Here is a 269062-nt window from a genome sequence, read left to right as displayed (position 1 = left end):
AGGGCCATGTGATGTCACCTCTGATAAGACTCTGAGGCATGTCAGGGGAAATTCTAGCTTCGTACTGATTGGCTGAGCAGCAACTTGCTTTTTTATTAAATGCGCTTGACGACAGCACAGCCAATGAGAGTAGAGCGGTAGGCGTGGCCTGATGTTCCCAGCTGTCTGTCCTCAGACACACACAAACACACACATGCACACAGTTTTTAGTTTCACTTCCCCTTTGTTGTTGAGGCTGTTGCTGAAAGCAGTTTGGCTTTGCAAAGTTTTGCAGTCTGCAACTTTGCAGCACAGTTTATTTTTTGTTGGACGTTTTCACAATTTCAACTGTGAATTTTTACAAATTATAACTTATATATGATACACAATAAGAAAAAACAAAATATAAAGGAACATAACACAACACAAAGGGAATAATGTCTCTGCCAAGTTGTGCTGAATACAAATTGCAAAATAGATAACAGTGTGCACTGACAGTAGTGAGCACATGAAGGTACAAGAGTCTGATAGAAACATTCTCTGTAAGTCATTACATTTGTACAGCAAGTATCTTAAACAGTAATTAAATATATTCCAATTAAATTGAATTACATTCAGCCAAGTGATGCTCTTTTTTGACTAGTGGAGCCAAGAGTAGGACCACTTTAAACATCCTGATTACAAATATTACAGGCAGTCTGCAGAAGAGGGGTCAAAGGTCAGAGCTGTGTTTTCTTCTTTGGCTGATTGCTGCAGGCAAATCTCATTAGAAAGCAACTTTGGTTTGTTGTTCCAGGTTGATAAAAAGACTTTCTGCTGAGCTCTGCATACACAACACATACACACACCCTGGAAACACACCTTGTTGTGGATTTACTCATAGACTACTGTACACTGCCCGCACTTTTTTCTGTTTACTGGTGCCGTATATATCTTAATATATCAATATATATTTCATTTGATATTTTATTTTCATTTTGTTGTAATAATTCCTGTTTAACTCCCATTATAACAATAAAACCTTGTATGTGGGATTCAAACAGGCAACTTTCCACACACACTGAGAAGCAGACTGAACAACAGTTTGAGTGCACACTAGTCAAACACAGCTCTCTCTCTCTCTCTCTCTCTCTCTCTCTCTCTCTCACACACACGCACACATCTGAATGCAGACACACTCCAGTCCAAACAAGCAAAAACATGTAGAAAGGCTGCCCACACACACGCACACACACACACACACACACACACACGCACACACATAAACACACACACTGGCACAAAGTTAGGCACGCACATCCTCCATATGTTATCACACTTAAATGTTTGTAGCCTCAAGACAGCTGGTGCTGCACAGAGAAAGTGTGTGTGTGTGTGTGTGTGTGTGTGTGTGTGTGTGTGTGTGTGTGTGTGTGTGTGTGTGTGTGTGTGTGTGTGTGTGTGTGTGTGTGTGTGTGTGTGTGTGTGTGTGTGTGTGTGTGTGTGTGTGTGTGTGTGTGTGTGTGTGTGTGTGTGTGTGTGTGTGTGTGTGTGTGTGTGTGTGTGTGTGTGTGTGTGTGTGTGTGTGTGTGTGTGTGTGTGTGTGTGTGTGAGTGCGTGCGTGCGTGCGTGCGTGCGTGCGTGCGTGCGTGCGTGCGTGCGTGCGTGCGTGCGTGCGTGCGTGCGTGCGTGCGTGTGTGGACCTACATATGCCTGGTATTCAAAGAGCAGTTGTCACTCTGTCTACTGTATCTTTGTATGTTCTGCTGTGCACGTGTCGGTGTTATTACTTGTTGTGTGTGTGTTTAGTGTTTTTTTTAGGGCATGTTAAAGTACTCACTTCAGGTGCGAGAGAACTCACCTGTGTCTGTGTCACCTAAAGTCTTGTAATCACCATCACATCACATCAGACTACAATGCTATTGCTGCGTGCAACTTCCTCATAAATGTGAACAAACTGTACGGGCTTTGGCAGATTCTCAGACCTGTGTTTTTATGAAATTATGTGTTCGGGTTGTCTGTCTGTCTCGTGAACATGATATCTCAGGAACGACTTTAGAGCAATTCTTTAAATTTGGCACAAATGTCCACTTGGACTCAATGATGAACCGATAAGATTTTGGTGGTATAAGGGCACTGTGACCCTACAAAACATGCTATGGTCAGAGAATAATTCCTACGCTAATAAATTAACCCACACACTAACAGACAAACAGCAGAACAAGAACAACAAAGCTTAACAAAGTCAGGTCAATCGGGTAGTCCACCATAAACTTGTTGGTTTTGTTGTTATTGAATTTTCAGGTGATTATCGTTGCAGCATGTGATGAAGCTCTCCTTCAGCCCTCTGTACTCCTCTGTAAAAAATAAAAAACTGTATATTTCCCACTGTAGACATACATGTCAATATAGTGACAACTTCCATTTCGACAAATAATACCTTTTATCAAATTCAACAACCGCAAGACGGTTATTCTAGATTGCCACGTGTTGTTGCTTATCATGCTCTATCATGTGCTGTTCCTTTTATATGAAATGCTGCTTTGCAGGTCTTTGTTTACCGGGTGTTCTTGGCTCCAGCTGTCAGAGCTCAGCAGTCGGATAATTGTGTTCTCAGGTTAGGTCACCAAGTTTGACTGTTTGTCTTTATTCCGTCATCCATCCAAGTCAGTGTGTCTTTGATTGCTGGTTTTTGCTGATTTCAGATCAGATATGATCCACAATAGGCCTTCTGTATCAGAGGCATCTCTGTGCTTCACTGGTTTCAGGTACAGGGAGTCCTCATCGCTTCATTCATTTCATTTTTGAAAAATTACGTGAACCTTGTTAGTTTTTTGCAAACTTTGTTGCATTATAGACTCAATTTAGAATAGATAAAATCCATCTTATTCCTCATCAATCTACACACAATCTACACACATGTATATGTATACACATAATGACAAAGCAAAAAAAGATTTGAGAAATTTAAGCAAATTTCTAAAAAAATAAATGCGTAAATGTTTATGAACCCTTTGCTCAGTACGCTGTTGAAGCACCTTTGGAAGTGATTCCAGCCTGGAATACTTTTGTGTATGAAGCTACAGGCTTTACACACCATCAACATCACCACACTCTTTACACCTGCTTTATATTATATATTATAACCTATATAAGACTCTGATTTTCAGGGACCCTTACAAGAATTAATAAAAACCTCTCTGCATTTGAATGGATCTCTATGAGAATTGAGGACGGGACTAGATTCAGATGTAAATGACAATAGTACACACACTCAAAAATGGAGGTACAAGACAAGAACATTTCTGTACTTACAGGTACACTTTTTAAGAATGTTCCCTCAAAAGTACAATATTGGTCTTTAAGAGGCCAGAACTGTATCTTTTGACGAACAAAAAGGGTACAAAGTGGGTTAAAACTAAATAAAGTACAAATTTGTACCATTTCCACCCTAAGGGTACCTGCAGTATTGAATAACGTGTGTAGCTATAGATAGATGATAAGAAACCTGTAAAGTGATCCCTCCATCTCTGCTGCAGCACTGTACATTCATCTTAGTCTTACTTTTATCATATACATATTTAAACTGAATAACAAACAGAAAAAATAGGCATATAAAACAAACTGCCACTCCCTCTTCAGCTTAAAATACTGCTGCCATCTACATATTTTGATTGTTTTTACCCCCCAAAGACTGAACTATATATTTGTGTGTTAGTTTTATAGATTCCTTCTCTTTCATCCTTGCTTTCACAATCTCTCTTTATTTTAATTGTACTACTTTCTCCACCCTAGTATCTCTCCACCTTCAACAACTTTATTATTCTGTCTTGTGTTATAATATATTGCGTGACAAGAATCTTCCATGGTTGTTTTGCAAAGATCTGTGCATCGTAAGTGCTGCTGTATTTTTTTGACAGACATGAAAATGAGCGCGGTGTTGTCACAGTGTAATGCATGACAGATGCCATGCTGAAACTTTATGAAAACACTGCGTGCAGCCTGCAGGTTGACTTCAGCTTTGGGATGAATGGTGTTTAGAAAAGAAACTTGAGAAACAACAATAGAGACAAACATAAAAAGTAATATAAATTAATCTTATAATAACATTTTAGTCATTGTGTTGATTTAAGATGCATTTACAAGAAGGAAAAATGCATCATTTAATCCAGGAAAAGGGCACTGTGCCTGCTTTTTGTGACCATGGACAAAAAGAGCTGTACATGTTTCTTATTTAAACTCACTTGTGTGCTCAACCAACAGCACATGTTACGTAAGTTATGTAACAAACTTATTTTAACCCAAAACGAAATCTTTTCCTAAACCTAAACAAGTAATTTTTGTTTCCTTAACAGGTTCTGCACTGAAGGGACTTGTGCAGGCTCATTGATCACTCATGCTAGGAAAATTTGTGCATACTTTTTCGTAAGATATCATACGAACTCTTCAGTACTGGTGACAGAAGAAACATCAAGATGAATGTCAAGCCCTTTTCCCTTGTCATGCAGTGAAAAAAAAAAGTCAAAAGAAGCAGCTGTTTTTATGCAGCATGGTATGTACAAATTGGATTAAATGTGTGAGCTTCACTGCCATTGAAGCTGTTATTTCTGTTGTTCCTGCTTCTAGATTTTTAATAAAACATAGTTAATACAGATAATTACAATCCTCAGAACATCTTCGTCAACTTGTATTGGTTTGTTTTCCCAGTGTTGTGTGTTTATGTGACCTGGTTGAGGGATTAAATCAGCTGAGTGACCTTATGACTCTCCAGCTGGGTTTTTGGCTGCAGGAGTGGGGAGGAGGAAGAGACAGCTCTGGGGTTTTCCCATGGGGTTCTGGTGAATGCGTGTCAGGGGGTACATCAGAGGTTGTATCTGTTTTCGCAGTTCTGTTTGCCCAAAAGACTCCCCGCTGAGTTTCTTCTTTCCAGAGGAGAAGATCCAGACTGTAAAGAACACAGATGTACTGCGACACTTCTACCCAGTTAGGCCTCAACCGAAATAACAGCACCAGTGTGTTAGTAGTTTCTGTATGTTCTGTACAGTTTCTTACTCTTAATAATATGACATACTTACACAGCAGAGTACAATTATTTAAACTTTGACTTTTTTAATCTAGATTTATTTTGTTCCATTTCATTGTACACACTATTGCCATCATTAGATTACAGATATATCACTTGTCCGGCTGAAATTAAAGGGGAACTCCATCTTACTCTTTGTGATGTAACAGTTGTATCATCCAAGTATTTAGATGTTAAACTGGTTCCTGAAATGTTGGGAAAACCCTTCCTAACCTGCCCTTGAGATGTTGGTCTAACACAATTCACAAAAGTCCACTGGAGTTTTTGGGACATGTTTATTAAAAAAAAACAATCATCATATGGTTTTTAAGGAAAAAGCAAGAAAAACTCCTGATAATGTAAGAAAGAAGTTCTTTGTCACATCAGTAGTCATAGTTCCCTACAAAATTACAGGAATAGCCTTTCTTTCATGTTAACGCTGTCACTAAGAAAACATTTAATACCTTGTAAAATCTGTGTATATTGGATCATTTACATAAATAAAGTACTTTTCTGAAGTAAAAGAGGAAAGGTTCCCTCATTACCTGTTAATTTTGGTAAAGAAAAATGTACTTGCAAATGTTCCTTTGTAAGTGGGCAGAAAAAGGTCCAAAGAAGTGCTTCACATGGGATCAGACTGCATGATATTAGGGATAGACTGATACATCAGCCGGCCGATATTGTCAGCTGATATTTGAGTTTTTTTAGATCAATAAATGTTCTCTTTTTTTATTGTTATCTTTTGTTTATTTATGATGTTAATTGAGGGAGCAAAAGTAGTATCAGCTCAAGGAAATCGGAAGTCATCGGCTAAGGCTGATGAAAAAAAAAATTATAGTCTGACTCGACATATGTGGGGAGAAAAAGGAGCACCATTATGTTAAAACCGTGTTTGTATACAGTATGTAAAGATAGTGTCAGGTGCAAATTGATGCCTGGCACTTCTAAACACATGTAAACGTCACACAAGTTATGAGAGAAGTTAAGATTTGAAAGACAATAACCTCTTGTTGTATTTAGAGCTGAAATGGTGAGTCGATTAATCAACAGTTGAGTCAGAAAATGAAAATCTGTTTTGATAATTGAATGATCATTTAAGTAATTTTTCAAGCAAAAATAATAATCGTTGCCTTGTTTCAGATGCCCCAGTGTGAGGATTTGATGCTTTTATTTCATTGTAAACTTAATATCTTTGGGTGTTGGACTGTCAGTTGGACAAAACAAGATATTTGAAGATGTCACCTTTGGCTTGTTCGGACATTTTATTGACCAAATATTTGTTGAGAGAAAAGTTCCTTATCATGAGAAGAGTGGAAAACAAACTGCCGTGGTTGAGGCAACAAAGAACACTGTCATGTGTTTGACTGGGAGCTGACAGGCTGTCCAACCGGTTCGAAAGACAAAAACATCCAAAAATGACAGATGTCAGAATCCAGCTGTGTCAGCCTCCCTCCCCTCGGCTCCTCCCCCCTGACCTAGCGATTCACCTCATGTTTTTTTGAAAGATGACTCCCTGTTTGCCAACACCTGGGCTTTGAAAGCAGGCAATTGGCCAGGAGAAGGAGAAAAACAAATCCGACTGGTTTTGCTTTTCCGTTCAATGAAAAACAAATGGGGAGAGAGTTGAGAAGGGGGGGTGAAGTAAGAGATGGGAGACAGAGAGATGAGGATGAGGGGATGTTTGGCCTCAGATTTTTCTCAGCACGTTCACAAGCTGATAGAAGAGCCTGTTTTGTTGCCCTTCGACACAGGACCAGCAGGACTTCCTCTGAAGTAGCAGTTTGCTGTGAGGTGGGGTGGTGGTGGAGGTCCACAGGGTTGTGGACACGAGGGAGACTGTCCTCTGTTTGACCCCCCCTCTGTCGGTAGCACACAGGCTACAGTTCCACAAAGTCACATCCACTCTCCAAAAGTCTGAGGGTGTGTTACTCGAGGAAATCCGCACGTGCCAAAAGAAAGAAAAAAACACCAAGGGGAAAGAAAGGAGAAAAAACCTATGGCAAAGATAACAATTAACCTGAAAACATTATTAAATCTACTCAAATATTAAAATACTGAAATAAAATCTTAAATTGCTTTATTTTTGTGTAGTGAAGAGGTAATTATTCATGATCACTTATTACTTATAATCATTATTCGTACTAACAATAACTTTTAAACTTTTTAGTTAATATGATATATTTGCCTGTTTGCTAATAATGTCTGATGATTTGTATATAACTTTATTCTCTTTGTTATATGTGCATCATCACTAATTTTTATCCACAGTGTCTCTCTTTCTTTCCCTTTTCCTGTCTTTCTATATAGACTTGTTTACGTCTACACTTAAAATACAGCCAGTTCTCTCTTCGCCAAAGAGAAATTTGAAACAGACAGGATAAAAGATCAAAACAACCTCATATACTGTTTCCCAGTCTGAAGTTGCTGCAGTGGTTCTTCAAAAACAACCCGGCTCGCCTGTACAAACCTCTGACACTGTATCCTCTCCAGGGGGATGAGCTGAACAAAAACAACTCACTCCCTCAGTCGTCACGTCACAGCCAGTTGTTGTTATTCTCTCAGCAAAGGGGCTTTATGGAAGAAGAGACAGAAAATAGAGACAGCAGCAGTTACAGTATTTAGACACAGCGGTGCTTCGAGCTAAATGCTAACATAATTGCCACGATTATGCTAACATGCTAATGTTTAGCAAATATTGTTTACCATCTTAGTTTAGTGTGTGAGCATGCTAAAATGTACTAATTATCACTCAGACAAGGCTGATGTCATTTGTTTTTTTGTTTTTTTTTATTTAGTAGTATTTGGTGATAAACCAGTGTTATAATATTTTTAGTGTATAAAAAAATTGCCCAATGATGGCACTTCTTAGACATATCTAAGGGATCGCTAATGTTTTTATGAATAATTTTGAGGGAGACATCGATGTGTGTATCAAGTGTATCATCGTCCAGAACCATGTCTTACATTTATGCCAATGCATATAGTAGATGTTAAGGTATTTCACTGGAAAGGGTGGAAACTTTGACCTGCTCAGGGCAACAGGTAAACAGGGAACCACTAAGTCAGTAGGACATTACATTGACTGATTGAGATGTTTGTGATGTAAAACTAGAGGCTCATTTCATCCACAGCATCAGCTAAATACCTTAAAATAAAAACGAAAATAAAGAATTCTCTGTCGACATACGTGGGTGTAAGTGCTGTATTGAGCTGACATGAAAAACAGCCCCATGTTATATTTACACTCACATTAACAATAGCAAGTTTTAACTCAGTCAGCGCTCAGGTGATAACCTGTGTAAACGTGTCCCATCTGGCACAATGACCATGAATTAAATTGACGTTGAGTAGATTTATTGATAGTTTCTATTAGGGCTGGAGCCGTGCCATCAACGTCTGTCTGCAGTTCAGTTCATGGTGCTTTAAATCACACAATCTGTTTATTTCTAACTACACCTCCCTCTGCAGCACCGCATGAACTTGATGACCGCATATTTATCTTATCTCTGTTTTACCAGCATTGAGAACAGTAAATACATGTAGTTTCACTTTTCACATCCAAACAAGTGATTAATCAGAATCAGAATAAGATCACAAATTACTGCATTCCCCAAAGTATACCGCAGGCCCAAACACACATGTTAGCTTCAATTATCAAGTTTTACTTCAATGTAAGTAGGAAATGCATTAAAAATCTTTTTAATTCAGAATATTTGAAGCAAAACTAAGTGAAAGGTGATAAATGCTGATCTCTAGGGAAATGTGAAAGCTCTGATAATGTTAACTTCTTTAATGCATGACTTTTTTGAGTTGATAAAGCTGAACACTTTCAAGCTTCTCGTGTTTACTCTTGTTTTCTTTTTAAATGAAGCATGATCAACCTGTTTGCCTATGTACCCTCCCACATTACTGCTAAACCTAAGCAGGCATAACATGTCACATATGTGGCAATTTGCCTAAAAAGACCCTGGGATGATTTTACACTGGAATTTTACTTTAATGTCGGAATCAGAATCAACGTTATTGCCAAGTATGTAAACAGATTACATACCAGGAAATTGACCTGGTGATTTTGTGCTCATTTCAAAAAATTTGTTTGGATAAGCCCCTTTAGAGGGGGTCCAGAAGTATATCACAAAATACACAACAAAGAATCATCAAGATGATATGGCGAACAAGTTTACACATCCAGCAGACGCAGAACAATGTTAATGAATGTTAAGTCAAATAATCTTTCCCTTTCTTGTGTTGGTCTCCACCGACTGTGTCTGAGGGCCTGTGGGCTTCGTTGTTTTATCTTGACGACATTAATGTTAGCTTGGTAGCTAACTTAGCCCTACGTTATAGGTTGACTACACAGCTAACAAGTTAAAATGTGTGGAAAGGATAAAAACGTTAATTAAACATTTATATAATGTATCTCTGTGACTATGAATTGGTAATAACAGTGCTGTATGAAAATAAATGAAAGACAACTGTTGATAAAATATAAACCTCAATCCTGCTTCTCATCACAATCTCATGAGACCTTCATTTGAGCGGATATTGTAGGGTTTGTGAAGCGTGTTTACTTCCTCTTGTCAAGACAAGCTGTGGTTACAGAACAGGACAAAATGTTTATCCTCCTCAACTCATATACTGAAACTTCCGGTGCGAATCAGGTCCCAGCCTGCACGGTCTCTGCTCACCCTAAGTCTAAAAATAGAGTCAGTGGTTTGGAAATGATAAAGAAACCAACACCTATTTGACTTCAGGGCATGAACAGTGATACCAGGACCATTTCAATTCTCCGTCTTCTCTTTCTTTATCTCAATCACTGTTTTCTCCTACCTCCCTGGACCATTTAAATTTCACACACCAGTCAACTTTATTGCTCTGCACAGCTGGGTTTATAACCTACATGCCTCCTACAAGGTGGAAATCACCTGAGATAGTGCATATAAAAACCATGGTCAGTGAAAATGGCTTAATGGATTCTAGGTACTGTACAGTAATACATTTATGTAACATGTTACATAAGGCTAACATTAGATAAGTGCACATAGCAGTATAGAGGGTTTAAAAAGCATCTACAACAGTACTGTGCAATCAGCTGTTAAAATGAAATAAACTATCACAAAGAGAGTCAGAGGTAACAGACCTAAGTTATACCCTAGAAACACATGCTCTGGTTTTGTTTGGTCTACACCCTCCCAGATGTTTTTTAGTTTCTTTGGATCCCCGTTAGCTTCTGCATTATAGCAGCTATGTATCTTACTGTTACTGTGATCGACTTGATCGAAGCATTCTGAAGAACAGGCAGCTCTGAAAGAGGTTTACTGTATCTACCCTGGTTAAATGATTCACTCTTCTTACTGATGTCCACAACCACTTTATTCTCTCCACAAAGTTACGGAACACCGTGAAAATGCCTGCTTAGCCAGTAGTAGACAGTTTTCTCTCTCTCTCCCTCTTTCCCTCTCATCTCTCTGTTTCTCACTAACAACTTGGGCTAACGTCTGACATCACTTGGACAGGAAGTGACCTCTCACACTATTTTAATTGAAACATTTCAATACATTTTTACAGCAGAACTATTAATTAAACCGCATTTAGGTTTCATCACAAATGTATTTGAATGTAATAAAATAAGAAAAACAATTAGAAGTCAATATGATAACTTCACTAGCTTCCGGTGTTGACATGGTAACACATTGCCGTATTTCAGCGGCAGCTACATTTACTGTGTCTATGATTTTTTTCTTAATATTGGTGACCACCTATGCCCTCACTTCCTGGTAAACCATGGAGTGCCCCAGGGGTCAATACTGGGACCATTTATATTTTTTTTAAGTTCTTATTCTATATGCTTGTAATTTAACTGTCATTTGGTATTTTGATCATAATGTAATCACAGAGTAGATTGAGTTCAGTAGCTACTATTGTTTCAGTTAAAGAGAGGACTATGCTTTTGTACAACACAAAAGTTGTAGGTAGTTGGTCAGGTATGTTTGTGTGTGTGTGTGTGGGGGGGGGGGGGTTGGTCAGGGTCATGTGTTGGTGGAAGTTGGTCAGAGTCATGTGTGGGTGTCCTTGGTGTGGATAGGTTTAGCCAACTAAAGCATTTTGGTTAGGGAAAGGTTGTGGTTTCAGTTTGCACATCTAATAACATTTGACTTTTTTAAAGCTTAACCAAAATGGTGATCATTCACTGATCTTGCAAGTTTTCTTCTTACGTTGCTGAAAATGATAATGAACAGATATGATGCGCGGAGTAATTTAAAAAGTGCTTTTCACCCGTCTCTGTACAGATTACTAGCAGAGTCACATGACAGGAAAACAGACAGGGCTGAAAGAAAAGCTTTCAACAAAAGTGTGAAACGAGCCTTCATAAAAAACATCAGCAGTGTGACACTGGCGATGTCTGCACACTGAACCTCTCAAAGCTTCTCCGTAGAACTTCACAGTGACACAGTAAAATTGGCTGGACTGACATTGACACAGGCCAGCGTACTCTGCACCTGGACACAAACATACTGAGTCATGAGTCAGGGATGCAACCAACTCGCCAGCTCCCCCCATCACGCCACCTCATCCCACATGAGCCAATAGGAGAAGCACAACACACCTTGGTGCTCTGGTCTCCTGGAGCTCCACATACCAAGACAACCTGTGGTCAGAAAACAAACACACACTGCAGAGATGTAAAGAGATACTATTTTCTCCAGTGATTCATTGTGAGGCTAAATAAACGTTATTTTTCTGAAAGTGATGATTTTTTTTTTAATTTCCATATTTTTATACCATAAAATGGGACTTGTAGGCTGTTGTGCTTGAAAGAGGATTTCTGCAGGTTTAGAATGATAGCAGCTCTCAGCTTTTTATTGTCTTTAATTCACTAAAATGTTTTTCAGGTTGTGCCTTTTTTGCCATGTACAGTATGTTTAGTATAATGTCCACTTTTTCTTTGGTGACAAGTAATGGATGCTTCCCTCTGTTGCGAAAATGTACAGTAATTATGTGATTCTTTTCCTCGTTAAGTGCAGCTTTTATGAAGAAACACTGCTTATCAAAGCCAAACAAGGTTTCTACTTGTGGGAAAGAAGACCACCAACATGAAGATGACTTTACTCAAGACCATTTTCCCCTTAACATTAAGGTTAAAAACAAATATTTCACTACTGTTGTTTCGGTTACAAATGAATGTACTCAAATTCAGCAGCTTTAGCAGGATGGGGAGTGTCCACCAGCTTGTACAGCTGTCTCCATCTTTTGCCGCCATCTCAGTAAACAAACTGAACCTCTTTGTGAACCTCCTCATGTACGTAAACAAGGCACAACGAGACGCAGTGACATAGACAAGGACATAAAATCAAAACCATGTTATGCTTTTTACCTGCAAAGCATTAACATTGAAAAAACTGATGAGGAAAAAGCACCACTTTAGGTCCAGAATCAGGATTGAGGCTGAAAAACTTTTCCTGCATAGATTTCCTAATAAGTCGGAATTTAAATTGGCAACTTTCCAGCTATGAACCTGCTTCTCTGAGGTTTATAGGTTACTGCTGCTGTAAATAGGCTTTCTGTGGGAAACAGACACAGTAAGGAGACACAGGGGAGGGACAGTAGCATCATTTGGGATTAAAACTTGAGCGTAGAAACCAGAGATAACATAACACTTGAGGGAAATACATTTGTTCAATTCTCCATACTTAAACATGGTCAAATATGTACAGAAAAGATCAACCTAAATGATCTAAGGCTGATAGCACAATCTGAGTCTAATGCTGTGTCCCAAATCGTGCACTGCAGCGAGTGTACTGGCATTTGTGCACTGTGTGCCCTATGTGCTGCCTTGATCAGTGCATTCAATTACCCCAGTAAGTGCTGTCTGAAATCACACACTGCTGCCCCGCACTTACCGGAAATGATGATTGTATTTCTTCTTCTGTTTATTTTTCCAAAAGCTTTTTCAACAACTTTTTTGAGTCAGCACACCGCCAAAAATCCTTGTGATCCTCTTTATACATTTATAAATGTATGATTTATAAATATATAAATGTGAATCTAGTTGTTACCGCTCCGTTGAGCTGTTGTTCCACCATTTTCTAGTTTGAATTAAGTCCTACCTCTTCCACTACGCAGACAAAATGGCAGCGATTGAGGGCATTTATTGTCCATCAATCCACACTCAACGGTTTGGCCGTTTTTGACCGCCAAACAGATAAATGCAGTACACTGCATTTTACCGACTTCCAGTGTGAATTTAGCATCATGAGACCATCGTGATCTTGCGAGCTCCATTGTATATTTTTTTGCAGATCAGTCTGGTATTGTGCGATGAAGAAAATTTGGAGCTGTTTGCCAAGCGTATGTCCTATCAGCATTGTTTTTGAGGAGAAGCGACTGTTCAGTGTAAACAACATGGAGATGAACGCAGCTATGGAGCAAGTTTTATCAGAATCCGAGTGTATTCCTTCTCTGAAAGAAGAGCAAAAAATGGCAAATATCCTTTATACATGTTGTTACTTCTGAGCTTTGCCTCGATGCTCTTCTAGAACATCATACACTTCGTTGATCTGATTGGTTGACTAGGCCCGTCTATCACTAACATAGGTGGTGATAAAAAGCCAGTTTGAGGGTGGAAGTGCGCATTTTGGGACACAGCATAAAACCAGAGGAGGCTGTACACTCGAAATCAGTCATTGTATCCTTGAACCATTAACTTCTTTGACCACAGGTTTTGTGTCCTAAAATTTTTGCAGCCTGTGGAAATGTAGACAACTTAATGTACAGTAAATGGCTCTAACCAGAACATCACAACCTCCCAATACTTTTTAAAATTAGCAGTGTCTTAAAATAATTGTGAAGTGCTCTGTGCATTTGGAGCATGTCATTTACTTTAACTCCTCGGTCATCCACCACAACTAACTTTACAGTAACAAGTTGTTTTTTATGTTTCAATTGTAAATGTTTTCCGGTAGTGAAAATTACATATTTAGTTTATTTTTGTTTCACATTTCCTGTTTGTGGTTCTGTTACAAAATCTTGACCTGAAGTTTTTGCCTCATTGAACAAAATTCCATGAAAAAAACCTGCGAAAGGTGAGGGAAACAGTAGGTTTTGTAATTGTATGTAATGTGACTGGCTATGCATGGCACTGACTTACGTGACAAATTTCTGATCTATTAACCAGCATTATTCAGTCCTTCAGCTCAATGCAGTATGAGTGATCTTGAACAAGGCAGTTCACCTAGATATTTTGTGCACAAAATTAAAGTTGGGCCAAGTCATGTTAATTAAAATTTAAACATGACGTCATTGATGCATTTGGGATAAAAGGATGTGCTCTCTTTAGTGAGACCATTTTCAATTCACAAACAAAATCACTATGGGAAAGAGGAAGCACACCACTGAATCTCATTTTTAATCCCATTATTCTTCTTTTCTCAAGTCTTCAAACTTGACCTTAACCCCATATTTGTCTCTTTATCTAAATCTTATTGACAGCAACAACAACTTTGTTTACATGGGAGCTCTTCCCTTAATTATTCTTTGTTTTACTTACCCATAAAGCCTGACGTCAGAACCTTGGAGCCCTTCCTCCCAAAGGAACACGATAAGAGGATGAGCTGTGAGAAGTGAACATGATAAAACACACCCACCCATACACACACAAACAAACACAGATAGTTTCTTTTATCTCCGTCAGATGTGTTATATAACCAATAGAGCACAATAACAAAACAAAATTGACCACAAATTGACCCTTGTCGGATACAAGAATGAAATAATGGTGAAGACAATCTGAAGTACAGTATATGCTAAGATTGAGACAAATAGTCCCCATGTTAAGCAGTTTAAACACATTTAATCTTTTTTTTTTGTTACAAAAAATCATATAAAATGAAATGTAATCCTGTCAGTTCCTGCAATGTATGGAGGTAGGGAACAGTGTCCTCATTTAGGGTAGAAGCTCCTCCTTAGCATCTCAGTGCTGGCCTGGAGTAAATATCCTTTAGGCATGGTTGAACACCGCCTTTTGTTGCCCAAGGACATTTTAACACATGGGCCGAGGCCGACTCTGCCGTCACTGAACAACCCGCTCTACCTGTGTTGTCTGGATACCAGCGGTTCAGCTCCTCTACTTCCTTCAGGTTTGCCCATCTTATTATCTGTAATTAAGCCCACAACAACTGTGTCATCAGCATACTTGATGATTGTGTTGAAGTCGAAAGTGGCTACATCGTCATGTGTGCAGGGATTACAGCAGAGGGCTCAATACACAGCCCTGGGGCTCTCCAGTGTTAAAGTGTAACTCTGGCAAAAATTAAACCCATGGTCTTTTTTGGCATGAATATAGATCAAATAAGCCATCAAAATCCCAGAGTTGATTAAAATGACTGCTTTACAATGCTACAAACCATAGCAGTCAGCTGGTCCACATTGACAGGCAGCCCAAACAAGTCGATTACCGCATTCGGCTTGGCTGTTAGCAACTGTCCGGGATTTCTCTGTTAATAGGTGATCACCCAAAAAACTTGTCTCGATGGCTTATTTGATGAATATTCATGCCAAAAAGACTGTGGGTTAGATTTTCGCTGGAGTTACACTTTAAGGAAGTGGGTGAAAGAGATATGTTCACCCACCCTCACCCCCTGCTGTCCTCCTGTCAGGAAGTAAAGAGTCCACACGCTCAGTGTTTATTGCCAGCCGTTCAAAGCAGCCGTACACAGCGGTTGTGTTTAGCTCCCAAAGACGCATCAGCACTGGACAAGGAGGAGGGGCTGGGCTTGTAGGGCTTGCCACAGACTTCTGGGATTGCCCCCCTGGAATTGTAGTTCCACTTTCCTCCCGCGGTCCCATTTTCCCTCCTTTACTGCTGTTCTCACTTTGTAGGGTGCTACTTTAGGCTGTGGTGTGTCTGTTTATGGCATCCCAGATGGTTTTGGTAATCCATGGTTTCTGGTTGTGGAATAATTGTAGTTTTTGCGTGCAGTTGCTTCTGTTGTTTTACTAATCTACCTCAGACTTAGTGAGTCCATTGATGCTATCAGTGCCCTGTCCTGGAGGCTGCTCCAGACTGCAGAGTGACCTCTTAATTGTTTATTAATGTACATTATTTGTCAACAATCACTTCTGTTTTGAAAATATAATTTACATCATATTTTATATGTGCTTACATGTACATTAAAGCGGGTAACCGACCTCAACTGTTTGAAAACATATTTCTAAGTAATGCTTTTAAATGATAAATACATTTATGGTACTGATAACATTTATTTATCAGTACCAAACTAGCTTCATGAACCTTTGTGGTCACAAAATATAATGTTACTTTTTATTCTTCCAAGGGAAGGTAACTTAGACAGCCACACATAACTACCTAGATAGATAGTGTTCAAAGTCATCTTTTGAATGTAAGGGACATGTAAATACAAGATTGTTGTGTAGTGCTATCCAGCTCCAGTATATCCCTCTATCTGCACCACATAGAGCCAAGAAAAACTGGATGATTGCAAAAATGTTACATTTTGTCAGTTCAGAGTCCTGATGTCTGTCCTGATAAATTATATTTCCGTGTAAAGTTTTCTGCTGAGTAATTAAACATTAAACCAGGATGTTGTTTGTTTGGTAATGTAAGTGCAGAGTGGTTACCGTACATTTAATCTTAAATGCAGTTATTTTTTACTTCAGCAGGAAATCTGTCAGGCTGTTGGTTAAATGTCTCTTTGGTTATATAATGAACATTTTTCAGAAGATGTTTAGTAACTACCTCATGTAAACTGCAGTGAATGAATAGGAGTGACTGGGCACTTAACTCTTTGATTCTCCTTAAAATGATTTACCATACATTCAAGTCAGTAAAGAATAAACAATGTCTTTTTCCATTTACACACTTAAAGATCCGCTGCTCTCCATCAGCTCTTGTTGACTTCAGGCAGGACGGCCTAACATTGATCCCTAATGTCTTAACCAACCACAGCTCATCGTCTTTCCCTGCAGGGAGTAGCACCTACCCTCAGCAGATCGGATGACTCCAAACAAGGAGCCTTGCATGGCGGGATAACAACAAGTCCTAGACATGCCTAATCAAATTACACTCACAATAACATTTACACTTGAGGCCTTTAGTGAACACCCTTATCCAGAGCTGTTGGCAGAGTGTGCAGGAGTACAGTCAGCTTCAGTTCTGACAGTAAATCAGCACTACAGCAGGGCGGTCAAAGGTCACGCCTGGCAAAACAGATGTGAGAAAGTAGTTCAAAGAAAATATGTCATATATAAGCAGAAGGGAGAGAAAGAAAGGAAGTGATTTTATGGGAATTAAAATTAATAAAGGGCAAGAACAAGATGAGCTGTTTTTTTTTGTACAAGAAAGGCGAGTGCAACTTTATTTAGTCCTTTCAAAGTGAGACTTCAACCTTCTGAAAAACATAATAAGCAGTGATGGAAGTATGAGGAAGTATTCAAATAATTTACTCTTGTAAAAGCAGCACAACCACTCTATAAAAGTTCAAATTCAAAATATGATTGAAGTAAAAGTACAAAAGCATTAATAACAAAAAGTATCAGAAGCCAGAATTTACAGAATAATCACCTCCACTTTTCACTTTTTCACTTCACTTGTCATCATCAAATGACCATCTGAAGAATATTTAAAGCATAGGTGCACATTATTTTGCAAACAAAGTTGTCTTTGTTTGCTTTAATCATTCCTCCTGTTCATACTGGCCATTAAGGGATCATTTATTAACATGCCTCCAATGTATGAGATGGGGGGGACAAAATCCTCAGTCCTCATTGTGTGTGAAAATATATTCAAAAGTTTATCTGAAGTTAATATGAGGTCTCAGCATCCTGTTAGATAAAACCAGGAACAACACTGTCCAGGAAACACAGAGAGAGAGAGAGAGAGAAGCTGGTACTTAAAAAGTCAGTAACTTTGGATGATGTGCTTCTTTTTTCTAACTGCAAACTGCTAAAGCCTCATATTATTTTCAGAAAAACTTCTGCACATCATTTTATTGGAAGTGCGTATACTCTTGCAGTCAGTACAAACGGCAGGAATGTCTACAGCAAGCATAACCTGTTTGAATGTACATATACAGTATGTGCACCTAATATTGTTTCAAGACAAACTTGGAAAAACGCTACTATCCTCAGATTAAACCAACACTGCCCGTGGCCCACATTGTCTGATTGGCTGCTACTTACCTCTAGATTTATCTAATTGACGGGATTTAGAGTCTTTATCAAACAAAGTTTCAGCATTCTCATTCGCTTGTGTTGTCTTTCCTGATTTTAATTGATCTTATACATCTGTAAAAATTGTGCCGGGTGTACATATAATAGGTTGTTTTACCACTTTTACAGAAGAATTGTTTTACTTTCTGTAGTATTTTATCTTATCTTATCTTATTTTCAGTTTAGTTTGCAGAGCCATATCATTTTCAGATTGTATTTTTCCAGACATATCAGTTTTTAGTTTCTATTTCAGTTTATAGTGTGTGTCATTGCCTCTAGGACATGCCAGTCTGCACGCACTCTGCTGATAACTCTGACCACAGCAGCTTATTTGAGTGAGGGAGGAAAAGTAGTTTATACACATACATAATAGGAGGAGAAACTAACAAGCTGATACAGGTACTGCATCATTTGATGTTGGAAGTTTTAAGCGCTCCCCACAGTACTTGAAGCCCACATTCAAAAGTACCAGACAAATCTGAACAACCCAAAACAGGCGCAGACACATACAGGCCGAAACTATAATAATTGGGTTGATTTCAGTTATTAATCTTCTTCCACATGACGGAAATGACACACCTAGTCAGTCCATGGTGTGTAAAAACTAACCTTCCTTCCTAGAAGAGGGAGGCCAGCTTGAAACAGAAGTGTAAATTTGATTTTATTATCTGTTGAGCATTTCAGCTGCTGTTTGGTTTCAGAAGATTTGACACTTGACTCTGATGAAATGATAAGGTCAAGCTGATAATACTGTATTTATGTCCTCACCTGCTAAGTTGCCTTTAGACAAATGACAGTTTAAACACACAATGCGAAAGTACCTGTGAAATGTGGGGTGGCATGAAAATGAGTATCTCTACTTTTGCTGGCAGAGAAGCAACAGCAAAGAAGTTGTTTCTGTCGGAGGCAAGAGTCTCCTTCTTCTGTATATTTCCGCATAATCCAGGATATCTGTCTCTGAGCTCTTCTTCACCCCCTATTTCTGCTTACGAGTATTTACATCCGACTTGTTTTTCATTTGTGGGACATAGTGTTCTCTTGGCCCCGGAAAGCCGGACAATTGAGCAACATATTCAAGTCAAAACTTACTCGTCTCATCAGCTTACCCCCACCATTGTTTTTCTACTCTGCAGCTCTGAGAGAGCTATGTCCTAATCTTATGCTCCTTCCAAGAAAAGTACATTCCTGACCACTGCTTTCATGTTTGTCACATTATGGAGGAGAAAGTTTCTCCCTGTAGCACTGGCAGCCAGCCAGTTCTCCCAACAAAACAACCCGGCCACGTGCACGGTCGCGTGGGAGGGGAAATAACTTGCATATGCCTTCTACTCATATAGCACGGAGGGAATACATTTGCACCATTTGACGAACTCACTGTGTGTTTGAACAGGTAACCACAGTCTGAGGTGACTGAAACTACACTTTGTTGATGGTGCTAACAAATGCCAGACGGTAAAATGTTTGAATTTAAGGTGTGTTTTAATTTGTATAAAATTAATTCCGATTTCTTCGCTCTCTGGTGAAAACCATGCATCTTCTGCCGCATGCAAATTTGGGGATTCTGAATTTTGCTTATTAACTGTATGATTAAGTGTTCCCTTATGGATTGAGAAAAGACTTTTACATGTTAAACAAAAATATTAAATATTTAATAACCCACTGTATTATTCAAAAATGCATCGTTTCAATCTGAAAACAGGTCTGGGTTTGGGGGACACATTATAATACTACAATATCTACAGTATAATACATCACATAGATGCCTACTACTTGCCAGTATGGGTGCTAAACTAGGAAACTGCTCCAAATGTCAGTGTTTGGCTCTCGTCGGGTGTTTATTTCAGGGATGTTTCAGCTCTGAGATCATCACCTTTCGTTTTTATATCTGGTAAAATCAAGCTGTGGCTTGTGGTCTTGGCACCTCAAGATGCTGAAGATAGATTTGTTTGTAAGAATACGTCATATCGTGCATTTTGGGCTCTGTGTGGAGCCTCCATTGTACTGAGGAAGACTTACGAACAAAGAGTGCCAAAGAGCCCTGAGACAAAGAAACAGATCATAGCAACACAAAGCAACAAGTAGATTTTGTGGAACCCTGAATTACAGCCGTGGGGGGAGCAGACATAAACAAAGCTGCTCTTTTTGCATGTTCTTTGGGGATGTTGTGTGTTCCTACTTGGTATTTTTCCCCTTCCAGAATATTCTGGGGAGCAGCTTGGTGTGCAGCTCTCTGCTGTCTACTCTGTGACTCCTCTGAAGTTACACTGATTTCCCTGAAGCCTTGAAAAGGGAGGGGAGCTGCAAGCGGATACCCCCTCTCTTTAGAGTCAACAAGGTGTTGATCTGAACCAGCGCCAACGTCCTGACGTCACAGGGCCTGTACGTCCAGGCAGGAATGAGCGCCATGTGGGCATCACACACAGAAGAGACTCTTAATTGGTCAAATCATCAGCTTGGTGTTGACTTCAAAGGATTCCTTCATGACAATTCAGTTATGAATACCACACTTATCCCGCACAGAGCAAAGGGAGGCTCCAAGAATGAATGAAGAAGTGTTGGGATATGTTGGATAAAACTTCCATGGGCTGTAGACTCTTAGGGGAGAGACATTGCCCACACGTGTACACAAACACAGACACTTTGAGCTACGCAAGATCGATTTCACACCTTTGTGCCAGTTGGAAAAGGCGTTGTTATTTGCGTTCGCATACTGGCGAATACTGATGTTTCGTGCCTGTGGCTCATTGATTTGTGTACATAACCCATCATGAGAACATTGATGTGGTACATTTCATAAACACATTTGATCAAAACAACTTGAACAATCCGGTCTTTGGACCATTCTTTCCCAAAGTTAGGGTCGGGAACCATTTTATGGGGTAGACTGACTTCTGTTATTCCATCATTCTCAATCTCGTAAATTCATTATGTATTTCTTTAGGTTTGGGTCCTGGGGAGACACCAAACTTCTATTTTAGGTCCTGAACTTAAAAGGTTTGGGAGCCCCTGCTGTAGACCAGAACATTTTCCAGCCTTCTGCTGTCACTTGTTGATTTTGTCTTTGGCTTTAGATTAACAGATTTTTTTGAAATGTTAACAGCAGAAACTTTGTTTTCACAGTGTGGTGCATTACTCTGACCCATGCAAGGAAAAACTCTGAGATATGCAAAGACAGAACAGAGACTCAAGTCAACTCTAAGACATAACACTACTGTATTTGACCATGGACAAATCTCACACTCAAACACCCAACAAACTCCCTACATTCCCCTTCAACACAACACGTAACAAAGCCTTATGATGTCCAAACAACACAGTGATGCGTCCTCCCAGTCAGATGCATTGGCACTGGGGAGAAAATCAACTTTGGCTTGTTTTGGTTTGTCTGCCACCGTTGCCTCCCATCATGTCGTGATTTGTCTGAAGCCGATACGGATTTTAAATCTCAGAAGGAAAAAACATCTGAACGACTGACTTCCTCACAGCAACCTTTATCTACAATGGCCTTGTCGCAAAATGTGTCCTGACTAATGCTACTTTTACACATTACAGATATGAAGGATTACTCAGTTACACTTCCAGTTAAAAGAAGGGCTGAAAGAGGAAGTTTGGTATGCTGACTGTTTGCCAACCACAGTGTCTCTAAACAATGTAATTATACAACACATTATTACAACTCCAAGTGCATTGCATACAAGAGCATCCAAGGTCATGTTTTAAAAGGTTTTCATAAAGCACCATTCCGGCCGTATAACATACTCTGAATGGAATATGTTAAAATGCCATATTTCCAATATTTTATGGACAACTGTGTTGTTGAATGCAGTGTTCAAAGTTAATTTTTCCGTTTTCCTGTGAACACAAAAATCAAGGACTTTCAAAGTTTGTTTGTTGAAACTTTGAGTTGACATGTTGGTATGAAGCATATGACCACTGTCTGCATGAGGCCTTGTGTTTTCCTTTACTGATTTTGTCTGGAAAAACTACTATAAAAACCATAATCCCCAGTATGAGAAGTACTGATATCAAAGGCCAAGGTGAAAAGAACAGGTGAATTTTATATTCATATTTCAACCACTGTAAAATTCCCGCATTTGCTTTCAACGACTGCTTAAGCTATATGTTATTTTGTTATCAAATCTACAAACTTCCAAGACATTTTGAGGTACCTCTTCACCCTGGTTTATTGCATGTTAAGCGTATCTCTGTTCTAATGAGCTTCACATCTCTGTATTTCGTAAAACTTATAGTGTTACCACCATAGCATATGACATCCAGCAACTTTAGGACTATAGACTACACCGCTATAGTTCTGGTGGTCTTGGGTGCCGCTAATCCCCGGATGCAGCAATGGTGCCCTTGCAAAACGCAGTAGATAGTGGAGCGAAAGGGGGGGAGAATTCTATCTGAAGTAAGGGACCAATGAGAGGCTTTATACCAACAGTGTACATTCAGTGAGTCAGACTGGCACAATAAGACAGAATAATGGCTACTTCAGTTTTTGTGTTCTTGGTCATAATTTTCAAGAACCAAATGTGCTTATTTTGCACTTATTGGTAGGGACAGTTTACTCTGACTAAGACGTCAATGAACTTGATGTTTCACTGATGGTAACATCAATGAAACGACTCAATGAAGCCAACGTTAGCAAGGCTATGGAGATCAGCAAAAACCCTGACTACATCCTGTGCGTGCGTGCGTGCGTGCGTGCGTGCGTGCGTGCGTGCGTGCGTGCGTGCGTGCGTGCATGCGTGCGTGCGCGCGTGCGTGTGTGCGTGTGTGTGTGCGTGTGTGTGTGTGTGTGTGTGTGTGTGTCATCAAATCGCAGTCAGTCAACAATGTCTGGACAACAGCAGCTCATAACGACTATACGAAGTATAAAGAAATCTCAATGTATGGCTAGGAAATACAAGTCAAGTTTAATTTTTTAAAAGTAAAATCACACACTTTTCTATACCCTTTATCTACAGATCCTCAGTTAAGATCAGGAAAAAACTCAGGAAGGGACCCACATAAGGAATCCTTTGTCCAGGCATACAGTATACTGTAGGTGCCACAGCTTCAGTCTGCTGCATGTCCAGGCCACTATATATTTTATTTTCGGCATTGACAAATATGCTTTGTAATCAATGAGCAGTTTAAACCTTTCCCAAAACAACACACTTTAAAGAAGAATCATATCCCACATCGTAGAATTGAAATATGTATTTCTAGTTAGAGCAGCTTATGTTATTTCATTTATGTGCCGCCACATAACGAATAACTGGACGTGTGTTTAAAGTGCATCTTAGCCGGGGGGAAGTCAGTGCTGATCTGAGGAAACAGGTCAGTTAAAAGTGAAGAAATGCACCTTTTACATGCTGTATAATGTATTTAAGCTATCTAGTGATACAAAACTAGACATTATTAACTTATTGTAGATACATAATTTCCAAGAAATATATGGACACCACAAAGGGAAATCTCAGTTCTATAGCATACACTCATTTTGTCGAGGTTTTCCAGCTTTGTGGTAACAGTCGGCTGGCGGTCCAGACAGTTTTGCATTTCAGACATGAGAGGGTTTAGTGCCTTGCTCAAAGACACCTTTTGCAGGACACATTGGGATTGGAGGCATTTTCTAGAGCCTGCATTGATTCTGTGACCAAATTCTTTGCTCTTTTGAATCAATTGTTCAACCTTGACTAAAATAATCATATTTCCTCAAGGAAGTTCCCAAATGTTTCTATAGCACGCTGAATACACACACTCACATTCAGTGGTTTGATTGTTTACACTTTGGGCCTTTTCTTTTTTTGTTTTGCGTACTTGTTATATTTAGTTTTGTTCTGTTTACTTCTTCTTTTTTTTTTTTTTACTCTTTTTGCTGTTATTATTCCATCTTGTATTTCTTTTTTACTGATGCCTCTTATTGAACTATCCCCTTTGTTGCCGTAATACTGCAAATATCCCCTCTGTGGGACTACTAGAGGATTCTCTTATCCTGTCTAAATTCATTGCTGTTCAGAAATGTAATTGGTAATTTGGGATGCACTGCAGTAGTTACATCTTGTCTGAAAGGAAACACTTTGTCTCTGTTTGTCTTGTGATCGTGTTAACCTAATTTAGTACTGAACAAAGACTTGAAATGATTACTGGTGGTCAAAGTTAGTTTGTCAAGTCTGTCTGCCTGTTTGTGAGAAAACAAACAGGATGTAGGCCCACACATTTCTTGGAACACATCACTGACCCAGTTATCTTTCAAAGTTCCACAGATTTGGTTGTTGCTGAAGTGTCCAAAGACTAACATTAATCCCATGTTCAGATTTAAAAAAAATATTTTCACCCACATCATGATTATATATTTTTACCAGCTGCGAATTACAACCCTGTTATTGTTTTCCTCTCGTGTGTGTGTGTGTGTGCGTGCGTGTGTGCGTGTGTGCGTGTGTGTGTGTGTGTGTGTGTGTGTGTGTGTGTGTGTGTGTGTGTGTGTGTGTGTGTGTGTGTGTGTGTGTGTGTGTGTGTGTGTGTGTGTGTGTGTGTGTGTGTGTGTGTGTGTGTGTGTGTGTGTGTGTGTGTGTGTGTGTGTGTGTGTGTGTGTGTGTGTGTGTGTGTGTGTGTGTGTGTGTGTGTGTGTGTGTGTGTGTGTGTGTGTGTGTGTGTTCCATAGAATTCAGTGTCCCAACCATGAAATGTTACATGTGTGTAGTCAGAAGAAGGGAAAGGCCTCCTAACACTTTATGCCCCTGACCCAATTTGATGTTGCGGCTGGTGTGATCCCTTCGCCAGATTATGTCTATTATGTCTTTCTATTTGTCCTGTACTTTTTATTCTAAACACAAGGATTAAAGTTCTCCATTGCTATGCCGGATTTGGACTCGTTAGTTAGTTTCCGTGTGGGGCCGCTCTTAGATTTGAAAAAGACATGTATAGTTCTATAGAAATATACTTAATATACTGCTGCGTAGCATTAATAACACTGTATATGTATGTATAATGTACATACATATATAATGACCCCAAAATATTGTATTAATAAAGCAGACCACTATACTATGAAACTTTTCAACATACTATACTATGATTTTTTATGACGTTTTTATGACATACTATACTATGACAGTATTTCAACTATGACATTAGTTCAACATCCTATGACTTTTGTTCAATATACTATGACTTAAGTTCAATATACTATGACTTTAGTTCAATATACTATGACTTTAGTTCAATATACTATGACTTTAGTTCAATATACTATGACTTTAGTTCAACATCCTATGACTTTAGTTCAATATACTATGACTTTAGTTTAATATACTATGATTTTAGTTCAACATACTATGACTTTAGTTCAACATACTATGACTTTAGTTCAACATACTATGACTTTAGTTTAACATACTATACTATGAAGTTTTTATGACTTTATATGACTTTTTTCAACCTATTATATACAGTATAGGTGAAGATTCTCTTTTCTCTCTAGTTGCACTTGGAATTTGTATCTGAGAAAACAATATTTTACTTAATTAGGTCAAGAAACCACATGTACTAGGACCTGTTTAGCATGTTCACCTTAAATCTGGGCCAAAAAACACCCCGGGGCAAGACTGGAGGTATGTAGGTTACAATGTGTATGAGAATCCACAGTCCAGAGAGTTTCCTTCCAAAATCAGACAATCATCCTTTTCTGTCAAAAATGTCCCATGCGACTGTTATACTACTATAAATGAAATAAATAGAATATTATTAATAATGTGTAAAGGTGTAAGAAGCATTTTTCTCTTGTAGTTTGAGTTGAAACTCATTTTAAACTATTTTGTATCAGACTGCAACTTATGATCATTTTCTCCATTAATCGATAAATTGTTTGGTTTGTAAGACTTAAATATCAAGAAATGCCGTCACTATTACCCAGAGCCCAAAAAGACACCTTTACACTTCTTCTTTAAAAAACATTATTGAAATAAAAAGGCAGAAAATCCTCACATTTGAGAAGCTGGAACCATGAAATATTTTTAAATAGAATAATTAATTTAATCAATTTATTTTCAGTCAACTCATTGATGAATCAAATGACCAGTTCGGCTTAGTTTAGTTTATAGTTTAGTTAGTTATTTTAGTTACATTTCATTCCTGATTACAAGTAACTCGGACAGTGAAGGCTGACTGACATTCGACTGGATCCTCAAGGGTATAGAGATCATAACTGCATGATTATTTTGAAACTCAATAAAACTCATATTAACATTTTGTCAACGCAGCTGCAAATAGCAGCATACCATCGTGAAGAAGTCCAAAGTTACTACTAACATTGAAGTTGATGCTCCTCCTTGTAAAATGTATACACGTGTGCTTGTCTGTTTCTTATGTGTTCTGTTTCATTAGCCCTTTTTCAGGTGGTTTGTGATGTGCTTTCGGGCTCAGACACGCAGGTATAGAGGTGAACTGGTAATGGAAAAAAACTATTTAAATGATTACATACAAACAGAATATTTGAGCTATAAAAACCAGCAATGCAGGTTTGACGACAGCCGAAACCAAAGTTACGAAACCTTTTAAAAGGTTAAATGACTCATTCTGATGGGGCATCAATTAACGGCATCACACAAGGATTACAGGAACAAGGTGGATGTCGCAGGATGCCATGTAAATGAAATAACTTGTTTTTGTCTGTTGTTGTCGCGTCTGTACACTGGGTCCTTCGTAAGAAACCACACAGGGTCACTGTGAGGTCACTGCAGTGCACACTAGGGAGACCTCAGAAGTCTGTGCCAAAGGCCACCAGACACACTCCAAGGTTCCTGTTGTTATTATTATTACTATGTTGGTAATAATCATAATGAAAGATGTGAATATATCAGAGTTATCGTCTCATGTTTCTTGTCCTGTGTCATTTCCTTGATCGAGTGAGATGGTGCCACACAAATGCAATTCTGAAAACAAACTGAAATACAGTGAAAGACTCCTGCCAGGTGTCAGTGCTCAGTATGTTTGTGTACAGAGGGTAGTTGAGACTAGACACACAAATGTATTTGCACCGTTGTATTTGCTGCTGTGTCTGACCTCTGGGCGTCATGTGGTGAGAGGAGAAAGAGGAAAACCTGCAATCACTTATTTTGATTAAGATTAAGTTTGGACCAAATGTTTCATTTTTCTTATTGATTTTTCTATCAAGCATTTTCTTAATTACTTATAAATTGATCTATAAAAGAGCTTATTTTGTCTAATTCACACTTGGGTTTACTTCCATTTGAAAGTAATTTGATCTGACATTCTGGCAAACTCAACACCAACGCAAAGTACAAAAGATCAATGAAACTCTCGTCCTTCCTCCGCACTGCACTGAGTATCTCTCTGTCCTCCTACTTTAAGACGATTCAGTGAATAAACCCGAGAGTTTCTTCACCTTGGCCTTCAGCCATGTTTACAGCTTTGTGTAGCACTGCGTATAATTCGCTGAACTGCTTGTTTGTTCATATGTTTACGTGTGGCAAAGAAATAATTGGGATCCTTAGTACAAACTGTACAAGAGGACACTAAATGAGATCCATCTATGAACTTGGTGTGACAGATGATTCAGTGGTGACGAGAAGCAATAACTTTAGATTATTTTTTTCTTTTAAGGGGCAGAAAATTTGGATTGCGTAAGTGCTCAATATTTGAGCTGTCACTGGCAAAACTTCAGTCTGTAATTATTGTTTTCACTGAGCGTAGCTCGTTTTTGCCTTTGGCAATATCGTTTTGACTCACACTGTTGAACATGATGTCCCATTTCACTGGCACGCAACATGCAAAACAAAGGACCCCTACTATTTTCACTATAAAATGTACAGCTCACATACCAGCAATGGTTTTGAAGGAAACACTGAAGACAAACATCATTTTTATAGTTTTTATTAAAAAACAACAATTAAAAAACTTTGGCAAGATTCTGAATCAACAATTTGTATAAAAATATATTTGCTTTTTTTCAGTGCGTGCCATTGAAATCGCACAGCTGACCCTGAAGACTTCTTTTAAACACCTAACAGTTTAACTTACTTTTTTTGGAAGTTGAGGAGAAAACATAATCCTCAAGACAGTTTTTTTGGAATGTTCTTTGTCCATACATTTCAGTGGCATCTCCAGCTTAAAACACGACGCTGAGCTGCGATCTGGTTGAGCGTCTCAAAGCGCCCCACAGCACCAAAGCATCTGGCTCCCATCAAAAAGCTTCAGACCACGTGGTTCAGACGTCTCCATCTCCTCCTCCTATTGTTTAGCAGCTGGGAGAGCTAATCTATGAGCCTGGTGCAGTTTTATACTGCTCTTCCTTTTTTTTATCACTGTGCTAAAATCAACAACCACAGCTATCTGACCATTCAGAGCCTTAAACCTTGCATTAACACGACACCTTTCTTGGAATTCATCCACATACAATCCTACTGCTTTTTTGTTGCAGAATACATTCATTTCTATTCATCTCTATGAGAGAACGACTCCCTGAAACTCTCATGCAATCTCCAACTGCAGATAATTAAGGCATACGTATTTTTCCCTTTTACATATTGTGACCGGCATGCATAAAATACATCTTCATCGGCTTACTTGACTTGTCTGCTCCACAGTCACACCTTCAGATACAGTATGTGCTTAATGGTAGAAATAATCACAATGCATAGCAATGTAGGTAAATCTACTGTGTTGCCAGGACAAGGTGAGTTGGAAAGTTAAGACAATAATTGCACTTCTCTCTTTACGCCACTCAAAGATGACAATGTGTTTCTAAACATATGTCGACTTATCAATAGCGCTTTTTTCCAAACATTTGAACACCAGGTGCACTCAAACTCTCCTACTGACAAATATCAAGTGATGTCCCCCCCCCCATATGACCCAAAATCTCAAAATTTACGAGGGAATCGTTGATTGGGAGGTATTTGTAGCTCACTTTGTTATACAAATGAGTCAAAAATCACTTGGGGAGGACAGGAACTGATGTGGAGAAGTTACTCTCCTCATAGCAGAACAGGAAAGCGTCCACTTTCTTTATAAACTGGAAACAAAGTGGCAGCTCCTCCACGCATATCCAGTTCCTGTGAGCTCCGTCTCCTGAACTCTCCATTGCGCTCCAGTCCCTACCCCACGACACTTGGTGGTACCAGATGCCATTTATTGGAGGGAAGTAATCCAGGAGAAGACAAATCTCTTGATTCGTTTCTTTCAGTTAAATCGCTCGACGCTCAGGTAGGCCTCATGGTTCAACACGTCATGCAGCGAGGTCTCATGTTTAAGGGCTGAGGGTTGGGGTCAACCTGTAGGCAGAACATAAGAATAAAAGACACATAAGATAAAGATCTGAGTAAACATTCAGCACTAGGATACATTCTGCCTACTCCCACAGATTTCAGGGATTAAAGCTAAAAAAAAATTTCTTTTGACAGACTTTTTTTCAGGCCAAGTTATTTATCCTATCCACAGTTTGTACTTGTAAATGTGTCGAATTGATCCTAAAGATCCGCATTCCCACAGAAAAACAAAGGAAGATTCTCCTTTAGTTAAGTGGGTTGAAAACAAAAGTAATAAAAAAGTCATAGTATAGTATGTTGAAAAAAAGTCTCCACAAATCAACTCAAACTAAGTAACCAGTGGGTATAGTTAGAAGGGTGCTGTTTCCAGTGTGTGGTGACTCACCTCGCAGTACACAGGCGGAGGTCGAAAGCGAAACTCTTGGACAAAAGCCCTGAGGGGGCGCTCCAGGATCCCACTCAGGTCTTCAGCGGGTTGCGAGACCACCGCATTGTTGCGCTGCTCAACCTCTTCCTCTGTCACCACAGAGCTATAATCTGGAGGGGCTGCAGTGAAAGAAGCAGAATTAGTCCACTGGTCTGACTCAACAGAACAGTAAATGTCCAAACACTAGAGTAAAGTAGTAATTTATTGAGTTACCAGACAATATTTATTGACCAAAAGCAAAGAAAATATCGCTCTCTTTTTCCACTTTATGAAAAAACAATTCACTGTTTAATCTGAAAAGCATGTGGAACCTGTTTATCAGTATGCAGTTTTCTTAGTTTATTTTGGCTATTATGATGATCATAGAGAGCAAACTTGAACAGTAGCTAACGATTATAAAAAATTATGAAAAAGACAAAAATGAGTTTCATGCGTATTTCTATTGTATTGCATCTCTTCTAGGTCTGCTAGAAACAAGGACCATAAAAAAAGAGATGGTTGCATTTGTTCCTGCTTTGTTTGAGTCATTGCAAACAGTCAACGTTTTTAATAACTGGGTTCTTGTGCACATCTAGACCTACACACGTCTGTCTGTCATCACTGCAGTCTTAAAAGGACACTTACGCTCAGGCTGCTCGGGGATGGCCATGCGCAGCCACTCCAGGTTGACGCTGTACTGGCTGCTGACGCTGGAGGTCCGGCTGCCGAAGGGATGGAGGGGGATGGTGCCTATGACCAGCGGCAGCTCCAGACACAGCTTGGATGACCCAGGAACATCAACACAAACCTGGTGGGAGGAAAAGAGGAGAACTTTTAATGACGTCTATGTGTAGTGCAACTGCAGCGTGAATGAAAACCGGAAATATAGAATTAGAATTAGTAAGAAATACAGCCACTGTTGACTGAGCTTACCTTCAGCATGTACTCCACTTTGATGATGCGGCACTGCAGGATGGAGGGACCCACAGGCGGGATCTTGATGGCGCGACCGTGCCACGTCTCCCTGCATCTGGCCCCCACGATGTCGCCGCACAACGTGCCCACCACTGCACGCTTCTGCTTCATGGTTCCGCGGGCGATGAACGTCTGTGTCTGAGTGATGTAGGCTTTGGGCACAACTGATCTGGAGGTAGAGTTGTCGAACTCGGCAAAGACGGGTATCACCTCACCTGCAGAGAGGGAAAGTGTGTTAGAAACCACAGACTTCTAAACTGGCCTTCAATGACTGTTTTTAGAGGGAGTTATTTTCGGTGTTTGCCTCTCACCTGGTGTGTAGCCTTTGCGGTCGATCTTTGCTGTTACAGACACCTGTCCAAAATTGCGGTACCATGCCCGTGCCATTTTGTCCTTCGTTCCAGCCTGCGGCGCCTAGGAATAATGAAACCAAATAAGCAAGGTGCCTCAAAACGGCCAGAAAACCATGAAGTGTGTAATAAGACAATCGGAAAATGCGAGAGGCTCACCAGTAAGGCGGGCGTGTTAATGTCGATGGGTTCGATGACTGTAAACTCCTTCTTGATCTTCTTGACGGTGGCCCACGGCCTGTGTAGCTTAACTTTGACCCAGTAACGGATGCTGCCATGTTTCCCCTCGAAGGAGGTGACCAGCGTCTCTTCAGGCAACTGGAAGCTGAATGGAAATTCGTGTTTGCCGGCAGGAAGGACAGTCACTTCACCATTATCTAAGGAGAGGGGGAGAAAACAAGAAAAAAAATCTGTTACAGTTAATTCACTTGTTGCTTTGGTTCTGGTTTGATTTCAAGAATACAGGACTGTAACTTCAATTCATTTATGACCAGTTTCCTCCTGTGTGTTTGTGTCATAAAGCGTACATAAATATTACACTGATTAAAAAAATGAATTCAACATAATTAAATAATAAAGGTGTCCTAAGCTTTCCTGGGATAGATCATCTGATTCTGTGAATCAAGAATGAATGGTAGCAAATTACTTCAAAAGAAGTCCTAATAACACTAGTTAAAACTTTAAAAACAAAAACAAAAACACATCAGTAGTCTTGGGGCAACAGTTGACTAGGTGAAAGAGTAACAACAGATCTTTAAAGTATGACTTGTTGAAATAGAAATCTCTCTGTCTTTATCTGCAATCACATGGCATGTGTGCTTGCTCGGAGGGGCGGTTCCTGCTCCATTGTGTGGCCAGAGAACATGTTTTCCTCAAGCTGTATTATATAGCCCGTCTCAACTGCTCGTTTTTTTTCTCCCTCTCTCTTGCTGCACAGGTCCAGGCACACGTGTTTGCGTTTAACAGGCCACAATGTGTTTTTTGTGTCCCTTTTGTGAGCTGGAAGCTCTTTCTTGATTTAAATAACAATACTGTCACTGTCTAATCCTCTTAATGGGTCAAGTGGGTTGTTATGAGCTTCTGCTCTATTTTATTGTGCACACAAAAAGACATCACCCAAATTCTTTAACAATATTATCTAGCAAATACGTTTGTATAAAATACCAAATGAAGCAGTGAGACTGAACCCATCAGGGAAACATAAAACCGACGAAGTCCTTGTAGTGAATTTCCTGTCTACACTTGAGCAAAACAACTCTGTGTCCAATGAATGAAGGCAGAAACCTGAGGCTCTCCCACCTCGCTGTCGAGAGAAAAACAACCCCAGGAGTTTCTTCGAATGAGGAAAAGTCTGATGTCAGAGCATTTCTTTCAACAGATGTTTTCACAATGAGAAAGACAGCTGCTGCAACTTTTTTGCACCCTTCCTATATACTGTAGTTGTTTTGAATACTTTTATATCCAGAACCATTTAAAACTTCTCATCAAACGGCAGAATAAACGACTAACAGTCCCCTAAAAATGCCTTAGTCAATAAAAGACTGGATCCCTGCTTTGTGCTGATTCTGGATGTTCTGTTTTACTTCTTTAAGGAAGTAGCCAACAACAAAGAAACCATCTCTCCAGAGGCTCCCAATAAAATCATGTGAACTTAAGTTTTGACTTTATTCAGAGTATTACATGACCCAGACACACTTTTCATCCACATCAGCAAGTTTAAAAACCGAGTCAACTCAACATCTGAGAAGAGAAGAAAAACAACGATCCACTTACAAAAACACGTTTCAGTGTGAGTGCACTACACTGACACAAGCAGAAAAAACACGACTACGTCCATGATCCTTTTAGCTCACATCCTAAATCGTGGAAACAACACCATTCTCAGTTTGCAAACAAACAACCAGCACAGTGTCCCCCAGACAAATACACCACTTTCACTGTTGTTTCATTCGTTTGGCATGCGCTCAGAGAGAGGACGCTGGGTTTGAATTTTTGATAAGAGCTGACAGACCCTCAGTGGTGTGTCCCCAAACATCATCACCACGGCTGCAGAGCGGACTGACCTGCCTGCAGCAGCACCTCTCTCCGGTTCAGGTACTCCACCTCGTCGCTGTAGTTCTGTGTGTATGCGGTGCTGGAGCCGGCGGACCGGGACTCGGTCCAGTGCACTTTAGCGAATCCCTCGGCGTGAAGCTTCAGTGATTCCACCCGACTCTCCCCAGACAGGTCCACCACCACCCGGCCGGACACCACGTCTCCGCTGCTGAACACCGGAGGACAGTCCACCTCCGGAGAGTCGAAGACGATGTCAAACTTTTTCAACTTGTCGAAAATCATGTTTGCAGGTGGTGCAAGTCTTCTTAAACGCAAAAGTAAGTGAGTCCTTTCTTCTTGCTCCGCAGTATATTACAATGTGCTGAAGTGGATCTTCAAACAGCAATGACATTTATTCTCTTGTTTAAAGCTCAAACTGTGCAGCACTTTCGGTCTGCAGCCCTATTTGCAGGCTGAGCGAGTGGGCGGGGTTTCTAAATTATGTAAGGCCTCAGGAGAGGGTTGAAGGCTGGCGCTGCCTTCAGGTGCTCCTCCTTGGCACCGACTTCTCAGTGCTGCGCTTCTAAATGTGGCTGCATTTGGCGACTTTATTCGGTCTAAATAACAAAAACTAATCAGGAACGTTTCAAACGGTGAACACTAGAAGACTTTGGGTTTGTACAAACTCTGCAGCAGCGGTTGTTTTCAATGATGAACATACTTTCAAACATTGTGGAGGATGACAGAAAGCAGCTGCTGCAGCTTAAAACCTGGCCTCATATCCAGGTTTGAAACCACACAGTTGGTGTCTGGTGGGTTGTTGTTTTGTTTTACGCATCATAATAAAGAAAGATGCTTGTGTGTTTTCCTTCGTTTACTGATCAACCGGATAGCAGGTTGCCATCTTGGTTTCGACAACAGCTACAAAACATTAGAACAATGTGGACAAAGAACAAAATAACCTCATACTGTCAACGCATTACCAAATATGACAACCACTATGAAGCTAAAAAACACAATGTTTGCGGTCAAAAGTGTAAAATTCTCACTTCCTCAGTCCCAATATACAATTAGCTGGGTAACTTGTGTAATGTAAAAAGCACTTTTCACAATCATCATATTTCCGGACCGAGCCTGGAGGCAGCATAATAAACATGCAGACTGGGTGTGGAGGCAGCAGAGAGGAAAACATGGCCTGCTGGTGATTGATGGTTACAGGTTCTTAGAAGAAAACAGGCTTACTGGGCATGCCTTCGTCTGGCAGAGATCCGCCCAGTGCAGCTCAGAGGAAAATAGTTTCACTCTGGACCAAAGCTGTTTACTCCACTTCTTCCATGTCGCTTTGAACATACCGTTACATAGCACATGGAAAACACACAGTTATGCACAAATGCATGCAACTTGTGTCCACCAAATCCACCGTATGAAGAACAGCTGCAGTGATTCTAACTTAATTAATAAAAGGCCCGCCACACAGATATCCCAGGAAAACAAGTCCGAGAATAAAAAAAAATGTGTGCAATGTAACATTGCATGAATCATATCACAGATGCAGCCTTTTCTTTACACATCAAATTAACTTCCAATATTTGCAAACAAAGCGGATTCTGAGCAGAATGGATTTTTCTACCAAAACTCTGCTGCGGTAAATCAGCCAAACAAACACTGGTTGATGTATCAACAGGGAGACTGTCTTCATTCAATTCAGTCCTCAGAAGAAAAATCAAGATTGGTCTGAGAAAAACAAAGTTGTTTACTCCTTTGTTCCATGGGAGTAAGGAATAAGCTCTTCAGTGCCACCAACAGGCGAGGTGGAGGCGGTGTGCACAGCTGCAGGACTACCAGGATGTTTTTGTTTTTACACAGCCTGAACCGGACTGGAGACGTGTGTTTGAAACTGCATGCGACGAGCTGTAAGACTAGGTAGATGTTTGTTTGCAGAACAATAAAGTGCAACTGAAACTCTGGAGGGGCTCTCCAATTGAGCTTCCTTGCAGGTTTGTATAAAAGTATCAAGTACAAGGAGGTTTTCCGTGCATCTTTCCGTAAGTATATTCAGTTATTTTGTAATGTATGTATGTATGCATCAGAACTCTGTCATATTTAGGAGGCCAGTGTCCCATGCATCACTTGTCAGCTTTTGCTTGAAATACAGTCAGGAACTTCTGGGTGAAATTAAGTCCGGTACGCCATCTGCTGGTGACCATGAGCCGCAGCCTGGTCCTGCCACGGTCCTGATAAGACTAACGTGGGTCTTCACAGACCGATGGGTCTGATAACTGCTGTGCAGATGACTCGGTATGATCCCTAATCATGGCTGAAAGCACATTACCACTGCTGTAGACTAAAGTAAACATATTGGTCCGTGTGAGTTTCTCTTTGTTTACCTAAAGAGCTGCTGAGTTCACAACATTGTTGAACAAATATTAACATTGAAGGCCCACATAATATAGAGCAAAGAGGGGCTTGACAGACTGTAATTCATCAGCAGTGTTTGAATGAGAAGCAGCTTTTCTTTTCTTCCAACTCCTAAAAACCCAACAAAACCTCTCCACTGTAACTGAACTGACTCTCAGAACCGTTCCTGCCTTTAAAAGGGAAGAACAATCAGCCGAGTGAAATAGTTTATGAGAAACAAAAAAGATAACGGAGTTGAAAATGACACCCTAATATAGAATGAATGGAGAGCTGCAGCTGCTGCAGCAGCAGCGGGCTGTGTGGTGGAGGAGGAAGGACACGTGTTGTTTTTCTGGTTGCCGCGGCAACGCAGCCTGCATTTTTAAAACGGCCCCCACCCCTTCCTCCTTCCTTCCTTTCTCCTCTGTCTTTGACTTTCTCCACACTTCTTGTCCCAAGTAAACACAACCACAACATCCTTATTTCTGCTTTTTAACATTTACATTGACCACTTTGTCCAGTGGCTCGCACATGCAAACATGCTTAGGTCAATAAATCATTTCTGTTCCTGGGAGTTTTTTTGAAGTGTATATACAGTATGAGAAGGTTGAAAAACTATTAGCACTGTTATTTCCTGGACAGATTCTGCGGACAACATAAGTCTATACAGAATGTCGGTCTGGGAGAATTTTACAGTTCAAACCACCCACACAACCTCTCTACCCAAAGCAATCGACCACCATCCAGGAAACCAAACTGCATCTAATTTGACTAAAGAATAAGGTCCATTTATGAATCTGTCGCATAGATTTGTCAGATATTCTGGATATTCTTATTTATCTCTTTTAAAAAATATATATATATATATTATTAATTTGTATTTTTACTAAAATACATATTATTATTATTTATGGTTTTATTTGACTTCATACATTTTATTAATAGTGTATCTCATCATCATAGTAATTTGGCCATCTGTATTTAAAGCTGAATTAAGCAAAACCAGTATTGTTGCAACCCCCAACAAACCTGCATCATTGAGAAATCTGTCTGATGACACTAAGTCTAGCCTACACAAATCAATGTACTTCACCCCAATGATGCAAAAAAATAAGAATCAAATATTGCCGCTAAAGGAATGCTGCTTATTGATCAGCAGATATCAAAAGGATAGATACTACGGCATAAATGCTGTTCCAACATTTCTGACAGATGACAGATTTATATCATCTTATTGTAGATAATGCCTCTGTGCTTTATTTCAAAGGAAGCCTGCAGATGAATGAGAGGTGTTTTAAACACACCTCGACTGGTCCAGATTTCCCTGTTTCAGTCTTGATTTTGAGTCACTTCTTGTGTGAGGCAGTTTTCTCACCATACCAATACCACACTTTAACACAGAAGAACACAATATTACTTTAACAAAAATTAGTTCATCTACATAAAACTGATTCAATAATTAATGCTGATAATTCATAAAGTAAGTCGGGTTTTTTTGCTTGCTTATTTGCATCTCATTATATTGTCACATTAATGTCTGGGATAAGTAAGCAGTCAGAAAAATAGCAACTTGGCTCTAGTAACTGGCAAATGACATGCTTGATATTATATAGTAATATTTGTTAGTTGCAGCCCAGTAGTACAGCATCTCAGTTAATGGATGATGCGTTACTTTTTTGTAGTCGCAGTGTGAGATTTAAGGCTGAAATGTGGGCTAGATATTAACAAACAGGACCTGCCCAGTGCACCTTTACCTACTCTGCATACACAGTTGGTGTTGCAGCAGCAAATAACTGCTTTGCAAGCAACAAATCCTACTCTTATTTGAGTCTCCGCATACAGCCTCCACACATATTTACCTGCTCGACCAGACTGAGGAGTCAAAGCAGCTCAGATGTTTACAGAGCATCTAATGAAACATTAACCACTGTGTACAGTTTATTTACTCAGCCTCTATGGCCTATATTCTCTGTCTGATTTGAAGCTGCCTGTTGCCTTCCACACCGGGAGAATTTCACACTTTACGGCATTATGTCCTGTACAACACGGCACTCAGTAAACCAGTTGTGTTTATTTGGACTCTGCACTAATGGATTTGTGTTTAATGTTAGGATTGGGTTATCTGGCAGATGTATCTGGACAAGCCAGTGTCGACTTCTCTCCCAGGTTTCCATGCAACACATTTGGCCCAGGTGGCTTCATTTTGCAAACTGCGGCGATTACAAGACACAGTGGGTACCAGCTGGCACATGGAGGAGCAAATCAGCAGTTTTACACCACATTATTCAGACTGGAGAGAGAACTTTTATATCCACCAGCTGCAATACATGCTGATGTGAAGTTACTATGTATATCACAGGATTTGTATACTGATACAGTAGGGGACACATAAAATACAAAAACTACAACAAGGTCAGCACAAATTATATAAAATGCCCCCATTTTCTATACAAATTAAGGCACGGTTCTGCATTTTCAAATCGTCATATTCAATAGTTTATTACTAGTCACATTTGGATTGGCTCCCTTCCCTGAATAAGCACTGTTAAAATGCTTTTATTTTGAATAATATGGAAATTTTAGTTGGTTACTTGTTTGGAACAACCTTACCAGCTGCAACTGTAATTTACCTGGTTTTTACTTGTGGTTAAAAACCCACACACGCACACACGCACACACACACACACGCACACATAATAGGCTATTAACCATGCTGACCTCGGATCAGATGCTGTCTCTTCCTGAAGTATGTGATCTTGGAGGTGTAGTCGTTATAGACGGAGTTCATGCCGCGGTTCTCCAGCCAGTGTGCCGTGGCCACCCCTCTACCCTGCACCTTCATGGCGTGCACTCTGGTGTCCCTCCGGAGCTCCAGGACGACCTGGCCGGACACCACCTCCCCTCCGGTGAACGCTGCGTCAACTGGGCCATCCAGCTCCAGCTTGAACGACTTTATGGTGTTCAACGTCATTCCTATGAGTGAAGATGTGAAGTGGAGGTTTTCAGGTGCTGTGGCAAAACCACACCAGCTGGAGGCATGGATGATGCTGTATTAACTTTTTAAAATGATATCATGCAATGGTGTTAAATATGCACTTGCCATTAAACTGAATACATTGTGATTTTTTGCTAATTTCTTTTAGGACTCTTATTTTTAGGGTGGGGTTAAAGAGGTTATAACACTATTATTATAACCTCTTAGGATCCCAGACCCTGGTTGACTGTTGTGTAATCTGCTAAACACGTTTTTAGAAATATTCAATTACATATATAATAAAAATGTTAGATTTTTCTCTTTGTCTGTGATCTTTAACAACACAAGACAAAGTAATTACACTGATATACCAACACTTAGAATGAAATTGTGTTGTGTTATATTCAGATGAATATGTATGAAAACATGCTGCCCCAAATAACAGCAGCATCTACTTCCAGACACCAGCATGTGGCTTAAATAAGATAGTAAAAACAACTGCCTGTCATGCTTCTGCCACAGCGACTCTAATAATATTTACATCTTCTGTTGTGTGGATCTTTATGAACGGTTGAGAGCGGGTCTCAGCCAATCAGGATTGAGATCCGCGACTAGGTTTCATAAATGCATTAGTGACCGTTGAGCTGACGTTTAAAAGTCTTTAAGCACTCACCGGCGGCTCTGGGGCAACGTAGTGGTCTTTCTCACGGACGACGTTCACGGTGGAGAGGCCGAACCGTGAGTTCAGTCCCGCTGGATATTCAATGGAAGCTCCGCCGTGTTAAACGGAGGCAGGTTTCAACGCCCAGAAACACAACAGCTCTCTGTTTCACACCAATGATGAAGAGCACGCGCGAGTCACGTCCGCCCATTTTAGAAGGCAGGAGGACGCGTCACAGCGTGGTCAAGTGACGTAGCAAAACAAGATGACCTTCCTGCTTTCAAATTTAAAGCGTGTGTGTTATTGCAAGCGTTTACATTTAATTGCTAGACTGGATATGTAATGATATCTGTAATTCAGTTCTTCTTAGTCAAAAAGAACAGTTCAGATATCCACAACGTCACTCTCACTGGTACAAGTGACGTCACTTTGGCCATTCGTGTGTATTGGGCTTTCAATTAAACATACTCACAATTACATAGTTTAGATACCTGGATTCAGGGTTCCTACCATAGACTTACGCAGTATGGAAAAGTACGGAATTTCATTTGAGTAATTTCTAGATCTGGATAAGTTTGGAAAAAGGGAAAAGAGTTTGGAAAAATGTTTGTGTTGTTTCCAGACTATTATTTCGCTTTCTAAAATAGAATATATTAATATATACAAATCAAAACAAGTTTACTAACGCAGCTTAGCCGACCTGCAGATGATATGAAATTAATCAAGCTGGCTGAAGGATGGTGTCAGGTTACCGTTTGCCTTGAAACTGCGATTTGCATTTATTGCTTTTTTTTATTTGTGTCGTCTACATTTTGTTTATTATTCATTTTTTATTTATCATTATGTATTTATTTACAGTGTGTTTACTCCATCTAAAGCCAATGAAGCACAGACTTGTGTTTTCTTTTGTAGCTCCTGGTTAATTGTCCATCCCTATGTTACTGTCTGTAGTTGTCACAGGTTATTAATTTCACTATTTTAGCATTTAGCTTGAATAAAATGCTGTGCATTGAACATGTCTGGGTTTGGAGTTAATTCACTTATATGAGCTACAATAAGTATGTAAAAATGTTTTGTAATTACTTGGCAACATACAGACATACATAGTCAGAATTTAACATACCTGTTAAAAGTTGGATTTAAAAAAACATTTATTTCATAATAAGCATCTAACAATTAGTATTCAGAGAAGTCTGGAAAATAAAAAATTGAAAATGTGTAGGAACCCTGTAGAATGAACTTTCTGGATATCTGTAATTATAATTCTTACAAGGGGAAAACTTCCATTTCATACATTTGCAATACAATTGTTACCAGTCATAATTTTAATTTCAGATATCCCAAATGAAAGAACATTCCAGATATCCATACACAGCACACTTGGAAGTGTTAATTCAACTCCCTGGGAGTTAAAACAACACTTTTGGAAGTGTTAAACAGTTATCCCTGTGACAGAGTTGGAACAACACTCTCAATAGTTGAAATTTAACACACATCAGTGTTGAATTTACCTAACACTAGTGTGTAGTGTCAAAGTGTCAGTGTGTTGTTTTTAACTCTGAATAAGGCTCAAATGATATCAACACTGTGGAGAATGTGTATATAACTCAACATAGAAATCTTTTATAGTTGATCTCATTTTAAAAATACTACAGTTATCCAAACATATACATATGTTAACACTTTTGTGCTAAATAAACATTAATGCACCCATAAAAACATAGCATACAACAATCATGGTAGCCTCAACATGACACATTGTCATGATCACGGTCTATGGTCACGGTGCAGACAGGACTCCATGAGACTTACGACACATATTAAATACTATTGCATACAAAGTATTAATAAATAGACATGCTGCGTTTCATTTACTTACACTCGGTTGAGTCAAACAAAGCGAAGAGAAAGTTCACAGATATGTTGGAATTCTGGGACCAACTCTGTTAAGTGTGAAATCAACACTTAACAGAGTTGCTTGGATTTAACTCACTGGATTAACACCAACTCTTTTGAGGAACTAACTCTCACATTGAATTAGACTGAACAAGTGTTGAATTGACACTGTATTTTTAACACACAACACCAACACTGGAAATCTAACACTTTTGATTTTGCTGTGTAATGTATTTCATTTTATTTTTTATAATCAAACACACAGCAAATTTGTCATTATGGATATGCACAACTGCAATTTTCCTAGTAAGAATTACATTACAGATCTCCAGAATGTTCATTATATCTTAAATGTAATTATGGATAGAATTGAAAGCCCAATAAATATCAATGGCAAAAGTGACGTCATTTCTTTCCAGTCTCACACTGTACTCCCCACAGGGTCAAGTCTGGGAGCTGTCTTTTTTCTCCTCCCTTCTCTTATTATTCTCCCCTTTTCCTCCCACCTTATGTCTGTCTTATTGTATACTAAATGTGGTATATATGTGGGCGGGGTGATTGCTGTGATTTTGTTGTACTTGTACAATGACAAAAAAGGAACGATGGTGGTGATGATGATGATGATGATGATGATGATTTTTAGCCTACTAGTGAATGCCGTTGTTGATAAAGTATCTGAAATGATGATTGTATACATTATATTCTCTCCATACAGCGAGACACACTGTTTGTTGTGTTATCAACGTTAGCTGGTGAGCTGGCGTTAGCACGGAGCTTACTTTTTATTTACCAATGATACACAGCCATATATCCAGCAACACAGAACACAATAACACCCACAGACAACATTTCCATTAAATACATTTTGTTTCCGTATGTGAAGCAAATTAGCAACGTTATAGGTGTGATTAAAAGCACGGTGCATAAAAATGGTCTGAATTCTGTAAATAATTACTCATTTTTTAATGTATTGCATGGTCTTTAATTACCATATCTGTCTTGAAATAAGTCTGCATTTGGTACTGCTCTTGGTACAAGAGAGAGGCAAAATCAAACTCGTCTATTCTGGAGTTTAATTTAATATTAAACCTTGTTCCTGCAGCTGTACCCCTTGGACCTGAGGTTGTTGGCCGGCTGACACTCCAGCCCATACCTGAACTGTTGCTTTTTCACTAGGTTGATGAACTCCAGATTCAGTTTATTTACATCTGCTTGCCTGCCAACTGTTTTTTTTATCAGCAGAACCTGAATCTTAGGGTCAAGGCTGTGTTATTGCTACAACACACACAGATTGTTTTCACAGAGTTTTGTGGTCAGTCATGCTTGAAGGAGGGGATGAGAATCCTTCTGCGACACAGACACTAACCTTCTTCTTAGTAGTTAGCGTTGACAGTGTAAACATGGTGGAAGTAGGACAGTCTGAGGACTTCCCTCCCTGGCCTAGATCTGACAGACGAGGCTAGGTTTATGTTTAAGCCACCTAACCGCTAAAGCTGCACACTGCTCCAACATTCCACACTCTGATGGCCCCTGAACTGTTCTGGGTCAACACGTCTGTATGTATTTATTTATTTAAGGTTATCATTCTTATGCAGTTCATTGAAAAACACACGAAACTGAGAGATGATGTGACAAAGTGGCTCTGGTTGGATACGTGCTTAAATAGAATAATAGTATTAATAGAATATGACAACGCCACAACTTTTGTTGTAGTTGTTGAAAAGAATTCTGGAAAATATAGTAGTCATTCTGTGTAATTGATGGCTAGGCTATACGTTAATTGACATCTCAAAATTGCTTAGGTCTTTAATTTTCATATCCACGTTCCTACATTTTTCACCAAGGAATTCTACATCGACTTTGGATTTCTAAAAGCCCGACAACCAGTCACATGATGAAGCCGAATCTAACCGATACTATGATCTATTTGCATAATTTAAAATAAATGCATGTTGAGTGAAAAGTATATTTGTAAATAATTTCAGATCAGCTGCCTTTCTATTTTAACTTTGTCTTTTTTAATGTTTGTATCTCAGTGTTAAACCGCATGTAATGCGTTTTTTTGTCCAAACAACAGTTTGAAAATATGCGATTCTGAGTTTACTATAATTAATGCTAATTAACAAAGAGAAACACAAACTTCAAAGTCTAGGGTCCAGAGCATATCAAATATGTGAAATACGCTGCACATTTGAAACATTTCTATAAAAATATCAGCAAGGCTATTCTTGACTCTTGATTTCACTTTATATCTGTTATCAGGGCAAGAACACAGGAACAAGTTGTGCTTCTCAGTCACTGCATGACAAAGTGAGTGCAGAGATGGCTGTAGCCAGGAGGACGCTGCGAGATCAAAGGTTTGGCATTGTAGTGTTCACGTTGGGTGGAGCTGAAGTGCTGATGGACCATCGGAAACTTGATGTTGCTCTACAATTAACAGAGAGAGAGGGACATGCAGGCAATATTGTATTATTATATAATATTATGCTGAGTGATGAGAAAAATAGGAACCCATGTACAAACAAACACGTATCAGGTGCATCAGTCAAACGGGCAACTTTCTAAATAAAACTGCTGGTCTATTACTAATATTACCACAAGTACAACTATTTGTACTGTTAAAGTGCTATTACCTTACGGTAAGACGGAAGAGGTAATTGTCTGCAGGCCTTCAAAGGGATGTAGTCAGTCTTGGTGATGCTGAGGTTCAGCTCATTTTCTGCCAAACAACAGACAAAACACATTTCAAATCTACATGCACTTCCCTTTAAACAAACAAACATGACAGATACATTACCTGGTCCACTCAGTATGTTGCTCGGCGGCTGGATGGCTGGTCTGGCCCTCTCTGCGTCCTGTTTGCCGTAGTGTTCTTTGGCCGTGGTCGTGTAGCAGAGGCCCGACAGACAGGGTGGGCCGAATTGTACCTGACTCTTGGTCATCAGGTCAGGCCCGGGCACAAACACTGGACCCTCTGTGGGCTTCAGCTACAGGGACCAACATAGTCAGCATGACCAAATATGACACAGAAGGATCACTGCACAAAACTTTTAACATAAAATACTCCATCAAAATAATCTCCAAAGTCTGTAGGAACATGTGTGTAGAGGTCATACATCAATCTAAAGTGAAAAATGTTCACTTTTACGATTGATGCTATTATTTCCCAAAAATATTATAATTACAAAAACTAAATAGCTATGTAACAGATCTGTTATCTCACATCAGAGAAGGAGAGCCTGTTGGTGCTGACAGACATCCTCTCTTTGTTGCGCTTTGTATCGGTGTCCCCCTCGGGTAAAGAACTGACATTTTGGTTCCTCCATGTCACCACAACTGGATCTCCTGGATACAAACAAAATAGATCCAGGCAGAATAACAGAGATAGATTAATTTCATCTATCTTTTCATCAATCTGTCAATATTGTTTCATCCTAGTCTGATTGGTTTAGAATAAAGGTAAGAAAAATGTAGGCTACAAAGTGTAAAAACTTAAGCCCCTAATGTAATAAAACTGTGCATTATACACATTCACACAGTCTTAATCACCTGGGTCATCCAGGTGATGTGCAGAAAAGTAGCGGAACGAGCAGCATATATGAAACAATTTTAAAGTTGTGATCAAACATTTAAACACTTAAAATAACTATCCAGTGTTTAAATGTACAGAAGAGTCAACAAATATCAGTATCTGTTAGAAAGAAGTCACATTTTTCATTACAGTTAGCACAAACAATATATGCTTAGAGTAGTTTTCTCTCAAATTCAATTAATAAATTATTTTACACATGTTATTTGGGGGCCTTGGTATTTGAAGGCCCGAGCTGCTTAGTTTTCTTTGCAACACAGGCTTTTGCTGCGCTGTTAACACACTCACCCTGAGAAATTCAAGTAGTAGACCTAATTTAATGCAGAAGCCTGTTTGCACATAAAACACTCACCCAGCTTGTGGTGACAAAAGGCTTCTCTAGAAGTGGACGACCATAAGTCCTTAGAGAAATTTCCAAGGTTTAGCTTCAAACGCTCCTTCGCCACAGGTGGCCTGTATCAAAAACAGGCTTTTATTATATTTGTGTGGACTCAACATCGGAGTGATAATAATAACTCTGAAAAGCAATATTTTAGATCACTTTGAAAACTTTGAGCCATTTGAGTCAATCAAATGCCAGTTTTTGCATTTAAAATACCCTTAAACCTCCTGGCATCCTAAATCAGAGCATGCAGTGAAAGTGAAACCAAGAGAGGTCTGATAAGAGATCTGAAGGGTGACACTATGATGCAGCTGTGATTCCCTCCACAGTTTGACATCTGTTTATATAGGATGTAATCTGAGTCATGTGGGGGAGTTTTTCCAGTAAGGCAGAAAAGCGTCAGACCTGCAGACAGTGGGCCAGCTGAATGACGCAGCGTGGGTCGTCCCTCTCTCTACTATCTTCTCAGGATCACCCATGGCCACTGAAGAGTGCTGAAGAAGGACATTGTTAAAACAGTCGCAGTCATGGTGTTGTGCTAATAACACTAATTTTACATAAAGCTTCATATAAAGGTCAATACCCTTGTCACTCTTGTGTCTACTCAAAGCTGACAGTGCTGGTACTTCAGGTTATTGTGCGTATCGCATGGGATAGCATGGACATGGCTGACCTGCATTTTGGTGTAACCTGCGTCTGTGAACTCTGTTATAAAATTACTTCTCCACTGCCACTGAACCAGTAATCGTACCAAGGGATGTTAATATACAATACAATAAAAATGTAAATTTTGGGGTCAAAACATTTTAAATTTTCACTAGTTATTCAAAAATGGAAAAGTCCTACGTTCAAGTCCTACATTTAAATCAAATGACAAAATGTAAAATGCACTTAAAGTATCAAAAATGATATACAAACTCTATAGGGTATATAATTGTAGTGGAGTAAATAGTTCAAGCAGCAGAGACATGAGGTAGAAATACTTACAATGCTAAAATCAGTGTACACGTCTTATGGCAACGATTTCCCTTGAGAGTAAGCAGGCTTTCATTCATGCCATGTTTATGATGTTGGTCATGAGCTGTAATGCTACTGCTGTGTTACCTTATCCACAGGTTTCGCTGCTCTGCCCCAGGCTCCCTGGAAGGTGTCGTTGTACTGGGAGGCAAAACTGTGACGGCGCCTGTCCCCTTTGATTGTGGGAAATCCCTCTTCTACAGAGAACATTTTTATTGTTTTAAAATAATACACTCTGCAGGATTCACAAATGATCCCTCACACAGATGTGGCTGACAGTTTTTTGGCATGTTTACACACTTGTTGACTTTGATGAGTGTTCACATCAATCATATAAGGAAAAATAATTAATTAAGAATGCTGTCACTAACCTAGATGTTTAGCCGTGGATTTTACAACAGGACAGCGATGGTGTGAAGTAAAAGAGGCCTGTTTGGTGCTTTCTGGGGTCTTTTCGTCATGCTGGAACTTCTTGGTCTCTTTGTGTCGTATGGGAGCGGGAGGGGGCTGGAAGGGCAGGGGCTGGAATTTCTGGGACTGTGTGGTGAGGAAAGAAACCTCTCCAGGGTCTGTTTGCATCTTGAAGTTGGTGTAAAGCGTGGTCCAGCGTGGGGTGCGGGTGATCTGTGGCAATGGGTGACAGTGGTAGGACCTAACCGCCTCTGTCAGGTACTCCTTGATGTGTTTCAAGTCCTTGTGGTCAACCTGGGCTGGGGCGGCTGGACAGAAAGGTTCTGCCTTCTTGGAGGAAAAAGGCTGGAAGTCCTCCTTGAAACGTGTTGAGTATGCATCTGGATCGTTCCTTTCCATAAAGGGGATGTTGGTAGACAGGAGAGAGTCGTTGCCCACAGGACGGGCTGGGATCAGCTTTTTTACCACTGCAGTCATATTGGATAGGCTACCACTGTTGTCCCACTTACATTACTGAAACTCTCTGGTTAAGCTAGCCATCTTCTCCTGCAGCAGGTGAAAAATGCTACAATGCCTCACCATGGAAACCTCTGTGCTGTGGAACATGATGATGATACTGTTGCTGCTCCCGCACAGAAACAAATGCATGCCATGGTGTCCTATTACCTGGCCAAATGCAAAGGGTGGACTAGACACACAACATTATTTAATTGTAACATTTTACTCCATAACAAGGACACACAAAAGAAAGTAACAAGCCTTACCAGAATTTTTTTTTCTAGATTTTCAGGCTGTCATTGAGGATAAACACTTGTATCTGGTTTTGCTTGATATAAGTTTCCTCACCTGAAAACAGTGGACACACTTCCTGTTTTCAAGAGATTTAAGCATAATTCAACATTACCTTAGATAAACTTACAATATCAACTTAAGTTGAAGTTGAGTTAACTGATTTGGTCTACGCTTGAGCATGCAATGCAATTATACTGAAAGTGTTTGAAGTGGTACCTGTCAATGTATGCATATGTAACACCACATTAAAAGAAAGGCTTCAGGTAGGCCTATAATATATGGCCTATGCTACTTATAGAAAATAAAGCAGCCTACAAACACATTGTAGCCTAATTTAAAATTACAATGATGCACTGTATCTTCTTGCTTTACTTGTACAAATTCACATATGATGCTGGTTTGTTCATGCACATTCACTCAACATTAGGCCTACTTCCGTCAGTACAACAGTAGGTGTCAGTCAAACTCAATTTTGTAACAGTCCAGCCCAATCACTACTGTGCGGTGTCCCCAATACACTGAACTGCAAACCAGAGATGAAAAGCAAATAATTCAGGGGGTTCAGAACTCGAAACGTCCCACAATTTATCAACCATTAAATCATGTTGTACTTAGGCATTAATGTGACCGACAGTGTGACTGGCAGCTTTTAGTGAATCACACTGCTCGATGTCGCCCTCCTCGGTCTATTTTTCTGGAAAAAAATACTGAAATGAAATTAAAACAATAAACAATAATAAAAAAAAAGTATTGTAATTATAAAGTTTAAAATAAAATTTCTTTCTGGATCTGTGTTGTTCCTCTCAGACAAAAGCCTATAGTTTTGATCTACAACAATAACTGATGATGTTTTCAAAAAGAAAATTAACTACTACCAAAGGGATCCTACCGATGTAATTGTAATTATCGTGTTTTTTCGTCCCTTTTTGTCCTTTATTATCATTAACTCATTTTTCTTTGAATAATTTGTGTGCTGTCGATTTCGCTTACCATACCATTTTATTATAGTGTTATTTGTTTTGGGTATACTATCTGCTTGTATTAATAAAAAAATCTAATAACATTTGCAAGCGTATTAATATGCCAGTGATGATATGATATGAATGATGCTCACAAGCTTTTATTCCCAAGGAAACAAGAAGAAGGAAGTGACGTATTCCGTCGTCAGCCTTTTCCGCTCTCTTTTCGTTGAGGCTCAGCTAGTGGCCGGGTGGGTACACGTTGTGTTCAGCACATATTCATCGATTTGTAGTGAACGTTGAGTTGTTAAATGTGATTAAAACGATATATTGTTTCCACTTTATCGTCAGTAATTGTGTATTAACTATTTCGGACTCAGTTTGAAGGCAGAAAATAGAGAAAATTGCGATTGAGCTCCACGCTAGCGGTAGGCATGTGGCGAGGCCGCGCTGATGCTAATGCTAGCTAACACCGAGTTGACTGTTAACAGCTTTTTACAATTAATATAAACGTTCAACAAGGCGGCGATGTCACAAATTCAGCCCTAACAGTTAATGACCGTGTTACACAGGTCTGTGACGTTGGCGTGAAATAGGATGTCAGTTATCGTGTGGTTGGCGTCAGATTTATGTCTAAACTTTGAGCTAACGGCAGTTTTTTTCTCTCTCAGCCTGCAAACATGCAGATCTTCGTGAAGACTTTGACGGGGAAGACCATCACCCTCGAGGTTGAGCCCAGCGACACTATCGAAAATGTCAAGGCAAAGATCCAGGACAAGGAAGGTGAGTCGTCACATATGAGTCCTAACGTGATGGGTCTCTTGACAGTTAGTCAGCGAGAAACCTGCACTTGATGACTCTACTAAAAGCTCTTTGGAAGCTATTTCGTATGTATAATTTATGATACATTTACAAAAACATTAAAAAAGTGTAATAATACAACCTTGATTATGGGCTTATAGGCAAGGTAGTCTTGCACAGATACAATTAAGCTGAAGGATTCAATGTGCCTTCAAATATGACTTAATAATTATCATTGTACTATGTTGATATTGTATGCACCACTATAAAGCTTTGTGTATAGGCTTTAGGCCACCTTAAGTGTTGGGCCCAATTTAATATGCAACTTAATTTAATACCTTATTTGTAGTATGAGGGTCCCTGCTTTGTCTCTCTTTCAGCTACAGGGCCCTTGGCCTAAAAAAACATGAGACCTCTGCTTTAGAGCAGTCGCTCCATGTAAAGATGCTGAAGGTCCCAGAGGCAGCGGCCGCGGGTTCGACTCCGACCTCTGTCCCTCTGCTGCATATCTCCCCCTCACCCAATTTCCTGTTGGTCTTGTATAATAAAAGGCTTGGAAAACTACCAAAAGATAATCTTAAAAAAATATGTATTTCATGTGCCGATACATGCCCTCTAAATACTATATTCCAGACCTTTGAAAATACAGAAGTGTTGTTCATGGTCAAATGTATCATGCAGTTTGGTTGACAAGTTTTGTTGTGTTTGTAGGAATTCCCCCTGATCAGCAGCGTCTGATCTTCGCTGGTAAACAGCTTGAGGATGGACGCACACTGTCTGACTACAACATCCAGAAAGGTAACAGTTTATGAAAATCCAGGCCAGATGTGCTGAGTCTGTCGATTTCCACAGTAAAAACTAAAAGTTTGAACAGTCTCACAGAACTGTAAACTTAAACAATGTGTCTTGATGTTGAGATGTGTTTTTTTACTGCCCTCCAGAATCCACCCTGCATCTGGTTCTGCGTCTGCGTGGTGGCATCATTGAGCCTTCTCTCAGACAGCTGGCCCAGAAATACAACTGCGACAAGATGATCTGCCGCAAGTAAGTCTTTGATGATGACTTCACAATTCTGCTGTTTATTTATTTTGAAGTGGTAGGTTAAAGTTCAGACAAACTTTTCAAATGGTACAATAACAAATCTGGTTTTGTCAGTTTTATAAAAGTATATTGTTTAATAAAAGTACTGACTTACATGGATTTAAAGTACCATAGTTTCACAATTTCAAATACCTGACCTCAAATTCAATGAATAGCTTTGAGACTAATACATTTTTTTCCACAGCAATATGTGAGGATTTATTACGATTAAGTTAATTACTGAACTGAAATGTTGGTTCTTGAGACATTCCTATAGCTGACCCCTCACCACTTGTTTTGTAGGTGCTATGCCCGTCTGCACCCCCGTGCTGTCAACTGCCGTAAGAAGAAGTGTGGACACACCAACAACCTTCGTCCCAAGAAGAAGCTGAAGTAGATATTTTTACTGAATCAGCTCTGAGACATTTTGTGTTAGAATAAATGTAAGAAAATGATGCTGCTTGTCTGACTTTTATTATTCAGTGACAGAAAGAAATGGTTTGGTTTCAAATGGGCAATACGTGATCATGAGGCAGTGCAGGGAAATGTTTAACTGCAATGAAAATGTAACCGGGCTGACTGAAACAGGGTGAAGCTGGTGCAATAAACTCTAGTTACTGTTTGCTAAATGTTCGCATATGAAGGTCAAGATATTCCTGAGAAGAATTTGGCAAGTAATTTACATCAGGAGCCACTTTACTGAGATATCTGGGTCATTCAGTAAATTGGCTGGTTGAAACTGGCACTGGTCGAAACTAACAGTGGGTGCACTCCAAAACCTGAATGGCACAGTGCCGGTTTGGAATGGTTTCCTCCTTTTACATTTATTTTTATTTCAATTTGGGACACAAAATAGCACATTCCAGTCTTGACAGCTCTGTTGTTAGTACAGACTGAATATATTTCACATAGCTGGTAGTGGCTTAATCCAAATGAGAAAGGTACTGTCTGCCAACACTACTTCATCACAACTGTTGCAGTTTATCAGCTGATTAGAAATTCAATATCATACCTGCTGCGGACTTAAATACCATTCAAAAACATAAACTTGTGGGAGTTTGTGCTGAATTGCGCAACATTTTCTTGCCCTTTCATCACACAAAGACCACATCAGTGACTTTGCATGACTGAGTTTTAATGTTAAACATTTCTATACAAATATATATATGGAACATATCTCACATTGTCTATCATTAAAAACATTTGCTCTCATTCAATTCTTGTGAAACAACAAAATCATGACCTTGGACCAACCCAACACCAGTCAACAGTTTTCCTTTTTATTCACCAATACTTCAATTAAAGGAACCTGAACTAAATGGACTATTCTGAGGTATTTTGAGTCATACTGAAAGGCCAAATGTTTTAGATGAGCAGCTAATATCAAAGATAAATTTAAAATAATCGAATTAAGATGAACTTCAGCATCATGCTAAAGTTGTTTATTCCAGTTGATGTGGCTTTAGCGTAACAGTGGTGCATCTTTGGTACTGCATTCTCTCGTAGCTGTAGCTTGTAACAGGTGTTTTAAAAGGACCTCATTCCAGTGTATTCAAGGAATCCACCCACAAAGATTTAAATGTTTATTGTGGGATTTTTGTGTGTGATGCCCCGCAACATGCATTTACTATTTACACTTCAGTTGTGGATTTCTGTGATTTTCCTCCCAATGAGGGGTGTTAATGCTGTTAATATCCACGACAGCCATATACTCAAAAAGAAAATGAATCACCTGCAGTTTCCTAAAAGGTCTCAAATGTAGGGTGGATTTCTCCTTAACCCTGTTGTAAATACAGAATATTGAAGATATATTTTGCATTCTAATATACAACAGCTGATGGTATAGTGCTACATAGACACCTACATGTCATTACACCCTTTTAAGTACAATAACTTAATACTTAAATGCTCCTGAAGAGAAAAATTATCCCTTTCTGGAACAGCGCTGATATTGTGTCATGATACACTGAAATAAGGCTGTTGTGAAGCAAAGTGTTTCTGACATCGACCGCAAGGAGCTTGTGCTGTTTTCTTCATGTTTGAGAAAAAGCTGGTGAAGCCATTTAAAGCCATTGCCTACATATGACTTATAACTATGAACAGGCCTCTAAACTAGAAACGTTGCTGCTGCTAATTCAGCGAGACTTGATGTTGTTACACTATCTCCCAGATAGTGTAAAATGATGAAACATTATTGCACAGAAGGCATAATATAACCTAAATGTGATCAATAACAACATAATGCAGTAACATAATAGCTGTTATTAGATTTTTGGGTAAAATCTAACTCAAGCTATAATATAAATTGTGGTTATAAGAAAAACGTCAGCTCAATGGCGCAATCCTTAAAAACTAATAACCGCAGGCAAATGTAAAAATGGGATGCTAGAACATTATCTGATAGTTTATTACATTAACAAAATTCATTGTGACATTTGAGGGACAATCTGAAATGCCAGAAGAATTCTGGCATCAGCTGAATGCACCTAATTCGTACCGATATTATTATTACCGTCATGGGGAAAGAAGCAAAGATCGATAGATATTGTGCATCAGAAGTTCACGTACAAAGCTGACAGACAAGTCAATTATCTACCTATTTGCTAAACCTACTGCAGTTGTGCTTTTTTACTCGAGCAGTCTTAGGTTGCTCACTGCCAAGAATCTCTCTCTCACACACACACTCTCTCTCGGCAGGTACGGGGCTTCTGCAGAGCTCATGCAGTGCTCTCAGTGATCTATGCTCTCTCTAGGGTTATTATTACTATTATGGGAAATTGTAGTGTTAAGAAATACAGAAAAAGTACATAAAAAAGAACTTGAATCATTTTGTGGACACATGACACATGTAAACAAAATCAAATTTGGCACAAACACAATCAAGTGCAGTCTCAGGTTCAACTCAACAGGGTGGGAAAGCGGTGTCTCAGTCCACATGGACACATCTGGACATTTCCTCTGAATGCTCATCTACCTGTCAAAGCAGCCTTGTGGTGGAGAGGCTAAACTACCAGCCGCAACTTGAATTTAGCAGAAATTTGGCTGGGAGCCATCTTTGGTTTCCCATCCTGACTTTGAGTAACCCATCGATGAACATGAATAATAAAATAAAGTGGTGAGAAAAGAGCAGTCATCAAAAATGAACCAAAAAATAAATCGTTGTACACTGGCAATCCTCAGAGGACAGAATGGGAGCAGGTTGTTGCATCTCTGAGTTTGTTAATGTTCTGGCTGGTGAGAGGCCAGTCCATGCTGCTGATGGTGAACCGGAGCTGACTTAATTCAGGGTCTTTGCCTCCATATGTCCTTACCCTGACCAAACTCCCCATGGGTGCATCTCCACAGTGTTAAAGGAAGGATGACACCAACACGAACTCAAGGTTGTTATTCTGCAGAAGTAGACATGTTTACTAACTATTAATTCAATTACTTCTGAGATCTACCAGTAATATTAAAAAAGGAACGTCTAAAAGCCATAATAATACAGGAGTGATATTATGTGCTATTAGTTAATGTCGTCTTGTACCAAACTGCAGTGAATAAAACATTTATGGACAGTCGCTTTGTTGTACCTATAAACCAAATGTCCAGAGTTCTGATCAAATATTTATGTCTAATAGCGGTTTAAAAATGTTGTCCATTAAACTTTGTTTTATCTCAATCTCTGCTGTTACAGTACAGCAGTTTTACTGTGCTCAGACATGGTTTGAATGGTTTAGACCTCCAGCTCTGCAGGAAAACAGAGTTCCGCTGGCTTTTACTGAACACAGGTCACGGTCAGGCCACTATCTATTTGATTCTTTCCCTGTTTTACTGCTACTCTTGCCTCTTAATTCAGTAAGAGAATATTCAAACCCAAGTGCATTGCCAGCTTTGTATTAAATAAAGATACATCACACCAAAACGACTAATACGTAGAAAGTACTTTGATACTGGTTGGAAATGTCTACTTTTGCAAAACAGCAAGCTTTAAATCTGTTTTTGGTGCAAGTCCTCTTTTAGAGGTGCTTTAAAGTATATTTGCTAATCAGTAAATCATTACCTCAGTCATTTTGAGACATCAGTTTAATTACCATAAACAACTGAGACCATCACTGAAAAGACTATCAGCCTCTAGCAGCCAAAACTCTGCATTACACATTATAAACCACCTGGTCAGATTTTGACAAAATACACTGGATTGCAATTGCTTTAAAAAGAGGAAGAGGGCACTGTTCTGCAGAGCAAATTGATCCAAAGCTTTCAGAGTGTTCAGTGATGGCAGGTGGTGAAAAGAGTAAAAACCTGGTGTGTAAATCATATTTTCCTCATCAGGGTCTGAGGGTCGTGCAGCTGCTAGGAACTTTAATATGGAAGAACACGTAGTAGACCACACTGTCGACTGTTTATGAGAATCATACCAAGGTTGCAGTATTATTGTGCCAATGATTCTTTATTCATGTTTCTGATACCTGCTGTTTACCTGCACTGATCTTAAAAACACAAATCCATGAAGGTAAACACGGTTTTAAAAGGTTTTAAACGGGTTTTCCTTCATATTGCTTTGATTGACGCTCTGCTGTTAGACCAGTATAACACAAATCAAGGCCACATGGGTGGAACCAGCGCTGACTGTGGAGATGCAACCCAACTGCTGCTGTGGCTATTTGTCGATGAGTTTGGCCAAGCTCTGTCTCAGCTCGTTCAGGTCGCAGATTTTGACGTCCAGAACGTCGATAATGCGTCGGACCTCGACCTCCGCCTGGTCCTGCTCCTCTCGGCTGGACGCCAGCGTCTTTTCAGCACTCTGGACCTGATCCTCCAAGTCGCCGTTTCGTCTCTCCAGATCCTGCAGACACATTATCTGTTGTTAATACAGTGTTCACATCATTTTCTGCATGGGTTGTTGTCCTTTCTTTGTATTTATGTGACATTAGCATGCGTGACGAGTGCTCTAAAATTAAAAGAAAATACTACCATTCAGAGTGGTATTGTAAATCACTCAAGAGTTTCTGATTGTCTGCAAATGTTAGGCTGGAGTATTGTTCCCTGCAGTTTTTTTTTTACCATCACTGTGCATTAATATGCACGGATAATAAATATTAAAGTGGGATAGAGAGTTGACAACAACGCACATTGCTTTTCTTCTGCCTGTATAGTTCCTCTAGCTTAAGTTTGGGAAAGCAGAACAGATCACAATTACATATCAAAATTACACAATTTCAGCAAACTATGTTACAATGTTGAGTACAGTTTATCCCAGTGTGTCAATGTGCCTTAACTCTTTCTGTGCTGTATTTGTGTAATTTTGTACATTTAAATTTCAACATATGCATACAGTAAGAAAGACTGAAATTAACCATTCAAACTGTACTGCAGTACAATAGCTTTGGATCAGGTAAAAGTGGCAGATACAGTTTATTTCTGCAGGTTTTAACAAGAAAACATTTTTTAAAAATTCAAGTAAAGGCTGAAGCTTTTCCTGTATTGTGTTACTTTACTATTCTACGTGCCTCTGCAAATTGCCGCCCGGGGTGAAATGAAGTGTTTTGAATCAAACTGCCAGACCAATTCAGCTTTACTTGAATGCCTGTAAATTCTTCACTCCTTGTATGGCTACAAGTATGGCTACTGCAATCAAGTGTTTATACCACATATCTAAATGTGCAATTCTGTGCTTGATGAGGTTATTCTGTTAGCCAAATGCCCCAATGAATAGATTATGGGAGGAACACAAGGACAGCAAAGGTCAAATATGAATATATATAATTCACAACTGACACCCCTAGTAAAAATGATAGAGGACCTAATTAAGGCTATGCAATATGCATCAGGTAACCTCCTGCATTAGTGTGGGGACTCAATACTTTTGTTTTTCTCCTTGAAGTCCTCAGTTCTCCTGTACTGATTCTCTGCTGCAGGTCTCGAATGTGCTGTCTCTCTTATAGTTACAGTATCAGTACTTTTTCCATTAGTTGGCTGTTTGTTGTTGTTCTCTGTTTTTGTTTGGAGAACAACAACAAACAGTCAGCGTTCTACAAGACTTTGGTGTTTCTTACTAAGAAAGCTTTGAGTCTAGCATCTAGACATCACACCAACTGAGACCACAACATGAGGTGAAAATATAGAAACAGAAATGTAATACAGTGAAGTCAACAAAATCAGATACATTAATAACTTCGAAACACACTATGAACAATTCTGCTATGAATATCTTCAAAGTAAAAATCCCCAAAACAGGTTACAATGACAACATAGGTGAGGAGAACCAATCTGAGCAGCAGAACCACCAACCAGTCACATCTATCATGATTTAGAAGAGTTAAAATCCTGCTTAAAGTCTGTCTTTAAAGTTAGAACGCCCTCACTCACTGAAACACAACAGTTATGAAGTAATCACTTTCCAGTTTTGATAGTTTATTTTATACAGATCAATACAGACTGCAATTTTACAGCAGACGTAATTGTATTGTTTTGTATTGAATTTCTGTATTACTGAATGATCTGAGTCAGAAATTCTCCAATTTTTGGGGCCTATTCACTGTCAGAAGACGGGGTTGGGGGTTGGGGGGGCGCAACTTGTTATTGTTATTTGTTGTGTGTTCTTATTTCTCTTGTTAAATGTTGTTTAATTAAAAAATATTGTAATGTAAAACTCTTGTATTTACAGTATGAGCTCAAAGTGTCCAGTATATTGACGTGCATATGAATGCAGAATCCGTAGGCAACGGGACAAGATCTGGGTAGCAGAAGTGGTCTGGCTCTGTTTGGAGTCGGAGTAGTATTGACCAATGTCGTTTGAGCAGGCTTTGGTTGCATGCAGATGAACTTGTGCTAAAAGAGGCAAATGCAATCTTGGAACCCATCAACATTTCTCATTTTTAAAGACCTGTCGTCTCTCAACTCCAACTCTATTTTTATGTCTAGGGTTGCTAATTGGACCCGGTGGCTAAACTACGCATCCTACTGTGGCGGAGGAACATACTCTACATACTCTGCCTCTGATTGGCTTGTACTGCCTTCCGCGGTTGGTTATGTTTAGGCATGAGGGGTTAGAATGGGTAAGATTAGGGTAACAATATCAGGGTAAGCCAATCAGAGGCAGAGTAGGGTGGGTCAGGCCACAGTTGGAATTTTGGAAATATTGTAAATCAGTGCACAGAATAGGAAGTCTCGGCCAGTGCCCCCGGAGGCTTAATCATCTTCAGACCGATAGCAGAGAGTGATTGACCTATTACTTAAACTAAATTATGTTCTTTGAGCATTAAGCCTGTTTGAGGTACAGTAAGTGTCATTTCCCAGGAAAGCAAAGATGACGATGATGATGATACAGAAGAGAGAAACAACAACAACACGCTAAGCCTGTCGTCATCTTACCTGGAGTCTCTGCATGGCCTCCTCTCTCTCCTTCTCAAGCTCACCCACATCTGTTTTCTTGCTCTGTAGATTGTGGATTTCCTGAAAACACAATGATTTCAAACTGTCACAACACCGCCTTCCCACACATCCACCATTTATCAGAACATGAAACATTCATCTTATGTTTCGCACCGATACACTTCATGTGGCTCTCCAAGAGTCATTGAACGAGGCTGGTGATAAGATTAGGGACTCCTTGATGTCTCCAGGGAGGAGATTCAAACACACCACTGTGATCTTGCACAAATCCTGTCGCTTAAACTAAAACTTGTTTATATTACGTGACAGACATGGTTATGTTAATCAGGCTGAAGGACAGCAGAGAGCTGCTTTTCAGGAATTTTTCACTTAAATGTTCGTTTTATTTATCCAGAGAAAATGGGTTTTGGCTGAGTGTGCCCAGAATGCATTTGATGGATATTGACTTGGCTCAAACAGAGACAAATATTCACAAGGTGATACTTTCGCATCAGAGCTGATTTTTAACTTTACATGTAGGTGGCAGCTCTGCATTATGTCCCAGGCCTGTGTGGCTGTGGTATTTTATCAAAGCCCCCTTTGTCTGACCAAGAAAAATTGCAGTGCCTAAAAAGATAAATCAAGGACTTAGTAGAAATAGACACTGGAAGGGCATAAGTAAAATCCCCCAAGCACATTCTCTTCTCAACATTTTGTTTTGTAATCATCTTTCGGTTGAGACAAAAACAAGATCAGTGAACCAGAAAGAAACGTATTAAAAGCCTTAAATATGATTTAGAAAATAAATACTCAAACTGGCACTTGTTCTTTCTCAGCTCTCCTGGCTTAATACGTTTACTAAATAACAATTTCACTGAATCTCTGCAGTGTTTTAACAACATTGACTAACATTGACTATTTTCACAAACTGAAAACAAACATATCCAGTAGATAACTGCCAGTGCTTTATGTGTGCTGGTGTATGTATGTATAAGCTGGCTTTCCACACTGAGGTTCCCTTTAGGATTTGGACAGTGTGCAGTGCAGTGATCTGGGGTCATGCCTGATCTTTGGCGCTCAACAGCGCTTCCAGCTCCTCCAGTGACTGACTCAGCTCCTCTCTCGCAGTCTGACCAGCAGCAGGATGCCCCAGCTGGGCCTCGAGCTCTGCCACCTGGAACACACACACACACACACACACACATTCACACAATATATACTTAATATTACAACACATTTCTCAGTGTAGTTACGGACATTTAACATTACAACAGTTTACAGCCATGCTCGTTGCTCTGCGAAGCTGTACCTCCATCTGTCCTATCGTTATTGAAACAGCGCTCTCGAAACCACAAATGATGTTGTGCTGCAAGAGAAAAGATCAGTTGATCGCCAAAACCAGGGGGATTCATTCTCTAGGAGCCATGAACAAATTTTTACAAAAATTTCAGTCTGGACCAACGAGGTGGATCAACTGACACATCCATCCCTAGAGTCACACCACTAGCATGGTTAAAAAAGAGCCCAGAGGGGCAGAAAGGAAGGGAAGGCATGTTCAAACAGGTTTGTTCCGAGGGATCTTTTGAATGTTGAACAGGTGGGGGCCTCTTGAAGAAATCCAGAGAGAGGGAGCAGCACATGAAAAAAGGCCCTGTCTTCCCAGGCTCAGCATCACTGGACCCGAGCTAGCTAACTGGAGCTACGTTAATGAGAGCCTTTAAGCTGGTAAAGACATTTACATTATTCAGAATTTGGCTGGGAGCCACCCAAAGTCAGGGAGGACTGGAGGGATATGGTCTATGAAGCAAGTGAACAAGCAACACTAGACAAAACATAGTATAAATTTTATCAACCAATACATTTAAATGTTAAAACATAATTGTATTTCTGCAGCATTTCACAGATGTTAAACTGATCCTGAGCCTGCAAAAATCACTTCAGGAAGTCTCTGTCTAATTTATCCCCAAAGCAATTTCAGTCAAAAGCAACTGGACTTGGTTATCATCAGTTCATGTACACATCTGACCAGGCTGGGACTGATGAAGCCTCTTGGATGAGAGGGGAAACGTCTTCCTAGACAAATATCCAAGTCCAGTTGCTTTTGACTGAATTTGCTTCGGGGATAACCTGGACAAATGAGAATATTCACAGGCTCCGTCCTTTTATTATCTATTCTAATCCTTTTAGAGCTGATCAGTCCAGATTTCATGGGAATATATAATCAGGCCTTTCCATAATTTGCTATTGGAAAGACACGAGAAACATGAATATGCTTGGAAAAAGAATAAACAGACATCCATTTTAATGAGAAGAACGATGTACTGGGATCTCGGCTGCCAATAATAAGCTTTCAGAAATGTTGCATAAACAAACGTATGAGGTTGTTTTATAAATCCAGACATGAGCAAAAACCAGCTAAATTAGCATTAAAATGTTTTTTTTACATAATGGCAGCAGTGTACAAATAATGTAATATGGTCACATACAAATAGTTGGATGAATACTACTGATGGAAATGAGAAAAACAGACAGAGGGTCATCGCCTACACACACACGATGATTCATTCCCTTTCACAACTCACTTGCACGCGCACACACGCACACACGCACACACGCACACACACACGCACACACGCACACACGCACACACACACACACACACACACACACACACACACACACACACACACACACACACACACACACACACACACACACACACACACACACACACACACACACACACACACACACACACACACACACACACACACACACACACACACACACACACACACACACACACACACGATGTGACCTTGTGAAAAATAATGATTCCCAATCTGACCCACTTCCTTATGTTTAACATACTAATGTAAAAGTTAAAGACGGTGAGTGACAGTTTGACTAAACAAGGACAAACTGTTCAGCCTTTGAAGTCTGAACATGATGTTATTTAAACACAGTCTGTAATTTTCTGCCACTAGGGGTCTCTTAATCAAAATAATAAAAGAGACGACATTCAGTTAGGGTTCCTTCAGTGTTCATCATTAAGGAGGTTGAACACTGAAGGAATTACTAGCATAGGTCTCCTCTCCAAAACAAACGGACCAGGTGATAATGACAGGTAAAAACACTGAAAAAAGTCGTTTCATATTAAAAATCCGCATTTCTCTGATGGACAGAGGACATCTCTGAGGGGCTATGAGCCGAGCTGCCACTAATGTTTGCTCAGCTCGTTTGTCTGATTACTTAAGATCCAGGTCTGATGACTAAAATCCTTCATCCGGTTAAAATATATGTTTAGAAACTACCAAGATCTAAAATGTATATCGTAAAAATGTGGCTTAAAACTGGATAAAAATGTCAGATTTCACTGGTTTGAACATTGTTGAAACATTTGGGATAATGCATAAGTACATAACTCAACAAAATATGTAAGAGACAATCAGAGCAATGCTCAGGGGTTCAATTCCCACTGAGCCGTCACAAAAAAAAACAATATACTACAAGTGTTGCAAACTGTGAAAGTAATCCGATTGTGTTTACACAGTCTGAAGTAACATGATTTGTTGATAACAAGGTTTACACAGATTCATTTAAAAACTGCTGTTTGTTTTCTAAATCTGACATTATCTGCACAGTTTGAAAAAAAAAAAATACAATAAGATCTGAATAATGTGCCTGAGCAATGCCCCTAAAAGAATTTTCATAAATCTGTGTGCTGAAATGACTCCGGTCTAACCCGACAGTCCCTCCATTAAGATAATTAGATAAAAATGAGAGTGCTGCATTAATTTGATTAAACGGATCAAATGTGCTTGTGCATGTCAGTGTGTCCTCATTACAGTCAGCTGCTGTAGATGAAACCTGACTTCAGTCATGATCACAGGTGACGGGTGAAACCACGTTACTCATAACAACTAGAATAATCTGGTGCCAACTATTCAACTGTGAGGAGTGTAAGGATTTGAATCCCAGTACCAGTTTGTTTATAGATTCACAATTCAAGCTTCTCAAATGTGAATATTTGCTGGTTTTGTTTCATCTTCTGTGATAGTAAACCCAAAATCTGTGGGTTTGGGTTGTTGGTAGAGAGAGAATTAAAGCCATTTGAGGACGTTGCCTTGGGCTTTGGAACATTGTGACGGACATTCTGCTACTGTGTTCTGCAATTTCAGAGAAAAAAATTATGAATATTGATATTTGCCTTTGATATGAAATTCTGCTGCGTCCTTGTATTGACAATGCATGATAGATGCCAAGAAAAGGAAAATGGTGAAATTCCAAAAAAAGATGCCTTAACTGTTGACCTTTTTATTTTAATGCCAGTGATGCATCAATCATCACAATGCTTGTTGTTTCTTACATTTCAATTCCCCCTGGATATCTGTGTCAGCCTAACGCCTGATATGTAAATGTATGCAAGGGGAGAGGGTTTTCTTCTCCCTTATCAACATTTCCCTTTCCCTCCCTGTAGTATCTCCTCTGTATTTTCACAGACAATTTTAAAGCACGCCATCCAAGCCCAGCTTCAGAGAACCCGCGGTGGGCTAACGGGTCCACATGATCCCAGAAGACTCAACCATGTCAAATCAGCTCTGTATGTGACAGCCAACGTCCCCAGAGGCACCAGCTCCAGGTCTCTGGACTCCACACAAAAAAACATGGAGACAAACCTGCAAAACCTCTGATTACTGTCTAAAGTGAGCTGAATTCAGATGTAGCAAAAAAAAAACTTTGATCCACGGCAGTTACAACTGACCGTACAACTATTTTGATAATTGATTAATCAATCACTTTTCAAGCAAATCTGCACAATATTCTCAGGTTTCAGCTTCTCAAATATGAAAATTTGCTTTTGTTTGTCATTAATAGATGGTGAATTGATGGTTGATGGTAAATTTTGGTCGGACAAAACAAGCAAACTGGAGACATCATGGTATTCTTAGCGCAGTTATAAATGTCATTTTTTTTCACAGTATATTACATTTAGGGCTAATCCATTAATCTAGAAAATAATCTGCAGATGAATCAATAATGAAAATAATCTTTGGTTGCATTAAATGATTGAGGGCAATGTTGCAGATCATTGTCTTCATGACAACATTGGATTTTATTTATGATTTTTGTATCAATCTTTTGAATCACATTAATTTGTTCAATGTTTAAAATTCTGAATTAGATAATACATAACAGTTTCAGACAATTTATTATGTCCAATGTATACAGACAAGACAAAACTGACTGAAGGGTGGATGTGACAGAAAAGTAGCAATTACAAATCCATCTGCACTTCAGCACCACGGACAGCTCCATGGACGTATCCATAAACAGTTAGACTACTGATATTTTAGAACCATGGATTATATATTAGTTTAACTAAACTATTCAACAAAACTATAATTGTGCTGCTTTGATGAACTCTCTGAGCTCCCTATATTTAGAAAGTTTGTGAAAAGAGCTGGAGAGTCTACAAAATGTTTATCTATGAAATTAATTAGAATTTGATTTACATCCAAAAAACATAGTTGCCAAAAAAATAAATCCCCAAAACTCGGAAACCAAAAAGCAAACAGCTCCCACTGGAACTGTGATTTGGATGGAAATCAATTGTCTTTGCATTTCATATTTGAGCTGTTTGTTGAGAGGCTGTTGTTGTTGTTTTCATACAATATTATTCCATATAGACAAAATAGACAGGCAAAACAAGGTAACAAGGCGTCTTCAATGTGAAAAATAAACAAAACAAATCAGCAAAAACATGTCTAACTAAAAGTCAAATGAATGACTTAAAAGCATCACAGTCCATGTGTCACTTACTGAGCAGGCCGACCCAGAAAGTAAACCTTGTTCTGTGGATAAAAAAAACATGGCTGAAGCTAAGAACAGGATGATGGAGGAAAAGGCAGCCAGCCTCTCTCCTGCACCTACGATCATTTATCTTATACCTCTAACTGGAACAGAGAGAGGGGGGAAGAGGCTGGGCAGTATAGGGTGTCCTGTCCCCCCAGCCCCCTAAATAAAAATCCCATCCCTGCCCCCCTCAGCACCCCGCTGCCAAACCCTGGAGGCCTACTCTACTTCCAGCCACCTGGTTGACTTTGCTGCAATGTGTGTGTAGCGATGCGTGTGTGTGTTTGCCGGTGTAACCTTCACTCAAACATCATGGGCTAAAAATAAAAGGGTCAGTTTTCTGTCACTGGTGGTAATAGCTTCATTGCAGACCGGCTGCAGCAGCACTTTATTGTGTCACAATGAAGAAGCCTTGTTAAGCTTGACCAAAGGCATAATTTTCTCTCTCTAAATTAAAGATGAAATGTCTGCGTTTTGGCCCTGCGATTACCACGGGAGCCTGTCAACAGAAATATCCCAAAGAGGAGAGGGGACTGGATGAAAAATGCATCTCCAGTTTGGAAGGGAACAAGTACATGTGGGGATTTCAGTGTGATAGCTCTATATGTATGCATAAAATAAATCAGCATATGCAGCTGCTATACGAGTGGTAACATAGTGAGGTAATGAAATTCAGAATCAGAAAACCTTTAATGTACGGCAGACGGGGAAATTCTTTTGTCACAGCAGCAACAGAATATTACAATTAAGATGTTTCATAGACTAAAAACATACTCTGTATTTCTGATATCATCTAAATAAAGAGTTGTTATTTCTTCTCACCTTTCTTCTTTGGTTTAAATTATAACCCTGAGCATATGGTCTAAACAATTATTAATAAATGGTTATGCAAGTTAAAGTTAATTTACTTCCATCTACTGCACATCTAGTTAATAATTCCCCAAGTGATGCATACTCTAAATAACTCCTATGTTTACAGATTTTTGGTGAATTTATTCTTTATTAGGTCTACAGTATCCTAACTACATTGAGAGGAATGACTGTGCAGCAGATGTAGATGCCAAAATAAAATACTTGGATGTGACAAAATAATTTATAGAGTGACTTGTTTTGGAGAGATTTGCTGAAGGATATATTTTGCTCCTTTGGGTGTGAAGTGATTGACAGGAAGCATCACATAATGCAGCACTTGTATGAAAACACTCTACTCAGCACAGTGAAAGAAAGGGGAAGTCTATCCAGGTTCAATTGAGGTTGACGATCCCTTTGCCATTTTCGTTTTTCTTAAAAGTAATAACCTTGAGGATTTACATTTAAACAAATGTCTATTAAGTCCCCATCTATCGCCAAACAAGGTAACACGATGGAGAATGGCGCACTGATGAAAGCCCTTTTATTTGCAGTATGATTAACTGAGTGTGTAGCAACATTCCCGGGCAAAATCAAAAGTGGTGCAGAGTTAGTGACACATTTTTCATCACTCAGCAGTGGTTGGTCACAAAAGACTGACTCTTTAACTCACTTGTGTTTGAAGCACATACTCTTTATTAAAAACCCTAAAGATTCTGGATATCTACCTGGATCTCCTACCGTATCTGCAAGATCCTTAAAAAACATAATTTTAAGTTTCCATAATTGTAAAACTTTTAGATTTGCCTGTTTTGTGTACAAAAGTCTCCATGGTCTTGCTCCATCACCGCTGATTGAATTCATAAGTAAAAGGTATGAGCACCAGGGCTTGTGACAGAGGAGACTGTGAGAGCCCCCACAGGCGCACCACGTTTGGGAGGAATGTGTTGTCTGCCACACTTATTCTTCTTTTAAAGGACAATTAAAACAATGTCTCAAATCAAGTGCAACCACCAACAGGACTTAGTCAAGGGTAATGCTTTCTGAGATTCAAAGTCAGAAAAATAGTGTTTTGATTTACACCTCCAGTGTTTTGTTTTCACCCCCTGTTGAACTAAGTAAGGCGCGTATGTGACTTAAACTTCAAAACACAGTATTTTTCAGAGTTTGCTGCAGACATAGTGGCCTGCACGGCCTGCAGCAGCATCTGTGTTGCTTGTGAAGCGATGAAGTTCAACAGGGAGTGTAAAACAAAACACTGGAGGTGTAAATCCAAACATTATTTTTCGGACTTTGAATCTCATAAATCTGCAACTTTTTTCTCGTAGATTTTCTACTTTTTAATCTCGGAAATCTGCAATTTTTATCTCTTAGATTTGCCACTTAAATCTCATAAATATGAAACTTTTGTCTCGAAATATTTATAGTATTTATTTATTTTTTCATACTTGGCCCTAATAGGCCATGGTACTTACCAGACCAATTATAGAAAAACAAAAATTAGAAAATATGATAAAAAGTGAGTTTAAAAAAAGGCTTTAACAATCTGTACAACAAATTACATCCACTTAGACCTTCAAATGACAAAATTAAGAAAAAAAAAAACCTTTAATGGGCAAAAAAACAACAACTTTATACTCAAAGTACAGTCTTTTAAACTGCAGGTTACCACAGCAACAACACTGATGCTTCATGCGACTCTATCTGGTGAAATTAGCCTTACAATGGGTTAAACAGATTCCAAACTATTGAAACAAAGCCTCTTTTTTCCCTTTAGTCATGGTTTGATAATGCACTGACGCGTCCCGACATAAGAAATAATCATACTAGAAAAAAATTGTGCATTATTGTTTATATGGTTTGTTGCAGCCCAAACTGCTGGTGCAGAATTTCAAACCTCAAAAATAACAATTGAGCTGAATCATCAACACCTCAACAGTGTCATCTTTTACCAAACATTATGCACTATATTGATATTAGCTGCAGGGAAATTTTATCACAAGGTGTTCATGTGTCCACCCTCTATCCCTCACCTGGTCTCTGAGGCGATCGGTCTCCTCCTGGTATTCGGCCAGCTGTTTCTTCCACTGCTCCACGCCGCTGTTGGCTTCCTGCAGCGCTTCAACTAGTTTGGCGTTACTGTCCTGCAGGGTGAAGAGTTCGGCCTCCAGGTTGATCTCACACATGGACCTGAGGGGAAGTCACAAAAAGACAGTTCACTTAAAGCAGGAATAATTCATTTCGGTTCGGTGCTGAGCAGTTATTGGACGGTAGGTTTATCAGAGAGTTTTTTGCTAAAAACTTTTATTTGCTCATTTGATCTATTGTTAAAAAACAAAATATTGATAAGACATGATGAAGACATGATGCCGGCCAGCTGTTACTGTCAGAAAGAAGCATTTGAGAACAATTTAGAAGTTAATGAGGTAATGAAGTGAAACATTTATACCACGCTGTACCAGCTGTTTGGACAATTATTTTATTTCATTTTATTTTAAGGAGCCATAAGCTCCTGTATTTTAATGTTTCAGACAGAACCGTATTGCTCTCTGTTATAAAAAGTTTGTCTCTTTTAATCAGATTAAAGTCTAAAAAGTCTGTGATGCTTTGTAAGAAAAACTGAGGGATACAATCTTACATCGGTGAGTTATTTGTTAGTTATTTGATGCTACAAAAAGGGGGGTGAAACGTTATTGTTTGACGTCTGTCGGGCGGAAATACGGACAGAACTTCCATGATGCCCGATCCCTACAGTGAAGACTCCAAAATTACGTCATGGCGGCGCCCATATTTGGGGTATTTTGGCTTCACTTTTGTGCAGATGGAGGAAGGGGAGATGTGTCGTCCATCCTTATACACAGTCTATGGTGCCAGCTCGGCTCTCTGGATGGAAAACAGTGTGGGTAGATTGTAGAATAAATCCAGAGTGCTGTCACTGTAAAAATTAGGTTGTGTTTTCAACTTTGTTATGTTAAGGATTTCTCAAAAACCTGTGAACAGCTTCAGTGAATTTTGGTAATAAGTTGGACCATGGGTCTGAGAAAAAGTGAAAATGTTTTTCCTTTTTGTCATGAACTACTAAAACTAAAAAAAATCATTGTGAGGCAGATTAACATTTTATGAACATTTTTATTTTAAAATAAATTGTGAAGGAATGCATTCTTTAAATGTTTTGTAGTTTAATGGCTTGTAATTGTTGTGAGGTCAGGCTTTTAGCAGTTTGAGTAAATTTAATTCACTGTACAGAGCTCAACAAAGTACTCCGCGCATTTCCATCCGCTCATGTAGCAAAGCTGGAGGTTAGAGACGGGATTACAACCTTTGCAGTAAACTTTCTAAACTGTAACGGATAAAAAAGATCTAGTACTCCCACCCACTCACAACTGCAGCTTTTATTTCTAATTAATTCTTATGCTGTATGTGTTGCTGCAAGCCAAAATATTCTTTCATAAACATCAGAAGCTCTGAGCGTACACTTTTACTGCATGGTGCCCCCTTTTTTTGAGTTGTCAAACAAAGATCCTAAATAAAATATAAGTTAAGTAAGCTGTCTGACGAATGCACTCATGAAAGATTCATAGAGCATTATAGCTGTCGGATTGAATAATCATTTTTTTTTCTATCACACTCTTTATTAAAAGCAAATCCTACACTGAGCCAGAAGAACATAGTGAGGTGTAAAAACAGTCCTTGTGAAGCAGACGTTCCTCTGTCTCCTGAATCAAGCAGAGCACACTGATACAGTATACACTCACAAGTGATGTTACAGAGCTACAGATATACAGTACTTCAGAGAGGGCACAAGTTATTATTATGTGTAAAAAATTGGTTCCATTGTATCGGAGTAGATTTGCAGTTACATTTGCAAGTAACTAAACACATTCTAGTGCTACTGTACAATTTTGATAGTACTTGAGTATTTCCATTTAATGCCACTTTATACTTTAACTTCATCACACTTCAAAAAGGGAAATACATTAACTCCACTAAGTGTATTAAACAGATTACCTGTAGTTCCTTTTTACCGTACAAAACACACAATTTGCTGATAAGATGCAGTACTGTACAACTATGTACCCAGTGGTAATAGTTTAATTACGTGAATAAAGAACTAAAACAAAAACTAACAAACGCAAACTGAAGACTAAACTGAACAATGTAAGACTACATTGAGATGTAAAAGTACTGCATTTCTTTCCCATGAATGTAAAATACCAGAGGGGCTCATCATGGCTTGTCTTACAGTTATTAAAGCCATTAAGCTTTCTTTTCTCCAGAGAATAAGCTTGGTGCGCACAGAGGCATGAGGTATTAAATAAAACATTGTCATTACCCTTCAGACAACATCTTTTTGACCCTCTCCTTCTCGACCGTCAGCTCTACTTCGGCGCTCTTGCTGCGAAACAGCTTTTCCTCGCCGGGCCCGTTGACTGTGAGCAGCGGAGGAGAATGACGCTCCTCCGATAGCTCCTGGATGACAAAATAAAAACAGCACATGAGCTCTTTTGTAGAGTCCAGGTGAAATCTGTTACAGCTCGGTTAATACGCCGTTAGTTTCATTCTGTACCGGCACTTACCCTGCTACTAGAAAACCAATGGAGAAGAAAAGGTTAGATAGCTCCCTTTGACTGTCTGAGTGTTAAAAACTAGAGAAAATATGGAGGTTTCTTGGGAGTTGTTTGGGATTACAATGTAAATCCTAATCAGCTACAATGGAGCTTTCTTATGAGGACCACAGCACTTGATAGAGTACAGCTACATTTTGTCTTCACTTCATTATTTTATTTAGAGAAGTTATTCCAAATGACATTAAATGTTCCAGTATGCCACCATACCCACAAACAAAGAATACTGATTGTTGATACAAGATTAAGCACAATTAATCTGATTTTGGCTCAGCGGTTCAGCTGATGGGCACATAATTGTGGCCATATCCAGACCTGTCATCAGAACAAAATGGACAAGACAAAGCAGCGGGACAGCTCAACATGTCAGTGCTTGATACGTCCCATCTGGGCTTCATGCAAGGTGAGCAGCCATGTGTGGAGCTCAGCTGCCTTCTCTTCATACTGTGTACCCTCAGGCTGCGGTCAAATAGTCAATAAATAAATAAAAAATACATCCTATGTCTTTTGCTAAACACTTTTCCTTGACCGCAATGGAAAACATCATGAAGTCAAGGAAAGATGTGAAGGAAGGACTTTGAAAAAGACAACCGAAGTGCTCAGAGAATCCCACTGCACTAACACTATAGGCAACGTAATGCCACGGCAGATGTTACTGTTTACGTGGTGAAGCTACATGTTCCAAAGATTGACTAAAATATTAGATGCTTCGCCACATGCGTTCTTACCTTATTGTTTCATAAAGGCTATATAAATGTGGACAACCCAGTGAAAAATATTACATTCAAATTACCAAAGTTGGAATTAAAATTTAAAAAAAAAAGGAATATGGGCTACCAGGTCACAAACGTGAAACAAAATTATCAACTTTGAAAAAGGTTACTTAGCCTAATGTCCACATATGTATCCCCATGAATTGGGATGATTAGGGCTGCACAATAAATCGCTTTTCTTAATCGTCATCGCAATATCATAAACAAATTTCAGAGATTAAAAAAACAGTAGAAATCTGTACTTACATAATATAATAACTATTTTCTTTGTTTTAATGGTTCATTTTGTGTTTAATAAAATAATGTTGGAAATGATTTCCTTTCAGTTTTCTTAATTCAAGGAGCTTTTGTTGTTGTATTGTAGAAGAGCGTAGGCATGGGCAGAACTGAGTGCTCTTTAATATTTGTATATCGGAAGGAATATAGTTAGTGCAACATTCAACAACATTATCGCATAACACATATTTTCCTCATAGTGTGCAGCCCTAATCCCAATTAGTATGATTGTGTGAAAATATTATTAATTATAATAATATTATTTTATTATGCGAGATGGGCACATGTTTGTTTTCGTGAACAGACAAATTGAGCATCGCTTTAAAGAGTTAATTAAGGAAGACTCATGTACAGTTCCTCGAGTTCATCTGGTGTTTGTGTGGGAAAAGCTATATATTCACATGGTAATCCTGCTGTAATGTTGTATTATATTACAATACATTATCATATTGTTGTCTGTTGAGATATTGCATATACTGCACATCTGGCAATAAGCTCCCTAGCAGTGCAGGTTCCACTTGGTAAATACTAGAGGAATTAAAGGTTTATTTTGGCACCTGTCTTAATTACATCTTAGCCATAAAAGGCAATCCTATAATAATAAAGATCGTCCTCAAAGATAATCTCCAGACAATCTCACCTACAGGGCAATTCAGTAGCTGTTCTGCAGCTTCCATTCATATCACACAATCCTTTTCAGCAGATGTTCATTTCTGTCTGAGTACGTTAATTTATCTTAAAACAATCTTGTTTTGGTTAATTCACATTTTAGGAGATAAAGACTCATTTTCATTCATGCCTTTTTGTATTTTTTGTCAAATTGTGCTTTTTATGGAATCTTTACCACGTCAGATACTATTGTTTTAGTTTCTCTCCTAAAGCAAATTCTAACAAAGGATGATTATTTAATAATGATAATCATAATAATAATAATAATAATAATAATGAGGAGGAGGAAATGCATGTTTTTGCTGTGAACTAAATAACTGATTAGTGACCCATCCATGACTGTTTTTACTGTTTGTTTAGATGCCACTAACTAATTAGAACGTTCATATTACCCCTAATACTAACACAATCTCATGCAGTTGTGCAGTAGCAGTTTAATGGCTTGTAATTGTTGATAGGTCAGGCTTTTAGCAGTTTGAGTAAATTTAATTCACTGTACAGAGCTGAACAACGTGCTCTGGGCAAAGCTACTCATGTAGCAAAGCTGGAGGTTAGAGACGGGATTACAACCTTTGTAGTAAACTTTCTAAACTGTAACGGATAAAACTGCAATTCTAGTACTCCCACACACTCACATCTGTAGGTTTCTCTTTTTTAAAAAGAATACTCTGTTATGTGTGTTATTATTTTAGATTGTTGTCTTTATGATTATGCGGTATGTGTTGCTGCAATCCAAATTATTACTTCATAAACATCAGGCGCTCTGAGCAAACTTATTGACTGCATGATGTCCCTCTTTTTTGCAGTGTGGTGAAGTTAAGGTTAAGCCTCCAAACAAGACAGTTGGTGTCTCACAGTAACATATTACATATCAGTGGTATCACACCAGTGACCTTCAGTTTGAACGCTGAATGGATCTGCAGCAGTGATTAAACAAGAAGGTGCAACTCAGTCCTTTTTTTGCAGCCAAATAAATGTGGTCGCTGGGAGATTTGTTAGGCAAGTAAACCACTACATCTGCAACATGAAAGACAGCAACCTTTACTTTCTTTTTTCTTTCCCTCATTAGGGGGATCATACAGTATACAATACTTGCAATAGGTTAGATAAACTGAATGTTGATACAGTACAAGAGAAGCCATTTATCTTCATCTCATGTCAAAAAGACACTTTGAATATGACATTACAGCACACAGATGGCACGTCTCCAGTCTGGCACAGTCATGTCTAACCAATCTGCTTTCATATTTTCCTTGCCTTCTGCCCAGAAATGGGTTCAAGCTTCCTTTCACACATTTTGTGAACAATTTTCCTCAGTCTGAGTCTGTGGGCTGAAAGCCCTTTTTTAAAAGCGCACAGATAAATTAGCTTGGGCACATTTCTTTATCTCCCCGTCACCTTCTTTCTTCTTCTTTCTGTGTGGTAACCTAAACATGAACTTGCCAACGACCAAGTGCACAAACTGTAGAAAAGGCTTATATTATTAATTTGAGCGAGCCTGAGTGTACACCCCTGAGGACGATGGTGTATTATCTATAGCTGAGCAGCACTTTGTCTGACCTAATGGATGAATATGGAAATGAAACACACACAGTCGACTCATGTGGATGAGCACTGTGTCCAAAGAAAGAAACCAGAGAACAAGAAAAATCAAAGCTAAGACAACTCCAGTCCGGCCCCAAAGCCAACGGATCGGCTGTGCGTATCTCTGAATAATTCATACTGTGGATCATGTTTAAGTCATAAATGGGATTACAAATTTACAGCAGCTTTTTTCCGTTTGTTGTCCGCCAACAGGCTGAGTGGAAACAAGTCAGAGACACCAGAGCACAGGGCTGCGACCAACCACTAATTAGGCAGAGTTCAAAGGCTTTTTCACTTTTTAAGGATAATTCTGTGTGTTGCATGTTCTCAGGGGATATTCGATGCTACCACTGAAGTCTGCACTCTTAAGCTTCTCAATTTTTATGAAGTTAATTCAGATATATTTAGCTGCATGTTGCCATATTCTGTACATCTTCGACAGAACATGAAGATTAAATTAAATTTTGTGTTCTAGCTGCCGTCATTTACAAAGCTTTTACTCTTTTGCAGCAAACACCAGCTGTGCTTTGAACCTAAAATTGCTCTGAAGTCAACTTTGATCAGACTCCAGATGAATTATTGAGCATGATAGTCTTTGCAACACTGACACGCTCGACTTCGAACACCGCAGTCCCCCAGACAAAAGAAGATGGCTGTCTTTGTCTTGGTCTTTGTTGGTGCGGTGGAATGTGTGTTTTTACGCACCTGGGAGAGCTGAGAGATGAAGATGTCCCATGATGCATCAGGGAAAGGGAGAGGGAAGGAGCCAATGAGGAGAAATAGAAAAAGTAGTTACTAGATAATCAAAACCATGCCATTATTTTGACTTTACAATGATTGTTTTTTAAAGCTGATGTTTCTGGTTTGTTTGGATAGAAATCAGAAGAAGAGGATCATCAGCAGGGGCAGTGTTTGATAAAGTTTGTCTTCTTTGTTCAAATTTCAGTTGCAAACAAAGAAAAAGAGGTCACACTGGCCACATTTGTATAAATGACGTGATCTCTCTGTTAAGTGAGCAGTGAGAGCTTAGCAACATCAATAGAGACAGGATAAAGCTACAGATTGAAATGTATGTACTATTCTGTACCGAATATCATCTTTCACATTAAAAGATTCCATTTAGGTCCACATATTTTATGATGTCATCACCCTAAAAAATAAGAATACCCCTAAAAACTTTGACTTAAACGTTTAATCTGATTAAATGGGGCTTATAGTAACATTATGCTACAACAGACACAATGCTCTGGAGTTATTGTTTGGATCACATGAGTCTGAGACAATCCTACGCGGCATTTTCTGGAATACAATTCTACAAATAGTATAATACTAATTGTGAAGAGAAATCTGTATCTGCAACTGTGCAGAAATATCATTAACACAGAATATGCAATAAAAAAACGAGCTGTGCAGTATTCAATGTTAAGAATGAAGCTTTGAAACTTCCATTCGGTACATCCCTAATGAAAAGACCCATGAAATCATCCACTTGCACATTATCTGCCCAATAAATATGAACATGTAGATGTGCGTGTTGCATTTTAACAACCTCAAAAGCAGCAACTTGAAAACTTTTCGGGGTCCTGAGAGGAAGCTTGCTTTGTAATCAATGGAAATCCCAGATACTTTAAATATTCAACGGCTTTCTTGAGAGCTTTCATCAGGACGTCTCTGCCCCACTATTCGTCTTAAGTACATCTACACCGTTTACTTATTTATCGGAGCATCAGTCCAAGCTCCTGTTTCTACACCCTCTGTTTCACTGAGACCACACACCTGATTTATTTATTTATGCGTCCATGCATCAGAGGGGCATGCTTGGGCTTCCCTTGAAGCAAACAACTAACACACTTCTTTTTTTCTGGTTTTAATGCCAAGCCTATAGTTTAAAATATTGATGACTGGCATTTCTGTTTGCTTCTCTGCCTCTGCATAGATACCAAGAATGGGAGGAGAAAAAAAAATGGGAGGAAAAAGCTCCAATCAGCAGGCGCAAACAAATGACAGCTGTTACCTGTCAGAGGAGGGAAACAGCGTCTGCGTCCTGCTGTGTTTACACAGATGTTCAGATGATTCATGGGCACAGATGTAATTTCTTCTTCTACGCTGCTTTTGACATTTACCTTTGGCTCAGTGGCTCCCAACCTTTGTTTTGTCTGACAGACACAACTCTGCAAGATGACCTCATTAGCAACACGTCATGTTCCAAATAGGATTATTTCCACTACTTTTTAACTAGATGTTATCGACTCGGTCGGTTTGTTATGTGGATATTGTAAAATCCATTAGTACATAAAAATACATAAATATTAGTAATAATCTAGAAGATTTTTTTTTCTTTTACGTCACCATCTACTGCTGAATGAGGTAACACAAAGGTTACATATGGTGCACCGATGAAAATATTGCAATATTTATATATTGACGTTATTATGAACCAGGTGTCTGTGGCAACACTCCCAGGAAAAAATTATACATCAAGTTGCTGATAATGCAGGCCAAACATTTCACGTTTGTTTTGCTGTATTCTGAGACCTGTAGTATTGAAGCACATTTGTAGTTAACACCAGTAAATATAGTCGCAAAATCCAGGACTGACATTAAGGGTTGCCACTTTAAGTAGAGAAACAGGATAGTTTGCATGTGTACACTTAGACTGGAAGAGGTCGTAAATTTAAACCTTTAACATATTCAAGCAATTTATTCTGACTTCTCTGTTCACTAGTTTTCAGACACTGGTGTTAAAGGAAAAGTATGACATTTCAAGAAATACACCTATTTTCTCTCTAGATGGGCATTTATCCAGTTAGCTAAGCTAACCCTACGTAAACCAGTCATATATAATGCACAGCTATGAAAGTGGTATTTATCTTCTTATCCAACTCTGCAGTAAAGTGAATAAGCGTATTTCTCAAAATATCTTACAACGGACTCAGGTTGGTTGGAGGTGTGTCGTCATTAGTCTGTCCACAATAGCTGGGAGTGTATTGGTTATTGGGACAATAAAGATGATAAGGACCAACTTGACAACAATTTGGAATCTTATACGCCAATGTCACTCCTATCTTTGGATGCCATGAAGGCGTTCGACAGATTGGAATGGCCCTTTCTATGGTCTGTGCTGGAGGTGATGGGCTTTGGCCGATCTTTCATTGGGATGATTAAAGTTATGTACTCTAATCCATCGGCACGCGTCTTAACCGGGCGTACATTTTCTTCTCTGTTTCCTGTCTCTAGATCCTCACGACAGGGCTGTCCTCTGAGCCCCGCACTGTTTGTTCTCTCGTTAGAACCCCTTGCCCAAGCTGTTCGTCTGTCCCAGTTGGTATCTCCTATAACACTGCATGACACACGTCATCATCTCTCTTTATTTGCAGATGATATCATGGTCTATCTAGAAAATCCATCTCAATCCATCCCCCATCTTCTGTCTATTTGTGAGAATTATGGCAAAATGTCAGGATTTAAAATCAATTGGTCTAAATCTGCACTCCTCCATTTGAATGAGGCCGCCTGCAACTCCAACATTTCTTCTTGCATTCCGATCGTCAAGCAATTTAAATACCTTGGTGTTGAGATTTTCCCCTGCCTAAATAAGATTGTTAAACACAATTACTTAGTAGCCCAAAATAACGTTTTGAAGGATATGGAAAAATGGGTGCTTCTCCCTATGTCTATCCAAGCCCGTGCCTCAATTGTTAAAATGAACATCCTGCCCAGGATCAATTTTGTCAGCTCCATGCTTCCTCTATCGCCTCCTATTGACTACTGGACTAAATTACATTCAGCCGTTTCTAAATTCATCTGGAAAGGCAAACGGCCGAGACTTAAACTGGCCACTCTTCAGAGGGAAAAGGAAAATGGTGGTTTAGCTGTTCCTGATTTTAAACTGTATTTTTGGTCCTTTGTTTTAAGACCTTTCCTTACTTGGCTTAATCCAGACATGCCTGCTTCTTGGCTTACTCTAGAACGCGCTATGACGAAACCATGGCCATTACAGGATGTTCTCTTTTCTAATATTTCTAATAAGCAGTGCCAACTAAGATTTGGGCCCATCATCTCTTATCTCATCAGGACCTGGCGGGTAGTAGAAAAGTTTTCTCGCATAAACTGTAACTGGCACTCACATTCCCCTGTATTTCACAATAAGTCGTTACTGATAGGTGGGAGTCCTATAACAGCACCGCATTGGGAACAACGAGGGGTTCATTATTTAAAGGATATATTCAGTGACTCTGGCTTGTTACCATTCTCTGACTTACAAAATACATTCAATCTGCCACGTTCTACCTTTTTTTTCTATTTACAATTAAGATCTGCGCTCAAAGCATATGGTGTCCCCTGGCAAAGTTCCTTGCCTACTCATCCTATCCGTAAACTGTTTACTAGTCAGTCATCATCAAAAGGTATGGTATCTAGGCTTTACCACTTCTTGGTCATACCCAAACATATTGGCCTTCCTATAGAAAAGGTCTGGTTACGGGACTGTCCTGATCTAAGCGAAGAATTTGATTGGGACGATGTTTGGTCCAGCATCTCAGAGGTGTCGCGTAATCCTGATCACCAACACATTCATTATAACTTCATCCATAGAACCTATCTGACCCCTGTAAGGATGCACCACATGAAAATAGTCAATAACCCTCTATGCACGTTTTGCCCAACTCAATCCCACGGCACCTTTCTCCACATGTTCTGGGCCTGTGGCCCTGTCTCTCAGTTTTGGAGTGATGTTGCATCTTGTCTGTCTCGTTTGTTCACTGTCAATGTGCCTGTTCACATGGGTGTTTTGATTTTGAATGACTTGTCGCCTCTCGGTGTTGCTGGAGTAACTCAGAGGGGAATCTATGCTGGACTAACCGCTGCCAAGAAGATGGTAGCTACACGGTGGAAGCCACCCCATGACCTCTCAATGCGGCATTGGAGCCTCACGTTTTTGGACGTTATATTCATGGAACTATCCACAGCTAGAGTCAATGGAGCTTCAGAAAAGACTTTGGACTTTTGGCGTAACCTAACAGACTCTATCAAAGACTTGATGGGACACTAGAGCCTTTTTTGTTTCATTTTTAGTTTTTGTCTTGTGTTTTATCTTTATGTTTGTCTGTTGTGTGTGTCATGTTTGTCGAGTCTTGTCTCCCCTGCCCCTCCCTTTTTTCCCCCTACTTTACGTGATTTGTAATTCTGTTATAACAAAAATCATAATAAAAATTTGATAAAAAAAAAACAACAATTTGGAATCTTGTTTGTGCGTTTATTTTCCAACAAAACACAAATGTGTGGATATTTTTTTAACATGTCATAAATCACGTTTTATTTTCCGTTTTTAAGTGTTTACTTTCCTGTAATGTCAAGTGGGTGTATACTCTTCATTTAAGTATTTAAGTAATGCCATTTGCATATTATGACTCAATGTATCCTCTTTACTGTTGCAAATTCTCTTTTAAGCTATATTATGCTGCACAACACATGACATAAACAGAGCAATAATTATGGTCTATACTAAAACCCTCAAATGAAGCATCCACTAATATATATATAAATAAAATGTTTTTGCGTCTTTGCACTTTGTCAGTTCTATAATGCTCTCTTCATTGCTGTGTTTATTATGCTTAATTTTTATTTCCCTGAACTTCACCATCTCCTCCTCCATCTTATCTCTGAGCTCTGCAAATAAGCCTGAAAGCTGTAGCTTTCCTGCATGTAGATCCCCTGCTGCCATCCACATACATCAGGCAGAATATGTGCTCTGGAAAGCTTGCGGCTGCACAGATACAGTTACTAAGCAGTACTTATTAACCACTGTGATACAAAGCCTACTGATATTTTAGGTTGGTAGGTTCAGGCCAGTTCAAACCCTGAGATATTTTTGGTTCCATTCACGAAAGTTTAACTTCAGCCACGCAGTTAGTTTAAATCTCGAATTTGCACAAGTCAGTGATCTTTATAGTTTTGTTCTCCTTCACAAAAGGACAAAAGGGTTTGAGGAAAGCTTTAAACAGTACTCACACTTTAGTACATAAAAGCCTTAATGGAGCTCCTAGCTGACACTATAGCCACACAGCAGCCCTTAAAACTTGGCTATAATTGATGTGTACAATAACTTCATGTACTTAAGCTCCAGAACAGCTTTGATTGGATGTTGTTTTCATATTAGGGATGTTTGGAGTCAGCACCATGGTGTGCATGGTACAACATGCAGCTGTGAGTAAGAAGATGTGATAAAAACCTCAACAACGCCTTTGTTAACTGCCAGACACAAAATCAATGACTGCAGAGTTTTCTACGGACTGTTCGCCCGAGTCTGACCGTGCAGCTTTATCCAGACGATGTTTCTGTGGGTGTGTGTGTGTGTGTTTGGCTACCCAACAGGCAAACAGGACTCTGGTTGCTGTGGTAACAGTAATTGCTGACCCTGACCTCTGTGTGTGTGCAGTTTCATTCTGCACTTGACACTGAAGGCATAAATTCAGCCATTTTTACACTTCATTTCCTCACCGCGATTGACAAACCCCGACTGATTGTTGTGTGTTTTTATTTCTACACAGGAACACCAGCGTGTTTGTGTACTGAGGACACCGTTACATCCTACAGCAACTCTCAATAAATTTAACTTCACACACATGGACAATTGGTAAGAATTGCAATATCAATACGTGTGAAACAAGAAAGAAGAGAAAGAAGCCTTTTTCTATTACTTTTGTTTCTATTTATTTTTTTAACCCTCTTTAGATTCGCATTTAGATTTTTTCTCTATAAAGCACTTTGTAACCATGCTTCCTTAAAGAGATGTTACCAAATACACTTTATAGTGGGCTGCAGTGGCTCAGTCTGTGGGCCAGAGGGTGGTCCCATGTAGAGACCAAGTACGGAGTGTAAGTGAATTTCCTCGTGGATTAATAAAGAATGTCTTCTTTTTTCTAATAGGGGCCTCCTGGTGTTTAAGACCTTGTCACAATAACATCCCCTTGTTTCCTGTCTACCCTGTCACAAAATGCCCAAAATGTACCTAAGGAAAGCTAAAAATGCAGCCAATTATGTCATCATCATCACTGACACACATTTAGATCTCAAACTAGCTTTTGTCATTAACTCCCACTCCCATATCAATTTCAAATACGTGAGGCAAAAGCAAACTGAGCCATAATCTGAAGTGTGAATATCAATCAAAATATGACACATTGAAAGCAAATTTGCAGGCACCAAAATTATTTTTTACACTTCCGACTGATTCAAATTACAAGACAGTATTTCAGTTATCTACCACAAAATCTGAACCCATGAATGCAGAAGACACTAGTTACATAAAGTTAAAAGTAATAAAGTAAAAAAAACCTCATCAAGTTCCCCTCTGACCTCCCACTCTCACTTCTGCTTCTGTGCAGCTCAGTCCAGCATCAATACTGCAACTGCCTCTATGAAAAACAATACTTAATACAACTTTAACATTAAAATGTCAGATAGTTTGATGAAATATTGCTCAGTTTGTGCGCCAGGCTTTCTTGGTATTGATGCTCTGTTTTGTCGTATCGTATCCAGCAGTGTTTTCTCTCGGCCTTCGCTCAATAAATAGACAAGACAAAGCATCAGCTCTTATCTGAGTGTCTCAGAGCTGAGGTCGCGGTTGGCAGCGTGACTCTGCAGTCTTTTAGTCCTGCTGAGTGGCTCTTTGTTAGCGCGCACACACACACACACACACACACACACACACACACACACACACACACACACACACACACACACACACACACACACACACACACACACACACACACACACACACACACACACACACACACACACACACACACACACACACACACACACACACACACACACACACACACACACACACACACACACACACACACACACACACACACTTAGTCTGTTTTGAATCCATGTCTCAACAACAACCAAACACACTCTTAATGCTGATACTACTCTGAAGCTTCCCAAAACTTAGCATGACACATCGTTTCCTCCATGTTTGTAAAATAAAGTCACAGCCGCCCAAACTGGGTGTATGCTCTACTTGTTATTTTTGATGTTGTGAATATCAGAAAAACTGCCCCAGAAAAAATATCACCCTGTATCTTGTGCTCTACTTATAATGTCACTACAGGGTGGCTTGTTTTTTTGTGAGGCACAAAAAGTTTCCACTGCAGGAAAAACTTTCACTTCTCCAACTAAGCCTCGGTTATCAAATCCACCAAGAAATCGCCAACACTGACAGGATAAAAAGCTGGCCATTGTCCTTTCACCAGCAGCCAGATTCCCTTCAATTATGGATGATTCAGCTGTCCTCTCCTTCCTCCACTCTCCTGCTCCCTCATTTTTCTTTCTTTCAGTCCCGGCCATTACTGCCCCTCCAAACACCTTCAGTGCCAGCCTCTCTTCCTGCCTCTCATCTCCATTTGTCATGCATGAAATCTTTTAATGGAGTTAACCAATGGGAGAATAATGGAACGGCCAGATGGGAATACATTTAATCCCTCGTGATTCAGTATATGTTTAAAATAGAAACAAAGCCACTGAGTTCATTGGGGTATTACTGCTCCACCATGTTGTATTGGCCTGTGGGGCTACAGACACCATCCTGCCCCCTCAAAGTCCTGAACCGGCTGTCCATCCTAGTAATAGGTCACACTTTTAAATGTATTTCCTCTAAAATCTGATCAGCAAACACTTGCACTGTGAGATTTTCAGATTTTATTTATAAAAAAATAACAACAGTGTTTTCTGAGTCTTTACCACTAGTGGCAACTCCCTTGGCGTTGTCTTCACACTGTGGACAATTTGCTCCTAATAATAGTCATTAATAAGAAAATAAATGTTATTATTTAGCCCTAATAGAGTAAGTTGGAGTGAAACTACCGTCCATGCAGAGAGCTTTTGTTTTATATTTCTTTCTCTACAATATATTTCTACCATTTCTTCCACCACCCACAATATAAAGTCGGCATCTGTGGTGCTCAAAGCATCTCAAAAAGAAACTCAACAGTAATATTTCTTTCCAAAAACAATGTCCTGATTACTCAGGTTAATCCACAACCCCCCGGCAGACGGTTTTTGACAATTGCTGTTTGTAGGGAAGTCTGTGGTGGGTGTTTCAGCAAATGGAAAAGCTTTCATGAGGTGATGTATTGTTATGCTACACAATTACTAATAAATCAGCATAGCAAAATATGTCTATTACCATTTAAATGCATCCTTATTCTTCACTTATTTAGGGTGGTTAGGCTTTTTGTCAGATCTGTAGTGATAACTTATAGCTGAGTATATTTGAGTATACAGAGTTTCCATTTTCTAGCTAGGCGAGGCTCTTATCAGCCAAAATAAATAAGAAAACATTTAAGAAAGTAGAGCAGTGCTTTACCTCTGGAGCTGCAATGTTGAGCGCAGGGTTGGCCAGTTCAAATCTCTCCTGAGATTTCTCTCTGGCCAGACGAGCCGCCTCTTTCACCTCCTTAAACTGCTCCGCAAACTGCAGGTGAAGAGAGAAGACAGAAGTTAGAGAAAACCTGAAAAGCCCGCACCACTAAGCACCATACTTACATAATCTTTATATCACTGATTTAAATACTCATTTGGTACTTAATTACGATAATGTAATTTTATTAAAACATATTGGAAAATATCTAACTTGACTTCTCGTCAGTGTATCTTGCAGCTTCATTCTGGAGTAACAAGAATATCTGTTTGTTGTTCTTGTTGCACAATACCCTAGCAGCATATTGTAATTCAACTGGGCCGAGAAAAAAATAGACTTCTGCACCTCCTCTTGGCTAAGTTTCATGAAAATCTAGCCTGTGATGGGAGACTTTGGTCAATCACAGGTCATTTCAGAAAAAGGAATAGCACGTTCTTATTGTCATTTCTTAAAATGCAGATGACACTTAAGATGTTGCTATTTCACCTTTAAAGAATTTTCCCTCAGGGATGGATAAAGTTATCTTGAATTTCAGCCCAATAAAAGAAGACAGACTTATCAAAAAAGTCGAAAAAAAACTCTGACAGTAAACGAAATATAAGATATTGGGGAGCCGTTTCAGAGATGAATAGAAAATGTTGATAATAGTTTAACCTTCTGCGTACCGAGTGGTTCCCCGAACTGGGGTGGGGAAGCCAGGCTAAATATAAATGATGCATGGCACAGCTAGCAAAGCATGGACAAGTTTGTGAAAAGACTGCAAGGTACACAAAAAGCAGAATCATGAATCTACACCAAACATCACAACCACCCAAAGACAAGAAAATATGATGAGGCATATCTCAACCTGGGCTTCACCAGAAAAACCAGAGTAATGAAAAGAGAGAAGGGGGACCCAGCAGAAAAGGTTTGGGAGCCACTGTCATAACCGCAGCCAACCGTGACTAGAGCCACAAATCACAGTTTGACATCTGAAAGAGCATTACGGGCAGAAGAAGAAGAAAGCGGGAAGGTATTTCTCAGAAACTTCCCACTTTATAACAGGATCGGGATTAAAAATGGAAATTAAAGACTAGTATTCGTACAGGTCACTGTATGAAGAGAGGGCATTTGCCCATGCTCTTCAGGTGGGGCATCTTAGCATAGACAGGGGAGAACTGCAGGAGGTCTGTATTGTCAAATTCTGGCTTCTTTTTTATTTTGCCTTTTCCAGGAAACTGCTTACCCCAGCATATTTTTCTCTCAATATTATAGTAGGACGTGTATGAAAATCTGCATCATGGTGAAGAAGAGATCCTGGAGATGTTTTGTGTCTATGTAATAATCCAGCTGCATGAGATACTGACAGAACAAAATGTGTTATTGTGAATTTACATCACAACGCTGTATTCTCCTGCTCCATAGTCCCCCCTCTCTCTGTAATATCTAATAGATTAAAAACTCTGAAAAAACTCTTGAATGTAGCTGAGGTGTTTGTGTCTGTGTGTGTGAGCGGCGTGTACCTGCTGCAGCTGCTGCTCCGTGGAGAAGCCCAGGCCGTAGACGGTGTTGGCCCGGCTGTCAGCCCACTGGCCAAACTTCTGGGAGGTTTTGGTGAAGGTCATGTTTGGGGTGATGGTGCTGTTGATGATGGCCTAACACCACAGAGAATAAAGAGGAAAAACATGAGGAAAAAAAAAAGTAGATAAGTGATCACAGTTGGAAAAGCAGAACGCTGTTGTTGATTAAAAACATGATCCTGCACAGAAATAAAGGATATACAAAATCAGAATGAGACCAGAGAGGGATAGTAAACATGTTAAATTAGCCAGCTGGAGGATATTTAGCCAAGAAACTACAGAGAACATAAGATAAGAGACAGATTTGAGTTTTTAAGTACATGCACAACTACAGTAGCTGTGATGAAGGTGCACTGACTCAAATTCTGCAGATCCACCTCGACTCTATGTGAATGCATTTCTCAACTCAAGCCACGTGCTTTAAATCCCTGTCTTCAAAAAGGTCATTTTCAAGGACAAAGAATTCATGATATCCAGAATCAACAAGAAGAACATTAATGATTGATGTCACCTTTAAAGGCCAAATTCATTACAGCTCATTGTTATTTTTCCTTTGTATGTACTTGACCAGCAAATATGCTGATTCTCATCTCATTATCAGGAGCCCAACAACTGACTGCACAGCAGCTGATAACAGTGACCAGGCTGGTGTTTGCTTTGAGTTATGTGACTTTATTTAGGATCATTAGCAACAATAAATAACACGACACCATTAATAACATGAGTCACATTTAGATTACGTAGTCCTCCGAATGTGAAGTCTTCGCAAATGTGCCCCCTAAAATTAAAAAAACAAAAACATTATGGAGGCCTACTGGAGACGTGTGTGTTCAGATTAATATATCCAACAGCCAGGCCAGGAAAAGAGCTGAGGGAAAGCTTGTTGTGGTGTGAGTCGATCTGTTCAGATACTCTCGAGTGAACTGTCTGATGAGGTGGATTTGTTGCCAAATGTATCAACTTTCAGTGCGCTCAATTGACACAACTGGGTGATGACTACATAGAACTTTAATTTATATGCTAACAAGATATGCTGTCAGTGCTGGGACTCCTGGGCTCTTCTCGTGGATGTGGCGTTACTGATGTGGGTTGGTTTTAAATATTTTGCTGACAACGTGCAACTCCGATTAATACATCCCCACCCATAACAGTCACAGCCAGATGGAAAACAGATGCATTTCCTGTTTTTGAAGAATCTCAGAACAGGGTGCACATAGTGGGCTAAGGAGGATTACGATACTACACAAATAAAGAGTCCCTACACTATTATAATACTAATTCCATGTAAGGAAAATAATAACTGCTGTGTGCAACAAGCTGCACCATGATAATACTGAAGAAATGGACTCAACGTAAGCTTGATTTGATTTTTCATGCAGTCCCACTGGACCTCATGCTGCCTTTACTTGAATGAAATATCGATAAAATCAGTAAAAAAATGTTTAAAAAAAGTTTGGTAGACAGACCACTTTATAATCAATCAATGCTGGAAAGACTTCTGAAAAATCAGGTTTATAAAACATTTTATTGGTTCATGTCTTCTTAAAAGAATCAGAGCCGAGTTACTTGTCTTTTGCCATTAAAGACAAATAACAATACGTGTGGTGTGAACATGTAATTATATTATTAAAATACACAAGTCTGTGCACGTGTATCTTTGCAGTCATATGTGTGGAGGCCTCCCACCTTCGTCCCACCCACGCTGATGATGCGGTAAACGTTGCGGCTGGCATCGTAGAAGAAGGACACAGTGACGGCGTGTTTGCTGGCGGGCAGCCAGTTGCGTTTGGTGGCCGGGTCGATCTGGAAGACATGAGCTCTGGCACTAAAGATGGGCTGCTCCCTTTAAAACAAATAACAGAACATGTTCACTTCAAGTTACAGGTGATTTGGTGTCATAATAATTTAGATAACACTACTGAATACATCCAGGCAGGCGGCCATCCCCTCAACCGTCTGCCACGAAGGCTCCTTGTTTTCAAAAGAAGACCTCACACTCTGTAAGAGGAGTTAATGTGTGTTTAGTATAGTGTTAGCTGGTTTCACTGCACTATACGGTATATATTGGTTCATTTAAATAGCAATAGGGGAGTTAAAAAAGAACAACACTTTTCAACTGTTGAATGTACAGTTCACAGACTCCAACCCTCCTCGGACAGTCACATTCAAGTATACAAAAACAAACCACATGCTAATGCACAAACATACAAACAAATGCAGCGTGAACAAGATTTCATACACAAGATGACTGAGGTTTTTGTTAACATGTCTGTAGTCTGACAGATGTAGACTGTGGGTATACAGCCTGTCATTGGCCATGTCATTTCACATATTTTTTTCTCCTCCCCCACTGATATCGGTATAATAACAGATATAATAACAAAGATATAACGGTTTTCAAAATCCCCCTCGCAACAGGAAACGACAATCACCTCGGAGCTAGAAAAATGGCACGTTTTGACTTAGATGTGAATCATGCTGTAACACAGGCCTGCTCGGTTCTCTCAGCAAATGTTTGTAAAGATATAAGAAGAATATGTGTAGAATAGATCTTATGTAGGGATTTAGACATTTTAATGTCAGGGCTTGCTTCCCTACTTGCAAAAGTTAAGCCAAAACAAGTTTCCTTCCATACTATTTTACAAAGGCACTGTCGCTGCATCCTGGGCTTAGTGCCGCTCAAGACGATTGTGATTGGTTTAAAGAAATACAAGCAGAGTGTTTGTTCCTCTATACCAGAATGTTAACTCCTGCAGACAGACTTTTCTCCAGCACGGTGGAGATGAGAGGTCTGGCAATGAGAGATTATGCAACAATGCTTTTGAAATGTAATTTCAGGTGTACAGTCATATAGAAATGTGTCACCTTTTTTTAGATTATTTCACATACTGTATATGCAGCATTATAACACATTTCACGTGTTTATGGGTATGATAAAGATATCAATCTGGCAAGACTGTCATCAGTTTTGACCGAGCCAGAAAGCAGAAAAAAATGTGGCTTTTTCTACATTGTATTTTGCCATCGATTTTCTTATTTTGCTTATCCTTATTGCCTTCAGTTTTGTTGTTTTCCATTAGTTTGTGTTATTATTTTCCCATGAGCAGCTGCTGGCATTGGTGCAGTAGTAATCTCCCAGCTGAAGGCTCTATAAAAAATAACTCAGTGTTGTTCATTTTTAACTGAAACGTTTGTTTTCAAAGTTAATTTCTCCCTTTGGGAAGAACCAAACTCCTTTTTTGAGGACACGAACCGAGTATTTATACTAATAGAACAAACTGTACCTTTTTGGAGAGCACCTAATTTCTTTAAATGTTGTGCTATTAATCATTTTGTAACAGCACGTGTAACTTTTTAAGGAAGTGAATAAATCGCTCTTCTGCCTAAACTTTTCATTTGTCACTCAGCTCGGTCACAAACAGCGAGTTGAGCCGGATTTTAAAGAGGCATAAATCTGCCTGCATGTGACACTCGTCACTGAGAAACTGGCTCAGGGGCTCCGAATATAAAGACGAGAGAGCAGTCTGTCATTTCAAATCTCAAGCAAACTCTATCCGTCATTGTTTTACACTGGAAGAGTTAAACTACAGCATACCTTCTTTTACCTCTAGTTAAACCAACTGTGGAGGTTTTTCTGTCCCTGAAACTTACTGTATGATCTCTTAAACAACACAGATCTGATGGTGGTGCTCAAAGAACAGAATTCAAGAACTCATCTGAAACATCTTTAGAAATTATGTCCCGGTTTCTCCCACGTCATCCACAGTTACTATGACGCATAATTATCATAACTTTTTTCTGTTCCTAAGATTAAAGAAGTAAAAACTGTTCATAGCCCATTTGAGGACAGCTGTTAATTACTGGGACATGATGAAATGTAATTTTAATGATCTGAGCACCACAACGTCCACTTTATTGTTTTCAAATATGTTTAGTTGAGCGTCCACTTTATTGTGCTGCTGCAGATATCTGAAAACATTTACTAACGAAACCAAACCTGGAAAAACCAAAGCTCGAATTCGTTGACCTAAAAAAAAACCTTAAAAACTGAACTGAAGAATGAATTAACACTACTTTTGTCTCTGAAGTTTCATAACTGCAAAAGGACAAACTGGCCTCATATCAAGACCAGACTAAAACATACTTGCTTGGCAAAATATAAACCTGTTGATGCAGCAACAATACCCACACACGGTTTCTTTTTTCGTTAACATATTCCCATAATTTCCATTGTTAATTTTCTTTACAGCGTGTTTATAAATATACTACCATACATTTCTTTAATGAGCTTTCATGTGCTGCTTTATGAAATAATGAAGGCAACAATGATAAAAATGCATTCTCAATTATAATTTTGAGCTATGCAATACTTGTAAAATGGAAATATGGAGACTCTTTATTAGTACACTGATCAAAGCCAAAAGGCTACAACATCTGTACCCATTATTAAAATGAACTGAATATCATTATCATCTCGCTCATTTGTTTGATTGCGAAACATTGACTTTTTTGTCACTTTGGGGACCCCACTCTCCCACTGAGTGTATAATGATGGTGGATAAAGCTATAAATAGGGACAAAAGTACCACCAATTTCCGAATGTGATTGTGTTTTCGGGAACCTCGAGGTCACTGATATTCTCCTGGTGTAATGAGGCTGTTGGTGCAAATGAAATTGAAGATTTGCTAACCGCTAGCAGTCCAATTAGCCATCCTGCTCTCTCTGAAGAGTCACGCTGTGGGGCGTCCAGCAGTGGAGAGAAGCTCAGAGGACAATGAGGGACTGCGTGGGCACTTCGGTGAATTTGTGCAACATTCTACAGCTAATAGAGTTTGCATAATGTCAACGTATGCAATGAGCTGAAAGTCAATTACATACTGACATTAATGAGGATAATGTGTGTGGGGAGAGGGGCTCTGTTCTTTGTCTAAGCAATAGAAATTATCATTTATATAGGTCAGCATGGATTACATGAAGCATTGCTCCCACAGGGTTTGGTTGGAATCACTGTACATTTGCATACAAACAATAGTGGTTATTGTTCCAACATAGATTACTGAAGATGCAGTTGACAATAGACAATAGCAGCGCAGTCAGGGAAGCAGATTTAGGTGTCAGTGAGATTCAGGATGGCAGAAACTAGAGATCATACAACAAATGTGACCAATTGAGGACACAAATACAGTGGCTGAGTTGACTTAGCAAACTACTTACGTCTCTACTTTGTGGTATACTTGGCTCTTAGGATTTGATTTATTGGTTTTGTTTTAATTCACATGTTCTGACCCTCCCAGTTTCTCACAGGAGTGACAGGCGTACCGTTGTTTGGTTGCGGCCACATAAATGGGATTTATATGACAGTTGGTCAAAGACTCAGAAAGAGAAAGCATGAGGTTCGATTCTTTCAAAAGAAAAAGTCAAAGTCAGAGAACACACATATTCCTTTAATAATAAAATATTTAAAGTAATTTGTTTAATTAACCTCAATGGATGGAAATTTTAGGTGTAAACTAGTAAAAGTGAAAATGTGTTTCACTAATAATCATTGACTTAAGGATATCGTAAGACTAAAACGCTAGCAGCCAACTTGGCTTAATATGTCTTTGATTGACTGCATTTAGCCCAGTCCTACTTCACCAGGCTCCAGCCTCATTAGTTCATTTCTGCCAAATGGTTCAAAAGGAAGTTACTTGTTGCGAAGAACAATATTGAAATTTGTATGTGAGCTCTTTCTATTAATTTTCTTCACAGGAGATATTTTGACATTTAGCAGGAAAAGTGCAGTCAATAACATTAATAATGGCTACATTCCAGTTACAGTGTCCCACTACTGGGTATACTGGCTCTCTGTCATGTCCAACTAGGACACCTTCAATGCAATGAAGCTAATAATGTTTTAATTAATACCCATGCTTTTCCCTCTATTACAAGCCCAAAGGTCTGCCCATAAAAACTACCGCAGCCATCAGTAGGGAGTTGTCCAGTGCTGACTCTTACCAAACCTTAAAAAAAAAAAAGTTAATGCTGCTGTAATTAATGTCCTGCTGTTTCAATACAGTTGTTGCTATTATAGGAGCAAAATTATAAATAAAGTTTGAGACCCGGCTGCCATTCTTTTCAGGGAGTAGAGCTTGATGTGAGGACTGTGGTAAACCTGAACACCTACTTCAAAGGTAAAATCCTGCTCGAAACATCAGACACAAATCAAGCAAATTAACAGAACCATGAAAGTAATTAATTATGCTCAATACAACTAATCATTTGGCTACAGCTGATAAAAGCACGCTAACGCCAATAAGCCAAAAATAAATAAGAATACATTAATTAACATCAAAGTAATAAGAGCTTCCATTCTATCAATTCTCATATTAATGAGAAATGATGAGCGACTGCTCATCAGCTCCCAGCCGTCACAGCAGATTCACACGGAAATGATTGCCCCGTCATTCGTTTGGCCCATCTTGATGTTACTCTGTGAAAACCCTTTCAAGCTAATCAGCTCAGACAGGATGCATCACATTGAGGTTTGATGATATGAGCTGATTAAAAACTGGATTAAAGCCCTCCTGAGGTGAAGGAGACCAAACGCTGCACAGCAGCCTGACAGTGGAGAGCAGTAGAGAGCAGTGTAGTCTGATGTTCCACACACCAGATCAAGTAATCCTCAAACTGTGTAGCTCTTAATCAAATCAGGTGTTGTTAGAGTAAAACCCTGCGTGATTAGGAGAGAGCTCCTTATATGTGACAATCTGAAGAGCTGTCATTAAAGCCAAAGTTACGCTACAATCAGCCCAACATATTTAACCCCACAGGAAGACAATTTAGTTACAAAGCAAGATGTGAGCTGAATACTTCCACTGCAACAGCGCCATGGAAAATATCTCAATAACAAATAAAGACTTTATCAAATTACAGTACAGAAATATGTGCAATAAATGTGGACCCCTTACTTAACAATGCCATGTACACTGTTTAATAGATATTGTATTAGGTCATATAATATTTGCATTGAATGTGTAAAGTCTTAATCTGCAAAGCAACAAGGTACTACAAAACTCTGAAATGTAGTGTATAAAATTAAAATACGAGTGCCATTATATTATACTCAAGTAGTGGTTAGCACTGTCGCCTCACAGCAAGAAGGTTCCCGGTTCGCGCTCCGGCTGGGGCCCTTCTGTGTGGAGTTTGCATGTTCTCCCTGTGTCTGTGTGGGTTTTCCCTGGGTTCTCCGGTTTCCTACCACAGTCCAAAGACATGCTTGTGTTAGGTTAATTGATTGACTGACTCTAAATTGCCCGTAGGTGTGAATGGTTGTCTGTCTCTGTTCATCTCTATGTGCCCTGTGATAGACTGGCGTCCTGTCCAGGGTGTACCCCGCCTCACGCCCGATGTCAGCTGGATTCAGCTCCAGCCCCCCGCGACCCCGACAGGGACAAGCGGTTGAAGATGAATGAATGAATAGTACTTGAAATTGTGCTTAAGGTATTCACATCCTGCTTTTAGCCAGAGGCCTAAGTCATCTGGATCAATTATTGTCAATATATTCCAGGTCAAATATATAATAATAAATAATAAAGATATATATAAACGGTTGTATGTATATATATATATATATATATATATATATATATATATATATATATATATATATACATACACATACACACAAACACACACCCCACCATCCCCCACCTCCCCGTCATAATACTGTACACACTCACTGCTGCACATCCAAGCGTACGTGAGTGGAGGCAGAGCTGAGTTCGGATTAGGCTACAGCTCAGTAATTAACGGGGTCAAAAACATCACAACATGTTTTTTGAGGTGTATGTCTCATAAGCCCCTTTCACACATGCACGGCAACCCTGAACTTACCTAGACACTAACCAGAGGAGCTGTGTGTGAGAACACAAATGTCCGAATCAGTTGGAGTGGAGATCAAACTGTGTGACCCATGTGTGAATAGAGCAGCTCATTGTCTGAAGAATCATCGTGACCTAGGGGACATGTTGACATTTCTATCATGCAGCGGAAAACTAAACTAACTAACTATCCAAGGGTGACAAATTTTAACGGGTGGTTAGAGACTCAGTTGTTCGTGGCCAAATTACAAAGCAGCTATTTGACCGTGGTTTGATCCCTGTCATGTCGTCCCTTCTGTCCTCTACCCAGCACTAATCCTTGCCGAAACCAAAAGTAGTATTTCCAGTTAGTCATGACACAAAGACATTTTAGACTAGCCTTTATTGTAAGTGCAGTCTTACAGATATTTTGCTGCTAGATTAGTCTAGTCCCCAAGGCTAATTGTGGACTAACAGCCATGGTATTCAGGTGAATTTAGATGTATTTCTAAAGTCTGACTAGGAGTAAGAGCTAAGCCTAAGTCAAAGTCTATCTTTATGAAACCAGCCCCTGGATATTTCTAAAAACAATAGAGGTGTTTTTTCTTTCACTAGCTGCTTCTAAGGCTTAAAATAACTCATGGTAAATGTTACTTTTAGTTCCTAGATCAAGGGTATTTCCTCTTTAGAAAAAGTCACCATCAACTTTAGGATCAAAAACACGCCCATCACATCAAGTGTCTTCAAACTGCAAGTAATGAGTGATGAGTCAGTTATTTTCCCAGTATATCCGATCGTTTAGTCTATAAGATGACTATAGTTAGAAAAAAGCAAAAAATGTTGCTCACAATTATCGGAAGCCAACAATAGATATCAACTCAAGAGATATTCAGTTCATCCCATCACATGAGACAGAAGAAAAGCAGAAAATCCTTAACTGAGAAGCTGGAATAAAGTAGTTTGCCATCAAATTACTTAAAGGATTATCAAAATAATTTTCTCTCCCTCTTGTGGGAATATTGGCTCCAATGTCAGAGCATTTAAAAACAAATTGTCTTTTGTTTTTAGTGGTGCCTAAACTAGAATGTGGGTTACCTGAGAAGCTTTTGATATCTTCTTTTGTTAGTGAAGTCATTTTTTCATTTAAGGAGAACAGCTACTTCTCCTTTGGATTTTTAAAATTTGTATTTAGGGTCAGAGTGGAGGAGAAAGCAACGACAGACTGGTAAAACCTGGAAAAACAGGGGAGACAGCTCTGCTGGGATCTGAGGCAGGGGAATGAGAGAGAATGGGAGAGTGAAGCAGCTCAGTCTGAGCTGCTTTCTGAAGTTTCATAAATCCACTAACCATCCTCTACGTTGTGGCATGAAGCATTGAGATAGATTTCTAAGTTACACAGGATGAGAGATCTGATGAAATGTCAGACTGAGACAAACAAACTGGGAAGCCTTCTGCTGAGCATGCAAGCACTTCGTCAGCCTCACATCCATACAGATTAAATACTATTACCATATAATATAACAACAGTATTTGGCTGCTGCCTGCAGGAAAGGCCATAAACTGACTTCTAAGACATCTCCATCTGGACGCACTGGAAGAACAGTATGAGAGCTGAGCTTTCAACATGGAGTCATCAGAGAGCAAGGAGGCTTTAATCCATTTCCTCTGACCTACGAGGCTGCGTACACTGCACGTTTCAAATCACTGCTCGGACATATCTGACAACAGTTCTGCAACAAAAACCTTAACTTAACTTAAAGAAGTGCATGAGAGGACAGGATTATGCAAAGACTCTCAAAGGGGAATTGGTTCAACAATGAACGACACTGTCGATCAATTACACAGCTAATCGTTGCAGTTCTACTCTTTAAGGGTTTCAAATAAATTATTTATTAAAAAGAAAGAAAGTCCCAATCCGAGAAAGACAATAGGGCAGTCTGACCTGATGCAGATAGATTCAGGAAGAGAGCATCCACACTGGTAGAAAAACTTGGAATTTTTCTCTGTAGTTCAGAGTTCACCCTCTCTGTCTGCCATAGAAAACGCAATTTCCCTTTGATGATGATGACACACCACTTAATCGAAGCTGACAGCTGGTCTGCTTAGAAACACAACAGGACCCTTCCTGACCTGATTAGACTAAATATAATTTGCAACACAGAGCTCCATTTTCATCAGAAATCTAAATAGAAAGGTATTGCGACTTTTTTTTAGAAGTCTGATAGCAGGTTAATAATGCAGGGGAAAAAAGAGTGTACACAGATTCCTTAGGAGTATAAATAAGGTGTAAATTACTATGATGCTGTTATAACCACACAGCATGTAAAGATCACTGTTCACTCGCAACAAACAACAACAAAATACTTTAGCAGCTCTGTGGGCGCAGCTGAGCCCAGAACCAACATCTCGCCTTAAAGCTGTAATCAGTGAGCTCAGACGCTGAGTGGCCCATCATCACTGTGGGTGTCCGAGCGCAGGAGGGTGTCTAAACTCCTTTGTGAAACAGCGCTACCTGGACAGACGGATATGAGCAGTAAGGTATGAGGCTGTATGTAGGGTTGTTTAACAGTTCTGTTAAGCCAAATCAATATTTTACGTAGGTCATCATCATGACACAAAAAGGTATTAATGAATTACTTTTTTTTTTTCCCTGAATTCCACCACTGTTTTAACGTCACAGCGCTGTGCATTGTCATTTTTTCCCATACAATAATTCTGCAGATCTATGGAAATTGTGAAGGCAGTGGGACAGTCTTTAAAAAGGTTAAAATCAGCACAACTACTGACACTTTCAACCCACCACACAGTGCTGAAGTTCTCCTGAGTAACACACAATGCAACAGTTCATGATACGAAAAAAACAACACACAAAGGAGTATCAGTCGTTCTTAAACCAATTTAAATTGGATGCAATTTGAAATATAAACGTGACTTTAATATTTTCATACTTTCATACTAATACCTTAATTTTTGATAATCATATGAGTAGAAATTAAAAACAATTTCAATGTATTTTTTATTCAGTGTCTAGTTGCCACCACACAAACACACACCATGCTTGTGCTGTGTGTCTTTGCCTCAAGCCATCACTTTCTAATCCTCTCACTGCTTCTTCTTCATCTTTCCTCTTAACTCCGGCCCCCTGAAGCTTTTGATCTGTGAAACAGAAGCTGCAGCCTCCGTCTGGCCCTGCAGCCTGACCCAACCAGACGCCTCTGAAGTTGAGAAAATACTCCTCAAACTGCCCATAATGGAGCTCTATAAGCTCTGCCTGCTAAATAGCCCGGGGGTAGGTGATGCTGCAAGACTTGCCAAAATTCCTACGGCATATTTTAAAGCTGAATGTGAAAAATTTGAAATAGCAAATCAGAAAACCTGCAGGAGATCTGATGAGGGGGAAAGAGGTTAAGGTTCATAATGGAAAGTATAGGTAAGGATAATTGTTTTCTATAAAGGTCATACAATATCGTTGCATATAATAATAAACAAGAACAACCAGCCATGACAACACACACACACACAAAAACAAACATTCAAACAAACAAATTGAACCGCAGGTTACCGATATTATTCCCTGTAATAGAGAAGCAGTAAAAAAGGAGTAAAAAAGAATAAATAAATAAACAAGTAATCATTGAAGTAATGTATCAAAAACAAATTCCAAGCCTTTGCAGCCTTTAGCTTCTCTAAATGTGATTTGATGCTTTCCCCTGTTTGAAATCTCTCTAAATTAGGCATCTTTTGTGCTCTGAGCACTTGTGATGGGCATTTTTCATTAGCTCTTGACATTATATTATAGGACTATGTGCTGAATGTCAAGTCTAGTCCAATATCACAAATTTCACATTTTCCTCAAGGGACTTAATCTCTACGGTATACAACAACCTTCATCCTTAGAACTTTGGTTTGGATTAATTAAAAAAAAAAAAGGGAAAAGAACAGAAACCTTCAGCAAAAGGATATGATCACATTTTCCAGGTCTGTCTTTAAAAAAAATACCCACATGTACATTGAAATGGTTTTTGGTCACTGTAGTCATCCTGTCCATATTGACTGTAAAGAGATTGCAAAAGCCTTGTGCATTTTCTCCCACTATCACTTTCATTAAATTTGCTTTTTAAAAAGGGATCTCTCCATGGCCAGTATATGGACAAGAGGAACAAAAACTGTATTAATGTGCATACAGATGTGTCCTGCATGTCAGGGTTCGAGACACAGAACCCAAAATTGCTCCAGATTGCTAAATGTGAATGGCAAGTAGCATTAAAGCATCTTTAGTGAAAAAGTCCATATACCAGTGCTCTTACACTGCAGATGTAACATAGTGAAGACCGCAGATGTACTTTATGACACTCTTTTTTTCAGTCACCTCATGAAAGGTTTATCAACAACTAACATGAAATCATCCAAGTCAAGTATCCGTCCAACTGTGAAAAGCAATATGTGCCATTGTAGGTGACAATGTGAGAACAAAGGTTATCTATAGAAATGTAAAAGTAAAGTAATATAAAGTATACACAGGTTCCCACGCTCAGCCTGTCAGGTTGAATAACATGTGTTGACCCAAAAATAAATAAATAAAAAACGAGTAAATGCCGGCTAACCACAGCAAAGCATCATTTTTCGTGTGCATTGAGACGACACAGAACTGGAACTCTGCTGTGGTTTTTACAGCCTCTGGGGACTTCAGAAAAGGGTCTTTTTTTGTTGCTTTTCTTTTTGGCAGTTTCTCTTTGTTCCTCTCAAAAGCATTTATGGGTCTGCTTCCTCTGACCTCTCAGAGTAAACCACCCCACGTGTCCACATTCCTGAGCAAGCGAAAGTGTCTGGTCCAGTCCGGCAACATGACACGCTACAACTACATACCGAAATAGCATGACGAGGAGAAACACTAACTCATACTGAAGCTGCTTAACAAGTCACCATATCTGCAGCCAAACATATGCACTTCCGTTTTTACACTGGAAAGCTTTGGGGTAAAACAAGGAAGAAGAAGAAGGTTGTCAGTTTTTCAGAAGTCTACCAACTCACCGAGCATCTTCTACACTCAATGACAACAAGCCTTTTCACTGGCAAATTAAATGCCTGAAATGTGAGCACTGTTTGTGTTGAAGGACAGCACGGCACTTCTCCTATCTGAAGGTCAACTCATCTGACTGATAACTTCTCACACGGTGAAGGGGACACAAAGCTGCCATGCTTTCTGTATTCAGGATATAAATGAAGGTCAGAGAGAGACGGAAAAACAATTGATCTTTTGTCTCGATCCTAGACAGCAGCACAGTTATTACTTTCTTGCCACTAAAACACAGTGAAATGAAGCAAACAGTAAGAAAGTGAGCTATGATAACAGTTTATTCATGCAACTATGGATGTCTCCAAAACAGCAATTAAGAAGCTCTTCTCCCCACAGAGCAGCTGGTTCTCTGGTCAGTAGGAGGACGCAGGCGCTGCACAGCTTTTATGGCGCTATTGCTGCAGATTAACTGATTATGTTCCTGGTGACAGTTTAGACGCCTCTCTGCTGCAGAGGGAGGCTGCACAGTGACGTCAAGACAGATTTCTACAGTAAATGAGATGATAGACAGCAACATCATCATCCTTCCATATGACTCCTCTTTAATTTTATAGATATGCAAGCTGTGACATACTGCGTTTCAACAGCTGTAACAAGTGGTTTCAAAAAGTGATGACCTAAACGGGATAAAAATCATCTAATAAAAGCAAATTTCAAGCTGCTCCAATTGAATTAAATGGTATACACTTCCTGCCTCCTAGTTGGACGTGGGCTTGCTTGAAAGTGTAGTGACCTTCATGTGGTGGGATGAAAGGTAATATGTGCATCATTTATTTATCATCTTCTGCTTACATTAGATATTTAACAGCCATATTTAGCATCACAACAAAAATAATTATCAGAGGCGTTTGTGGACATTAGTAGACCTTAGCTTAGCTGTGTTCCCAGGTCTCGAACAAAGTTAATTTTCTCCTGGGTCAAATATCTACTTCAGTGACTATGGGGCTATGGAAAGGTCTAAATCAGTATTCACGTCCGCTTCTCCCATTGAATTCAATACATTCAGGACCTGCTGTTAGACTCCTAAAGAGGTAGGGCAGTGACAAAACCCATGCACGTGTCAGTGTAAACAGGGAGCACATTGTCTAACAGTACTCTGCAGTTGAAAATGGACGTTGAAGAAAATGGGCGTTGGAAATAGTTCTGAGGAACAACAGCAACTGCGAGAAACCGATCAAGGCGCTAATTTAATCTGCAGTGAGCAGCAAAGACACAGGGACTTGACTTGGGTCCTGAGGAGTTGAAGCATTTGTTCACTGACAATAAACTGTAAATACACTGCTCTGCTACATTCACAACGTTACTGATAACTCAGTTACTTCACACTCAACGCACCGTCGCTGTGAGAGTTCATGTGTGAAACGCTAACACAGACAAGACAGTTCAGCAGCACGGGCAGAAATGACAGCAAAACTTATCTCAGTACAGGTTTTCCTCTCTCTCACATTAAACCCTCAATCTCTTGAATACATTTCAAGCTGTTACTTAAAGGAGTTTACCTTTCTGCCCGCCCAGACTAAAATGCAACCTGAAGCTCAGCAGCGTTTTCAAACATCTCTGTTTTTTCGGGGCTCGGATGCAAACGCCTGCAGAGTAGCAAGAACTGCTGAGAAGATCATCAGGGCATCCCTACCATCTCTGCAGGACATTTACCAACCACTGCAGAGTGGCTTCATCCAAGGCTCCACTCACCCCCAACACAGGTTCTCAAACTGATGTCCTCCGGCAGGCGATACAGAAGTTAGCAGCGTTTATCCTCAGGCCGTCAGGCCGGAAATCACTGCCCCACCTTAACACACCTGTCACAGACATTTACCCGCCGGCTGCTCAGATATTTCTGTATATTGTACATAGTGTTCTTCTTTATTATGTGCTATTTATTTCTTTATACCTTGTGTTTCCTTGTAAACAACAATCAAAGCGAAAGGCAAAATTGTGCAGGGAAACTTGTCTTTAAACTGCATATGACAATAAACGCTTTGACTTGACTTTGATCTTCTAACTTTAGACAAGAAAGTGAAGCTTTAAATTCCCAAAATGTTAAACTAGGATTTTGGTTGATGCGAACTCTTTTGTTCATCAAACACTGAAAAGGTTTAAGCTATAAAATTATTTTTCTTTTTAGCAAACAGTAGCTGTGTTGAGGTATGTATCTAGAATGCAGCCTGCTGGTCTTCAACCTACCCAAGTTCAAACCATACACACACTCCACTCCGCTACAGCCAAACAGCTTACTACACCCGTTACTACGAAGGGTTGGACACGGCTACCGCTCAACAAAATCCCGACTGTTTGCTGTCCTGCCTTCCCACTGACATCAGGACAGCAGAGCCTCTACAAATACTCCATCACAGACTGAAAACACATCTGATCAGACTTCACCTTGGCCCATAAAAAATAAAAATAACTCTCTTTCTTATTGTCTAAATATGAAGCAGTTCAGCATATTCAGTTAAGTTGATTACATGATTCTTGCAGTTTCTGCTGCTGTGCCCACATGGTTGAAAGCACACAATTCAAGACTCTTTGGATATAAGCATCAGCTAGATAAATGTAATGTGTCCCTTGAAGATTTTTGTACTTCCAATCCACTGCATGTCAGAGGAAAACATTTAAATTGTGTGCATTCAACCATGTGGGCACAGCAGCAGAAACTGCAAGAATATACCGTATATATACATATACTGTACATACATACATACATACATACATATATTTGAAAGTTGTTATTAAAAACATACAATTTATGAAATACAATGCACTGTTTAAGAGTTGAAACAATCCAACAGTATGTGGAACAGTGGCGCTGCAATGGAGCAACCAACAGGGGGATGATGTGATGAAAGAGACACCAGACAACGACAGCAAGAGGAGGAGAGCGTGCTGACAACATCTGCACATCATGACAAGCATGAAACCTCCAGTGTGAATCTAATCTTACAGTAAACAGTGTTCATAGATGCTGGGGAAGGACAAACATTATGGCATGAGATGAGGGTGGATGTTTGCTGAGGTAGGGATGGGCGGCTTGATCCCCAGAGTACCAAAAGTACAGATACAGATGCTGTATTCTTGAATATCAAAAGAGCCAGAGCATAAAGACACAAAGGCCATTTCTCAATTTCCTAAGTCCAAAGTCCTTGGTTTTTGCGCCAAATAAAATAGATATTATTAAATACTAGACCACTGATGGAAGGTACAGGTACCAAGACCAGTGTCATCTGAGATCAAAAACTTGAGTTTATCACCCATCCCTGCCATGCGGATCCACAACACAGAGACGACGTGGGTTTGTACCTCTCTCGATGTAGCGGGAACATTTTACAGCTCGCGGACAACTCCTCTGCGGCAGAACAAGAGGAGAGAGGATCCAAGTTACACGGTGAAAATATCTGTGGAGTGTCAGGAATTAGACAGTGAAGAAACTGCTGACATGAAGCAGCTACACCTCATACCTCAAGTACGCTGAGGTTGAAACTGAGGCTATCTCAATATTAATATACAGTATATCACAATATAGCATGTTTTCTGATAATAGAATAACCACATGGTAAAGACTATTTTTGTATACTCCTGTGTGCATTAAATGCGTGACAAATGAAGAGTATTTTCTCTTTATTAAGAACTTTAGTGCAAAACTAACAATGTGCCAAGATCAGAACGTGGTTTCATTGTCCATACGGTGTAAATATTGCCATGATGCTGTTTGGTCACTGTTTTTTATGCTGTGATGGAAGCACTATAGAAGAGTAGCATACAATACATTTTATATTGTTTTGGAGTTATATATCATGATATCACTTGGATTCAAATATGCTTAAGAATTGAAATAATCCATAAAGAGAACAGAATCTTGATCACAGATTCCATTGATAAGATAAAATAATAATAAACTATCCAAATATGGTAAAAAGCTCTTTCAAATGTAAAACACCAGCCAGTTAACACACTTCTATGAAAGAATGAACAAGGCTGTCTGAGTCCAGAGGGTCCTCAAATGCATCCAGGCGGTCCTCTTTAATTCAGAAAATATGACGTGTCCACTGTGTGTTTACCAGGTATTTGCTCTTAAATGGTCTCAGCTTCTGATATTTAATGTATCCTGATGAATATAAAGTTGCTGCAGGTTGTAAATAATAGAATCTGTCATAAGCCTGTTAGAGAAAATAAAAGATCTCTATTAAATAATGACTCTCTCTCTCTCTCTCCATCTTATTACATCATCCATTTGCCCATGGGCCAGCTTGTGACAAGGCTAAGTACTTTAAGACAAGCTGTACACAGTATAAGAGCACCTGTGCACCCACCACTCATTTTATTTATGGACGTGAAGTGGCTCTTAATCCTGGTGCTCGCTGCGGTGAAGAGTAGCTCCATACTGTCTCTGTCTCTAAAGAGTTGTTCAGTTGTCTGAGTTTGAATGGTAACCCCACGGCTACATCTATGAGTTCCTTCATGACATTCATTTGGACCAGGTGATTGATCTCAGCTGCGTCCAGTCACCACAGAGGGATGATGCAGAGCTGACGTCTGGTCCGAGTTGTTGGTGTAAAAGCATCAAACACAGGCCATCAAATCAGACGTTTATGGCAAAGCTACTGTCGAAGGCCCAGCAACGAGCAGAAAGTGCCAGTCTGATTCAGATACATTATGCACTGATACCACTTTGTCTGAAGTGAGAAGTGCCTGGATACCCTCTGACAGTTGTGTGCTCAGGTGCTTAAGAGCTATGTGCAGTCAACTCACAGATTATGTGTCTGAAATAGGGACGCAACGATTAAATCGATGAGTTGTCTACTACTAAATTCATCGACAACCATTCTGATAATCGCTGACTGAAGAAAAAAAAGTTTTCTCTGATTTCAGCTTCTCAAATGTGAATGTTTTCTGATCATTTCCTCCTATGTGACAGTAAACTGAATATATTTGAGTTGTGGACAAAACGAGACATTTGAGGACGTAATTTTTGGCCTTTTGGAAGACTTAACATTTTCCAACATTTTCTGAAACCAACCAACGAATCGATTAGGAAAATGATCGACAGATTAATGGATGTTTGTAGAAAATACGGGTTAGTTGCAGCCATAGTCTTAAAGTTCTTCAGTCTCTGTAAGTTTGGAAAATGGAACTCACCTGAGAGATATTTCCTAAGAACCTGCAACATCCAGGTGGTAAACTTGGAAATTTGACTTAAGGAGTTGCTGAGGACCATCTGAATGCACCAGTAGGTTCTGTCACAGACGCAAGTTCAGCCTGGTCTTAAGGAGATTTGAATGACACACCTCTGTGGTCTTTTTGTGGGATCCAGTGACTGATTTGTAATGCGGCTTTTGTTACAATTTGGGGTGAGCAGCAACACTGTGCTGCAGCACCGTGCAGTTTCACTCGTCATGGACATCCCAATGACTTCACTTGAATTTTTCAACACCTCCATACATAGTTTAAGTGGTAAGTAAGTAGAGCATAAGACTTTAATAAAACAGCATTTTGAAAACAATGTATGCAGTAAAATAGGCTACCTTCTGATAGTTAGGTGTATTATAACATGCCAAACTGGCCAGCAGTGTAAATTTTCACTTTGAAAAGGGAATACTGGCACAACTGCATAAATAATGAAGTCTTCCAAAAATATATCAGTCAACCCCTATTAAACATAACAGAGTACTGAGGATGCACTTATACTGTTCTCCAGCAGTCATTTGAGCAGCATCTCAACCACTGTGACACAGGCCTAGAGGAGGCTGACAGCATGGGCTGTGGTAATGTGAGGAGGTGTGACTGACACACACACACACACACACACACACACACACACACACACACACACACACACACACACACACACACACACACACACACACACACACACACACACACACACACACACACACACACACACACACACACACACACACACACACACACACACACACACACACACACACACACACACACACACCTAATGAGATTAGGCACATCTTGAGGAGCAGGATCAGGAGCTTCCCAAAGCAAAGTCAACGGGGATCCCCTGCACAACCTGGAAGTTGTCCTGTATGTGTGTGTGTGTGTGTGTGTGTGTGTGTGTGTGTGTGTGTGTGTGTGTGTGTGTGTGTGTGTGTGTGTGTGTGTGTGTGTGTGTGTCAGCCAGAGTTAAATGTAAAACATGTTAATTTGACCTTTCTACGGTCACACGTGTCATTCAGCTGTAAACGGACATCAGACTGTGTCGAGCTCTACCGTTCACCAACACACGATTGCTCTCTCGGTAATGTCTATCAGACTGTAAACAAAGAAAACGACACAGTGTCTGGTGTTAATATTCTGGTCGAAAATCTTTAAAAGGAGAGAAAAACGAAGGCTCTTGTGTAACCGGACCAAACAGCCACTCAGAAAAATCCCGCAAGTCACCACAAAGTTCACTTTTTAAGCATTTCGCCATTTGAACAAATCCCTTCCAGGCAGCGAGAGTGCGCTAACTGTACATTTAGACACAAATGTCTAACTTACCCCATGCTCCGAAGACCTGGATGCTGTTTTTTGGGGACCGAATTCACTTTTAGTCCGTTTTTCCTCGGTTTACAAACGGAAACGGATTCGCTTCTTGCCTGAAATCCTGGGGAAAAAAGACAAATCACTTCCGACTCCAGATTCCCCCGGTTCCCCCTCCAGTAGTACTCCTCTCTTCTTAAGTCAGTTGTTGTACTCCAGCCTGTCTGCCTCCCTTTGTCCGGGGGTTTCTACGGCGAACAACACCGCGGATCTTTCGTCCCCGTGCGTAATTACGCACTGTGAATCTTTTTGGCTCAGTTCTGCGGGCCGGAGAGACGGAGGTACGTCGATAAAATGTTGGCAGCAGAATGCCTTTGGCTCAAACCTCGTCCAGGACTTGTGATGTGCTTTCCCCCCCGCCTCTTTGCCAGATCACACTAGGATCCCATTCAACGCTCGGTGGAACCGGGGAGCCTCTTTAGCGCCATCTAATGGCCACAATGCAAACTATCAACCCCCTCTTTATCCCCACTTAAATGTCACAATGTGAAGTACTGCATGTGAAAATGACCTCAGTGAATATTTATGCGATGCATCGTATTAAAAGCTTGAAGCATTAGAAATGATTGGAAAAACAGAAGCCACATGGCTGTTTTTTGTTGCGTCAGATGCACAATCCTGCACCCTCTGTCTGTGTTGATCACGTTAAATCAGATAATATTCTCTATAAAGCTGTTTATAAAGAGCCACATCGTAATCATATCAAGTACTTTGATGGCTCACACAAAATACATCAACAGCCAAATAAATATCCTGCTGTTGATAGGATTAGAAAATCTATAAGACTGGAAATCCGTTTGTAAAATACCACAAAGCTCAATAAACATTTGCATTCAGTCCCTACAGGAATATTAATTAATATAATGATTTTATTCATAAGGCAGTAGAGCAAATTTCACAGCAATGATTATGTAATCACATGAGTCAGTGTAAATTATCTCACTGAAGATCACATGATGTTAAAGATAGCGAAGGTATTTCTTTAAACAGAGCTGTAGAAAAGAAACAGATTACAGAATGTTGCACAAATGATGCAGAATATCAAACTAAATAAAAAAAATGATGCAGAACATCAAACCAAAAAAAATGTTTTGAGCACATTTTTATGTTCTTCTTAAAATCTAACTTGATCAGACAAATATCAAACATGCACTAACATTAAAACGCAACACATTTAAGACATTGCATGATTTCCCCCCAAATACATAAAATATAGAATAAAGATAAAGATAAAATACCAGTTTAATGTTATGACAATATCAAAGCCCAATTCTGGAAAATGTAAAACTTTCATAGAGCTGCTAATTGGCAAAAACCAAGACAAGAGAGCATTTCACCCATTTACTTCTTATTTAAGCTTCACAACTTTCCTTAAAAACAGTTGAAATCACTGGTGTGTAGCACTGAGAAGAGCAGGAGCGGCACTTCACCTCATTAATTCATACAGGCCACAGTTTAAAGTCACCTCTGATATATTATAAACCACTTATTTGCATGAGTACAGGGTGAGCATGGGAGAGCAGAGCATCAAATGTAGTGGAAGAGCGATGGGAGCAGCTCCTGTGCACTAATCGAGCTGCTCAGTGGCCTGTTACAGCGATGCAGCCGACTGCCGCTCTGTGCTGCAGGGAGGCAGCAGGGAACATCAGACCTGTGCCTTTCATGCAAACAACCCTCCTGCTCATTTAGAGACTCTTCTCAGCCGGTCCCAGGCAGTTTGCAGCACAGCTGGATGGTCTGGGCAGGATGGAGCTGAACCTGCAGGCCTCTGCCTTTAACACTAAGGGTATTAATCACCTCTGGCAGCCCCACGGTGCACACACAGATGGGTCTTTTTGGAGAAGATTTATCTTCTTTTCCAAGTCAAGCAGTGGCTGAATTAAACTCACACTCACTGTGGCAGACCTACATGGTGTGGCAAACAAGGCATCATCTGCACTGGAAATACAATCTAGACAAACAATCAAATCTTACATTGTTAAAAATCAAAAAACAAAGCTTGTTTGCAATTAATCTTCAATCTTATTGTCTGGACTAAGTTAAAATGAAGAAAAAGGGTTTGTGAGTGTAATCCTTTTGACTTTCAACGCCTCAAAACAACACATACAAATCAGCTTCATAAAAATCAGAAGGTGCCTCAAGCCCAATTATTTCAGGTCATGTGAGGGAGAAGATGATTAATCGTTCATTCAGACCAGCTGGAGACTTGTACAAGGTAAAATGAAGGACCGTAGCAGAAAAGGAAGGACACTGAAATTATTCTAGGATAAGAAATAAATATGATTTCTATAGGATAGTTTTTCAGCAGTCCCCTTTTCACATTAAAATACACAACCTGACACCTGATCCATCTGTCTCAAGGAGAATGAGGTTTTTTAATGACCTGAAACTCAATCAAGCGTGTGTGAGTGGTGAGACTGTAGGACAAGCGATCTCTATCGAATGACTGAGAGGTTATTCTCTGTGGATAAACAGAAAATAAGAAGGGAAGCCATTAATTGCTTTTCCTCCCATATGTTGCTATATTTTCTGTTTCAACAACTATAGTGACCTGGTTAAAGTGGGCAAAAGGGAGACAAAACACAATTATTTAAATAAATGTAACCAAATTAAATTAAAATGTTACCCTAGTTAATTAAAGTTTGGGGCATGGATATCAGTAAAGTCAGTTCATGAGTAGAAGATGTGGATGTGAGTGTTGAAAATATGCATAAAAGCAAAGCAAAGAACTCAAGACAGTAAACTAAACCAAACAAGCAGGTGCCTGTAGGGAGAAGAGAGCGAGAGCTGCACCGCAGAATTGTTTATATAACCGGGGAGAACACCGGCCATGAGGTGTTCAGGTTACACCAACCATCACCTGCCTAGAGAACAGAAGACACAAGATGACACAGCACGGGTCATCATCACACAAATAATAACAACTCATTTTGTCCACTGACCAAAAGACACAAGCAAATGATACAAACAGGTGCATGGGTTTTTGCCTGGTGTGCTGCAGTACTGAAGGTCCGACTGTGGAGGTGTATGAGTGAACGGGTTAGTGGCCATTTGATCAACTGCACATTTGTTTGTGAACATACAACACTAAATCACAATATCATCTTAAATTGAAATGACAAAGCCCCTCGGATGCTGTAATCCTGTAAAAACTAGCTTCACGAAGTGTCCACCAGTGGTGAAAGAAGTACTCAGTAAAAGTAATGATACCACACTCGAAAGTACTCTATTAAAGTCCTGTTGATAATTAATGATAGACTAATGTAAATATCAGTTTAATGTTGCAACTAATAAAGGTGGGGCTAATTTTATTTACTTTATATACTGTTGTGTTGCTTAATCTATAACAATATAGTGTTATTTCATTTTTGATAATATGTTGTATTAATAATCTTAATCTGTAAAGTAACTACTTACTAAAGATGCCAAATAAATGTAATGGAGTAAAAAGTACAGTATTTTCTCTGAAATGTAGTGGAGTAGAAGTGTAAAGCAGCATAAAATGGAAATACTCAAGTAAAGTATAAGTACCTCAACACTGTACAGTACTTGAGTAAATGAACTTAGTTACTCTCCACCAGTGGTGCTCACACGGTGAACGACTCTACCAACTTCTAACATGAGACCATATTAAGTACTTACCCAATGCAGTCAAACATGTGTGGGTTTTTGGTTCATACATAAAGGTGGGTCAGCCTATCAAAGTATGCGACCAAAGTAAAACTGTGGTTTAGTCAGTATCACATTCTATATTTCTCCTGGACCAAAAGATACTTGTTTCATCTTGTGATGATGGGTCATATTGAGTTTGCTGAGTGATTCACTTCTCTCTCTGTGTCTGCAGGTGATTGTTAAAGCAAATTGAAACACCTGAAGTTATGCTGAGAGATTTTACTTTAGTTCTTTTGTTAAATTGCTTTCATGCACCTTTTCGCAACACATCAAACACATCAAACACTACTGACTCATCCAAATAACTTTTGTTATGCTTAAGCACTATAAATAAAATGGAATTGGAATCTACACCTAACACTTAATTCATCCCACTTAAGTTAACTTTACTTAACCCTATTTTTATTTATTTATTTTTTAAGTTAGTTTTGTTTCAACTTGCATGGCGAGTCTTCTTGTTGTTGTGCCCACATGTGTCAGGTCAAAACCCTGTTGTAGTCTAGGGTCAAAATGGTCAAAACAGGTTTTTATAATTGTTTATTTTTTTACAGTATTGTTTTATTGTCATGGCAGTTAACAAGGACACGTGCTGTTGCCTAGCAACGATTTTTAGGAAGACAAATGTTTCAGCTGACAATGCATCTTTGACTTTTAAATCTCACACGGTAAACCCATGATGGCCTGCGTCCTCCTGCCACCTTCTTTTATTTACTTTATTCAGTAATTCAAATGTCCGTACATTGCATGTAGTACAGTTAGACAAGTGAATCCATTAGTGCATGCTTGTATGTGGAAATGGTCAAGATGGTACCAACCATAGACATAAAGAGTAGACGCCTCATCGAACGTTGGGCCTATTGGCGCTGACGAGCGGTGGAGCCGCCATCTTGGCCCGGTCGCCCGCTCCACTCAGTGTAAGGACAGGACACGGTTCAGCGTATTTTAATATTCACAGTGGGATTAACAGTAATAGAATATTCTGATATATGATATATGTGATGTATGATAGGTGTTTTGCAAACACTATAAATATAAACACAACAAGAGAAATCATTTATAGAGTATTAATAGGCTATATTTCATACATGAATACATAAATCTCTCTCTCACTCACTCTCTCTCTTTCTCTCTCTCTCTCTCACACACACACACACACACACACAAACACACGCAAGCGCACACACACACACACACACACACACACACTCAGAGAAAATTAAAATACATATAAATCAAGAGTATCAATACAATTAGGTCAGAGAGAGAGATGACATTTTGGACACATCTAAATACAAGTCAAACAGACACACTTTCATTTAAAGCACTAAAAAAAAAGCAAGAGCCGAACCCTATATGTTAATAAATATTCAGAAATGATCCATGCTCTGCCAGTCGCATAGTCGTGGTAGTGGAGAGGAGAGGGAGGGTCCACATTTGAGCGAGTGTGTGTGGTATAAAAATATATATAAAATTTTGTTAAATCGATCATTTTCACACTGTTTTGTTCTTGCACAGTTACCAATTTGAGTGTAGCTCTAATTGGTAAAGAAAGTGATGTTGTAGGAGTACTTTGTATAGTATCTAAAATGACTGTGTCCTTTGTTTTTAGGCAAGGTCTAATTATGTGAATGTCTTCTTTATTACATATTTTAATTATGTAGTAATTGTATTTAATGTGCAAACAAAAACACGGGGCATAGTTCAGTAATATCCATTTTAAATTATACAAACCATTTAAGATTTTTCCTTAGTTAAATAAATGTATGATTTTTTCTTTTCAGACTGTTTCAACTTCTCTGGTACAACTGAACTAAAAAAGCCTGGACTCATCAGTTCTGGTTTACAAACATGTGACGTTCGTCCTGCTTTAAGTGGAGATGTGGAGAACCAAGTAAAAATGTATGGAACATTTTGTTCAGCTGTGAGAATATCGGGCACAGAGTGGAAATACATGTTCACGCTTGCCTCGTAAATCTCTAATTCATTCTTTATAATAAAGCCCACATCATGTTGCTCCTGTTTGATGAAACAGTTTAACAGCAAAGGATATTGGTCAGATTCTGTCACTTCTCCTTTGATAGTCTAAACTTTAAAAAAAAAAAGTGACATGACATGAAAAATGATCTCATAATTCATGTCAATGTCATGTTCAATATTTAAAAAAACAAAACTGAGAATATCTGAGGTGACCTGAGATTAACTGTCTCTGAAGTGTCTTCCTCTCATGAAACCACAGCACATCCTCCGCTGACCTACTGCTGGAAATGTGCAACCATTTACACTAGACCACATGTACGACAACCCCTCTCCTCCCTGCTTCTCCTTTCATATCTACACAGGCACACACACACACACACACAGGCTTGCACACACACATCTGGCCGGGGGGTAAATTAACTAACATTCCCACAGAGGCTAATCTCCACGCCTCTACTGTGACAAGATAATAATAATAAAATAAGGGACAGCAGCTCCTCTGGCAGCTAAATATGTATCTACCTGCCACAGCCTGAGGGACTCACTATAACATTCAAAAATGCAGGGATTTATGTCTAATTGTTTAAAATTGTACTGTACCGTACTGATTATGAATTGTAATATTGTAATATTAGATTAGAGCAGGAATACGCTGCACAGTGCTCTGGCATCTTGTTCCTTCTGCTGCTCAACTCAGGCTCAACGAGTCACTCATAGAACTTATCTGGTAGGATGACCGATCCAAGATGGCGGCCGCATTTCTCGCGGCCCAACGTTCGATGCGGCATCTACTCTTTATATGTCTATGGTACCAACAGTTTGACCAGCAGAGGGCAGCAACGCGCATGCGCAACCTCCCTTTGTCATGAAGAAGAAGACAAACACGTCATTCTGTTACGTAATCATGCAGCGACCATCGATGTAGCACACGAGGATGTTTTACTCTGCGTTAAAATCGAGTATTTCAGTGATTATTTTGTAAGATAACGTACGCGAAGGCACCCATCGAGCCCCAGAGGAGGAGATAAATCAGACATGGCGGACTTCTCGTCTCTGGGTCTTTCACACTGGCTGGTCCAACAGTGTCAGCAGCTGGGCATCAACAAACCCACTCCTGTCCAGGAACACTGCATGCCTGCGATACTGGAAGGTAAGACCACCAGGACCACCGCTACTGTCCACCTGTACAGGAAATGTCCTCTTCACTGCCTTGAAACATCTATTCATTTAATGGTCAGTGATTATCAGGCAAGATAGTAGTTCTAACTTTATTTATTTAGCACCTTTAAAACTCACTTTCAGAATCAGGATCTCTTTATTGTCATTGCACATAGTACAACGAAATTCAAGTGTCATCCAGATGGTGCAAATTACAGCAACACATTTTAAATATGAAAGAAAAGTCACGCTGCTGGGCCTTCTTGACTACTGTGGTGGTGTTTGTAGTCCAGGATGTCCATTACAATGCACATTTTCATCTCCTGCTTTTCTATTTCTTTGCACTATTTAGAAATTATTAATTTATTATTATTTATTTTGTTCTCTTGCACTGAGTCAGAGAGAAACGTATTTTCGATTCCTCTGTATGTCTGGCACAAATTGCAGAATTGACAATAAAGCTGACTTTGACAGAAAGACAAAAGACTAAAGCACATAGAAGTGTGTGTGTGGGTGTGTGTATATACACACACACACACATCAACAAGTCAAGATACACGATAGGACACCAATAACAAAAAGTAGAAACGACAAGTGAATAATACAAATTAAGTTAACAGATGAATAAATATATAAAATAATTAATAAGTAAATGAAATGACTACAAATAAAGAAAAAGACGACATCACATAAAAGCAAGTCTGTGTGTATTACGAAGTGATTTCAAAGAAGTCAGTGATTCAGCAAACCTTACCTGGATAAACACCTGGGAGATAGTAGATAAATACTGCCGAATCAGCTCTCAGTTCATATTAAATGATTATTATTAACTGTTGAGTACGATTCAGAGGTCAATACACATTAGCAGTCAACTATAAAATGTCAACAAATAAAAAAAAATCAACTGACTGCTGCAAAACTTGCCATAAAAATCTCTGGATTAGAAAATGTTTAAAGTGATGACTTTAGTTTGCAGATAGGCGAGGATACATATAAATATAATAAATGTTCTGCGGAGTTTGGTATGGTCCCCAAGTATTACAATCATTTAAGTAAAATCCTCTGGACTCACCACAAAGTATAAAGTAAAACCAGACTTCAGGTGAATGTCTTGTGTTTTCTCCTCACAGGGCGGGACTGTATGGGCTGTGCTAAAACCGGAAGTGGGAAGACTGCAGCTTTTGTGCTCCCAGTGGTGCAGAAACTGTCAGAGGACCCATATGGCATCTTCTGCTTGGTGCTCACTCCGACCAGGTCAGTGCTGCGTAGTGTCAGAGTCAGCCGGAAGATCTCCCTACACATCTAAAACACTTAAACATGTTTAAAAATAAACTATTATTTAACATCACAGCTTTAAGAGAAAATGTTTTTTCTGATCGAATACTCCAATGGTTAAGGACAGGTTGTCAGTCCTTCAAAATAAAAGCACACTGGGGCTAAATTGAACATTCTGGTGTATAGAGTTTTATTCTAAAGCTGCAATTTTGAGTTTCCTCCTGTATTTTCACTTCAGATAAGAACAACATTAAATTACAAACATTTTTTAAAATATAAAATCTGTTTCAATCAAATCTATATTGCATGTGTCATTGATACTTAAGATAAGATGAACAGCATTTTGAGGAATATCTTCTCGTATTTCCAGCTAATGATGTTGTGATGTCATGCAGGGAGCTCGCCTATCAGATTGCAGAGCAGTTTAGAGTCCTAGGGAAGCCGCTGGGTCTGAGAGACTGCATCATCGTTGGTGGAATGGGTAATCATTTATTCTGAAAGTCTGCTGGAGTTTAAAGGCTTGGGAACCCTGCCTCCAGTTTCTGTTGAATTATTGTCTGAGCCTCTCTGTGCTGACGTTGTTGCTGTTGTGCAACTGACAGACATGGTGAGCCAGGCCATGGAGCTGTCCAACCAGCCACATGTGGTCATAGCGACGCCCGGACGGCTGGCGGATCATATCCGCAGCTCCGACACCTTCAGCATGAGCAAGATCAAGTTTCTGGTGAGTTCAGGAAGGAACACAAACTGAGACTTGGACAAAGTTTCAACACCTTGTCTCTGTAGTTCTCATTTACTTCAGATCTTTGAGGCTATGCTCTATTTTTCTCATCCCCTTCATAAGATACTGTGATTTTATATTTTATTGTTGTCTTTTAAACAGCTAATTAACCATGAAATTCTGTAGAATCTATAACAAAATCCTGTGCTGAATTTATTAATGCTTTAATTTTTAGATTTGTGTATGAGGATACTAGATAAGAATTCTGAAGGTAAGGTTCGTCTTCATCTACCGTCATTGTGTTTGTCAGATTTTGGACGAGGCGGACCGGCTGTTGGAGCAGGGCTGTACTGACTTCACCAAAGACCTGGAGACGATCCTGGGGACTTTACCGGCTAAACGGCAAACGCTACTGTTCAGCGCCACACTCACCGACACCCTGCATGAGCTGAAGAACATCGCCATGAACAAACCTTTCTTCTGGGAGAGCACGTCAGAGTGAGTAACACGCTGCTGTTTTAAAGCCGTTCATAGGAATCTTTAGCAAATGGACAGGATTGATCTGTGTTTTAAACTTTGTGCAGAGGTTTATTGAGTGTATGTGTCACTCTCAAACTACTTATTTGAGGTCCTTTTATTTAAAAAAAAAAAGTGAAACCAGGAGCACCAGTATGGAATATCGGTTTGCCTGTCATCTGATCTGAGATGCAAGTAATCACTGAAGCGTATCTCTGGTATGTAAGGCATAGTCACGCAAATAAAGGGAGTTAAGTGTGGTTGAATGAGCATTCTGCTGGTTTTATTAATGCCCGCACTATTTGCCGGATTCAGATGTGCAGAAAGCAGCTAATCTCATGCAGGTGTATTCCGTGTGGAACAGAAAATGTAATACCAGTAACAGCAGACTCAAAGTAGGTGCCAAATAAAACAATATCACTGCTTGATTTTATTGTTTTCAGCTTTGATGTGGGCAGAAAAATGACATCTAATCTTCATCTGGCTGAACGCGCCTGCAGCACACAGGCTTTTAAATGCAGCGCTGTCCAGCAGATTTCCACATGTTCCCTGCAGCTGAATATGAAGGCTTTCTGATTTAATCATCACTGCAGGAGTAGTAACGTTCAAATCCTTCTCGCACAACCGTCTTGTGAATCGTGGCCCCCGAATCATACACCAGTGCAGGGTCACTGTTCTGTATTGTCTAACCTCTTTGGCAACAGAAAATCTATCCATCTACATCTATGGGGAAACAGTGAAATATCACGTTGTTGTGGTTTACAGGACACGAACAGTGGAGGAGCTGGACCAGAGGTACATCCTCACTCCAGAGAAGGTGAAGGACGCCTACCTGGTCCACCTGATCCAAACGTTCACTGACGAGCATGACGACTGGTCCATCATCATCTTCACCAACACGTGCAAGTAAGAAGCAGTTAAAATGCCATATGCATCGCAGGAGAGCTGGCCAAGACGGGCAGCAGCACAAACACAGTTACAGTCAGAAAACTCAAAAAGAGACGAAATCTATAGGAAGCAAATAATCAAGCAAAGGGAACTCACTAAAGAGAAACTAGTCAATAAATGAATATAACTTTAAGGTGAAAAAGACTTTTATTTTCATGTCTTTGAAACTTTAACCAGTGTGATCAGTAGCCGGTTGTCTCTGTGCGTGTAAAGGTTGTATATTTGGTTCGGTTCAAATGAAAAAGCATTTATTCCATAAAAGAATTGATTACTTCCTTCCTCAGGAACTGCCAGATCCTCAGCATGATGCTGCGGGAATTTAACTTTCCGACCATCTGTCTGCACTCCATGATGAAGCAGGTGAGAACAGTTCAACTTATAGACTACTGTGCAGCTCTGAATTGAATCGATCACTGTGAAAAGGGTGTTTAGTACCAAAGGCCTGCTGAAGGACGTTTTTAGGGTTACAGGGTTAGCCTGTCTCAGAATTTGTTTCACCGGTAAATTAAGTTTGCACGTGCAAAGGTTTTGACTTTGCTTTGTGTGAGAGAAAGGAGAGAGTAGAGATTTTCTCCAACGTGACAGTGTGTCCCTTATCACTGGTCCTTGCAGCTCCTCGACAAGCTTGCATTGGACTAGAAATTATATTTTTCTCACTAGAAAGACAGAATGGTGTAGCGAGGACGAAGCCATGATGATAATGCAGGAACGGTCTGTGAAAGGGATTAAAGCAGAATGATTAACTGCTCTTTATCTTCTCCAGAAACAACGATTTGCAAACCTCGCCATGTTCAAGGCCAGCGTTTTTAAAATCCTGATTGCGACAGACGTGGCTTCCCGGTAAGAAGCTCTGCTGAATTGCTGCATGTCTCAGGGATAATGGCGGTCTTTTTTCACACCTTTTTAAAAGTTTAACAGTTCTCCTTCAAGTTGTCACACAGTTTCAGAACACACATCCTTTTTGTTCTTTCTGAATCGCAGGGGTTTGGATATCCCAACTGTTCAGGTGGTCATCAACCACAACACCCCCGGCCTTCCCAAGATCTACATCCACAGAGTCGGACGAACCGCGAGAGCAGGTAAGCAAGCGATGAGATCTGAAACATCTGTGACTTCCTCTGGATCGCCACACGTCTTAAATAAATGCAGCTAGTACATGACAAGGTTTTCTTCCTCTGCAGGGAGGAATGGAGTTTCCATCACGCTGGTGACGCAGTACGACATCCACCTGGTCCACTCCATCGAAGGAAAGACTCGTAAGTTACTTTGTTAGAAAAACTGGATTTAAAAATGTTGTCCACGGGAAAAACCTTTTTTCCTTTGTGTGCGTTTTCGGAGCTCAACTAAACTCTGTTCTGACCGGCCGGCTCATCTGGACCGCTCTGCAGTGTGAACATCAGCTCAATGGAAGATAACCATTTTTTGTCATGGAAATATGGCAAGTAAATGGTCATTTGAGAGGGCCGGCCCTGAAGCTTTCCAAGCAGCCACATTTAACCCTAATGGAAACACGCCTAATGTTAGCATGATCACTTCTAAAGCATCAATATGGCCCGTAGCTCCTCTTATGTAAATGTTTAATACTCAATAAGAGTTAGGCTTTCCTGTCTTTTTTTAAGTGGTGTGGTAAAGACAGAGAGCGGTAGTTTAGATTTTTTTAAGTGGGGTTATAAACTGTTAGCTACAATTTGGTGGTCAGCACACCCCCAGTTTGGAGAAGCAGGGTACAGGCACAGAAGCCAAGAAATGTGCTGTGGATGTGGGGCAGCAGCTAAACCTATTTTAGCCACGTAGAAAAGTCAATATCAGTGTACTTGTCATTAGACAGCCCTTTCTGACGGGCACCTGAATCTGTTATATACATCTATGCTCTCATCACAGCCATCAGACTCCTTTTGACAAAAACAGTAATTTTACCACACAGAACACCGCTGACTAGCCCAGTTAGTTTGACTATGCTATTGTGTAACTTTGGTGAATCCGTATTAAACCTTTAAAACCCCAAAGTCACAACAACATCTACAGTAGGTAGTAACACACTAACTACGGAGAAGTACCTCATACAACCTCACTTCAGAAAGTCTGAACTGTCCCTTTAAGGTCCCCGACCAGATAAGAACAAACGTACATGGCCTCACCCACTTACCTAAAAAACTTCTCACTTCATCATACAAAGTTGAGATGTCCTGAGCAATACCAGATCCCAGAGGGTTGTTTCTCAACAAACAGTTGTGTTTCCACAGAGACAAAGCTGAAGGAATATCCTGTGAAGGAGAAAGAAGTCCTGAAGATCCTCACCCAGGTCAATGTGACCAGACGGCAGTGTGAAATAGTACGGACGCCTCTTTTCTTCATATTTAGTTCCCTCTTGGTAGTTAAGTGCTTAACAGTTTATGTTAATTCAACCTGTCTCGTGCAGGACTATGGTCATGATGGATTTATAAGAACCAGGACTTTTTTTTCTTTCATTCTACTTAATGACTAACAACATATACGTCTTCAGACATGGCTGTTCATATTTTTCAGACTAGACACAATTGTTAGATTTGTATTTTCTCATTTAATGACTTGAAACGTTTTGACGGTAAACTCTTCTCTGCATCCTAGAAACTCGAGTCAACAGATTTTGATGAGAAAAAGGAGATCAACAAGAGGAAACAGCTGATCTTGGAGGGAAAGGTATGTTCTTTTTTTTAATCAGTCAGCACATTTCCCATGGGTTCGAATATGCAACACTAAATCTATGTTCAGGTTTTTTGGAAAGTGTGTGGTACCAGTTATAGGTCAAATGGAGTGTTAGTTTACTACACTTCTTCAACTGGACATTCAAAAATGTGCCATTTGTGTATAGGAAAGAAACATCAATAGTCAATACGCATGGTAAATTAAGTTTATAATGCTGAATTAATGTATGAGTTATTTACTGGAGAAGTTCTTCCACGAGTTGTATCTGGAAATCAATTATTTCTTATAAACGCAACTCAAACGAGGGCTTTTGGTGCGTTCCATTAACATTGGAGCGATGTCATGCCCGAGCTGACCATGTCAGAGTTCTTTTTTCTCAATGATCAGCCACAAATACCCCGGGTCTTTCCAGGACCCCTCTTTTGAAGTCAGTGTGGTACCAATGTGAGCATAGATTCTGCTGGATTGATTCTAGATCTCTGAATTATCTCCAATTTGTTTGGCAATACAAATAGAAAATGTATTTTAGTGAAATATTCATTCATTCATCAAGTCATTGTCAGGCCAAGTTCCAGTAACACAGGTGGCTTTAATTCTTCACTTTTGAGACAGACCCTTTCCAGCATCAATCTGTAAAAGTTTCCAGTGTGGGAAAAAAAAGTTCCTTGATACAAACTGAAATGGTATAAACCTCATTTGGAACCAGTTAATTAATGAAACTGTTGTTTCCAATTCAGGATCCAGACCTGGAAGCGAAGAGGAAGGCTGAGCTGGAGAAGATCCGGGGCCAGAAAAAGAAGTTTAACCAGAAAATCCAGGAGAGCATTCAGAAGCAGAAACGTGGACAGCTGAAAAAGAAACTGATGAAGAGAAAACAGATGAAAAAGAAAGAAGTGCCACAGGCAACAGCCTAAAACCTGCTGGGACTTGTGTATATACTAAACGTTTTACAAATGTACATTATCTAATGTTTTCATGTGAGCATCTGCAAATAAATTTAAACCTGTGCTGAATTTTATGACATTAAAAAACTACTGCTCAAATTGACAGCCTTTATTGATTCAGTTTAACAAGGAACCACCATGTTGTGATGAAACTTCACTGCAAAGACATTTCAAATAGGTATTTACATCACATGGAGCTCTCAATCTCTGCCTGTTGACATATAGAGGAATCAAGGGTTTGGATGCAAATGTTTAACAACTAATTTACGACTGAATCACTTCTTCAATGGTCACTGCACGTGTTGCAATTCATTGTGGCTCTGAAGATGGAAAAACACCAAAGCAATAATATTACGGCAGCAGGTTCTTAAAGCTATAACATGTTAGGATTTCAGGGTTGATATGTGAAACTAATTCATTGCACAAAAGAGATTCACACAATGTCATCAAAACAAAACTATTTCTACTTCAATTAAACATGGCAACATCTACTTGCAACATGATTGTCACATGTCTGCTGAAATGAAAGCAGGTGGGAAACAACAGGAGTACATTCTTACTGTGTTCAGAAAGCGTCTTTGCTGGAAGAGTTAAAAAACTACAATCCCTCGGAGAGTTTGGGGAGAAGATACAAAACTAATGAAAGGAAGTTGTGTCCGCTTCATTCCCGTTGTCAGCAAGTTGCGACAAAAACAGATTTCTAGTAAAACTTCACAAAATGGCTAAATAACACCCAACTGAACAAAACATGACACGCAAAGCGGCGAATCCACTAAAAGCAAAGTTTGGATCAACTTAAGGTTCACACAGTTCTCCAGGAAGGGGTTTAGGATTCACATGAATCTCTACAAGGAATATATAATGCAGGCCAAACAGCTTTGCACAAATCAAAAGTCCACAGAAGGAAAAAAATATATTCTACCAGCCTGATTTGTTTTACTCCAGAGAAGGAAGGTGGCTTTTTTCATCCGCCTGTCCTCTGGGAAACGACCCAGCTGCTAAACTCACTGACCTCATCTTTACCTGGCCTGATTTCATTAAAAAAATAAAATACATCAAGTCCTTTTCTGTGTTTCTTCAGCCCTCTGATGTCTGGAAGGGTTTGTATGCTGGTAGTTTGATTTGAACTACATTCATGCTTGCACTGCAGCTGTTTATCTGAAGGTGATTGGTTATAGGCACTGATTCAGGTTTCTCATTCATTTCATTTATCTTCTCTCGTCTAATAAGTACTGATGGCATTTCCACTGTGTGTAACTGGGGTATGTTAAAGTTTCAAAATTTTGCATCTACACAGAAACCAAAAATCTTTCAGATTACCTTGATTTTTTTTAATTACAGGGCTGTGTTGAGATTCTACACTTCCTTTGTTAAAGTCATAATTCTTCAACCCCTGATTATCTTTAGATTTGTGTGGCTGGGCGACACAGCCATCAGCCTGGCTATATTGCTCATCATGTGAACATTATTCACAAAATCAAAATGTGTGAAATCACACTGGGTTTACCTCTACATCTAATGTGTGGTCATGTTTTGGGACTGAACAGTCCTAAAGCAACGTTTGCCTCGACATTTTAACCCCAACAATGACCTGAACTCATTTTCCAGATGATGAAACTCATATCCTTCTCTTCCTCAGCCACCTTCCTTTTCTACTCCTTACCTGTGGTGGATTGATTGCCACGACCGCCTGTAAGCTTAGATTACTATCATCCGTCTTACCCCCTCTTGTTTGGTTTCTTTCACCTCAAGCAGGGATCTGTGTGATGTGTGGACAGTCCACAATCCCCTGAGGAATCGATCAATGCAAAGCATTCAAGCATTTGCCAATCTAAGCGTACACAGAGTGTTTTCAAAAAGACATCTGGTCATGAAGCACAGCAGGACATCAACAACCCTGCTTTCAAAAGATTAAAACAAGGAAAAGCCTTCGCTGAAACATCAAATGACACTGAGTTGACTATTCAATGCTGGTCATGTTTGATAGTTTCAATGACTTTTTTGCAATTTTGTGCTCTGTGATAAGAAAGGTACTTCAGAGAAGAAAAAACTGTCCCATGATGATTGCGATATCAGTGGGATATCATCATGCCTTGAAAAAAACAGTCTGAAATCCCTGTGCCGCTCCACCACTGACGTGTGGTCGAAACCACCCTGTTAAAGACCTCGTAATGAGCCAGTGGTTCTCAAGGCAAATGAAAGGTATTTCAATTCAAGGCTCTTCAATCTCAGACTCAAGCACAGAAACCATGTTTTTATTTCCTCTGGGAGAGGGTGTGTCGACTGCTGCTTCCTTCAGAGGCTGTTGAGGTTTTTTGGGCCCACTGTAAGATTGTTGGCGCCGCTCTCCTCCCATGATAAGCCAAATTTTCGAGATACAGGTTGAGAAACCAACCGACTTTTAACATGGGGATTTTATGTTTCCTGTTCTGATGGCTTTCTCTAATCATGCCCCCTGCAAGTTCGGAGAACAAGTTCTTCAAATTCAGCTGGAAAGCTTCGATCCCCATCTGAAGTTAAGATAGCTTTCCTTCCTTTCCTGGAGGCAGTGGGTTAAAGGGGCTGGCTGGATTATTTTGTTGGGAGTTGAGCCTCATTTGGATTCCCACGAGAGACCGTTGAGATCTCTCCTCCGTTTCCCTCAGCAGCTCGACCACACGCCGCCATCTTCTCGACTCCTCTCCTTCACTTTGCACGGGCATCGGTCCCTGCCTCTCGCTTGTTCACTCGGCCTCTCTTGCCATCTCCATGCCCGTCTGTTCGTGCTCTCTCCGTCTTCTACCCTCTTATTTCTCTCGCTGGTCATTGGTTTGGTTTCGCTATCCCGTCGCGTTCACTCGGTGGTGCTTCGGTTGTAGCAGAGGAAAACAGGTATCCATTTTATGTTTTTATTATTTCCCAGATTAAAAAGCTGATGAACTAAGCTCAGCTGAAGCCTAGCTCCCTTCTTCAGGTGACCTGCAAGATACAAAACAGGTTTATAATCTTTTTTCCACAACATGAAGATGATTTGTTCATTATTTTTTGACACAAAAGACATGCGCAATGCTGGCTTTAGCAGAGACCCAATTAAAATAATGATTTTTTGGCTCCAGTGGAAGAAAATAATGACTTCAGTGAAATGCAATTAACTGATACAGTACTAAATATCTTAATAATAGGCTCAATTGCCATGCTACACCTTTCTGCATCACTGTTACAAAATTTAACGTTCATTTAACAGTTCATTTAACATTAGTTGCAGCAGGACAAATACCTCACAAAGTGCAGGTAAGACATCACAAAACAGTGACACTAATGACCTAAAAGTTTAAACTCATCTAAAGTCAATTTAGTTTCTATAGAGCTGAGAGCAATAAACTCAGATATTAAATTCTCGAAAGCTTGAAAAGGCTGGACACATCTAAACCTTTCATAAGCTGTAGGCCTATAAGATAAAATGTGATTTACATGATAAGAAATTAAATGTCTGACAAGATTGCTGTTTTACAACTGGACACATTCCTTTCAGTAAGGAAACATGATAACAAAAGACTCCTGACAAGTACTTACACTCTAGTACTGTGACAGTCCAGTCACCCCACCGTGTTGGTATGCGCGTTCACCCTGGTAAGTCGAATCCTGGGACAAAGCCACATCAATTTGGGACTTGAACTCGTCGCCCAGGTAGCTGTCCTGGAGAACAGGAGGACAGAAACATCATTGCAGACACATTTTCAGCCTTTATCAGTGAGATCTATGTCAGGAACTCTAAATATCTTCTAATGCAAACCTATATATTTGATCTAATATACTGTATATATATTTATATTATTCCTTCCTTATTTTTACTGGATTTGTACTATGATCAGTGCAACAAAAATATACTACTTAGTATTGAATTTAATTCTTAATTAAGACAATATATTTCTCCAAAAGACACATTACTGTCAAATATGCCCTATTAAAGGTATATTGTCTTCAACATAAAGTACATGATAATAGAATAGAATAGTTACTTTAATGATCCCAAACTGGGAAATTATTTTGTAACAGCAGTAGTGGGTCAGCAAATAAAAACTTTGTACATAACATAAATAGAATCCAATATATACATAGTGTATTTATACAGTGCACAGTGTGCTATAAACAATAAACAATAATTATATATACAACAAAATATACTATAACAATAATAATATATACAAACAAAACAGTAGAGAGAGCAGAGTTCTCTGTCAGTCAGAGGTGAGAGAGTTATTATATACAGTGATGGATTGTGGCAGGAAAGATTTCCTGAATCTGTTGCTACGACAGCGAAGCTGAAGCAGCCTTTTGGAGAAGGTGCTCCGCTGTCTGACCAGTGTGAGTTGGAGAGGGTGGAGAGGATTATCCATGATGGATAACAGTTTTTTCAGTGTCCTCTCAAACAACAGCCTCCAGAGTGTCCTGTTTGCAGCCAATCACAGAGCCAGCCTTCCTGATCAATTTGTTGAGTCTGTTGGTGTTGCTGGCGCCAATGCTGCTTCCCCAACAAACCACAGCAAAGAAAAGTACACTGGCCACCACAGACTGATAAAAGATCTCTAACATCTCGCTGCACACGTTGAAGGATCTCAGCTTCCTCAGGAAGTAAAGTCTGCTCATCCCCTTCTTGTACACAGCTTTAGTGTTAGATCTCCAGTCCAGTCTGTGGTTGATGGTAACACCCAGGTACTTGTAATCCTCCACATCCTTTCCCAGAATGCACAGATGTTGGAAAGCCATGTTCCTCTTCTTCCAGAAATCTATCACCATCTCTCTGGTCTTGCTGATGTTCAGCCGCAGGTGATTCTGTCCAGTCCACTTCACAAAGTTGTCTACCAGTGCCCTGTACTCCTCCTCCTGTCCCTCACTTATACACCCAACAACAGCCAAGTCGTCAGAAAATTTTTGCAGGTGACACGACTCAGTGTGGTACTGAAAGTCAGTGGTGTATAAGGTGAACAAGAAAGGAGACAGTACAGTCCCCTGTGAAGCTCCTGTTTCACTAACCACCACATCAGACAGAACACTGCCCATACGGACAAACTGGGGCCTGCCTGTCAGGTAGTCAGTAATCCAGGAGATCATTGTGTCATCTACTCCCATCACCCGCAGCTTCTCCCCCAGTAGCAGTGGCTGAAGGGTGTTAAAAGCACTAGAGAAATCAAAGAATGTGATTCTCACAGTACCTCCTCCACCATCCAGGTGCAAATGGGCTCGTTGCAGCAGGTAGATGACAGCGTCATCAACTCCCAAGTGGGGCTGGTAAGCAAATTGCAGAGGGTCTAGCAGGGCTCTCACCTGCGGCCTCAGGTTGACCAAAACTAGTCTCTCCAGCACCTTCATGACGTAAGATGTGAGGGCCACTGGTCAATAGTGATTAAGGTCTGATGGTGTCGACTTCTTTGGAACAGGAATTAGGCAGGAAGTCTTCCAGAGCACTGGTATTCTCTCCTGACCAAGGCTCAGGTTGTAGAGGTGTTGTAGGACAGGAGACAGCTGGCTGGCACATGTCTTCAGGATCCTGGGGCTGATACCGTTGGGGCCTGCAGCCTTATGCTGGTGGAGTCTCTCCAGCTCTCTCCTAACCTGGCCTGCAGTCACAGTCATGCGAGGGAGGCTGCTGGTGTCTTCGGTGGAGGACGAGGAGGTGGAGGAGGAGGAGGAAGAGGAGGAGAGGTGCTGCACAGGAGAGCTCACAGCAGGGGATTGAGAGGGAGGGGAGGAAGCATTTGGGGCAGTGAGGGTGTGTGGGGATCTGGAGGTGTCATGGAGACGACAGAAGGCTGTGAGCTGAACCTATTGAAGAATCTGCTCAGCTCGTTTGCCCTCTCCAGGCTGCCTGATGACTGTCTGCCGCTCACCTTACACCCAGTGATCTGCTTCATACCAGTCCACACATCCCTCACATTGTTCTGCTGGAGTTTGGCCTCCAGCTTCCTCCTGTAGACCTCTTTACAGGTCGTCAGCATATCCCTGAGTTCATGCTGCACTCTCCTCAGTTCTTCCCTGTCTTCAGACCTGAACGCCCTCTTCTTCTTGTTAAGAAGGGCTTTCAGTGTATGCATCCTTAGCATTTGCATACAACAGATCCAGTGTGTTACAGTCTCTAGTGGGGCAGTCAACATACTGGTGAAATGTTGGGAGGATTTTATCCAGTGAGACGTGATTAAAATCCCCAGTGATGACAACAAATGCAGCGATAAACAAGCGATAATTCACAAAGTGCAACTTCCAAGTATTTGTGAACTTTCAAAATAAAAAAAGGATTAAATATATATATATATATATATATATATATATATAGACACACACATACTGTATATAAATAAACTATTTATTTATTATAAACATATTAGAAATATCTATTATAAACCTATCTTAAATTACTTTGTTTCTTCTTTTTTTTTTTTTTTTTACCTGGGACAGCTCCGGCTGGGAGAGGCCAGGTTGGCTCATCTGGGAGGGCTGGCTCATGGAGATGTAGCCCTGTGTCAGCGGCCCCTGGGAGAAGGGCTGGGAGGCCCCATCCTGGCTGGCCTGGCTGTTTGGTCCGTTACCCTGACTGGCACCCTGGTGTGCCGATCCACGGACCCTCTGCCGCCCGCCGCGTCCGGGCTTACCCTTCATAGCTCCACGACCTTGATGGGAAAAAAGAGATGATAATCGGATTCAAGACAAACCACCAACCATTGCTTTAAGGTCATTTTATGTTATTTACTCAAGATGAAAGGATGCTTAGTATATATTTGGGATTACTGCTGGTAGACAATAAAGACAGGTTGATTTTGTCCTAACTTGTGGATTGTTAACCCTTTTTGTTTTATCAAGTTAATAGCACATACTACATACTAGCAATACTACATGAAGAAGTGACATTAGTCCAGACCGTAGTCTGATTATCATGTGTAAACACCCTGATCAACCTTACATAATGGATCAGAATCAGAAATACTTTAATAATCCAAGGGGGAAATTATTTAACAGGCTGGAGTAATAACAGGCAGCGTGCAGCTTCCGCGCAAGCGCACCATTATTATAAAAGTGCGCGTGATTATAACTTTTCCTCCCCTAACCAACTTGACCAAAGTTTGCTCATTATCAGTTCACGTAATGGTTCAGTGCACCATCTCAGTGCTGTGTTGTACCTGCAGCAGGGCCATTGGTCTGACCCAGGTAACTGGGTGGAGGCATTGGTGGCATCACCAGGTTGAAGGGTATGGGAATATTCATAGCGGCCATGTGACCAGGGCCTGCCCCAATCATCCCAATCTGGTCGTGAGTTTGAAAGTACATGTTGGACGGACGTCCAGCTGAAAGAAAGCATGCAGAACAAGACTCCTATCAGTTTTTTATTAAGAAAACAAGACCAAGCCTGGTTTTGCTGGACTGTTATGCAGACATTTATTATCTTGAGTCAAACCATAAGATTCTAAATATAGTAGATAAATACCAGCACTGCTGCGGTCGTAGGCAGAGCCTGGGATGAGGGCCTCACGGGCATCGTACATCGCAGTGCTCATAAACCGCCCCCCCTGGAAAACACCAGACAATCGTCATATCATACATCATTATTGCATAATTCACAGATTTAGGGCTACTGTTAAATGTTTTTTCACCAATGGAAAAAAAAGCCAACGCAAATGTCTTTAAATGGCTTGTTTCGTCTTATGACGACATTTGCCTCCAGAGCATGATGGATGCACAGACAGCAGTCTGTTCTACTCACAGGGTTGATGGTGTTGACCAGTTTGCGAGGCTTGCTGAACTGCATGAGGCTCTCCCTCAGGTTGTTGAGGGGTCCTTCCACGAGGACTTTCTGCTCCTTGTAGTTGTTCAGCAGGTTGTTCCATAGCGGCTGCTTGGAGAGGGCCTTGGGGTTTCCCACGATGATCACACCATACCTTCATTCACAACACACACACACAAGACGGCTGCTCAAGGATGGGGTAGGACACTGTAAAATCTTTTGCGCCGAGAACATCTTTTAATTTATTCTGGCACAGGTCTCTGATTACACACCTACATACAATTAACAGTAGCTATCTAAATTGTAATGATTGTTACAAAGTGGATATGTGTTCGCATGCAACAAGTCACCACAAAAAAAATAATATATATATATATATAGGATATACTGTATATATATATCTCAAAAGCTGAATCAGTCTAGCGGTCAATTGTATCTGATTTTATGGTTTATGATTCCTAATTAGCTTCCACAGATAATCCAATTAGATCATCATAAGTGAATAAGCTGGCTGTGTGCTGTGCCATAATTATCCACTGTGAAGGTTTTTACTTGGCTCTGGTCAGTGCCACGTTGAGACGACGTGGGTCATTCAGGAAGCCGATGCCCTGGTGCTCATTGGCACGAACACAAGACAGGATGATGAAGTCCTTCTCTCTGCCCTGGAAGGCGTCAACGCTGGCAATTTCCACTTGCTATAATAGGACAGAACAAGAGGAAGGAGAAGTTACACAGTTACAACAGAGGAACAGAATTTGTCCAACACCACAGAGCAAGCTCACTAATGATAATTAAAGTTTACAATCAACTTGAATTTGACACTATTCTCAGGGAAATTCAAAGGATAAAGTTAGATAAATCTCTAATCACGAGTGTGTCTCAGATGTGTGTGTTACCTGATACAGTTTGGTGTGGAGTGAGCCGCTGAACTGCATGTACTGGACCAGGTAGGAGCGCTGACCCTCATACGGGGTGATGATGCCGATCTGGTCAGGTTTGGCTCCAGCCTTCAGCAGCCTGGTGGTGATCTTCTCCACGTTGGCAGCCTCCGTTCTAAAAAAAACAACAGTATCAGTTAAATATTGTACTGTTCAGTCCTGTGAAAATGGCATCTGAAGACAATGAAAGCCGACCAGTGGTGGCTTAAAAATGCTAATCTTTCTATGGCGCCTCAAAGTTGCATACCCAAGGATGTTGCTACTTGCTAAAGCTACAAAAACTAGAATACCTATTCGTTTGGGTGATGTTGACGTAACTTTCACTGTTTAAGTTTAAGAAGATACAACTTAAAGGTGGAGATGAAATTTAAAGGTATACCGTGCAACCATTTCAGCCTGCCATGCTGGTTTTGGTGTGAAGGTTGAAGGAGAGCACCCCTAGTGTTTGGCTTCAGCTAGTCCTTTATCAAAAGTGTAAGAATGCACTTTGTGTTTTGGGGTAAATAACGCAAAGTAACCCAAGATAATGTGCATCGTTACCTGTTAAGGTAGGATGTTCCAGAGCTGGCAATCTCCTCCTGACCCTGAGTCACGTAGAAGAACATGGGCTTGTCTGGCTGTGGCCACTGGAAGTCAAACCCTTTCTTAATGCGGTCAGCTGCAGAGAACATGAAGATTTCATTATATTTTCAGTCTTAAACACGGTTTGCCGATCTTTTGACCTACTGATGTACCAGCCACAATGACAATTAATTTGCTCCTCCATCACACCAGATAATGAACGGCTGAATCTTGACAAACCTGCGGTGACACCATTCTGCAGGGAGCCCTCATAGAAGATGTTGGAGGGGAAGGCGCTGAGAGCCGGATGCATGCGGTACTGGACCTGCAGGCGAATTGGCCGGATCCCTAGAACCACCAAGCGTTCAAAAAGGGACTGGGACAGACCCGCTTTGGCTGCTTTTTTACACATCACCACGGGACCCAGCTGACAGTGATCACCCACCAGAATGAGCTGGGAGGAGGAACGTAAATCGCACAAGTGTGACAATTGGGTCACAGTAATATAACCATATAATGTAAGACGTTTTTGTTCCTAAATGTTCAGGACAAACAGTTTGGCTCTACTTAACAGATATAATGCATATTGTTAGCATAATAATTAACTTGTCATGTTGATTAAAATTATAGTAAATGCTGCCAGTAGCAGTTGCACATGTTCCTATGACACTCTTCAGTTTTATTACAATTCCCAATTATCTCTTTCTGCTTAAATTCCCTGATTTCAATAGAAACATTCAAGTCCCTTTGGTATTAAAATGTTTTACAACGATACATTTATCCAGCTGTAGGAGTGGAGATTAGTTGTGACTTGTGAGTCTATATTTACCTGCTTGGCTCCAAGCACCACAGGTACCATACACTCTGGCTCGGTGGCCTGGGTGCTTTCATCGATCAGGATTGAGCGGAACTGCATCTTGGCCAGACGAGGGTCTCCAGCCCCGACGCAGGTACAACAAATAACATCAGCATTCTGTAAAAAAAAGAAGACAATTCACAATCGTCAAAGAGAAGGGGGAGCCAGGATACAGTGTGGAACATCAGCGGGTCGATTATAATAGCAAGTTATCATTCTGTCAGATGGAATTGTTTCTATGTAGATTACTATAACAGGCCTGTACACAGATGAGAACAAGAAAACAAAACCAAGATTGACAACAAGCTCCTCCTCACCATGAGCAGCTCCCTCTCAGCCGTGCGTTTTAAAGCCCTGTAGCGCTTCTCATCAGCAGACGACAGCTCACCGGTCTCATCCTTCAGCTGCTGTAGTTTCTGAAGCTCCGGCATACTACAGAGTCACACATCAGACACATCAAGGTGAATACAGAAAACACACTAGAGCTGTACACTACTAATTATCTGTATCTAAAAAAAAAAAAAACCCTGCTCTTGACCCTTTTTGGATCTGGGGACACTGAAATACATGCTACTTGTTATGGCAGCCTCCTCATATTAAGAGAAATTTTCATGCATTTGCAAAATTTTAGGTTCAGATCTAAAAAGAAACCAGGAGTCGATGTTCTTAGGGCGCGCTCACACTATCCTCCCGGACCGAGACCCGGACTTTAGGGTACTTGTCCCCCCTCCCTCTCCCCCCGCGCCCCAGCCCCGTTTGTACTCACACTACCAGGGCCTCGGCCAATACTTCTTGCTGTCCATACGCCTTCAAGCCGTAACACGTCACACGCATTGATCGCGTGTGTGTGGCTTTGTTTACAAATCTTTCCATAGACTTCGGAGTTTTTGTGCGTCTTGTCGACTGTTTTTGAATATTTTCATCCGACCAAATCTGCAGTAGACACTCCACCTCCGCATCACACCAACATGAACCTTTCACCGCCATTGTTGTTGTTGTTAAATGTCCGCGCATGGTCCGTCCTTCTATTTACATGTCCGAACAGGCGGACATAACGCTACTGCCGTAGGGCTCGTGCTCGTGCGCGTACACGTGCGCACGCTCGTGCTCGTACATGTGCAAACGGCTCCGCTAAAGCCCACCTATTTCAAGCGGGCCGTGGCGGCCCAGCTGGCCCCAGTTGAGCGCGGAGCGGGTGCGCTCACACTACTTAAAGGTACTAGACTTTAGCTGAAAAACCGGTTTTGGCCGCGGCCAAAAGGATAGTGTGATCACGCTCTTAGTTGCCAAAAAAGTGAGTATGAGTAAAGTCCAGTTCAGATCAAAGACTTGCAACGAGCCTTGAAACTTGCAATGTGAAGGTCTGCAACATTCTGAAACCTGCCAGTTCACGCCAATGAAACGAGACGGTGTATCATCTGCAACGTTCTAAAACAGTTTTGTCTTGTCACAAATCTTTGGTTTGAACCAAGAGAACCTGGTGAGATTTGAGGTCCAAGTGACAGAACATGATAAATATGGAGGTGTTGAAATGTGTTTGTACAAAGCAGAATTCAAGTATCAATGGCTTTTGAGTCCAGGGACAATTTCCCTACTTGCCACTGACCTGTCCATGTTGCTGATCTGGTTGTGCAGAGCCAGGAACGACACTGGTGACTCAATGGCCTCTCGGCTCTTGGCACACAGCCTGACGACCTTCAGTCCCGTCTTGTCAATCTTCTCAGTCAGCTGATCCACGGCAATGTTACTGGGCGCACACACCAGAACTGGTCTGCAAACGTACACACCATAGAGAGTTAGGACAAAAACAATTACCGTATGTAAAATACTGCAGCTGGAATAAGAAAAAAATAACATAACAGATTTATTTTAGTATTTTTAAAAAGTATTTTTACCCGTTGCCTTGTCGGGACAGGTGGTAGACGATAGTGGCAGACGTTACAGTCTTCCCAGTTCCAGGAGGACCCTGGATCAGACTGAGAGGCCTCTGCAGCACCGTCTTCACAGCGTACACCTGAACATATAAGTAACAGAGAGGATTCAGCCCAGATGAACGCACTTCACTCAATCCACTCGCAATGATGATGGAAGATACAAATCCCACATTTAAAAAAGGTCTGCTCTACTAAGTCACACACTTTCTTTGTTTTTAAAATGTACGTGATAAATCTAAGTAAACAAGACAAGTCAACTCATACCTTTTCCTGCCATCATGTCTTGAAGACATATGGGCAAATAATAAGAGGAATAACAGGGACTCAGTGTTTTGTGATGTCTGACCTGTGAGTGATTGAGGTCAGGCAGGCCCTGGGCAGTGAAGCGCTTTGGCAGCTGGCACTTAATGGTGACATCCTCCACTTCATGGCCCAGCAATTTGTGGTAAATGTAACCAGACACGGAGGTCTCATCCACCGCAAACGTCTTCAGGGCGCTCTGCATCCTGCAGCAACACAAATGTGAGTCATTGTCACTTTTTTATCAGTGAACCTCTGTTCTTACCGAGGTGAACTAGGCCTCACATTTTTACTTCACAAATGATAGACATGACTGATTTACACAAAAGTACCTCCTGTAAACATCAGTTTAGTAATGTGCACTGTTAATCATATACTGTAATGTGGAGTAATACAGTGAATTAAAGGCCTTAAAATGAAATGTTTTCATCACATTAAAATTTCAGCCTACCTATCAAAGGACGTAGACTTCCAAACAAAGTCCACCTGGAAGTTGTGGGGGATTTCCACAGGCGCTCCAACACTGCTCCTCAACTCAATGGCAATTTCATCCCCATAATCTTTAAACAACACTATTAAGGAAGTAAACATTACGTTGTCTATACTAGTATAGTTTTTATGGTAAAAACTTTATACAGTATTTTGGTGCCAGCATAATGAGCCAGACTTGATGACGCTGCAATGCAATGGATGATACAAATGCTAACTGTATAAAAGATACTGTCAGGGACTTTGATGACATGACCGATCCCTTTCCACAGCGGGGCCAGGTCTCCCTTGTACCGCAAGCAGATCTCGTCACCTTGCATCAGTCGCATATCTGGGATTGATAAAAGGACACTAGTTAGACCCTATTCTATGCTCAAAATGGCCCACAAATAAACTAAGGATGATGGGCTATGTTCACAAACCAAATGATACAATACCGTGCCCGCACAACAACCCACTACAAAAACAGAGGCAACGACACAACCAAGCACACATGCCACCATAAGATGCAGGGCTGGGGGAGGTTGCGTGCAATTCTTAGGACTGAAGGGGGATGGGGAGGGGCGCTATCTGTACCACAGAACGTCTGGGAGGAAGTCAAACTCAGAGAATTACCACCTGAATCCGTCTTGGGCAGTGTGAAATAGGCAATCCGCTTTTTATTCAGCCCCAGGTCCCACCTGACTGTTATATTGTCTTGGGTCTGCAAATAGAAAAGAAAAAAATACATAAATATTGAATCAAATAATAATAAAGAGGTCAAAGGCATAAGGTCACATCAACGTGGCATTATCTCTCTAACCATAGCAAGACGCCTTGCACCAAGAATATGCCTCACTATGATCACAGTTACAGAACAGGAATAGCATCATAGCATCATATCCTCACATCACATTCTGCAGTTTTTTAAAAATAGTCTCTGAATTAGAAAGTTTCCAACTTAAAAGTGAAGTTCAGGTACCTGGGACTCCTTAAGCTTCTTGTCGTAGTCAGCCTCCAGTTTGACCAAAGGGCCAAAGATGTTTTGGTACTGGTAGGCATCCTCATAGCGCAGCAGCACATGCTGGGGCTCCTCGTCCACTCCTGGTTTCTCCAGGTCCTCCAAGGTGGCAGTGGGGTTGTCCTGAGAGGAAATTAAGTCAAAGCAAGCGTCAATTCAAATCATATATCTTATCACTCTTATTCCACTATTTAGTGGCAGATGTCTTTTAAAAAGGGATATACCACTGATGGATACCATTCGCTGTAAACAGCTATAACTTTCAACCCATTAGCCTGTGCCTGCCAACCTACTGGTCACCACACTGCTCTGAACATGTAAACATGGAGCCTGTCAGCTGTATACCTTCCAGAGCTCCTCCAACTTGTTGATCTGCTGGGCGGTGATCTGACGGGCCCGAAGCTGCTCCTGCTCCGATGGGATCTTCACCAGCCAGGACAGGAAGCAGCGGTCCTGGATCAGTGGCTGCCACTGCGAACTGTCCCAGTTGATGTCCTTCAGGCTACTCTGGCTGGCACAGGGCTGCCTGGATGGAGATACAAGGTTCATACAGATAGAAGTGAAGATAGTGTGTGATTTTTTTAACAATAATTAAACCATTACAGAGGATGTAAAAAAAATCTATTTGTCTTCCTGCCTTTAGTTGATTTCTCACAGTAATTCTTGCGGCATGTCCCTATGACCACGGAAAGGGTTAATTTGATTGCAAAAAAAGCAGGAAGCAAAAGATAAAGGTCTGTAGACATCAGCAGGGTGTTCTCCAAGAAACAGCTCCAGATTAAATATGCAATTACTCACATCTGTTGGACAGTTGAGACACATTTTGGGGAAATCTAGCAGGTTGTTGAATAAATGTAAAATTAATTAGTGCAAGAATTATGCCAAAAATATGTTTGAGGTCGTTTTAGAAACAGTGTCACGAGAGCACTGACAAGTTATTTTTTCACTCCATAATTAACCGCTCAATATATAACCACACAGTCCTAGCTGTCCTGTTACAAATATATTAATTTAATTATATTCTGGTCATTCTGTCATGTTTCATTTAATCAAGGTAATTTACCCCAGAGCAGGGCTAGCTTTATGTGTCAGTACAATGTTTATTTAGATTATGTTTCTTTTCTTGGCGCCATTAACAAGTTGAAGATTTGATTGTCTACCGAGAAAAAATTGCAACCATAAACTTTCATCAGCAGGCTATTTTGTAGTATTCAGACATTTCAGGGAATCTGCATCTGTTTCCTGAGCCTCAGGATGCATGACAACTTATGCTACGTAAGGGCTGAAACCTGATCAAAGCTCACGATAAACTTCCTGTTTCAAAGCATTCATTTGCATATTTAGCTTCAAGTTAATGCTTCAGAGTAGCTTATGATGAGTGTCAATAATTAATTGTAAATGCTGTCCACTCTACAGAGACACTCTACAGAACATATTGGATTTTTAGGCACTGGTTACAGGATGGTCTGCCTATGTACGACAAGGCTGCACTTACCTGCAGAGAAGCACCACCACAGAATCGGCCTTTGCAGGGATGAAGCCCAGGAGGAAGACGTTGCGACAGCCACAGTTGTAACACTCAAGCACGGTCTCACCCAGCGGCCCATCTTTATGCAGCGTCACCTCTTTGCATTTGGCTCTCACCAAGTGGTTCACAATGTGACTGGAATACAGAAAGCAAGAGTCAAATATACATTATTAATTGGTCCATTGGTTTAGTATTTTTGCATTGCTTTCCAATGTCAACAGCTAACAGGACATAAACTTGGACACACACACTTCCCTACCAATGCAGCTGCAATAAAAGGTCTGAAGACCCATACAGATCATCATACAGATCTTTACACACAGTTCCAAAATTCGCTGATTGTGATGTGGGTGCTAAAAGTAGAATAACTAACATTTATTGTAGTGTCTGATATTTTTATTTTGATATGAAGTTTAAGTGGGGTGTCTACGTTTAATAACTTCATGTGCACATATGTGGGGTAATAAGAGGTGAAGATGAGTTGACTACACACCTGCCAGAGGTGTTGCCACGTCCATTACAGAACCACTTCTTGCTGGTATTGCAGTAAACCACACACGCTGGATCGTGAATACCACAGTAGCTGAAAAAACAAACAAAAATGTATCAAAACAGCATCTCACTTAATGTAGTATATAGTACATGTAAAGTCAAACAGTATATTACATATACACGTCAAACTGACAAAAGGTTGAATTACAGCGGAAGCACACATGATATTAAGTGTATGAAGGGTTGACATGTTGTATCCAACACGTATATGTGTTTTTAAATAATTCAACCTTTCTCACAGCAAATTTCATGGCCTCACGTTCTCATCAAACCTGCAGGACTCACTCACAATTAAAACTTCTAAAAGTCAACCCAAATTGAAGTTGTTAATGTAGAACAACTTAAAATTAAAATGAGCATGCGTTATATTAAAAAAATACTAATGTGTACATGGAAATTCTGACTTTCATTATATTATATATCCTATTATATAATCACTTCCTCGTGGTGTGGCTCCTGTCAGTGTACCTGCAGGCGTGCACAGGAAGGTCTTTGGTGTAGTACGTGTCTTCCTCATCCTCCTCAAAGTTGAGCTCGGCCAACAGCTGGCTGGCTTTGGCCACGGAGTCATCCACTCCACCGTTGAGAAGACCCTCATCAGGACCATTTACCTGCAGCACAACACAAGCTTTACCCCCAAAAACCTGAAGGCTATGATTAACAGCTACAAGACACAACGAGGAAAAGATAGTTAAAGCTCTTCAACTAGTACATCTCCTGTCATCTAAAGTTATACCTATGTGTCTGGTTTGCTTCGAGCAGTTCAAACCAAACGTGCAAGACACCTAACATTACTTTAGGAGTTTATCTTGACGGGCTTGCTAACGCTAGCTAGCAGCGAGCTAACGAGAAGCTAGGTGACGCTACATCCAATGATCGCTATGAGCTAACCGAGCTAACCGCCGCTAACTGCCAGTAAACCGCGCTTTATTTTCGCCCTCCTGTGAAATTGAAAGCCTCTGACCTGGCTGTCCAGCTGGCTCTGGGTCTGGCCTTGAGTCTGTGTCTGGCTGGGGAGGGTGAAGTCGGTGAAGTCGTACTCGGAGCCCTGTGTGTCCGCTCCGAGCAGCTCCGCTTCCTCGGTGTCCAGGAAGGTGAGGGTCTGGGAGCTCGGCCCGTACGCCTCCACACTCATCTCGACTGTCGCTTTAATAGAGCGGTTCTCCGGTGTTCGTCTAAAAGATGAACACAATCTTCACGTTGCTCGTTTTATCGAAAGCTGGTTTATTTAGAGGCCGAGGTTTCAGAGTCTGAGTTTAAACCAAAACAAAAATGGAACCGATCAGAACCTCGAGAGCTCCAGCAGGTCCAACAGCGACAGTGACGAACTTCCCTGCGCCGCTCAGCGTGTGACGTGCACACCGTAGGCCCGATCACAAGGCGAATGGAAGGAGGCTGGGACACTAAAACTGCGTTTGAGTCGTTTTTAGTTCGGTTAACGGATCTGTGTCACCAGTCGGACAGTTTTTCACAAACTTTCTGTTTAACCTACAAATATAAATGACGGCGTAATGTTTTGAGTTAATTTAATGGTTCAAAACTAACGTCTAGCTTCTTAACTTTGTAACCATATATCGATTTAATTTACTAATTTAGCATTGTGTTAACAAGAGTGGTCAAAAGGGCGCTAACACCGGTGAATTAGCCGTGTGCTACCGTCGACCCAAGTCGGTCACTCCGATCTCCTCGCCGTAAACACTGGGAGCTGCTGGTCGTCTGCATTAATATCAATGTTGCCAACACATCCTGAACCATACTTCAATCCATCACAATATGTTTTAACAGCTGCAAACTAAACCGCAAAGTCTTCTTAATTTACATTTTAAATGTAAACCATCACTTGAGCCGCTCAGGCTGAGCGTGGCTGCTTTCTCTCATCAACGTCACTTTTATACACTAATTTGACATGTAAATGTTCATGTACAAATATTAAACTTCTCTTGCAGATTCTTAGAAGTTTGTAAATTAACTCTACTTGCACTTTGGTGTCGATCACCTAGTAAAAGCAACACGAATAGCCCCGAAAATGCGGCAGCTAATGGTGTCCGACTGGTGATGCATTTACGTTGAACCAGCAACAGACTGACCCGAAAACAACACAACGGCTCTTTTAAGAGCCACACACTGCTCTCTAAAGAGTATATTCCTCATGAGTGTCTGAGAACTGCATGAAGTTGACGAGAGTTGGATCAATCAATACATAAAGTCAAATCAAATACAAATAAATTCATTAGCAGTGTTGTACAAATAAAGTATGATTAGCTCTGATTTACAGGAAAAGGTCACAGATTACTTCCAATTGTTCTATGATAGTGCACCAGCATTTGAGCCTGTAATTGCAGTTTAGATGTTACTGCGCATGTGTCATACCCTAAGCGCTCACATTTGATTGTTTGTTTTTGTGTCCCAGCCTCTTTCCATTAGCCTCGTGTAGGCCTGATGATCAATGGAGACGGAGCTCTCACTCTGATGTTGTTTCCGGGTGTCAACACAGGCGCGTGGACATCTGCAGGGCAAACGTGGAAATGCCAGTGCAGGAAATTAGGTAACTTAGTACATTTATTCAAGTACTGTGCCTGGGTAAGATAAAATGCTGTCCTGCACCCGAACGACTATTTCTGCACCTTATTTCCTGACTGACCTCTTGTATTTTTTGACTTTCCATTTTTCTCGAGTTTTTAATTTTAATTTATAATTTATTTTTTTCTAATTTATTTATTTTTATTTTCTTTATCTGTTATTTATTTCACTCGCTTGGTTTTTAATATTATATAGAACTTGTGTAAACAGGCTGTTACTCCCTGTGATGTGCGATCTTCTGTATTTAAAAGGTTTATATTTGAAACTGGGAGCTGACACGTTTAGATGACACCTAATATTTTGTATAATATCCCTTCCTTCCACACAGTAAGCTTACTTTATGTTTAGGTTTACATACTAGTGCTAAAACCGCATACTAATATTACATAAAAAAAATACTTCTGCTTTTCGTGTTGCAAAATTGTAGGAGTGCAGATGTCCGGTCACTTATTTACTCAATGCCAGCTATAACTAATGTGTAGTGTAAAAAACAGAGTTGCAATAATAGACAGAAAGACTGTTAATCTTTTAATTTTATTTATTTCAAAGCCTTTCCTTTTAAAAGCCAATATTACTTATTGTAACAAGTGCTTTGTTAATGTCAGAAGCGGAAGAAGACACCTGTCAGATGATTCTCCCGAAACAGAGAAACACAATAGATCACAGAGCCATAATGTTATTGTACAACAGAGCACACACCAAGATAAAAAAGTATTTTTGAGGTAGCCACATATCTGACTGGACAGCATCAGTAATATATCTTTGAAGTGACCCACTGAGTATTTTTAAGGCCTTTTTATAACACACACGAACAACAGAAGGCACAGGGTCAGAGGTCTAGTCATACGTAAACTTGAGGCTTTTCACTTTTGTGAGCTTTTTTACATTTTTTTTTCATAAATGGTGCAGCTCCTCCACATCCTCTCACTTCTCAGCGCTCACAAAGCCACAGAGTAAAATATCAGCACCAGCAAACTCTGAACTAAAACCTGCCCATCATTTCAACGAGTCCATAAGAGAGTTTTAAAACCACACAACTAAAATCTAAGTAGAATAAAAGATAAAAAAGGAATTCTGAGAAGAAGTTCAGTTCTGTGCAGCTCAGCGCTCCAGGATGCTACTCTGCAGCATAAACCTTGATGCGGTTGAAACACACTGTTAAAGATAATGCCAATTTATGCTCAGACTCACTGGCACCAACTTACTTAACTAAAACGTTTAATTAAAAACTCTATGAAAGGTCATGAGACCACTACTGCTGCAACACTAAGCACAGTGTTAGTTTCCCAAGACCAGCTAAGACAGTTTACAGCAGTCAAATCGCTTTTCTGGGTCGCTGAAGCAGAACGCTCAGTGCTACAACGTGTACGAAAATTGGTCAAACTGAAGCTTTGTTTGGTGACATCCATGAAAAATCCAGTAAAGCCATAAAACAGAACATTTACATCATCAAAAACACGGTGACAGGATCCGCTGCAGTTTGTTGAACAGATCAGAACAAACTAGGAAAATAATGCAAAATTCACCTGTAAAGCAAACCTCACCATGCATAATTATAATTATTAGGCAAAGATTAAAACAAATGGATGTGTGTATGTCTGGAAAGCTACATATTTAAAGTTAAAGTGACTGAAAATAAAAATACCAAATGGCTAAAATCGCTGTCCATATTCCAGATTAAGTAAAAATGAAAAAACAAAAATAAAGAAAGTGCTACAGAAATAAAATTCAAGGCCCAACTCTGACTGAACTGAGAGTCCAACTTCATCAAATCAAATCCTCGGGTAGAATAAGCAGCTATATCCGATTCAATGAAGGGGACAACAGAAAGCTTTCATCAAGGAATACAAATGAAGGCTGCACATTAAAGAAAAATGTTTTGCAAGTGTGTTCTTGAAATGTTGCAACTGCAGGTATTCTACACAGTTTAAGATAAAAAAGTATCTCATCATATTAAAGGGAAAAATATCTGCTATTCGTTCGATTCAAAGAATATTAATGGATACTAGATTGTGTACTATATTTTGCACACCCTTCAAAGCACAGCTCCCTCAGAGGAAACTGTTTAACTCAATCTGAACATTTCTGTGGTAATAATCACAATGCTCATTCATTTCTCAAATAACTGTGCAGCCATAATACAGATCTGATAAACATACAACTGAATCACCGAACTTGAGATCTGGAAAAATAACATTGCACAGCCTGGGGGCCAGATCTCAGTGGGGTGGATTTGGGGGTTTTCTGTCAGAATTGGGCAGACAAAACTGTGGGGAAAATGAGCTGGAACCAACCTGTTCCCTGATTTAAATAACCTTTGTAAAAGAAGGCAAAATTACAACTTCTTATAAAGAAAAAGGACTCAAGAAATAATTCATCATCAAGTGTGAAACAGCACAGTTAGGCTTGAGACTCCCGTTTTTATCTTCTCACCATCGGGAGACATTAAAACATAACAGGGCTGAAAAAAACATGAAGCAAAAACCCTAAGACAAAGAGAAACAAACGCTGGAAAGATGCGTTACACTGACGTTTTCATTTTGTCCAAGTAAAGACAACAATAAAAAAAGAAGAAATAAGAAGAAGTTTGGCTACTTGTGGTCAAGTGCAATTTCTCTTGTGGTGAGGACAGGAGAAGGCTGGTCGGCATCTGGAGGTCACTTAGTGGAAGTGCTGCTGGCAGTGGATTTTCTCTTCTGCCTGGTCCAGAAGCTCCAGCATCTCCTGGATGATGGCCTTCAGTGCACGGCCCAGGTCTTCCCCGCTGTAAGGCTTTCCAAGAGGAGGCACATGAACGAAGGCAGAGCGACCGTGGCTCAGGTACAGAGACGTGTAGTAGGTGAAATCACATAGATACCTGTCAGGGAAGAAAGCACCGCATCAAATGACTGTGAGAATTATTACCATCAGATGAGAGAAACCTTCCCCTAATGGCATTGTTACTAAAGCTTAAACAATGGCTTACCAGAGGCCCCATTTACACCTGCAATAAAATGCGTCTCATCTCCAGATTGAACTTAGATGTGATTTAATAACATTTACACCTGGTATTATTATTATTAAAATGTGTCTCCAGTGTCCACATTGAGATCTGATCGCTCTGTCCAGCTCAAACGCCAAACCGTCTCCTCCTGCTGCAGCTGTCGGTTGTGAGGTGGCTGTCTGGCTGCTGTTTCTGTATCGAGGAGCCGCATCGTCGTCTGCAACCACATTAGCCCGGACAGACAGACATGCTGTCGGGGCCTGCCGTTTGAAATTCCGTTTTGGGACGTTTTGGAGGGGCATCGTCCCCCAGCAAGGTCAGCTCTCACCTCAGCAACCAGCACTGACACCGCACCAGACTGGACTGTGACTCTTTTTATTTATTTTTTTATTTCTGGACCTTTTTCTTACTGCATGTAAATGTTTTTTTGTGCTGGTGTGACATTTGCCTTTACACTTGTGTTCAATCTGATCTGTGTTAAGATCACAATCTGTCATCAATGCATTTTGGGTGCATTTACACCTGTACTTTTATGTGGTCAAGCACTATGCAATTACAATCTGACCACCAAAAACGCATTTTAATGCCAGGTGTAAACGGTGTCAGATACATACGTTTTAAGCACATTTGTCGACCAGTAAGTCACAAGAAAGTCTAATACGGAAATGCCAGAAATAAACTGTGTTGACAATTGATTAGATACCGAGACAAAACTAATGTGGAAACAAATTTCCTTCTTGGGGGAACAATAAAGTCTAATGCAGTCTAATACAACAGCCCTGCACTAAATCCTCCCTTCATGAAGTACTCCCTACCTTTACCCCAGACTTTGTTGCACACAGTTTCACTTCTGATGTCTGTCAAACTGAATGCACATTGGCAAACTAAACCCCCTGCTAATGCAGAAAGTAAATATTATGTACGGCTGAATTGTGTGTTTAACAAAGGGACGCGAGTGTGTTTTATATAATGTCTGTATCCCTCAGGACCCAGAGTTGTGAGGCTGAATCTTAAAAAAACAAAGTCAATGATTACCTTCCAGCATCTTTGGAGACAGACACAGCTACTCCTAGCCCCGAGGAGGTCACTCTCTTACAGACTGATTCCATGTCTATAACGGAGTTGATGCAGTCCGGGCCACCCACAATGCAACACTGCGTATCAGGACAGAAGCTGCTGTTGTCCAGGCCCTTGTAGCCATGATTTCTGCCACATTTCTCCAATGTGACGGTGGTGGCCATACCTGAGACTCCAACATGAACTACCAACTGGAAAATGCAACAACAATAGTAACAAAAAAAACACAATTCAGAAAATATTCAAAGCACAAATGAATCACTAGTGTGTCCGTTTGGGACATGCCCATTCAGAAAATGCTGATTCTTTAGCTCCTGGTATGGCTGCTAGCAGCATTGTCAGGGCATTTACATTAGACCTAAACCTTTGGCAATAAAACCAGAGCTAACCTGGAACTGAGGTTGCAGTAATGCACCTTTAAAAATGGAATAATGCAGAGAGGTCACACTATGTTCTCTTACCAGCGGATGATACTTCTTCCATAATGAAGGAACCAAACTCTGGACAGTCTGGTACTCTACAGGAACCTCGGACACATGCAAGTCCACTTCCCTTTCCAACCCGAGCTTCTTCAGTTCCTGTCAGGACAAACAATAAGTAAAATGTAGTTTGCAGTACTTGTCTTTCATTATGCACAATCATTTCACTAAAAAAAGTTGTTTCTGATTCTGACTCTGATTGATAAAAAAAACAAGTATTCAGAAACAGTGATTACGTACAATTTGAAAATCGAGCAGGTAAATGTCTTTTTTGTGTTGTAATTGCAATACTCAACCTTCTACATATATAAAGAAATAAAAATGCAATCATACATATTGTAAGTAAGATAAATCTGTGTCATATTCACAGCCAGTGGACGGACACCTCCCCCAGCCTCCCTGCAGGACAAACAGCCCTGGACACTGACCCCCACTTGTATTGAATAGAGGCTCGTTTGACCACGTCTGTGACCTCGCCACAAAGCGGCCTTTTGTTTGTCTTTAATATCCTTATCAAGTGCGTCTAGACACCCTGACATCCAGCGTCATCCCCCACATGCATGTGTTCCCTGCAGGACACAGAGAGCCTCTGACACGCTGCTGCATAGTGTGAAGCCGGCCGGTAACTACCGGAACATCACGTAACCACCACAAAAACAGGCTCAACATGAGAAAACCATTTTGAAAAAGTCACGTTTGCTTATTTTATCACATTTAATAACAACTCAACATAAGGACTATTTATGCATCAGTGATGTTTTTGTCCAGAATGAATATAAAGCATTTTGGAAAAGCTTAAGGACTTGTTTTGCTACAAGTTATAAAGGCTAAACAAGTAAATTGTTTAAAGAAATGTTATTTAATTACAAATGTATCAGTGACAACAGTCCGGTTTTAACCTATGAACCTACTCAGTGATTGCTGTTTGATAAACTTTAACACTAAAGGAAAATAATAATGTTAAAACAGCAGAAGAGGAGTAAAACACACCTGTACTGCTACCCAGCTGGCGTTGACTGTGTGCTCTCCAAATGGCCCGAAACCTGAAAAAACACAAACATTATTTTTCGTTATTGTATTATGTTCACAAATTTGTTGGCTTCCTACACATAATGGCAAACAGAAATGAGATTCAGCCATGTACTCTTTATTTTTCCAACATGAACAGAGTGCAGTTTTATTTCATTACGGATCACATACACATTATATTAACATAATAACAACAACATTAAATGCAAAAACATTTTATTCTGGATAAGCAGATATTGAATGTGATGTAACTTTCAAAAGGCTAAGTGTTACTGTACCTTCTGTGTTGTTCCAATTCATTGAGATCATTTTTAATGTTTTATGTTCTGATTGTTGTGATTGCTTTGCTGATATTTGCTGCTGTTTTCAGAAACATAAACACACCTATAAAACCAATTTAAATGTCTACAGGGCTGCAGCATGCTGCTTTCCTTAAATTACCAAATTAAAATCAACCACTACCCTAAAAGTCCCTCTGTGGACATTCACTCAGGCTTGTTTATGTAGGGATCTATAACTGGTCCTCTTCCAACACCCTTCCAAGGGTCAGTGGGTCCCTGGGGGCTGGGCGGAGGGGGATCTGTCTGTCTGACAGGCTGCTGAAAAGGAGCAGAGCGAGGGGCCAGCAGCTGCCAGCCGGCCCACTATTGTGAAGGTGCTGTTCCCAGGCAATCTACACGTCTAGTATCAGCTGGGACTGTGAGCTGCTGCGCCCCTTTGTGTCTGAAAAGTCCCTGCTTCTGTAATCCTCCACAGATTCAACGTACAAGACTGCGTGGTTGTGCATCTAGGAAATATTATATTCAAGTGGCTGGAAGCGTTGTCTTGTTTTGGGTGAAAACAATGCTGAGACTTATGATATAAACATATTATGTAAACAGTACTTGAGATTTTTCTCATTTATTTAATAATGTTTCCTAAAATGAAACATAAAAACAGCTTCTATGACCGATTGGTCTATATAACAGTTCTATAGAAAATGCAAAGAAGTGTGATTAAATCAGAAATAAGAGCTTCCATACAGAAACCAGTGCAATACTGGGGGACACCACCATCTACGTTATTGTTTGTGATAAAGTCATTTACTTTTTGTATCCACTTTTGCTCAGCTCTGTTGACACCATGGCTGCACAGAGGCCTGATGTTGAGAACAATCCAACTATTGTCAAACTCACAATAAAAACCCATAAAGAAACACTCAGGCACTTATTTCAGTCAGTCACATTTAATACAAAATCCCTCCCTAAGATGCTCCAAATTCTAAATATTAGAGCAAAGGGTAATATCCAGAAGAATCTGCTAATTCCTGGTTGCTTTGCCTGTTTATTATTTCTGGAACACAAATAGTTTCGTGACAGTTAATAACTATAGCTTTGATATAATGATACATTTCTTATCTCATTATTAACGTGTTCAGCAAATACTCACATTACACAAGAGCAAGCTCTCTAACGATCTTACATGTATACTGAATGATGTTTTAGATGTTTGCCGGGGCCTTTAAAGAAAGGCTGAAAACAGCAAACCGGTCGTTTACCTTCACATTTCAGTTTGCAGTTTGTTAGTAGCACTAATTATATGTGTAAATAATAACCCAATTCCACTACTAGGTTGTTATCATTACAACTGTGTAGAAACGCAGCGGAGTGCAGGGGTAACAGCCTGACGCCATTAACGTTAGCAGCTGTCATCTGCACAACTTTTGCTCCACTTCCCCCTGATGTCCAGTCTGCACACAGAGGCAACAACAGCGGCGGAGTAAAGAGACCAACCTGTAACGACCACAGTCCGTCTGCTGTTGTCCATCTCCCGTCCTGTTGCAGAGGGTCCTCCGCCTTGTTTCTCGGTGTTTTTTCTGTTGAACCAGGGCCGTGAAGAGAGTCGACACCCTCCACAGCTGACGGCTCCGTCTGCACAGACACAAATAACACCGGGCCGCCTCACTGCAGGCTGTGCGCGACGTGACGTGATTGCGTCATTAACGCGACGCTGATCGGCTTCGTTCTTCTTCCCTTTACCGATGAAGCTGCTTCAGGACGGCTGGTCGTGCAAGCCGCTCTCTTTTCCAGTGTAATGTTATCTCTGGTTCTCCTGCATTGTTTTACTGGAATAGTCCAGACAATACTTTATATTGGGAAACAATCTGGTCTCTCCCTCAAAATGTTTTTGTGGTTAAAAAGGTGAAATAAGTGTCTTTTAAAATGATTAATCGGTGTTACCCGGTTAAATCCTTCTTTATCAAATTCACTTATGTTTATCTGGAGCTGAAGTGTGCCTTTTTATTAATCTTTTATGGAAATGTGAATATACCCGTAAACTGTGGAGAGATATTTGTAGATTCATTTCAGATATTATCTGCTGTGATTTTGATTTTGCAAAATGTCCTTTTTGGCTTTTTTAAAGAGTGACTCTCCAGCTGAAAAAGAATAGTTTTTAATTAATCTAATTTTAATTCTTGCTAAATTTACATCCACAAGTTTAAATTTGCCAAAGTAAACCCATTTTTTTGTGTTGTATCAAAACTACAAATATGTGCTCCCACTTTAATATCTTTAATTCAATTTTCATTGCTCCTGTCACCTGGTGTATTTTACTTTTCCCCCCTCTTAAATTATTATTATTATTATTATTATTATTATTATTATTATTTTATCTCTATTTATGTATGTATTTATTTTGTTGTTACGTCTATGTGTTATCCAGGTGTTATTAATGTGATGCTCGTCATATGGTTTGATGCACTGTTAGTGTATTTTGTAAGTCAATAATGAAGTAGGGGCGATGTGCAACTTGAATTACACAATACTAAGATATTACAATGATCATTATTGATATATTCATATATTTATTCATCATATGTTAATGTTACACATACATTGAAAAGGCACATTGAATCCTTCAGCTCAATTTTATCTGTGCATGATGGCTACCTTAGTGGCTACCTTAGTGGCTACCATGCCATTAATTCAGTACGCCTGTACGACCCCTGCAGTAACTCTGAGGACCCTCTGTTGAAGACCTTTTTTTTTACTTTTTAGAAAAAGTACAAAACATGGCCACAGTTAGAGTATATTGATACATCGTATAAATGGTATAATTGGCACAACGACATTAAAATCAATACAGGATTCAGAATAGATTACAGAGGAAGTGATATTGACAATAATATAGAGTAAAAATAGTATGAAAAAAAGAATAAATAATAAATTAAATTTAAGCAAAACATTGAACATACAAGGGGAAATAAAGTTTTTAGGTTTTTTTAAAGAATGTCATACAGTGTTTGTGATTTTCCTCCATTTACCAAGTATAAAGATTTCACATATATTTTAAATTAATTCAGGAAAAATAAATAAATTCGGGGATGGTTTCAGTATTACGAAGAACGTTTCCACACATACAGTCGCCCCTATGTCGAAGATCTCTGACCTAGTGGAAATGATGCATGTCTGCAGTGCCCGTCCTTGCCTGGAGGGGGCAGCATCTTATAATAGAGCCGTGGTGACGCGCCGCAGCGCCGGAAACTCTCTAGAGGAAGACGAAGAAGAGCAGGAGGTGGTAAAGTCGTGTCAGTGAAGAAGACAGAAAACCACACAGATAAACCCTCATAATGGTGCGTATTTAACTGCGGTGCTCAGGTCAAAGGTTGGCAGTCGTGTTTCATGTTTTCTGCCGCCCGCCTGCTGCTCTGCTAAGTTTACTGTAGGCAGCAGTAGCTCACGGTGATGCTCCGTGTGCTAAGCTAAGGTAGCTAACGTCATTGTAAACACGTTCAACATTAATGACGCGCGGTGACTTAACATGAGGCTACAGGAAACATCTCTATCATGCTGAAGTAGTGATATAAGCCCAAACCCACCATTAAAACAGCGAATAACTGCCCTAGTTAACAGTGCGCCAGGCAACTTAAAGCTGTAACGTTATTCCCGGCGGTCACGTTTACTCAGCTAACTGAATAATGGCGGTTGCAGGTTAATGAGCTGTTTTCTGTCATTTTTGCAGCTTCCTCTCTCTCTGCTGAAGACTGCCCAGAACCATCCTATGGTAAAGAGACACCTTCTGCTGTTAATTATTATAAGTAAAGTTTATATTAAGGGATCTGATGCTTGCAGATTAAAAGCAGTCACAATCATCTAAAGTATCTTATTACTGCTAATTTACTTTACTACTTTAAGGTTGTTTACCTGCATTGTGGCAGATCTTAACACATCTGCCTCGACTGACTTAACTTACTGTATAATATATGTTTTATTTTAAGGTTAAACAAGTTTAATATGATTTTAATGACTAATTTTCAAATTGCAATAGCTGAAGTCAGATAAGTTTGTTTTTTTCCTTTTGTTGTCATTTGCAATCTGTGTGGCCTATCATTGCTGTGTCTTCTGTTCTGGGCGATACCATGAGAAAACTTGTGCTCCAGCTTCTGTCGTCCACCTTGCACTGTGTCGTCAAGACTCTAAAGCACCTCTTGTTGCGTCCTTTCTCTCCTCAGCTGGTGGAGCTGAAGAATGGAGAGACATACAACGGTCACCTGGTCAGCTGTGACAACTGGATGAACATCAACCTGAGAGAGGTCATCTGCACCTCAAGGGTAATGCTGCGCTCAGGTCTCACTAAAACTCTAGATAGACTACTTCTTACAGTGGGGAAGGACTAGAAGACATCTCTGTGGTGTTTACATGTGGCCTTAGCTAAAGGTGTCAGCGTTGTCTGCACTCCACTGTAGATCTTTGACATACTGAAAAGGTGTTGAATGAAGCTTGTTGTGCCCACCCATTGTCAGAAAGTGATGATTAGGATAAAGTGACAATTTCACTCTACTCTAACAGGATGGAGATAAGTTCTGGAGGATGCCTGAGTGCTACATCAGAGGAAGCACCATCAAGTACCTGCGAATCCCTGATGAGATCATCGACATGGTGAAGGAGGAGGTTGTGTCGAAGGGTCGCGGACGTGGAGGCGCCCAGCAGAACAAACAGCAGGGCAAAGGAAGAGGGGGAGCTGGCCGAGGTGAGTGGAAGCACTCCCTGCTGATCAGACAGACTGCTGCAGAGGAGTGTGTTTGTGCTCCTGTCATATTATGGAAATTGGCATCGAGGCTATTGGTTGTTGTCAAATTCCTCTCTATTATAAAGTCGATATACTTTAAGGAGCGTCAAGGGTTTTGCCCAAAACATTTGTAAGATCTTCTTTTTTGGAGCGCGATTTTTCACGTTAGCACCTTGTTCAGTTAACAAAATAACAGATGTTTCTCTTTTAGGATTTTTTCCCTCTCGTTTATGATACTTATTTTTTTCCTATTGTGTATATACCTTGTATTCAAAATGTCTGTTTCTCACTTTTACATGTTGTCGTCTATGTGTGGTGCACAGTGGCTCTGTGGGAGCACCCTTAATTTCCTTGTACTCTACCTTGTGCAATGACAATAAAGGCTATCTTAACTTATCTTATATTTTCTTATTTCTCTCTGTAGGTTTGTTTGGTGGTCGTGGAAGAGGAATGACTGGTCCTGGTCGGGGCCAGCAGCAGCAGATGCAGCAGCAGGACAAGAAACCGGGCAAACCACAGGGAATGAAGAACCAGCACTGACGGAAAATGTCCCGCCATCAACAACACATCCTCTTATTCAGAGCGATTTCTCCTTCACTACATGAAGATACAATGAAGCCTCTGGTGTTTCCCTCTGCTGTGATGTTTGTCAGGACTATCCATTGCAGAAATCACACCGGGAGACGTTAAGAGAAGCTGTGCTTTTGCACTGAATTTTGTTTTTTAGCATCTGTAAGTTGGTATCAACATTTTATTTAGTATGACCATATACCAGTGTATCTGTCTGAGCTGACCGCATCCTCCTTTGGTAACAATTTATAATGTCATTACAACTTTGCAAGAACATTTTCTATAATAAATGACTTAATATTATCCAAAACAGTTGGTACACTGGAATATGGTTTTAAGTTTTAGTTCTTTGTCAACTGGTCTCTTCAGGTGTAGTTTTCATGGTAAACCAACTACCCAGCCCCAACTGTTATATTTTTTTTACTTGCTCTTTTTTGTGTTGTGACGTCCAATCCCAGCAGGTGGACCATTAGACTGGCAGTCGAGGAGAAGGAGATTCAGTCCCTGGAAACTAACACTTTTGTTAAAGCATTTGTAAGATGACACATGATGATCATTAGGATTTCCTTTAAAAAAATTCTCATTCTTAGGTCTGAAGTGGATAAGTCCAAATGTGTGTCAGCTTAGTTGGGTTTCATTTTATTTTTGTAAAAAAGACGATGTTGTAATTTATCTACATGAGAATAAAACAACTTTTGTTAAAGCGCTCGTACTTATTTATTAGTGTTTTTTCCTGCTGTTTTATCTGTTAGTCAAAAGAATCTAAAGTCAAATCACAATATTTTAACACTTGTTCACTTCCCTTTAGATGAGTGTGTCCCTTACAGTATAGATGTTACAACTGTTGGTTTATGTCCAGGTTTAGGAGAAAATAGGTTCTACACTAGAAAAGAGCAAACTATCAACAAGATGCGTTAAAATGTTTTCTAATAAAAAAAAATATTGATGTCCAAGGCTTGAACCTGCTTTTAGTTCTTCTGTGTGCTTTTGGCATTGTGGGGAAGCTTCTGTAGGAAATCTGCCAAAGCAGCACCACAGACCTGTAGGAGAGGAAGACCATAGAGTTGAGGCGGGAGGGACGCAGAATGCATGAGCCAAAGAGGAAAGGATGACGTCCATAACAAAAGAGCAAAACTGGAATGAATAAAAAAAGGTGTATGTGGACGATTTGCTGTATAATATGGACAAAAGTTAAAAACCCATGGAAATTTGAAGTCACGCCAGTTCTTGTTCAAAGAAAGGTGTGTAACTTAAATAGGACCTAAACCAAGCATTATTTATTTTTGAAATTGATATTAGCGCTTTGAAAAAACACATTAGCATATACACCTGACAAAACTTGTTACCAATTCCAAAATTCTCTTTAACCAAACGACCATAATATATTAACAAAAAAAAACCCCACACTGACATTTTATCTATGATGAAGTCTCAGGCTACACATGTATGTTTCAATTGATTTATTGATTTTTTTTTTACACAATATAATCATTTCCAAATGTAATAATCACTGTTTTAGAAAATAGAAATATGATCATTTTCTGCTTGCACGTTTACAAATGTAAAAGGTTACTTTCTTTTCACAGTTTATATATAAAGGTATCAATATGTAAGTAGACATTGTACATTGTCCACTTTGGGATCTGGAACCTTGTGACACATCATTTATTATTTGACATTTTAAAAAGTTGTTGTTTCATTAATACAATTTTAAGTTTTATAGAGTTTGGAGATGTTTTGTTTTCCCATTTCGTAATTTCTGGAAAATATCAGTGAACAGAAACATCCCAGCTGCTACACACCCTCAGATAAATCGAATAAATCCAACGAACACTCTCCAATTCCACACAAGCCTTCAGCAATATGAACAAAATGTGTACGAAAAATAAAATGCAAAATGTCTGAATTAGTTTATTGTACCACCATGCAGATTCAGTACACTAATTCTAAGATTCTGGTGGTCAATAGTAAAATAAATCTAAAAATGTGAAGAGTATTCCTGAAAAAAACAACAAACAGTTACATAGTATATACTTGTCAAAGTCATACAACAAATTATTTCAGTAGATCCTCAGATTTTCTTCAAATGAGGCTCAGACAGTAATTCTTCAAATCATTTCTAATATAGTTACAAAAGGCATTAAATGAGCAGCTGGCTCATGATAACACTCAAATTGTGTGTTCAAGGCAACGTTAATCAAGTTTTAATCAGTTTTGGTATACTTCATTGTTTGAATAGTCTTAAGGTAACTTCTTTACTCTTTCATACATAATTATGACAGGAAATCAATAAAATCAGAAACAAACACAAGAGGAAAATCAAACTTCTTTGGTTTTGAGAATGCATGATTGGTGAGCAATGAACCTGATAAACTCAAATCTCTCTAAAAAAGTATGCATTTCATCGCTCTGACATCCAGTCCTGTTTGGATGTGACGGCACATTTCCAAGTATCCACAATCTGGGACAGCAGCAGATTTTCTGGAAATTGTTCCTCCACACAAAGCGGCACCTGCACTTCTTTGCGGTCCATGTAGGCGCACACCGTCTCTTTCACACTGACAAGAAGGAAAAGATGTGCATGATAACAACCATTGTTGCATACAGAGGGGCTAATGACAGAAAATGAACCACATGAACAACTTTAACTTCAGCAGCAGTGTCATTGCTGTTTTTCCTGATTTCCCTCTTTTATGTTTTCCATTACATTAAAAGCTTTACCTCCAGAATGGTCTGTAGTCAGCGGTGGCCCCCAGGCGGCCCAGTCTCAACAGGAGGAACTCGTGCATCTCAAGCAGCCACTGGTCCATGTTTCCCCCGGACAAGAAGCCTTTCAACTCAGTCTTGTCTTTCTCTGTCAGCGGCATCAGGTACTCAGATGGATACCCTGAAAAGGGCTCCTTTTTATAGAAACATGGAGTGAGGTATTTTATGAGTGTTAATTTATGGTGTACAGTCTGAGGAAAATGTTTTGTTTCAAGTATACACTGAAAAGAATATATTAATAAAAACTGGTGTAGTGCACTGAAATATTATTATATTGGGACGTAAAAGCATAAGGCATGATATCAATAGACAAGTCTTATTGTGATTTTCTACAATGGTTACGTTTAACCTTCCAAAGCAACAAATACCCTTTTGAGACGCAGCAGGTTTTCAGATTTGAGGGCGGAGAGGAGCTGCCACAGAGAAACACAGTGGCTGAGGCTGCATCTGCCCAGAGCCTGAAGAAAACAACACAGCAGAGTAAAGAGTCGGTCACACAACATGAATTTATTTATATATATATATATATATATATATATATATATATATATATATATATATATATATATATATACGTATATATATATATATATATATATACATATATATATATATATATATATATGTATATATATATATATATATATATATATATATATATATATATATATACATATATATATATATATATATATATATATGTATATATATATATATATCATTATTTTACTTTAACCCACAGTTTATATTTCTTTAGTTACTGGGTTTTGAGGATATAATTAAGAAGATTTATGATGATATATTTTTGGGAAGCTTCATTTAGTAGATCATCTATGTTTATTTGGAAGATTGATATAATTCGATTAATGACAATGAATATAATTTTTATAGTTTAAAATGAATTATTTTTGTGTAGATGGGGAAGTACATAACATGGTGCACATTGCCTGTGGTGTAGTAATTATTTCGGTTAGTGGAGTGATATGCTGCAAGTAAGACAGTGAAGTGATGTACTAAGTTTCAGAGTCATTTGTGGTGATGAATTACTATAATTAAATTAAAAATTAAATAAAAGAAGATTTTTTCAAGTCTATCTTAAAACAATGTACGGGTGCCCACAACACTGAAGCAGGTTTGACTTGCTGTCTTCAGTCCTCCTGCCAGTTAACACTGATATAAAATAACTGTCCTTTAGCTTCAGGAAACCTGAACAATCACTTCAGACAAGGAGGATGGATACGCGCTGACCTGCAATATGTGACGATCGATGTGGTCGGCCATCTTCATTATGTCCTGGAGGTAAGTGACCAGCGACATCATGGCATCACCACCAGTCATTGAGAGGAAACCCAGGAGCAGCTCCGTGATCTTGAGCGCCTCACACACCTCGCTGTAGGAGTCCAGCTCTCTGGACAAGGCGTTCCGGGTCAGAGATGACAGAGTGTCCTGAAGAAACAGCAAAGTGTGAATGAAGCCTGAAGCCATAATCTACTGTGTCTTGTGTATGTGTGTACATCACAACTGTCACATTTCAAAGTTAAAATTGACTGAATGTTTAACTGTATCTATATAACCTTATCTTTATATGAATTACCTTCTAGATGAGATAGCTGCACATTTACCAAAATGTTGACCCACAATATCATAAAATAATTCATAGTTGAAACTCAATGATTGTTGCTATTTTATAAGCAGCACTTACAAAGAATGTAATACTCTGTGTTTGTTTAATGTTGATTAATGAACATCAGGAAATAAATCTGTCAAAAATAAACACCCAGCATGTTGGGTCGTAACCTTGATCAGTAACTATTGTAACAATTAATACTTTAAGGTAATTTACCAAGCAAAACTACCAAAAAAATCAGCTTGTCATAAGCTGGTTGTAAATTGAATATTTGTGGGTTGTGGATCCAAAACAAGACATTTAAGGATCCTTGGCTCTGGAAATGTGCTCAACATTTTCACTATTTTCTAATCCAAAAACAACCGATACCAAACCGACCAACCGAAACAACATTGTTGTAATGAAATTAATACTAAATTGCCGCCCTAGCAAATATCTATCCTTAAATACAGGTAATACATACTTGTGTTTTTGACAAGGTGGATGGGGAAATGTAATTGTAAACTGTTGTCATTCATTTACCTGATGCACTCTTCCTTTAACAGCTTTGAAAAGGGTTTCATAGTCTCTCTCTTGGGTGTTTACCAGAGTAGGAATTCCCTAAAATGAAGCATGAAATAAAGTGGCTTTAGTGAAGCATGGGAATAATACTGTAAAATAAGTAAGGCAACGCAGGGCAGATACAATAATGACAAACACAATTAAATATGATGTTACGGTTTGCTTGGAGAACATGTCTTACTGTGCTGTTAACCAGCACAATGAATATCATCTAGGTTTAACAAGAAGTACAAAACATCACAGAGTAAACCAACAATCGAGGCAACAGTAGACTGTCAAGGGCTAGTTAAGCTTGTGTGTGTTCATCAATGCTCCTGTCATCGGCTTTAACCAAAGCTGGCTGTGTGGACTCACCGTGCGGGTGATGAGGGGTTTTCCCTGCAGGAAGCGGGTGAGGATCTGTTGCTGGATCCTGGGCAGGTCATATTGTGATATCGTCTCATGGCCGCGTTCCAAGCTGTACTGGCAGTTGGATAAAACCAGAGGAAACAGGTCCTTCTCCAGCTCATAGCGGATCACATGCTGCTCTGTCAGCTCTGCCACACTCACGATGTAACTGCTGCAGACATCACAATGCAAATATTTCATTCCAGCAATGACATTTCTTTATCCAAACGTTTAAGTTAATTGTCCATAATATATCTGTCTTGGTGCTGCAACAAAATTCATAAATCTTTCATTCAACAGTGTTTGACGATCATTTCTGTGTTTTTACATGTTTAGCTTGTTCACTACAGGTATTTGAAAAGTCTGTAGTGTTTTTAACAAATTCACATTAGGCCTTTTCAATGTTAGGCTTTTCACAAAATGGCCTAGGATCTGTCAAACTCAGACTTCTAAAGCATCATTTTACATAGAAAGTGCATTACAAAGGTTATTCTAATGACCAGTATCAACAGAAGGAATAATGATGGCAAGCAAAACCCCTTTTAGAGAGTCACATGTTTTAATCTATCCTTTAAGCAACAATGACAAAGCAGCACTGTTAAAAGCATTTAGCTCCGTGTATGTTTTGTACCTGCTGTCCTCTCCAGTGTGTCTATCCACAGCGTTCACCAGCTCATTGTGAAGTGTCACCAAGTAGCTGACCAGCCCTGTGGCACACAGGCCAGGACCCTGCCGTCGGGGCAGGAGGTACTGCAGGTCGCTGTCCAGGTTTAAATCCTGGCTGCAAAATTCATCTGGGATCTTCAACTCACCTGTAAGTTGAGAAAACATATATAAATTGTTCCTTGTTTATAATACAACAATAGGTAAGTATGTTTTTAATGAGATCTTTCAATCAATCGCTGTTGTATCAAATAAAGAAGTTTTATTTTTTCGCCATTGACATAATTTTGAAACAATTGTCGTTTGTGACCTGAGGGCAGAATCACAACGCTGAACGTTAACAAACTATTCTGTTTACTTGACGATAGGAATTTAAAAGGCTGACTAGTATCACAGCTCTAATAATGGAGTTACAGCAAATGTACTTTGATTACAGTGTACATTCAAACAACATAACTGCTTAAATACCTACTATACATGCAAAATATTCACAGAATTGCATTGCTCTGGTTACAAATGTATCATTAGGTAAAATTAAAAGTACAACTTTGTTTATATAGGAATTTAAACAAAACAGCGTTGATCCAAAGTGTTGTACAGCATAAAGAGAAAAACAGAACAAAATAAAGGAGGACAAGGAAAGATGCCTCCATTATTGCATCTTTAAGGAGACGAAGAGGAGGATGAGTGATTAACTTACTGCCGGTTACAGACACTCTGAGCAGATTCCATGTTTTCAGGAAGATGTCAATATGTTTCTCGTACAACGTCCTCATTTCTGAAACAAGGCATGTTTAAAATATTTACATAGTTTCTTCCCATGACCCTTGCCTTCCCATCAACTAAGAGTCCATTAGAAGTCATTCAATTAAATGTTAACATTTTGACAACAAACAAGGCTTAGCTGTAGGAAGGAAGCTGTACCAGTTTGCTTCTCAATGAACTCTCCGATGGACCCCACTATTTGGTCAGTTGCGTTCTGGAACTTTCTCACTAAGCGTTTCTGCAGGATTAGGATATCTGGGAGGAGCTTAATCTGCCGAAATTCTCTCTCCTGAAAGTAGAAAACACAAATTACACAGCTGCTAATCATGCCTCATAAGCATAGGCTGCATATATAAAGTCATTGAGACCATAAGCGACCATGCCAATGACTGACCCATTTACAATTTTGCTGATCAAAACTAATCATTAGCTGATGAAAGATGAAAAATATTTAATTTTATTCTGATTTATTCTGAACCCAAGACAGTTTTGGAAAAGAAAGCTGTCATAGTCTTATATTAAGATTCAGTTTGTTTTCTCTTTTATTGTGAAAATCCCCCTCCTCTTGTGTCATGTCTTGTTTTATTTCCTGTCTTAAACTGTCTTCAATGTTGGGTAGAGTGGACAGTTACTGGTAGCCCTAGAACAAAGGTCAGGAGGTCAAAAATATAATTATGAATCATCTTTTGGAAATGACCATCTACAAAAGATGTCAGTACTTCCAGCTCTGGACCAAACTGTTGGATGGTGAGGTGCATTTTGTAACAAAACTTTACATCTCAGACACTCACCTTCTGCAAAAACCTCCAGAGAAGAGGCAGCTCCTCCTTCTGGTCATATTGCTCCACAATGTGTGTGAGACTGAGCAATGAGAGCCTCTCCCTGCAGCTCCACACCGCTGAGCTGTAGACCTGAGAGCCCTGCGGCAGCGACGTCAGGAAGGTACAGTCATCCCCGAAGGTCGTCCTCATGATGAAGTTAGAGGATATGCGGGAGTCAGTCCTGATGCTGCCCTTTGCTTCTTCCAGGAGTTGATCAAGATCCTAGACACATGTTAGTATAAGGAGAGTTTACTGTAGAAATAGAAAAGTATGAATGAACCTTGAAATATCAGCATACATATGAGAATATGAAGCGTATCGGTTTATTAAAATTAAACAAATGAATTAGATATCTACAATAAAATTAGTTTAAAATAAAATTACAATTAAATTAATTTATAATAAAAGTATTCCCATGTTGACCTTGATGACTAAGCAGTATAATATAGTATAGACTAAGAGTATAATATACATTATATGTATGAGTCAAACTTCCCATTTTCATATCTAAAACCTTAATTGTCAGTCATAAGAGGAAAAGAACCATGTAAAATGATGAAGGTAAAAGACGTTACCCTCAACTGAGGCGTTATAATATCTGCAGCCACAGTAGTCTCCCAGGTGTTTCTGGATGCTTTGGTTGTTAGGTAAGGATCGATGGCAGCTAGTCAAAATGAAAAAGGAAGGAATTCTGTAAAATCATCTACTGTTATGTGATTTACATACAAATACATTTTTCTATTCATACAGTATCCTATGGAACCTGGAATTACTGAACAAGCAAGAACGCCTCCATGATTTAATGTAGGCCTTTTCCATTGTCAATTTTGGCCGCATTAGACCAAACCATGCATCCTGACAGTGGAAATTAAATGGATTTATCCACCGTTTCACAGCTCTTTCTCTACTATTGTGATACACTTCTAAAAAGAAACAGCAGACATTGTAACATAACATTAATAGCCTACATGTTCGTGAATTCAGGTACATGTAACTAAAATAAAACAGGGACGGACAAAATACACAGTGAGCTACTATAGAATCTGAAAAGCCACACTACTGAAGACACAGCAAATCCCCGCCGCGCTTTGCTGATGGTCTGAGTCAAATCAGGTCAAGCCGAGCCAGCCCACATGGACAGGAAAACGGTACTATGACTGACATAGTGTGCAAGCATTAACAACACTATCGCTATATAGATAACTGTTATAGAAGTGATGAAACAGGAAGGAACTGTGTGTCTTAATCGATCCTACAACATCAAGCCCAATGTGTTGGTGGGACTTTTTCATGATTTAAACACATTAGATGTGGTAATGTGTAGCTCACAAACTATTATTACAGTAAATGACTGACTGACTGGTGGGGAGCTTACAGGGACTGGCTTGCACTAGCTTCTGCAGAGATTTGAGCACCAAGTGGACAGTTGTAACAGTGTCGTCAGCTCCTCTTCCCAGTGCCTGTGACAGCTGATCCAGATCCTTTATCGTGTGTAGACTGAGAAACGAACAAACATCCTCCACAGGTGGCTGGATGATGTGCTTGACATACTAAAGAAACAGAGAGTGGAGGACGATGTCATAGTTGGATTTAAAAGAGCAGACAAAATGATTGGTTCTTATTTATTCCAGAGAGAATATCTGGATATAATCATTTGATATCCAGCTACACCAGTGTAACTCTTTCTCTGCTTACCTGGGATTTATTTGAGGTTCCCAGCAACATGGCTAAATGTGTAACCAGCCTGACCAGAATGAAGGGACTCAGAGGCATGTTTTTGGTGTCCAGGGCATCTGGATTGTTTCTCCGCTCAGGGTCTCCTAGGATGTGGCCAGGCCTTGTGCGATCCCTAAAACAAAAGATTGGAGGATCAGTGCCTTACTAGTCTTGGGGAGTTGTTTAAATGTACCTGTACATGACCTCTTATTTGTACATGAAACTTATTTTGCTGTGGCACGGTCATTTATCTTGTGTTAACCAAAACAGTCCTTTTGAATTTAAAAAAACATTTCAGGAATACTTGTAGTTTGGCAATACTTGCCTATACACCAAGATTGAAACTGTTTCTTTGTGGCCTTGCTTTTTTTCCCGCTCACAAATTATCTATACTTAATTCTTTCAAATGACTCTCCCTATATTATGTCCCACACAAAAGTTCGGTTTGATGACACTCACTGCTGCAGCTGAATTGGTCTGAATCCATCTAAGGCCAAATGTTCATCCCCTCCAACTTCCACGCCACACTCCAGACATTTCCCTCTCTGCATGGGCAGGCCACACTGCAGTGGAACATAGCAGATCAGATCATTTAACTGACTTAACTACTGTATGTATTCATCACTTCATGCCTTTAAACACTGTGCAAAAAAGAACTGGGACTGCATAAAAATAGCTTACCTCATCAACAAAGCATGGGTGGTTATTTGGACACACTGTGAAAAACAATCGACCAATTATAATAGGCTTAAATGACCTGAATTATTGAAACAGAAGCTAAACTAAACCAAGAATAAGAAGGTGGATTTAGATGACTCATTTAGCATTTGATATGATGATGCAAACCCAGAGCAATAGAGATTATCTGAGGACTTTCAGACATGTTATTAAAAAGTGTCTATTCTAGAAACTATTTGAAAAAAGCCAAGTTGCAAAAAAATTAAATTAAATTAAAATGATGGTAAATATATCAATGAATCTTACTTACCATACCAAGTGAGCGCCCCATACTCTTGTTGTATGACTGCTTGGGCAAGAGCTAACATGTCATCGGGCATTGTGGGTATAAATGCTGCCTGTAAGGTCAAACAAATTTAAAAAAAACACTTGACTAAGACTTAAAGTTCGAGTTCTGACATTTGACACAAAGGAGAGCATCAGCAATAAAGCAAATGTGCAACTCTCAACTCTCTCAAGTCTTTCACACATTATATGCTTATATGTGGGATGTATATATATAAGTCACCATATACACTGTATATTCATATAATATATGTCATCAGACTGCAACCCAGAAGACGTTAAAACTTGTTATTAAAAGTTTTGATCAATGATTAATAACTAATAATTAATTATTATTCTTTTGAGAAAACAAATTTAAATGTGCTTTTATTTCTTTATACGTGTTACACTGTTAAAGGCATTAATGATTTTAGAAATGGATTTGTCTATTTAATGGAAACTAAAATTGAGCTTTTAACTTATGGCCTTAATGCCCTGGCAAAAAAGGCCCTGCTGCAGGACAAATGGCCTTGCCCCTTAAATCACAAATTTCCGGGCCTGGAGATGACAGGTTTACCTGCATATTTTCAGGAGACAGACCAAGTTGCTTGAGTGGCATCATCAGGGGTTGAGTCCCAGTGAGCAGCACAGCTGCCAGATGGAACGTCAGCTCGATGATAGCGTTGTCCACAATAGTATGACCAGGGTTCATGGAAAGGGCTCCCAACCTGTTGTGAACTAGGGCTGAGGCAAAATCCCTTACTTCTCTTTGATGTAGATATCTTGAGCCCTGGATGAGCTCTCCAAATGCTTGGCATCGCTGCAGGGAAGATATAAGAAGACATACAGTGGCAATAAGCAAGATTTGTACATTATACATAACCATTATGAAACATTTCATAACAAAATATCAGCTGAAGGTTGCTGATCAATAGCACTACTTCCATGGAAAAAAATGGTCAAAACAATGTACATTTCTGCACAGTAGAGCACATGTTTTCAGTGAACGCTTGTTTAATGGTTTAACTTCCACATGTGTACATTATTGACCTTTTTGGCCCATCATGACACTTTTTTGAAAGGGGAAGTCCACTGATTTTACACATTAAGATCAGTACGAGGAGAGCTTGTGATAACTGCTGTGGCTCTGGAGTTTAAATGTCTCAGAAAAATATTCTGAGAACTTTATCAGGGATAATCAGGGGTATAAAACCTTCTGATGTTGGACTATGATACAGAAACTCATTTATCTCACTACATCCCATTTCAGAGTGACAAATTCCCCTAATGTGCAGGCAAGAGGTAAAAACTATTCCACCTTGATCTCACTTCCTACAACATACAAAACTAACTATGCCCTGCCAAGCTTGAAGCGCTGCCAGCCTGGAGGTGTGCAAATGTTTTGGGTCATCTGGGGACCTAATCTACAAGTTATTTTTGATAGAATACCCATGGAAGAATGTTCATCTTTCCTGTGGAAAGCTAGAAGGATTTGTGTGCCATGCACTACCCACTGAGGTCCATCAATATTGAAACATTTTCACTCAACATGCATTTCTTCAATACTTTCCAGGCAGCAAACAAAAAAGTAGCAGCCCTATTTGCTGTGTCCTATGTGTTATATATTATTCAGTTTCTACAAATGTGTATATCTTATCATTCTTCTTACCTCAGGGGTCAGATGAAGACCTGTATTTGCAGATCTGTACAAAGTAGTAACCTCTCTGAAAAGTGCCAGGAGGAGGAACATTACTCGATTCCTTGGTGGTGCGGTGCATTTCTAAATCAGTGGAAAAGAAACAATAATTGATAAGTGAGCAGCTACTATCCAGAATGGAACTGAATGGCTATTTAGTCCCAGTATATACTTTGATAATGAAACTGATCTCGAAGAACATACCAATATGTTTGTAAGTTATAGCTCATTAACTATATGGTTTTAGACATTTAGATCTATATTTTCTCCATTCCAGGCTTTTGCTTCCCATACTTTACCGTACCGAGAGAAAATTTGATTTGTGCAGTAAACATCAAGACATTTTGGAACTTTCTATTCAGGCTGATTGATTACATAACTAAATCAAGCTTCAAAATTCTGCTAGTTCAACACAGAGATTAATGGAAACCATGAATGTCTGGAATGGTGAAAAAGAAAAGTGACGTAAATTTCCTAATAAACAGCAGCAGGGCTTGATTGATGAATGAATTACCTGTGATGTAAAGTAGATATGATTTTAAGTAAAAAAGAAAAAGAAAAGAAAAGAAAGAAAAGGCTAAAAGACTCAAAGTCACTGACATGTATTTCCTGGACTGAATAACTGAAAAGAAATGGCTTTCACATAAACTACCCATATTTGCAGGTGACAAAGATATTCTTTCCTTTTTTAGTGTCAACACACTAACATTTACAGCAATGGTTCAAAGATATGAAAGGGACTGCATAGACCATTACTTGCAGCAGCAAAGAGATAGTACATAACATTTAAATACCTCACAGACGTCTTCTATCTGCTCGACATCCCCGTCCACTACTGCCTTAGCAACTGCATCTCTTACTGCCTTGTATTCCTCTCCATACACAAGGTACTGGTCCATCTGGCCTCCGTCTTCATTCTGGTCGCACAGTGAAAGTATTTAGGAGAGCAAAAACCATAGTAATGTGATATCCAAATAAATTAATGAATTTTGGATGTCCTGGTTGCTCACTGGTCCAGGAATAGCCTAATAACTGGGATGATGATGTTTTACTAAATGAACCTAGAGATGATGATATCAAATGATAGTGTGTTGCTGACGGCATCATGTAACAATTGTGACGTGTTTGCATCCATAGCAAATTTGAATGAATAGTGCTATACCTGCTGATGGATTTCTGCAGGGAAAAGCCATCTGAACTTCGGCTGTTTCACAAGTATCTGGACAGACTCGACACCCAGCCATTCGCTAAGCTTGCGGATCAGGTAAACGCGGTACCAATCATTCCCGCTGTCCTCACAGAATTTAATCACCATGTTTAAGAAATCTTCTGCTCCGTCTAGGACATTGATGTCTGCAATAGCAAAGAAGTCCAATTAACTCATAATTTTTTACTTGCTATCACATGCAAACTGTCAGCAGTAGTGAAGTCTCTTCCTCTTACCAGAGAGATTGTTACTGACACTGATGAGCTGGGCAGCCATGGTGAGGGACAGACGCAATCGTGCGATGTGCTGCAGATACTGAATAGACACTGTTGCGGGAACAGAAGTGACTTCCGCCAGAAACAAGTGCAGGAATTGCTTTTCATCATTGTAATATTGCTTCAGCTCTTCAGCCATCTTGCCCTCCTGAGGAATCTTCTCCCACATGGAGTCCTGCAAAGAAAATATCTTAAAGTTAACTGTCACTTCAACTGACCCATATCAGCAATGAGCAGAAACTGAATCAACTGTTTCTGGTACAGCTGCTCTCCTAATTCCTCCATAACCCTCCTGTCCCATTCAGATTCTGTAGGGCAGTGGCCTTTAGCAAAAACATCAGCCCCCTGACAAAGCAAAACCTTTCACTTTCATAGGTTAAAACTTTTTTTTTAATGTAAATCCCAAATATGAGACCATATAGCAATAAATGGGATGTATAACGTCCTGCTAAATAAATCATTTGGTTTTTGGGAGCTTACGCTTATTATAGACTCTAACAGCAACACAGATTTTGTACTGCTTCATAAATATTTAATAATATAATAATATAGTCTTCAGTGAAATCTGCTTTCCATCTTTTATTGGTACATTTCTACACTACTGAAGATCATAAATCTATACTATATATATATATATATATATATACACTGTGTATATACACATATATATATATATACACACATATACATTGACAGAACAGCTTAAGGTTGATATGGGGGAGAGAGAGGGGGCAACATGTAACAAAAGGCTGCAGGTCAGAGTTGAAGCTGTGCCGCTGTGGTGAGGATTGAACCTCTGTACCAGGTGAGCTAGTGGGTACCCCATACTGTTACATATTTGATAAAAATATGATTTACCTCCAAGCAGTTGATGTACAAGGCATAAAGCTCTGCTTTATCCCCCTCATCCACAAATCTACTTTCTTCAACAGATGACAAATGCTTTTGCAAATGTTCCTGGACATCATCAAAGCTGAAACACAGTTAATTTCAGCATAAATGTGGTACAATGTAGAAGAAAGGGACCTTAAAATTGAAAGGCAACAAGTGCTTTCATTAGCGGTTCGTATGATCAGTGACTATAGTTTTAACTCACTCTTTGATGGATAGGAACTTAAAAGACAATTAACTACATGAAAATCTTACGGAGTACAACTTTAAATCTATAAAGACATTTTCTCACAGCCGAATCCTTCAATGCTAGTGCAGTAATACCGCTTGTTACTGACAGAGTTGCCGTTTATATCTGCCACACAGCTCATCATTTAAATTCAGATGTTGGCTTTAATATAACAGTGTCACATTTAGTTTACCTACCTGAACTTCAGAAGCAGCTTGAGGATTACAGATCGCACGACTGGGTTTTTATCTGGGGACTCGTCAAAAGGCGACAGATCTTTGGTGTGAATCTGATCATTTTCTAGTTGGAAAGATAATTGAGAGTAAATAATAGTAACAACATGTCAAAAAAGAGAGGATTATATATATATATATATATATATATATATATATATATATATATATATATATATATATAAAAATAATTATTGTCCAAAAACTAACATAATAACATAACATGACTAACATATTCTGTATAAAGATACGATGAAAGTCCCCAATTTATGTAGAGAATGGTCAAAGCTGTCACATACAATGCCAAACAAAGAAGGTGAAGAAAACATATATGATTTTTTTAACCCTACAGTAAGTGGTACCTGTCTCAACCATCAGGTAGGACAACAGGTGGGTTATGACAGATGTTTCTGGTGGTGTGTTGTCCTTAAAGCACACAGTGGAGAGCAGATCAATGAAGAAACCATTGCAACGTCGCCTGAATACAGCATTCTTCTTGATAGAAATCCTACGGTAACAAAAATCAAATGCAATATAAAAATTCAATCAATTCAAAAGTAATGACATGTTTTCAGTGTTTATTAGAAAATGTGGCTATGCTTAGCCAACTGATTCCTCAGATATTAAACTCAAATGGCTCCTAGGCACTTAGTAACATTAAGTGCCCAGGAGTCTCACAGTGGTGCAGTGAGTAGTTTATAATAGCTTTCAATACATTAAGTCAAACCCTACGAGCTCTGCATTGGCTATTCTGTAACTGATTATGAGAAGAGTGTTAAATGGTGCATGGAATATTAAAACATTCTCACCTGATATCTTCAGAGATGTGTGGCTGAAAGTCATTTGGTAACTGCTTCCTACAGTTGGGACAGGAAGTCTGTCCTGCATCAAGGCTTGCCCCGATGCATGGTGAGCAGTAGATGTGATGGCATGGCAGCTCTACAGGGTCCTGAGGCTCCCTCATGCACACCGCACACTGAAGTCCAAACCTTTATTAAAATAAAGCCAATGTCAATCAGATTCACCAAAATGCATCAAAAGAACATTTTTTGCTATCCAAATCTGAACTGTTAACTTAACAAACCTTTACCTGAAAATCTGTTCGCCCGCCCCCTGCTTACAGGACCTCAGTACTTTAACAACAGCTTGAAAAGCCTTCATCGATTTCACATCAGAGTTTCCCTCCAGAACCTTCAGAAATGGGTGAAAAACATTAGACATAAATAAAAAAAACACGATGATGGTCACTTTTCACTTTTGTCAGTTGGCTGACATCGTCTAATATAAAACACAGTAATGAGGCAACATGTGTCAACAGCATGGAGACCAAAATAATCCTCAAGGTAGATGGTTTGAAAAAGAAAAAACAGTCTACATTACATTAGTTGTAGGCCACACTTCTTTTTTTTGGTAGAATATTGGTCAATATAAATCTACTCACCTTGCTTAAGGTTTGAATGTGATTGAGGACCAGTGTTCTGAGCTGAATCTCGTCATTATGGAAACCCAGCAACATGTGTTCCACAAACAATGAGAGGATGTAGATGCGCTTCCAGCCATTACTATAAAATAGTACAGACCACAACCACAGCTAGTTTATAGCAAAGAAATGTGCAAATTCACCATCTTTAAGGCAGTATTTTACATCGGTGCAGGATTTCCCCCAGGGAATAAGGAAGATAATAAGGGAGGTTTAAATAATCACCCCACTCATTAAATACATGGCCTTTGCAATGTGAGACAGCACCAATGCTTGATAGGTCTAATAGATTCAATAGGTTTAATACATTATAGTACTCCATAATTTCTTCTGATTTTAGCAAGACATATTTCAGGCGTGGCGGGCTGCCTCTCTTATAAAAGCAGTCACGGTTCTGCCTCTGTCTCCCTTTCATCCACATTCTAACTTCCCCAGATCGCTGCACTGCCATTCTCTATCCATCACCAGATGCCATCAGACATCCCCACCTGTGTAGTCTCCAGCTTCCTGCCTCTAGTAGTTTTTATAGTAATGTAGTGAATTAAGTTTCAGTGCACTGCAAAAGAATTAGGGGGTTGAAAAGGGAATTATTTGTTCTACTCATAGTGCAGATAATTAATTGATAGCATTTTTGACTTTGGCATTTTATTACTATTTGCAATGTGCATCCATTCAGTTTCTAAACAGCTTATGGTGTTCGGAACAAGGAGGCAGAGCTTATTCTGGCAAACACTGCATGGGAGGCCTGGGTATCAGTACTGGACGGATCAAGAGTCTATCAAAGGGCTTATAGACACATAGAGACAAATAAAACGATTCAAATCAATTAATTTAGAATTCCCAAGTCATCTTACCCCCTTGTGAGCTGACTGTGGGAGGGAACCTGAACAACCAGACAAAATCCATGCAGAAACATGTCATTTAGTATTTTACTCCCATTCCACTGCATCAGCATCTTACCTGATATCATGGAGTCTTTCTTTGCTTCGCTCTCCATATTGTTTAGTGCTGCGTTGTGAGCAAATCAACTCCAAAGAGGCTTGCAGCCTCTTCACCTGTTTCAGCCAGTGCTGGCATTGAGCATCGGTGTGTAAATTAGCAGACTCAAGGCATTCAACACATGCCTGAGCTGCATAGACATCCAAAACCTACAGGGCAGCAAAAAAGTTTGGAATTTATTCAGTATTTTAGAAAAAAGCATCCAAATAAAAGCCTTTTCTCAATGACAGAATTAAAGGGTGGTCGTGTACAAAAAGAGTTTCTCTGGTTCAGTAGAACTGTGAGGCATTATTACAACTGAATTTTGGAAACTTATCTAATTTCCGTCATATATTTTATTGTTGTGTACGCTACAGAACACCATAACAGACAATCAATTATTTTTTTTTGTTAATATCTGCAACATCATAACACTGTATGACTTTATTTAGGGGGACACTACATCAATGGTTGTATTATAACGATGAATTTGCCTTTAAATTTCCAAAACGACAAATTAAAATGACATATGAGCATCACAGGTCTCAAGTTTGTAAGAGTTTGGGTTTTTTTTGCAGTATGAGAGGTCTCCTCAGAAAATATTGCTGAAATTCAAAAATTTGTTTACCATCTCTGGACAGTGTCTAATGTGCTTGTTTCTATGCAAAGGAGCAACAACATCTGGCTGAAGAGATATCATCCGTGAGAGGTTCTGAAGACGGCTTTGGTAAAAATGGTAGGCAATGTGGATGTGAGGAAGAGAAGGCTTATCTTCATCTCTTTTTCGTCTCCGTATTTCATCCACACAGCTGGCTAGGGCCTGACACAAGAGCTGAGGATTAAATGCACAAGTAGATTAGTAGTATTTGTTACTACAGCCATGGCAAACCACAATTGTAATGATTGGAGTAATGCACTAATGTGTTTAGATCTACTTTACAACTGTACATCGATTGTACTGAGAGGCTGAATTGCTAATTCTTCTGAAACTGTTGTTGTGCAAAGTTCAGGTACAGTTGTGATTCTGCCCCAGCCACTTGCTGTATTTTTCAAACAAGCACCAGTTTGTATGTCATTTGTGTGAGTGCTCACAGAGAGCACCTTTCTCCTCTTTGCACATGCATTGAGGGGAGGTACACACAAATAATAGAAGGAAACATGTTGACTGTCTACTGAGCTGCTGCCTCAGTATGTCAGAAACTGAATACATGCAGATTGCAAACACAAAATCGATATAAACCAAAAAGCACATTAGCACAACATCATTTTCACTTTGTGTGAGCAGTGTACAATGGTTCCGTTTCCTGTAAGGAGTTTATGTTCATTCAAGTATTATCCGGATTATAACACTTGTAGCACAGGCAAGTTAGTGTTTATTTCATTGTATCATCATATCATTGTAAAAAGGATCAGAAATATACAAATCCCTGTAGAATGTATAAAACAACTGCAAAAAAGCTCTTTGTAGAGCTCATAATGTTTCATTTTGCTGACACTTCCTCAAAAAGGCTGTTATTCAAATCTGTGCTTCATGTTGAGGCAGTTAGATGTTAAACTGGATTGCTGTATTTGACTGCACTAGATTGGACTCCTGAAACGCCACAAAAATGACATACTACATATAGTAAAACGTTTCGAGAAAATGAGAGTAGTGGTATTGCAGCTAATGGACTTCATTGAGCACTTTATTTAGTCTTACCTGCAATTCTTCATCTGATGCCACTTTCATGGTCATGGAAACATAATCCTGCAGGTACCTTTGAAAAAATTCTTTCTTCATTTTTTCATCCACATTTTTAGCCATGTAACTGCCAAGCGGTGTGTTCAAGAACAACTCTTGGACATGAGCAGGTGAATGAGCTGCAAAGAAAGGTTCAGAATGTCCCTTTTAGTTACAGAGCTATGACTTCAAATGTACAGCACAATTCAAGGACATAAGGCATTTGGAAATGTTACCTATACAGTATGATAATTACTTTCATGTCTGGATGTTTGCACCATGAGCCCATCCAGGAAGTCTTTGATCCACCAGCTGAAGGGCATGAGGCACTGCATGGTGTTGCCAGCTGCGCAATGGCTTTGTACCATTAAGACGCTGGAGCTGTAGGAGAGTCAGGAGGCAAAAATTATGAATGCGATTTTGCAAGACAGAGAATCATATTCTTTATTTATGTCTTTTTTTTTAGCCAGAATAGCACCTTACTGCTAATTCTCTTTGCTTGCATTTATTCTTGAGTCAGAAAACAAATCATCAAAAGAGAGTTCAATGGAATTCACATTTTTATTGAGCTGAATAGATACCATGATCATACAATCAAGAGATACTTACTTGCTTTCCACCCTCACATAAGGTACATGGAGCATCTTTTTGCTACCAAATATTTCAAGCCACAAGTTCCTAATGTCATCGCACTCGTTCAGCAGAAGGTCCAAATTGCAGTCACGGTCAATAACTGAGACCAAGTTGGCTAGAAGTGGAGTGACAACTGTTTGGATTTTCCTCCACAATGTGTGTCTGTGAGAAATAATGACATGACATCAATCTCACATTTGCGTATGTATCAAAACAGGCTGTTCTCGTGAAGCATTCATACATATAACAACGAAAAACGAATGCGTAGTAATTTGTTATTGTGTGGATTCCCCACCGTGAAAATGTGTGATGTAGTTTTAGAGCACGAGTCAGCACATTAAAACACAGGGCTTTCAGGCAGAGGAGTGGGGTTCAATTCACAGCCATACTAAACCAATCCATGTACTTTTTTCTAATCCTAACCAAGTGTTTTTTTCATGCCTAGGTCTGACCGTCACCATTTGTTGGCTAAAATCGTTGTTTTGTTGGTTATTTTTTGTACGTTGTTGACCTTCCGGTTCGACCCTGCGGCCCGTCTATGTGTTTGTTGGTACAAATTTCCGTGCATAACTTTACGTAGGAGTTGCTACGAACTTGTTCATGAGGACTGAGAAAAATGGCAGTGATAAACAACTGTAGAATTTGCTTAGCTGAAGTTGCATTTTATATATTATAAAACAAAAAGCCTAGATAAGTGGTGAGCAAATATAAATATTACAATATAAATATTAAAAAGCAAATACAAGTAAATAAGTGGTGAACAAATATAAATAAATAAATAAATATATATATATATGCAGGTATATATATATATATCAAATAGGTAAGGTAAGGTCAGGTCAGAGATGTAAAGGAGAGACCTACAGGAACGTTCCTCCCTCTTGAAGAGCATTGATATTTGATGCCTCCATTAGGACCCAGCATTTTGGATAGGGGAGGCTGGCCTCATAGTCCTCCAACAGCGAGTGGAGATGCCTCTTCACAATGTTTGCAAACAGACCTTAAAAACAAGATTAATTAACACAAACTCCTACACCGAGTCGATGTGTATATCAATGACCTGATGTGAAACGATGACCAAGAGTTAACATTTCTAACCTTGTGACTGATTTCCATCCAGAAGGATGAGCAGGTTCTCAACTCTCTTAGTGCTGAGTTCTCCACTGTCTGCTGCATCTCTGAGCATGCTCACTGCACTCTGCACACAGCTCCTCAACAGATCTGTTATATTGAACATTTCTCCCAAAACCTGCAAAATGAAAAAAAAAAACATTTACAGGCAGCTCTGCAGGTAAAAAGGAAAGACATATACTGGATGACTTTGGTAAATCCGAAAGATTTTAAAATAAATGAAACATGTCAAAAACCCACATTGCCACATTCAATTATTCTCCTAAAAAAGAAATCAGCAGGAAAAAAAAGTTAAAAATTAAACAGAAATTACACTTACGGTTGAGTCATCATTTTGTGGCACACCGTTGCAGTCTTCTTTCTCCATGGCTTGAAAAGAAAATTAATTATATATAGGAATTTACTTATTAGAGTTAACATTCTTTAGGAAAATAAGATCTTTAATGAATTACCCTCAGGTGGATCTTCAAAAAGTTCACTTATGCGTAGATTTTTCAAGGAATGAACATCAGACACAAACGCTTTTGATCTTCTGAGATCATCGACGTGAACAGACCTCCAAGGACCTGGAAATTATTTTTAAAAAGTCATATTTATGAAGACACAATATTGACATGCTGGTGTTGTTGTTGTCTTCTCTTTATTTTGATGTTTATTTTGTTCTAACATGAAACAGTCACATTTACTAATGATGTTGCATGTGTGCATGTGTAACAGCAGGACTAACCGCCTTGAAACCCAACATAGGAGGTCCCACCCTCAATACGAGGAAGTTTGGTGACAAAGTACACAAATGTCTTTGTGTTGTTAGTAGTGGCCCACTTGGTTATTTCGTTGATGCATGAATACCTGAGAAATCCATGCATTATGCACAAGTAAAAGAAAAAAAAGAGAAAATGTGAGCTTTTGCAATAATGTTAGAGAAACATGTAAAATAAAGTAATATGTAATGATCATAAGACTCACTTGGCTGAGGAAAGAATATTCCTCTTGTGAGAATCTTCATCATAGTCTGTTTGGATAATGAGCACTTTGTCTGCAGGAGTGGAGCCAAGAAATTCCCTAATGCCAGGACATAGGCATGAATTACATTTGAACAGACAAAGTAATTACTTGAAAGTTGTATGCAGGCCCATAGATGTAATCAGTACAATTCACAATATTGTCAGTTTTATAGTATATCCTAAGAAGTATTCCAAGAAAATACTGTTGTTTAGTTAGACTGAAATAAGTATCTAAGCAGATGTGGCATGCTCTATATAAAGCATTTACACACCTGATTTTCTTGAGGAAAGAGTACTCTGTGTCAAACTGTTGCAGTGATAGCAGCTTGATATCATCAAGTTTGATCACACTCTGAAGTTGTTGAGAGTCTGCTGCAGTAAGTAGCCTGGAAAATGTTGTGACCTTCAAAAAAGCAAAATAACTTACAATTACAAAATATTACGCAATTAATATCTCATTTGCTATTGCCAACAGAAAAGGCTACCAACATAAACAGTACTGTTACATTGTTATATGTCATCAGTCTGTGATTTACTTTGCTTACCACAAGTTAGGGGTCGGCTGTGATTTGTATATGACATGATTTGTTCTTATTTTGTTAGTACCCACTGGGCTCTGGGATTCACCAATATTTTCTAATTTTTCTCTTAAGAGGACATTTCACGAGTGGTCAAGAGCACTCTTAACAAAATAATAAGAAAAAAATATCGTTTTTACAGACTACAAATTATTTGTCCAATGCAAGAAAACATAACATTACACTGTCACTTTGCCAACAAAACAATGCTTACTTAACAACAGTTTAAGTGTAGGGAGAGATGGCGTAGACATTGTACCAGACTGTTAAACTGAAAATGACAATTATGTAAATTGACCCAGAAGAAAACTTTTCAGTGCTACAATGTTTTGGGTGGATTTTTGCCTGTAACATTTGATGCAATAGTAAAAAAGAGAATTACCTCAGTGAAGACGAAGTGAGACTGTTCCAACATTTGTGTTTGATAGAAAATGTAGTCTCCCAATGAACTGTGCATGTCATCATGAACATATTTCTTCATTAAATGTTCTCTTTCCTCATCAGGTAGCCTGGATTTGTCTAAACGAACAACCGAGTCGGGAGTGGCACAGTTGAGCAGAATGTCTTTGGCTTTGTTCAGAACTGTCTGAGCATCTGTTTCACCACTTGGATTCTCTGTTACTTGCAGGACCACAGAAGAGCATGTGTCTGAGTGGTAGCCAATGAAGACATCACTTGGAACATATTGTCTTTTCGTGGATTGTTGACCACTCAAGGAGACAAAATCATCAACCCATTTCTGCAGTTGCCTGGCAATGCCGTTCTGCTCATTTCTGAGGACAGTAGTGATATCAAGGTAGTGTTTCTCCAATCTGTTTATCAGTGGGATTGGAAACTGCTTGTAGACCACCTCTTTCTCTTCAATGACAATGAGCCTGAAGTTTTTGTGAACTCTGCATTTCACACGATGTGTTCCTAATCCAAGATCAACATACTTTTGACCACCTAGGGTCACATAGTATTGGTTGAGAGCGTCATACAGACTTTCGTACAGATTCTGAAGGTTCAGAAGCACAACTGTTTGTCCAGTCTCCATGCAAACCTTGACACGATTGATGTTCCTACAAATCTGGGTGTACTCCTGATCCTTTGGAAAACTAGAACCAAAGATGATCTCTGGATGGATTTGGTGACGGAAGAAAATCTGTTGGAGGATCTGAAGAGCTGCGTAGTTTCTTGTGAGGATTAAAAGGTAACGACTTTCTTCCACTTGGCAAGCTGGAGAGATGCTTTGCTCAACCAAATCAAGGGCGGTGATATTGGCATTGGTAAAGTCATCCCTGAGTTCTTTGCTAAAGATGTCCATCACATTCACATCATCTTTTCCGCTGAAGTTTCTCAGGACTGATTCAGTGATTTGATCTGCGGTGGGACTCTCATTACTGATTTTAGTAACGGAAAATATCATCTTTATCAGACTGTAGAAATCCCGCAGACCAAAAAAACCCCTGCCTTCTTTGCATACTGTCATATATGCTGTTGCAAAAGGCTCAAAGAGGTGTTTGATCTTTTCCAGAACCCTTTCTTCTGACGAACATATCCCTTTAGCGCTTTTGATGAGCTCTTGCTGGCTTGGATCTCCACGGGACACGAATATTCCACGATTCATCTTGGCAGGGTCCAATGCCCAGTTGGAAATTCCAATGAACCCAACCCTTTTATGAGATTGTGGCTCATCATCGACACAGCCCTCTTCCAATAACGGGTGCAGTGTTTTCAGTGGCATTTTAGGGGAATCTTCAGCCAATCCAATCTCATCAAGGACAACCACTGAGATGTATTCATCCAAGTTTTTGCTTTCCTGAAAGCGGGCACACTGTTTGAATGTGTTGATAATTCCTTCAGGAGTTGAATGAGGGCTGCACTGGAAAGACACCAGATGTATCTGCTTCAGCCTCTTGTGGAGTTCAGAATGTGAGGCTGGGCCCTGCATTGCATCTGCAATTAGGGTTTTGGACAGTGATTTGGAGCTCCCTGGTTTCCCAACAATAAATAAGGGAATTCTTAGCTCAACACAGATGACCATCATGAAGAAGTTTTCTTTCAAAGCCTCGTTTCTGGCTATTGTCTTACCCATGGGTACACCATTGAGTAGGAGGTCCTGCATGAGTTGGATTTCTCTCTGGGTGTTGCCTCCAGGAAGCAGCTGGCTGATAGATCTCTGATATTGCTTTTTGTCCTCCAAGCAGGACTGATAGCAAACTCCAGTGGCCATCAAGAGTGACCAGATGACTCTGTCATGGGCAGGTGAAAACATCTTTGTGTTCTTCTTCCTCTGACATTGCTCTTGAAGGAAAGCTCTCAGTTCTGCAGCAAACATGGGGTGATTTTTGTGGAACCACACAAACACGTGCATGCAACGTTCAACATCCCTTAAACTGACAAAGCTGCATTCATCTTTCCTCTCCCTCATGAACTTTTGTGATGACGACAACACCTTAGTTATAGATGGAATATAATGCTTCTCAATCGAATTGGCCTTTGCCTGTCTGTGCACTATTTGTTCGATGTACATTTGCTCTGTTGAGTCATTGAGCTGCCCAAAGTCCCAAACAAGAGGAATCATGCTGGGAGGTAACACATGAACACGATACACAAGCTGACGGAGAGGGATGGAGCCAAGTCTGTCGTCAGTCTCCTCAGCCCTAACCCGGTAGCCCAATCCAGATGCTTCTAGTCGTTCAATCATCTTGTCTGTATGCTTTCTGTAAGGGTTGCATGCAGCGACAATCTGCAGTCCTGTTTGAGAGCTAAGTTGTTGTCCCTGAACAGAGTTATCACAAATGATCTCTTTGATGCTGCTGATGGCTTCTGTTGTGTTTGCCTCATCAAAGAAAAGAACTGAGTCAAATTCATGGTTCTTTTTATTGTTTCTTGCAAGAGTTTCTGCTTCCTTCACTTTGTCATGAATCATTTCTGATGAGGTTCCTCCATGAACCTTGACCAGTTTCATGTTTTCTGCCGCTGCTCCACACCTTCTCAGCTCACACATAAACTTTATGAGTCTTGTCTTACCACATCCTGTTTCACCCATTATGATCACTGGAATGCCACACCTAAATCTCATATGGATTGCCATCATTTTGAGAATATTGTCAGTGGTCAGTTCATATGTCTCATCAGGATCTGTTGGCCACTTAATACCAAGCACACTGCACAGCTGATCAATCTTGTCAGCTCGAGGAAGCTGATCAAAGTTCCTATTAAAAGGGACTTTCTGAAGTCTTAAGCCAGCGTACAGCTCTTGAGTCATGATGTTTTTTTTTATCACTTCTCCTGTCAATGGATTTATCGCATCAACTTCATTCTGGTCATTGACCTTCAGGTGAAACCCAATGAAAGTCATGGACATGTGGTCATCATTAAAGAAGATGTATGGATGTGGCCGAGATTCCCACCTTTTTCTAATGAGGAATGGGGCTAGGTCTCTTTCATTAAGCCCACTCATGTCAATGTGTTGCCTCCCTGGGCTCTGGTCAGTGATGCATAGTGATGGTGTTGCAAAGTCTTTGGACATCAAGATCATGAACTCAACCACAAAGGTTCTAAACCCCTCAAGAGTGTCTCCAACAAACTCGAATTTGCAGAAGTCTGAATTCTCACAATCTTGCAACTGAAGATTAAGGAACCAGACAAAGTTGCGCAACTCGGCCCACGATGGATCTATTATGCCGCAGTAGATGAACAGTATCTGAAGACATTTTGCATGAGTCCCTTCAATGCCCAGGCGATAGGTGAAGTTGTCAAGATTGTTTTTGTTGTAAAAACGTGTGAGATACTGGTATGGTCTTTGATAAGCTTCACTCCTAAAACATTCGTCATCCATGAGAGGGTCATCAGTCTCAGTGTCAGTATTTTCCTCTCTCCTCATTTCCAAAGCCATAACCTCCTTTGGTGGACGACAAAACACCTTCGGGAAAACGTCAGAGAATGCAAAGTGTTCTTTTTGGCCCTAAAAATATACAAATAAATATATTGAAGTTTAGAATGAATTAATCAAGCTTAATCTCTCATGCAAAGATCCTGCATCATACCTCACTCTCCTACTAACTACTTATTGCAGCTACTGCAATTACCTCTACACAGTACTTAGCCAATCATCTTTGTCCTGCCTGCAACTGAAACAATTCTGACAGGATGTGGTTGATTTATCTACATCGCATAGCACAGAAATCAACTTTAGTGTTTTGAGAATCTTATCAAAACAATTCACTGAACAAGTTGTAACAATAATATTAATAATGAAAGAAACCAATAGCAAAGTATGGTATGATTTCAAAAGATGAATAATGCAGCAACAGGAAATCTCAACTTACAGATCCAGGGGTATATATGGCCTGATGATTTGTGGTTTCCAGCAACTCAATGATGTACAAGTGTTTGTGGTTGCAACGCCACATCAGTCCATCCGAATCCATCAGGTACCGCAAAAAGAAAAGCTTAAACAGGAATTCATTCAAACCCTTTTGCACCTGAAATATTGATATTAAAATTTGCATTAGTAGAAAAAATCTTACTAGATAAAGAAAATATTGACCAACCTAAGGGTTCTCTGAGAACCGCATTCTTAAAGAGAACTTTCATTATGGTAATATAAACGTTTCTTACCGAGGATGTGATATCAAAGTGAAACACCTTGAGATCTTTTTGTTGTGGCGTGTGATACAAAGACTGGAGAACCTTGTGCTCATCAATCTCATGTTCATATAGAGGAATGCACTTCCTTAATGCAGTTCCTTGATCAACACTTCTCTCCAGCTTCTCATACAATCTCTGGACATACAATGACTTGCCTAAAATTGCGGAATAACCATATATCATTTGACTGACTGAAACCATGGCATCAAAAATAACTGAGTGGAATATGTTATAGATGTATCTCTAGGAAGCAAGAATGTTATTCCAGCAAAACGATATCAGTTTGATTCTGTACCTTGTTTTCTATGATAAATACCTTATAGCTGATTTCAGTCAAATTATCATATAAACATACAATAATAATAACAACAATAAAAAATAATAATAGAGGTATTTTCTGCTGAGTATTATTGTTTGAAAATGTAAGTAATAAATACTACAAAACAGTTTACAGAGTTTAACTGTTTTCTCAAGTCTATAAAAAAAATAGGTGATTCAGATTTGCACTTTTTACTGTATAATGCATAACTCTAGATTTTTTTTTGTTTAGTTGTTTTTGTTTGTGATCTATCTGCATAATTTCCTTACATTATAGAGGGTGAATTGGTGATACTAGAAGAACTACTGTGTATTTACAATGTAAGACTCACCTACTCCTGCCCGTCGGGAAGCAACAATGCCAACAGAATGGCTACCTTTGAACACAGCATTCTTGTGATCAGAGGGGGCAATGTAATGCCTGGACAAGTACTTCTGAATCCTTTCCAATGGCTCTTGTGGAACAAAGTCTCTTTTGAACTGACTGAATGCAGTAGGAATGTAAGTATGCTCCCTGTCAGAGCTGCAGAAGATCACTAGCCTATAATCATGTAGGGAACGCAGATTTTGAAAACACTTCTCCATTGCACAGCTAACGTCATAGGTTAGTTGGTCTGCCCAAAGCATTGTGTAAATCTTCTGGCCAATGTCGCCAGGTGTCAGACATCTCCTCAGGAAAAGCTCTACTTGCTCGTAGGATGTTGCAGGGGTACACAAGAGTACCTCATCATAACTGGGCAGTGGCTCATACTCACTGGCCATGTACAAGCAGATACTTGAAGTCAGGACCTCATCATGTGGGCAGATTATAAGATTAGGTTGGTTTGAGAAGAGACCTTTTGGAAGACTTCTCCGGAGTGAATTGTCTTTTGACTCTGAGAGCACTGGCTCTTCCCATTCATTTTCACTTTGATTTTCTGTGACAGTCATCATTTTCAACAGACCTCCTAAACTCCTTATGTCCAAAAGGTCATGGAAAAATATCCCCTCATTCTTCATGTAGCCATTCCACAACTCTTCCAGTTCTTTCAAACCAATAGTCTGGTCTGCTGGATCATCTGCTGTAAAATGACTCAAATCAGATGAAGACATTTTGTTGTCTTCCTGGTGAAGAAAGTGACTTTGAAAGTGAGAATCTTCATTAATCCTTTTGCCAGGCTCAAAATGGTTGTGAAACCTTCTCCATGTACTCCAGACATGTGATGTTGTGCAGTTCGGTTTAATGAATGAGAGCATCATTAAAGCTTTGTCCTCTATTTCTGCATTCACATTTGATGGACTCACAACACTGCACAAGTAGAATATTTGTTCTGCTGTGAAATAGTTTAAGTAGTAGTGATCAGATCTCTGTTTATCCATGAAGTTTTGCCAGTCATCAAGAAACAACTCCATCTTCTTGGACAGTGCTGTAAGTTGTTCAACTAGACTTCCACATACTTGGATGCGATGAAGGATCTTGCAAAAGTTGATTTCCATAATGATACATGGGTCACTCTGAGTTTTGCAATAAATCTTTGCTTCCCAACACCTGAAGAGTGGGTTCCCTGCAGCATAAAGGTCAACAAATGCTTTGGCAAGTCTTTGGACATTGTCAAACACCTGAACAGGATAAAGATAAAGTGAGATAAAAAACCATACCTTCAATATTTTGAACATCCCATTAATTTACAGGAAAGAAGACTAGAACAATAAATCTCTTATCAAAAAGTCACAAAAATATATAAGAAATTTACACCTCACCTCAGCAAAGGATTCCACTTCACTCTGATTTTGTTCCCCTCTTCCCGACATGAGCATAAGCTTATTTTGCAACTCTTTCAGGTCCTCATAGGTACATGTCATGTTTTCTTCATGCCCGTCCTGAATTTGCAGCATCAGGGAAGTCTCTAAAGAGAGCTATAAAGGGAAACATCAATGATGATATAGACTATATTAAAGTGTTTATTGAATTGGTGGTTCAGTGGCTGTTGCCAGCCCGCTCCATCAGCTGATTCACTTCTGTTCCATAGTTGCTGTTACTGCCACAGCTGTTTTAATAGGGTTGTAATGATACGTTTTTAAAACGATACGATACGTATCATTTTCTTGGGTTCTGATAAGATTCAAGGATGATATTTTGGAATATTTATATTAGGAATATAACGTTTTTAACTGTTTTAATACAAAGGAATGTTTCAGTGTATCCATTAATAAATACTGCACCCCCTCAAGACCAACATTTGTGGCGGTGAGCAAGTTAATAATTGTCATGGGGTGCAACCTAGGTCTGTTCTGTTGACAACATAAATTACAAAACAACCAGAACAAGAGGTTGTTGTTAAACGTAATATTGTTACTTTCATTTTATTGAAGCAGTGTTAAACACTTTCTCGCAAACATATATCTACAGTGCCAACAGATGACTTTTCTTTTTAAACTTTGGTTGTATATTGGTTATAATAATAACCCTAAGGCTTCATAGTCTGAATCAAGACAGCAAAGTCAACAGCAGCATTACAGCTTCACTCTTTCGTTCTTACTTTTCACCATAAAAGCCCTATACATATAACATAACACTGCATCACTGCTTACCTGAGAGCATTCCACTAAAAAGCAAATCTACAAAACAGCTTAGAACTCAACAAAATATTTTGCAGGAGCTATCATCAAGTAGCGTTAATAATGGATGGTGGAACAACCAGCTCTAATGATACCAGCAAAAGAAAAATAGCCCTGCGGATGGAGAAAGAGGGAGAGTGATAAGAACTAGTAATGATCAGTTAACTCGACACCCGCACAATGCTAAACAAACAAATACTACTGGGACCACTACAGATAAACATTTCATATCCAGGAATTCATATTATAAGCACCACTGACTCTTCCTGTAACCATTTGGTTACAATTGAGAACACTGACCATACACGGTCCAGCCATATACAAGGTTTCACCCTATTCTTGTCTGTTTTTTTAAGCATCTCTGTATTTCTTTCCAATTCAAGCATTAATTTGATGTAGTCCATTTAGCGTACCTTTTTCTGGTCTTGGGCTTTGATGATGTATATGCCTTTCTCATTGATGGATGTCGCCAGGGACAAGGACGAAAATTCAACAGATCCATGGCTTTCCTTAACAGTCTTTAACCATTCCAGATGACGTGCGGTATCCAGCTAAAATCAGACACCAAACAAAAAAAATCTGAAAGTAATTCTTAAAGCAATTATTCCCTTTCTTCCATTTCTCAGTTAGAGCACTCAGTGCTTCCCTCGAAAGTCCCACCCTCTTCTCCATGCCTGACCTCTGATGCTCCCTCCTCCCCTGGCAGTTGAGAGAGAAATGCTGCGTTCAAGTGCCACGGGAAGTCCGAAGTTTCAGATCTCCAACTGGGCAAAGATCACTTCCAGTGCACTTTGCCTAGTTGGAGGTCTGAAACTTCAGACTTCAGCCAGAGAAACAGAGCAACGGATGACAGGCAGGAAGCTCTGCAAATAGTTTTATTTGGACCAAATGAAAATGATTGGTCAGACTTTTTTCAGAAGTATATGAGAATTGAATATTGATGCGTTTTAACACCTGGTGGATTTCTTTTACATTTTAGTGTGCCATAAGCTTATCAGGAGCATTTCAAGATTACAAAAGAAAAGTGTAACAATGCCAGAAAGGGAAGAATTGCTTTAAGTAAAGTAAAATAAGCACTTTTTTTTCTCTATAAATGACTAAAAAACAGTATAAATTTTAAGGAATTGGATAAAATAGGACTTGCCTGCATAGCAAACTGGTAGCTAGCTTCCCTCAGAGGATGCAGCTTTCCACAAAAGATTTGTGTAATATGTTGAATGTGAAGGTGGACTAATTAAAGAATGACTTTTCTTTATTTATTTTATATTTGATTTCATATTTCATTTAGCCACCATTCCTTTTGGTTAGATTGGTTTCATTTTATTGGCCAACCTAATTGCTTAAATTTGTGAACACATTGCTAGGAACTACTTAACAATGGAGTCCATTAAGCAAGCACCACAAGCGATCTTACTGATCCTAGTGGAGTATAACTAACCACTTACTAAAAGCTGAAGTTGGTAACTTTCTGTAAAAAATATGTATTTTTCATATTTGCTTTCAGTATATCTCGACATCACAAAGAGAAAGATGATCTGTGAAAAAGTAATGTATCTCTAACCCTGTCTTCTGTTCCTGTATGCTTCCAGAGTCCGCTCTGTCTGCTGTCAATGACTGCTCATGAACTCCAAACAAACTGTGAGACTTAGCAGCATTGATCAAATACGAATCAAGATTTCTGTTATTGTATTGCATATTTCTCTCATAAAGTATTTCCAAAAACATATTGTAGTGTACCATTAAGATGTAAAATGAGAGTGTTTGACCAGCTGGTCGGTTGGTTGGCGGGGCTTGGCTTTGTTTCAACTTGGTCACAAACATTCTTATTTCACAGTTGAAGAGTACACTAAAACGTGTTTCTGAAAACAGTTTATGTGAGTAAAAGGCAATAGAGCAACAGAATCTTGATTTATGCTTGATCAGTACTGCCTAGTTTCACAGTTTGATCCAAGTTCAGAGCAGCTATTGACACTGCGTCAGAGACTCCTCTGTTCCTAGTGGTTGTTATTCTACAGCAGTGGAAACTAGCAGGTGCCATTAGGAGCACTCAGAGAGGGCTCTGGAAGTAGACTGGAACAGAAGATGGAGGTAGAGATACATTACTTTTCACATATCGTCTGTGTCATTGTGATGCAACAGTTTTTCGGCAAATACGAAAAATAAATGTTTTGTTTTTTTTACATTAAGTCACCTGCTTTAGATTTAATAATTTTATAAAGAATTTGAAGGCCTATTCTCGTTTTCATCCTTGACCTACCAACCTTTCCATATTTGTGAATATATTAAGTCCTATTGGATAAACTGTAGATGATGAATTAATCTTAATTTCCTTGGTTTTGGCAATATGACAACTAAGTTAGTTCTCATTGCTATTTAGTCGCAGTATGGTGGTAACATAAAGGGCGGAATCTCACCAGCTTCGTTGGTATTTTTCTGTCATTTTCAAGTGCCTTCCACAATTTTGACAATGACTCTTTGAAGGCCTCAAAATCAGAGTCCTGCTTCAGTCCATACAACATGGACGAGTACCCAAGGACAGCGTCATGAAAACAGGCCACTCGATCCACATCCAGGTCATTTTCTCCAGCAGAGATGAATGCCAAGTCAACAAAAACTTTCAGTTCATTGATATCTGCAATTATAAAATGTCCTTAAGCACATACAAATCTTGTTTTAAACTTGGTAACAAACAATTCTATCTCCACTGTACCTTCAAGTGCTTCTTTAACCCACAGGACAAACTCTTTGCTACGCCTGAGTTTCTGAAGACATTCCTTGCGATCATTTGTAATGTCCATCAGAATCTGTTTGGCCTTTATGAAGGTATCATCTATGCAATTCAGGTTGTATTTCTTGAAGTCAGCTTGATTCTGGAAAAAAAATACAGTGAGTATGTAAGTGTGTATGATTTATGATTTCACTTAAGATTGCAAATTTTCTTTCTTCTATATCCACAAAAAGTAGCCTTAACAGATTCTCCCTTTGTACCAGTGTTTTTTTAAAGATATTTTTTGAGGACAGAGCTTCTCTTCCTAACTTTACATTTTTGAAAAAACGTACCATTTGCAGCAGTTTCTCCAGGATTTTAAAGTCTCCCTCTGGACATATTGTGTCCCTGATATCCATGATGATTTTTGCAGATTCCAATGCTAAATGAAGATCATGGTACTGTTGAATCTGCTGAATCCTTCCTCTGATCCATCTTCCATTATCAGATGGATTTGTTCTGCACATAATGTCTAAATCTTTCTGCAGGTCTTCGGATTTTCCTTTATAGTCCTCAAAGATGTGGTCTACTTCCTCCAGTAACAGTTCCCCACTCTTCAGACCATGATAAAGCTCTTTGTATGTGCTGTAGCAGCTCTGGAATATTTTGCTGTAGATCAGGTCGAGAGTGTAGATGTCTTCATTTCCATCTAGATGTTCAGTATCATCTGTATCAGGTTGATCTCTTGACAGCTCTTCCACTTGGTTCGTCCAGCACATTTTGAAGATTGCGCTGTCTTTAATGACATGCAGCTCTGAAGCCATCTGATGGGTCAATTCACAGAGGTTGAAATAAGAGACCTGCCCAATTGTAGGAGAGGTCTCTCCATCAAGAGTGTGAACCTCCATAAATTCATTCAGATTCATCATCTCAATGTTATGATGAAGTTTTTTGTCCAACCCCTTGAAGTCAACTGTGGATTAAAATTCTATTATTATTATTATTATATATTCTATTATTATATATATTCACAGGATGAAATTTGCCATGCAACAACTATCTTACCGTTAAAGGTCTAATCAGTCAGAATAAGTGAAAACACCTGTGTGGGTATTCAGGGGCTAAGTGAGGTAAGTCTATTGGCAGTGTTGGTCAATGGTTTCACACTGCTCTGAGAAATACCTCAATGATTTTCTGCTAACCTCAAAGAAGAAGTACTGAAAAAATGACTGGTAACTTTTGATGCGTTTGCTCTTGCTTTGCCTAGTTAAGTTATGGGTCTCCCTAGATCCTTCAATTATCTCTGCTTCAGTGCATCATTGATTAGCTAAGCCCTGCCCTTGGTCTCTGTTTATCAGACCACAAATGAGACAAGAGCTAGCTAGCTAGCACATCCTGTGGTAGCTCTGCATGCCTCCCCACTACTAGGAGACTACTTCACCATGTGGAGAGCGAGACGCAGCTCAGGACACGGTTCAGTTTGGGGCTGTAGTATTCAAATTCAGTCACCCGTGTGCCTGGCTTTTTAAATAGCAGCAAGTTTGTTGACCCAGTGGGAAGTCTTTGCAGTCTGGGAACAGAACACTGGTGTATTGGGTCATTATTTTTGCTCCAGTGTGACAGTGCTGCCTACCTTTGACATGTTGTGGAAGTTCCTTGCAGATTTGTAGTAGACACCTGACCAGCTCCTTCTCACTATGGACGGCTTCCGCTTCCTCTTTTCTTTGTCTCAGTAGTCTTCTCATTTTTATGTCTTCTTTACATCGACGATCATCACATAGGCCATCTAGAGGAATAAAAACACTTAGATGAACAATAACAACCAAAAATAAACTTGCAACTCTGAAGCTCAACAAAAAAAACCAGTGTCCCCATAATGGTGCATATACAAATTTACATCATATACAGGGAACATAAAGATAGGCGTGCTTTAGTGCAGTAGTTCCCCATGTGGGGGTCGTGCCACCCACCAAAGCGTCAAAAGAAATGTCTGAGAGTTGTCAGACCATTATTCGGGTAGGAAAGAGGGAAAAGCGTTCTACTACATAAATGTGCATTACATTTTTATTCAATAGTTGTATCTCATTTATGTAGTAGAACTTAGTTTTTCCCTCTTTCCTACCCCAATAATACCCCAATAATAATAATAATAATATCTCTTTGGAGGGCGTATCTTTGGAATCTTTGGAATAGTTGTGTCTTTTTAGAGGGCGGCACGGTGGGGTGGTTAGCGCTGTCGCCTAACAGCAAGAGGGTTCCTGGTTCGTATCCTGGCTGGCGCCCTTCTTTGTGTTTGGGCATGTTCTCCTCGTCCAGGCGCTCGCCGGCGAGCTAACCATCTGGGGGCCCCCGGCTTTCTCCGGGCAGGTTCTCTCTTCCTCTTCCTCTTCCATCGAGTCTTTGTGAACCATTCTTAGTCCGGCCCCTCGCCTGAGACCAGTCTGCCATGGGAGACCCTACCAGGAGCACCAGGCTCTAGACAACACAGCCCTCAGGTACACAGGGACACACAAACCTCTCCAACACGATAAGGTGGTGTGAATTAATGTAACTTAATTCAATATAGCTAATAGATAATATTAAATAGTTTGTAAAATGTCCTGTCTGCGCTGATTAATCGGCAAAAAAGGATTAATCGGCAAAAAAGGATTAATCTGTCGACCTCTAGCAAACATATGCTACTAAGTATGAGCACAAACGTTTTACAAGCATGTGAAGTGGATCTTATGTTAGGATGGGATTGCGATCGGGATGCTAATTTCTTTTAGCGCATTATGGTAATTCCCATTATAAGTTAGCACTGAGCAGTAAACATTGCATGATACAAATGAACAGTAACATCTAACGTACTAAGGATGAACAATACATCAATAAATTAGCTCTGTGATGATCCCCATCACAAAGCTAATATCAGCCTTAATGGAAATCTCCACGATGTGTTAGCATTGAGCTAACACCAAAATCCACTTTTGGCTTTATAAAGGCTCAGTTTTTCGACTCGTCAGCTTGTAAAACGCAGCTCTGGGTTATTTACCCTCTTGGTAGTACATTCCACCACACAGCATTTGGGCATTTTTCTGTAATTTATGCTAGCAGACAAAATTAACAAGGAGGTATGGGTGGGGCTTTCTATCTCTGTGGCTCCACTGCATCATTAAGCCATAATTTAAGGACAGCATAAAATATCTTTATTCTAAAAAATGTGAAAAACTCGTCATAGCTCCAACTCCATAATTCAGTATTACACAAATTACAGTCTTTAAACAAATCTCTGAATTTACTTTACCCAGACTTTACTTTGTTTGTTGATGCTGAAAGCACTAAAAAAAATATGAAACATCTGACATTTGAAAACTTTGAAAACAGCAATGTCCTTTTAGGAAGCGTTTTAATCATTATTACCTTTGTTGGAAAATAAGTAGCTCCTACTAAAAACTGGCCAAACTACTGACAACATAACTGGTGTCTGGACTTTGCAGTTGAGTTTTTAAAAGGAAATTTTGCTTTAAAGAAATCTCATTTACTAAAATCAAAAATATATGGAAAATATTGTCATGAGTGAATAGTGAATAAATTGTTTTTCTAATAGGGTGCACACATGCACAGTCTGGAGTAAGAAGTAAAAAGGAAGGTCAAAAGAAAAGGAATTTGAGGAAACAAAGCAACAGAGATAGACAGATATTCCTACTCACCTATCTTCAGCAAGTCAAGAAATTCACGTTCCTTCTGGAAGATTCGGTTCAAAGTTTTAATTTGGATCTCTCCACTGAGGAACTTCTCCGAAACAGATTTAAATGCCGAACTTGCCAAAGTCATCCTAATTTGCACTTCATCTGACAATTTGTCAATCAGTTTTCCTCCTTCACCTGTAAAACAAGCGTGCAAGCATAAAGCAAACAGTTTATTACTAAAAATGTTTTTTTCCATGAAACAATACAGTAATTAAATTGTCTGACTTGTGATAAGCCCAGAACAATCCATTTCTAGCCAGCCTTCACTTTCTTAGGCATTACTATTGTCCTTCTTACACATTTTATGTAAGAGTGACCAAATGCTACACTAGGGGTGTACGGTATAAGTATAAACAGTATAAACAGTACAAGGGTACAAGCCGCCGAAATGGGTTTTCTTAGAAGGGTGGCTGGAGTCTCCCTTAGAGATAGGGTGAGAAGTTCAGCCATCCGTGAGGAACTCGGAGTAGAGCCGCTGCTCCTTTGCCTTGAAAGGAGCCAGTTGAGGTGGTTCGGGCATCTAGTAAGGATGCCCCCTGGGCGCCTCCCTAGGGAGGTGTTCCAGGCACGTCCAGCTGGGAGGAGGCCTCGGGGAAGACCCAGGACTAGGTGGAGAGATTATATCTCCACACTGGCCTGGGAACGCCTCGGGATCCCCCAGTTAGAGCTGGTTAATGTGGCCCGGGAAAGGGAAGTTTGGGGTCCCCTGCTAGAGCTGCCGCCCTTGCGACCCAAGGTTTTTGATTAACAGTACAAAACTGTACAATTTTGTGAGTAAAGGAATGCAAATTTTAGTAAAGAGCAGATTCTTAAGTCATTGACATAATACATTACCACAACATTATACGTTACATTTAAATATTTACCTGTCATTTGGAAAACAGTTTTGGCCATGGGCCAGTTTACAAGGTAATCAAATATCAAGTCCTCGCCCTCAGCGTAATCTCCATTCACATCTGTGGGCCATGTCTTCAGCACAACAACAGACATCAGCTTCCCAAACTTTGTGATATCATGTTTTTTAAATAGAGCTGAAACAGCTTTGCCAGATTTATCCTAAACAGAAAAAACATACAGGAACAATTAATCATAATCATTTAGCACTCCAAGTGGCAACACATGCTGGTAAAAATTCAGCCTGTGAAATTGGTTCTCCTTGCATGTTTTGTGACGAAAATTGAGGGGGAAAACGGGCACATCCAGTAATTGTCATGCTCAAAATCCTGAAGAAAACATGGATGTACTAATTTAATGAATGCACTGAACAGTGTGTGAGCATTTTCTTGGTCAAGATCATATTTTTTCTTCCTCTACAAGGTCTAAAAGTGTCTTTGGGAGTCATTTATTACAGGTATTCATAATTACAGCTTTGTCATAGTAATTATAAGCTCTTAAAGTATCGTTATAACACCTTAAATGGTTTAAGCCCTTTTTCACTGATTCATGAGTTACAGCTGTTTATAAATAAACAAAAAATTCAATTCAATTTACATTACAAGATATCATTTTTTATTTATTATTATTCATTTATTAACTGCTTATTATGCAACTTATCAAACTCATACCTGACAAATAGATGCAGCTGCCTCCAATGCACATTTCTCCATTGCGCTGCATAAAAAAGGACTTGTCTTGCTCAGTTCTTCCATCTTGTTAGAGTATATTCCAATTTGATTCTCTGGGCTTTCCTAGCGCACAAGCACACAACATCAGTTTTGTTTCTTTTCTCAGGTGCATGTAAAACATGTAAATATCAAAATCAGAGATCGGTAAAGTATGTAAACATAACTTCAGTCTTACTCGTTTTAGTTTTCCTTCAAAATCCTCGATGAAGGTGTTTCTCCAGAATGAAGTGAGTTCTTCGTGACCGAAGGACAGTGAGAGTAATTTGCTCCATATCTAGAAAAAGAGACATACAGATTATAATAATTCAGCTGCTTAACAACAACACCAAATGGCTATAAACAATAACAAAGAACAACATACATTATTGCATATTTCTGCTTACCTCAACTTCATAGGGTTCAGAAAACTTTGTTCCATTCCAGTCATTTAGCAGTTTGTTTTTGAAGGTATTTCTCCGCCATTTCCTCATTGTTTCTAATGTCTCCCGAACTGACTCTTCATGAATTGCCTGAATTGCATACAGAAGTTACTATGGATATCTCAATGATTTTAAATGATTCTGCATAATACAACATATCTGCTTGCATATGAGAAACAATGAAATAAGACTTTTTTAAAGACATAGAACACAAGTGTAGATATATATCACTCAACAGGTCAAATGTTTGGTAGGGGAAAAACAATGAACTAATTCACAATATTTAATAATCCACTTTGAGTTGGATATTTTAGTCTATACAAGACAGACAAAATTAAATATTACAGCTGTTTCCATTTCAAGGCTTGACTATAGCTTGGTATAGCGTGGCATGTCCAACAGACTGGCAGGTGAGTCTCACCTGGGAATCAGTGTGGTTGTATGCCTTGGCAATCAGACAGACCAGATCAAGGAAGAGAATAGGAACATCACAACGGCTTGAATCTTGTGTGTAACGGCAGATAGTGCCGAGAAGCGTTACTGCAGCTTTCAGGCAACATTCAACATATGTGTCATCTAAGCTATAGGAAAAAATATTTGATTATTGCTGTGTACACATAAAGACTCCGAGCAATATAGATACTGAAATTCAGACGTTATTGCAGAGGAACTGTATTAGAGTGATAGGTAAGTTTTTGTTTTCTTTTTTACCTTTTACTGCAATGGCTTTCTCTGTTGATGAGATAAGAAGCCAATTCTTTCAAAGCCTGTAAATCAAATATCAGAACACACAGAATTTGAAGACATAAAGTAGTTCAACAGTGTAGTGATGCAGAATTGTAAGCAAACAATTGCTAATTTACACATCCAGCAGTTACAGAGGAACATTATAAATTGTAATTTATTTGTAATCGTGTTTCTGGCACTTCATTAATATATATACACTTCACTCTTTTCATTTAGCTTTGTTTCCACTTTTAAAGTTGTGGAGCTAAATGCTCATCTGTGTTCACCAGCTAGTCCTCGAAACCTGACAGCATCCCAGCAGGGGTGCTGAAGACTGGCACCCTGGAACTCTCACCAATTCTTCTCACCTCTGTGAATCCTTCCAGACTGTAACAATCCCTACCCTTTAGAAAAATGCTACTATAATCCCCGTACCACCCAAAAAACCTGGCCCACAGAACTGCTGCTAAACATCAGTCTGTCAGTTGCCATGCCACAACTGGTCCAGTTTCCCTAAAAAGCTTAGAGGGACACAGATAATGCTATGGACTGCCTGCTGCACCTTATCCTCCAACACCTGGATTCCCCAGATACCTTCGTCAGAATCCTCTTTGTGGACTACAGCCCTGATTTTAATACCATCCAAAAGCATCTGCTGATCTGGAAGCTACACCACCTCAACACTCCCCCACCACTTGGTTTCATCTCATGCACAATTCCCTTAGCAACAGACTGTGCGGGTGGGCACAAACATATCACCTGCACTCACCACTAACACAGGAGCGCTGCAGAGTTGTGTGTTGAGCCTATTCCTATACACAATTTACAACAATGATTGCACTAGTAGATGCAGAATGCAGATTCAGGTGATAATTCTCTTAAAAGCTCTTCGGTACGAGCGACACTTTTCACACTGTCACACTGTTTTCACATTGTGATTTGATACATTATTATAAAAATATATTAAAGTCACTTCAAGGATACATACCACGTAGGTGGAGTAAGTTATTCCAGATTTGATATGGAACAGTGTGTAATGAAGAATATCTAGAAGCTCCACTTGCACACTGGATATGAAGCTTGTTAGATCATCCACATGCACCAGAGACATCCAAGAGTGCACAAGAAGATGATCAATGTGCACCAGGTAAGCATTGTCTTTCATGATCCCGATCACAATCCTAATTTTTAAATCAGAGTTAAATATGTTGACCAGGTGGTGAGAAAATCAGGATATTCCGAGGGTGAGGGATGGGAACCAATAAATGATTTACATTTTAACATGATGTCATCAAAAATATTACAAACAAAATACTGACTGGACCCACAGCAGTGACCTATGGGGCAGTCATGTGCAAAAATGTGCAAAAGTTTTTGCAGGAGAAACACACTTACATACCTTGCATTATTGTCCCTATAGAAACTGTTGCCCCTCAAACCTGGCCAGGAGTGAAACTGGGGTTTCAGGACAGGTGGACCTGGCTCAAACGGTTTGCTTTCTCCTCTCAGTAGATGAATCAGAGGGATGACCAAGAACCACTTCGGGATACCGCGTTGTCTAGCATTGTTGCAAAGCATCTCAACAGCATCTGCAATACTTTTCCAGTGAAGAAGTCATTGTTTAGTTTCATTACAATGGTGGAAAAGTATTCAATATTTAAAAAGCCGACTATGTTGGTTTTCAAAAATAATATAAGAACATGCATCATTAGATTTGGTTTATACTCTACTATGTTGCTGGAGGATAATTCAATTTAATTGTTCTACTGGACGCAACATTGAGTTCGATTGGATGCAACATTGAGCAAACTACTTTTGTGCATGCCGTCAGGGTCAAGACCGTCGCTGTTTATGTATAGAAGTTATCCGTTTACGGTGCTCAAATTGTTTTGAGCAATAACCTACATTCATGATGGACAAAACATCAGAGTGTCGACTGAAAGTGTCAAGGAGAATATGTAGTTTTAAATGTAAGTGTTAGTGTGAACACTTACATTTGTTAGATCTAGTTAAGTTTTTCCTTTTTTTTATATCTGTCATCTTTAATTTCAATGTTAAATCTTATTTGTGACATCAACAGGCCAAATAAGATAGCTGAGGAATTGCCTGTCAAGTGCTCAGGCTGACAAGTTACTATTTTCTTCTCTTAAAACATCATTTTTGGTAGCATAGAACGTTTGCGCTTTTGTATTTTTTATTTTATAGCCTTTATTATAAATATGATAATGTATTGTATTAGTAACAAATGGAATAAGTTATTTTATTCTAACTTACAGCGCAAAACACATATCAGTTACCTCTGTTTATCTGTTAAAGGGCTTGCAAAGTCTTTCCAGAAAGAGGAGAAAAGGTGTTGTGGCATCTCAGGCAGGCAAAGAAGATCACAAACATGAGACAGTTCATCCATCATGTCATTGTTCAGATACTTGTTGTAAATCAGCAAACTAACAACTCCTGCATGCAAACGTGGTAAAATAGATTTTGTTGTTTCTTTCTCCCTGTGACTTGTGTTTTCCTCCAGAACCAGTTTAAGCAGGACATTCACCTAGAAAAAGTAAATGGAGAAGTAATAAATGTCTTATAATGTCTTATAATTACTCTGAGGGTAATTCTTGCTGAAAACATTTTTTATAAAAATCACTTTGTCTTAGTTTTCAGGTCCCCATGTGATATTCTAAAATAAAACTCTTGATATTTACCTGCTCTTTACCGTATGGTAACCCCCACGGCCTTGCCATGCCATCATGAAGTATAGGATAGCTGTATGTATCCATGAATTGCCGTAGCAGTAAAAAGAAGTTGTCCACATTTGGTTCATTCCATGTTGTAAGAAGGTCAAAGATGCTATTCAGCATCACCTTGCCAGCTAGGTCTCGCCCTTTCATTACAATTTCTTTGGTCGAAGTATTCCAAGGCCAGATACCCTTCTTCAGCCTGGGATGGATCATATCATCGTACTGGTGCCACTCCCCTTGAAAGTCCAACAGAACAAAATTAATAGGGAATGTGATGCTATTCATGTGCTACTTTGTATGTTTTTTTTTTATTTATTATTATTTCTCCTCCTTTGTTGGACAATATACAACAAACATTTGAACTCTGCTAAAAGTCATATTCCAAGGATATGTGTGGATATCTAGATACAGATTAAGAAATGGAAAGCAGGATTCAAAAGCTGTAAAAGCAGGATGCCAAACCGTGTATAGAGCTAGATCTTTGCATCCATTGCCCCCTTGGTGGGCTTAAAAAAACTTGCTAGTGTTCTCTGGTGGACAGTCCATATATGTATACAGTATCTACTAATAATCAGTTAGGCTCTAGTCTGTAAATGTGAAAAAAAGTTGCTGTTGATTGTAGAGAAGTGAATCTCCATTACCTTCATGTGTTAAAAAGTCCTCTTTGATACTCAGGCACCTGTTTACGTATTGGTTCCCTTCTTTCTGGTAGATCGTCTCATACATGTCGCTATTTTCACTGTGCTTGCAAATTATGTATTTGTAGGGTATGCTCTCATGAATTATGTTCTTGGGAATCATAGTTTGTCCTTCAACAAGATATCTCTTGTCCCCTACAGACCTGTGGAACAGCAATTATTATTATTAGTGATGGAACAGGCAAAGATGTGACAAACCCATAATTTCAAAGGTCTCAATCCACTGGAAAACATTCAGATTTGATTTTTTTCCCTGGTGGGGAATTGACAAAGCAGTTACATGGTATAATTGTGAAGAATATGTTTTCAAAAGAAGTCATACCTAGAGAAGGACAATTTCAGGCCATGTGTCTCCCAACTTCCAAACAATTTCTCAGACCTTAAGAAAATCCTATCCTTATCTGGATCCAAATGAAAATCTTTGGAAGTGACAACATGGAAGTACACAGGCATACATTCGCTGCTTGGTAAACAAAAAAAGAAGATAAATGTTGACTTCATATTTTCTTTATACAATCAATATTATGATGTCAAAAATTTGGAGTGATACTGGTTTAGAAATGAAGAAAGATGAAATACCATAAAAACCAGGCTAAATTATATTAATTAGATTGTTTTATTGTAATTTAAGACGTTTGCTCAGAACATCACAAAACTACTTCAAAATTTCTCATAAACCAAAACTTACCTTTTTAGCGCCTGATGTTCGGTGGATGTTTCAGAGATATTTGCTGCCACTAGAAGACCTGCCGTCCCATCACTTCGATTGAGAGGACAGGAGGGTGCTGGTAACCTGGAGACATCTACCTGTATATCTCTGTTGCCTGTGTTTTGTTCCTGTCTCTCTGCCCGGCACGTCCTTGTTTTATCATTTGATTCAGTGTGAACAGTCTGTGAGAAAAATAAAAGGTTCAAGCCCTGATTAGATTAGATCAGGATATTGCCCTATCTATTTAACTCACTATTTAAGCTAACATATATCAAGTTCCTGAAATCCGATATCAGCTATTTACTGTACATACTCAAATGTTATTGTCTTTACTATTACATAAAAACCTCAGAAATATAAATATAGCCCACTTTAAAGCTGCATATGGTTGGTAAAATGGACAGTAATATTACAGAGTTAATAACCTGTATCCATTATTGGAGCCAAAACATCATGGTTTTAATGTCAGACTGATGTAAAATCATTACACAATCGTCAATATGAAAGTATTAAATATTATTACTACCATAACATCATTAAGTATTTCTGTGGAAAATGCAGAAAAGGAGTAATGTGTTTTTGTAAAAGCTAATGATTTACAGTTTGAGTCAGTTTGAGGGTTTGAATTATGTATTTGACTCATAACTACCTTAGTGTTTTTGGTGGTTTTCTTCTTTTCTGGACACGGATCAGCAGAATGCTCAGTTTTTATTGTATTTGGGACTTCTTGGTCTTCTTTCCTGTCAGTTTGTTTAGCGACTGTATGCTGTTCAGTGTTGGTGTGATTTTCATTTTCATTTGGTCTCCCAGAAAGATTCTGTGTCTCATGAGATGTTGTCTTGTCTTTATTTTGTTCAGAGACAGACTTCTTTGCCATGGAGTCAAAATCTTGAGGTGTTTGCTCAGATGATTTAAGTCCAGTCGAGCTAGTTTCTTTAGTTGATGCTAGGGATGATTCAGAGTTATACAATGATAATGAATGAATACCATTTGGATTGTCACCAGGAATTTGCACCACATAATGTCTGTCCTCTGTACTGTCTGCTGGGTCCTCCGTTTGTTGCTCTTTCAGTTTATCACTAGCAGGTGTAGAGGAGGGCAGTGTTGTGGAAACAGATAAGTTTGACCCAGCGGCTGCCTCATTGCATGGTTGAGAGTCACTTTCAAGAGCTATTGCAGAAGGCCTCTCTTCCTTCTTACAATCTGTAGCTTGTGGCTTCCTGATAGTAACTGATTCGCCAACTGAGAGTGCCTGGTTTGGGGATGAGGGCGTGGCTCCCTTTTCCAGTGTGGCTGGGATGGCAGTGTTATTTGATGGGTCCTGTGGTGTAGCTGTATCTCTGGGTATCTCTGAGTCATCACTAGCCAGCTGCCCCTGGCTAGTGTCTAAATAGTTAGCTGTATCATCTGACCTCCCAGAGAGATGTTGTGTCTCATGAGAGGTCTTCTTATCTTTATCTTGTTCAGGAGCGGACTGCTTTGACATTGAATTCCATTCTTGAGGTATTTGCTCAGACGATTCAGGTACAGTGGAGTCGATTTCTTTAGTTGATGTTAGGGATGATACAGAGTTAGACAATGGCCCAGCAAGAGTCTGCACTGCATGAATGCTATCCTCTGTACCATTATCTGATGGGACCTCTCTTTGGTACACTATCAGTTTATCACTAGCTGGTGTAGAGGAGGGTGGTGTCGCAGACATAGATAGGTTTGGTCCAGGGGCAGTCTCACTGTATGACTTAGAGTTACTTTCATGAGCTGTAGCAGAATGCCTCTCTTCCTCCTTCCTGGTTGTAACTGATTCACAGAATGAGAGTGGCTGGTTGGGGGATGAGGGTGTGGCTGGGATGGTATAGTTATCTGACGGGTCCTGAGGTGTAGCCGCATCTCTGGTTGCCTCTATGTCATCACAAGCCAGCTGCCCCTGAAAAGTGTCTAAATAGTTAGCTTAGCAGATACCAGTCTTTGATTCTTAAACATTTTCTCTGCTGTAAAGTTTCTCTATGGTTCAGTTCTCTCATTATTTGAGTGATTAATGTGTGAAGCCAATCAACCACTTTTTTCAGAACACAAGTTAATAAAATGGAAACAGGTTGAAAAAACTGTGTCACTATGATATCTTAATGTGACCGACTTATTTTCAGTGAGAGTGATGGGTTGTATGAACTAACTATTATCTTGCCCTGTTATTTCAGTCGTGTACCATGAAAGACTTTTTTTTCCCTCATTTTTTTTTTTAATTATGTCCTGTTGCAGTGCAAGGCACATCTAAAAGAAGGAAGAGTCATTGCGTCACTGGTGCCAAACTGGCCGTATTCTACATGCATCTGGTTAATAAAGCATCTTTGTTATCAATAACTAGCCAACCATCAATCTGGTAATAAATGAAATAACATTAAGAAGAGTTAATGTAAGCCAGCTCTCTCAATAATAGGTCAGACCTGCCCCGTTCAATCATTTATCATGATGTACAGTAGCAGCTATCTTGGACCAAAGAGGGGCCTAAGTTGAGCTATATGCAGCTACAGGACAGAGCAACGATCGATAACAATAACAAGGGGAAAACAAAAACACATTTAGATAAAAAAACATCAGTCAACATCATGCAATCTGTTTTTTTTTTTAAATAAACTTGTGACTCTCTTTTCAGTCAAAGGTGAAACAAATCAGATATGATGGGTTATAGATGGCCATTAACTTCAATAGAGCTGGCACCAAGGTCTGTCACCAATGCAAACCTCTGATGACATAATGACTCATTAGAGCTCCCTTGTGATATCAACGGACAAGCATGAGCTTGTTTATGGCTCTACATATAGCCTGTGTAATCTAGCACACAGAACAATGTTACGGTTTAAGCAAGAGAAAGTACATGTTGCTTATGACTGTGAATTTATGGCATAATCCCGTAAAGATCAAAGTGTTTCACCTTTATCTGGGCAGTGTTTTCTTTTGGAACCTGGTCTTGCTCCTTCTTTTGGCTCTTCTCCTCATCAGTGGCTGAGAGTTGATGTGCTGACGTGGCCACATCTGGGTAACAATAATGTTATGTGACATATATTAAAGTTATATTTAACCACAGTATATTTTTCAGTGTTAGTCTTTTATGGTACTCCATATAGATAAGATAACAGGATGATACAAAGTCGACCTGCAGCATTGCTTTATGGTTGCACATGAAAAAACTTGTTTTGTCTCATTTGAGATATAAAAAAAGTGTAATCGATATGAGACCTGATTTAACAGGGACACAGTGTATTGGTTTTCAATAATTCAATAGATGATGATAAAAAAGAAAATGATCGATACCGCATACATTTATTAATTTCTATATTTCACCCAATAATCATAAGAAATTCCCCCAAAAAACTGTTTACTGGTACACTTACCCTGGGTCTTGTTTTGAGTCAAGACACTTAAATTGAAGCCACAATGAGGACAGAATCTAAATGACTTTTCCACTTGATTTCCACATTCAGGGCAAAACATGATTTACCTGTTCAGAAAGACAACACTAGATGGCAAACATTTTCATGTAGTTGTTGACCATTAGAAGCAGAATTAATGCGACTCTCAGAAAATTAAAACAAGATAATTATTTACCAAAATAAAGTATGCATGAGACCAATATAATAGGCAGCTATGACTTAACGGTAATTTATCTCAATATAAAACTACTAAAGAATTGATCTCTTCCTGTGTTATATGGAGTAGTCTAGTGACACAGCTGAACTAGTTTCACTTCCTTCTTGAGAAACACTTAAAAAATAGAATCTAAGATTTACTATTACAAACACCGTATTTGAATATTTCAGTCATCGTAATTTCATGAATTATTCTTATTTTTTCGGTTATTACAATGGAAGAACTTGTTTAGATAACCTACCGTGTTTGCTCTTCTTCCTTACATGGTTGACACTGAAAAACTGTGCTTATAACAAACGTTACATGGCTTACTGAGAAGCTTCACTTTTGCTTTTGATTTACAGAAGGAGGTGTGGCTGCTTTAGATTTTTCTGCCACAGCTATTGAGCAGTAAATCATCACAAATTCACGGAATCCAAAGTGAAACTTTCTATTGCTTGTTAAGTCCGAATAATGGATGATTAATTTAAGAAAGAAAAGCAAAACTTTACATTTAAGAAGCTGGAACTAGGGAATAGATATAAATGATTAATTGATCATCAAAATAACTGCTTTTTTTGATTGACTTAGCAGCAGTTCTATGTCACAAGCACATTTAATATAATGTATGCAAATATTATTAATATAGACCACCAGGCAAATAAGATAAAGTATTACATGTGAGTGCTAGTTATTATTATTATGGGATAAGTGGTATTTTTATTGATTTTTAGTTGTCCTTAGGCTTCCTTAACTGAAGTCATATCTTCACAGCAAATTCTGTAAGTATATTTATAGTTTTATGTTCAGTTACATGTACTACAAAATTCAGATACAGCACTAAGATAAGACCCACCCACTCTCTCACACACACACACACACACACACACACACAAACACACACACACACACACACACACACACACACACACACACACACACACACACACACACACACACACACACACACACACACACACACACACACACACACACACACACACACACACACACACACACACACACACCTTAAGTTGCCAGGCCTGCTGATAAAACAGGAATGACATTCCAAATCCAAAGTTCAAAGCAAACGCCCTCATCTTTAAACTGTTTCTTACCTATGGCATGAGGTTGCTGGCACACTAATGTGTGATCAGACAGAACTGAACCATTAATAGTTTTATATTGGGACACATGTAGGATTCTGTAACAGCTGCTGCAGATCCGTACTCCTCCCTTAATCCTCTGCCTTCAGCTCAAGAAATTACTGTATTTCCATGAATTCCGTCAGGCTTTTTCAGACCTTGCCACTCCCTTACTGTCCAGCAGATGTCACTAGATAACTTACCTTCCTCAGCCATCACCTTAAGGTGTTTCTTATTCCCCCTAACACAGCCCAGTATTAGCATTATTCTTCCACTCACTCTTCTTGTAATCCTGCTACTCACTCACAGGCATCACCTCATGGTGAAAGCCACACAAGCAGCCACAACATCTTAACATCAACCGCTTAAATAACATTGCAGCCTAGAAAAACACATTTCCATTCGCTAAAGAAAAAGATAAACTATGATACTCAGACTACTGTGCACTGCAGTTGTGTACTCCTGATTTTATCAGTCTTCATCAGTCTGTGCCCAAACACACTAATGAAAGCATATTAGATTTAACTTTTTTGTTCAAAGTCATTGAGTGATCGTGTTCAATCTGATCTCAATATTATCAAAAATAATCGTGATTACATTTTTTGCTAGAATCAAACCGCCGTATGGCTTACAATTTGTAAACACACAGGCTAAATGAGCCAAAGAGAGAGAGAGAAGAAGTGATGGAGCGAACTAGAGAGTGAATAAAGAGAGGGAGTGATGCTAGCTGGAACAAAGCAGTGAATCAGATGAATAAAACGTTATTTAAATTGTTATATACCTATACTTTTATACCTTTAAAGGTATCCTGTGGAGTTTTTCAAACAGTGTTTTGATGAGCAGGTGGCTGTTTAGTTCATACTTTACTATCAGCAGTGAAGACAAGGATTAAATGTTGACCGGGAGCTTTGTACCAGTCTGGATTTATATTTACATTACCATATTGCAAAATGACATTCTCATGCCAACAATAAACACAAAACAAATTAATTCAATCTGAAGTGTGCATGTGTTGCATCATAGCTTTAAAAACACATTCTGGACACGTACAGTTCATTTTGGGGGAAAAGAAATGTAACATTCATTGTTCTATAAATTAAAACAGAACCAGAGGGTTAAAAAAGGTCACTGGGAGAAATACAACAGGACAACTGGAAGAAAACTGCAGTAAATAATAAGACTACGGGGCAGAACAACCTTTTAAATGTAATCAAATTCAGAACTAAGGCTTTGCCAAAGCAGATGAATTGCCAAATGGTCTATTTTCAACGCATCCCACTAAAATGGAAATAGGATGTGTTGAGTTCATGTGGGGGTAATGTGAGGAGTATTTCCCTCCCAACACGCATGCATGCATAATATCCAAGATGGCATTTGTGAGGGAAGAAAATAACGCTATTTTCCACTGCCTCTGAAGTCAGTGCTCAAGGAGCGTGCTAAATCATTTTATCTCATTGCTAGGCTGAATTGTTGACCGTGCTAACAGGCTTGGACTGTGTGTATGTGTGTGTGTGTATATGTGTGTGTGTGTATTGGGCGTGTGGGGGCTAATCTCATTGTTGGGCTACCCAGTCCTCTTCTTTACCACCCACGCATCTCTTCCACCCACAGACAAACCATTGCAGTTGCCAGCCAATCCCTACCTATCTTGCTTTCTATTCCTTTTACCTGCGTCACTGTGCGTTTGTTGCCATGGTGATCACTGATGCTCCCCCCACACTTTGTCCCTCTGCCTCTTTCAGTATGAGGGTGAAGCCGACTTGCGGCTGATGATGCAGGCAGGCTGCACACGTCATCACTTCCCTCGGGAAGAAGGCCTATTTTTACCACTGGGTACAAAGTATACCAAGCTGCCCGACGTATTTATGGAACTGCATCTAATCCCAGCCTGCCAGGAAAAACATCCCTCCCCACACTCCGCATCTTTCCCTCTCTCCATTCATCTCATATCATATGCCATTCCTTCAAAAGCATATTTTTATCACTTGAGCTGAGATGACAGCACTTGTGAAGGTTCTGAAAAATCTTCTTTTAGTATCTGCACTGTTGTATCTCTGATACTGCAGTCATCCAAGGAGCACTAGCCCCACACCTGTTAGAAATTCAGTGTTTTGCTCAAGGGTATTTCGACTGAGCAGTTTCTTGTTGTGCAAAGGATAGATAACAGTGAAGGAAGTCAACAATACATTGCCTACAGGTTTCTGACTGGTCATTTTGAAACCAGGAAACTGTATCTACTGTTGTTGCTATGATTTAATTTTTGGAATTAGAACTGCCATATTGAGTCAAATAAAAGATAAAGCCAAGTGGACTAATAAGAATTGACAAAGCTACAGTTCCGCATGCAAAACTACCAAAAGTCAAGGATGCGCTGGATGCAAAAATATAGAGTGAATGAAGAAAAGTCAAAACATTGTGTACAAGGTGTTTGCAATGGAGATACAGTACGTGTGCTGGCGGAACAAAATTCACTGTGTTATCTAATTGGGGCCTAATGTGGCAACTGAGTGGTGCAGATACTACAAGTCTAAATTGGGCCAGAGCAAGCTAGAGCTTAGCTTCATTTCCTTTAATATCAGGTCATACTTCACGTTTTTATTCACCCAATAACAGTAATGACAGTATTAACTTGATGAGTAATCAACTAATGTTGACAACTACTGGATGATGACTGTTAGAATTCTTTATTGTGTAGTTGAATATGGTAAAACAGCAGGTCGAGGTATTTACCACTTGGAGGGACACGCCTAGCTTATGTGAAGAGTAATTTCAAATGAGTGGCTGACACTAAAGCATCATACATGGGGAGGTTAAAATTCCCTGGATTTTCATTGTACACAATGAATAACAATAATAACACTGTCAGACACCTGGCAGACATATCTGTTCCCCATTAACTGAAGAGCCTCCGGACAGATGTCATGAAGTCTTAATAGTCGGTTTGTTGTTTGGGCCTGTCTCTCTGTCCCTGTCTCCAGCCCCTGTTCACTTCCTCCAGGCCCTCCTCTAACCATCCACTAGATGCCCTCAGACTCTCTTGCCAGTCTGGTCTCCTTACATCCCCTCCCACCTACATATCTGTTCCCATCTACATACCTGTTCCCATCATCCTCATCAACCCTGCAGTTAACTGCAGTTTCTGTCAACTCTCACCTGTTTCCACTTTCCCTCAGTTTATAACTAGCCCTTTTCAAAGAGAGTACTCAGTGCTTTCTAGGGTTAACTTGAAATTGAGTGTCTAATAACTAATTTATTGATTGTATTATTTGCCAAGTTACGGCTCAGTCGTTACTCAGTCTGGTAAAAGAGGACTATGTTTGTTTACTACTCTGGACTGAAGCTATGCATCTTCCTTGTTGTGATGTTGTCTGTAGTGTTGTTTGAGGCAAAATATTCTCTCTAAAAACACAAACAAATAAATGAATGGCACTTTTTTCAATAACTTATTTTGTACAGACTGTGTTTACATTTGAAAAGCCATGTTGCATTTATGTATGCATCCAGTGGGGCATCACAATAAAATTAGGCATAATGTGTTGATTTCATAATAGGTGATATGTGATGAATTTTGGTGTAAAAAGGCTGCATATATCGGTATCGGGTGATATCGGTATCGGAAATTAAGGGTTGGACAATATCGGAATATCGGATATCGGCAGGAAAGCCAATATCGAGCATCCCTAATCAGGACCAATATTCAAATTCACTGTTCTTGCTGTGAGGTGGAAATATCAACCACAGAACCACTGTATACTATCCAGCAGCAGTCTTTCTGTTTGCATGTGGCAGATGAACCTGTCATCCTCCCACATTCACTGCAGAGGTGTCAATCATCTTTTAATACATTACAAACATGTACTGTATATATATGTTAAAGGCTTAACCATCAAATTATTCTAAAATCAAAATATTTTTTTGTTGTAACACTTAGCATCATAAAACAGACAATCAGCTTCAAGGGTGATATTAAAAAGACATTTAGCCATTCTTTCCACAAAATGTGATTTACATTTTTCTGTTTCAGTCTGGTTGGAAAATGGATGGAAACTACCATTTTTCAGTTTAATAATGACATTTCTCATTTTCTACTGGGAAAATAAGATGAAATATTATTAATTCTGTGTGACTATTAGATAGTTTTAATAATAATAATAAATACATACATATACAATTAGAATACTGTTATATTATTATAACAAATATTAAAAACAACACGGCGTAAGCTAAGCAGGCTTGTATAGCACTATACATAAGGGTCTGATGTTCCAGTTTGTAACAACCAGAAAAAAAAATCGGATGATTTTGTCTCTTTTTCTACAGCACATTTAACCATGAAAAGATGTAGGCCTGGTGAGGTTTTGTGGTTAAATGTGTGAAACCGTCCGTGTGTGTTTGTGTGTGGGCACAAGTGAGTTTTGTACGAACCAACAGTACGTGCTCTCTCACTTTGTGCATAGGGTTCCTACGTCCTCAATGAGTGTGGAACTTCCTTTGAAACTACGTCATCAGTGGAGCAGGTTAGTGAGACAATTGGCCTTGTTATTTGCTTCATTTGACTGCTGAACAAAAGCATATCTCAAAATATCCATGAGATTAACTGAATCCTAAAAATATGTTTAACCGAAATCACATTCTAACCCCTTTTTAAAGAGAAGTAGCAGAAAGTCAATGCTGTGAGGACACAATACAACCCTCCCTCCCTACACACTGAACCCTTAACGATCCGATCTTTGAGTTAATCAGACTGTAACTATTCACATATTTGTGGTGAGTGAATATTAAGCTTTGCTTCGTGTTTGGACCTGTTCTGAATAGCCGTCATACAGAGAGGTGACACCCTATATTGGCTCAAAGAATAACAGCTCACACTTTCAGTCTTTCCTGGGAGGCATTCATAGTGTTGAGTTGTCTCTCAGCTTGAGAGAGGAAATAAAATCTTGCCTGAAGTTTTTTCACGTCACAAACCAGACCTGGGCTGGCATGGGCCGCCCCTGAAATCTGATTGGTCACCCCATATATAATATTCTGTCAGACTTTCGTTTGAATCAATTGTTTGAAATTTTTTCATTACTGAATGGTTGTAATTAACACTGTATCTTGGGCTGTGTTGAGGCAGCTAGAGGCAGCTCGTGCCTTTTGTATCAAACTGTAGAACCAAAACAATCTGGGCACGCCACAGGTGTGGGGAGAGCGCAGATGTTGTCCAGCCATCTGACAAGTACTTTGTTCATAGCATGTTAATGCCTTAAAGGCTTTATCTGTTTCTAAAAAAAGACCATGTCATCATAATTTATCAGCAACATTACAACCAAAAGTCCAGCAGTCCAATATCACATCACCACAGTTGCAGATTGACCAATATATTCCTACACGTAAACTGTTGATCAGGTATGAAATGCACAAAACTGCACAAGGTCTTGTTAAACTGTTAAATAATATTAATATTTTTATGGTAATTTTTCTATTTTCTGTTTATGTTCTTCACCGCAGTACTTTGTGTTATTGTTTATTTCCTTTTAATTATTGTGCACACTGAACACCAAGGCAAATTACTTGGCAGTAAACTTCATTCTGATTCTGAAAGATAAGTGCTGCAAAAGGAAATGAGATCAAACATACGATTTTGTTTGACATGTATTTCATTTCTGAGCACCTCACAAGAAATTCCTACAAATTAAGAGGAAAATAAGCTTTAAAGTGTAACTCCGGCAAAAATGAAAACCATGCCTTTTCTGCTTTTCTCCAGTATATACATCAAATAAGCCCTCAAGACAGTTTTTTCGTTGATCACCTATTGACAGAGAAATCCTGGAGAGTTGCTAGCAGCCACACATGGCTAACACTGAGTAGCTCGGGGCGGAGCGTTGATCCATCCAAACGTCTTTTTTTAACCTCTATTATCGCTCAAAATAACACCAAACCTCTGCAGTAGCATGATAAGTATCCCTACACATAAAACAAAGCACCAACAATGTAGTTAGTGAATCTGGAATTTATTAAAAAACAGTGTTTTACAATGCTACAAGCCTTAGCAGTCAGCTGGTCCGTATTGAGAGGCAGCCCAAACAAGTCAATTACCAAGTTCAGTTCTATTTAAGTTCACAAGGTGATCAACAAAAAAAATGTCTCAATGGCTTATTTGATGTACGGTATAGTCATGCCGAAAAAGACCGTGGGTTCCCTTTTCGCCGGAGTTACACTTTAAGGTTTCTGTATGAAAGGAGAAGATGGATGCTCCACATGTTGCTCAATAAACGTTCCTGATCTCTTTTCAGCTCTGACACAGCGGAAGTTGAACTGTTCCAACCAATGCTAAGCATTCCTGACAGCTCATCAATCTCTGCCTTGACTTGCAGCAATAGCCAACAGTCATGCTATAACAATTATTGCTGGAGGCCTGAATTTACTGCACAGCTCACGTTGACTCGTGTTTGAAGAATTTAGACCATTTGCTTGTCATACTACTCACTTTACAATATCTTTTCGAAATAATCTTGGTCAATGCCATACTGAATGGAGAGGACACAGTTCATCTTTTTGCCCATTAGCAATTGGCAACCATCTAAAAACATATATTACATTTGTTTTGGCACGTTTTTTTTTGCAGTTCTTGTGGAAATCATCTAGATCTGAAACGTCCTTGAAATTGATATCATCACCCCTTAACATTGTGTCACATTTTTTGCATTTCTAGTGGCTTGACTCTGGGCACAGCACCGTCTGTTATCCATTGGTCGACACACTACTTTGGTCCAAAGTGAAATGTCTCGACAACTAGCAGATGCAGTTAAATTCAACAGTGACATTTTGGTTGCCGTGAGGAAAACTCTTGATGAGTTATTGATCTTACTTTTCATTTTACAGCAAGCGGGTCTGAGTTTTTGCTTATCCAGTGAAGTGTCTCTGTTTAAAATGTAATTTAAAAGCCTACTTTGAAGTTTTATTTTGAAATTAGGTTGCATGTTGTCTGCCGGTTTGATAATACACCTTAAATTTCATTTTTAGTAAGAGTAATTTCCGTGATTAAGGATTTGCATTAAGGATGCATTCAAAAGCATGAAAACAAAATCCGATTTTTACATCATGAATTTCGATTTCGTCTTACACAATCCACGGGATAAAGAAAAATCTCCATCTACATTTTACAAATGTGGGTTCTGTCACTGCTTCTGTGCCTTGATTTGACATGTTTTAAAGAATGTTTTCACAATTGTCGGGGCCTGATAAGAACAACATGTTAATAACATTTTAAGCAACATGTATGGGCAATTATTAGGAGAGGAATGTTTAGCTCTTTCTTTATGTAGTTTTCTCGCATTGTCTACTGATGTGTTATGAATTAAGTGTGTGTGTGTGTGTGTGTGTGTGTGTTACATCCTCTTCCATCTACAGCCTGCCCTTTTTTTGCTTGACTGCAGTCTCAGCACACCCACTCTCTCTCTCTACACTGATTCTCAGCTTTTAGACAAAAATATCACTCCTCTGTTGGTTTACTCCCCGCCCCCTCCTCCATTTCCGCCACAGTGTTAAGAGATCTGACATCACAAGGTCCATCATGTGATCCACCCACACAAAGCTTTGCAGTGATGGATGGGGCCTACCTGTGACGCACATTCCTCCTCTGGGTAACCCTTTAGCAGCCAGAGCACTGTTTGGTGTGAGGGAAAGGATTTGGAAATCTGTGCATTCATGAGCAAAACAAAAACAACATCACATGAAAAGGGAGGAAACCAAACATTTGTTACATTTAAGAAAAAATAAATGAATTTATTGTGTAGCAGCTGTGGATCAGAGGTACAGCAGGTCAGTCTACCTTTCGGGAGGACAGCGGTTTGATCACCAGGTTCCTTAGGTCCATATGTTGAAGTGTCCTTGGGCAAGACACTGAACCCCTGTGCTGTGCATGTGACTAGAATGATGATTGATGAGAATATGATTGATTGTAGGGATCCTCTGCCATCAGTGTGTGAATGTTTGTGAGAATGTGACCATTTCATTAATGCACAATAGAAGAGATGTGGACTTGAGACTTGGTGACTCGAGTCAGTGTTTTTGATGTCTTGACTTGACAGAAAATGAAAGACTTGAGACTTGGAAGTTGAAGGGTAAAGTTAAATTTTAGTTCATTGTCATACTTTTTGAACATGATACTAATACTAATATCTTGTCTTATCTATTTTCTAAGACCAGATACTTGTCCAAAGAATAATGACTTGGAATTTACTTATGACTTTTGATCGTAATAGTGATGTGAAGTGCATAGAAGTATGGTCAAAGTATAGGAGTTAGGAAACTTAAAAAGATTAAGTAAAACACAACTTGCCTATGATGTGGCAGGAGGAATAGTCTAATAGAAAATCCTGACAAAATGTACCAACCTTTGACAAACAGCTATGAAAAGTATTCACCAGCCTACATTGATTTCCACCTCATTCATTTCATTTTGACGTGTTAATAGGCTATCCTTTAAACTCCTCGAGTCAATGTTAAAAGGGGAAATTAAAATACTGTAATTGGAAATGTATGCCATCCATCCATCATCAATCATCTTCAACCGCTTGTCCCTATCAGGGTCACGGGGGGCTGGAGCCGATCCCAGCTGACATTCGGCGTGAGGCGGAGTACACCCTGGACAGGATGCCAGTCTATCACAGGACACATAGAGAAATGGATGTAAATTTGATATGAATTCAAAAATGGAAAGTAAAATTGGAATTTTTGATGTAAAATGGGAACTTTTGAGAAACCAGACCCAACTGAAAATCAGCTTGAAACTGTGAACTGACCAGAGAAAGTGTTGAGGTCAGAGCCGATTAAACTTCTCCAAATTCTGTTCTTGGTTGAGGGCATAAAACAGAAGTAAGCAGCTTTTTCTGAGGAGACAATAACAGCTGTTCATGTCTAGAATTATGCAAGCTGATATTTCCATTATATCCTGCAGTTAAGCAATTATCATTCTTATTTAAAAAAAAATGAAGAAACATTGTTGCCAGTGTGGAACATTCCGGATTTTATTCTATTTGTATAAATGTTTGTATTTATCTCTCTTCTCCATGGCAACTGGTACCAAAGATCATCTATTGAGACAATGAATGACTCAGTAGTTAAAAAGAAAATCTTAACATAGGGTCTATTTATCAGATGCTCAGTTGTCATGGAGACGTATAACTGTATAGTGTACACCTAACTACGCATGACTGGATCTTGTAATCTCTGTTAAACACCACAGTCTGTCAGTGAATTAACACATTTAGAGTCATAGTTGTTTTTCAATGTAAATATTGAACTTATTTGCTGTTATCTATGACAAATATAGTTGCTTGTGTTTGGGAAAACCCCACAAAACATCTCTAAGGCAGTGGTTAAATGGAAAATCAAGCTTCCTTTATGGAAAAAGCATAATTTGCAACAAAGGAAAAAGGACTTGAATGACTCTTATGAGTTTATAAAGTCAGTTATTACAACCTGAACACAGGAACCGCATTTCCAGTTGTTCTCAGACAAACGTGAATAGTTGATTGATATACCCTCAAAGAGAACATTGTAGAAACAATGTAAATTTCTCACATGAGACTGAGTGTTTATGCAGCGGAAAGTGCTGATGAATTCAAAAGTGTACAGATTGGTGAGTTGTCTGATTTTAGACCAACTAACTTTAATATTTTAACGGGAACCATATTAATCTTATATATAACACTTTTTAATTTCACAAGTTTAGCATGAAATGTTGACTAAATGTCTTAAGATGTTTAAAATAAAGAATCATTTCTCCAAATAATTGTGGCATTTAATTTGTATGCATTGTATTCATCAGCCATTTAGAGTAGCCTAGTTCTACCTACATGCAGCCTTGTGTTAGTATAGGCTAACACATTATTACATATCTCTGTGTTAATGTATCTCTATCTTAATGGGTCACAATTAACATATGTGTGGTCCAAAGTTTAACTTATTGATGTGTAGGAGTTTCACAGGTTTTATTGATTGACGTGTCTTTGGTAAGAAAATACAGGACATTTATCGATTTAGCCAAATAGGTAAACAAATAAATCGTTAAATACAAACTCAAGTGGTAGGAAATAGGTCTACTCATTTAGCTTAAATGTAAATAATGTACAAAATAAGCCTTGTATTTGCATAAGGATTGATCAAAGAATCCCTGTCGCAGCGTATCAGGAGTGTTACAGTACAGTTGGGGGAATACAGGAGGAGTGAGGCTTCTTCTCTCTTGTCTCCTCTCTGCTTGGTTCGTCCCATTATTTAAATAAAAGTCTGGAAAACGTAATTTCTGCCCAGTGTGCGCGCGCGCTGTTGTGACATAATGGAACGTGCCAGCCTAGAAAAGCTCGAGGCGGTGCGCGCGGGAGTGCAGTCCACTCAGATCCTGCTCGAGCCCAGAAGACGGCGAAGACACTGATGCAGAGATAGTCCCCGCTGCTGTTTGTTTCTGTGAGGTAATGAGTCAGACAGCGCTGTGAGGAGCGTCCAGCAGAGCATCATGATGAAGAAGGACATTAACCTGAGCCTGGCGGACGACGCCGACCTCAAACCGCACCTGCGCGAAGCCGAGAGCATCCTCAGCGCACCGGACCTGGGGCTGCTCAAACTGGCCTCCCCGGAGCTGGAGAGGCTCATCATCCAGTCCAACGGGATGGTCACCACGACGCCGACGAGTGCCCAGTTCCTCTACCCGAAGACGGTGACGGACGAGCAGGAGTTCGCCGAGGGCTTCGTGAAGGCGCTGGAGGACCTGCACAAGCAGAACCGGCTGAACGGAGCCGGACAGGCGGCCGGCCTGGACCTGGGTGGTAACATCGCCCCGGTCACCGTCCAGCCGGATCTACCGGTGTACACGAACTTGAACAGCTACGGTAGTGGGCCACTGGAAACCACTGTCAACTACACCACGGACACGGTCCCTTTCCCACCCCCTCCTCCTCCGTCACATCATTTGGGGGCAGCACCGCCGCAGCCGGAGCTGTCTCGGGTCCAGCCGCTGAAGGAGGAGCCTCAGACGGTCCCAGACGTGCAGACTTTCGGGGACAGCCCGCCGCTGTCTCCCATCGACATTGACTCACAGGAGCACATGAAAGCCGAGAGGAAGAGGCTCAGGAACCGGATCGCGGCGTCCAAGTGTCGGATGCGCAAACTGGAGCGGATCTCCAGGCTTGAGGACAAGGTCAAGTCTCTGAAGAGCCACAACACCGACCTGGCCTCAACGGCAACCCTGCTGAGGGACCAAGTGGCCCAGCTGAAGCAGAAAGTCCTCACCCATGTCAACAGCGGCTGCCAGCTGCTGCCACACGAAGTCCAGGTGCACTAGACCTGCAGTCGGGCTACTGACCAGCATATAAGCTCCATGGACTTTACTGATGTTGGTTTTTCTGTATGTAGCGTAGCCCAGATGTGTGCTGTTCCCAGTGGAATGACTGCCCGGCCACGGAAGGCCAAATTGTACATTAATAACCTGCTGTTTAAATGGTTTTGAGCATCCGCCAAACGTAAAAATACCTGGTAGAACAAAATGCAAAAATAATGGGCGGTGAGACTCTTCCTCTATAATCGGCCAACAGCTTATTTAATTTCTGAAGCAGTTTCTAGGATTCCCTTTGCTCCGCAGTCTCTCCGCCCAAACGAGAGAAAGAATCAGTATTAAACATCAGGTTTCAAATAAATAATGGCTAATGGGTTTATTGAATATATGCCGAACTGAAGAGCGATTGGCTTTTGATATGTTCGATGTATGAAATCCTGTTCTACCTCGTACAGCCTTTATGTTTACTGATGAGCAAGGCAGCATTAAACTGCAGGTTTTTCCAATCGAGTTTAATGGACTTTCCTGATGAAAGAATGAGGCACTTATTGCTCAACTTTAACGGCACATATTTTGATTTTTTTTTCTTCCTGAGAAAATGTTTACAGACTGGCTGTGTCTATATCAATCTGAAACATGGACCAAACAGATTTACAATATTTCCACAGTAATATATATTTATGACACAGATATCCTTAATTGAGCAACGATGAAGTACGAAATGTCCATACACCAATATTTGTTCAAATTTAACCTACATATAAAGACCATTTTCTTTTTTTCTGTAGGGAATAATTTGCATGTTTACATACTCGAATGTTGCCCACAGATGGGTGTCAAAGATTGCAGTTAATCAATGTAATCTTTACTCTGTATAAACACATGTATATCTATTTTTTACTCTAATGTGTTCATATTTCCTTGTGCTGTTGTTTTAATGTGAAGAGTCGTAACCTTTTTGTTAAACCAACTATTAATGTCACCTCTAGCCTACAGGTATATGCTGCTGTGTTGATGCTGCTCGGCAATAAACACTGTTTCCTCCAGAATCTCTCGTCCTTATGTGCATATTGTGGAAACCATAGGTCTAAGTCACTGTGTGCAACAGTAAACCAGCTGGGGGCGGTGGATTGATGGTACAGGCCATCAGGTCTTGCTCAATTAAGTCTAAGACCATGATCATGAAGATATTAAAATAACCGGGTTGACTGAAGTTTTATCTGTCATTGCACATTAGTTTGAAGAATCACAAGGAAAGGGCTTTTTTATTATGTTACAATATATTAAATGAAATAAAGTCAGTCATAAATTATATTGTGGGTTGTATGGCAGTACAAACACAAAAGTGAGACTATAACTGACAACTGTCAGTACATGGCATAATAATAATAATAATAATAATAATAATAATAATAATAGTGGTGATTATTCACCTGGATCAAATAATGTATACATGGTTTGATTTGGAGTTCATTTATTGAGCTCATCTGATGGAGAGTGAATTGGTGGAGTCAGCGTTTTGGAAGTGTGTGTGTCTTTCTCCATCTGCTGGTTAAGTGAGGAATTGCAAATGGCGTTGCTGCACTAGTGGTTTAAAACATTTAGTTGAATATTGGGATCGCTTCTGGCATCCTGAGAGACCTTGAAGTGTTCCAGGATGTCACCAGCAAAATAAGGATACGTTTGAATGCTTATGTTGTTGAACAGACATCAGCCTATAATAGTGTCAATAGCTGATTTAATGCTAAATCTGTTTAAATGGGGTTCCTTACAGCATAACCTTATCAAATAATAATATGTATATTATTCACATCTATGTAAGGGTTCTTAAAATCAGGATGAGACCAATATATTCATTTTATCAGTCTTTTAGTAAACACAGCAGCCTTTTAATGTTATACAGTTAGTTTGTCGAACAACCAAAGAAATGAGAACTATAAAACCTGCAAAATGTCATTTTCATAATGCGATTTTCGATTAACGTAAGTTGTGGGTCTTGTGAGTCAGTTTCATTCAGTGTATCTTAGATTTTTACACTAAATAGATGTGGTTCATCCTGCCTTGAGGAATACATATATTCGTAATATAGTAACTCCAATGTGACTGGCTTGCAAAAAACAAAAATATGACTTTGGAAGATAAACAAAGTGGAACATTTAATATAGTGCATATCATTTATAGTATAAATGTATAGTCTAAATATATATTTTCCATCCTAATAAGACTAGAATAATGGGAAACGTAATGCCCAAAGGTTTTCTACAGTAGAGCCCGAGTGGGGAACTGGAGGCATCACTCACTGTGTATAAGTCTAAAAGCCATTAATATTTCAGCAGAGGTAAAATATAAAAATCTTACTTTGGGCATGTTGACCTAGAACATAGAGCAGGATCTGATTCCCATCTATTCCGAATAGATGAGATTTTGACAAAATTTAGCATAGCGACAATAACTAATAGCCCACTAACACTTGTCTCCCTTTACACTTGTCACTCAGGACATCATACAGTATCCATTGCTGATATGATGGTAATTTGTTGGGAAAATGTAATGTAATAAACAAGCCACTTAATAGTTTTCACATGCATTCATTCAGTTCGATTAGTCTATTTGATGTCAGTGTTACAGAGCACATATCTGTGTGCATTTCCCCTGCGAGCCCCTGAAGAGCCGCTTCTTGCTGCACTATCAGAGACTGTATAATAACAGTGACATCTTGAGCCTATCAGGACAAGAAGCATTCATTTGACTGTTAAACCTAGAATCTTTCATGTTCCCAATAAATCTAGATCTCAACTTTACTGTCTTGTGTAAAAACAATCTTTTTTTTAGTCAGTGCATCTATGATATGAGCTCATTTTGAGATCTTCACTCCATTATAGCAGATAACACGACCGTCTCACACCAAAAAGGTGTAACATCTGGAATATCTTCAAAAACAAGAATCTGCTGATTGTTAGTAACTTTTTATTGTTTTACCACAAAGTACAGATAAAAACATCCACAGCATATTCTCTTACCGTAATGGCCCGAACTGAGGAAGATGTTAAGAGGCAGTGACACGAGACCAAATAAAGTACATGTTTCTGCGTGCTTGTAGAAGATCTAAAGTCGGCGACTTCTACCAAGCTTGATGGTGTTTCTTTTTTTGTGTAGATAGTGTAGTGAGTATTGCTTTTGTAACAGAGTGACACATCCATTCACAAGCAGGTCTACTGTAGTAATGAATGCAGATGCAGTACAGCATGGCTCTTCTGGGGGTTTTCAGGTTTTTACTGTCTTTTTTTTCTCCTCTTTTTTTCTTTGTTGCAAGCCTGAGTCGATACAACACAATCCACACATATGACTCAAAGATACAGTATTTACAGATCTGGTTTATATAGAGAGGAAGACATATTAGAAAGGAGAACAGTTCAAAAGTTTTACCAGAAAAGAAACAGTCACAACCAGTAAGAAGTAAAATATACGCAGGATCAAAATCGTCTCCCAGGTTTGTCGTGATCATCACTCCTTTCTTATAATAATCAATACTTTAGTGGGACATTTTGACTGAGGCCTCATTTTTATCAAACTTCAATAGCCACTGGCTAATCTGTGCTCTTGTATGCTGCACTTGACAGTTAACTAATGCAACAATAACAATCAAAATCAATGTCTTTCTGAGCCAAATTTTGCTTTGATCACATGATTTTGTTTTACCACCATAACGATTTTATAGTGCCTCAATCCATCCTCTTTGTCTCTGTTTTTACTGGAAACAGCATTTCAAAAGACAGCATTGTCCACCGACACGCCTGGAATAACAGTGACATAACATTATTTCGGACACCAAAAACAGTGAGCATCTACAGTCATTTTTTGGTGAAGTTAAAAAAACGAGTACCAGGCAAACCAGTTCTGTCAAGTGTACAAATGTGTTCTGAGTGTTTGGTGTCAGGAAGGGTTAGTGCACGCCCAAATAGGGCGATGCTATGTAGACTTAAAACAGCTGTTAGCAGAAAGGTGGAGTGGTTATGCAGCGTTGGAGCCAAGAAAACCTAATAACAAAATATTAAATTCCAGCACTGACTCAAAACTAGTGTTGGAAAGATTGCACACAAACAGACAAAAATAATCTGTAACACTGATTCTGAAAGAAGTTGCTTACTGTTGGGCTGTAAATGTCTGTATGACTGTATGTCACGTGTCCTATTCTCTCCCGATGTTTCCTTTCACTCTCTCTTTGGGTCAAACCATCAGATAAAGGCAAAATGCCATAAAAATGATCCAACAAAACAACATTGTTTGCATTTCCAAACCTATTCCATCAAGTTTTAGAGCGGTGAAATGTTTGAAGGATTATTGTTTTAATATTTGATGAAGCAGCTGTCATTAACCACACAGCTATCAGCGAGGGGAACACTCAAAGGTCGCTGTATTTGAGTCCTAATTCGTCAGCTGGTATAATCACATCATTGCAACCTCAATGCTTTGCATCACCTGCCAGATTTTCTCCTCTTTCTGCTGTAATATCAATGTGTAGCATTGCCAGCAAGCACAAAATCCTAAGATATCCTTACATTTTCACATTTTCTGTTAAAGGCAGCAGGAACAATAACATCTTGAGGCTGTTTTTGCAAAAAACATCAATGTTAGTGGTCATCAGGAGTAAAATAAAATGTAGATTTAAGCCTTCTGAAAGATCAAATCTTTATTTTATTTTGGAAATCTCCGGACAGCAGCTTCACTACACTCCCTGTGTGGCTTAAAACATCTGTAATGGTGTGCAAAGCTTCTCCAGCAAGCGTCTGCTGGAGTGGATTGGGAGAATGACTTTATGATGATTTTGGTCATTTTCTGACTTGTAATTCTGATTTAAAGGGTCATTCCACTGTATTTTTCTAAGCAGGAAGTTTGAGTTTCTGACATCTCTGGAAGGCAGCATGAGACCAAACCGACAGGGAAATGAAACAACTCACGGAGGAGCTGCCGAGGGTGCAAACAATTCCACACATCATCCAAACAAACCCAACAATACAGACCTCTTATATTTGATACTATCCTCATAGAACTTCATACCTTTTTTAATTCATTTCAAGAAATGCATACCTGTAGATATTATATATATTGCACTACATTTATATGTACATTGGAAATAAATATAATTAAATAAAATGTGTCTCTTAATTTTCTGCTATTTTTTAACATAGCTCTAACTTGTTCATATTTTCCCCATCCAGCGTTGAAAGAATAAATGGGGCAACAGGATACAAAAACATTTTTTAAAAGTTCAAATGAAAAAGGCTCAGATGAATAATGAAAACAAAACATTTGCTAATACCTGAAATATCCATGTTTAGATTCCAGGTGAGACAACAAATGAAATACAGATCCGTGTATGTTTGATTCTGTGTGCAATCCAGAATCATGAACGAAACCTAACAGATTTCAGCTGGATCATCCCCCCCTACATTAACTCTACTGTGGCCTTCTTGCTCACTGAGGCCGACATCTTTTCAAGACATTTGACTGACATAAAACAAAGTACTGTAAACATCGGAAGGATTTCAATGGCACTCTGAGGACGGACGCCGTCAAATCCTTCTTGTTAAACCACATTGAAGAACAGGGACACAACGGAGAATGGGTCGGGAACTTTCCAGAACCTGGTTGGCAAAGAGTCTGAAACACTCGTGTTTGTTTTAAATTTGCTTTGGCGTCAGAACAACTCCCAAACTGATCAAAATCTGTTTTAGCTCTTTTATGAGGAGGAACAAGACAAACACGCCTTTAGCTCTGTTCCGCTAGCATCTCACAGCATTTCAGACACTTTTCAACCTGGTTCTTGTGCCCCCCAGCCAATCGTCCTTACTAAGTCACAGTAAGAAGCATGAAAGTGAGTGAGGTTCATGGGAGTATTTGACTCGAGGCCCCGGGGGTCCAGCTGAAGGAGGACAAGGAGGAAGAGGGAGGAAAGGGATTTTTTTTTTTTTGGGGGGGGGGGGGGGGGGGGGTTAGTTAGCTTTAACATGCACAGTCCTGGTGAGGAGGAGCGGGCTGCTCTGTCAGCTGGGGCCCCTGTTTGGCCCCCGTGACAGCGGGATCTCCGGCGTCCAGGCTCTCGGACATCTTTTCACAGATGATGTCGACCAGGCGCTCAAAGGTCTGCTTCACGTTGATGTTGTCCTTGGCACTGGCCTCAAAGAACTCAAAACCTGGTGAGGAAACAGGGTGTGGGAGCGGGTTAGAGAGGTTTAACGGGGACGTAGTTATCTGTGCAACTGCATAGTTTAATGGTGAAGATGAAGAACAGGGTACACCTCCCAGCTATACAGGGAAATATCTTATTGACTTTCCATCGATTCACAGTGAGTCATAGATATGACGTGTGTACTTGCTTGTGCATGTGCACACCATGAACTCACCCAGGTGTTCAGACAGCTGCCGGCCTCTATCTCCTCCCACCACCCGCTCGTCCTCCATGTCGCACTTGTTCCCTACCAGCAGCACCTGAGCGTTGTCCCACGAGTACGTCTTAATCTGAGTCGACCTGGGAACCAACACAGCCAGCAGTCAGAGAGGAAAATCAGAGACCGTGAACGCACTGCAGGCTCAGTGAGTCTGAGTTCTTCCTCTGACAAGTTTTCTCATCATTGTGAACAGTGAAAAAGATACACAGAGTCTATAAACTGAGTTCTGGATCAAGGGTTCCCAAACGTTTTAAGCTCAAGACCAAAAAGAGAAATTTGGCATCTCCTCGCGACCCATACTTAAAGAAAGACATCATGAATTTGTGAGATTGAGAGTGATGGAGTCACAGAAGACACACTAAGCACTATGTCAGACAGGTTCTAATAGTTTTCAATTATTTTTTTATTTTATTTTTGACTTTTTTTATTTCATTTTAGTTTTGTTTGTTTGCTAATTTTATAGAAAGGCTTTAGTGTTATATATTTACTTTAAGTCTGTTTTTTTGTTCGGGCCAGGTATAATGTCTCAGTTTGTGCCACATATACATACAAAATACATAGAGAATGGCCTTAATGTGTAAATCTTTTTATTTGGGAAACAACTTGAGTACTAGGTTATTTGGCTGGTTAACATTAGACCTGAGCTGAACAGCTTAGTTAAATGGCTTTTCATCTACTTGAATATTTAAATCATGTTCTTGTTGTTTAATTCTACAAGACTACGCATACATGTGAAAAGCACCAGGGATTTATTGTGGAGCAATTTGACTTAGTATTTAACCAGGCGATATGGTGTCAGATTACTTTAAGGTTTTCTTGAATAATAATAATAATATGGTATGGTTTTTATTTAGTTTCAGTTTGCTTAGTTTTCGTTTTCGTTTACAATAATAACCCTGTTTAGCGTTCCTCTTAAACTGACTGGACTCTACAGTAGATGGAAAGTAAGGGCAGTGTTCAGTATAATGAATAAATTCAAATAAAAGCCAGACTTCGACATACTGTCTTAGAATAAGTCAAAATGAAAACAGGGTAAACTTCAAAAACTTTTGTTCTTTAAGGACAAATTAAATCCGTATAGGAGACAGAAATAACACATCAAGAAACCTGAACGGGATCAATGTGCTCTTTCCATCAATCTGCGGTATCTCTACATCTGTTCCCAGGCTGGTGATCTGGACACCACTTGATCTGTCCTCCACACAGCAATCCCTCTCAAAGGAAAAGCGCCACGGTGTCAGCTCACACACACCCTCACGCCCTTCACGTACCAGTCCTGGACTGCATTGAAGGACTCCTCGTTAGTGATGTCATACATGAGGATGAAGCCCATGGCACCTCGGTAGTAGGCCGTGGTGATGGTGCGGTAACGCTCCTGGCCTGCCGTGTCCTGGACAAAAAAAAAAAAAAACAAACATAAACAGCAGTAGTTAGTTTTAATCAACCTTCCAAATTTCACAGAATCCATTTAACAGCGACTTCTGACGGATTGGAATGAGGATAAACTCTCTATTTATCAAAACCTCTGGGTTTTTTTTCAAATCATGATAACCAAAAGGCATATAACTGGTGTTATACATCACAAATGAAGCATTATATATATATAGTACAGTGATTTACCTGTAGACAAATATAGTGTTTAACTCTACACCTTAAACTCTATTTATATGTCTTATATTTGAATGAAAGGTTCCCATGTTTATTTGTTAACACTTTTAATAGCCACAGCACACAAAACAGGTGCTGTTTAATGATACGTCAGTGTAATTGTTATCTTTATCTATGCTGTGAAAAAAACCCTGCTCTGCACTCAAAGCTTTTCCAAAAGTATTTCAGACAATCATTTAAAGTCTAAATGCCTCTTGAATTAAACTATGAATTCCTCTCACAGGTTGTGAGTGTGCAATTCATTTTATCAAGCACTTTGTCAAGTAACACGCCACTGACTCTGTATAGATTGGTAAAGTGATAAAAATCAGCCATTCAAGTCATATTCAAGAGTTGCTGAATCCTTTTTAATGCTGCCTGGTATTGTATTTAAAGACTGCTTTCTAGCACAGAGTAGCTAGACTTGTGTACATCAATCAATGCATCCTGTAAGATTACTTCTGATAAAAACCTTGCCTCAAGTACAAACACAACAACAAAAAAAAAAGAGACAAAAAAAACATGAAGAACGAAGATGTCACAATTTATTAGAAGGTGTGATGTCACAGGGTTTTCCTGAAGCACTTAGCTTGAATATGTGGTAATAACCTGTTATTGGACATGTAGACACTTAGAAATTATTAAAATGTTTAAGACCTGCAGATGCTCCAAAAACAACTCACAATACTTAAAGAAGACCGTGTAACTAGGACCAAAAAGACTTAAAGCAGCTCCAGTTCTTAGATCATTACACTGGCTACCAGTTTGACACAGCTAAGGACCCACCTATTTACCATTGCTTTTAATGGATTTCATATGGTTTTATTCTGCGTGCACTTGATTGTTTTTTTTCCTTTTCTTTGACTTGTAGCTTGTGCCTTCCTCCTTTAATTGTTTGTAATTCTATGCTTGACTACTTTTATTTACTAATTGATTTGATCTGTAATTTGGGTTTCCTTTTGCTATGAAATGTGCTCTAAAAATACATTTGCCTTGCCTTGCCTTGCCGTGCGTAAAGAAACGCAGAACAGTACAGCAAGTGTATTTAAGATTCTTTCTTTTTAAAATCCCCATCATCTCCTCCTCTTGTCTTTATTTTCACTGTGAGCATAACAGTGATCCTGCCTCCTCGTCTCTCGCTCTCTCTCTCTGCTTGGCCACAAACCCGGGTGAGATTGAATGTCAGTGCTAAGTCCTAATGAATGCTCAGGGAATTTAAGCCTATGGTGTGTTTCCGATACCCAGCCGAGCAGCTTCTCACAGATCAGCAGGGCAAAAGACAGAGACTGGCGTGGAGTGCAAATTAACCAACCACTGCCTTTACTGTAAGTAGGCAGCTTTTTGGTGTACGTTAACATTTATGAGTATTTACACACGGCTTACAACCCCATTATTTATAAATGGCTTATGAATGGTAAATGGGGGGGGGGGGGGGGGGGTGCTGTCTTCAATATACCATATATATGGCAAATACGTACCCAGTTTCTACCGATTAGTCAAACTTTCTTGGGAATTACATTTACATTGAAGCGTCCAAGCAACACACACATACAATAACATTAACTGCAATGTGCACGAGGTGACAAAGAGTCCAGAGATGTGTGCACACAAAAACAATACATACTTTACACAAATACACTTCTTAACTTAGCATATTCACTCAATCACACACGTTCATTCTCAGGTCACAAGAATATTATATGAAGTCTACTTTCAGAGGGCTGTGGCTCTGACATTTCCATACTGGTTATAATGTTCTGCAGCTACAGTTTATGTCCTGCTCATCCACTCAATGTGCTGCAGGCTGCTATACCTAAAATGTCATTGTAGGTAGCGCTGAGTGGTGTTACATAATGAACACACTGGACTCATCTCCGTGTTCACCATGAGCCCTGATAAAAAGATAAAGCAGTGAACATTTTATGTGAGTGAGCTGCTTGTTTTCAAAAATCTTCAATTTTCTTTTTTTCAGCAAGCAAGACATAATGTAGTTAACATATCTAAAGGCTGGACGTTATTTTGGCATGTATATTTGATGATATATATATCATGAAAATGTCTCCTTTATCATGCTTTAATTCCTATCAATGGATTTAAAGGGAAAATAAACTGTTTTTAAATATTAAAGTGTAGACTACAGGTACATATATTTTTGTAGTCTAAGACCGGTGATAGTGTTGTAAGAGAGTGTTAGTAAATATTTAAGAACCATGTAATTCTAGTTAAATGTAGAGAAGTCTGCATAATGCACTTTCAAAAATATTTGTCTCTCACTGTCCACTATATTTATTTTTCTGAAATGAGGTCTCATAGTGGTCGACCATAAGGGAAGGGACTTAACCTCTTTATAGCGAGTGGTGAGGAGAAACACTGGCACGGCGCTGGATAAAAACCACAAGAGTTACTGATTAACCTTTTTCGGACGTTAATGAACTGCCTGGTTGAGATGTCTCTTTAGATAATCCCCTGCTGTGATGTTGTTTGATCTTAGCTCTCCAAATAAATGAATTTCCCTGCTTCCTGGACCTGTGAGTACAAAACTTGTACCCAATATAATGTGTTTATGAAATACCGAGGTAATTGAAAGACAAGACAAAAATGTGTGCTCAATATCACATTATTGTTGTAAAAATAATCAAAGTGCAAAAGAGCCGAATAATTGAATCGCCATCTTTGTTCGGTCCACACGTTTTCTGTGTGTTATCAATGGATGTCACAAGATTAAACAAGGGAAGAGAATCAGTCATATTTGACTTGCGCTAAAACGATTAGTCGATTTGTTAACAATTTATCAAACATTTACTGTATCCAGCTCCTTAAATGTGAAAGTTTGCTGATTTGCTCTCTTTTACCAGACACTCTGAGAGCAGGTTCTGGACATTTTTGGACTAAATGATTAATCATTAAAGCCGACAATAATCAACAGATTCAGCAATGATGAAATTGTGTGTCCAAAGAGTGTCCGGTCTTCAGTATAGCACAATCCGCCAATGTAATAGAATTTACTGTTTATCATATTACAATTCAATACAATTCAATTCAATTCAATTTCATTTATAGTGCCAAATCATGACAAAAATGATCTCAGGACACTTTACAGACTAGGTATAGACCACACTCTATAACTTATTTATGATAAACATAGACCTAACAATTCCCCCGTAGAGTACAGTGGCAACGAAAACCTTCCCAATCTACACACGGAGTTAATAAAAAAATGCCACTGTTTTAAGTGCACAGTCTGCATAAATCAAATTAAATGGTATTGACTTCACACTAAATCTACATATTCTAAATGTTGACTTGATAATAACTCAAACCATTTTCATTTTTAAACGACTGGAGAGCATCGCTGAGAGATGGGGGTTTTATGTGTGCGTGTGTATATGTGTGTGTGTGTGTGTGTGTGTGTGTGTGTGTGTGTGTAGGGAAGGTAGGGGAAGGAAATATCTACTCGGGTGAGATGTGTAGTAGTGGGGGAGGGGAGAGCAGCACCCAGTCCTCCATTTCTCATGCTCTGATTGGCTGACCGTGTCTCCCTTACCAGAGGCAAAACCTGGCGAAGGCTGACAACAGAGACAGCTCTACACATGCACACACACACACACACACACACACACACACACACACACACACACACACACACACACACACACACACACACACACACACACACACACACACACACACACACACACACACACACTGCCTGCCCTGCTCAGAATCACAGCTCTGTCGGCTGCAGAACATGTAGTAAAGGTGGAAATGATGTTATGATCTACAACATGATGCTGAGGCACTGGTTCCTCAGGGATCCAGTCTTTATGCTGCTCTATGATTGTGTTTACTGCTGAGCCCGCAGGCAACCACACATTTGTGATGCAACAAACACCGCCATGTTTGCTACTACATACACATCAATGTTAGTAGCTGTGTTTAAGTCATTATTTCTATTGTATTCTATTGTATTCTGCTCATCATTGGTTCAGCTGGATGAGCAGAGAGGATGGCACAGAGTTGTGTAAGTTTACTGTGGTGAACGAAGCTCTACATTCACTCATAATCCAATAATGTGGAACCTTCCAGCAGGGCTGTGTGGAGGTGTGTGTTTTTACTTGTGTTTAAGAGTGTAACCGCTGTCAAATAACTTTTTATTCCTCTGATTAACTGCTTTGTCCTCGCTAGTGCCGCTCCCTCTCTTCATTACTCTCTAGCTTGTTCGACCAACACTGCTCTTTCTCTCTTTCTGGGGAGGAGGAGCAAACTTTGAATTCTGTGTTTACAAACACCAACTGATACAAGTTAGGCTACGTAATATACCTTTAAATACTGTATGGGAATAAAGGCAATCCTTTCTGGAAGTCATTCATGGAGTTGCACTCAGTTGTTCACGTGCAAAGTGATGAACTGTGTAAAGGTGTGAGTGAGAGGGGGTTTCATGAAGCATAAAGATGCTCGGGTCTTTAAGAAATCATTTTCATCAATTTGTGCTTTTGCTGTCATTATAGTGCAGAAAACCTCTGACAACTTAAGCAGATCTATTCTCAAACTGATTCATCTTAGAACTAGAAGAGGAAGGAAAATACAAATGAACTTGGAACATAGTGGAAACAAGTGTCTTAAAGGTCATATGTGAAACTATTAATCATGGGACACTGTCGACCAGCTGCAGGTGATGGTTGAATGGGGGAGAGTGAAGAAAGTTTGGCCATTTCGCTTGTGACAATGAAGAAAATCAATGGGGCTTATTCATTCAACTTCAGCCTAAAATTCATGTCCATCTAAATCATAGATCTTAGTTTCGTTTACTTCCTTCCAAGAAACTCAACACATCTCCAGATGTCTTACCCAGATCTGTAATTTGATCCTCTTGTCATTCCTGTAGATGGTCTTCACCTTGAAGTCGATGCCCACTGTACTGACAAAGGCTGGTGTGAAGGAGTCGTCAGCGTAGCGGAACAAGAAGGAGGTTTTACCCACACTGCTGTTGCCAATGATGAGGATCTTGAACATGTAGTCAAAGTTTTGGTCCGAAGACTCCTTCTGCCCGTAGGTCGCTGTTGCTGAGGCCATCTGCAAACAAAGATGCAGGAGAAATAAAGACTTCAAATGATCGTTGTGCACTCTACCTGTGACAGTCAGAGCCGTCGCAATTGGTGTAAGTACTGCGCAGGGCCATATGGGTCTCACAATGCAGCTTTTTTTAGTTTCTCGCCTTGGTTAAATCGGGTTCCTTCTTTCTGCTTGCAGTATAAAAGCAGCTTATGTGGAAATTATATCTATGACAAAGATTATGAGGAAAACAAAAAGTAGAGATGCAGCGATTGGTTGATAAGCCTTGGTTAGTCAACACGTTTGATCGTTGATTCATTGTTTAATTTATTTTTCAAGCAAAAAGTTCAGAACTTTGACAGTTTTAGCTGCTTCTCTGTGCCTTTAATGATAGTAAACTGAATATATTTGGGTTCTGGACTGTTGGTTGGATAAAATAAGCTCATCTGAATACATCTCTTGGGCTGTGGGAAGTTATAACAGATGTTTCTCAACAAAACAACTAATCTATCAATTGATCCAATATTAGGCAAGATGATGACCTGCTTTTTTAGATGCAGATGTGGTATGGATAGTTTAAATTCCTTTGTGATGGAGAATAGACTCACAAACTGTGGTCAGACACACTGTACACACTAGAGTGTGATAATCCTTCATCTAGGCACATCTGCACCACCCAGGATTTCTGCATTTTTTAAATTAATGACCATCTTCTTTAAAGTCATAAGCAAAAAAACACTTAAATAAAATGAAAACCCAAACAACCCTGTAAAAGGGTGATTTTTCATATAGAAAAGGTTATACATTTAAGGAGTGTTTGGAGAAAAGAAAAGACTCAGCATAACAGATGCTAGTGATTAACCATTCAGGCTTCAACATTGCACATTTGTTCCATGGAAATTAATCAAAGCAGCACATTGCAATGTCAAGGGAAAACAGAAAACTCATCTGAGTTTTCTCAACTTGGCAAAAAGGTCGGAGGAGGCAAATGGCTCAATCAGTCACAATCAGCTGCGGATGTGTGAGGAATAATTCACCGCACAAGCAGCTGCAAGTCGAAGTAAGTTTGGAGTTTGATATTCACCAGCTGGACTTGTTTTTTAACATCAATAACTCTGTTTCAATACCATCAATTATTTTCTATATATTTAAGGCAGGGGTCTCATGTTTACAGCTGAAGTTGGAGTCAATGGACAAAAGTAGCCTACACCAACAATGGCACCACTAAGAAGGGCTTATATGACAGTGGTAACTTTATATTTAGTGGCCTACACACTCACAATCTACTATGGCAGATTACTTAAATCAGCTGGAGAGCAGCTAGCCAAGACATCTGTCTGCTATTCAATGTAGTTTCCTTCAACAGCTACATGAATTTCCAGGGCACTATTTTTCTGTGTTTGATCGGTCAAGTCACGGTTGAGATTTCAGAGCCCTGTGCTACTTGCCCACATTTTGCTTTTGTCCATACCAAAATTCCTAAACTGTGGGGAGAAAAATGTTTTCATGATGAGAATAACACCAAAGTTGACAAAGACCAAAATTCCCCTTTAATTGTCTGAATGTGACGCAGATATATTACTGTTCCAAACGGTGAACTGGCACAAGGTTTAAACACGCATCTTCTTTGGAGACATTTCCACGCCTGTTTCTTTTATACTTGTATGCACAAATTGTGTAAGATTCATAATTGTTTTTCTCAGTTTTGCGACTTATGGTTACCCATAACACTTGAGGTGAAGGTCTACAGAGAAGTTCCTCGCAAAAGCACAAGGGTCGTTTTATGCTTTAAAGAACTAATTTGTATGACGGCCAAGTCGTAAATCAACAATGTTAATATGCACCCAGGGAGGCAGGGTGTCATAGAGACGGAGGAGATGCCATTTCTTTAAATATGGGGATAACAGCGCACAGTTTCAGACAGCCTCTCCTGGAAGACATTCACAGTGCTGAACTTGACAGAAATAGTTGTGTAAAGAATCAAAAAGTTCAAATCTTGACTCCTTTCTTACCTAAACACAGCTGGCCAATCATGTTCAAGAAAGTTACAGTAACAGCCACCGAGGCCGATCGCGCATCTGATAAGAAACACACTGGCAGCTTTATTCCAGCTTCAGTAGTAAACCCATCAGCGACAAACAAAAATGCCAGGTACCAATGGGCTTCAAGAGTTCAGGGCTATGAGGGCTAAAACGACTCTTGAGAGCACAATGATTCAAGCTCGCAGGCCTCAGAGTCGCTGCACCCTGCTCTATATTTAGACTGTTATCTCCACTCGGCTGCAGTGGAACACGAGAACTCTCAGGGAATCGAGCACAAACAAAACAACTGCACCCTCCTGTGAGCTCAGGCCTCTCGGTTTACATGAAGGAACACAGATGCTTGTTAAATAATGAAGAAGCGCCGACCCTTCCTCAACATGTTTATGTTCTTATGCAAACAGGTGGAGGTAGAGATGTTAAAGCCATCACCAAACCTGCTGCAGGAACGTGGAAAGCAGGAAACAGGAAGCTGACGTAAAAAGGAATATGAATCCAGAACCAGGTTCCTTATAGATGAGATAACGAGACCATCTGAAAACGCAGCAGCATGGTTGTCGATTTCTATTTGGTTGATGACAAGTTCTGCTCCGCCTGTGACGTCAAGAACTCCTTAGAAATCTACAGCCAGGGGCTGCGTTTTCTTAAAGCACGACATGGTTTACTAAATATTATATTAGAGTTTTAATCCAGAATACAAACACAAGACATCTGACAAGATGGGCATGGGCATAATATCAACTTTAATCAATTATTTGCAAATATTAATAGAATTCTAAAATAATAATAGTCAAGTTAAATAACATTAGGTGTTTAATAAATCTAGGCTTTTTTTTAATAGTTTGCGGTGTATTGTACCAAATATTGACTGATTGCTCACTTGAAACCACTCCGTTTCCATTCAGTCTTGGGAGAGTTTGAACTAAACAGAAGTTGCCAGACGTGTTTGTGCTTTAATTGAATCAATAAATGTAGTCATTTATTATTATATATAATAATTTATCAAATCAATATTTAGATTGCCGAGTTTCTAGAGGAGAGTGACTGTCACAAGAGAAACACCTGAAAAAAATGTAAGAATAAGCCTAACCCATAACCCCTTCTCACACATGCACTACAAGCTGAATTGAAATAATCGAGACATTACTGGGCACAGCTGTATGTGAGAACGCAAATGTCCAAATCAATTGGAGAGGACATCAAACGGACTCTTCCCTCACAGTTCCCCAGCGCAAAGTCTAGGTATTGTCTTATTGAGCCCATGTGGGAATACAGAAGCTCATTGCCCGGAGAATTCACAGCAAGCCAGTGGGTTTTGCAGCTCATTAAAAAACTGTAAGTAAACAAACTTCCAAGGGTAAAGAATTAGGGTCACCTACGAAAATGTCTAACTGGAGAGACGACAAGACTCTGACGAGACTGCTGACACTGTTCACAATTCTAATAACCCCAATACTCCAGACATCAGACACGGAAAATCTCCTGTTGTGTGCTGCATGTGTGAACGGGACAATGTCAGGACCTGATCGGACCTTGTCCAAGAGAAAAAAGCTCCTCTGGTGTGATGCATGCCGTGCAGAAACAATGTGCATTGTGTTTCAGCAAAACATACTGTGCGATCAGAAAGCATTATGATGGTTTGCTGATTGTTCTGTTTTTTCATCCGTTGCAATTGTATTTTTAGGCAGTTTTAATTCATATTTATGTTCATTCTCTCTCTCAATCTCATAAATGTACAGCAAGCCACAGTTGGTTCATCAGTGGTGGACATCAACAACTTCAAATTAGCTGTGACTCAGCGTTTAACCCTTCTGAACTTGATTGGGATCCAATCAAGTCTTCAAGATGACAGAAAATGGGAGTGTGTGCGCTCTGCAGTGAAGTGAACCGCAGTGTGACTCAGTGAGGGTGAGAGCGTAATCCACTCCAACTACAGGAAATGGGAACAACCACGGGGGTTGAAGGAGACGTACAGTGGGCTGACAACCGAAGATCCACACTGGACCACAGGAGGAGATACTGCCAACCCACAATTCAATGCTCCTCATGGACCTTATGTGATTTAGACATTTAACCAACACATCTGTTTCATGCAGTGCATTCGCACGGGATAAGCAAAGTCTGAATTTTACTCACATTTACTACGATATGGTGTTAAGGCAATGTTTATGGAGGCGATGTCCTGAACACAGTTTTTGATTGGAACAAATACTGCTAGTCAGAAATCCTGGTTACCAGCAAATACACTATCATTTTATCATCAAGAGTATATGACGCCTAGGAAGCTTTATTTAATGAGGGGAGGTGGGGGTGGTGGGTTCAGGGGTATAACACTTAGGTGGGATGGATGTTTTTATTTTAGTTTTTATTTTGGATACTTAATATGTGCATTGATGTTTACGGGAGCCCTAAAGGCTCATATATGCATACAGTTTATTTCCTCTGTTTTCTCGTGATACCGGGATCATTTTCCTCTGTTGAGATAACAAGATAATTCATTTGAGAAATAATGAATGAAACATGATAGACCTGAGATTTCCATCACATGTGACATGTCATGCCTTGTAAAGACTTCTCATACCTGTTATGAAATTAAACTGTAATCTGTATATTTATGTGCACATAAAACTCCCTGTACTGGTATTAATGTTGTTGTAATATAATATTGTTGATAATAAAGTTGTTAAAAAAACTATGTAGTTAATGAGGACATCAGGCTCACTTAGATTGCACCTCCGATAAAGCTGAAGTCTTGCTAACCTTCTGCTAAGATGACGCACACTAATGTGGACATCATCTGTAATAAAAAGGCATAAAGTTATTTCAGCCTGTGTCAGGCTGCGATTGAAGAGATATTTGATGGTGATCGATATTCTCTTACTTGACACATAATGGACATGGCAGATTTGCACAGGATTAAGATCAATGACGACCTCCCTGAGGTCCCCAGATAGTACCAGTTCTGTATGGATAGGACTTAAGTCTGTTTCCATTGCACTGATTTTATCGAGTTTTATCGAGCTGCACTGTGGTCTGGCTGCACAAGTTAACATTCTGGCCCCGGGTGCAACAACGGTATGCAAACAGATAGCAGATATGCGGAAGAGGCCTGACAAACTGGATGTCACACTTTATATTATATTTTAAATAAACGGAAAACTTTAAACAAAAATAACACAACTTGCCAAAGGTTACGGAAAATGTATCAACTAAAACGCCTAAGAAGTCAATTTGTCACTGTGAACCAGAAAAAAAAAAGAAATCTAAAAATGTGACAAAGACTTTCAAAAGCAAACCTTCAGGAAGCAAAGTCACACTTGATCACAGTCGATGTTCAGTGTTCGATTTCGTCTTTGGCCAGCCTTATTAAAAATGTATCTGCTCGTGTTACTGTTGCACCAAAGTGTCTACTCAGCTCAGCAGATATTTTAGCCCATGCGCTTTTTTATCGACATTTTGTTTTAGCTGAGTCAGCAGTGTTGCAGTTATAGCGCATTGGGCAAAAAGTTAACTTAGAATAGACATTCAAGGTGCTACCGTCAGTTTAGATTGTACTCTTCTTCTAAACTTCTTGATTACCTTTCCACCTCTTACTTTTCTATATAAAACATATTTCTTTTTGAAAATGATTCTTATTTATTCACCCATTCAGAAATATATTTGCTGCATCTGAGCTGCAGCATGTTTCGGTCTTTTCTTCACATGTTGGGCATCTAATACATGGATTTACTGAACTTGTTCTGGACCAAAGCACTGGTTTAAATACCTAAAAATAAAACGTAAGCATGTGACAGTTATCAGTAGCTGCAATTAGAGGAGGTTGAAAATTAGCAGCCAAAGTTGGGAGTCTGGATCTTGTCAAACACTGTCACAGACTTGTGTTGGCTGTACATGATGGTGTGGTGAGATTTCCGCTGCCTTCTCCTCTGCGTCTCAGAGATAAGCTTTGGAGAAGAGAGTTGGCTTAACCTTCACTAAAAACTAATTTGATACAGAAGCTTACAGACTGCGGGCCTCTGTGCTTAATCTCAAAGTAATTAACAAAGTCTCATTATGTAAATGTGTTTCAGACTGTTGTTTTCATTTGGCCTCAATCGTTTTTGAACAAAAGCTACGAGCCTGGTGTGCCGAACTGTGAGAGCTGCCCCCAAAACCCTTGTTTGTTATAACTTATGATTTTAAACAAAGTGTAAGATGTACAGAATACTACACATTATATTTATGTGACACTGGGGGCTGTGGAGCCCTGTTTCAAGGGCTGCAACCAACAAGGTTTTTCTTTATCTACGAATCATTTTGCTTGAAAAATGTCAGAATATAGTGATAAATGCACATCAGCATCTCTAACAGCCAAAGGTGACGTCCAAAACAGTCCAAAACCAGAAGTTATTTAATATACAAGATATAAAACAGAAAAAAAACTCAACAAATTCTCACATTGGAGAAGCCGGAGCCAGAACTTTTTGCACTTTTGCTCAAAAGAAATGACTTAAAAACAATAATTGATTATGAACATAGTTGCCCATTCATTGTCTGTCAATCTACCTGTCGATTATTTGGCTAACTGTTTCAGCTCTATGTTTTCAGCTTTTAAAGTCGGACCCTATAAAGTTTCAGATTCCTTGTTTCTAGCAGCCTTTTTAGCGGTAAGGCGGTAAGATTTAAATCTTTCAGAGCCCTCCCTCTTGTCACGTTCATGGTTACTGTGTATGGCCAATATTTCTATTTTTTTGCTCTTTTGTAAACTTTATTGAAACACATTCACATCTCCACTTCCAGTCCGTCCCTTATATGTCCCACTCTGAAATCCATACACACACACACATGTTCCTATTACACTTCTGTCCTTACTACAAGCCTGACTCAAGTTGGAAGCTCCCGGTGTCCAATTACAAGTGAACGCAGCAGAACCATTAGTGAAGAGTTCTGCCAGCAGGCCAACCGCTGTCAGCAGCGACACTAACATGGCGGCATCTAGAGGGAATGTCGCCACATACATTGATATTTGAATATTCGGCAAAAAGGAAAGAAAAAGGCCCTTTCATTAATGGGTCATAGGATCAATCACCATTGTTTTAACTCACTCTTTAATAATAGGAACTTAAAAGGAAATGAAATGGATAATAGTCTGACAGAGTATATCTTTAAAGCTGCCAAACCCCAACTAACATCCATATTATGGAATATTATATATTATCTTGTCACAAGTACAACAAGATTGAGAAAAGCACTTGCTGTTTTCTTCATTTTCTTCTTTGTGTCATTTCTTATTAAACCAAATTTTTGACCTCATTTGTTCTTTTCACTGCTGAATTTGCTGACTCGTGATTCATGACGGTGTGGAGTAGAAATATAGATTAATATGAAATATTTTTGTCCACTTTAGATTTCCTGTATTTCCCATGTGTCAGATTGTTTCTGATGGTTAACGAAGAAAACCTCTAAAATGAAAGCATCATCACATCTATACACGTTTCAAAATGACACTTTTCAGACTTACTAAAGGTCCCATCAGACGACCAGAAACAGGATGCTGACACAAGCTGAGAAGGATCAGCTCCTACATCACAGAGGAAGAGGTGCATGATTTTATCAGAGCAAGCTGATAATAAAGAAATCCACATCTCTGATGTTACAGCTGTCACTTTTAGATTTACATGATGAGATGAGTTGAATCGAAGGTCACTGCGTGTTCTAGATTTTTATATGATTGTGAGCTCAAGTTGAGTCACTTAGAAAAATGTTGATACCACAGAAGAGAAGGTTTTTATATAATCCATCCATCCAACCATTTATCCTTTACAGCAGTGGTTCTTAACATGCGGTCTGGGCCCCCAAGAGGGCTGCCAAAGATCACAGGGAGTGCACGAGGCTTTGTCTGCTCTAAAGATTTGCACACATTAACTAAAATCATAATAACACACTTAGTGGATAACTTATACAATTGTATGTATATAAAACTAGTTCGAGAAAAATATAAAAAATGTTCCCGTCATTTAAAAATACATGGTAGGTCACTCCTTTGTGCCTCAGTGCTCTCAATCCGTTTCGGGACGTCAGCTCATCCTTGTTTTTCCTGCAGTTAGAGCATCACTGTTATGAATGAACACTCCCAGACACTGGATGGGCGGTGGGCTACAACCTGGACAGGCTCCAGACAGTTACAGAGTGAGATGGATAACCATTCATGCTCACATTCAAACGTGCAATTTTGAGTCAACAATTAAACAAACACTTGCATGTCTGTAGTGGCAACCTATGTTGCAGGACATAAAGTTTCTGTACTCGTGCTTGTCATAAAGCAATGAACTCATAAACCAATCCAAGAAGGACACGATCGAGGCCGATGTAAAAAGGAAAAAATGCTTTTGTTTATTATCCACATATAATCCATGTTGAACATAAGCAAAATTCTGTCTGTAACCTCAAACTAACTGACAGAAATAGAGTTTCTTAGGCCTAAAATACCGTTCAGAAAAGTGTTGCTTCCGTCCCGTTGTGATCACTTAATAACAACCCCGAGAAGCCGACCAGTGCCCACATGGCTAATTCACTACAGATCTCAACAGTACACTGTGCTTTAAGGCAGCATCAATTTTTGGTGGAAGGACAAAATAAGAGCATAATAACATCATAACTACCTAAAAAAGACATGAAGATAAAACAAAAATCTCAGTTATGATTAGCTACTATAAATTAAAGCAAAATATATATTTACTAATTAGGCACAAGCCTGCATAAGGCTAATGTTATCCATGGCTCTAACAATGTCTTCGACTATTGGAGTAAGCCAGAGAAAAGCCACTCTAACACAGGGCCAACACGCAAACTCCACAGTGCTAACCACTGCACCACCTGTGTTGACATACTACAAGGATTAAAAAACAACTTTACATGTAATGATAGAAAGCCTTGAAATGATTCAAACTCTTTGGAGAAGCATAATCTAACCTTAACCTAAACCTGACCAAGTTTTGTAGACTAAACCTGACCATACCTTGCACATTGCAAAATGACACCAAAGGGGTCCTGACCCAGCAGCTGTACGTGAGTTGGGAGTGAGAAGGTGTTGGGTGAAAACCAGAAACCATCCATCTCGGCTAAATGACCAGGGAGTTTTCGGCGCCCTTGGAGCCTCCCTCGCTAATAAAGTGTTCAGTGTTGTTCTTTAATCCTAATTCAATCATGACTAAGAGTTGTGAGCTTCTGCGCTAGACAATGACATCATCTAGCTCTCCTCTCAACCTGTCACCTAAAAGAGATTGACGTTCTCCAGGAGCTGGATTGATCCACAGCTAAGTGCTGCTGCGGCCAGCTAGTCAGGCTCATTTAATCAGCTGAGGCGGGCTTCCTGCAGACTGACAGATGATCCACAGCTGATCCCAGATCATCCAAACACCTTCCTGCTTAAAGGCAGTTACTGAGGAACCTGCTGAGAGGACTGACGGAGACGATTTCACCTCCACGAGGCAGCGGGAACGCTCAGAGAACAAAAACACACATTTTTCTGAACAGGGAGGATGAACTCATTTATTTAAGGTAAAGTTTATAAACTGATTGCAGTGGTGGAAAGTAACAAAGTACACTTACTCAATTACTGCACTCAAGTACAATTTTGAGGTACTTTATTTTACTTGACTAATTCAATTTTCTGCTACTTTTCTGCTTCTTTTCTATTACATTTTAGTCCACTACATTTATTTATATAGTTTATAGTTACTTTGCCGATTCATATTAATAATAGAAAATATATTCCACAAATGTATTATTACAGGTTAAGATAAAGCCACTGAAATTCACAAGATACCTGTAGCTGTATATAAAGTAACTAAAACTAGCTTCACTTTTGGGATGTTCATGTTAGAGCTTCAATAATGTGGCCAAATTATATAATACATTATTCTGTAATGGGCCATATTATTATTATTATTATTATTATTATTATTATTATTATTATTATTATTATTATTATTATTATTATTATTAATTATAACCTTTAGTACTTAAATGTCTATTTTGATGCTAATACTTTTGAACTATTTTAAATCCAGGAATTTTTACTTGTAAAAAAGTATTTCTACTTTATTATGATAGTACAGCTTAATTTACTTAAGTTAAAGATGTGAGTACTTCTTCCAGCACTTTCCCTTCAACGTCTTTTTTGGATTTACAACCAAGACACAGTTCATGGTACTTTGCACCACGTTCCCCACCTTATTAGAACAAATAAACAATGGTGGAATGTAAGTAAGATCGTTTACTGAAGTATCATATATTTCAATTTGATGATATTAGTGGTTAAAAGTTTAGCTCTCCACCTCGACCAGCTAACACATTAAAGCACATTAAAATAATAATAATCCAATAATATAATACTGACAGGGAAATTCATAAAGAGTGTTTTTCCCTTTTGCAACTTTAAGTACATTTTGTTGTCAATATTTTTGTACAATTTTGAACGCAGTAATTTAATATTAAAGCAAGGTATTTAATACTTTTAGTTTAATATTTTAACTTAAATTAAATTAAATTAACTTAAAATAGTTCTTCCAGCGCAGCAAAGATTCTGAAAACTAAATTTACTGAGAGTCAGACTGAGGCGGTATAAAAAATGGACGAAGCATCTCCGTCGGGATCCGTTCTCTCAACTTGATCTGGTGATGGTCTGCAGAAATCATATATCTATCTACCACCGCTATTAAATCAAACTCCAAATATTTTCCAAAATATATGAGGAGGATGTCGTAAAACTCTGCTGATGTTTGCATCTTTCCTACTGCCTGCTGTTCTTATCTCTTTCTGAATGATGCTAAAATGCTAAAATTCAAATAAAAACAAAAAAAAAGGTTTCACATTAGGGAGGAACTGTGGCACACTAAAAACTGGACCACTGAAACATAAAAATACCTTTATGTAACTAAAAATGAATAAACAAAAATCATTGAAGTAGATCTAATGCCGCATTCAACAGTCCACCTGACTTGTCGTTCATCCGCACACGGCACATCAGCCGCGTGTGCGAGAAACAATAACAATGCACTTTAACAGAGAAGATGCAGTAGCTCTATGCAGATGCTGTCCTGCTCCCAGGTTGCTTGAGACGGCATTTTTTTCTCCCCCTTTTCCACCAATCACATGCCGCCTTTTCTAAGAAGCAAGGGGATACAGATGAGAGAAGGGGAAGCTAAAAATAGCATCTCTTCTTCTTTCTTTTTTTTCGTGTCCACAGCAAACAGAGAGCAGAGATGGGGGAGCAGCCAAGATGTGGGAGATGTTTTTCTGGTGCTGTTTAGTCTGGAGGTGAATCCAGGACATTCAGGAATAAAAACAACCCTGTGTTTGTTAGAAAACCAGTTTATACTTCATAAATATGTGCCTTTTATTTGACACACGTCTTCCCCTGTTTCTACCTATGTGTTTGTTTTTCTTTCAATTTTTCAAAAACATATTGATAAAAAATGTAGAGCTTTTTGTTGAAGTTGAAACCTTTATCTTTCTGCACTTTGTCCATGTATTAAGGCTTTCTTTAGTCACAATGGTAATGCCATTTATTGATCTAATATAGGCCTAGCAGGATTTGCTTTTGAAGGAAATGCTGATAGCTACTATGTTGTGCTTGTATTTCAGACTTTAACGCTCTAAATCCTACTGCATGTTTCGCTGTCAGAGATGTTTTTGTTTTTCTTATGAGTATGTAAAAGCCTCTGAAGCAACTTTAGACTATCAGCTGACGTCCAGACAATAAAAGTCTCCACTGAAACTGATTATTTTAGCGGTTCTTTAAGGTATGTCTTAATTTAGAAATTGTTTTGCTGCAGCTGTGGTCAGAAGAGGCTCATAACTATGACAGGCTGACTATAAAACCTGAAATGTAATAAAAGATATCGACCCAGCTTGTGAATCTGATCTTGGTTGGTCTGTAGCAGCGTTTGTCACAGGCAACATGGATGTGTGTGTGTTTTCCCAGGAGAAACAGCAGATGCGTCACTTCCAGTGCAGAGGTGACCTGCAGACTGTCGGCTCACATTCAGACTTTTTCAAACACGTGAACCTTTGCAATCCTTTTCAGATGAAATGAAACATCACTGCCTGAACTGGTCACTTTATAGTTGTCATAGCTCTTTGTAATGTACGAATATAAGGATTCATTTGAATGGCCAAACTTAAACTGACAAGGCTGAACCAAGTTCTGGACAAAAACAAATGTTTTCTATAAAGGCTGTCGATATCCAATCATAAAGCCTACATTTAAGAAACTTGAAGGATTTACCCCCTATTGTAGATTCTCCTCCTGAGTTTGTGTACAACTATAGCCTTTATATAAGGGCACTCCCAGCATAGCTAATACTTTTTATTTTGAATGCCCAAGTCAAACTTTAGCGGGTTTCTTACATATTAATCAGTGAAATGTGCTGTTGCAGTATGGGAAGCGCACACGCACGCGCGCACACACACGCGCGCCAATTCATATGAAGGCAGTAACCGAGGTCTGATTGGTGTTTCACCCAACCACAGGAGCACAACAGTCCTCCATATGGCTCAGTGTCTCATGTATTAAATTACAATAAAATTCCAATAATCATCCACATAGTCGCACTGATAGTGAGTGGTGACCGTAGGTTTTTTTAGTGATAATAATCGATAAATATAATTAGAAAATTACTGAAAATCTTACGTATACGCGTGTCAAAATCATATATGATTACTCCCGCTTAGTTTATTCTCTTGAGGGATTTGATTTTGTTCTATTTTTCCTGCCTCAGGCACATTTAGACTCATTTTTCCTGATTTAAACCATCGGACGGTGTGAAACGCCTTTTCCTGCAGGACAGGCCCTGAGTCACACCAGAGATCCACTAAACCAGTATCAGCCTGCACATCCATCCTCAGATAACACGAATAAATGTGCATTTCATGTATTTACGACGGTTTTATGGTTTTCACAATGAAAACAGCTGTTCTAAAGCAAGCATCTTATGGCAAAGGTTATTTAATCTGAAACCATGTACTTGATATTTAAACATAAGCACTCGCAAACAATAAAAGCAGCATGCAGTCATATCATTTTGATATAAAATGTGTGTCTTTGTAATAGGTAATAAAGACAGATATCCCACCTTTATAGATTTCTATCCGGCTGCTATCCACCACGTCCAGCACCCGCAGAAACACCACCACTGTCAAACCACAAAGGCTGTGCAGCACAACACCCGGCGACCGATTTCACAATAAAAGCTCTTTAAACGAGTTGTGTTTCCGTTAAAAGCTCAAAATAAATGCGACAATTATCATGAAAAACCAGTGTCTTTTTAAATATAGGTAAATGTCAAGGCATGTGTTCTGATTGACAGTGTTGCTTTGTAATTAAAGGCCTACTGCAAACTAATGTGAACTGCAGACGCATTGTGTCAACGTAACCTACTTGACCATTGTGATTCTGATTCCGTAAACAGCTGTTCTGACTGCTTTTACTCACTAAAATAAATCTCAAAAGCAATGAGAACAACTGTCTGCTTAATGCTGAAATATTTATTTACCGTTTCAGTCTTTGCGACCTTCATTATTCAGGTATATTTGTCTAAATATTCACTAAAATGGCAGACTAATGCAGTTCGACGTATGTAAACAAAAATGTGTGTGTTTTTTAATATTTTACTCTATCTTTTCATATTAGCCACATTTGCCTTTATGAGCTTGTCGGTCAAGTGCTTCACACCTTAAATGTCTCAAAACCGTAGGAAAAGGGCTGTACAAATAAAATTTAAATGATATTAACTTCTGATACTGATACTGGCAGACTCACTTAGAACAGTTACAAAAAGGACTGTTCAAAAAACATCCTTTACTTTGAAAGAAAACCTAATGTCCGGTCTTTCTGTACCTCCGCCACCTTTATGCAGAGAGAAATGACTGACAGGTGGGCGGGACTTCAGAGGCGTTGGGGGAGATCTGACGAATCCGGAGCCGCGACGTCACAACTGTCCTGAAAGACTCCGGCTCAAATCCTCAACAACCTGTCGTTTTTTATTGATGAGCGCTGCCGGAGAAACTGAATTATTGATCAGGAGGAGGTCAGCAGTAACCACTGCCGCTGTTTCCACCCACCAACAGAAAGGCTATTATGTGACTGTAAAAAACATCACTCAAAAAACACCTTAATAGCCTATAGTCAACCCATACTACTAATGGTTAAAGATAAAGCACGGATACACACACACACACACACACACACACGTATACGTGTGTGTATATCCGTTGTTTTTCTTTAACCATATATGTATATATATATATATATATATATATATATATATATATATATATATATATATATATATATATATATATATATATATTAAAATATATATTAAAATATATATATATAATATTAAAGGTTGAATATCTACAATGAGCAGAACACCACCATCTAGTGTCTCAAGATTGTAGTCGCAACAACAAAATATATTCCAGCACTCAGTTGCCAGGTTGGTCAGACCAGTTTCATTGTCAAACCCGTCGAAAACATTTTAAATATAAATTCAGACTGAATATATTTTCTTGTGGAAAAGCAATACTTTTATTCTGTTCCCCCAAAACACTCCGTGGGTGTATTATGTAAAAAAATATATATGATAATATAATATTTTAATGAAGATTATACATGTTCAACCTTTAATCTTATCTTATTATTAAGCTTAGTATGTTTGATTGGAGTTTAAGTTTCATACTCAGTGTTTAGAATATGGACTCACCTGCTTTCCATATCACTCAGACATAGACATCATGGTATGAACATGCAGCTGCTTATGCATATTTAGGCTGTATATTAGGTGCTGAAAATGGCTGTATAATGACTATAAATCTAGAAGACATATACATATACAAATATAGCTACGCTCTATTAGTCATTTGTATATTTAAGCTTCTAAATGTACCGTTCTCTCAAGTTTAATTACATGAATTACTAAAGGGACCCAACTAATAAATAATGTAATTACGTATTTTTTTCTTTCTTTTTGTCTTTTATTATTATTATTATTGTTGTTGTTGTTATTATAAAAAAATATTCTTCGGCCAATCGTTGTGCTGTGGATGTTGCTTGTCTTACCATTGTGTTGTATTCTTAAAGTGTTTTGGGACCTTTGTAATGGAATTCCATTGCTAGGCAACAGCCTTGTTCCTTGGTAACTTCCTGTCAGCTGTCATTCGCATTCACTGCAACAGGAAATAAACTGGGACACATTTAAAATGTTTACACCTATGAAAAGGTCTACATAGGTCTACAACAATATAAAAGTGTAACCGTATTGGTCCCATTTTATGAGTGGCCATTGAGTTACACCGCAATCTGTATCTTTAATGGAGTTCTGCTCTGACACTTGTTCCTCCAGACCAGCAGGTGGCGCTCAAACATTTAATATAACTGTGTAGGACGGGTCTTGTGTAGAACTCACGTCGTGTTTCCCTGGCAGGACTCGGGTTTTATCCACAGTTGTTTGGGTTTAGGTAAGGTTGTATGTGTTTAGGTGTTTCTAAAACGATTCTGGTGTAGCACATTTGCGTGTTTGCGGTCAGGAAACGGGTATTTCGGGGGCACAGACTGCGACATAACACCGCCTCAGAAGAATGGACTCACCGGTGAGTTGACTGAGGCGTTCAGCGAGAGATCATAACGTTGTATATGTACTTTTGTACACACGAGGTCAATGTCAGCGCTTGTGTTGCACCAAACAGGAACAGTAAATAGTTGTCTCCAGGCTCCTGCATGACTTGAACCTTGAAACAGTTTCTGTGTGTCATCTGTGGGTTTATCAGAAACATAAATGGCTTTATTCACCCCGGCTGGTAATGTAATATAAGTAGTAATGTATGCTATGGAAGCCTATAAGGGACTTAAAGTGTGCTTTCCATGATGTCTTTCATAGCACATTCCCCAACGTAACCATTTTTTCCCCTTAGATTTCAATTCACATTTGAATATTGTCCACTGTAAAGTAGGTTGATTTTTTTTAAAGATAATTTTTTGGCAGTTTTTCAAGCCTTTATTATATAGAACAGAAAGGAAATAGGGTGAGAGAGGGGGAGAGATGCAGCAAAGGGCCGCTTGTCGGAGTCGAACTCGCGGCCGCTGCCTCGAGGACTTTCAGCCTCTTTTCATGGGCGACCGCTCTAACCACTGCTGTTCCCAGCACGTTGGATCTTTCAAAGTAAAATATTACATAACATCATAGAATGCCCATATGAAAATGCATTGTGGATTATTTTCATTTTTACTCAAATATCGCATGAAAAATAAATGAAGTTTAGATTATCATTTTAAAGAAGACTCATATAAGCTTCCATACAGAGTGAAAAAGTAAAGTATGTTCACTAAAAGTCAGGATCGCTCAACACAGGAGCTCCAGACCTAAGATGCCTGTTAGGCAGACTTTTTTCATAATAGGGGGAATAACGAGGACAGAAGGGAAGGAGTGGGAGCCACTTTATCCACTACTTGCTGCTCATTTCTGTCATATACAGTCATACATATTTTATATTATACATTTCCTCTACATTTAGCTTATCTGATTTAACTTACTGTGAATTTTATTTGACCTGTATTCTTTATTTAGCTAAGAGTTTATTGGTTATCCTATGATGTATTTTTTTTTTTTATACCTCCCTTGTGTTTTTGTAAGCTGCTGGAATCTTAATTTCCTTGCATGAGTCATCCCAAAGGATAAATAAAGAGAAGGCTAAGTAGTTTTTATTAACCAGCTTGTCAATCCTATTCTTATTTTTGTGATTGTGTTTTATGGCGTGGTGTGGGATGTTCAATTTCGATGTGTCCTTTTGTTTTGATCTCTCTGTGTTGGATGTGCAGCAGCCATCCATGTCTCTAGCTCTCTCTGGATAACTCATAGGCTGTTTTTTTTTTTACATTTGGTAGATCACCCAGATGAAGGCCCTGAGTTGAAACCTGTTGGTGACATAAATAAGGCTCTTCTAGTTAGTCAACTCTCCCAGAGAGAGAGACAAAGAGTTGTTTTCTCCCACGGATGACAGTACGCTCTCGCGGTCATGCTTCCACGGGTGAGTAAAGAGTTTATGGTCCGGATACGTTTCAACTGGCGGCCGTTTTTCCAGGGCCGGGCCCTACTGCTCACAAACACCCTGAGTGGAGGGGTATTATTGGGTCTGGGAGATATTGTGCAGCAGACCCGGGAGAACTTCAGGATGCCAGGAAGAGTTCGGGACTGGAGGAGAACAGGTGAGAAGGGCAATATGTTCAAAATCTATTGAGTTACAGGTAATTTCATTGAAAGCCTACTTTGTATACTCCTGTGTTAATTAAATATTTGACAAATGCAAAGTGCTATTTGTGTTAAGAACTTTTGTGCAAAATTAACATAATGTGCAAGGATCACAACGTAGAGTGCCTTCGAAATTACATAAATATTGACTTGACTCGGTTCAGCCAGTACATCCCAAGGAACACCACACACCCACAAAGGCAATCTGGTTTATGCTGCCCAATGCAACGAGGAATGCAAAGATCTTTACATTGGAGAAACAAAAAAAACACTGCATAAACACATGGCCCAACACAGGAGAGCTAAGTCCTCAGGCCTGGACTCTGCTCCACTTGCAGCTCAAGCAGAAAGCCCACTCCTTTGATGACAGCAATGTCCACATCCTGGACAGAGAGGACAGATGGTTGAAAGAGGAGTAAAAGAAACCATCTATGTAAAAGTGGAGAAACCATCGCTAAACAGAGGAGGGGGTCTGAGACACCGCTTATCTCCAATTTACAATGCTGCCTTTTCATCCCTTCCCAGGAGATTCAACAATCTAACCTCGGAGAACGACTGTTCACAAAAGGCCTCCTGCGACTCCGACTGTCATTAAGACTCAATAGAGCACTAACGAAGTCGAAACCAACTTCTCACCAGCAACTGTCACTCTAGACAAAGGGTTCCAGTGACATCGTCGGCCTTGTTAGGGCGTACTCACACTGTAAATATCTGGATCGCCACACCAGATAGTTGGTCCAGTCCCAGCCTGGTCAGATGCGTACATGAACTGATGAAGCCTCTTGGATGAGAGGTGAAACGTCTTCCTAGACAAATAACCGAGTCCAGTTGCTTTTGACTGAAATTGCTTTGGGGATAACGATGACCTGGACAAATGAGAACATTCACAGGCAAACCTTGTGATAGAAACAATATTTAAAAAATACATGTGACAGACATTTTTATATTGTTTTGACTCTATCTATCTATCTATCTATCTATCTATCTATCTATCTATCTATCTATCTATCTATCTATCTATCTATCTATCTATCTATCTATCTATCTATCTATCTATCTATCTATCTATCTATCTATCTATCTATCTATCTATCTATCTATCTATCTATCTATCTATCTATCTATCTATCTATCTATCTATCTATCTATCTATCTATCTATCTATCTATCTATCTATCTATCTATCTATCTATCTATCTATCTATCTATCTATCTATCTATCTATCTATCTATCTATCTATCTATCTATCTATCTATCTATCTATCTATCTATCTATCTATCTATCTATCTATCTATCTATCTATCTATCTATCTATCTATCTATCTATCTATCTATCTATCTATCTATCTATCTATCTATCTATCTATCTATCTATCTATCTATCTATCTATCTATCTATCTATCTATCTATCTATCTATCTATCTATCTATCTATCTATCTATCTATCTATCTATCTATCTATCTATCTATCTATCTATCTATCTATCTATCTATCTATCTATCTATCTATCTATCTATCTATCTATCTATCTATCTATCACTGGGCACTCTTTTGGGAGATGTGACAATTTTGATTAAAAAAACAAAACTGCAATTTTCAAATGATATTTCATATAATGAATGTATGAGTAGTTAAAGTTAATGTACTTGTTATTGTCTATGTAAACAACATACACACTTAAATCTTCATCTCTTAAAAAAGGGCGCACTCACACTGTCTATCCGTACCGTGCCCAAGCATGTTTCAGGGCTAAAGTCTAGTTCGTTTGACCAATGTGAGGCCCGTTTGGGAGAGGTGGGCTTTTGTAAACACGTTTGCACATGTACGAGCACGAGGCCGACGGTGGTTCTGATGTCATTTTATGTGCACCCGTTCGGACATAGAAAAAAGAAGGATGAACTATGCGCATTTAAAACAAGTGCCTTGCAACGTCGACTAAACAGGGTCGTGCCGCATCACAAGTCCAAAAAAAACCACAAAGCCAAAAAAGTTACCATGTTTTCTGCGCTGCTTTCCATCACAAGGCTGCAAGCTTTTGTAAACAAAGCGACGCATCGCGATGATGTCAACCAATGCGTGTGACGGCTTGATGACGTATAGGCAGGCAAGAAGCATTCGTGCCGAGGCCCAGGTAGTGTGAGTACAAACGGGCCTTGGCCGCGGGGGGACAAGTACCCTAAAGCACGGGGTACGGTACAGATGGACAGTGTGAGTGCACCCAAAGAGTCAAACGTGGTATTTTGGAAAGTATTTGTTGTATTTGTTCTATAACCAATTATTGCTATTAATCCTTACTTTTCTCTTGACTGTCTCCCCTAAAGGTTACATGTTTACAGTTGGCTGCTCCATGGGTCCAATGCTGCAATACTGGTACGCCTGGCTGGACCGAGTGTTTGTGGGCACAGCTTTGAAAACAGTTGGCAAGAAGGTTCTCGTGGACCAGCTGGTTGCCTCACCCTTTTTGGGGATGTGGTATTTTTTAGGTGAGAAGGATTTCAGAGTTATTTGGTGCTGAGCAACCTGCCTTTAAGGGGATAGTTTGGTTGTATGAGGTACTTATCGATAGTCAGTGTATTTCATACAAAACGTACTTTAGTCACCTCAAAAGAAGACCCACATAATAAAAGTCAGTGTCAGCTTAAGTGTACGCTACATTTAGAATATTTTAAACACATTACTTTGCTGTCAGACTCTCTGCCTTTCCATTAGCACTACATTTTCTCAACGTATTCCTCCCTATAAGCACAGCTGTGCCGTGCACTGTATTACATCACAGACCAGCTATATGAGTCAGGCTTAGAGGGAAGTGCTGTCTGACAACAAAGTAAAACAAAGAAAATATTCTATATCTCGCATTCATTTGAACTGAAATGGATTTTTAAAGGGGAGCCTTTTTTTAGGTGGCTAAAATAAGTTTAGCTGCTGCCCCCGCCCACAGTAGTACATTGCTTATCTTCCGTGTCCGTACTCCTGTCTGCTTCTCAAAACTGGTGGCATGATAACCATCATCAACTGTAGAAAACACACTGACTATCGATAAGTACCTCATACAACCCCACTTCGAAATGACCTCACTATCCCTTTAAGACCTGGTTCAGAAAGAAAAAAGACGACGAGTGTCACAATCAGAGGTGGATAGATACCAAAGGTCATCTTTGGTGAACAGTTTGGATTTAAATGAGGTTTCAGTTATGTGTTACAGGAGTTCCTCAAGCCTCTAATCTATCTGACAACTCTGTTTATTGCAGGTATGGGTCTCATGGAGGGACACACTTTATCTGAAGGATGGAAGGAGTTCAAAGACAAGTTCTGGGAATTTTATAAGGCAAGTACAACAGTTGTCAGTATAGATCTGGAGCAGCAGCTCGTTGTACTCATGTTGTCGTTCACTCATCACATCACAAGTTCTTCTTTGTTTTCAACCAGAGATAAGAAGTTAACTTTTTTAACTTTGACTTAAACTCAACATGGCTGTCTTGTCTTTGCTTGTGTGTTTTGGTGTTTATCTAAAACACAAGGAGAAAAAATATAGCTGAATGTGAGCATCAGACCAGATTTTTGATTTGTTAGTGCTCATCGTTGTTGTTCTGCAGGCGGACTGCTGTGTTTGGCCTCCTGCTCAGATGATCAACTTCTACTTCCTCGCACCCAAATTCCGGGTCGTGTATATCAACTTTGTCACCTTAGGGTGGGACACCTACCTGTCCTACCTCAAACACAGAGTAAGTCAGTATGTCATTATATACAGCATATTAAAAACTCATTCATTCATCTTCAACCGGAGAACCCGCAGAAAACCCACACAGACACAGTGAGAACACGCAAACTCCACACAGAAAGGCCCAGGCCAGGATGCGAAAACCTGAAACCTTCTCGCTGTGAGGCGACAGTGCTAACCACTACACCACCTTGTAGCCTATTCAAAACTATACACCACCAATTGTGTGCTCATGTTCAGTGTGTCTGTCAAAGTTTTGTACTTGCTCAGTTATTAAAAAGTGAAGTTATGCTGATAATATTGATGTGTGTTGTGTTTACAGGATGACAGCCATCCCACTGAGCTTGAAGATGTGCAGCAGGAAGCGATCCCACCATCCAAATCTCTGGAGAAGAAAGCTATCTGAGGCAAAATAACAAATGTGGTCATGCTTTTCCACTTCTGGAAAATGTTGTGACTGTTATAACAGAGGTATTTTTCCTCACCCGAGTTTAAAACGACCACATGTTTCTGTCTGAACTCTGTCTGAGTTGTGGATGTTTAAGTGGAAGGGCTGGAACACTTTTCCCTTCATGTCTGTGGAGTTTTAATGTGTCCGATGTGTCTGTTTATTTATATCTGAACGATGTGCACTCCTGTAGGAACATTCAGGGATGAGCAGCTGTTTCACTGCCGGTCATGCTGATGCTGATGCTGATGGTTGTGTTGTTTTTTTAATCACAGCCTAGGAGTGTAACTGCTGCCTTGTTTGTAGTGTGACACTGACATTGTTGTTTTTTGCGCTCAAACATTTAAGCTGTCCAACATCCAACAGAGGGACATTCCTTTTATTTATGTGCTGTTTTTTGTTTCTGGTTCATAATTGATGTTAAACAGCTGTTATGTTTTGTCTCAATTATATCGACCTGTGCAAACTTTGCGTGTGCTGTGCGCGGTTTTCATGCCAAATAACCTCATCTTCAGTTTATCCTTTAGAGGATGAAAATAACTGAATGATTGTGATTATGTAAAATCTATTATAGGATTATTATTTAATATAAGATCTTATATATTTGTATCATATCAAACTGAATCCTAAAGTGTACGTGTGAATCTGATTCCTGAAAGACTGAAGATGTAAATTTCATTTATTTTGAAACTGTTCTATACTAATGACTGTAAATGTGACTTGATATACTGAATGAAGCACTTTTAATTTTGGCAGAACAGGTGATTAATCAGTGTATGTGATGAAATTATTTCAAATTTATATTTATGTTTGGTCTTGCCATAAATTTGAATGTATAATAAGCATATTTAATGTGTGTAAGGAACTTTTAAAACAAGCATATATCATGGAGGCCATTACATCATTTTGAATGCTAATGATGAACAGCAATTGTTTTATTGTTGAATGAAAAACTTTCCCCAGAAGCAGAACAAATAAATCTTTGTGTACTCTTCATCATAATGGAAATCACATTTATCATGTGCATATCAGACTCTTTAAAACACAGGAGCTGTTGTCAATTATGACACAATAAAGATTTTATATCAGTAAAGACAGAAATATGACAGGATGAGTCTTTACTCTTATTTGCTTATCTGTATCATTAGTTGTTTTTGTTTTTTTTTTGTTTTTTACTATTTACACAATGAGGACGTTCAATTATTTGTGCTAATATCACGAAGAACATGTATTGCTCTTTAACATTGATATTCTGAACAGGAGAAAGATCATGGTCATTCATGGTCTCGGTGAATACTACAGTCTGATTGGCTGCACAGTGAAACGGTTCGTTCACAGTGCTAAATTAACACCTCCATTTACAAGTTACATTTGTACGGAGCCCCTGAAGTCATAAAAGGTAATATTTTTTATCTTGTGCGAGAGGTCTTGTCGAGAGTTCAAGCTCCACACTATTGCAGCACTTTAAAAAGCTGACATCTGTCCAATTTCCATCAGAGTGAAGTCCTTCAGTGCCCAATTGTCTGAACAAGACAGGATGGCAACACAAGTTGTAAGAAGTACGTTGATGCAGCCCCTGTGGACTTATGATATCATAGCAATCATCTCACATCCCATTTGAATTTGACTCGCTACAGCTGACAGTGACGTTACACATGGCTTATTTGTTCATGGAAATCTTGATCTTGCTTCGGGAACAATGACAAGGCCGGATAGCTAGCTTGAGAACGAGTAGATGTGCCTCCAGTCCCTTCCAGTTTTATTGACTTTCTATGTGGGGAAAACCAAGTGAAACAAAGTATTAATCACAGTAGAGTAGTTTTTACATACTTAGAGTTTAACCTAACTTAGAATTTTGGTTAGACTTAAAGTTAAATTTAACTGCTGTACAAAGACATAAAATGGGACTTGAGATCAAAATTAGAGAACAAATTAATGATACTTGATTTATTCTGAAATACTGTTGCTTTTTTATTGTTCAAAATTTGATAGAATTTCCGCTGTGGCTATACCACTGCTGTGCTCGGATGTTTGTTTTTTTTAAATAACCAAGGCAGAACAGTAACCATTGTGTCAGAAGAGAAGATTCAAACAATGTTTTCTTCGGGCTATAGGATTCAAAAATGAATAGGAAGTGCAGAGGCCACAGCTTTGAACGGCTTCAGCACATCTGCGCCCACAGGACATCACTAGTTTCTCACACTGCTCTGGTTTGATCTTGGTCCATTCTTCTTAAGTCTCTTCCACAGTTCTGTAACTGTAGTGGGTTTCTTAGACATTACTTTGTTGCCAAGGATTTCCCAGAGATTCTCTCTGAGTTTTAGATCTGGACTCTGACACTTCCTCCTTCAAATTTAACTTCTTTAGACACTTTGAGTTTAGTCTTTTTTAAGTCCTACGCCGAACATAATGTTTCCCATCAGACCCAAATAAAATGAATGTCCTCTCATCACTGAAGTCACTCTGGACCAGTTCTTCTCTGTCCACACACCATGCTCCTCAGAAAAGTCAAGTCTATACTTTTATTCTTTCTGCTGATGAGAGGGTTGGTCACTGCAGAGTGGGCTTTCAGTCCAAAAAATCTTAAATGACGAGACACTGTGCAGAGACACGTCCTTGCTCTGTTCAGCACTGAACTGGCGAGCAACTCCAGCTGCAGTGTTGAACAGATTCCCCATTGAGAGTCTTGTTTTGTTTTACGTGGACCGGCCTTTTTGTCAGGGGACTTACTTGACTTTGTGTCCTTGTAAAGTTTCAGTATTCTTGAAATCACAGACTTGGAACGTCCAACCTCTCTCTGATGGCTGAGAGGGTAATCCCTTTGGCCTTCATTTGGACGATCTGCTGTCTCAGGGTTTCAGTCTCCTTAGAGCAGCTCGCCATCTTGCAAAGTAACCAGGAGAGCTGCCAGATAAATAGGGTGTGTCCCACAATTAAGTAAATTGTCACCAGGTGCCAGATTAACGCCAATAACTGGGAGGGATCTGAAAGTGTTCTCTAATTTTGCTCACTGTTTTTTCCCCCACAAAATAAATGTTTTTGTTGAAGTGGTTATTATAAAAAAAAAAAAAACATGCTAGTACAGCAGTGGTATAGCTATCTTCTATCATATTATGAACAAAAAAAAAAAAACATTTAATCAAGAATTCATTCTTTGTTCTCTCATTTTGATCTCCAGTGTATTTGTGTGCAGCAGGAAACAGCTTCAGCTCCAGTTGGTGAGTAACGTTTTCAGGACCTGAGGCCATTTGCATAAACTTAGTTTAAACTGGCCTTAGGCTGGTCTTAGATTAGTATAATTCAACCTGTCTTACATAAGACTGAATCATTGAGTTAGGCAAATTAGCCACCTCTCTCCTTAACTAAGACTGAAGTTAGAGTTTGTTCATGAGAGTTTATGGATGAAGCATTAAGTTGTTAAATTTTACTAATTTAGTGGCTGGTTAGCTATCATACACTATCTTGCTGGTACACTAGTTAAATAAAGTGACACCAACATCGGGCTGATAGCCAGCAGCCGTCTTGTGTCTTCCCGCTGCTAGGGAGAATTACAGTCTACTTGCAACATGTGCCCGTAAATTATTATGCCGTTTCACACATTTATTTTTAGCAACAAATGTGACTAAAATAAAAACACTGTAGTGCTGGCATCAGCTTTCTGTAAACTGATTGAAACTAATTAATTATTGTATCCACATTGTATTCTCCCATTAGGCAGGTTTTCAGTTTGATAGTCTGATAAAATGCTCTTATCGACTCTGATTATTACATCTGTGTGTGTGTGTGTGTGTGTGTGTGTGTGTGTGTGTGTGTGTGTGTGTGTGTGTGTGTGTGTGTGTGTTTGTGTGTGTGTGTGTGTGTGTGTGCGTACGTGCGTGCATGCTCACACTCCAGATTGGAGAGCAACTGTAAACTTCTCTTAAAGTATTTCTACTCAACTTGTTCAAAAGTCCACTATTTTCCCACGCATACATCATTTTACATGAGAACATTTGTGCTCCTTCACACAATCCAGCTTTGGAAACAAACACTTTCACATTTGGCGCTATGAGCCATCAAGTGACTGGAGTGCCAACCAACAGTTTTCTTTTCAACATTCAGCATTCACACCTCAATGTCTTCAGAAGTTACCTTCTAGTGACAGATTCAAGAAAGAACACTGGAATACATATCACTTTAAATCCACAGTAAACACAGAGCCTTGCTCAAACATTGACTAACCAGCCTGAAGGGCACTAAACTCATATAAAACTGCTGTCAAATACGTAGATGTGTTTGAATATTTGTTGTTGTTGTTGACTGTGAGGCTCTTCCTCTCTCAAAATGCCTGCAGCAACGCAGATCACTTTGCCGATGTCCCTGTTTGAAATTATTGCATATTTCTTTTCTCATAGTACCTGTTAAACTAATAAATTTCATTTGTTTGAGAATTTGACTTGTTGAATTCTTAAGTTACTAACTTACACAAGCTGAAGTGAACTAATTGTTAAGTAGGTGCAATTTTCAAAATGTAATAGAATATACAAACATCACATCATCACACAAAGCAAAGGAAACCCACACATCACGAAACAATTCCCTTGGTATTTGCATGCATTCACGTACAATGGCCGCTCTCAGTTCAGCAACTGTTGCAGGTTTCATAGCGTAGACTTTGTCTTTTAGGTATACTGTATATATATATATATATATATATGAATTTAGTTATCTGCTGCTAAAGTGTGTATACATTTTTGGGAAACCCTGTATATTATGAATTAAATAATAAGACAGTTAAGGCAGATAAGCTATATTGACAGGTGTGACCTTTTTATTGAAGCCCTGTGTTTAAGTTCAGCTGGTCGGTGACTTATAAACTGTTTGCTGTCTAGTTAAGAAAAAACTGCAAACTTACTTTACTGGGGGATGTTTGTTTTCTGGAGTTGTGTACTTTTGTTCTAAATCTTCTGTGCAGCATCCTTTGGAGGCTGGCCATCTCTGTCTCTAGCTCTCATTGGATACCTGACACACACTCAGCCTGCTTGTAGAGTATGTATAGGCTGTATGTTTGGCTTTTTAAAATTTGGTTGATCGCCCTTTCTTCAAGTTAGTCAGCTGAGTGACTCATGGTTGTTTTTCTCTTACGGATGACAGAACTCTCTTCTCAGTCATGTCTTCCCGGGCGGGTAAAAAGTTTTTTGAGCGGATACGTTTCCATTTGCGGCCCTTTTTCCAGGGACGGGCCCTGCTGTTCACAAACACCCTGAGCAGTGGAGTATTAATGGCACTGGCAGACATGGCGGAGCAGACCCGACAGAACTTCAAGAAGCCGGACACAATTCGAGACTGGAGGAGAACAGGTGAGAAAATCGGAGCCAGAGGGATGTCATCAATACAATGTGGGGAATAGCACCGTCAACCCTGGAGGTGCTGCTGCCTTGCTCTAACCGTGCTGAACGACGCCCAAGGAGATGAAATACATACAGAAGTGTCTGTAATTGACTGTCTTTTGTGACTGACTGTGAGCAGGATACAGAGGAGAACATATGCTGTCTCGGCTTTGTTGCAACAGATTCTGATTGGGACTTGATTTATCCTGAGAAGGGAAATCCATTGGCAGCTTACCCAGTCCATACACAACATACACAATATAAACAGGATGGAAACTCACAGCTAAGGTCAGAGGCAACAGATCAACATACATAGGGAATAACAAGCAGCAGTAGTTATCCATTCTGTTACAGTTTAATAGATAACCGGGTTTAAAGTCAATTTCTGTAGACACATACATAAATATACACTAGCCTATATGTGCATACGCCCAACAATACAAACATATCCACATATATGTATACATGTACATACACATGTACATGATAAATAAGAAAGAGGACCGAAGAATTCACTCACTTAACTTAAAAAGATGACAGTGATGAAGAGATGATTAAAATCAGTACATTCATTAATCAAACTCTGACTGCTCTTACACTACCTTACATAATTTGCTCAAGGGTCCTCAAGGACAAGTAAAACTTGTATTTGAATATTAATTATGATGAAGGATATCTGCAATAGCTGCGTCAGAGTCTGAGTCAAGACAATGCTCTCTGGGAAATTTCTCAGCAGTGTGTGGTTTGGATTGAATAATATTAAACATTTGGTCAGATCCTTGTATTCTGCAGTTGACCTGCTTTGTGTCAGCGCTCTTTCAGGGTTTTTTTGTGTTACTGAAGTGTTTTACTTTGCTTTACGCCACAAATATTTTAAGCTATCTTACATGTATCATACATTAGGTTTCTTTCAGTTTTTATATACAGTCCGTTAATAAAATTGCCCATAAATCACAAAGGATACAAAGTATCTTGAAAACAAAAAGCAACATTTAAATGCTCACAATCAAAAAATATTTAAAAAAATCCATTAGATAAATAATGTTATTCTTTAAATCTTACCGGTATACTAATTTTGAAATCATTTAAAGCTTAACGGTTTACTAAATTAAGATAAAGAAAAGGTAAACGTTCATAAATACATGAGATATAGCAAAAAAAAACATTCTCACAGTATAATACCCCTTACAGGTTGAATCTCCATTTTAATACAAAATAGCAAATTTAAACCTTGATTCTCGCTTAATAAAATAAATAATAAAGTTGTAAAAACATGTTATTTAGGTGAATATTTGTACAATACACTCAATTTTGAATGACTGACTCTTTGCCAATAATCCTCTTTCCCATAACTCTCTCCCTCTAAAGCCAACATGTTTACGATGGGCTGCTCCATGGGTCCCATGATGCACTACTGGTTCATCTGGCTGGACAAAGTCTTGGTAGGCAAAGCTATTAAAACGGTGGTCCAGAAGGTTCTGTTGGACCAGCTGACCTTCACACCGTTTTTGGGGTCGTGGTATTTTGTAGGTGAGTAGTAATTCAGAGTTTCAATATTAATAATAATAATAATAATAAGAATATTAATAATAACAATAATACAAAAATAATAATTTCATACATAATGGAAAATAAGATGGAAAATATAAATCACTTGATAGTAGTTAAAATAAAATACATATAATGCATAACATGAGCTGGACAGGAAAACCCACTGAATAATTTTGATGAAAATAAGGCTATAAGTACATAAGTAGAACTATATTATATATTATATATATATATATATATATATATATATATATATATATATATATATATATATATATATATATATATATATATATATATATATATATATATATCAGTACCCACTAAGCAGCTGGTCTCTTTCTTCCTTTAGTGCACACACCTCAGGTGTTAGCACATAAGCAGTCTCTCTTTGGCACACACACACACACGCACACACATAGCACACACACACACACACACACACACACACACACACACACACACACACACACACACACACACACACACACACACACACACACGTAAGACAGAGTGTACAGAGTCAAAGGTTATACTTAAAGACATAAGACAAAAGATGACATGTGTCAATATCAGAGACTGATCGAGTTCAAAGGTTGGCTTCAGTCAGCAGTGTGGATTTGACTCAGGATTTGTCCGTGAATGTCAGTTATGTTTTAAAAGAGCTCCTCCAGCCTCTGACCCTATCTGAAGTTGGTTTTGATGATGGCACTGATGCACATCTGACAAACAACTCTGTTCATTGCAGGTATGAGTCTCTTTGAGGGAGAAACTTTATCTGAAGCATGGAAGGAATGTACAGACAAGTTCTGGGAAATGTACAGGGCAAGTACACCTACTCATCACATCACAAGTTCTTCTGTGGTCTTAACTAGAGATGAAAAGTTAACTTTGCTTTTTTTTGCATTTGTAACTTTAACTTAAACTAAATATGGCTGTCTTGTCTGGCTTGCACTCACACTGCTTCAAAAGATCCGGGCCACGGCACGATTGCTGCTTCTACGTCATCACGTTGTCATACGACACGTGCAGTGATTATCGTCATCGCATTGCGTCGCTTAGTTTTAAAGGGGTTCCGTAGACCTCTGAGTTTTATAAATTTTGTCTAAGCCCCTACTGCAGTGATTTCTTGATTGAGCCAATAAGAAAGTGCCAAAAAAAAGCAGCGTCACATACATGCCTTTTCTTTGGTAAGAGGAAATGAGGCGGAGTCAAAGTCTGACAAGATGGCGACTCCCATAGGTGAGTACGATTCGATCAAGTTGAGAGAAAGGACCTCGACTTAGAGACAGTCTTAGTTTTGTCCAACTGCTTTTCATCTGACCTAATCTGCAGAAAACATTCCAACTACGCATCAGTAACCTGACTCTCCCCAGATGAATTTCATTGGAGTTAGGCAGAGTCAAGGCGGAAGCAAGGCAAAACAAGATTCATCTGGTGATTAACGCATCAGACCACTGCAAACCCTTCAGACCCATTTTTTTAAACGTTGCATATAAATTGACCACTATACTTATGCACATGCTCGTGCGTGTACATGTGCAATTGTACAGTTTTGAAGCCCACCTCCAGGGCCGGGAAGCATTCAGTGCCTAGGCATGGTACAGCTGCACTCACAAAGGTCAAACGAACTAGACTTTAGCCCGAATCGTGCTTGGGCGTGGTACAAATGGTAAGTGTGAGTAGACCTTTACTTGCGGTTTAGTCGTATGATAACTTAAATGCAGTTGAAAGAATTACATTTTCCAGCTTTCCCTTTGCAAATATGATTCTGACCATTATTCAACGCCACTGATTTGGTGACTCTAATCTTGAAACTGTGGTGAATGTATAAATCTTCTGTGCTGTCGGTTGAAGATAAATGTGGAGAATACATATTCGCAAAAAACCCACTTAATACCCTTTTCCTATAATTCCTTCAAATTCTTAACTACACACATTATCTATGTCTGGACAGACATGGATATAATGCCAACTATACTTATTAAGGACTTCTGAGACCCTTTTTTCAAATTATGATTAAGAAAAACTTCTCTGAAGAAACTGGATTTGTAAAAATGTATCTTGGTTGACGGCCCAGCTGATAGTGACAGTTCCAACATGTTTGTGCTGGGTAATCAGTTCACCTTTGTTTATGCTCATCTGTGTTCCTCTTGACTGCAGCTCGACTGCTGTATTTGGCCTCCTGCTCAGATGATCAACTTCTACTTTGTCCCGCGTGAATTCCGCGTCATGTACATGAACTTTCTTGAATTAGGTTGGGACACCTATCTATCCTACCTCAAACACAGAGTAAGTTACTCAGGAGACTGGCAAAAAATAGACCATATACTGTTTATATATGGTATGCTGTATATATCAAAACCATTTCTGTGTCTGTAATGAAAAAGTGAAGTGATGTTGATGATATTGATGTGTATTGTGTTTACAGGATGAAAGCCATCCCACTGAGCTGGCATCAGACAGCAGTGCTGTGGATGTGCAGCCGGAAGTGATGGAGGAGAAAGCTTGGAGACATAGTTCAAGCTCAACTGTGAAGCCGTTCATCTGATACAAAATAACGTTTGCCTTTTTATCTGTTCATACTTCTTTTCCACTTCTGGAAAATGTTGTGACTGTTATAACGGAGGTCTTTTTCCTCACCCGAGTTTAAAACGACCACGTGTTTCTGTCTGAACTCTGTCTGAGTTGTGGATGTTTAAGTGGAAGGGCTGGAACACTTTTCCCTTCATGTCTGTGTAGTTTTAATGTGTCCGATGTGTCTGTTTATTTATATCTGAACGATGTGCACTCCTGTAGGAACATTAAGGGATGAGCAGCTGTTTCACTGCCGGTCATGCTGATACTGATGGTCATGTTGTTTTTTTAATCACAGCCTAGGAGTGTAACTGCTGCCTTGTTTGTAGTGTGACACTGACATTGATGTTTTTGCGCTCAAACATTTAAGCTGTCCAACATCCAACAGAGGGACATTCCTTTTATATATGTGCTGTTTTTTGTTTCTGGTTCATACTTGATGTTAAACAGCTGTTATGTTTTGTCTCAATTATATCAACCTGTGTAAACTTTCATTGCCAAATAACCTCATCTTCAGTTTATCCCTTAGAGGATGAAAATAATTGAATGATTGTGATTATGTACTGTCTATTATTCATTATAGGATTATTATTTAATATAAGATCTTCTATATTTTTATCATATCAAACTGAATCCTGAATTTTACATGTAAACCTCATTTTTGAAAGACTGTAGATGTGAAATTCATTTATCTTCAAACAGCGCATTTTCATACTAGTGACTGTAAATGTGACTTTATATACTGTACTGTATATCTGCAGCTGCTAGTTTAAGACTGAAGCACTTTAGTTTTGGCAGATCAGGTTTCAGCAAGTTATTTAGTGATAACATTTATTGCTTTTGATGATTTTTACATGGAAAAATCTGACACCAATGACATTCACTGTAGCCAGGATGTGTAGCTGTGTGTTATGTGTGTTATCATTTATAAGGTGATACATTTGTTATCGGTTTAGTCATGAGCGTTGTATATATATACAACGGTCATGACTAAACCGATTACCATTATAGTTCAAGTTTATCTGCAGCTATCATTTGGGACAGGAGCCACATCTGGTTTGAGTCTACTGGAGTTTTACCTGAAACAATATACAATAGAGGCCCCAAGGAGTATGTTGTTTGACATGTTGTCCAAAAAGAACCCATCTGAGTAAATAACATCGATATGAAGGGGCTCCCCAGCAGAAAGATTTCCAGATGTGGGCCCTCAACATATAAATATATACAGTATATATATATATCATCTGTATTGTACCACATCATTATTATTGTCGTAGCCTTGTCTTTCCTACAAAATCTAAAAGTATACAACAAATAACAAAGAATCTGCATGGCTATGTTTGTTGTATGTAACTTAGTGTTTTTTTTGTTTACCAGTGTTCTGTCTAGTTGCATTATATTGTTTTAAGTTGATTGCAGCTGTGTGTAGTAGTAAAATGCCCTCTTGGGGACAGTGAAGTATATCTTATCTTTAAAGTTTATACACTGTACACAAATAGACAGGTATATGTTCATCCTCATATATTAAACTGCTGTAGCTGTCTGATGTCAGACAGAATTAACTCTAACGACTGCTCTAACTAATTACACGTTACCATCGTCAGTCTGACATTTCCTGCACTGTAACCGATTTCAATTCAGAGGGGAATTTCATTAACTTCAGGTCCAGGTCGACCAACTTCCAGTTTAGCTGTATGCTAACTTAAATGCAGTTAAAATAATTTAATTCTTCTCTTCTAGGTTTTCCAAAGTTTATTAGACAGAATTTAGTTGTGGTTGTTACACAATGTATCCACCGTTTTACAGCCACCACAGTAGCAAGAAGCGATTATGAAAAAAACGTTAATCTTTCCCATGGCATTGATTCGGTCCCGTCAGCTGAAAAACTGCAGCAGACCACCATTACCGCTCACATGCACACTTATAGGCAAATTAGGGCACCTATTAAACTAAAACCTGCATGTCTTTGGACTGTGGTGGACTTTGGGAGGAAGCAAGGGAAACCGGACAGAAACCCACACTGACATGGGGAGAATGCCTGGGTCTCAGCTCCGCCCTGTCGTCCAAATATAGTCATGGTTTCAAAAAACCCAAAATGCCAAAATCAAGGCTTTAAAACCATGGATGTGTTACGAGAACTGGATACAGCGTTCATTGCAGAGTCCCGTAACTTGAATGGGGATTAAATGATTTCATACAGTGTAATGTCAAATTGGTTTCAAAATCCAGTGCACTTCCTGTGGGCCTGTTCAAAACAGCAGTCCACAAACCAATGGGTGACATCACCATAGCTACTGTACATTCCTCTCTTTTATACAGTCTGTGTGCCTGACGAATCAATCAACTCAGTGTTAGCATGTTCACAGGTCTGGACCCAGGCAACTCCTGTAGGCTACATGAGATTTAAAATACATTTAGACGATGGAAAAGACACAAGAGACAAAAATACGAGTTAAAAATAGTCAAATAAATGTAACAGAATTGAATATGAAATCAAATCAAATCAAATCAAATCAAACTTTATTTATATGGCGCTTTTCATACAGAAAAGTATCGCAAAGTGCCTCACAGAGATGTACAGAAAAAGAGAAACATCAAATAAAATCAGGAGAAGAAAGTTAAAAGAACCCAACCCTCCCACAGTCATGCACAGAGACACATACAAATGTATATACGTTCATTCACACATTCACATAAACACACACAGCCAGGCAGGCACACAGATACACAGACTCACACCTACACCAACGCTAGCTATCACTACAGAGACATGGCCAAGCAGCGAGACCTGAGGTACAGAGGAGTCTAGAGGAAGCTACCTTTTGGGGGGCCAACCACACCGGGAGAGATCCCAGTCCAAGGTCACAGGGAGCACCGCCACAGAGACCACCCCAACCCGAGCAGACAGGAGCCTCTGCTCTGATTAGCACTGCCTAAAAGGAAAAAATTAACTAAAAGCCTGGTTAAAAAGATGGGTCTTAAGCCTCTTTTTAAAAACCTCAGCAGTTAGTATGAAAGAAATGTAAGATGTGATTGCTGCACAGAAAAGTAAACAGTAACAGTAAAACACATTTTTTTGCAGCAGGAAAGAGATTTATTTATTGGATTATTGTAAGTTGGACACTTTCAAATTCTTTCAAGCATTGTTCAAACCTTCACTACTCATTTATACATTCACAAACAAACTTTATTCAAACTTTAAAACGGTGCTTTTTTACAAATTCACAGTTTAAGTTTCATGATATTTTCATTTTTCATATTTGTGTGTCTGGGATGGAGAGTTTGTGACACGATATCACACTGATGTGTTTCATTTGTGTGAGAATTTGAATCCAGCATGTGGAAATCTTATTAAGATGCAAAGTTATGCAAACTGGAAACTTATTAAGTTCTGCTGGACTGATTATATACCTTGTCTTGTTCTTATTAAACTATACCATATGACACCATATTATATTTGATATTCTATGCTGTACTACATGTTATATCTTACACTATGTTTTACTATGTACTATGCTATATTGTAGTATTATACTATATATTATGCTGTAATATACTACATCTTATACTATGACTATTGCACTTTTTTCTATTATATTAATACAGACAAACACTGAGTATCACTATTTCATCATATTATATATTGGTGTACACTGCTAACATAGTCATTTGTCTCCAAATACTCTTCTATAATTACTATTTTTTATTCTTCTCTATTTTTATTTTAGTTTATGTACCTGTTATATATTTCTGTTACTTTCTTTACTTGTTTTATTTCTGTTGTTTCTGTTGTACTGCTGCAACAACCGAATTTCCCTGCATAATAATAATTATTCTGAGAGCTAAAGTGAACTAGAGCCAAACCTCTCATCAGTTTACTTGACCAATGAAGTTATTTCTGATTCTGTAAAAAAAACAGTGCTCAGCATGGATTTTATTACATTTCAATTTTATGCAAACTAAAAAAAAAAATACAAAACAGTTCCCAGCAATTACAACTAAAAAAAAAACAATCCAACGGCCAGAATTCAAACTCTAAAACGTTTCACATCTTTCAAACATTATGGGTGTGTAAATTGTTAAAGCCATTCAAATTAGTGTCAACTTTCTCTAATTACCTTCCTTACTTTCTCACGTTATAGATTAAAGCCCTCAGCAGACGAAAGCAGCACTGACATAAATGTCACTTTAAATACAGAACAAATACAGAGCTTTGTTCAAACATTGACTAACCAGCCTGAAGGATATGATATGCACCAACTCAGCATTTAGAGCACACCTCCTCAGGCACTCAACACATCCTGCTGTCAAGGATGTAGACTGTGTGTTTGAATATTGTCGATATGACGCCAGCATTTCCCTCTCTCAACATGCCTGCAGCGATGCACCTCACTGTGCTGCTGTCCCTGCTTGCAGCGACTGTCTGTAAAGGTAAGTCCACATTTCACATAGTTACCCGTTAAACTGATGTGTGATTTGTTTGACAATTTAAATTGGAAATAATCTTGAAATCTTATAAAGAAGTAAAGCCTTGCAAATAGAAAACTTACTGCAGCAAGAATCAGACTCATTGGAGGTAGTTTTTTTTTACTAAATATGCAGGAAGCAGAAAAAAATCTATTTAGTAGAATCTTAACGTCAACAACAAGAATATCTGAGGCCAGGATTGCATCAAACGTTGGACGACAATAAACCAAGTAACACAGAAACACTTATATATATGATACAGATTATTACAGTAACGTGAAATATAGAAGTGAAAGTAAATGGCAAGGTCATGCCTGAGTGGAAACTGAAGCAAGTACAGCACCACAGCTTAAGTGATTCTTAGCTAAATCTACTGCGGTGTCTGCCACTTTCTTTTATGTACACAGACATGTGTACACAATACCAGCTGTTTGCTAGATGTTTGTCTGCATCATCAGTAAAGACACATCCTTACCTGACAGACAATTAATTCTGAATCTCAAACAGAATGGTGCCTTAATGACATGAAAGCTGATTAAACAACTCACAGCCCATTTAAAAGATAGTAAGGAGCGTTTGATCATATCACACAATCTTCATCAGGAGCAGCAGTGGAGGAAGTATTCAGATACATTGAAGTACGAATACCACATAGTAAAAATACTCCATTACAAGTTATAGTCCTGCAGCGAAATTGTTACTCAAGTAAATGTAAATCAATACAAAAAAGGTGCTCCGTGAGTGTCTATATTTGAATGATACTGAAGTAGGTGCTTGTGTGTTACAACTAAGCAAGGAGATACATTATTTCCAGCTACTTATATTAGGAAATTAGTTGCCACCTTTAAGTAAACTAAAACAAGCCAAACCCCCCTTCTTTAACTGTGAAGTGGAAATAGTTTTTCATGCAGATGATCAGAAGAGTGATGGACAGATAGATAGCCTATATGTTCCTTAGGTTACCATACTAATAAACAATACAAATGAAAAATAGATGCCACAGTACAGAACATTCTTCTGTGTTTGTGTGTGCCTGCATGTTTGCACAACATGTCCAGGTGAAGGGGATAAGGGTTTCCATTGCAGTTTGACCATATTAGTCTAGGTAGATCTCCTGCTGGCACCTTTTGAAGATGATTTGTGTGTTGTCGATGAAAGTTTAAAGCTGCTGACCCTCTCCACAGCCAGTTGAGTAGATGATAACCTTAGATTTGCGAAAAGTCTTGTGAAACTCACTGATGGATGACCTTACCTAACCTTAACTATTCAAGGTCAATGCCTAACCTCAACCATCAGAAGAGTTTTACAGATCTTGGGTTACCATCTGGACACTACCTGCTTGTACAGGCACTGAGGGCTCATGCTAACACTCTAACAATACTGTTGCTTGTTTTGGTAAATTGACTTGCATTTAAATAGCGCCTTTCTTGTCTTCTGACCACTCAAGGAGTTTTACAGTCCATTTTCGGATTAGTGGATAACCCTGCCTCTGCCTGCTGAGCCACAGCCACCCTAAGCCTAGATTGCAGCTATTGACTGTATTTACTCAAGTGAATCAGAAAAGCAAACAAACTCCATCGAAGAACCTTTGTTACTTAACCTTACTGCTTCTTACTCACAAAGCAAATAAAGCAAACCTAACTTGTGTGTATTCAAATTTATTCCCATTTTTTGTAAACCTGATCAATTATTATCTTGGCTGTCATATTCTCCTTAGTGCTTAAAGACCTTCTGCCTCTGTGATCGTTACGCCAATGCAATTATGCACCATTGTATAAAATGTGACAACAGTCAACAGTTTCGTCCTCCATATCAATTTGCTATTGACCACTACTTTTTTGTCGTTTCATTGGCATCTGTTGGACTGGACCTGTGGAGCTGGAAACTGTGGTGATGGATAAGTGTGTCCTACAAGACTTCAGTTGCTATGGCTAGATGTTATCAGGAAGAAGCTGACTTAAGTAACACAGTGTGTCCCCCTTGTGTTGATAACATAAATAACACAACAAATATTAGACCTGATACTTTTTTAAAGAGTGGAATTGCGTGGTTAGAGAGTCTCTGCTTCTCTCATGATAAGCTACAACTATGATAGCGCAGATAATACACAGGAACAGCCTCCCCTGTGTGAAGTCTTGATTGGCTACTTGACCAATCACTTATGAATCTCTGTTTTATTGGTTTTACATCACTTGTATTAGATGGAGGCAGGATCAGAAGGTTGAATTAGTGTATGCATGGCTGGGCGCACATTAGGAGAGACAATACAAAATAGACTTGTTCATTTCATGCAGTATATCTTTATATTCATTGTATCCTCACACAACGGTTTGTATGATATCTAACACAATGTTATGTACATTTTGTCATGCGTTATCCTTTGAATGTCCAGCAACACAACACACAGTGATGCGCCTACGCAAGTCCCTGTAGTGCAGAACCTGTAAGGACTTAGTGAGGTTCAGGAAAAGATCATGGTTTGGGTTCAAATCAGTATGTTTGTTATGCAGGGCACGGACAGCAGCCACCTTGGGGAAAGTATTGTGTTTGTTTGACCCATCCTTGCATCCTGAAACCCTGCCCACGCAGACTTTGTTGTTCTTTACACAATCAACTGACTTCTTCCTTAGAGGCAGCCCTGCACTAAGTATGAGCAGTGAATGAGGACAGCCTGCTGTTTTTGAAGTAATAATAATATGCCTAAAACGTAAAAACTAACTCATTTGATCACTTTAGATATTTCATAATACTTTATTACGTTTATTAGCTTTGTGACTCTAATGTGATACAGTACATGAGAGGGGAAAACTATAACAAAAATATTGCGTTTGTGCATGCTGTCGCCTCCTGTGTATAGGACACATAATTGCCAGCTACGCCTCTGCTTTTACTTCAATCAGTTTTGTTATCATCAACCCTCTTTAAGAAGGAAATCTCTGCACACTCTGAATGAGTGACAGGTGTGTCGGAGGGAAGTGTAGTCTAAGGAACAATAAGGAACACTCCTGCAGACTGTCCGCTTACAGCTAGAAATCTTGTATAATAATACAACGTTTTGGTCTTTATATATAGCACATACAAAGGGGCTGCCTCAGTCAATCTATCATCCAATGGGAGGACATCGGAGGTTGGTTTGACAAGTGAATCAGTCATTTACCTCAAAGAAAATAACCATAAAGAAGCTAGAAAAATACAAAGTAATACAACATTATAATACTAATAAATCTTAAGTAACATGTAAGTAACTTTTAAGTAATTTTACAACTTCCCAAGAGTGAAAAGGGGATAAACAGTTGCTAAATCATATAGTGTAATCAAAACTGTTTAAGGGGAAGAAAAAAAACAAGAACACGAACAAAAAGGTACACTAGTCCCTTTTCAGTGTCATACTGTACACTAAACATAATCTAGCCTCTTTTTTAGCATTGGATTCTAGTTATTTATAGTTAAACCTAAAAAAGTCAACAAACTCAACAATCCTTATCTTGATCAATGCTGTTTGTTCCTTTGCAGACATCACCACTTCCTCTGCAGCCATACAGGTAAAAGAGACAACCACAAGGGCTGCACACCACACCAGTTTGGCTGCAATCGAAAACAATGATAGTTTACTCAGTGCAACAATCAACAACTTTGAACAACCTCCAACAACAACAACACTTGGAATCTTCACTGCAGTCACTTCAGAAAAAGTGCCATCATCCTCACCGCCCCCAACTTCATCACAAACACCCGACACAACAGACAAAACACATCCCAGTGTCACTCCTCCTCAGACTACAACGACAAACCAGACATTCAACGAGACCGTTTCTGACGGATCGACACTTCCACCAGCCTCAGTATCACCAAACGTCACGGCAACCACCACCCTGAACACAACCAGCCCAGGTCAGACTACTGTTAAGAGCTCACGGGTTGAAGGTGTACTCTTTATTCTGACTCAGAGAACAATGAATGCAATCTACAGCTCTAAAAATGTGAAAATTGTAAAACCTGCTATTTTTTTCACTTATTTAGGCATAACCCTTTGTTGTTTTTGCAGTGAAAGAGATAGTTGAGCTGAGATAAGATTCTTTAACTGCTTAAAATAATCAACAGATGAATTGCTTTTATTTACTTTAAAGGTGCACTGTTGGATTTTTGGCCATCAGGGGGCACAAGATCTTCACAGCTGGCCAACAGACTGGCTGTCTTTTGTGTACAATCAGGGAAAAGAATATATTTCTGCCCTCACTAAGCACATGTAGGTGCACAACTATGCAGTGAGCTAAAAACACAGCCGTTGGCCTTTGAAGTTTTTACTAGAGGCAATTTTGAAACTGTGAAAACAATATTGTACAATACATTAAATTACAATGATTACAAATCAGTAAATTTTACTGACACAATTAATGGTTCATGTAAAAATGAATAAACAGGAGAACTCAACATTAAGTCCCTACAGGAAGTAATATAGCGTTCAATTTACCTCAGATGTCAGATGTTAGAGCTGGGAATGACATCACACCCGAGTTACCAGCGTTTCAGTTACAAAGTGGGAATTTGCGTTTTTTAGGTATATCGGCATAGGCCGTTGCGGGCTGCTGCGTTCGCCGATAGTTTTTTCTCTGCATTATTTACAGACAGACGGCAGCACGGAGTTTGCATGTTCTCCCCGTGTCTGCATGGGTTTTCTCCGGGTTCTCCGGCTTCCTCCCACAGTCCAAAGACATGCATGTTAGGTTAATTGATGATTATAAATTGCTGTCTGTCTCTGTTTGTCTCTATGTGCCCTGTGATAGACTGGTGTCCTGTCCAGGGTCGACCCCGCCTCACTAGCTCAGCTAGTAATGGTGGCTATTTGGTTAGCAGTAAACTTATAGTAGGAAATTAAATTCTACTAAGTCATTCACTAAACAGCTGGACAAAATACTAATACTCCAACAAGGGTACAGAGTGCAGCAGGAATAAGTCCTAAAACCAGGAAGTGAGGTAGCATTTTTGGTTAGATGCCTTAAATAAGGTCCTGGGTTAACACAGGCTGAAGAGATTTAAAGGTTTTGTTCTAAAAAATAAAATATGTCAGTAAAAATCCAACTTGTGAATTTTGAAGCTTGTATGTCTTAAAAAAGATGGTTGCTAATGAGTGTAGTTCGTTTAGTCTTTTTATTTCTGATGGCATTCATGCTTCATTTTTGAAGTATCAGAAACCTTTGTTCGCCACGGAGTTTATTTTCCACCATAATCAGAATTCAAATAGAAACATACCATTGTTTTTGTTGTTGTTGAGGGAATAAGGGCGTGGGTAACTTCCAGGTCGCCTATAAAAATCATCCCTGCAGCAGAATGTATGGAACTCTTCATACACTCTAGACTTTTTTTCATATTCATATTATTACTTTACATATTATTACAGTTAATGTTAATTATCTGGTTGCTTGCATCCCTGGTTCAGAATGCCGCCAATTCCAGATGGCCGCCCGACATAGAGCTGGGTCTGGGTTTTAGTTGCCACTGTGTGCACAAGATTACTGAATAAATACTTTATATATAGTGCAACTTGTTGCTGCTCAGGGAGCAATTGTTGGGCCTGTAAATCATAAATAAACCTACTGTGTCTTGAGATAACGTTTGTTATGATTTGGCACTAGAAATAAAATTGAATTGAGATTATTTGAGCTCCCTGCGGCCGAGTTTAGAGTTCCTTTCCTTCCTTTTCACACCCTCGTATTCGACTGAAATGAACTGTAGTTAAGATGTTAACATTTTGGTTTGTCTCACCCTCAGGTTTTGTAGACGAGTGGGGAAATGGTTCCTTAGCAGAAAGTCCTGGCCTTGTGGCCATCCTTTGCATCTTCAGTATAATCTTCGTCCTTTTGCTGGTGGTTGCCATCGCGAAATGTATCCGATCACAGAGGTCCAACTTCGAGAGGCTTGATGAGGTGCCGATGGTGAGTGAGGAAACAGAAACTCTTTATTTTACACGATTGTCTTTTCTTTCTTATTTTTTTGAAGTTCAGGGTTTTTTGGAAAATCCTGAACTTTTCATCTAGTGACATCATAAGGTCAAAACTTCAGCTTAAACCTAAAACCAAATACCTGCGAAACTAATGACTTGTGTTTGGTGCTAATTAGTGTTAATGTTAGCAAGCCAACACTGTAAGATGGTGAACATGGTAAACATGGTTTTCTGTGACAACCTTTCTTTTTCAGAGTAGAAAGAGACATTGCGGTGGTGATTTAACCACGGATTTTAACAGAGAGAAACGATTGAGAACAACAACAGAGCGGAGCTTGGCGAGCTGTTGCCAAGAGGATTCAGAATCCCACGAAGAAGAGCGTAGTGGGAGCGTGAGTAGTGTTATGGCGTGGAGCGGGTGGAGCAAGTCTCCCAGCGCCCTGGGATTTGACACTCTGAGACAGATACAAGGGCGAGTAAATATTCCCTCGCGGGCCGGATCTAGCCCGGGGGCCGCCAATTGAATAGCCCTGATGTAGACTCTTATTTTCCTGAATCTAATTGCCAAATTCTTGTCAACATGACGTTTTCACACAACATAAGCTCCTTTAACTCTTGAACATTTGTTAGTTGAGACATGCACAATTCAACTCCAAGCAAAGATGGAAGTTAACAAATACATTGTATGAGACAAAGAACCCAGAAGCAAACACAGGAAACAACGATATTCCATGAATATAGTGAGGTTCTGCCTTGTGTGTGTGCAAGTAGCAGGGGGCAACACTAGTTATGTAGAATATGATTAGAACATTAAAAAGGTGGGACTCTGGCAGCGGTACAGTGTCTTTCTCCACAAGGAACTGAACTGTCCATCCTGGGAGTGTATAGCTTTAAAACTTTTTTCAGCTACGTTTTCCTTCTCAGCAGCGAGCCCAGTGGTTTGCTGCCCTCTCTTTCATGCAAACAGGAAGCCTGACTGGTTTTGAAAAAGTCTCAACACATGACAGTGTGTGGTGAGCATGCAATGACTCAGGACTTTCTTAAGAAATTGAAGCTTATCTTCAGCACTGCATCAGCGCGTCAGCAGGTTTTCAGACACTCAGCATCCTGATCAGATATAATTTTCTTTCAAGTGTGGCACCAGGTCTCCACTGTGGGGAAAAAAACAGAGATGAAAGCAAAACACTCGGAATATTACTACTGTCGCCTGCTATCTAAATCTTTATTGTCACACAAGTGTAGATGCTGTTAAGAGCTTTCAGGGCGTTGCGTTGGATACACACGCATTTGAACATACACAGCAGCACGTACAACATAAGGGTCCAAACGCAAAAATAACAGCTGACTTTGCAAACTGAGCACATGATGATGAGCAGATAACGTGCAGGTTTAATAAGTTACAGGACTATATTCTGTATTTTAAAGGACAGCTTTATGTTATTTTTGAAAATCTTGATTTATTTTCCTGCAACACATCTTCACAATGTTCTCCACTTAATCAAAATTTGAATGCTGCTTTGCAACTCCTTGGTAATCTCATGTATGTCTCATTGATTCGAACTTCTTACTTCCTACGAGCAGAACCATCTGGAAAAAGTCAAGACAAAGGCGTAGATGATTGCCGCAGTCAGTAGCACACATCCAAACCTTGATTTTCTCTCAGGACTTGTGTTCTGTTCCATCAACAAACCAGACATTTTCTTTTTTCATGAAATGCTGCTGTGTTGACCATATCAAACCCTAAAATGAATTTAAATTAAAATAGTTCAGTGCATGACCGGAAACGCTCCACCTACCTGCCATCCTGAATAGAAGTGCATTTACATAGGGAATAGATAATATCAAATAAAATAAACCTTAATGTAAAGCATCACACATCCACAGACTTCTTGAAACGTATTGCTCTGTTGGTAAAGCAGGTTTGAAAACACTAGACATCCAATACAGCTATTTTAATATCACACTGGTTGCAGGTTAGTATGAATATGTTTTGTTCCTTTTAACCTCTTTGCTGTTTCTTTTCATCTCCCCAGGACAAAGTGAACGAGGGGTCTCCGTTTGCCCAGTACTCAAAATGACGGAGGAGGCTTCATCAGATACAAAAGTCCAGGAGGAATCTGGTCTTCTGAACAACCCCACAGAGACAAGATTCATGTCTTTCTCTGAGGCTTTTATTTTGTTACAAAGCACTTTTGTCAGTGACACTGAAGTATTTGACCTCTGACCTGCTTGTTCAGCTGCTTTTAATTATGCTGATTAAAGCTGAATCCACTGTTGCACTAACTCTTCCTCCATAGTTTCTTTTGAAATTCAAAAGTGATAAATTGTAAACAGTATAAACAGTATATCTTTGTGAGCACTTAATTATTCATTATCACTCTTATACATGTGACAAATGGCATTATAAGAATAAAGTGCATTTGAAGTTTCCTGGATGATGGATTTGTGTCGTCAACAGTGCACAGGAAGATGTATTTCCAGTGTTGAAAGTGTACAGTATGTGAAATAAATGTTTTCTGCATACAAAAGCCCCTTTTGGGTAATTTGAATAAACATAACTGCAATTGGAATGAACAAGCGCATGTGAAAAATAATTTCTATGATGTTTTTATTGCCATATATGATGTAGAAATAATCCAGTGTAGATTTGATGTGAAATAAAATCATTGTTTGAGTAAAAGTTCAGCAGGAACAGTGAAGAAACACAATTTAATAGAATTATTATGTCCAAGAAACATGAATTATGTCCAAGAAACATGAAGAAAAATAATTTCTATGATGTTTTTATTGCCATATATGATGTAGAAATAATCCAGTGTAGATTTGATGTGAAATAAAATCATTGTTTGAGTAAAAGTTCAGCAGGAACAGTGAAGAAACACAATTTAATAGAATTATTATGTCCAAGAAACATGAAGACAAACAACAAGTGCAAGTATTTTATTTTGTCTTTCTGGACTCATAAACTCAAACAGTTTATCTTTGTTGGCCCATCTGTTAAACTGCAACAGTGGTCAGTTAGATTATTTAAACCTCTAACAATGAAACTAGTATGAAGAAACCCTTTAATCCTCTACTGCAGGGGTCTTCAACGATTAGGCCCCTTAGCGGACAGAGAGACGGAGCAGGGGCCCCTGAGTCCAAATAAATAATTATTAACATAGTCATATATTTATATCATGTTTTAATGGTAAAGTGAATCCGTAAACTTAACTGTATCTATGGATGAGTAATAAAGTAATCAACGTTGTTTAAATTAACATTTGTTTGTTTTTTCACAAATAGACCAATATAATAATAATATGTTGGATTCATGTTAATATTTATTATCAGACATATTTTAATTTAGGGGAAAATCTTTTAAAATCAAACAATACTTTGCCCCCCTGCAGTTGTGTGTGACAAAGCTGCCGTCATTCATTAAGTTATTATTATTAAGTCAGTATTAACTTTTATTCCTCTGACACAAATCTCTCTATGGTGATGACTGAGACACAAAAGAGGAATAAAATAGTCATACTTGTATTTATTTTTGTTGCATGTTCATTGTAATGCTTTTATAAATCTGAATGATCTTCATATACCCAGCCTCTTCTGTTTGCATTACACACAGTAAAGCACAACATTGTGTGTGCGTGTGTGTGTGTTTGTGTGTGCGTGTGTGTGCGTGTGGGCTGAGCAGTAAAGGTTAGAAAGCCACCTCAGCACACCTCGTGGTTAGTGTATTAAAGTTGTTTACGTCCCGCAGCCACGCTTCCTGTCATGTGATCCGCGGCGTCGACGTCACAGTGACGGCCGGGGCACGCAGCGTCGCATGCTGCAGAGTTTGAAGTCTAACCCAACTTTAACTTATCTACGGTAATAAAAATGGAAAAGACCGATGAGTGCAGCAGCATTACCTGACCGATACCTCCGACAGGCTCAGTGACACTTTCCTGTAAGAAAAAAGACGAGGTGAGTGAGAATGAAGTGAACTTTTACAATTATACATTTAAAAACTGTGATTTGGCGATAGGTGCGCTCACTGAGGCGGCCGATGTCTTTCAAATGTGCGTGTTTGTCACGAAAAAGTAACTGTGAAAATCGAAGGGCTGACAATTTGCTCAAGGGACAAGTCAATTCTGAAAAATCACTGTTTTCACCATGGGAGTCTTGTACTAACCCTGTAAAACAGAAAGCCCGTTTGTGATGCTGATTTTAGACTGACACTATTGTAATGTATGTAATATTTCATTCCTATAATACATCCATTAGATTGGATAGAACTTTAGGGCATGCGTTCTTTATTACCCCTGTGACATTCCTGTAAAAACATGAATGTTAATATGTTTGCCAGAGTATTTATGTATCACAGTAATACACCCACATGGACTTGCCCTGTTGTAATATTAGTATAATATGCTCTTCAGTGTTTATAATTACATCTGTGCAGAACATATTCTGTCCAGTGGGGTTGTACTGTGTTGTATTGTGTTGTATTGTATTGTGTTGTGTTGTGTTGTGTTGTGTTGTGTTGTGTTGTGTTGTATTGTGTTGTAAGCGCGCTGTGTTTGTTTGAACTGTTGGAATATTTCAGCTTCATGAGCAAACCCACATGGAATGTATTTCCCCAAAATATTTATGCATTCCCTCCTCCCGTCTTTATCTCCTTCCTTCCTCTGTATCTGCTTCCTTCATTCTGTCTCTATAATCCCCTCCTCACACACACACACACACACACACACACACACACACACACACACACACACACACACACACACACACACACACACACACACACACACACACACACACACACACACACACACACACACACACACACACACACACTTACTGTTGGACATATTGCATCTTTTTCTTTCTTTCATTTTTTCTCTCTCCCTCTCTCGCCTTATTCACAGGAAGAGGAAAGTCTTTTGTTGTTTTAATCTATCCGCATTTTGTTCTGTCTCTGTTTCGCTCTCATTTTAATGATGGATAGTTTAAAAAAAAGCGGGCGGACTACTTTGTCTCGTCACTTGTGTTTACTTCCATTCATCTTCTGGATGGGATGATTGTGTCCTTCTTCAAATTAGGCTATATATTTTATTCACTGCAAGGTCCCATATTACGTTTATTTCCAGGATTCATTCTTGTATTTTGGGATTTTTACTAGAACACACTTTAAATGTTCAAAAGTTTTTGTCAGACGGGAAAATTCTTCAAGTCATGTGGTGAAGACAGACTGGTTTTCTTCCCATTGTTCCCGCTGTGCTTACCTTCACCCTCGGCAGAGTTATGTAATTCTGCACAAAGCCTCCTCAGCGTTAACGTCTTTCTGTCCAACCTGATTCTCAGAAGTGGTAAACTTTGGGAATTCCTCAGCGTCGAACAAGACAAACACAGAAACCCGGGGCACACCTGTCCTCCCTGTGTCCATTAGATGGCGTGCTGCCCCAGCGCTGAGCCGCCTCCTCCGCTTTTATCCTCCATCACCATCTGTGGTTGTTTTATCTGCAAACATTTGAGAGCCCATGCATGAATCTGCTTTTGTCAGTCTGCATGACTCACTGGTAACAGAAAAACAGCATTTGTCTTGTTGCTTCCTTAAGAAACCACTGGTCAGAAGAAGAAAAACTCATTTTTAGATTTATTGACAGGTTGTCAGGTTTTACGTTTGTCACGGTAATTTTTCCCTTTGGTGTCATCACTATTTTGATAGTTGGTTTTAGGCGATACACTGATTTCATTTGTCATCATGGCTGTCGTGTTTACCAAAATGCAGCCAGAGTTGTTGGTTTGAAACTGAAGAACCGAGAGATGGGATGACACTGTACTGATCCACCTGAAGAAACAAGTCTGCTGCAGAGCAGAGTAGAAACACACCTACAGTATCTGTCGATCCTGACGATGACTTGCTCCTGTTCCTCAGTGATCGCTGTTCAAAGGCCCTCTAGCCTCTGTTTGCCTGAGTGAGTAAGTCACACAGTTTGAGCTGAAAGCAAACATGTGGTTGAGCTTCATTCTGTGTGACGAGGGCGTGAAATGTAAAAGTATTTCTATTTCTCTAGGAATTATACTGTGGTATTGTTTTCACTGTCTCCTGTTTCTAAAGCCTGTTATTGATTTGTTTCTTTTGTAAAGCAAGAATGTAGATAATTGAAATTGTTAAAGCAATAATTTGTGGATTTCTAACCAAGAGTAAGAGGATTGATACCACTTTAATATCTGCACAGTAAAAACATAATAATTTAGAACAAACACTGGAAATATGGATAAACAGCTGTGCAAAGGTAATAAAATCCACATAGCAACACCTCCAAAAAGATCAATTAACACGTTATATCATGTTTGTTTAATTCATACAAAAACTGAAATGTGAAAAGAAAAAGTTGTGGCTTTATGGGGCGTTATATACTGGATAAAACATTTTTTTTTGCCAGCAGCAATAACTTTCTGAAGTGTGCGTAAAGAAAATGTTGAGTTGTTTCTTTACTGTCCCAATAAAAAGGTACTGTCGAGGTATGACTTAACTATAATAATGATGATAGTAATCCGTAGAGGTGTGTGTGTTGGGGGTGAAGGTTGAGCATCATTTACCCCTCAGTGGATATCTCGTTTAGTAGGGAGGCTCTTGAACGTTGCTCAGACTCTTTGTTTCGTATCAGAATCAATCTTAACAAGCCTATCAGATGTGCGTCACTACGACAGCGACGGCACCGCAAGACGCCTCGGGTGTTCACTTTATGATGGTTGATTGTAGAATTTAAGACAAGGACACCACTGTTGAGATAGTTAATCATTAGAGAGTCTGCAGTGCCAGGACAGGAGGCTTCACACCACACACACTGTGAACTTTTGAATAAGCGATGTTAAGAGATGTGTAAGAGATGTGTGCCGTGTAATCGATCACGCTGCCAGTCCATGTTAAAGTAAAGGCATTTTCTCTTTTAAACTTGCTGATCTGAAATGTAAAATAGCGGTATCGAACACTCTTTAGAGTAATGCTTTTTAAAAATTGAATTAATTGAAAATAACCAATATTTTTATGACTGTTCATGAAGACTTGTGGTTGATCTTTCTGATGGACTTACATTTAATGAAAGCACTTATAACTGTCGGAGACTCATCACAGAGTGTGCTTATTAAATAGACATTATAGGTAGTCCCTGCAGAGAAATCACACATATAATGGACAACATGAGTGATGGCTGCTAAAAACCTTTGTATTTACTATGTCAGCTCACGGGACAGGAAAGGTAGGCTGTCGATCCTTTGAGAAATGAAAGAAACTGACCAAAACTTATCAAAGATGTTGCTGCACTGCTGCTGAGATTGTAAAAGGCATCTCGAAACTAGGAAGAGCTGTAGTTAAAAAAAAAAAAAGGTCTGGCAAAGCCTGAAAGGTGAGGATTTTTTTTCTCTCAGAGGAAAAAGTAATCAAAAATACAGCGCGTTTCAAAAGATGTACTTTAATTAGAACACTCTCAGTGCCTACGTCTGTCAAGGCTGCACATTCCTCTACGTCTGATATTTAAATGATAGGCCTTTTTCAAAGCAGCCATTTTGACATTGTCCGCCTCTGGTTCTGGAAGTAAAAGTCCCATTCATTTTCCTCGTACACAATGTTATGTGAGTCACATTTGGAGCTTTTATTCGATGCTTTTCCTGTATGGACATGAAACTCTTTGTTGAATCGTTGGTCCAAAAGAAGAATGTGGATGGTAGACGCCAACAACTTTAAGGGAGAATATAACTATGACTCTAAGGGCGCACTCACACTGTCCTTCCGCACCGCGCCCCGGGCTTTAGGGTACTTGTCCCCCCCCTCCCTCTCCCCCCGCTTGCCAGCCCGTTTGTTTGTTCTCACACTGCCTGGGCCTCGGCCAATGCTTCTTGCCTGCCTATACGTCATCATGTCGTAACAAATCTTTCCATAGACCTCTGAGTTTTTGTGCGTCTTGTCGACTGTTTTTGAATATTTTCATCCGACCAAATCTGCAGTAAACACTCCACCTCCGCATCACACCAACGTGAACCTTTCGCCGCCATTGTTGTTGTTGTTGTTAAATGTCCGTGCATGGTCCGTCTTTCTATTTTCTATGTCCGAACAGGCGCACATAAATGACGTCAGAACCGCCGTAGGCCTCGTGCTCGTGCTCGTTTCCTGTGCACGCTCGTGTACGTACATGTGCAAACGCGCTCTACAAAAGCCCACCTCTCCAGACGGGCCGTGGACGGCCAGCTGGCCGCAGCTATGCGTGGAGCGGGTGCACTCACACTGGTCAAAAGCACTAGGCTTTAGCCGAAAAAGCTGTTTTGGCCCGGTGCGGAAGGACAGTGTGAGTGCGCCCTTAGGTGCATTTTGGCAAGAAACATCCAATCACAGAGCTGAAACTTCTGGTCTGCGCGCTGCTAACGGTGGGCAGAAGCCAAAGATGGCCATGTTGAGAAAACTGAAATCTGCAGCTTAAAGTGACAATGGACAGCTCTTCTGTTTTAACGTATCACTATGGAGTATATTTTGATTGCACAATGTAATGGCTACAGAATAATGACATCACTGGCATCAAGATTTGGCCCCTGTAAACTTTCACAATACAATTCTTTCTACCACTGGGTACGATCTCCCAGGATAATATCGATTCGCTTAATGGTACAAAGGAAGCAGATGGTGCTTGAGTTGCATCTATATCATAGGTCTATACTTATAAAGTTAATACAATACAATAACACAGAGGCTGCATCGTTGAACCATAAAGTCTGAGTACATTTTATTGCCTTCCAGATTGTCAAGGCAGCACAGCTTCCCACCTTCGTTCTCACCTTTTCACATAAAATCCCTAACGGTGCACTGCATCACTGCTTACCAGAGAGTGTCCACTCAAGAAACAGTAGTTCTTACAGTAGCTA

General features: G+C 39.4%; 13 protein-coding genes across 13 annotated transcripts; 7 read left to right on the top strand and 6 right to left on the bottom strand.

Annotated features, from left to right (window-relative positions):
- Positions 1 to 28119: 28119 nt before the first annotated feature.
- Positions 28120 to 33713, bottom strand: arrdc2 (arrestin domain containing 2). The gene is made up of 7 exons (XM_083911347.1): positions 33318 to 33713; positions 31414 to 31631; positions 31216 to 31318; positions 30863 to 31119; positions 30575 to 30737; positions 29909 to 30069; positions 28120 to 29529 (listed from the first exon to the last, which is right to left on the bottom strand). Exons 1-7 carry the CDS (start codon positions 33589 to 33591, stop codon positions 29476 to 29478), a joined length of 1230 nt encoding a protein of 409 aa, XP_083767473.1. The 5' UTR covers positions 33592 to 33713; the 3' UTR covers positions 28120 to 29475.
- A 14870-nt stretch (positions 33714 to 48583) lies between these two features.
- On the top strand, positions 48584 to 50702 carry uba52 (ubiquitin A-52 residue ribosomal protein fusion product 1). Its single transcript, XM_083940359.1, has 5 exons — positions 48584 to 48617; positions 49038 to 49149; positions 49879 to 49965; positions 50109 to 50211; positions 50551 to 50702. Exons 2-5 carry the CDS (start codon positions 49047 to 49049, stop codon positions 50642 to 50644), a joined length of 387 nt encoding a protein of 128 aa, XP_083796485.1. The 5' UTR covers positions 48584 to 48617; positions 49038 to 49046; the 3' UTR covers positions 50645 to 50702.
- Positions 50703 to 52635: 1933 nt separating this feature from the next.
- homer3b (homer scaffold protein 3b) lies at positions 52636 to 102870 on the bottom strand. Its single transcript, XM_083940426.1, has 10 exons — positions 102653 to 102870; positions 99443 to 99488; positions 84914 to 85070; positions 83171 to 83302; positions 81615 to 81722; positions 68642 to 68778; positions 66342 to 66498; positions 58667 to 58777; positions 57604 to 57684; positions 52636 to 55075 (listed from the first exon to the last, which is right to left on the bottom strand). The coding sequence occupies exons 2-10, from the start codon at positions 99463 to 99465 to the stop codon at positions 54890 to 54892; spliced, it is 1092 nt and encodes a 363-aa protein (XP_083796552.1). The 5' UTR covers positions 99466 to 99488; positions 102653 to 102870; the 3' UTR covers positions 52636 to 54889.
- Positions 102871 to 109247: 6377 nt separating this feature from the next.
- Positions 109248 to 116579, top strand: ddx49 (DEAD (Asp-Glu-Ala-Asp) box polypeptide 49). The gene is made up of 13 exons (XM_083911398.1): positions 109248 to 109493; positions 110632 to 110755; positions 111172 to 111257; positions 111379 to 111500; positions 111808 to 111995; positions 112779 to 112919; positions 113246 to 113321; positions 113725 to 113801; positions 113943 to 114040; positions 114143 to 114217; positions 115205 to 115293; positions 115569 to 115640; positions 116384 to 116579. Exons 1-13 carry the CDS (start codon positions 109379 to 109381, stop codon positions 116558 to 116560), a joined length of 1440 nt encoding a protein of 479 aa, XP_083767524.1. The 5' UTR covers positions 109248 to 109378; the 3' UTR covers positions 116561 to 116579.
- Positions 116580 to 116663: 84 nt separating this feature from the next.
- Positions 116664 to 133823, bottom strand: LOC310945335 (regulator of nonsense transcripts 1). Its single transcript, XM_083911397.1, has 24 exons — positions 133466 to 133823; positions 132970 to 133112; positions 132443 to 132532; positions 131917 to 132084; positions 130767 to 130947; positions 130383 to 130544; positions 130037 to 130124; positions 129654 to 129752; positions 129384 to 129492; positions 128979 to 129138; positions 128594 to 128712; positions 128305 to 128469; positions 127016 to 127130; positions 126672 to 126815; positions 126083 to 126296; positions 125822 to 125939; positions 125240 to 125396; positions 124896 to 125038; positions 124323 to 124497; positions 124047 to 124128; positions 123742 to 123906; positions 123014 to 123234; positions 120143 to 120265; positions 116664 to 119548 (listed from the first exon to the last, which is right to left on the bottom strand). Exons 1-23 carry the CDS (start codon positions 133634 to 133636, stop codon positions 120146 to 120148), a joined length of 3309 nt encoding a protein of 1102 aa, XP_083767523.1. The 5' UTR covers positions 133637 to 133823; the 3' UTR covers positions 116664 to 119548; positions 120143 to 120145.
- A 1831-nt stretch (positions 133824 to 135654) lies between these two features.
- LOC310945212 (pyroglutamyl-peptidase 1-like) lies at positions 135655 to 142551 on the bottom strand. The gene is made up of 5 exons (XM_083911239.1): positions 142422 to 142551; positions 140611 to 140663; positions 139603 to 139719; positions 139100 to 139332; positions 135655 to 137938 (listed from the first exon to the last, which is right to left on the bottom strand). The coding sequence occupies exons 1-5, from the start codon at positions 142453 to 142455 to the stop codon at positions 137743 to 137745; spliced, it is 633 nt and encodes a 210-aa protein (XP_083767365.1). The 5' UTR covers positions 142456 to 142551; the 3' UTR covers positions 135655 to 137742.
- A 1627-nt stretch (positions 142552 to 144178) lies between these two features.
- Positions 144179 to 146965, top strand: lsm4 (LSM4 homolog, U6 small nuclear RNA and mRNA degradation associated). The gene is made up of 5 exons (XM_083940522.1): positions 144179 to 144262; positions 144652 to 144693; positions 145142 to 145240; positions 145479 to 145659; positions 146123 to 146965. Exons 1-5 carry the CDS (start codon positions 144260 to 144262, stop codon positions 146236 to 146238), a joined length of 441 nt encoding a protein of 146 aa, XP_083796648.1. The 5' UTR covers positions 144179 to 144259; the 3' UTR covers positions 146239 to 146965.
- Positions 146966 to 148262: 1297 nt separating this feature from the next.
- On the bottom strand, positions 148263 to 190308 carry LOC310945371 (E3 ubiquitin-protein ligase rnf213-alpha-like). Its single transcript, XM_083911452.1, has 64 exons — positions 190185 to 190308; positions 189515 to 189717; positions 189149 to 189289; positions 188770 to 188969; positions 188093 to 188364; positions 187691 to 187938; positions 186793 to 186990; positions 186382 to 186574; positions 185379 to 185434; positions 185089 to 185248; positions 184632 to 184757; positions 184424 to 184522; positions 184189 to 184311; positions 183490 to 183679; positions 182585 to 182758; positions 180526 to 180678; positions 179246 to 179865; positions 178896 to 179055; positions 178600 to 178817; positions 176599 to 176736; positions 175328 to 175483; positions 173920 to 175186; positions 173240 to 173424; positions 172948 to 173103; positions 169014 to 172583; positions 168326 to 168456; positions 168016 to 168111; positions 167777 to 167898; positions 167502 to 167615; positions 167369 to 167418; positions 167017 to 167167; positions 166783 to 166918; positions 165895 to 166080; positions 165542 to 165666; positions 165265 to 165425; positions 164194 to 164397; positions 163548 to 163735; positions 162549 to 162669; positions 162198 to 162298; positions 161917 to 162096; positions 161470 to 161615; positions 161072 to 161150; positions 160613 to 160727; positions 159716 to 159929; positions 159435 to 159625; positions 159067 to 159189; positions 158246 to 158356; positions 157154 to 157396; positions 156563 to 156650; positions 156256 to 156290; positions 156034 to 156137; positions 155554 to 155707; positions 155234 to 155408; positions 154434 to 154522; positions 153829 to 154080; positions 153197 to 153326; positions 152973 to 153050; positions 152241 to 152421; positions 151577 to 151781; positions 151184 to 151261; positions 150283 to 150480; positions 149403 to 149492; positions 148990 to 149168; positions 148263 to 148826 (listed from the first exon to the last, which is right to left on the bottom strand). Exons 3-64 carry the CDS (start codon positions 189277 to 189279, stop codon positions 148670 to 148672), a joined length of 14274 nt encoding a protein of 4757 aa, XP_083767578.1. The 5' UTR covers positions 189280 to 189289; positions 189515 to 189717; positions 190185 to 190308; the 3' UTR covers positions 148263 to 148669.
- A 14358-nt stretch (positions 190309 to 204666) lies between these two features.
- On the top strand, positions 204667 to 206542 carry LOC310945209 (transcription factor JunD-like). The gene has a single exon (XM_083911236.1). It carries the CDS (start codon positions 204803 to 204805, stop codon positions 205625 to 205627), a length of 825 nt encoding a protein of 274 aa, XP_083767362.1. The 5' UTR covers positions 204667 to 204802; the 3' UTR covers positions 205628 to 206542.
- Positions 206543 to 211504: 4962 nt separating this feature from the next.
- Positions 211505 to 231975, bottom strand: rab3ab (RAB3A, member RAS oncogene family, b). Its single transcript, XM_083911288.1, has 5 exons — positions 231923 to 231975; positions 218563 to 218787; positions 213339 to 213457; positions 212023 to 212147; positions 211505 to 211812 (listed from the first exon to the last, which is right to left on the bottom strand). The coding sequence occupies exons 2-5, from the start codon at positions 218785 to 218787 to the stop codon at positions 211622 to 211624; spliced, it is 660 nt and encodes a 219-aa protein (XP_083767414.1). The 5' UTR covers positions 231923 to 231975; the 3' UTR covers positions 211505 to 211621.
- Positions 231976 to 234322: 2347 nt separating this feature from the next.
- On the top strand, positions 234323 to 241301 carry LOC310945514 (mpv17-like protein 2). Its single transcript, XM_083911631.1, has 6 exons — positions 234323 to 234440; positions 235732 to 236052; positions 238421 to 238582; positions 239348 to 239424; positions 239693 to 239821; positions 240140 to 241301. The coding sequence occupies exons 2-6, from the start codon at positions 235863 to 235865 to the stop codon at positions 240221 to 240223; spliced, it is 642 nt and encodes a 213-aa protein (XP_083767757.1). The 5' UTR covers positions 234323 to 234440; positions 235732 to 235862; the 3' UTR covers positions 240224 to 241301.
- Positions 241302 to 245540: 4239 nt separating this feature from the next.
- LOC310945369 (mpv17-like protein 2) lies at positions 245541 to 249736 on the top strand (the record flags this gene model as incomplete). Its single annotated transcript, XM_083911449.1, has 5 exons — positions 245541 to 245604; positions 247003 to 247164; positions 247934 to 248010; positions 249349 to 249477; positions 249617 to 249736. 5 exons carry the CDS (start codon positions 245541 to 245543, stop codon positions 249734 to 249736), a joined length of 552 nt encoding a protein of 183 aa, XP_083767575.1.
- Positions 249737 to 254143: 4407 nt separating this feature from the next.
- On the top strand, positions 254144 to 262718 carry cist1 (colon, intestine and stomach enriched 1). The gene is made up of 4 exons (XM_083911648.1): positions 254144 to 254193; positions 257743 to 258120; positions 259999 to 260162; positions 262204 to 262718. The coding sequence occupies exons 1-4, from the start codon at positions 254145 to 254147 to the stop codon at positions 262246 to 262248; spliced, it is 636 nt and encodes a 211-aa protein (XP_083767774.1). The 5' UTR covers position 254144; the 3' UTR covers positions 262249 to 262718.
- The last annotated feature ends 6344 nt before the right edge of the window (positions 262719 to 269062 follow it).

This window comes from Echiichthys vipera (assembly GCF_963691815.1).
Source record: "Echiichthys vipera genome assembly, chromosome: 3".
NCBI lineage: Eukaryota > Metazoa > Chordata > Actinopteri > Perciformes > Trachinidae > Echiichthys > Echiichthys vipera.
This window is presented reverse-complemented; position numbering and strand designations above follow the sequence as displayed.

What these genes read in the sequence shown, in the direction of transcription:
- homer3b (XM_083940426.1), bottom strand. Translation starts at nt 99,465, where the DNA reads ATGTTCCCGCTACATCGAGAGAG. An exon ending in TCAGCGTGGGTGGGACGAAG is followed by an intron (nt 83,303 to 84,913) that starts GTGGGAGGCCTC and finishes CTGTGGTGTTAG; the next exon opens with GCCATCATCAACAGCACCAT. An exon ending in TGTTGAGCGCCAAAGATCAG is followed by an intron (nt 57,685 to 58,666) that starts GCATGACCCCAG and finishes TTGTGTTTTCAG; the next exon opens with GAAATCCACAATCTACAGAG.
- LOC310945335 (XM_083911397.1), bottom strand. Translation starts at nt 133,636, where the DNA reads ATGAGTGTGGAGGCGTACGGGCCGAGCTCCCAGACCCTCACCTTCCTG. An exon ending in AGAGCCAGCTGGACAGCCAG is followed by an intron (nt 133,113 to 133,465) that starts GTCAGAGGCTTT and finishes GTTGTGCTGCAG; the next exon opens with GTAAATGGTCCTGATGAGGG. An exon ending in CTGTCCCGACAAGGCAACGG is followed by an intron (nt 128,470 to 128,593) that starts GTAAAAATACTT and finishes GTACGTTTGCAG; the next exon opens with ACCAGTTCTGGTGTGTGCGC.
- ddx49 (XM_083911398.1), top strand. Translation starts at nt 109,379, where the DNA reads ATGGCGGACTTCTCGTCTCTGGGTCTTTCACACTGGCTGGTCCAACAG. An exon ending in TTCTGGGAGAGCACGTCAGA is followed by an intron (nt 111,996 to 112,778) that starts GTGAGTAACACG and finishes TGTGGTTTACAG; the next exon opens with GACACGAACAGTGGAGGAGC. An exon ending in TGCACTCCATGATGAAGCAG is followed by an intron (nt 113,322 to 113,724) that starts GTGAGAACAGTT and finishes TATCTTCTCCAG; the next exon opens with AAACAACGATTTGCAAACCT.
- rab3ab (XM_083911288.1), bottom strand. Translation starts at nt 218,787, where the DNA reads ATGGCCTCAGCAACAGCGACCTACGGGCAGAAGGAGTCTTCGGACCAA. An exon ending in TTCAATGCAGTCCAGGACTG is followed by an intron (nt 212,148 to 213,338) that starts GTACGTGAAGGG and finishes GTTGGTTCCCAG; the next exon opens with GTCGACTCAGATTAAGACGT. An exon ending in GCAGCTGTCTGAACACCTGG is followed by an intron (nt 211,813 to 212,022) that starts GTGAGTTCATGG and finishes TTTCCTCACCAG; the next exon opens with GTTTTGAGTTCTTTGAGGCC.
- LOC310945212 (XM_083911239.1), bottom strand. Translation starts at nt 142,455, where the DNA reads ATGGACAACAGCAGACGGACTGTGGTCGTTACAG. An exon ending in CCAGCTGGGTAGCAGTACAG is followed by an intron (nt 139,720 to 140,610) that starts GTGTGTTTTACT and finishes TTGTCCTGACAG; the next exon opens with GAACTGAAGAAGCTCGGGTT. An exon ending in GGAAGAAGTATCATCCGCTG is followed by an intron (nt 139,333 to 139,602) that starts GTAAGAGAACAT and finishes TGCATTTTCCAG; the next exon opens with TTGGTAGTTCATGTTGGAGT.
- lsm4 (XM_083940522.1), top strand. An exon ending in CTGCCCAGAACCATCCTATG is followed by an intron (nt 144,694 to 145,141) that starts GTAAAGAGACAC and finishes TTCTCTCCTCAG; the next exon opens with CTGGTGGAGCTGAAGAATGG. An exon ending in AAGAGGGGGAGCTGGCCGAG is followed by an intron (nt 145,660 to 146,122) that starts GTGAGTGGAAGC and finishes TTCTCTCTGTAG; the next exon opens with GTTTGTTTGGTGGTCGTGGA.
- LOC310945209 (XM_083911236.1), top strand. Translation starts at nt 204,803, where the DNA reads ATGATGAAGAAGGACATTAACCTGAGCCTGGCGGACGACGCCGACCTC.
- uba52 (XM_083940359.1), top strand. Translation starts at nt 49,047, where the DNA reads ATGCAGATCTTCGTGAAGACTTTGACGGGGAAGACCATCACCCTCGAG. An exon ending in AAAGATCCAGGACAAGGAAG is followed by an intron (nt 49,150 to 49,878) that starts GTGAGTCGTCAC and finishes TTGTGTTTGTAG; the next exon opens with GAATTCCCCCTGATCAGCAG. An exon ending in TGACTACAACATCCAGAAAG is followed by an intron (nt 49,966 to 50,108) that starts GTAACAGTTTAT and finishes ACTGCCCTCCAG; the next exon opens with AATCCACCCTGCATCTGGTT.
- arrdc2 (XM_083911347.1), bottom strand. Translation starts at nt 33,591, where the DNA reads ATGATTTTCGACAAGTTGAAAAAGTTTGACATCGTCTTCGACTCTCCG. An exon ending in CATCCCCGAGCAGCCTGAGC is followed by an intron (nt 30,070 to 30,574) that starts GTAAGTGTCCTT and finishes CTTTCACTGCAG; the next exon opens with CCCCTCCAGATTATAGCTCT. An exon ending in CTCCGCCTGTGTACTGCGAG is followed by an intron (nt 29,530 to 29,908) that starts GTGAGTCACCAC and finishes TTCTGCCTACAG; the next exon opens with GTTGACCCCAACCCTCAGCC.
- LOC310945514 (XM_083911631.1), top strand. Translation starts at nt 235,863, where the DNA reads ATGCTTCCACGGGTGAGTAAAGAGTTTATGGTCCGGATACGTTTCAAC. An exon ending in TCGGGACTGGAGGAGAACAG is followed by an intron (nt 236,053 to 238,420) that starts GTGAGAAGGGCA and finishes TCTCCCCTAAAG; the next exon opens with GTTACATGTTTACAGTTGGC. An exon ending in AGTTCTGGGAATTTTATAAG is followed by an intron (nt 239,425 to 239,692) that starts GCAAGTACAACA and finishes GTTGTTCTGCAG; the next exon opens with GCGGACTGCTGTGTTTGGCC.
- LOC310945371 (XM_083911452.1), bottom strand. Translation starts at nt 189,279, where the DNA reads ATGCCTGTGTACTTCCATGTTGTCACTTCCAAAGATTTTCATTTGGAT. An exon ending in CCTTTAACAGATAAACAGAG is followed by an intron (nt 186,991 to 187,690) that starts GTAACTGATATG and finishes TCACTGGAAAAG; the next exon opens with TATTGCAGATGCTGTTGAGA. An exon ending in TTAGACACTGTCCAGAGATG is followed by an intron (nt 163,736 to 164,193) that starts GTAAACAAATTT and finishes GCTGCCCTGTAG; the next exon opens with GTTTTGGATGTCTATGCAGC.
- cist1 (XM_083911648.1), top strand. Translation starts at nt 254,145, where the DNA reads ATGCACCTCACTGTGCTGCTGTCCCTGCTTGCAGCGACTGTCTGTAAA. An exon ending in CCTGAACACAACCAGCCCAG is followed by an intron (nt 258,121 to 259,998) that starts GTCAGACTACTG and finishes TCTCACCCTCAG; the next exon opens with GTTTTGTAGACGAGTGGGGA. An exon ending in GGCTTGATGAGGTGCCGATG is followed by an intron (nt 260,163 to 262,203) that starts GTGAGTGAGGAA and finishes TCATCTCCCCAG; the next exon opens with GACAAAGTGAACGAGGGGTC.